The following is a 268431-nucleotide window of genomic DNA, read 5'->3' on the forward strand; positions in this document are numbered from 1 at the left end:
CATTTATAGCAAGCGCATAATGTGCTCTGACAGCTAATGTGTGAATAAATACATCTTTCCATCTCTTTTTCGTTACAGCCCCAGTGACAGCCATAAAATCTGTTTTTGAAAACATGATTGTGTGTACCAATTAAATGCTGGCAGCAGGTCCATGAACTCTGTCCTGCGACTTAACAAACCCAAATAAAAACAGCCTAACCCTGTGTTGCCAAATGTAAAAGGCCACGACAAACCGTTCCCATGCATGTCTGCATGACAGCCTCCAATATCCTCACAGAAACCACAGGAAGATGAATGAACACCCACCAGAGTGCACGCACACACGTACACACGTACACACACACAAAACGGAGTGCCAACATCAAGCTGGTGGGTAATGTCAAGTTCAAAGGTCAACACTGGACTGGCTTGTGGTTCAGTTTGGCATTTGGGCACTAATTCACAACATGTTTAGTTGTTACAGTTGAAAGGCTTCACTGGTCTCTTAAGAAGTGCATAAGTCCATTTTAAGTTCTTCGTTTTTAACAAAATACAGATTGCACATTAAGCTCATCTGTCCCTGATTAGCTAACCATGTTTTGATCATGTTCCAGTAAAATTAAGAGCAGGTGGTTAGGTTGTCTTTTGTCTTCTTATTTCCTGAAATTCAACTTCACCATATTTTTTTTCCCCCCCGAAATAAATCTGCCCTCTCAGAAAGCAAAATATTGCTTTTTTGTTTGCCAAGAGCATAACATTTGCTTATTTGCTAATCATATGTCCAAAACAAAATACAGAGTGCATGTTGAGCTCACAGGCTCGACCGCAGGCATGACAAATACATGAATTCACCCAACATCATAAAATTCGCCTCACAAGAAGCCAAGGCAAACGCAAACACAAATAAAATGGCGTGCAAGTCTTTTTTCCCCCCTTGTTTGGAGGGAAGCGCAACCCAATGCTCTATCAATGAACCCACTATAAAAACATCTTCATAGAGTCTGCCAATTGAAACATTAAAGAGAAAAATTGCAAGGACACCTCTCGCATCTGTCTGGCCCAGCTCAGACTAAGATTTCAACACATTTAGCTCTATTCTAATAAGCTGGACTGAATTACTCTGTTGGCATCAGCTCCCTTTGCAGCTGAATGTCTCTTAATTGATTACCACATATCCATGGAACAAAATGTTTTCACACACACACACACACACACACACACACACACACACACACACACACACACACAATACTACTTCCAATCCTACAGTACGTATCTCATTAAACATGCCACTGTGTACACTTAACTGTCCAAAACCTTTTAGATCCGCCTATTTGTCACAGTGTCCTAATGTTCTGGTCACAGTGCTAAGTTATTAATCAAAGCAGGTAGACACAGGTCAAAGAGAAATGTGTGGTCCGACGCTTTCATGTCTGAGACCTTGAAGTGAGCTCTTTTTCCCAAAGAACCTGTGCAAGACCATATTATCAATTCTCCAATTATAAACAACCTCTATCGGTTAGAATGATGAATTTGGATACGCCAGAAAAAGTGCCTGCAACAGTGATTACAAAAAACAGCAATTTATTTTACTGAACAGTAAAATTCAGAAACTGTGAAAGAAAAAAAGAAAAAGAAAAATTGTAAGAAATGTAAAAGCAAGTTCTTGTTTTAATTATTAGTTATTTGAAAGACGACACAGACCGTTTCATTCTCATCTCCCTGATGGTAAACATTTGATCAGTATAAGATGCTTAAATAGGGACATCATCACAAGCTAAAAAAGAGTGACTGAGGGACTGGTGCACTTTCTTCAGGTCACGAAAGGATAAAAGACTGTGTCATTCTGGCAAAATACTTCAGATTGCACAGATTCTGTTCCAATAAATCAAACTCACCAGAGCAGAACCCCAAAAGAGAACCAGATTTTTTACTAAAACCTGTGGATACATGTGCATAGATGAGCATTCACACACATATCCACCATCTGAGGGTGTAAGAAGAGTGTGTTTGTCCCTGTGAATGACACTCAGTGGATGTGATGAGAGAGAAATATGGCGCGACTGCAGGTGGGCCTCTTTCTCATCCAGTGAGAGTGGACACGCCTGACTGCCATCCATTCCAGCAACACTCCTGCTAGCGACATACACTGGAGCTCTCATCAGTCATTTCCACAATCTGTTGATGGATCTATATTGTAACAGTACAGCTTCCTCTTATAGCTGTAGAGTTTGTTAGTGCTGTAGGTTGGTAGACAGTTGGGTGACTTACTCTACCAGAAAAATACAGTTAAATGTGTTTTTTACCTTTAATAGCAAATTATAATACTATTGTCTCTCTTTGCTCACCTGTTAAACATTGTACTTACGTAACTTTTTAAATCTAAACTGAATTAATATAATTTTGCAGTCAAACATCACAGCTATTAAATGAAGCTCAGCTTAAGTTCAATCAGGAAGATGCTCTTTCATTCACAACTCTATCTCCCTCTCTCTCTCCCTACTTCAGCTGACTATGGGCGTTTACTCTTTCAAACCAACTTGACTTTGCGCCAATCATGTCATTGTTGTCAAACTTCACTCAAAATCTGTGCGCTCTGCTGCTGTCCACTGTCATTTCAGTTGTGACCCTCCAACCCCCCATTTACCTGCAGTTCATATCCAGGGCCCACTCTACATCATATCCAGGTCTTCAGCCATCCCCACCAGTGTTTAAACTGCAGCAGGAGGGTTTCCTACACTAGTTACGGCTTCACCACAGCCTTTAAATGTTACAATGCCACAACTGGGTCTCATCGCCAAAGACCTTTCACATTTCCCATCTTTATTGTGCACGTCAATAAAATATATTTGTTCAATCAGAATGAAGTCTCTTCTGAATTTCCTTTTAGATTTCTTACAATTGTTGTTTCTTCCTATTTTATTTTATTATTTTATTCTTTTTACAATTTCTTAAGTGTATTACTGGTTAATAAAAACAAATGCCAGCAGTACTCCTCATTCATCATTCTAACGGATAGAGGTTGTTTATAATTCTAACAGTCTAATTGTACGTTGGCTCTTTAAGCCACTCACAATCTGGGCAAGAAAAAAAGAAAAAATGAGAAAACACAACTTGCAGGTGCGGTGGAAGTGAAGTGCACTTCTGTTTGCAGAAATCCTACAGAACTGGTAACATACATATCAAACAGAGAGCATTATGTCATACGTTTATAAAAATAGTGGTAATTTATACATTTATTGTATTTGACAATTATATTTATTCACACTTTCATTCTATCAAACTTGTCATTCGAAGTGACTGCAGGCTCATTACAGTGGGTTTCTAATCCTTTTTCAGTGGTAACGGGTGGTCTAATATTTGCATAAGCCAACCGGCCTCAGAGGGAATTACGAACTGGAGCCAGCAGCCCTTTATTGCCGGATTCATGTCAATACCTCCATCTTGTCAGCTTAGCTTAAGACATGCAGACCATTTAAGTGGAACAGTGAGACAGCATTAAGGAAGGATTAAAGAATCTCAGAGGTTAAACATTGCCTGACCCTGTCCTCTTTCTGCCAGGAGGTGGACCGATAGGATGTTTCCTTTATGTGGTGAATAGCTTGAATTCCAGAAACTTTAAAAAATAAGTCTTAGTCTTGATGAAGAAATGCTTAACAGTGAAGTCTTTTCATTGAATAAACCTAATTATACAGTAAATTATTTGGCTCACCAGGATAATTATCAGTGACACAATTCAACCTTTTGGTAATTTTGTAATAAAATATTTAAAAATATTGTTAGAGAAGATTATGCTCTATCAAAGTATTCATAGTGCACATTCAGTTAGTAAAACTTAATGAAAATACGGATAATAAATCTCCTGGAACATTTAAAACGCATTTGAAAAGAACTTTGCTTCCCTGCTTCCTATCCAAAGCCCCCATTGCCCTTCAAATCTCAATAACGACTGCACTTTATCTCACCCTTAATTCCACCTTTTCTCTTAAACCACACGCCCCCTTCATCCCTCTCAGTGTCAGTCCGTCAGTCAGGCAGTCAGGCAGGCAGTCAGGCCTGTGCACTGTCTCCCAGCATGCACGGAGCCAAGGACTAGGCCAAGCAGGGGTGAGTCATGCTGCAGGAGCATGCTACTGGATGTAAAACAGAACAGTTGTTTCCTGCTGAGTCAAACCCGCAGCTCTCATTAAGTCATTATGCAGTAATTAGCCTGCGTGTTAGCGGATAGGTACTGTAGCAAGAGAGCAGTAGTATTAGTCTCCTACTGGAGATGTAAACTTGGGTCACTCAACAAGGATCTATTGGCTGGTGATTGTTATTTGATCAGTTTATTGATCTAATTTTCGCTGACTTTGACATGCTGCATACACACTGGCTAATGATTGTGTTTTCTTAGTTTGGCAGGTTAGGTTACAGTTACGGCAGGCCATTTTGTGCTCGCATTAGAGTTTGGCTCAGAGTCCAGACCAGGTTCTGGCAGTGCATCTCGTCCACTCAGAGTGATGAAGAACCACTGTGCGTGTGCGTGTGCGTGTCCTAGCAACAGACAAGCCCATAAATCAGCACCAAGGGAAGGGAAGCACAGGCGAAAGACAGACAGAGAAGGGCTTTTGAAAGTACAAGCGTTTCTCAAACAAAACACTCCGCTCTCTTCTCTTGCATCCATCCTTCCTCTTCCGTAGTGTGAACATTGCAGCCATTCTGTTACCACGAAGAACAATAAGTAATCAAACAGGGGGCCATGAAATACGTTGAGAAGTAGATTACAAACAACCTGGGAATATGGGTAAAAGTAATGCAGTATAAGGAAAAGATAGCTACTTGGTGAAAGTGTGAAGTGTATTTGGAGCAGATGTCACAAAGTGCTTATAAATAAAAGCAAACAATCAACAGAAATGTAGACAGACATCATAAATGTAAAAAAAACAACTTACAGGAACAGGCCAGCTGAAACCTGTTGATCTTGAGTTGCTTTTTAAAGGTGTCCACAATGTCAGACCCAAGGTTCATTTAAAATTCTAATTACTAAACAAGCTTTGGATAAATTTAAATATTCATACTTTGCTTGCTCTTTTAGATAAAGCAAAATGGAGAAAACTAGGGTGTGGTAAACAAATTGTTATGATACCAAACCATCGGAGAAGTTATGTGTGCAAACATTTTGTTTTCTGTTTGCTGATTCTGTAAAATGCAACTGCAAATAGTAACATTAGCTTGTTGCTTCACTGACACAGCAGGGACACAGAAAATGTATGGATTCTACAAGGTAATTTCAGACTAGGATCCATGGGTAGCATTCCAATTCATTTCAACAGATTTGTCTGAATTTGTTTGAACTTGAATTTAGGAGCCACATTCTCGAAGGCACAGTGTTTAGTTTGAAGCCTTGAGAAAAGTAAACTGTGCTGATGAGATGATATCACAACATCACAAATCACAAAGATATGTGCACATACAGGACATATTTGGCTGGCTATACTATTAATATGTTCATTTTGTGCTGGAGCACAAGACAATAGGGGATGCTATAGATTGAAGTATGTGTGCAGCATCTTCTGACATTATATATTCGGGACAAGGGTTGCTTGAGTTTGCAATTTTACAGGTGTCAGACTCAAAATGTATATCTGTTCCTGTATCCTTTCCTTGTAATTTCAGCATTGGTTTGACCTAATGACCTTACCTCTCTGCCTGGGAAATCCCTAATTGCACCACCAACAGATGCATCCAACACTCATCCTCCAGTTGCGGTTAAAAAGGCTGGCGTGCATCAAAGACCTTGCTGGAACGAGATGTTCTGAGCTGCCGTGAGCTGTCATGAGCTGCTGTGAGGTGTTATGATGTGTTGTTATGATGAGCCATGACCTCAGGGGTCATTTGTCACCAACCTTAATGTGGTAGCTCTGAGTGAGTGCTGATGGTAAAGGGCTTCAGGGCCTGGAACTGAACCAGCGATGGGCCAGCCAAGGCAGCAGCTGCACGCAGCACATGAGGAGCTGATGGCAGGTAGAGCAGGTGCTCTCCTCCAAACGAGGGCTTTTATCAAGCCTTAATGACACAAAGATTATGATTGGCTGGTAAATATAACTTTATACTCATTAATGATTTCAGAGAAACTTTCATCCTGATGTGGAAACGGGTGCCAAGAGGAAAGGCGACGAAAGCAGGAGAAAGAAAGAGCCAAGAAAAACTGATGATTAATTAAATGTATGCCAGTAATCTTGTGAGATCAAAGGTGAGATTTTAAAAAGGGGCTTTTATTGTCCCCAGGCTACTTATGAACAGCTTGATTTTATTTTTATATAAGTTTGTAATCACTAGTCTGTGTAGTTCAACAGTTGATGCCCCATTTCCCTTCCATTAGATGATAGATGAATGCATGTTATGTCTGCCGTGATCTGCTCCCATCTTTGAAACCAAACCAAACCAAACAACATTAACAGGTCTTCAAAAGCCTCAAAATATATGGTTATACTTTATCAGCACATCATTTTATTTTGCAGTGAGTAGCTGTCTGTTTTCATATAGTGTCTCAAGTCATATCATACAGTACATCTAAACTATTTTTATCTTAAAGGTGAGGTGTGAAGTGCACATCATACGTATGAGACTGGCCACAAACTACCTTTATAGAAGAGTATAAAAATATGTGCAACAATGACATCTTGGCCTCCACACAATCACAGTAATACTCACACACATCACAGAACAACCACAGATTATAGGCCACTTCTTCAGTAATTACTACTGGCCAGGCCTAAGGCATAATCTTGCAATTTCCTCTATGACGCGCAAAGCATGCAACTCCATATAGGCACCCAACTCCACATGGATCCCCACGTTCTTTTTAAACTTGAAACACATACTTCTGATTTTTCAGATAAGAGATTGGCCATTACCCAAAGTGTGCATTTGTTTCAAAAACAAACACTGTTTATGTGGGTTAATTTCCTCATGGCCATGAGTACTGAGAATTCACCTTCCTCCTCAGCAGAAATCATACATCTTGCTGCACCACATGAGAGAGGTGATAAATAGATATAACTACCACCAGGTCTCTTTATCTCTCACACAAACATGTAACATATGAGGCTTACAAGGTATTTGGTTTCATTGAATAGCGTGGTCAGTGTCTAAGTATGGGAAAGTCCCAAAAGTGCTGGATGCTCCAAGATAACCCCTGCTGACATCAACAGACTCCTCCAGAGCCATTATACAACTGTTTTCACAGGCTGAGTAGTAGTCCTTGGTGCAGTGCCTGTTTAACTTAAGGGTTCTGCCTGTTTAATAGAACTACAGATGTAACATGTCAGGCAGTCTTCATGCCTATGAACTGCAGTTCTCTGTCAATACTGCTTTGCTAGTTTAAAGACAAAACACTACCCTAACTGTGTTCATCATAATGATGAAATGTGTCCTCCGGTGCACCAAACACACACCTTTTACTCCAACTGAGTGTGTGCCAGCACAGGTAGTACTTGGGAAATTTAGACATACTTGATTATATTATATACTACACTGTTATACTACACTTGATTATATTATACTTGAGCTAGGCGGTAGGGCCGGACATCATCTAGCTTTGCCAACAGTATGTTGGTGGCTCACAATTCAGCATTGGTGTCACTTCATTTAGGTTAACATATGAACACAGACTGAAACCAAACCAATATACTATATACACAGTCTGAACAAGAGTTCCTTGCTATTCTGCAGCACACTTTGCATTTCCCTTTCCTTCCTCCTCCTCCTCTCCATATCATATTAGATAACATTTGACATTTGCCAATCAATCAATAGTACAAATGACAAGCTGTAATCATGACAACTGCAAATGCATTAGTGGGACAGTGTGGAACACTCAAGTTATTCTTGAAAGTGTACTACTTTTTCCTTTGGTGGAGAGAGAAGCCAAAGTCTTTTCAACTCCACCAAGCACCTGTGTTTCCAGTGGTGCAGGGAGAGAGGCCTTGTCAGTTGACTGCCATCCTGGATGCCAACAATGGTATGCTCAGGGCACTAAAGCACCACAAAGGGTTCACTGAAGCACAGGGGCACCTCCAAGGGGGCTCCTGGTGCACCAGTGCAACCTCCCGTCATATGCATAATATTATTCTGAGTGATGAGTACTGTATACATAATTTTGCATCTCACCGATAATTTACATACATTTAAATCAATTTAATTAAATAATGTATATTTATATTATATATTTTTGACTGTGGCCCCCATCCGGCCACCCCTATGAAAAATGTCTCGGGGCGCCACTATTAAAGCATCCAAGGTGGAGCAGTAGGGGAAAAGTTAGGTACATTCTCTGGATGATAAACAAAACTGGAAAGTTGATGAAAGGGGTAGCCTCTGTTTAGCTGAAGTACACACATGCACTTCTTTGCAAATATGGGTGGCTAAGCCTATGGAGTTATATGAACACACCCACAACAAACCTCCACCACCAACAACAAAACACCAGCTCAGCACCTCTTTCATATACAAATGAAAGTGCTATATTTAATTGGTGAGAGGTGGCTTCAATGACTTGAGGCTGGTTTGGTTTGTAAAACCGGGAACATCCTCTTCCTTGTTCCAGGGACAATACCTTGTCATCCAGAACAAACTAATCTGCATAATCATCATAAGCTGAGCTACCGGTAGTTGCTGAGCCTAAAATAACTGTGCAGTGGTTCCAAACTAAAGATTACACAATGTTATGAGGACAGCGAAGAGAAGACAGAGGATTTAATGAAATTGGGTGAAGGTAGAAAAGGTCAGACAAGAAAGGAAGTAAAGTTGTTCGGACATGGAAGGTCAGAAATATTCTTCCCTTGTTGGTGCAGGATTCTCTTGTTCCATGGGTGCCCATTATGTTGCTGGCTCATCTTCTTCTGCTTTCTGCCCTGCAGTGAAGACTGAATGGAGTGTGTTCTCCTCAATCTTTATCAGCACACCAAGATCTTTATTGAGAAGGCTGGGGGGAAGTTGGGGTGTTAAGTTTGCCTATTCAATGAAACAGTGTGTTACACGAGCCATTTAAAAATAGCACGGTCAACAGGTCATGCTTTTCCCTGCTTAATGATTTACTTCTTTTAACAGTACAATACCAAATAGGCCATGATATGTGGTTCTATTTTATGGACTCTGAAAGGAATGCAAAACCAGTTGTATTAATCTATAAATGAGTTTTAATAGAGGAATTTTGTTTTAAAGATGTGTTTGGCTTTTTTTACAGGGTGTTTCATAAAACTTGAGACAGAGAAGAGTACAGGCTTAATTGATGGATTAATCAGCAAACACCAAACTTCAAACACTTTATTACCAAACACATATATAGCCCTTTATTGCATTTTCTTTGTTGTGTGAGGGAATTTCAATATGGTGGAATGGATAGTCATAACACTGCCATGTCATTGGCATATTGTTACCCTAATAAGAACTGCAAAAGTGAAATCTGAAGCTGAGCATCTATAACTATTATCCTGTCTCTGTCATTTAATGAGTCATTCAGTGAGAGGATTTCAAAGTCAGTATTAAAGTGAGGATGGAAAGTCTGCTGCGGGCACCATGAGAGCTAGACACGACACTGACACCTAGTGTTAGAGAAAGCAACTTTGAGATCACTTCACAGGCAGCTCACATCGAGTTTATTAATGGTGTATCAACACTACAAGACAGTGCCTGTCAGGCAAACTTCAGAATACAAGGAGATTCATGTAGGTATGAAAAACACAAACAGTGAGGTAGTAGTTCACTGTATGTTTGTGTTTCCCACGCTGAATTGTCAAAACAAACAGAAGTTGTAGAGGCGTGAACCAAAATATGAATTAGGGAGGAGGTGAGTGATGCTGATACAATTGAATGTGACATTGTCCCTGAAACAACACAAATACACATCATATGGCTCACACACATACAGTGAGCCTCCTAAAGCTTGGGTAGATAATATATTTCAGAAGCATTTTTATTTTTATTTTTTTAAGTTTCTGTACACCCTGACAGAAATCAATAAATCAAATGTTCTGGAAAATAAATAAATAAATAAATAAATTTACTTACCCACCTCATTGCGTATCTTCCACAATCCGACCAGGCAGATATTGCCAAAGCTATCGAGCTAGTTGCACAAGAATGGCAGAGAAAGACCATCCAAAACATATAGTTCCACCTGTACCTACAACAATTTGCACTGCTAAACAAAGCAAGAAATGAAACACAGAAGTAGAAAACCACAAACAAAAAGTTTTGGATAAAGCAACAGGTTAAACTGACATCAACATCGGTGTGGCTTTTCAACAATGGTGAGAACTGAGGAACAGATAGGTATCTGGTTTGTTTTTTTTGTGTTTAATTTGTTATTTTCCTGAACTATGTAGTATGTAGAACTATGTATGAATAAGACATGAGGTAGGTATGGTCAGCGAAGACAATGATGCACTGTGCTCCTATCCCCAACGCTCTCATGGACTCGTCATCCAGCAATTAGTCAGGCACTGTATGTTCATGTGGGTTGGGGGAGTGTTTTTGGAAGGAGACCTGAAAGGAGGGGTGGGGTGTTTATGGTTGGATACTTTCAAAATCCAACCATCCCTTGCTAGTTTCTCTTCTCTATGGTTTTATAGCCACAGATAAGAGAGTGATAATTATGCGTGTAAATTCCAGGACCCCTCTCAGCAGCTCTGCTAGCTGGTGTTGAGAGTTGCATCCTACTGGCCCTGCTAGTAATGGTAACCCACATACAGCCAGCTGTCACTGCTTCAGGCTCCCCTATCATACACTTCACAGCAACGCTGTGTGTCGGCACAATTCTGTATGCAGAAACATGTGTGCATTTGGATTGGTGCGCTTGAGCTGAAAAAGACAGTACAGATGAACACCTGCAGACTTGGACACACTCATGTAGATGTGAGTTTTCAGTCTTTACTTTTATTCAGTTATACATTTGAGTAACAGCTTAAGGGGGGTTGTAAAAAAATTATGAAAGCGTTAAAAGATATATTACACATTACACACATTACATCAAAGAATAATAAATAATATTAAGACTTAAAGAAGAAAAATAAATTGACTTACTGTCCTAATTGCACCAGTAAATCATTATACTCTTTTGACTCCATTGTATTTTGAGAATATCTGTGTTTTTTCAGTAGATATGCTTACTTGGCTTGGGAATGCCCCCTCAGACACCACTCTTTAATTGTTCCAGATGCTCTCAACCACTTTTTTGAGTGTGACATCTTTCTGGAGCCATCTTTGGGTAGGATCTTTACTGCTTACAGGGAGATAAACAAATGAATAAAATAGAAGTACAAAAGCACCACAATGAATATGAATATAACCAGCTGTTTGATGCGGGCTCATGCTTTTCAAAAGTTTGCCCATAGTTCAAAGACCGATTTGATGTTTTGTACATATCAGGATAGGTTATTTGACCTGATCTGATCTTCTTCTTTTTTTTTGCCATCATGTAAACCCTTTTGTAAAACTTGTCAGTCAAACTGATTACATTTAGAAGTAAGATATTGTCCTGTGCAATTGTACCCACTGTCTCGCTTACTGTCAGGGACCAACTTCCCCTCTCATGCGTGACCATTTCAAAAGTTATGGAGTTAAACCCCTCATGAAAAATTTAAAAAGATGAGGTATATAATCGGTGGTAAGCAGGCAAAGAACATCAGTCCGTGCATTCATTTATATCAATATACACACACAATAATGAGGTGCCATAAAATGACCAAGCTGACCTCTTCCTTTAGTGATCATCCCATGAAGTCCTCCATGAGGTCAGCACGACCACCACAACCACAGACAGAAAGAGGTTTTTCCTCCTTCATTTTCTCCCATGGGAATTACAGCAGCATGTTTTCCCTCTCTGCTGAATGTTTATTCTGGTAGGCATGGTGGTGGTGTGATATCTGAGGCGCAATGAGCCAAGACTGCTGTGAACACATTCCTCCCTCTACCTGACTGATGAATGTTAAGCATGTACTGTAGGTAATGTGAGTTGTGCTGAACCACACCAAGGCCACATCGCCGGGCTTCTGTACATCTCACTTAGCTGTTCCATAAATACATACAGAAAACGGTACGTGACAAACATCAGGCTGAATTCACATCTGCATATTAAAGCAGGGTGTCTGGGATGGCGAAAAGAAGAACGCAATTTATTGAACACAGCTCATGTCTGGCTGGGCAGATGGCAATCACATAATGCAACTATTTTAGCATCACAGTGGCAGGCAGGAATCAGCTGGTTAAGTCTGGGAGGTGACTAAAAGGCACGGAGAAGAGGGAATAGAGAGCTCTGTGGCGACTGGCCTGGTCTAACCTGGCCTATACCAAGCTGTCAGCAAAGACGCAGATGACAAATACAGCAGAGTGGAGGAGAGGAGGGTGGTGGTGGTGGTGGTGGTGGTGTGGGGAAGGGGTCTGATTCCTGTTACATCATCTGTGGCTGAGAGACAGTGTGGCAGACTTATCTGTCTGTGGTCTCGGGTGGCATTTGTCTGGACTAGCAGTGAGTCACACTTTCTGTTTACCTCAACATGAACCCATCCCTGAAGCTCCTCATTCGCCATCCAAGAGCCTCCATTGACCAGCCGCATGAGGGCCGGTAGCAGGGTGGCTTCCACCCGCGGGTTGGCATGCAAAGCCAGGAATGTACTGTGCCCACACCTTGCTAAACCATGACACCTTTCCTGTGGTGTAGGAGCTGGTTCCTTTCAAAAACCTCTCAGCTGGAACCAGGAGAGTAAATATAGCATTTCTACTGTAGCTGCTCTTCCTCTGAAGCAGACTTAAGTCAAACAGTGTTGAAAATACTGTTCTACTGTTTGTTTTTACCTACTGAGGTGCCAGAATTGTAGGATTTGCCACATAAGACAATAAATGAATTCAAGGCTGTTTAGACAAGCACAGGAAAGTGCTTGGAAGGAAGTTTATTACACTTTTCACTGACAACTTAACAGACTATCTGAACTGACCTGATGTGGCAAACCTCAGCCACCTGGTTCTCAATGGCTGTTCAAATAAACACAAGTAGTTTCTAATATCAAGTCTGCTCTGTAGAGGAGATTTACACAAAGTGTTCTTATTTTGGCACTGAGAACTGTCATAGGAGAGGGTAGCTTCCAAACATTTACTAATTTATTATTACTAGTGCAGGTTGTTGGAGACTTAAGGAATCACCTGAGATTTGTCCTGTAAATGTCCTCCAGTGAGTAGGATGATGTCCTCAAATAGACACAAACCACTTGCCACCATGAAAGTAATTTCTACAGAGAATAAAACATCTATTGCATATTGGACTGTGTTGTTAGTTGCACTTAACTGAAAGAAGAAATGTTTGGAAATACAGTCTTTGTAAATACCACCATTATGTTATATCTTATGGTCTTCATCAGAAAGGACTAGAAGGTGGCCCTTGCTAAGATTATTACATAACTACGATTTTCAAGACCAAGGATGAGTTTACACACGTAAAAGGACGTATAGACAGACAAATACATTACATAACTATTATATTTTGGTGCATTGCTCTTTCGATGTTTCCTACATTGTGATTGTACTCTGGCTGCTGTGAACCTTTCAATTACAGTGCTGTCAATTAAACCACTTGAACTTGAAATAGTTTAGGTCCCTGTTAAGTTAAATAAAGTCAAAATAAATGTATTGTCCTATGTCCAATTTGTCTAATTATAGCCTGCGTTAGTCTATGCTGATAGCATTAAATGTGGTGTCTTACAGCATAATTTCGTATTAAAGTTAGTAGTGTGCATATATTGGATCTGATATGGCATTATATGTTTTTATTGTCTAATTAGGGAAACTGTGTTTGTTACTGTCTAATATAAAACATATTATTTCTAGTTTTGGTCTAAATTGATTTAAAACTATGGTTTATTATGTCTTATTAGTGTACCCTAGAAGTACGACCAGCAGTCTTGGTAGGCAGACTTTGTTATCTTTAGACAAAGTCAGGTTAACTTTGTGCTAAGCTAGGCTAACCATCTGCTGATGAGTTATCATAGATGCTGAGTTATTATAGTTTTTTTAATTAGTATTTGTCGTTAGTTTTTACTTTTATTTCATTTTTTATTTTTGTTTTCAGTTCTGTTTTGTTTCAGTTATTTTCCAGAGTGGTTTGCTTGATGTATGCACCTGATGGAATAGGAAGGAATGAGGTGAATGGATGAAGGTAGGGAGGGTGGGCCAAGAGAATTGAGGCAAACAGGGCAGGAAGGGATTGACCAGGTATAAGTAGCTTGTCAGGTGATTATAGGTGTTTTTTTATTGACAGAGCAACAGTGGAGAAAAAAAGATCAGATAAAAATTGTTTATGTACAACATAAATGAGAGACAATGGAAAATGGCAGTGCCCAGGCCACACACCTCTGCCCATCTCATCACTAGCACATTACCAGTCTCCCCTCTCCCCTCCTCCTTTATCCTGCCTGCAGCGGCTGCTTGGCAGCAGCTTATGTGACCCCCCATGAGCAAGTTCAACATTAACCAATGATGACAACATCCTCAACTGGTCAGGAAGCCCCATCAGTGGGACACAAACTCAGATTAGTGGCTCATCCCCACTGAAAAGAGCCCCTGGCACATTGCCCCGGCTTCCAAATCTAAACCAGCAGCGCTCTCGTGAGAATGACAGGGCCTGGGCCGCTGCTGCGTTCACCCCCCCTCTACCTCGGCCAGGCAACTGCCTCACTCACATCCTCTTTTGCATCTCTTTCTCTTTCAGTAAATCTGCTTTTTTCAATGACATAAAAGATGTCATTAAAATAATGTTGGAGAACAGTATCAAATATGATTTATCAGAACTGGTGTTTGGAAAATTTCCAGAGATACCCAGGCACATATTTTGTAACTAAAATATGTGCAATTGTATCCCCTCACCTACAGCTATCTGTTGCGCCATCTATCTATCACGGCCTGGAGAGGCGGAATAGCAGCCTCTGAATCTCTGTTTCCAAGTCTAAACTGAGGAAACCACAGAGCAGCTAACGAGACAATGATAGAGCCAATCAAGAAAGCCAGGCTTTGCATTTATTATAAGAAGCCCAACAAAAGCCCTGGACTCATGCCGTGGGGATGAGGCCACACTTCCAGTAGAGCAAGACTAATCATGAATGCAAATAAGCACAATGAAAGCAACGAGAGCGAGAGAGGTGCTGCGATGTCCTTTGGTAAACCTCTGGGAAACAGCACTTGGCATGTCTCAGGGGTTCTACTTATCACTCAAAGAGAGACTGAAACACACTAGCTGCTGAGACAATGATGTATTCCCACCAAGCAGACAGAGAGGGAGAGGGTAAATGAAACCGAGAGAACAAGAGATTAGCAGATAAAGTTTGCAAAGACGCAGTGTAATCATCTCTGCTAATTTGTTCGCTGCAGTTCAGGGCAACCAGATACACTCATTAGCGAAGGAATAACCTTACAAGCAGAGCGTGCTGTAAAGTCGTATACATCATAAGGAGAGATGTCACTGATCTTTGACAAAATGTTTTGGAGAGATGAGCAGGCTGTGAGGAAGAAATCTTTATGTGCTATGTGACAGCTTTATTGGGATTGATCATGTTTGAGTTGTGTGGTGAAACCTCCAGAGGGGTATCGCTAACTCGAGTCTGGCACTGCAACTGATATTGCTTCATCTCATGCAAAGCTCTGAGCTCTGAGCCTGGCATTCCTCATTATTACTGGAGATTGTTGTATATGCAATCATATGCAATAGGATATATTGATAATAAAAGCCTGTAAATTGCACAAGTCTCCCACAGACACAACAAACACCATACAGACACAATAAGTAATGTACAGTAAGCAAACCATTCAAATACACAATTTTCACAATTATACACAAAACAGAGCTTGTACACACATATTGACCAAAAATGTATAATTTACAAAATAATTTCTGTACCAAGTTTAGTATTTTATTATGCTGGATTATGTGATTTAGAAATTTGTTTATGTTTGAAGAGATCAGATACAGATTTAAGTGATTGTACCGTAAATCAATAGCTGGAGATTTAGAGAAGTACACAATGGCTCCTGGCACAGAGCTGAACCATTCAGAGCAGAGGCCAGTTCACACTGAAACATAAGCAAATACTCAATGAATGAGCCAGCTTCCAGGAAAAGCCAGAGCCCAGTGGAGATAGCTGCTAATCTGAGCATGAAGCAGAAACCCAAACAGAGGGCAACCGCAGGGCAGGCCACCCGAGCACGACGGCCAAATGCATCAGACACCTTTGGGTGATACCAAACCACAGGACTCGCAAGAAGCCTGGGAGCCACGGCAAAAGCAGAGCAGCTGTAACCCACCGTTGAAATAACTGACCACACTGAGTACGTCAGTGAAGAACAACCATCCCACCACTGACTGTAAGGAGCAAGGAACTCTATACGTTATACTTTAAACATGCAATACAGGAGGTACAGAGGATTTGCTGACTCCCACTGCTGAGAATTTTACAACTGGTCGATATTCAGGCCGTTTTCCCGTATAAAAAGATTTTTCAATGGTATTAAAATAGTCAGGGAAAAACAGACATTATTAAAGGTTTTTTTGCCAAATGAGACAGAGCGTTCAGAAAGGAAACCACATCGTATTGTGTAAGAATCTGTGGTACTACAGTTCATCATTAACATTTTGTCACTGGGTAAAACATGTACTGTTGGGGTTAGCTGTTTAATGCCAATTTGAGGCTGAAAATATTACTGAAAATGTGTGGAATTATCCCTTGAGATGGTCAAGTCCACCTCCTTGTGAGCCTTGAATTGCCATCTTGTTGACCAGGGAGAAACAACCATTACTACGCAGACTACAGTCACTTTGTGGCAAGCAGCACTTGATTTTTGTCTGTATCAGTAATGTTGGTGACATGGGTCATACAAAAGAAGAATCCCAGACACAACAATGGTCTTCTCTCCCAATATTTTTCCACACCTGGTGAACACATACTTCTGGTATACCACTGCATCACTTTTATTTTTCTTTCTTGGCAAATAACTAGAGGTCTTCCAGGAAAATATTTCCCTCGTTCGCTTAAAGTTACGCTTTTTTAAAACTTTTCTCATGTCCCTTGTCCATGGTGAACTTCTCCTTACAATGCACCATGTGGGTCTTCAGAGTTCTGTCTGTCTCAACAAAAAGTAAAAAGCTAAACTTGAGAGCTAATTTTTATTTTCTTGACCGGAATAATGGAAATATTCAAGATTAACAATGTGGCACACAGAAGAATTTCTGTAACATCATAATATTCATGCCAGAAGAAATGTAATTGACATGTTACAGAAAATACAGACAAATTACAAGGCTGTGCGGTATATTTAATCAAAATGCTATTGTATCTCATGTCAAACTGATACTTACAACTATTTGCACCATAAAGTGCCTTGTATTATAGTGTTGTAATTTTGCATACAAAATTGTATAAAGACTGCACAAAGAAATGGCTAAAATTGCAAAAACATGTTCTTTGGAAACCAAAATGATTATGGACATTCATAAGTCATTCAATGAAAAACTCCCTCAGCAAAGTCTGACAATGTCCGGGGATTCCTTTCACAGAGAAATTGACAATTATAGAGAAGGCCAAAAAGTCCTCTCACACTACTGTAATTCATATTGACAGGAAAACAATAACAGTGTGGTTGTTTCAAAAACAAGTGGAAAACACGAATGCGGGCTTTCCCCATATTTTTGTTTGTGGAAAAGCCTGTTTGTCCTCAATATGTCACATTCTTCACCATCAGTGGCACAACGCACCACATGGCCCTGACCTAATGTTGTGGGTTTCCTCATAGGAGTAGCCAAGCATATTTCACAAACACACATTTCACACTAACTTGAGCTGCACTGATAAGTTTCTGTGAGCAGTTTTTCCAGATTGTTAACAGAGTTGCTAGTGCGTATTAGGATTAATTCCTAAAGATGACACTTTAAAGCAAGCACACACACTCACACACAGCCACACAAAAATGCATCCAAAGATACAACCGCCCACCCATAGGGAAGTAAGCACCACACAAGAAAATAATATAGTAAACAGGAAACATGGGCGTAAGAATGCCAAATGCATTCTGCAGTTTCAGCTCCAGTTTGCCCTCAGCACAGCAGCATCTATTTCTGGGAAAGACTGTAAAAAAAAAAAAACAGCAGGCCATCGCTGCTGAAAAAAAAAAAAAAAAATCTAGCTACTCCTTGTCTTGGAGTAAAATAATATTGTAATAGTCAAATAAATGACAAGTCAAATGAGAAGCAGTAGATATGTAAATGTGATGTTTGTGAGCTCAGTAAAGACCATAAAGGAGGCCAGTTTTCCACTTTATTGTCTGCAGCTGTCTGGTTGAGTCATTGGCACTGTAGATTGGCGAGTGGGCAACGTTTCTAGCAGACCTGGCGCTCTGCCAGCTTTTGGTTCCTGTCATTATCTGTGCTTTGTGTCTCAGTGATGGCCACATGCACGTAATGAATAGGCAACTTTTTCCATTAAAATAATACCCTCATCAAGTGAGCTCCTGTCAGCAAAGTTGCATCTGGGCCTGACTGAGCTTCGTGCTTCAAGACAGCTCACAGAGTGAGGGCCAAAGTCTGGAATTTTAATTGTTTCACGGTAATCAGCTAGTTAGACATTCAAACGGGCTGGTGAAGGACAGCTTTTCATGAAAGATGATGAGCAGATAGAGAGAAGGGATTTAGGAAATGTTGCAGTAAATTAATCCTGGACAAACCACAGCTTTGGAAAGTTTTGCCTTGTTGAAATGGACTACAAAGGGTGGACTACAAAGAGGAGTGGACTTGAAAGAAAAGGTTAGAAGGAGAATGAGGAGGGGGTTAGTGGCTGCTTGTGAAGTTTGCCAAAGGAAAGATGCATCCTTTTGAGTCTCAGGGAGATTAGACATTTCTTCAAGTGACAAAACACCTTATTAACCTCTGCCTAACCTCTGAGGATTGACCTTTCACTTGTGACCCTGACACCGCTACGCCTTACTCCTGTTAGGAGTCATCAGCATGAGCCTTTTCATTAAAACTAACGGTTCTGCCAAAATGCTAAAGATAAAGAGAATGTGAGGATTGTCTGGGTGCATCAGAGACAGAAGATGGAGGGATAGAAGTAAGGGGGGATGCAACTGAGAGAAGAGTTTAATTAGAGACACAGCACCTCTGGCCCTCTCACCCTATTCACAAAAAGAACAAGGGTGGGAGGGATGGGCAGGGAGAGATGAGAAGTTTTTAACAAGAGGTCAGAGAAACTTTGGCTTAGAACATGGGCCTTTATCAATTCCACTGGCAAATCCGCAGATTAGTCCATTCCATTGTTTTCAGGAAGTCTGCTCCCACCGACCCAGAATGCAGGAGGCGGATTTAGGAACTTTGCAAGAGCTCCAAGCCACTGAGCTGGATGGCAGAGTGTGAGTGTGTGTGTGGGTTTGTGTGTTCACGTGTAGCTGTGTGTGCAAGTGTGTGTGTACACGTGTGCATGTGTCTGTGTCAGTGTGTGCATGGGGGGATGACACAGTGAGGAAGGGGTTGTCAGGAAGACTTGGGCTCAAATGCGAAGCTCTGACCAAAAAATTCCAATGATCGCTCATGACTTTCTGGCCACCAAAAGCAATGCAGACGGATGGCGGGCCGCTTTCCCACTGTGACCTCTCCATAGATAATATGTACTTTGGAAACTGTCATCCCTAATGGTTTCATTAAACCTTTTTTGATATTTACATGGCCTGTTGAGCTGTTCTCTATACAGAGTCAATTTGGTCAAAATGTGAAATTCTCCCCCTTGAATAAACACTATGCTTTCTTCCCTGCAGAGTCACTTTACCACAACCAAAGTCACTGGCATTTGATATAGAGCTATGGTCAAAACACTTGTGGACAGCAACAAAAGTCAGCACAGGACTATGAATCAAATATTCAATTACTACATTTTTATAAAAGCCTATTCTGTTTCCTGATTCTTACTCTGCTTTACCTGTTACTTGTCACAATGTGTCTGCGGCACTATACTTCCTGTGCTATTCAGCCTGGGGAAATGGAGCATTGGAGTGATGACAAGGAGTAAGAATCACTTGCAAGCACTGAATCTGTCTTAGCACACTCCTATTTAAAGTAGGACTCTTTCAACTCTGAAACCATGATGGAAGAGAGAAAACACATTACCAAAATAGGCAGAAAGCTGAGACACAAAAGGCAAATGATTTATTATAGCTTTCAGCAGAAATACCTGCAGAGGAGTGCAGGCCCTCAGGTGCTTTTCTGGCAGAGTATAGAGGAGGATAAGCGTGTCAGTGCTGAGAGATGCACTGGAATGAGGAGCCAGGGAGTCTTTGGCAGTATAGGTAGGCAGAGAGGATGTTGGTACCTTTACTCAGAAGTGGAGATTTCAGGTAGAGCTGAGGAAACGGTGCTCCAGCCAGGGTACTGAAAAGCATTTTTACCAAAGGGATATTAGTTGTTTTCTTAAACATCATGTATTCATGAATCACAGGCCTGGTGGCTTTTGCTCTTGTCTGCTTTAATTGTTCGCTACTTTGAAAATACTAAAACAACCACCTAGGGTGAAGTGCATGATAAATTTGAGGGCGATAGGATGATTTCCATCGAAAATGTAATTATGAACATGAAAATATATTTTTTTAAATGTGATGTTTTTGATCTACTCTTACTCATAACACATATCATAAATGAATTCTAGGTAAGAGTTTACAATAAGGTACACAGTAATTTGAAGAATTTGGGAACTAACTTTAAACTAAAGTGAATCAACCACAATATAATAAATAATAAGATACTGAAGAACTGACAGCTACTCTGTCGTTAGTCCTGTGAAACTGCATAATTCACGGTTGTGAGCAGAGGCCATTGCCAGTGTTGAACAGTTTGAATAATTTGAATCTGTTATTGATGGACCCATGGCTCACCACAGCAGAGTGTCCTTTGATGGTATTTTAGATAATAATACAGAAGAATGTAAATATTTAATGTAAATATGTCATTAATGTACTGGTGGAAAACTCACTAATGCTAAAGTATTTGTGGTAGGTTGGTAGGAAGATGCATGTTCTCTACAGTAGGGGACATTAAAAGGGTAAGGTGAATGAGACGTAATGATTACTTCACTTTAATGACACAAAAGTGATATATGCGATAAAAATGAATTAGTTGGTTTCCCTATATAACATTTAGATCAGTTAGAAAATGCAGTATGTTCTCAATTATCAGGATTTGTCTCACCATTCTGCATTACGTGGGCTTTTCTGTGGTCATGTGGTCCAAAACAATCTGTGGATCAAATACTAACACCTCATTTTCTTTTTAAAAGACAATTCTATACAGCTTAATTGAACATATGAACCAGTGGGACAGACACATTCCTTACAATGTCAAGCCAAGACTGTTGTTCAGCTTGAAATGGGAAACAAACTGTGGAAACAAACTGTGTTGTCCAACAACTCTTAAATCATTATAAAGTTAAAAACAAACATTTCAACCTCTTTTGCGACATTCCAAAACCACATTTTTATTAGTTCCTAAATAATGCGAACAACTCAGAGGCGATGTTAAAAAAGTATTTTTCTGGGACTTCTAGGATAGCTAAAGGTTTCCTTATAGAGTGTATTCACAAAGTTAGAGAGAGCACCTCTCAAAGCTAACTGAACTAAATCTTGGCTCTACTTGCCCACTGATTGCTTGGTGCATTTCTAGGTTACAGACTCAAATAATCACATGGATATTGTTTTGCTTTCCACACTAAAAGCAGCTTATGATGATACCATGAGTCCTGTTAGCTAAGGAATTTTTTTTTTTTTTTCACATTTTAACTTCTGAAAAAAGATAGCTGGCTGAGAGGACAAATTAGAAGTCTTTGTATCTTTGTCACGTGATATACAGCTATTAAAGGCAACTCAGAGGTCCAGTGTGTAAAATTTAGGATTGGCAGAAATAGTATATCATATTCATAGGCATGTTTTTATTAGTTTAACCTGAAAACAAGAACCACTGTGTTTTCATTACCTTAAAATGAGTTGCTTTTTATCTACAGAGTAAACAATTTTTTCCAGTTTCTCCTGCGTACTTGGAACGAGAGGGTGAGGTGAGGGCGCTGTATTCAGCAATTGCACTGCTAGATGCCACTAAAACCACATAAACTGATCCTTTAGTTAACACTTTATCCAGTGTGTAACATTTAGGAGAATCTATTGGCAGAAATGGAATATCATTTTCATACGTATGTTTTCATTACTGTATAATCACCTGAAAAATCCTCCTCCTATCCTCTTCCACGGAGGCCACCATGTTGAACCGCCATGTTTCTACAGTAGCCCAGAACAGACACACCAAACACAGGCTGTAGATAGGGCCTTTTGTGTTTTTCGTGGCCACCATAGTTTCTCCTATACAGTTGGACTGTGAGCATATTTAATTTTTGCAGCACGCAAGTTAACTTCATATCAAAACACAGTGTTATGCATAAACGTGCTAAAAGAGCACCGTTCATTCAACATGCTCATGTTTTTGAATCAACGTGAACTGAACATATCTGTTGCAACTAATGAGGATGTAAGCATCATTAACTCATGTGAGAGATAATGACACTCACGCACAGTTGACTTAAAAATCTATTAAAACACGGGAAAGGAGTACAAGGAAAGGAAATGATGCCAGGAGGAACTGTTAGCCCATTAAAGCTGAGTCAAACATTAGCTCGCTAATATATCTAGGGGCAAGCTCCAGTATGATAATCAAGACCTATCATTATTCCACAACTGTCACTCACACAATGCAACACAGTTTGTTTGTGTCAAGTCAAGGGACACGAGCGCCATTATTCTGTTCAACTGACAATTACATCACACGCTGCTCTGTTGGAGAGGTCTGGGATTCTGAGTAACCTGGGTAACAACATCAAACAGTTTTTTGAACCTCTGCCATTCAGACATGCGTCACGGCTGTAAGCCAACTAGGCAGTCCAGTGATGGCCGTGAAGACAGCTTTACTTTTTTGGAGCCAGACAAAATCTAGATGGAACATTTTAAACCGTATTACACATTGTTCAGTGTAGCCTATAAATCTACCCACTGAGTAAGATTTTCCCAGTTCTTCAATGCTTGAATTTTCCTCCTGGCGATGAAATTGTATGTGTTATCGGATTGCTTCTGTTAGTGGAAATGGGTGCAGACTACCTTTACTCTGATGAGGATACTTAAAAAAATCAGCTCAATAAATCTTTGTAAATGTTGACCCAGATTCAAAAGAAATTACCATAATTAGCCACATTTGACCAAACCAAAACAAACTTAACTCACGGTCCACTTACTGGCTATTTTGGAGCTTTCAAGCGTCTTGGTCTTCCTCAGAAGATGGAGTTGGAGCTCAGTCATCAAAATGTTTTCTTTTTCCATGGTCAAGATGACTTGCAAGCCTAACTTTCAGGATGAAGCATTACTGACTTGCTGACTCCGCTTGATTACCCCTAATTTTTTGCATAGTAGCTCTTAAAACAAAACTAGGACTAGGTTCAAATTGCATGTATGTGTGGCTGGATCACATTTGGGCAAAGAACTAAATTGTGGCCAAATGTTCAGGCCAGTCAGTAGTAATGCACGTAATGTGAATTTTACTATGATTTATTTGCAATAAACAGATCAAAATGATACTTTTTTGATTCTAACTATTATGTTCATAAGACCCCTAAATCACATTACTTGGTTCACACTGCCGACCTAAGCAGCTATACTGAGTTTGCCTTCATGACTATGAACAATGGCTTGCTTAAAAAATAGAACCTTTGGGAAGGGTCGCTGCAGCCGCAGCTGAGACACATGACTCAAGCAGGCACACACTAAATTATGTTTATTAGTCGGTATATAAGACATGTTACACATGGTTGTTGCATGTTGCATTAAAGGTTATACAAGATTTAGAACATGCACTGCAAGCCCTGTAATTTATACAGGACAGTAACAGTCATCACATACTGCAGCATTGTTTCTATTAGACTGTATGCCTATTCAATAATCAACACATGGTTGTAGTTTTAAGAGATGTCTAAATACTGAGTACTCACAAGTCATGCTACTGACTGACAAATAAACAAAAATTGTGCGATGGGTACACAGACTGTTATGTTATTTTCTCTGCAATGTGAGCTAACTTTGCTTCTAAAGTCCGCACCATGGTGTCTTATGTGAATGCAAACAAGGTTTAAATGCCAACATAAGGCAGTGTCACTGCCAACCTTCAGACCTCAAAAATAGAGAGGATTTCGAAAGCAAAGCGTGAGTCTGGGGGAATTTTTTGTTTCAGAGACTTTCTTACCTGCACTTCACTGGCTTTAAAAGAATAAAAATAATGATTAAATATTTAATTATTTTTGAATTTATTTTTAACTCCTCTGGCATAATATTCATCAGTTTTAATCAATTTAATTTAATTTAATTCATTCATTCATTTTTTGCTCCTGCCCTTTACAGAGTCCAACTGCTCTCTCAGGAGGACGAGGTGCCAGGGCAGGATTGTAGTGCAAAAAAGTACATTAGTGTAAAAATACAAAGAAAATATAAAGACTATAATGAAAATATATACACTATATGCAGTATGCAGTAAGAAATATATTGTGCAAACAGTGTATAACTAACTGTGCATGTGCAATTACTAGAAGGTAAAGATAAGGTTTGTGAAGGAGTTGTGCATAGCACAGTTGTGACTAAACTGTGATTAATTAAGCTTTTGTCACTAACCAGCTCGAACTGTTACTAGTGCCACATTATGTAAAGTAACCGTACAGAGAAATAAATTGTTTTCTGTTCCTTTGGCCATATTTTATGACCATATTTCACAATTTGTATTGACTTCTTTCTACCCAAAAGGTCAAAGGTCAACTTTACTGTGACATCCCAATGTCATTTTTAGGCATTATTCTATACCTTCACTGAAGGGGAGATTATATATTTTGGTTGAATTGGTGGCACTTTAGACTCAAAGGTCATTGTGACCTCAAAATAGTCATTATCCATACTTGAAAAATGAACTGGCCGATTCCAGATTTCACACACGTTGACTGGGACGACACAATGAGTAAACAATAACTAGCACAGTACATGACTGCAAACAACATATTGTAGCGCGGCTAGTTAATCATGATCCTGTGAATCATACAGAGAGTTTCAGCTACAGCTTATAGAAAGGCTTAACATCTAAAAAAGTCACAAGAAAACAAAAGCACTACACTTTGCATAGCTATGTTGATATAAGAACCCATTTTATATAGGCCTAGTAATAAAGTTGACGTGTACATGTTTATCCAATTACATCTATGATAATCCTTCATTAATCAGTGCAATGTATAATATTTTATTTGGTAAAAAACATTCACTTTAATATAATTTCTTCAAAGTCTCCACCACATATATATATATATATATATATATATGAGTCTGGACAGACGGGATGTAAACTGCAACTTGACTGTTTGTGGAGGCATACAACAGTGGGGTGGTAATTCTAGTTTCTCTGCAAATTGCTGCATATGTTTATTGATGCATACTTCTGTTTTGGTTCAGTTACATGCAAGAATTCCTGCTCTGGCTGGTTTTGAGGGGTTGCCTTGTGACACAACTTTAATCATAGGCTACATGTTGCTGTTGTTCACTGTATCTACCAAGAAATCCATTACGTTTATTTTTTTTAACTGTTAAGTCTAAAACATCGGTATATTTGTTGGAAATAAGTTATGTGTGGTTTGTGTAGTATGTGTAGGTTTCATTCATCTACGAAACAGTTCCCATTTTTACATTTAAAGTGAAGAAAGAAATCAAGTAAGGCCAGTGAAACAGGTAAACAAAAGCCAAAATGCATTATAGAATCCCCATGACTGATTTCCTAGAAGGGTAGCTTTGGGAGTATGGAGGACAGAAGCTGCATTATAATGAATTAATGACGTAATTAATAAATAAAATAATAAAGAAATAAATGTATAAATAAAAGCCTCAATAATCAAATAAATGTGAAGCTTAATTTAAAGACAAATAAATATGCACGGAAATAGAAAAACAAATAAATAAATGTATTCATTTGACAAATTACTTTTTTTTGTATTCATTTATTTTTATATGAATATTAATTAATATGAAAATATTATCCTATTTCTTATTTCTGTTTGCATATATTCCAGTTTATATTCCAGCAATTTATTTCCCTATTTATTTATTTATTTGCTTACCTACTTATTATAATGGCAGCTTTAGTCCTCCATATAAGAGCGCTGTCTTTACAAGGATGGAAGACTGCAGTGCATTGCTGTGAAACCTTGCTAAACAGAGTTGCCCACAATACAAAGTATTGGTCAGGTTGACTAAACAACCCTGGGTTTTTGTTTGGGTTTTGCCATACTGTCACAGATGCCAAGTTACTCATTTGTGATGTCTGCAGTTGTGTCTGTGTATTTTCCCAATGTAAATCCTAGATGGGGCAAGGTTCAAACACTCCTGTGATGAAAATAAACATGACTTTAAGTGCTTGCAATTTGTTGTTCTTTCGTGTAGTAAATAAGCCTCGGGATCTCCCTTCGTTTTGCGTAATGCTTCTGCCCATTCATATGATCCCACATTAACATCCATTCAGTATTCCTTTTCACACGTCTCACCATTGTCAAGTCCTCCTTTAATTCTAAAAAAGTTATTGGCAGCTTGAAGGAAAAGCAAATATTTAACTAAAACTTAAAAATAATTTTCCACCTCACTAAGAGGACCACACACACACACACACACACACACGCAGACACACACTCACACCGACACATATGCATGCGTGTTGAGTGCAAAGCTCTCTTCAATCCCTCACACTCTCTCTCTTTCACACACACACACACACACACACACACACACACACAGTTCTGCTTTCTTTCAAAGCCACATCCTGAATCTCCCTCCTCAGGGGAGAAGATTTACACTGTGGTTGTCCTTCAGGTACACCATAAGAGCTCTGCATTACACTACACTTACAAACCCCGGATTTTTGACTTGGTTTAAAGCAAAATGGACACAGTGGAAAGAAAGGAAATGTGGAAGTATGAAATCATATTACTTTAGTAGCTTCACAGAAATTTCAAACTTGCATCTACAGTGCAGTGACTCATTCCTTTCAGACACAAAATAACAAACAGTTACAAACAAATTCGAAAAGGAAAGCAACAATAATGACTCACATCAGCTGGCTAGTCTATGTAATGTTCTTACATAGTGTATATTCTTTGGCTGGACTCCAGTGATGTCTTAGGTGGAGGTTAATGGGGGCTTAAAGAGGGCAGCCAAGGCCAGGCCACTGGAGGAAGCAGTGGAAGAGGAAATCCAAACGCTGCACATGATCCAGGTTAACTATACTCACTTGGCCTCTTTCATTGTGGCTTGAGTCAGCTGTGTAAGCAAAATTTATGAAGTGAAAAATTATGGTCCATAGCCTTGGTTGGTACCAGTGTTCAAAGAATTTCTGGTAATTTGAGGATTTTACTGACAACGTCTAAACCCTATCAACCTCCTGCCATACTGCCATACTCAATTTGATTGTGGCTTTTTTTTTTTTTTTTACTTTTAAAAAACATTTGCAAGAGTCTGGACAGTAACTTTACTGCATCCAGAGTGGACCAAAGGAGATGTTTTCAGCTGAAACACACAGCAAACTGAATGTCACAGCATTCAACTGTCATCCAATTTCCCCTGAATTTCAAAATCAGTAAGCGGTTTATTTCACTACAAGTCGAGATTCACTAGCCACATAGATGCAGTGCAGAACATAAGTAAATAGGGCACTATTTGGCAAGCAACGTAACTCAAAGCAGCTGAGCTTCGCAAGGCATGGCAAAAGATCATAAATGGCAGTTGATGCTTTGATGAATCTGCAAATGTCTGCAAGCATGGTCAAGCTTGTGACTACACCAAACAATAGTACCAAAGCTTCATATTTTGAATAAAGTGCTAAATGTTAAAAAATGTTATGTTCAATGCATCATACTTTTAAAATTAGTAGGATTTTTAAAGAAATCTGAACCTGGCCATCCTTGGTGTTAGTTATGAGCAGCTATAAATGTTTCTCTAAAGTAGGTGCATGTTACATTAGCAGCTGTGTTACAACAATGTTGTGTAAGGAATAGTGCTGTCAAACGATCAAAATATTTAATCGCGATTAATCGCATTAATGTCATAGTTAACTCGCAATTAATGTCCCTTGATTTCTTTTTGTCACATTATTTTTTCTCATTTTAATGCTCTTATCAACATGGAAAAGTGGATCGGCTTGCTTTGTGCAAATGTTGTTTTTATTTAAAACAACATTGGCATATACTGTAGTGTTCAATTTCACACTAACATTCTCACTTGGAGCAAATAATCTCTCACACACTGTCCATCAATAAAAGGGTGAAAAAAATACTTTGTCACACAAACAGCCCCTTCAACAGCCCTTTCTAAGGGATCAAAACAGGGCGATACAAAATAAAATGACAAAGTGCACATGTAAGGTAAACTAGGACTCAGCCTATAGTGCAGTTAAACCATGGCTTAATACTTTTCTCCAGTTTGCTTTAAACATAACAGTCAGGCTACTGCTCTTTATTCACCAGAGGCTCAACCCAGCCTCTTATTTCAGAAAGAATGAACAGTAACGGTTACCAATAAAAGGTTAGCCTACTACTTCTTTGCTTTGAGCCAGTTACTCAAACAGACAAGCCTGTTGACATTTTCAGACAACAAGGAATCCATCCATTACGGCGTCTCGCGCTCGCCATCCACTCAAAACATAACGTCTACTACTCTTAAACAAGTGTGTGTTTTGTTTCCGGTCTAGCTAGATCCGGTGTGGTGTTGTAGTTTTTCTAACGTTACTAGTTGTTGCAACAGCATGTGAAAAAAACTACAAAGTGTGTTAGGCGTTAATCTTGTGATAAAAAAATTGACGCCGTTAAAATGGGTTTGCGTTAACGCCGTTAATAACGCGTTAAACTGACAGCACTAGTAAGGAAGGACACTGGAGGTCTTGATGCTATCAGTGGGGGACATCCATGCTGAGACACTGGTTCCACCGATCAACAGCAGGTAAGCTTGGTAAAATGACCACATTCATTGAAAAGTTGCTGCTTAGCTGACAACACAAGATACTTTTCCAAACTTAAATGTGCTCGACCATCAAGTTGTGAGACAACAACAACAATGTAACGTGCTAATGCTAATGTCATCATGTTGGAGCTAACATAGCTAGCCTTGCTGCCGGAAACTGTTGTTTGAAAGTGTTGGTGTTTACACACCAAGTGTTTGAATACAGACTATGAGCATTTCTCTGTCAATTGAACAATGATACGTTCATAGTATTTATATAGCATCTAGACCTACTCTATAATAGTATTAAAAAAAAAAAAACCTAACAAAGAAATCTCACTTTTAACAGAAAATAAAATGCTGGATTCGGGGGGCAGCTATTTGAACCAGGTACTCTGCATATTTGCAATTCCAAACTGGTCATTATATTCAATTCATTCTGACACTGATACCGTTTTACCAATCATTCTGTGACAGCCTATGCAGACGATTGGCTGGCAGTAAACACCACCCACCTATCACAGGGGCCACCAATCTACAATAAATGATCCTTTAGCTTCCTGTAGCCAGCATAGTGTCAGCTAACACATCATCAGCATTCTTGAAGTCTTGCCCAGTGCAAAGGTCTATTTACACTACCATAATAACACAATTGTTCAAATGGGCTGTACGAAATATGAAATGAAACGGGAGAGCAATGGAATCCAGTCAGATATGCTTGGTTTCAGAGAGGAAGGAATCGCCTGTCTTGCCTTGTTTATCATATGCAGGCGAAATAAATCATAATGCAGACAAATGCACATTTCTTCCCATGATCTACAAGCATATAATGAGTTTGTGTGGTTTCTTGTCACAGGGCACTCTGTCAGATGCAATTATGTATACAGCAAACCTTCTTAGAAATAAACAATTCACAATAGAGGTAGCAATGCACTCAGGATTAAATTGTTGCCCTTTGGGCTGCATTTAAGGTTGTTTACTTTGCAGTGTAGTGAGTGTGTGTACAGTATGTTACTATAATATGTCTGAGATTTGGCAATTTCACTGACCTTGGATATAACACATGGCCTGACCATCCAGATGCCAGCATTTCTGTGCATGCTCAATATTTGAGGCCATGAGTAGATTGCATAAAGCAAGAGCACAGAAAATTCCTTTGCAGTGCATTTCAGTTTTGATTACAGAGCTCCTTGTGGTGGTATCTTGCAGGTCTGTCATGGATTCTTCACTGTAGATTCTTTAATACAGGTCTTAATAAAACATGACAAGATTAGACTCGCCAGTGGTCTCGAAACATAAACAATTACTATGAAAGCAGCACCAAGGCTTCCAGATGTCGTCTTTCTCCAAAGCAGGTTTCCAAGGAACTCGATCCAACAGCACAAGGCAGAGAAAAAAAGTGTTTTAGTCACATTTCTGTCAAGCAGCAGATAAAATCAGTACATTGTCTGATGGAGAGGTATGCATGGCTTTCCTGGAACAGAATAATGGATAGCCCAACAAAACTGTTGCTAAAATAAAACCTGCAGCTTATATACAACTGTCACTCAACAAAGTAAGAATATTTGGTAACCATGAAAACAGGTAGCTAAAATCTATCTGAGGAATTACTTTCTGTTACATGATGTTCTCTTTACATAGAATGACGGGAGAAGTTAAAATGTGCTGGGATTTGACGTTTGATTCCTGTCACGTCATACATGATTTTACACTCACATTATTATAAATGATCAACTTAAACCTCTTCCATCTCTGGCAGGTGATGGCACAATTACAATGCTGCTGTGGTTATGTGTTATACTGTGTGGCAGTCAGAATCAGCAGTGATTTACATCAAGTTCCTTGTATTTTCTTGCAATATTCTTCCATTGTATTACCCTGAAATACTTGTGTAAATGTCACTCTAAATCCTTACACTGCCTGCCATTACTCAACATCTCTCCATGAGGTTGAATGATTATGGATAGTTTTACAATATATAACCCTAAGCCAAGCAATATGGCACGTAATATACAAAACACCAGTGTGCGCCAGGCAAAAACCATGTTATTGTCCATCTGTGGTAAGAGCGTCTGCTTCCCACGAAACAAGGCTCCAGGGGCCAAATGTTGCTGGATTTGTGGCCAGGGCCACACTACAGTTAGGCCATCACATGTGTCATAGATCTGCCTGGTCCCCTGATGGTGGAATAGTGTGTCCAGAGCTGGACTGAAAGGGAAAGCTTCCTGAGGTCAGGGGAGTATAATGCACTAGCTGGCTCTTAAATAAAACTGGTTTGTTTTTCTTAAAAGGAGGTTGAGGTTTTTGGGTTTCAGTCCATCACCCCAGCACCACACCACCTCCACTCCTCTCTGTTTGTTACAATGGAAGCCTTATGGTGTGTACATTTGAACCTTTTTGATTTTAACACAAGGTGGTGATTGGCAGAAAAGTTGTTTCATCGTGTCTGGAGCACTGGTTAGGCCCACCTAAATTTGTGTATAAATGCGGTGAAGAAGGACTGTATACATAGTGCCATTGTTTGAATGGCTTTTGACATTAAGAATATTACACAGAATAAACAACATATTGTTAGACTGTTAAAAAAATAATTTGCAAAGACAGCCAATTTATGGACCGCCATTGGAAAGGTTTTGGCAGGGTAATGGGTGGCCTTTTCATATTTCACAAAAATGGTTCATATAACTTTAGAGACAAAAACAAATCACTCAACATGCACTGAGACAAAATGGGACAGAAAAGTCATTTTCAGTCTTCATAAACAGTATGGTAGAAAAAAAAGAAAGAAAATTGAGTCATTTCATTTTATAAGGTCATACATGAGAAGACATTGTTTTATTTTTCTAAGCTATATTAAAGCCAGTGGTTGGCAAAGAAAGTAATGGGGAAGAAGTTTTAAGTTGCTCTCATGTCACATCGAGCGATTACACTCAAGTGTGAGTGTACTCTGTTAACCTGGAGATAGCACAGATCCAAAATAGTTAGAGCTCATTGGGTGTAATGGTCAGCAATGGTCAGTAATGGCCAGTGGTTTGGCAAGATCTGCTCCTCGTTACATAGCTCTTCCTGTCCACACACATACTGTATAATAAACACTTCCTCAACAGATTGGAAACCACTCCGCTCCCACCAGCACTCTTCAGTTTCTTTCTCTCTCTCTGTCTACCCCCTCTCTCATTCTTACTTTCTTTCATTCTTATTTCAGTCTTTCTCATTCTCTTTCTCTATCTTGCTCTTTCCTTCTACATACTGACCTTCCCAGGCTGGCCTGGGTCTTTATATTTCAGGCTTTGAGGCTACATCTGAAACAAAAGCAAAATTATGGGTCTGGTTTGGCTTGAGGAGAGCGCAGTGACCCCGGCATGTGGTTTTCTTAGGCCAGACCAGAGAGAGGTGAGGTGGGGAGAAGAATTTGTGTGAATCTAGCTGTGTATTTGAAGAAAACCCTAACCACAGCTAATTTGAATGTGTCATTAGCAGGAGGGGGGTGATCTAAACTTGGGCTGGCCAGTGATGGAGTAAAATCCACATACTACCGAAGACACCACTTGTTTTTCCTTTTTTCGTTGAGAGATTTTGGGGGGAACATAGGGGCCATAGCCTGGAGAGTAAGCACACTATTATCAGCTCATAAATCTTCTCACATCCTCATCACTTGTCTATATCATGAATCTGTTGTTTCCTGAAGCTTCAATGACTTTTGGCGCTTCTGGCAAAAGAGTGTGCTGGTATTATTTAAATCCTGATGGGTATTATTGTCACACAGTCACCTTTACAATATCGTGTCCTTATTCAATTAAAGAATAAAGCAAGCACCTTGGTCACATTCCTCCACACTCCAGTGCATGGCATGACGTCCCATTGTTGGTATACATGAAACAGAGGTGTAGCAATAAAAATGATATAAATGGAGAATGGTGTATTTTGAGATCTTTCACAGATGGATCCCCCTAAAGTAAAACAATCAGTGAAAAAAGTTCACAGTTTCTTCCTGTGTCTCTGAGAGTTTCCTACAGTGGGCCTGCATCGTACTGTGTGGTCTTGAACCCAATTTAGACCTAGTGGGTGACCACTGTACAATTAGGTATGCCATGTTTCACAGCAGCAGCAGAAAGTGGAATTCCTGTCAATGGAGCAGACCTTCTCATGTTTACTGCTCACATATTCTTCCTACCATTCATGGCACTGCACCCAACCTGGCTTATGGTTGCTTGTATCATGCAGTATGAATAACACAATTATAAAACCCCATAAGACACTCCGTGTTTATGTAACTGCAGATCCTCCAAGGGAAGGACTTACTACATGCAAGGATGAAAGTTGATGCCCCCAGATGGCAGTTTCATAGCCAGTAGAGATATATGTTTTTTGGCTTGAAGGTGTTTGACACAGCTAATTTAAGGATGACATGCTTTCATGTCAGTGGGAGAAATAAATCAGCATAGTGTACATTTTCCTGATATAATAGCCATGTAGATTGTATACATATAATTTACAGAACCAACATGCAATCTTGTTTTTACAAAATCAATGAAAATGTAAAACTTTGGTCTTATCATTCACGAGACTAATGGCAGAACTCCCGTTGAAATTTAAATAAATAGTGAAAATCTGCACTCACCGTTACATTACTGAACTATAGTAACTTACTCAACTATAAAATACTGGTGTAGTAGTAAAAGTACTAATATAAAGTAAAAGTACAGTCTTAAAAAACTACTCAGTGCATTAGTTACTTTTTAACTGTGGATGTTTAATGCAATATCAAAAGCAGGCAGCCAATCGAAAGGGACGATCCATGTAAAAAAAAATCAACAAAGTTTCTCTGATAAATGATAAATGTATAAATGGATCAAACTAATGCAATTTGTTTTACAGATAACATTTTGTCTGTTAAGCACAAAAACATTTCCAGAAGAGGCCTAATCTGTCTCCATTAGCTTTTTTGTTTCTCTGAATATTCAGTCCCTAAATTACTCTTACCATTCTACCTATGGATTTCATTGGCCTGCGGTGTGTTGTCTTGCCAGAGTCACTCGTGGCGAATACAACAAACAAACAACACTGCAAAACATTCACATCGAGCGATTACACTGCACTATCACTGCAAATCACAAGCCGGTCGTGGAGCTCTGTCTCTTCAGACCAATTGGAACACAGGCAGCAGACAGCCCTTCGGGGTGTTTCGCAGCACTTCCGCCTTGTGTGTCCCCGGCAGTTTGCTACAAGTGCAGATGAAAGGTTTGGATATAATTAGGGCCCGAGCAGCAACTGCTGAATTGCATTTTTGGGGGCCACAACATGCTAGAAAACTCATGAAAGTCGGCACAAAAAACAGTCAGAGAAATTTAAGTATAATATGGGTCCCGCACATAGGCATTGCAAAATGACTTGACCATTCTCTACATCTATTTACCAATATTCAGTCATATTCATAGCGCCAGCTACTGGAAACAGGAAGTAAGACTTGTATGGCAATTTTGATGTGATTTACATTAAATCTTCATGCTGTGGTCTACACATGACTGGCGCATGAGACTGCTGCGGCAGTACCTCACATACGCGGACTGCGAGGGCCCTATCATCACTGCTTGCAGCATTAATTGTACACAGTTGCAAATTATGATTTTAAAAGAAGCAAAGTTGATTATATGGTGTTGCATACTTAAGTAAGAGTAAACTTACAGGCTAGAAAATATATTCATACCCAAAGAAAATTACTTAATTACATTAACACGAGTAGTTGTAATTAGTTATTTCCACTCCCCAAACAGTGATATATTAAACCATACAAGATTTCCTCAGGCCTCTGAGAAGACAGTGTCAGCACCATAACCCAGTCTTGAAGTATTCTGGTTTGCACTTTTGTGGAGGAGTAAATTGCCAAGTATTCAGTGTGTTTATAGATTTCAGATAGTGACTGCTGATAGATGACAGCTAAAGATATCCCCGAAGATTGACGAGACAATCTTGTTATTAAGGAGTGGGTGTGCAATTTGGAAAAAAATGAACAATGGAGAGAAATCACATTATGGTTTAAATCCCTTGAGCCAAATGGTGCCATGCTTCATTCATAATGGTGGAAAGGAGACTTGAAGCATCAAAGAATAGAGGGAGGTCTTACATCCATGACTGTCTTGAGAGAGAACCCAGCAAAAAGCCACAGCTCTGGAATCATATGTTAAAATCATTACAAAGTAAGACCCCTTACCACTGCAACCATGCCCTAACGAGAAATCTATCCATGCGGCTGCTCGATGAGTGGTGTTGGTGGGAGCTTTGGTGACAGACCCTTGCGTGAATTACTATTGCTTCATCATCCTACAGCCCAATTGCACATCCTTGAGATCAAGCTATATAGGCCTCCATGGCCAACCGAACACGATGGCTCCTCAGAATCCACAATGCGTTCAAACTGGGCCTTCTTGTTCTCCACTTAAAATTACCATATACCACACACACAGTCCATTTCAAAACACAGCCGGCATCCATAAATTGTAGAAACCATTGACTGATTGGCAGTAAGCTCTTTTTCAAATAAAGAGCTCTCTTAAATCTACTTTTGCTCAAGTGGTCATTCAAAAGTGGGAGCCTTGACAATCTGATGAGATCACAGTATGATATTACAGCTGATTTCTCTTTTGAAACATGCACACTTAAGTCCTTGACCCAGCATCAGCAAGTAATCTCAATGTCAAAGTTTAAAACTTATTCCCAGCCTTTCTTCATTACAAATAGATGGCTTCCTGGCAGGTCCATCTGTTGGACAGTACTGATCCAAAGGGTGACTGGTGGTCACTGTTGGTACCACCTTCTTCCCACACTTGATGTCTAGGCAAGTGGGCACTGGCTAGAATGTGCTCTGGGTAAAAGGCTGTGTGTGGTCCATGGAGCTCCCACGACAGTCCAGTGTTGTCCAAAAGAAAGCCAATGCCAAATCCACAATGTACGTAAAAAACGTAATAACATTTCCTTGAATTTGGGAAATCATATTTTGAAGAATATACAAAAGGACATCTACTCTCCTAGAATATACTGTAAATATTTTCATTGGTTTGTACATGTGTCAGTGTCCCTGTCAAACTATTGTTTCTCTTGCTCTTTAAAGGACGCTTTTTTGTGCCATCCAAATACAATAACAAACAATTTGGCAAACATTTGTGTCTTCAGTCCTAATAGAATCACATTCCAGTGTAACTCACAGAAAGAAATTACTTGAACATTTTTATGACTATTAACTCACTAACTGTGATGATAAGACAGAACAATAGAACAGACTATTATGATGACATTTTCTGGGCTCAAATACTTGTCCCTATAGTCATGTCTCAGAGGAGATGGCAAAGACTGCTTCTTCATCTTGTGCGTTCCCCAGCACACAGCGGGTCTGCTCTTAATTGTGGCAGGGAGAACATCAGCAGGACTCATTCTATTCTTCACTTCATCCCACAGACACACCAGAAAACAGCTAGTAGTTTCTGCAAGCTACATTTTCCACGGGAGACAGCCGCAAGCTCAAAAAAGCAAAGCGCAATGTCATCACCCAGGAATCCAAGAAATACCAGAAAGTCTGAGTTTTATTACAAAAATCATCTGTTAGCACAAACAAATGTGGAGCACAAACATGGCTTTTAATTGAGAAGGCAGATGGTCCCATCGCAGGCAGGACAGCAGTTAGAAGGGACTGTGGAAAACAAAGCATCAGCAGCGACCACGACCCTCCATTTGTGCCGCTTCAACAGGGAGACAGGGTCTGGGGTTGGAACCCACAAAACTCAAACAGAAATCACCATCATTGCCTCAGCGAGACACACAGACAGACCAATTAACAGGAACAAGTTGTATTGGGTTTCCGGGGGGAATGTTGTTTATCCACTTCATCATCATTGTTGTGTTTGTCTTCTGCTGTTTCTTTGATAGCTTTGGGAATGAAGCCACTTCCACCCTGACCTGAAATCCCGGATGCAAAGAGATATGGTTAAAGCACAACATCTACACAGAAATAAACACAGCAATGACTCTGGAAGAGATCTACAAAGTAATCATCATATAAAGCTAATTTCTTGGTAGTCACTGCAATTTGAGGAATTCTACTGGTTGAAACATTGTTAGTGATTCGAATAACATGTATGAAAATGTTTTCTGTTGACTGGAATTATAGTGAAGAAGTCTGAGGAACTAAATCTCTCCCAGAGATGCCTTCCCTCCCAGACTGGTCATAGTAACTGGATCCTCTGTTTAATAGTTTGCTGTAGCAGAGGACTGAGTGGTTTCCATTCCGCTGGGCTGTAACCGATTGTCCCAGTGACCACAACAAAGGATAAAAAAGGAAGGAGGGTGAGGGGATAGAGAATAACCCGGGGCTCAGTATGGATAGGAGGACCCTGAGATCAATGACTCAATGGCTTCCAGAGTCTCCTCCAGCTTAACTACATTTTAACCCTATCTGTAGCATCTGCTTCATCCTTACCACACAACAAGTCAAGGCTGTGTTATACACAGTTTGTATAACATCATCATACACACAGGATATGGTGTCTAACAACCAGTCTGGTCTCTCTGAACTTTATAACTAACAGGTCGGAATTAAGAAAGCTTGATCTATTTTATCATCCAGACTTGAGAGGAAACAGAAAAAGACATTATCACAGCGGTCTTCCAGCAATGTAAGTCATATGTCTATTAAGTAGGCATTTTGAAGTAAGTATATGTGTGTGTTCATAAGGGAGACTGCTATGTCAACAGATGTATAGTGCACAGACAGAGAGAGTGTTGTTATGATGAAGTTGTATTACCTTGGTAGACCTGCTATAAAGGTGTCCATACTGTCGCGGGTAACCATTAACCAAACCTAATTTGTGTGTATGACCTTTTACTAATGCAAGAAACATTTTGATGGATTTCCTTAACCCTGTGAAGTTACAAAGACAGAAAACACCCCCTATTGAAAAACAAAATGTGACATATTAATTATCATTGGCAATTGTAAGCTACATTTAGTCACACAGAAAAGCTCCATGCCAGTGTGCCAGATTCAAAGGCCTTCCACTCATTAATATCGCAGATGACCTTTGTCTCATTGTGGTTCCTGGAAACCTTAATCATTCGGTAATCATGCAGGGAATAAAATAGAGCATTAAGATACAATGATGTTAATGGGAAAGCAAGCAAAACGCATTGCAACTGTCAGCAAATTAGAAATCTGCCTTCTGACGCCTTAAGTCCTTTTCCCCATGATGATGCCTCTGAACAATTGGATAATTAATTCTCTGAATCTCTTTTCTTAAAATGTGAGCGTATGCAAAGACAGTGGTTTAGGAACAATGACATACAGATGTGCTCTGGAAGATCGAGTTTTGCCATTACAAACCCATAAATAGTATTTCTATCAAAAAACTACTTTTTTTCCCTCATTGAGCTCAGGCAAAAACAATTATAGATTTTATATTGTCTCATAGTGGCAAATTTTCAGACTATGATTGGTTCAAACTAAGTATAATAGCAGGCTCCATTTTGTCTTATTCAAAAACTGCTTGAGACATTTGTGTTATGATTGTGGCAATTCCAAAGCCAGACATTTCTTAGCTTTTGTGTATAAGGTGTTACCCAATGTATCTTTCTGCTAATAGGAACTCAGCAGTTAAATCTTTGTTCATTACACATTCTGTTGAGTGATTTTGTGATGAATTTACTGGGTGTGATTCTGACCACTGTAAGTGATGATTCTAAGTGTCAATCTCAAAGGGCAAGTGCAAAGTAAGTTCTTAATGATTACATACTTGACACCTCACATCAAAACATACAGTACGTAATGGTTTCCCTTGTAACACAAATGCCAAAATCCACTGACAACTCCCTGTGTTTACAGAGCAAATCTCCTTTCTGCTGATCGCTTCCCTGTCTGGTCACTGCTCAGAGACCCAAAGACATCTGAGACAGTGTGAGGTGTCCACTGAGAGGTGACAGTTGGGTGTGTGTGCTCGGCTACAGACAAAACAACACTTTGGCAGACACAGCTAACTCCCAGCTCATTTTCACATACAATGAAAGCTCAAACATTTGAGGTCTGAAGGCCACTTATGTCACCGAAACCTTTCGCAGACAGGCTTTGAACTCATGGTCATTGTCAGAGTATAGCTGTATAGCTGTAGTCCTCAAGGGCCAAGACTCACCACTGGACCAGTTTTTCAAAGTGCAGACAGCTACTTTATGACGTAGGTTTGATATGGGACTAGAGTCCCCTAAAATCCACAATGGCATATGAGCCTTATCATTAAAATACAATGCATTCACTTCTCTAAAATATAAAGGGTTTAACTTAAAAAAACAAACAAACATCTAAGACATTCTCTTGGATTTTTCTTTCCAAAGAAACAGTCCACTTTTTCAAGTGTTATTTCCCCTTATTGCATATTTAAATCTCACAGCTAGTGTGTCATGGAATAGGAGTAGTTTCCTCAATAAACAGTGTGCTTTTTATCTTTATAAAGAACACATTTGTTTTAAAAGTTGCAACAGGCAATAAAAGCTGACAAAATATGTAACAAATAAATGCCACGTTAAAATCCCCCATTTCAGAAAAGATGACTACAGTCTAAGGTCACCGGCTATTTTAGGTGGCCATCACACCGCGGTTATATGTGGTTGGATTTGTTTCCCTTCCTTTCCTATGATATGTATCCACTTAAGCACTATGGACGTCACAGTGTGTTCTGAGCTGCTTGTAACAACAGAGAGACTGCACACTGAATTTTCATGAGCTTCGGTCTATATTCCCAAATGTGATTGATCCACTGTGTACTCTGGCAACAAGTCGAGTCCAGTAGTGGTTGTAAATGGTTACGTTTAAAATCTGTAAGTTATGGAAGGACACACTTGTGTGCTTTGTGTTTTTTGGGGGGGTCAAGGTGGAGCCTCTCTATAATTGGTGCACTGTCTATCACCCTTAACCTCAAAATATTTAATTGATTTAAGGAGAGGCAATAAGAGGAGTCCCATATCACAAAGATTGTATAGAACTTGACATGAAATATAGTATTGTGAGGCCAATCATTTATGTTATGGGGTTGGTCCCAGTAGACTTTTCTGTAACATTCACGGCAGACTCCCACATTGTTATTTATGCAATCCAACACTTTGTTAGACTTAAATTTTAATCTTATAGGAGTTTAATGTTATACTATTTAGGTCCCAGTGGAATACATTTCAAAATGATGGGCATACATTTCAGTAAGTTCAGATTTTATTGCAAAATCTGTCCTACTGGAGGGAAGGCTAGATTCATGAGGGGATTTTTTACTGAAAAGTAAAAAAACATTGGTCTTAGGTTGGCTGTTTCTGCCATTGTAATGTAAGGTGGTGACAGTTGTCCAGGGAAATACATTTTTAAAACTCTCTGGCTGTGCAGTGTTGTGTTGTCTGTGTCTGCCATCTATTGGACTTCTATGAAACACCACTTTGAAAATTCCTTTAAGAGCACAGTACGTGAACACTTTTTGACACAGGTGAAATATATTTTAAAAATGCTTGTCAGCGAAGATGGTTAATGGTAATTTGTTTATGGTTTTTGGACTTATAGTGTGAGATAACACATGAGCCAAGTTTACAATAAATGGGCATCTAGACATCACCTTTTTCACGTTTAAAAGCTATGAATGAATCCATAATCTTGGTGAACATGAAAATTTACTGCAAACATGAGAATCTCAGGGAGACGGGAGCAAAACCACAACAAGTTGGTAGTGCCCATCTAAAAGAAACAGTTTTGTGTTTATGGTAATGAGGAACAGTGGTTTGTAAAATAGAGGAAAAAAATAAATACCCCTAAATTTATTAAAAGAACTCACTTATATCCTATAACATGTGTTGCGGTGGGAGCAGGGTAGGACGCCAGGAAAAAGAGGGAGTGGGTGAGTGCAGGAGTCGGCCGAGCACGTGCCTTCTGAGGTCCTCTGGTCTCTGTCTGGATCAGTCAGCCTCACCAACCCTTGGGCTAGACTCCCATCAGCCCCATACCCTGTCTACTCTGGGCCAGACACCACCATGACCACTTGTATTGAGAGGCCTGACCACCATTGTGCCACAGTAGAATACACAAACAAACAGTGCAGACACACACAGGTCTGCTCCCTGCCATTACGTCGACTCATCAAGCCCACTCGGCTTAGTCATACCATAGGCTTCCAGTGCAAGCAGCTCCCTCTTGGCTTTGGATGGAGAATCTGGCAGAAGATATTTGCTCATTTGTCCCCACACATGTATGTGGTTTGGTAACGCTGCTAGGGACTGCTGCCCCAGCCGTTCTTACTGTCCAGATTCAGAGCCAGCCAGGCCTTTCCTGGGCAATGTCCTCCCACACAGTCTGACTGTATGGTTTTTTTGTTGCTCATATTCAGCTGTTTACATCCTTACAATGTGTTTTCTGTGGATTTTGGTATGCAGTATGGACGGGCCAAATACGAAGGAATTGTTTCATCTTGCTCCTCAGAGCCAATTTAAAGTGTTTCTCCAACTAAAGTATGATCATAATGGCCACTCTCATCTGAGTCACTAATAAAGTAGACTATTTGTGTTAAATGTACAGATTTTTTTCCTCTTTTAACTTACATGAAGAGAGGTGGCCCTTAATTCTGCTAGGTGTATACAGCTCTTCCCAGAAATGGCACCCACAAACTAAACTCTTTTCTTTCTTCTGATTTGCGCAGTTGAAAGATATATGGATGTACCAAATGCCAGACAAGGTTCTGTTTATTTCCTATACTCATTTATTTTTTGGATGAGAACGATTTCCAACCTATCCCCACCTATTCTCTTATATTAGCGTTACATTAGGAAATTGCATTAGTGGCATTAGAAAATATGTACCATGTCAAACGTTGGCTGAAAGTGTGGTTTCAAGGTTCTGGAGTTAACACACACACACATCCACATACACACACACACACAAGCATTTCTTCTCTCTTTTCATGTCGACCACAAGGCTGACCTGCTGGCCTCTATTTCCTCTGAAGAGGATATCCCCCTTCAGTAGAGCCTTAAAATCCATCACGGCAGACGACTTGAGATCCTGATGAATGTGCCTCCTCCTCCATTGTCTTTGAAGCATTGGGAGGCTTTGACCGGGCCCAGCCACAGTGATGATTACAGTCTCACAGTTATAGGCCGTTACTGACATGTGCTCAGCTCACTCTCTGGAGTTCTGGTCCACTGATAAATGTAATTAGGAATGTGGTTGCTGGTACCCATGCCCATGGTCTTTAACTACTGCTGCCACCTAGTTCCCCTCTTCAGTCCCTCTACCAAAAGAAGATTTTCTGAAAATCTTACCTCCCTGAGCTCCCAGAATGACAAAAAGACCACAAGTGAACCCACAGTGAACATGTGCATGCACATACTTATGGACATCCTAACTCAACTGAGGGCATTCTGAGGACAAGCTGTCAATATACGTCTTTACTGCCCCTCAACAGATATCATTGGGTACAAAATAAACAGAATGTTCTAAATGTCACCATGTCAACTGACTTTCCACAGACCGCCGGGAATAAAAGTAAACTGGCTGAGATAGTTCTATTTGCATGTCTCTATTAGCTAATATTGACATGTCTGAATTATCATAATCAAGTTTCCTGTCATTGAGTTATGACTTCATTCAGGGCATTGCACAAGTCATGAGGTTTTCATGACCAGGGTACACCAAGTAAAATTGTACTGAATTACTTATGTGATGATAACACATTTCACAGTTTACATTTGAAAGGGCAATTTTTAGGTTAGCATATTGGCAAAATGAAACAGTTAACTCATTCACTGCATTGTAGTTTTAAGACGGAGTATTAGGGCCAGACTAAGAGAAAACATTTTTTTGGGGGGGGGATTACGAGAATAAAGTCATAATATTACGAGAATAATGTAATAATAATAAAAGAAAAAAAGTTGTTTTAATGAGAAAAAAGCTTAGAGATCAAGATCTGACATGACCAGCTCAACCAAACAGCTGCCTCAGCCTGAGCCCAGCAGCTGCTGTTTGTCTCAGTCGTACCGTACAGTCAACAGGTAAGCTAACGTATTGATAATTTCGTCGTTAAACAGTTTTGCTGGCTGAGCCAACGGGCTGACAGTTCTCATAAAATTACTACTTTATTCTCATAATATTATGACTTTATTCTCGCAATATTATGACTTTATTCTTGTAATATTACGACTTTATTCTCGTAATGTTACGACTTTATTCTTGTAGACCTAATATTATGACTTTATTCTCGTAATTTCCAAAAAAGAAAAAATATTTTTTTTCTCTTAGTCTGGCCCTAATACTCCGTCGTATAGTTTACTGTATAATGAGCAATAAATTGAGACACTGTAAATCATCATAATTTAACGTCATCAGTGAAAGTTCGTAGAGCCACACAATTTTAATTTTTTGTATCATACATGCAAACAGTATACATGCCATGGATACTACATTTCATTATTCTATTGTAAAAAATGTTGAGGCCACTATGTAATGCATAACATTCATGTTCTGAATTCAGACACGCATCTCCCTCTGCCATAATGTAGTGAACTACAAAGCAAATGTAAAATAAATTGCCACGCCCACTTTTAGATGGAAAAGCTCGAACATTAGGCTATGTCACATAAGGGAGAGGGATCAAGAACAATTATAATGATCTGGCTGAATGACAGATTATTGGCTGTTGAACCAACTCAAAAAGATCAATAGTTTTAACAGTTCAGCAGTTTTATGTATAGGAGTGCAGCTAAAAAGTCCCTATCTTCTCCCCATATTTCTGTTCTTATGGCTTGTAAAACATAAACATACAGATCTTTTTTATTACCTTCCTAAAAAGTATAAATTTATTAAGAATTTCAGACACTGCTCTTTAAATCTTACTGCGATAAAGTCCAAAAAACAAATACTGTAACTAAAATAGTGTTTATTCCATAGAAAAAATACCTCATCCAATGCATACAGTAAGAAAGGAAAAGTGAATGTTACAAAAACAAAGACTTATAATGTCATGAAAAGAATATTTGTGAATTATTATATTCTTTAATGACCTTTCTAAATGCATGCACTTTCAATTTTAAAACATTCTGGATGCCTCATTTCTTCAAGATATTTTTATAACATAAAGTTTCTCCATATTTAGCTCCATTATGCCAGATGCACAGGACTGCATTTTAGGCTGAGCTTGTCATCAAAACAAAGTGTAATGCTCTCATCAGAAGCAGCTCGTAGCCTTTTCATCTCAGAAACTGTCAAAAGTAATCAAATATAACATTAAAACCTCGACACCGATCTGTGCATTGATATGACAAAACCAATGTGTACAGTGTTGACAACGGATGTCTTAATACATGTGGTAAAATTTGGCATCCAACTCTCAGAACCAAAACTCAGAGACAAAGACATGAACGTTGACAATGTTCTGGCCAGAGTCGCCCTGATTTGTCAGGTTGCGCATGGACAGTTTCAGTACTGTAGTCAATGGACCAATCAGAGGCTTCACCTGGCGAACCACACCTGAAGGAGACAGAGAACAACAATATCAGTGACAATAAGTACTATAAATAGACTGTGGTAAAATATATGCACTACTAACCAAAATAATTCAGTTATTGCTGTCAGAACAGGAGAAAAAAGTAAAAAGCAGCGGCGAAATGACAAAACCAGTGAAAGGTTGGGATGTAAATCTTCAGCAGTAGCCTAACTACAGTAACAATATTTTCAAAGAACTGACAGAGGACTGAAGTTCTACGATGTTGATGCGCTTCTTGCGCTAGCTGGTGTAGACAAGACATCATCTTGCGGATAATCATACACAATTGTCAGAACTTTTCAAAGAGAATATTTCTTTTGTAGAAAATAGTTACAATGGACAGTAATCGATGGCTTAAGGCAATTATTTTGGCAAATGATTGAAAAGGTTCCCTTCCCAATGGGGGCTGAGGATTCAAAAGTTCTAATACCATGGAAAAGGTAGCCTCCCTAACCAGTCTTTCACTTGCTGATATCACTTACAACAAACATTCCTGTCTTCAGGTGTTCTTTGGTATCAGGTGGTAGATTTGGATCAGTATTCAAATGAAGTGTGGGTTTGACAAGCAAAATAAAGTCCAGTGATGTCAAGACTGTCCCTGAAAATCTGAACTCTATTCCTCCCTCCCACCTTCCACCCATGGACAAGAGACGTCTCTATCCTGATAAAACAGATAGGAGAATAAACATACTGCAACAGAGCATTACTGAATGCCCATGGAATTCATTAGGTGCCCTTTTTAAGTGAACATGCGATTACACTGGGGGAAAAATGCCAGTGTTTATACAGGCTGTCAGCAGGCCTTTTCTCTGCAGACGCTTGTGACATTTCAGCTCTGGCCTGTTTGAACAGCCATCGGCACAGAGTGCAGTCAGGCAGCACAATCCCCACACTGTCCTATCACACCTTCAACCATCCTCTTTCCCTTTGTCATTTACTGCTCTTGTGTTACTCTTATTCATAACTGAGTCAGTAAAGTGTTCAAGCTTTTTTGTAAGATGATTCAAGAGTTTAACACAGCATGGATCTAAAAGACGAAAGATCACTGCCTTCATTGGTCTGAATTATGAGGCTGCTTTCTGTGGTACTGGTAATAAAACAGTAAAACCCATTTGGTCGTTGTTCACCACAGGACAAATGATGATCCATTATGCGCCATTCGTTGAGTCCTTTGGGACACTGGCATTGTATGATGGCAGATCACCCCCACCCACTCATTCTCCTCCTCCTCCTCATCCTCCCCTCTCTTCCCTTCCTGAGGGGGCCTGGTGTTTGTGGCACCATCACTATGGCCCACAAGGGTAAATGAGTCCCATGTGTTTGATGGAGGGGAGCAGTCACAGTCACGCAATACAGCTATGGAGGCATTCCTCCAGGAATCCATCTTTAACTCTGGGAGGGGCAAGAAATAGAAGTTTGAACTGCTGTCTCCCTCTCTCTGTCACTTTCTTTTGCTCTCTCGTCCCTCTCCAAGTAAGATCTGTGGGCACACAACAGATTCCAGCAGATTCAGGCGATAAGCACTTGGAGGAGTGTGGAATGGGGCCCACTTCTACCAGGGTTGCCCCTTTGTTTTGGTGTTTTGGGACTCAGTTGCGTAGTGACACTAGATGGAGGGGAGGGGGACTGAGATTTTATTGTTTCCAAAGCGTCAGCGCCATCAGAGAGCGCTAACCTTTGCTTAAACCTAACAACAGCCGCAACATTAAGAGAATAACTGACATGGAAAAAGAGATTGAATTTTGAGTCTGAAAATTATTTTCAGGCATAAGCCAATCGAGATGGCACGCAACACTGATTTGACCAATGCAAACTTAAAGTGAGTTCACAAGGTTCAGGATTTGTCCGTGTACTTAACTCACACAAAACCAGTTCAAAAGCTTCAGTGCTGGGTTGAGCAAGCACACAATGAAGATGAGTAAGATATCATTATTAACACAATAAGGACCACCGCAAAGAGTTTCAGTCCACATTAAAGCTTTTTTAAATTGGAATAAGTGCTGCCTATATCTAATGCGGATGAAACACTTTATAATGAGGGTCAACTGAGGCGTGTTTTCCATTAAAACAGAAAGAGAGAAAGATTGTTTCTATGAAAAGAAACTAAACTATCTAACCACATGAGTAAATAACATTAAAACACTTTATGTCTAAACTGAGAATGTATTAAAGACATCTAAATAGTGCAATATGTTGAATGTGTCTGAGGGCCATTAGTGTTTTGTAAATTTGTTTGTGGTCTAATTAGCACATACAGAGGGCACAATTGTTCTTGGAACAGAAATGATGTTATAGTGTCCAAATCATCAAAATTCCTCAGCGCTCACTGTTGATGTTTTGAAACACAAAACACAGTTAAATTTTCCTCACCTCAAATTTCAGAATGTGAGATGCTACTGGGCATGATAACAAACCAAGCAGTGTATCTTAACCTGTAAGATGTATCACGGTTACTGTAGTGACCTCGTAAGACGTGTTTTATACAACTTCCAGCCTTTGTTTAACTATTTACACAGCCTTGAAGTGAGTGAGTAGAAAGTAATTATTTAATTAGAAATGCGTGCGCTCATGCGCACAATTCTGCATAAAGGAGTTTGCACAAAAGTCAGTTTACGTGACCATGATGACTCTGTGTTTCTGTAAGCTTCCCATCCAAAGCACAGTGGTATCCTCAATGAGAGGAAAGCATCAGCTAACAGCTGGGCCTCAACATACTTACAGTGAACCTGAGGTGAAACCACAACCGCATACTCATCTTTAACATGTCATCTGGACTGTAAGGCAAGGAGCCAACAGCCACAAAACAGGTTGACTTTGATTGGCTACCACAGCACCTGAGATTCATATAAATAAACATGGGGAAGTTTTCAAAACCCTGCAAGGTCATGTCATCTGAGGCCTGAAGAACCCAAGCAGGAGATCCAGTTGGACTGCTGGAGAGATTTGTGGTGTCTTTCAATCTCACTGAGGTATCTACCACAGGGTGCAAAGGTGACTGTGCTGGCTTGAACAGCCACCATCAAACAAACAGCTGTACAATCTGTCCATTTTCCAAAACATTCCGCCGTACCATAAAGTAGCCCCTTAAGTAGAAAATAGCCTTAAATAAATCCATGCTAGTAGCAGAGACACTGCCACAAAACAAAGTGAAGCAAATGCCAGTAGGCATTTGTCATCCTTCATGGCCACGACGGCTGAAATATTGAAGGGTTACATGTAAACAGTACAATTTCTGGGTTTTCTGGTTTCTGCAACTCTGCGAGGAAGTGTATGACAAAATCCAAAATGAACGGGTTTAACACCAGAGACAAATGAAAAATATGCATTGGCTTCACCACAGTATTGTATAATGACACACTGGTTGTGGCGCTATGCATGCTCACTACAGTGAAACCATTGGAGAGTATCCAGGTGGTATACAAAGTTCCAGTATGCAAAGAGGGTACTGGAGGGCATTCTTCAGCATCATTATGGCTATAACTGTGATATGTTTTGTATCTAAACATACCACTGATGTACAGCTGAGCACTGTTGGTATAAAAATAAAGACAGAAAGAGTAGTTTGTTATTCAGCGATTCTTTTTTTACTGCCTGAAACTTTTTCTCTAAAAAGTCCATAAAAGCGAGGAGACACGCCAAAGAAATTGCTAACTAGATCCCTTGTTACCCCATTAGCAACGTAACCAATTTCAGTTTGATAACCTGTCAGCATAGCTGAAATATAATCCATTCAGACTGCCAACATAACCCAAGTGTACAGGCCCCTCAGGGACTGGATCTTATGTTTACAGCCTGGTCACTGGTCACTGGTACAAGGATGACCAGTCAGGTCAGGCTGTCCAAACACAACTCTGACCACTCCAAAGAGGGGGTGGGAGCCCTGCCCACCCCTGCTCTGAAAGGCCAGCATATGTGGCTTGATATTTTAAGGTCAATTAACAGCGAGTCATAGTTACAGATCTCTCAAATGGCCCATGGGTCATTGTTGGACAGTGTCACCCACTGGGTAGTGACATCATTGAAAAGCAGCCGTAGGGAATTGGTTTGTTCTTTTCTTGGACTTGCTGTTTTAGCAGTTGTGGGCCAGAGCAGCTGAGATGACATAATATGCACCATTATCTTTACCACAACCTTTGCACTATATTACAAGTGACCTTTCAGAGCTAAGACCCATAACTAAGGAGCAGAAAATAGGCTTGACAATGTAGACTAAATGGAAAGAATATAAGATGAAAACCTGCTGTTTGCATTTTAAATCAGGATTTTATATTATATAATCCATCTACATGCATCTTGGTAAGCTGTTTAAGTACTTTGCTATCTATTTTGGCATGTTACTACATGAGCATTAATTTTATGAACTGAGCTATTACCTAAACATACTTACATTTTCTTAAAATCACAGTGCCAGAGAGAGAAGAGTAATGACAAGGATAAATTAAGTAGATCACCAAACCCAGGGAGATAAGTGTAACTGATGAAAAATTAGGACAGTTTTATTGCAAATAATATGTACTGTATGTGTATATAGCGGGGTGTTTTTTACTATGTGCATGGTATGTCTCTGCGAGCGTGACATATCTGCATCATTATCTCTTCATCAGTACATTATGGTGGAGGACCACCCGAGGGGAGCACTGTTTGTTTGACTATGGGATTGTTGGGTGGAGAAGACACTGTTTTGATTAGCTGTACTGTATTAATCTCTTGTGGGGCAGACAAGGATTCCTTATGGGCTTGGCGCACTCTGGTGGGCCCGCCGCTGCCAATGTCGTGAATCATCCAAATGACAGCCACTCAAACTTGTGGAGCTAGTTGTTTGCTTATCTCCACTGCTGTCTTCAACTCCTCACCGGCACAGCCACAAGCTCCACTGGCTCTGAAGTAGTCATGTCTCACACAGTAAGCTTACATTCCACCAGCCACTGTGGACGGCTGCACTGACGACCATGACTACCTGCATAGAGACAAACTGTCCACTTCCTCTTCCATTCATCTGACTGTCTGCCTCACTGGCTGCCAGCCCTGTGCCAGTGGCAATGCAAAAGGGAATTCAGTCCCTGCACAGGATATAGACCGCAAAGGCATATTTCCACCTGCATTTCAAAAATGAATGGAATTTAGCTGCAGCGTCTTAGGCTTGCAGTTTCTCCAGAGGATGGGTATGATTAATGAAGAGAGGATACTGTATTATTTGTTGTTCTCCAGTAAGATAAACAACGTTTACTTTTTTAAATTTGTTTTTGCTAAAATGAATGAAGATGAAGATGAATAATTAGTTGTACAATAACATTCTTCCATGACAAATAATTACTCATGAAGAGGAGTCACTTGGACACATTCAAGGCATTACTAAACAAGTGCTAACTGTTTCCTGATTCCACAGTTGGCTACAGATTGTATTGAATTCTAGTTACACACATTGATACTGGTCAGCCAGCTGGCTGAGCTAAGTATAACCACAAGTCGCATAATTGTATAAATATTGTCTAGAAGTATACTAATTTGCAAGTTGCTTTTGTTAACTTTGTATTTTGCATGGTGAACAGGAGAAAATGGGATCAGTGGGTTGTCACATCTTTTCCTTTGCATAAAAGATTTTTTGTCAACAACTACTGAAGCAAAACTGAAAGAAAGCATGTGTGCACAGCAAATCGACCATGATTCATGAAGATAAAAAACTTACACTAACCTATGATAGCCTAACTAGGAGTGGTCAAAGATAATATTGATCCCCACAATGATATATGCCACTGACAGATTATCAAACAGGGGAACCACCAGCATTTTCTCAGAGGTGAGGGACTCAGCCCTGCTTCCAGCAGAGACCACAGTGTTTTCCAGTGTTTTCAAAGGGAGGACTCATCCATCCACCTGCTGACTGCCAAAATCAATCATCCCATTATCAACCCTATTCAAACAGCCTGTACCTAAACACAAGTGGATGACAGCGTTAGCATGAGTAATGCATTCTTCCACTGTTTGTGTTTCCAAATATGTGTATGATGTGTCACAAATGTTGTCTTTGTTGTGAGGATTATATATATCACTTTGGTGGATCTGCTGTACATACCTGCGGAGATTTTGTGTGGTCGCTGCTGTGCCACTGTGGTCGTCATGGGAATCTTTAAGTGTTTGATTGGTTCTGATCATGTTTTCCAACTGCTGAGGGCCGGTTATGTTTGCACAGATGCATAAGGCTGTCAAGGTTGTCTTCCAGATGTGACAGTGCTGGGAAAGCCAGTGATGGATGACCAGGAACAAGGATTGGTGCAGTTCTTACACTATTTGGTACTGTCAGCCTCTACATGTGTGTGCGTGTATATGCACATATGTCTTTACAAACGCTGCATGCCTGACTGTGCAGACGACGGAGGAAGGAAAAGAGCATCAGCCAATCAAACTTTAAAGAATCATCTTTTAAAGTTAGTAATGGATTCTGAGGATTCCTAATTGCCTCTTTTGTCCTTTAAAATGCAAAAAATACAAATAGTGGCCAAAAATAATGGCCAAAGTTACTTTGAGTTCACGCACTTGTTCATTAGTGGAGCCTCAATGTCTGCTACTCTTCACATCCCACCAAGCTGTAATACCACTGTTGGAGACACTGGAGATACTGGAAACTAAGCTTCCTTAAGTGACACGTCAGCGAGCCTCATACAATGGTTACGCAACAGCAGCATCTGTGGGCCAAAGCACCAGCAGCACAACCCACTAAATAAAACCAAGAGGGCCTTCATCGCACCGTGGACGCCACACTTCACAGCGAACAGGCAGTGACCAAAGGCTCCAGTGCACAGGGCCTCAATTTGGATATGTGATGGGCAACTGGTGCTAACATGCAAGAGCTGCATCCAATAAGCATCCAATGGGTTTGGGAGAGAAGTGGCTCCTCACAAACAGGCCTTTCATGTGGTCGTCAGTTTAAGTGCTCTAATGCTCGGCGAGACACTGAGGCCTAGCGTGGGGAAATGGAACAATACATTTAACCACATGAAGCAAAGCGCCCAGGATTACTTCTGCACATATTTTCTCTCTCTCTCTTTCCTCTTTCCTTGAATCACAGTCTCTCACTTTGTCTTTCTTTCTCTGCAATTTTATTTTCTCTCCCTACCTCCCTCCCTCGCACACACACATACATACTTGCCCCTGCAAATGAGCACCACCATAAACAGGGAATTTCTCCTAAGTCCTCTTTACACACACGCACACAGACACACTCAGTAGACAATATATTACAAAATAAGGCTTATCACTTATGGAGAATTACACTTTAATGCATTCTCACAAAAACATACCATTATAAGACAGTACAATATAATTATAACTGCTTTACCAGTAAATTATGTGAGTTATTGCTGGTTATAAACATTTTTCTCCTATGTCTTTGTGTGAATTTGGGTATGTTTGATAAGCACACATCTGTTTCTGCACAAGTGTACAAGAGAGGAACACTTGCGTGCGCCCACAATCCAGCCTGAACCAGTGACAGACAGTCACACACTCTCTCCTCCTCCCTCTCTCTCTTTCATTCTGTAAAGACAGATGTGCATACTGACAGGCCATCCCTTCATCCATCAGCGAGAGAAGAAGAAGACGCTGTCCTTCCACTACCACACTGCCTGCATCTCAGCACAAAACCAAAACAAAAACACCTAGATGAGCCCAACAATGTGTCATCGTTGGGCTCACAACACCCACATCCACCCAAGGCCAAGGCTCAGTTCAGCTCTCCCACAGGCGTGCAGCAGCCTTGGGTCACCACCAGACTAAAGGATGGGAATGGCTCCTACCCAAACATGTGTTGTTGTTACACACCACTGGAGATGGTATCTGCTACTCCTACTTGAACTAGTGCAGGGCTCTTTTTGCATGCTAGTGTCACTGAACAGGTAGTTATGATGAACTGCTTGTCAACTGCAATCACTCATACATACGTGCATGTGAATACACAAGTGTAGATTCATACACTCTCTTCCTGTACATTCAGGCTGCCATAAGTTATTGTGGAAAATAATGATCTGCTTGGAATAAGCATAGCCTGAGATAAGTGAATTTATTGGTACTTTGTTTAACCACGACTGTGAAAAGGGGTGCCAAATATTTGGTAAGACAGAAACAGACCTTCGTCTGTCTCAAAGAGCCACTCAGAGGACAACAGACACCAAGAGCCCCCGTGAAGATGATGACAGCTACATGATGCCACCACACTGCAAAGACCATAACAGGCCGTGTCAGATGTACTTATGTCAGGGCATTGAGGAGGGGTAAAAGCACAAAAATATCCTATAAGGAATGTCTCCTTATAGGATATTTTTGTGCTTTTGCCCCTCCTCAATGTGCACATGTGAGTTTGATTTGTAAAATTGTCAAAAAGAAAATGTAATTTCCAGTCACAGAGGCTGTCGGGTAGTATGGGCTGCGCGTTAAAGCTACCATTGTCAAATGTTTGCACTGGCTTGGTTCGTCCAGAATTCACACATAACAAAGTAAAATCCCTGTACTCACCCACATACATTCCGTTCTCTACCCGCTTGTTGATGTCGAAGGCGTTCTCCACGTTGCCCTCCAGGATGTCAAACTTGACGTCCAAACTGCCTAAGTGATAGGAGCCGTAAGCCGGCACTGTGGTTCTCAGGAAAACAATCTCTGTTGGAAGATAACAATTAGACACAAAAAAGATTTTGGAGCCTAAACCCTCATAATCACACTGGGATTGTGCCGCCAAGCTTGTGCCAACTCTTGCTTTTCTTTTTTTTTCTTTCCAAGAGGAAGACAATAAAATGGGAGATGGAAAGGTCTGTGTTTATTGCGCACTGAGAGGGTCACAGGAAGGTTGAGGTTTTTCAATACTGTTGTTTAGCTGAAGGGCTTCGAGTCCTTTACACCTCTTCTCAGAGCTTATGAGAAATGACAACAGCTTAACTCCCTGTGACGCTGAGCATGAGTGTGTCTGAAACATGTACTGCATGCCAGCCAATAGATGCTTGTCAGCTGTCACTGTCTGTGTGTGATTACCGTGGTTACTCATATCCATCCAGCATGGCACTTATTCTCTGGTTTGGGCCAGCCAAGCTAGGACTGCACGGAGAACATCGTGGAATAGCTAATTTGGGGGTTAGAGGTAGTCATATGGATTCTGACAACTGCAGGGAAATGTATTTGATGGGAGCTCATAGATTAAGAGAGATAAAGTAGAGCTCAAGTGAAAAATAGGGCAGAGGACCATGTTGACACTAAAAAACCACAAGTTGTCATGCTGTCCTCAAATCCGTTGTTTCCAAAAAATCTTAACATGATGCTTTGTCAGAAAATGATGGCTCCACAATGGGCCTTTGTAGGTTAGTGAACATGTAGAGTAGAGGGATTTACTGGAGACATTTTAGGGGAGATCAGTAATTTTTAAAGCATTATGTTAAACCATTTTGAGAAATGCATTTATTCGCTTTCTTGTCGGTTGTTAGATGAAGATATCACTCTTTTATCTGTACAGTAAATATGAATATGAAACTATAGCCATAAGCTGGTTAGCGTAACTTAACATAAGAGTTGGAAAATGGGGAAGTAGAATATCGTCTCACTGGAACAGTACTTCACACCTTCAAAGTGTTGTTTTTACAATAACTTTTTTTGTATTGGATTGGATTACGTTTATAAGTGACCTTAAGAGGTGTTGGCAGGTGGGTTTTGTTACTATTGTGTAGGGCCATTGTATAGTATCCCTCTGGTTCGAGTCCTAAAACTAAGCTAAGCTAACCAGCTGCTGGCTAAAGCTTCATAATTACCCTATACTAAAGTAATATTGATTTTCTCATCTAACTTTCAGCAAAAGGAATAAGCCTATATATGATGGACTCTTATTCCAAGAAAGTTTATTTCTATGAAACATAGTACACAGTATTTTGTCCTTTGTGTCAATGTATACTTTGCATGTCTGCCAGTCTGGATTACTCCAGATTTTCAGTATCCATATTCACAGAAAACATTGACCTACCCTCTGGCCTTGTGAACTCTCTAAAGGTGGGCAAGGAGATGAAGGTGTGGGACACAGAGTGCGTGGGGTCCAGAACGCAGGCGATGTCATTGGGCTGACAGGTCTTTGTACAGCGAATGGTGTCAGAGCGTGCAAGCCTCGCCACTCTAAAGGAGAGAACAAACATACACACCCACAAAAACAAACAAACAAACAAACAAAAACACAAATGGCCTCTGACCTTTAGGTTATATAAGACTTACAGAGCCTTTGGTTTCTAAAGCTAACAATAAGAGGGCATCATTGGGAGCAGCCCACTGCGTAATCAAGAACTCAGTGGGACAACTCCAATGGCCGTTATACAAACAATATCTGAACAAGACAGCAGGGATACTGGATATAGCAGTCAACATCAAAAACAATCAAATTCTATGTGGTTTGGAAGAATAATAAACCAACATTGGCCAAACCTCATGCCGGAGCCAAACTTTGTTGCTTGTGGAGACTAGCGCTGCCATTGATGCTTTTCTGATGCACTGTTTCAAGCTGTGTGGGAAATGAATTACTACACTCACAGAGAATGATCCACAACCTGCTCAGGAAAATATTTGGATTTGCTGAGCATCCCCGGCTTCACATCAGATAATCTCTTGAGGAGGATTTATGGGGCAAGGGAGTGTTCTGAAAGACTCCTAAATTGTGAGCAACATGACTAGACAACTCCCCAGCCTCTCCCCAGGGCAGCTCTCATCCTATTATTTAGGGCTTTGTTTATTCCACAGACTAATCAGTGACAGGTCGGAGGGAATGGAGGGCCTCTGCTGGCTCCTAAAGCTAACGCCACCTGAAGTATCGCTATTCACTACCTGTCTGCTACATAACACTTTGAGAGAGGTTTTTGAGGCATTAACAACCTCATAAATCAAGAGTTTGTCTTTGAAACGATGAAGAACTTGTGATCATGAGAGAGCTATTGAAACAAAATAAAAGACTTGACTTTGACATTCAAGATGTTAAATTCAAACTTGGTATTCACAAAGGAGGCAAGTCAGTACACGGCTATATCGGGTTAAGAAAACAGCCAAGATGCCATGTGTAAGTCCAGTTAATGTGCATGGCAGCCATATAGCCACATTGTGAGTCATGGGCCGTGGATCTCTGGCGCTCCTCAGGGGACCTATAGGCTGCAGCTCAAAGCCTAGGCATGGGTTGGGTTGCAGGGCTCCTTCCATGGAGAGTGAGGAGAGAAGCCCCTGACAAAAAGTCAAGCCACCACTGGGTAGGGGCTTGTAATTAGCAATTAGCGGGTGGGTCCAAGTTTTGCTTTGGCCCAGGCCAAACCCACAAAATGTTCTCCTAGTTTATAATACCACGGCCTGAGCTGCAGAAAGACCCGAGCGGGACTCTAGAGGACGAGGTGAAAGCTCTGTTGTGGTAGAAAGCAAATTTACGAGAAGATAATGACCCAGGGTGAACTGCCCCCTTACACACAGATGGGCACTTCAAAGCAGGGGCAGCAAGTGGAGCTAATTACAGCTCCTTGTTAATGCATGTGTATGTCTGCACCAAATGTGTGTATATATGTTTGTTTGTGCATTCGTGCCTTTGTGCATGCAAACGTGCTCATATATATACATATCTGTGTGTCTGTGTGTGTGTGTGTGTGTGTGTGTGTGTGTGTGTGTGTGTGTGTGTGTGTGCGCGTGCATGCACAAACGCACGTCTTCTTCATCTCCCCATGCCTCACGTGGCCCAGCCCAGGATAAAAACCCCAATACTTTGAGACCAGAAAGGAAAACAGACTTTTTGGATGAAAGTCCTCTGGTCAAGCATAGGGCCTTTTATTTTTTTGGTAATTATTATTTATAGTCGGCACATTGATAACGCCCCAACACAAACACTGCAGGGCATCATTCATTCTGTGCGCGGTGATGTTACTGTACCACAAATTGTTCAGACCACCGGCCAGAGCCCAGAGCCCCATAACTCAATGTCAAAGGGGAGGAAAAAACCTTCTGCGCGCCACTATGTTCTTATTTTAAGGATATCCCCACTAGGGACCAAGTGCATCCTTACTGGCCTGACAGCTCAGGACAGGAGGAACCTAGGACATCTGAATTTACAGTTATTATAAGCCACAACCCTCGGGCAGCAGCCTCACAGCATGTCAAACTATTTATACTCTCTCCTGCTGGTGCACATTTCCCTCTTCTTTGCCACTGCATCCCATCTCATGTCACTTACTCAGCCTTCATTTGGATTATCTGTCTGCTTTGGGGTTTACACCCGCAGTATGCAGTGGAAATCTGTGTATTTTACATTAAGCTCAAAATGTAATGGGAGCTAAAGAGATGTGCAAGAAAATAACTGCCACAGAAAGATGTATTTGCGGTGCAAGGTAACTGATGTTTGGGGAGTGGGAGTAGGAGTGCATTAAAAGGCCCAATCAGGCTCATTTTCACTGGATTTGGAAGTGTGGAATTATTTTATGGCCTTAAATTGTAAATAGTGAAATTTGAGTTATATGCACATATATAACTGAAAGGTTTGACTTGGGAATGGGAAATTTGACCGATTTAAAATACACCTGGTTTGCTTTTGTGTTTATAAACATAACTGATTCAGCAAAACTTTAAAATCATCAGGAAACAATAGTAACTAATAACATTATTAATAAAAGCTGCTGTTTTCTAGTGTTAGTATGTGTACTAAAAGACCTTGTGTATAGATTTGTGTGGTCAGTTTTTTCAATACGATCACGTCCCTTTAACTTTAAATATACTGTATGCGTTACTTAAGATTTTACTTGCATGTATCATTGGACTTCCTCCTCACTGAAAGCTGTTGGAATAATAGTAATATGAAACTATGTGAGGAAGTCTTCATGCCTCCATCTGTGATTTGGCCTCACATTCCAGCTGCTCCCTATGCTGTATTTGATTAAACCCCACAATGCACCATTATCAAGAACTGGAGTTGACTTGAACATGTGTTATTTCTATTTCAATTTTAATAGAAAACTGTTCATCCAACACATAAACCATAAAATACTGCAAAACGTCAGACTTTATCATGCAACCATCATCAAATTACACTCAATTGTAGGCAGACTTGAGTGTTACCATTTTATTATTTACCCTGACCTAGAACGCCACCTAGCGGCTATCACAATACCTTACCTCCAAAATACATTCAATTGGACCTAATTCATACTGCTGAATAATGATTTGTAATTCTAGGGTTTAACAGTTGATTATGTAAACTGCTAGAGAACTAAAAATTATGCTTACTTCTTCTAATTTTTTGAGTGTTATTGTTTTTTATATCCACTCTTTAAAAATGATGTGTCATCTTTAGCACGCGTTTAGTGTCAAATAATCATACTTGATGTTGGTGTTGATTTATTACAAAAAAGTAAGTAGAGACAAGGCTGGATAATTGATCGGACAAAAGGGGCAGCTACCAGGGACCCTGAAAGCCCCAGAGTCACTGTTTTGATGATGTGTCTAAAGGAACAGTTTGGCATTTTAGGAAGTACACTTGAAAATACACACACACACGGCTTTCTTGCTGAGAGTTATATGAGAGAATCAAATCGATATTGCTCTCATAGAATCTCCTGTAGTCTTTTTGTCACCATGGACCCAGAAAATTACTATACCCAGCCAAGAAATAGTCTGGCACATAACCCTTGTAAAAGTAAAACTAAAAAAAACCTGTTGTCTTTACACTTTTGTTATTCCACTTTCTTGCAAATGGTTGGATGAGAAGTTTGATATCACGCTTATATCTGTACCATAAATATGAAACTACAACCAGCAGCTAGTTATCTAAAATTAATGTAATTACAGGAAACGTGGGAAAAACAACAAAATCCGCCTACAAGCACCTTAAAAGTAATTCACACATTCAAACTAGCTGTTTCCCCTTCTTTCCAGTCTTTATGCTAAGCTAAGTTAGCTAGCTGCAACTCAATCTTCTCTCATTTCCCAAAATATCAAACTATTCCTTTAAGAATCGGCATCACTCAATCACAATATCAACATAAATTTGCTTTCTTTGTCCATACTGTTAATGTGTGTATTTAAAAAAAAAAAGACAGGATAATGCACAGATAGGAAGAGGATAAGGGGTCATTAGGGGCCCAAGTCCTCCAAACTGGTTAGATTACCCGAATATTTAGGCAAGACCAGATTTTAAAACATAAATCCAGGAATGAAAGAAACATAAATGACCTTTGGTTATACTAGTTTTCGCTAATTGTAAATCATAATTTATATGTATATTTACCTGCATATCTATCTATCTTGGCAGTATGTGCTGTATACATAATGTATTGTCATCTTGCATGCATTTTGTTTTGAGGATTCACTTTTTCTGTTTTCTCTGCAAGACAATGGGACACACATTAAAATGACACATCCTTTTTAAGGGTAGAGTAACTTGTGTAACCCTACATAACTCTTGTATTTATTCTAGCAGGGGATTATAAGGTACTTTGGGCTCGTCCTGGGTAACAAACACCAGCACTTTAGCCAAGTATGTGCTGACTGTGCCGTAGCGACGCAGCCTTAGCTCCAGAGACAGCTCAAAGTCCTGTGGCTTGTTGATGAGCTTTGACACCGACATCACGCCGCCAGTGGGCATCCGTTCCGTCTTGAAGAAACCACCCTCATTGCCAGCAGTGATAGCAATCTGGATGTCATCACCAGGCACGGTGTGGGAAGGACCCATCCGGAAGATGTTGGTGAAGACGGGGATGTTGGTTGGGAAGGTGAGGTAGTAGTAGGTTATTCTCAGGGGCATGGTCAGGCACTCTGCAGACTCATTGCAAAGCAAGCGTTCACATCGACTGCAAAGAGAGAAGAGTGGGGGGGCAGGGCAGGATGGGACAAGACAGAACAAAACAGGCAAAGAGAGAGAAAGAAAAAAGAGAGACCAGGTGTAAATTTAATTTGCCGTGCATGGCATGCAGTGGAAGGAACATCAGTCTGCAGCATTTTTACACTTTACAGGCCAGTCATGGTGCCATATGTGGGATCATGCAAGAAGGTCTGTCACTGGTGCCTCCATAACAAGGTGGTCATACACAGCATCTACTGTAATTGAGCCAACAAGAAAATCTCCATGTGCATTTCATCATTCTAAAACAACAGAACATGCTACAGCCAGTAGCAACTCATTCCAGCATTGAGCACACTGGACATGCAGAGCCCTGATCCTTAAAGTACACATGAATAAGGGTCAGTATAAAAAGGTCCTACTGTTACTGTTGTACATAGAGCTCTTGGTACAGTAGGATGACCATTCAGACTTGAATGTGAGGAACAGTTACCCCACTCTGTGACTGTTTATATCTGAAAGGTTTTCTGTCGATGGTTGTAGTATATCTGTACATTAATTCTCGTATTGCTATGACCACAAACAACACATTTAAAATTGTGTCTGTTAATGAAAGTGTATCCTGTTGAGCAACAATGTGTGCACAATCCAGAAACTCACGTCTCTCCAATGCGCCGGTAGTTGTTTGGACAGTCGAAAGACAGGCATCTAAATCCTCCCTGTATATTAAAGCAGCTCTGATTCTCTGTGCATGTGTGTGTTCCCGTCACGCATTCATCAATATCTGGGAACAAAAGACAGAAAGTGGGATAAGGTAACAATCACTAAAATAACTTGACATAAGCTTGTGTAACGCTACAATAAAGACTGCTTACCCTGGCAGCTGCGCCCATTTGGTGCCAAGGTGTAGCCACTGACGGGACAGGAACAGTGGAAGCTACCAGGGGTGTTGTGACATCGATAGGCGCAAATATGACCTCCAGTGGGCAGGGCACACTCATCGATATCTAACAATGTGAGATAAAAACAAGTCAAACCAGAGAGTACATTTCAGAAATAAATATATTAACTGCTTATGACTGATTGATAACAAAATGTGCTTCTGTTTCATATATAATACAGTATACAGTACACTTGAAAGTACATATTAACACATACTAGATTCTAGCTACACCCGGAACTTAATGAATGAAAGACAAATTGCCTTAATTTTTGGAATACACAGAAGTAAGATTAAATATTTTTCAAAATATTCACTTTACCTTCGCAAGTCATGCCATCTATGTCACTGAGCTGGTAGCCACGACGACAGTAACACTGATAGGAGCCGTAGACGTTAGCACATTCTTGACTGCATGGGTTGTTCTCACACTCATTCAAATCTACACAGAAAAGATTATTACCGACCATCATGAACTCAACCCTACGGGTTTACTAACAAGTACACCTCAGTAATCAGAAGAATAAAAACCCTGCACCTGCAGAGAGGTGGATCTGAAATCTCACAGACTTTCAAAAAAGCATTATTTTAAGGGTGGGTATTTTTCAAAGGAGTTAATCAATTGTCAGTTTTTACCAGAATGAATGACTGGTAAAATGCTATCTGGCCTGATAAAGCACATAAAATTTTCTTACGAGACTTTAAATGTCGATCTTTATCTTGATAAATGTTGGTGGACTGTGACAACACCAGGGACAATGACAGAAATACATTTTGAGACTGTATAATCCTAATCCCGGGCAAAGTCTGATATGTTGTATTTTATGAATATATTTGAATGTCATCAATTAACCAACCAAACCAAAGCAGGTTGATGCCATAACAGGTAGTTAAACAGATGTAATGTGAGCTGTAATCAAAGTCAAAAGGTCATCCAACAACAAACTGAACATGGTTTTCTATTGCTTCAGTCACTGGGACTATATGCATAGTATAGCCTACGATATACACAACACGTACTGTATAGTGTATAAAAAAGTTGCATTTCTCTTAATTTGGATATTTATCTTACCATCACAATTCCTGCCATCACTAGCTAGCTTAAAGCCATTGGTGCAGCTACACTTGTAGGATCCCAGAGTGTTCTCACACTTATGAGCACACAGGCGGCCAGGATAGTGCCTGCATTCATTAACATCTAAAACACAAAGTCGAAATGTGTCACAGTAATAATCGGAAATTCTGACAAAACTCTCTTTGCCTTGTATTAGTAGATGTATTTGTGTACTTTTCTTTACATTCAGAGGAGGATACAAACGCTTACCCTCACAAACCCGAGTGAGGCTGTTGAAGTTGTAGCCACTCTCACACTCACAGCGGTAGGAGCCCAGCAGGTTGACACAACCATGACCTTCACAGACCCTATCAGGGCCCTTACACTCATCAATATCTGCAGAGAGGGGATGCAATCAGCAGAGAACATCATGTTATGCACCACAGGTAGGTTATTAACATCCTTTAATATCTAGGAATAGTATGTTTTTCAGCCGTACCAAGACAGCGCGTGCCCTCTTCATTGAGGTGGTATCCTCGACCACAGTTAACAGAGTTCCTCTGGCAGATGTAGGAGCCAACTGTGTTCATGCAGACCTGCCCTCTGTTGCATGGGCCTGTCTGGCTAACACATTCATTGATATCTGGAAACATAGACACAGAATACATTATTACATTTTGAAATGATTGCCCTGGTTCATCTTATACAATATAGCTGAATAAACATGTTTTTTTTAAATCTAAGCTTTGGCCTAAAAGGTCATGGAATTACAATTTAAGGATTTTTTTTACCAGCGTCAGCAGCATTTTAAATTTCATGTTAAACTATCAAGAAGATTAGGAGAACTTTTGTGAGCAAAGATGATATTGATATTAAGTGTGCGACATCTAAAATAGAATAGAAAATGGAAAGGGTGAATAATTTTAGAGAGCATTATTGTTCTCAGTAAATACCTTTCAGGGCAATGTGCCAACTAGATGTATAATTCCTTGTGTATGAGTGAAAATATGGGCCAAATGGTGGTCCTAGAGGAAAGATCTGGGTATCCCCCAAAACATTAAGAGTTCATATATTGATGAGCTCATCATCTTGATTTGAATTTCCATTCAAACAAAAGGTCAGGGGGTTACCAAAATTATGAGGAGCCATTCTCTCATGACCACAAATAGCCATTAATGTTTGGCCGCTAGTCTACATAGCATGCTCTGCACCAATGTGTGTACCCCCATGCAAAAAATCTGGTGTTGGTCTTGCTGGTGTTGTTAAGGGCTGTTGTAGTATGATGCTTACCAATGCAGCTGCCGAGGGCATCCTGAATATAGCCGACACCACACTTGACCTTAGGGAGACAACGGAAGGACCCCTTGGTGTTTTGGCATTCAAACTCTGGGCCACAGTTATGGATACCAGTCTCACACTCATCAATATCTGGGTAAAGAAACCACAACAGGAAAATTGATAATAAACATACTGTCAACACCTTAAAAAAAAGTACTCGGGTGCACAATAAGGAAAACTTAGGGAAGTTTGACTAACCTTTGCAAATGTTGTTGTCAGTGAGTTCATAGCCAGTCCCACAGCTGACCTCTCTCTGGCAACGGAATGATCCCTCTGTGTTGATACAACGCTCTCCTCCCCGACAGTTGCTGGCTCCCAGCAAACACTCATTGATATCTGAGAGTGGTTGAAAGCAGAGATTCTCTTATTGTGCTGATCTTTCCGATAGTGACAGTATTACAGTTTTTGTTTCAAAAACCTCTCCCGAGCATAACTTTTCCCTATGCTCTAATTTATTTTTTTACACAAATTGAAGACTTGACAAATAAAACATAATTCAAAGCTGAAGATGAGGAAGAGTAGTACTTACCCTCACAGCTATGTCCATCTGGTTTGAGTTTATAACCTTTGAAACATCCACAGGTGTCATTGCCCACGCAGTGATGGGCACATTTCACTAAAAAAGAAACACATGTTGATATGACCATTGCTTTTGAAAGATAAAATCAGTGAGGTGTAGAAAATCTTGTTTATTGGTGTGTTTTACTATACCATTGCACTGGTTATTCAATACTGAATTAGCTCCATTTTCACTGGTTTCATCCTTGTTCGGTACTGTGTGAGAGAAAAAAAAGCACAATTATATGTTTATATGCATACAGTATGTCTCACATCTTAACCCCTTATGCCTCCATCGTAAGGTACAGCCCTATGAACAAAGATGTTGCTATTTTTTAATGGCTGCAACTACAGTAACTGTTACTTTCATTATCAATGACAATATTTATTTTCTCAATTAACTTAATAATTATTTGGTCTATTAAATTTCAGAAAATATATTTAAATGTCTGTTACAATTTCCTACAGGCTACGGTATGGTCAAATGTCTAGTTTTGTCCATCCATCAGTCCAAACCCTAAAGATATTCAATTCGCTGTTCAATAAGACCAATAAATCCTCCCAACTGAGGATCTTTAGTATTTTTGCTGGAGTACCCATGAATTACACACTTAATCCCTGAAAGCTCCAAAGTTAGTATCCTTTAGCAGAACCTGACCTGATTGTGTTTAGGAGCGAACGAGAGGATGCATTTCTCATTTGAAATCTAAAAGCAAAAACCAAATGGCAATAACTGCATATGTCCAGCAGGGGGAAGTATAGGGTTATGTTTGACAACACCAGTGGGGCTTTGACCTCTACACTTAAAGTAGCAGTGTGTAGGGTTTAGCAGCATCTAGGGGTGTAGTTGCAGGTTGCAACTCCCTCGCTTCACCCTCCCCTTCCAAGTCATCCAGTGTTTGGTTTGTCTGTTCTGGGCTACTATAGAAGGAAGGCGAGGTCTGTAGATAAAAATGGCTCATTCTAAGGAAACAAAAACTACACTACACTAATGAAAACATAGGTATTCATATTATCCTCCTAAATGTTACACACTGGACTTTTGAATATTCTTCCTTGTTATGGTCCAATATTTTGAGAAATGTAAAGTGTCACAGGTTTAACTGTACTGCCTTTCTGTTTTTCTACCCTCGCTGTGAAGCTATTTCTCTGCTTTGATCCCCAAAAAAACAAAAAAAAAACACTAGAGATAAAAATGAAAATATGTAGCCTACTTCATTCTTGTTTTTGTTTTTTGTTTTTTACCCACATTCAGTTTGTCCTATGGGTGTAGTCTGGTTGTCTAAGGCTGCATCCACGCAGCAGGCCCGGGACACCAGGCTACACTGGTAGCCCACAGACAGGTTGTTGTCACAGGGTAGGCCCTTTTCCTGAGCCGACTTCCCCAGAAGACAACAGTCACAGCACATCTACAGAACACAGAATATGATACAACAGAATAAGCATTCGTGCATACACACGTAGACAAGAAGGAAAACCACAATGTCACAGAGAATTATCACCCGGCTCAGCTCTCTTATGCACCAGGGGAAGTGAAACCAAAACTCCAGACAAGAAAGGAAGATTGTGGGCTGATGTTGGTTGGTAAAGTACTGTAGATAATACAGGCTTTTACACTGACAAATGGGGTCAGGTGGGGTGGGGTGGGGTGGGTTGGGGGGGTGTAATTCAGACAGAAAGCCAAGCTGTCAATCAACCAGACAAGCTGAAAAGGAGGCTGATGAAGACAAGCCAACTGACAGGCTTCAGACAGACAGACAGACAGACAGAAGAAAAGCAGCTAGTCCGTAAGCAAGACAGATAGACAAACTGATGAGATGACATCATCCCCTCAGGCTGTATCATGCTCAATCAATCATTCTGGCAGCCTGGTAATGTCAGGCAGGGAAGGGGATGAAAGGTGTAGAGTGTGTGGGTTGTGTGTTTTTGGGCCATGAGGGTATAGACCTGAAACGTAACCTTGGGAGGTGTACGTGTGTAGTGACGTGGCTGAACACGCGCCACAAGTCTTCCAAACACTACAGCTCTAATAGTTGTGTACAAGTTGTTAACTGATACTTTGTCTGTCTGTGTTTGTTTATGCGTGGGTGCATGCCTGTGTGGCCCTCACACTGCCCTAGAAAACTTTTAGCTTTTCAGAAAACTTCAAGAAAGCAAAAATTTTTCAGCACAGTCTAAACAGGAAACAGTAGAAGCTGGTAATGGTTCGAAGCTTTTGGGAAATACGCTTACTTGTATTCACTTTTTACGTTTTTTTTACAACTTTCTTTTCCACACAATCAAGTTTAAAAATGTTTGATCTGTGACAAAAGGCGTTTGTTGTTGTAGTACTAATTCTGACCACTAGAGGCTGGAGTGTACCACTGCCTCATTTTCTAAAAAGGACTACAAGCATTCATGTTTTCTTCAAGGTGAGTTTCAATTTCTCTGAGCACTGATTCTAGCCGAAAGAAAGAAATGACAGTTACATAACTTGCTAACAGACAATATGTATGAGTTCATGGAGAAATAATTAGAAAAAGCCTATTTCACCTGTTTTCCAAAATTAAAAACTTTAAAAAATCGCTTATCTTTCAGGGTTTTTACATGTTACATATGTTGTTTCTTTATAGGTTGTGGTTTTTAGTGAGGTTATGTGCCAGACTGTGTTTCTTGCGCTGTAACTTCCTGATGTCTCCACTCACAGAAATATTCCTGCACATAAACCCCTACCACAAATTGACATTTTTACAATTTGGTGTTTGCGCTGTTAGGCAGATTTGTTTATCTTTAGACAGAACCAGACATGCTGTTTCCTCCATTTCCAGTCTTTAAGCGAAGCTAACAATCTCCTGGCTGTACATCCAGGTATCGCACGGACGAGAAAGTGGTTTAGTAGTAGTGAGTTTTATTTTTATTTTTATAAGGAATATTCTTTTTCACTCATGTTAAACAACAATTAAAGTTTTCTGTAAATGTATCCAGCTGCCATTGAGGGTTTAAGGTGGGGACTGATTTTTCATAATGTAATGGAACCCTTTGATGCTGTAAATGTAGTGAAGAAAAGCACAAATAAACCTGATTTGACCATGTTTTAATCCAGTTAGAGTAGGTGAAACTAACTCCTCCTCATCCATATCTCTTGTCTTATTCACTTTACGTGGGCACATTTAAGTATGAGCCACCATCTGCACTTTACGGTGGATCAACTAAAGACAAGCTGTCCCACTGACAATTATCTCATCCTTTCAAGAAAGTGCACCAACTTGCACCTTCTACATTTTGCCAAGCATTTATCTTTGTGATGTCTTGATGTGTAGTATGTTGTGGAAATAAAGGGGCACATTGAGGTTTGGGATGAGGGGGGAAAAAAACACAGAACAGCTGAAAAATGCTTGGAAGTGAGCCTGTGGAAGATCTTAAGAGTCAGAGCTGAATTTATAATCTATCTGACAGCAACAAGCTCCATTCCTCCCTGGAGTGACATGCCTCATCCTGCTCACAGTGCACACGCTAACAAACACACAGACAAATGCACACCATCACTCTCATCAATCATTTGCCTCAAAACTGGCTGTCCGGCAGAGTGGTGTACTGTACACTGATTAAGTAGAGACATTTTTTTTTTGGTGCAGACAGTCATTTCATTCCCTCTTTGTGTCTCTATTGACAGTATTTTCAGTTATGTATGTGCACACACACACCTTTGTAGTCTTGGTCTCGCAGGTGTTGGAGAATAAAGAATCGCAGGCTCCTTGGTCTTTGGCCATGTTGATACCAGTGGTGCACATGTTATCCTCAAGCACTGTTACGCAGCATTGCTCCTGTACTATCCTGTCAGCAAGAAAAACCACACAAAAACACAGGTGGTGCATTTATTCCCAGCCCTATCAATAATCTCCCCGGTGCAATACAACTCTGCCTTAAAGTGTAGCCCATTAAAATCAGCCCAAGGCAAGCCTGATGGGGATCTCAAAGTTGTCACACTAAAAATGCGTGGATGAGTGGGTTGAGTAAGTCCCGTGTGAATTCAGAGGAGAGCAGGGAAGGTTATTGTGTTTTGCAACACTGACATCACTGGACTTGAGTAGCACTCCCTAAGGCTTTGGCTCTGTTGTTTTAGACCTGAGCTGTTTCAGTCTCAAGATGAACATTTGTCCACCTCCACATCTCCTTATTCATGGTTCCAACAATATCACTAAAACAAACCGCTCCCTTAAGATAAGCAGCACAAATTGCGACAGATGCCAGTATATACAGTTTGCTTTGAATCAATTACATCACTAGAGCAAAATAATCCCAGTTTTTCTTTCGAAATCGGTGATGACATGTTACAGATGTGATTTTAAAGTACTGCTGCAAGCATAAAGTGAGTAACACGTTGGTACAGGAAGTATTAAAGACAAATTTGACCTCTGAGCTCCCTGCACATGAAGATCATGAAATGTATATCTCTACAGGGATCGGTAAAATACTGCATATTACTGTGATGGCTGTTTAAATGCCAAAAGCAATATTTGGATCATCATCATTGTACTGTCTAGCATTCGCTGTTTGTACGTGCAGTCCAATCAGATAAGAGTGGGTGACTGTTTCTGTCTGGTTTTGACCTCTGTCTGCAATTTTACAAGACAAAAAGCATAAAACGCCACCCCCTCACCTCTCCTCTCTCATTTCCAACAAGCCTCTCTATCCACTCTTACCAGAAATCCCTTTCCACATAAACTGAAGATCTCAAATTCACGTCAAGGAGCACACCTCCTCTGCAGAACCTTTTAAGGGCACAGCCGCGCTCCTGTTTTTCTTTTCTCTTCTTTTTTCTCCACTCTTTTTCTCTTTTTTTTTCCCCCTTTGGTGTCTGAAGTAATCGTTCAGATTTCCTGTTCTGCCTCTCTCCATCGTCCCTCTATGTCGCGTTTCACCTCTAAGGTATTTCCTGGATTTTGAGCCCCCTCTTCTGACCCCCTCCACCACCGCCCCCACCCTTTTCCACCCTGCTCCCCCCACAAACCTCTGCCCTTTTCCTCTCTCCCCCTCACACCATAATTTAGACAAATTTGGGATCACTTAGGGTGGCTACAGTAAATGTGTTTGCCATCAGTGTTCACAGCAGCAGATCCCCCCAGCTTATGTGCCCTGAACCTGTGGCAGCACACCTTCTAGGGTTACCAACAGACCTGTAATTATCCCATCACTATTAGTGTTTCCTGCTCTCACGTGAAGTGAATAATGTGCCTGGAGATTTATGGGTGTAAGGTAAAGCAATCTCATATTAAGGGCCTACAGACATTTCCCTCATACATGGTGCAGGCTAAGTCCCTCTGGGCCAATACTGCAGGAGCTTCTGTGGTGCAGATTGAAAATGTAAGATTGTGACAAAAGGTGCAGCAGTTAATGACTTGTAAATCTAAATAAGCCCCAGGAAAGTCTTCTAACCAACCCTCTTAAGCTTAATGGTGTATAGATTTTCGGTCAGGGAGACCATAGCAGCTGATAGTGGCCTCTTACCTGCATGTGGTCGACTCTGAAACGAGAGGGAGGGACGCACAGTCTTTGTTATCATTGCCATGCTTCTGTCCATCTTTACAGCAGCCCTCAATCGACATCTGTTCTGCTCCTATGGACATTGAAAAAGACACAAGGTATGTATTTGTAAGTAGGTGAAAAGGTGGACACATCCCATTTACTGTGTCATAAGGACTGCTGCAGTGAGGGGACCCCACCCCCACCCCCTATCTACATAATCACATTGCTGTGAAGAGCCCAGATCTGCACTTAACACACTTGCCTGCATACACACTAGGTGGTTAACACATTTGCCTTGAGACTAGTTTTATAGAATTTAAGCTGTTTATGATGAACAAAATATATGAAATGGGATAGTCAGGAGCATCGGCTTATGATCTTTCTTTGACAAATACATTTTCTTTTGGCAAAAATTAAACATGCTTGCTGACACATTGTTTTCGCTGATTAAGTGAGTTATGATGAGCAGAATTGGATATCTAAACCAAAACAACAAGGATATTGCCATTGTTCTTTAAGGCAAGTTGCCTAGCGCTCTCTGAAAGATGGAAAAACAAAATTCTAAATCTGTCTGGCAATTTAAACTGGCTGTAGACATTTTTTTGCCAAAGACAACGAATGATGGATATGTTGTTGCAAACACAAGAGAGGCTTTTTGACTGGAGCAGAACCAACTCTGTGGTGATCTGGCTGTTTATTGATGTGGATTAGAGAGCGTGGAATGCCTCGACTCTGTAAACAATCAGCCGTCGCAATCACATCAAGTACATTCATTCGCCTGTGGTTTGTGTGATCTGCCAAACGTGAAATAGCTTTGGCAGATTGGTTCCTTGGACTTTTTTTGCCTTCGGCTCAAATCAGGAACAGTACCGCAAATTGTTATTAACAATAAGTCCCCCGAGAGAAAAAAAGGGAAAACAAACTCACTGTGAAATAAATTTTGTTGATCCATTGTAATAGAATACGAGTTGTTACTGGTTAGTGACTGAAAGCTCTGAATCATAGGGAATAGTGATTGTGAAATGCCCTGAACAAATCCATCTGTTTGAGACACAGCGTCTGCTGTGAGAAGTCTGGCAAGAATCAGCAATTTCAGATAATAAGTTAGATTAGGTAGGGAGGACAAGTGTCTGGAATAGTAGTCCTCAGTTTTATAGATTTGCTGCTTTCTCCCAGAGGGGCTGGAGGAATTTTATTATAGCCATTAAATCAAAGATGAAGCACAAGAAGGAATAGTCATCATCACAAACAGGTTTCTGCACTGATAAACTTTGTAACAACACAAGTAAGCATTGTAATAAAACTCTCAATTTCTCAGAAGAGTTTGTGGGTGTACTGTATAAAGCCAGTTCTGCAGCTCACAACTTTGTATGGGCAAGACATAACAATGACTAAGAGTTTACTCAGAAGTTTGTGTGTTTTTTCTGAAGAAAGCGAGTCATTTCTCGAGTATAGGCAACAGAATTGAAACACTGTGACCATTACTACTACACGGAGGATGATTAACCTGGCAGAAAGGAGTGAGTATGGGTAGAGGATTTATTACTAGACAGCCACATTAGCTGACTCACTACGGACTTCTGGAAGTCTGGCACATCCCAGAATCCTCTGGCCAATAAACCTTGTAGCAGCTGGATGAAATGAGATGGCATTTTAAAAGCTTTTCACATGAGCCTACCAAGTAGGCTCTCTCTCTCTCTCTCTGTCTCTGAATGTTAAAGACCTCTGTGTCTGCTTGCAAAGTAAAGTTGGGATGTTCCAGTGAGACAATAACTAAATATTTTGCTTACAAAAATATGATAATATGCATATAAAAGATTCAATGACCAAAAGTCAAATACATTCAGAGCGGTGCTGCCAACTTTGTGTAAGTTGTAAGTTTTCTTGTTATTGAACCATTACCAGTCATTGACATACTCTTGCCAAAACACCCAATTTGTATTGAAACTGGATCCAAAGAGCACCTCTCCTGATTCCACACAAACTAAATAATAACACACTCATAATCTTTCCCTCTGGGGGTGCAGTATGTATATTTGAGATGACAGGAATAGTTGGGTCTGTTACAGATTCCTCAGATTTCTCCCTACAGTAGCTCCCTGCTGATAACTAACTCTAACCCATTAGGCATCACAGAGTCATTCCAATGCCACCGCTGTCTGCTGCTCTGCAAACCTAAATTGAAAGAGCAGAAGTGCTTTAAAACTGTGCGGTGCTGTTTTATCAAAAGAGTCAAACCAGGCACAGCCTATATGCAGTCTGCTACGGTCCTCTGTCTCTCTGTGATGCATTGTTGGAGAGGGCTGATTTCCATCTTGGATGGCGGTGCTGCTGGTGAGGTCCATGCTGTCTTGGCAGAGCAGCACATGGCTTGCAATGTCTAGACGCCTCATGTAAACAAGGCTTAATGAGCCCACTGGTGGAGCTCCACCCAGAAAGAGTAGTTGGCCTTCACAACAGCAGCATGCATCTCTTTCACAGGCTGCACTGGAGGCTTTTATTTGGAGGTTTCTGTCAAGCTTAGTCACATAAAACCGTTATGCTGTTACTCAAGACGTAGATAATTTCTATCTATCTTCTTTCTATTTCCAGACTCTATCTATCTATCTATCTTTACATGACATACATGGGTACTTATGGGAGTTTTGGTTACGTAACTGGTCGAGCTGTTGACCTGTGACACAACTCCCTACAAAGAAGGCAACTTAGAGGAAAGTGGCCCTGCTGACTGTGAAAATTTCCCCATATGTGACCAGGGGACCATGAGCATTTGGATATGGCTCATCCCACCCCTAGGTGACCCTGCTGTGGGCGGTCAAGTATAAATCACACCCTTCTGTCTAGATCATTCTGTCCATCACAGCATACCAAGGCACTTGGCCTTTGACTTGCTGGGCAGAAAGTAATACACCAGGGCAGTGAGAGCTTAAACTTATGTGAAACTGCACTATAACATTTTTTTTTATCACTTTATAAATCAAGTAGGATCTAGACTATGGCATGAACACAATTTAATGAATGAAAGAAAGATGTGACATACAAGTTTTGTAAATATGTAGTTTCTGGATTTCTTTTCTTACACAATGTAATTTGCAATGGCTTTATATCTGCTTTAAATCACTTTATACAACATTTAACATCATTAGGTTGTAAGGGGAAACAAGGGAAACAGAGAAAACAATAAACAAATAAAATGATCATTCTCCAAAAAACAGTTATTGTGATGTTTTGTTACAAGTATACAATGAAAGAATGGGACAGTTTAACCATACTTCATTTCAGGACAGACATGCAACACTTTGAAGCACCCAGCCCTGTAAACTGTGCTTTCATCACATGCCCCAACTAGTCCTATGACAAATTAATCACCTCCCCGGTTCTCACTCTTTGCCTAATACCAGTTTGATGCATACTGTAAATATCCTGACGAATGCATGTAAAAAGTAAATCTTGCAATATAATATTCATCCGCTTCACTATCACATACCAATGTCCGTCCGTAGCTTGATTTGGCTTACCCTAATAAAAAGTTGTCACGCAGTGCTGATGTATAAAGTTCCTTACAAAAAGGTAACTTACCTTGGCCAAGGAGAACTCCGAACAGAGAGCAGAGCAGCACTACACGCGGACCCATTGAATGAAAATGATCCAACATAGAAAAAAAAAAACCTGGAAAAATAAAGCGTCCGAGAGCTTTGAGCCTGGATCGATGCTGGTTATTGTTCAGGATGTGAGAATAAACCGCAGTGGTCCTTTAAAAAAGGAAGAGTGAGTCCGAGGATGTGATGGAGTTGAGTGAGTCGCAGTTGCAGCGTGACTGCAGGAATGAACGTCTAATTATGGCACTGTGAGGGGCGGGCTGGGGCCACGGACACCCACTTATTGCTAATCAAATCCCTTTTTTTCCCTTTCAGGATAAATTGGAAAGCCATTAACAGTGAGCTCATTAAAAGTATATTGAATTCAAAATATAATATGGCTATTGGGACAGTAATTTATTTCTAGATTCTGACAGGAATGTTTATACAAACCATAATTCATGTGATTGATATATTTATGCGTGTTGGAAAGTGTAAGATCTGAAATACAACCCACTGAGATGTGGGCTGCCATATTTTTTATTGCCTTCAGGAGGAATTGCAAGTGTCTTCAGGCTACTGTGCTGTAAGGTATGCATGCACACATGGAAATTGTCTTCCCATCAGTGGCAAAGTAGACTTTTTCTGTCTGTGACTAATGACTGTACTGATTACTCAACATCTGGAGCCGGTTTTGGGGTATTTTAAAAATCTGTTGTGGCTATGTCCAGACTGTAAGCCTCAAAACCTTTGGGATATATCAGTCTGAGGAAGGGGGGATCAGAAAATTAGTATTTTCACTGCCAGTCTCTGCAAATATTTGCATTTATTGCATTCTCTTTAGTCACTAACGTTCACAGCTGCACCCAAAAATGAGGAATTTTCCCTCAAAGTTAATGAATTAAAGCTTTTGTAACTGTGCCACAGATGTGGGCTCACCGTCAGCCAAAGTGATCATGAACTGTGAGAGGGAGCTGGGTATAAACAAGCCACACACACACACAATCACACACACACACACACACACACACACACACACACACACACACACACACACACACTTACCAGAACTGGCAAGAAGCAGAGAAATAATTGCTAGACTGCATTATAAACATTTTGTACCAACTAAAGCCCTCTGCAAATTCAATCAGTCTACTGACTCTGGGCATGGTGACAGAGAGAGGTTAAATTATCTTCTAATCAGACCCATATGTCTCCACCACCAGTCTAGCCAGTCTAGAAACATCACCAAGGACTTGATATCAGGACACCACAGGCATACAGGAAAGCCCACAAGTATATGGCAGTTATAAATGGGTAACTGCACTGTTTAAGTGTAGTGTGTGACAAGTCTTGTCTCAATCTCTCTGTTCTTCAGGACACCACAGTCTATGTTTTCTGTTGGTAATTATACTCTATTAACAGTCTTTCTACAAGACCACATTTTTATAGCTACTTGCCCATTCACTATATAGTGCCACTATTGCAGAACTGGCTTGAGGTAGTTTGAGATTTAAGTATGAATTGTGTGTTATTTATCTTCCTTAGGCTTTTTTCAATATTGGTATCCAGGATTCCATTTGTTCTAATAAAACCTCCCACTGTGGTGTAAAAATGAGCTTGTAGAGAAGTTGCTTAAGTGGATAATCCATCACAGTGGCCAATGTGTCTTTTGCAGTTGCACGGTAAAGCACAAACAACTTTTTTTTTTTTTTTTTTATAAATTTGCACTGCTGACCTTGACAACAAATATAAGCAGGTGTGGTATTTTTTGTAATGGATTACATAACTTCAGCATGTTTTCTGCAAGTTGAAAAGTTAATACCGTAGAAAAATAAAAACAACAGTATACACTGAAAAGCAATGTTAAGTACAGCAGTAAATGAAGTAAAACATTTTATGGCCCTGGAAACACATTTAAACGGCGCAGAAGCACCACTAGGTTAAGGGCAGACTGTATTGCAACATATGGTTCCTACAGACATCTATCAGTCAAGGATGTGGCAACCCCCTTTGTTATCACAACAACAAAGAGCACCCTTTTACTGCTGACCTGTACTTAATCTTATCTTTGCTTTAGTGTAATGTAGGAAATAGATAAAAGGCCATATAAGGAATGAAGAATGCCCAAAATGAGAGCCAGACCAGTGCCAGGCCCCAAGCTTGGCTGCCTCAAGCACTGTGAACATCTGAGGGCAACTTCTCATGCCTGGTAGCCTTCCAGGAACTACCAGCCCTCCTCTCTCCACCTCCAATCTAGATTTGGGCTTTAACAAGAAACAGCAGCGTGAGTTGACCTCCCAGCTCATAGGTGGAGGAAATTGGAGTGTCTGAGGTCGCATTCAAACAGTGTTAATCTTGTTGTGGGGGGTGCAGTACAGTTCCTTTGAAGCTCAACAAAGCGTGTCTTGCCACATCTGTGTCAATCAGCACAGGGCCACTAACACAGTCAGGCAGTCAGATGGCTGCCCTGTTGGGCCCAAATGACTTGTTCACTGTTAGTCAACACAACTGAATAGACTTGTTAAAGAGTAGCTTTGCTTACCTTTGAAGTGTAAATTATAGTGAGGGTAATAATACTGAAGTATTATTTTTAAGTAGGGCATTAATAGTCCATTAACATGCAGATCTAGGGTGTATAACTTTAATCATTACCCAGATTTAAGCTATCATATTATACTGTGCCCTGTAAACACCCACAAATTGACTTGCATGCAAGCAGGTTTATGGCTAAATGTGCTGGCTCTTGGATATTATAAGAAAACAGTTCAGAAAGGTGGCTGTGCATAAGATGTTTATTTTTTTTTAAATAAACATAAATAAATAGATAGATAAATACAACTACACTTAACATGTACCTTTACAACATGTTAAACAAGCCTGGCAAAATGTACCAAGCTGAAATATTGTGTAATGATGTGTGCTAATTAAACATCTTAAGCAGTCTGTGGTTTTATCAAACAGCTTCGATTCCTTTGATGCTTTCATTTTACTGACCTCGAGGGGCCTCGTAACACATCTTACTCCACATAAGACGGACCACAAATTTCAAAGCTCGTGATTATCATCTTTCCTCTGATCACTGCTATATTTACACATGGAGTGCTAAACAGGAAAGACACACAGATGTGACCCAATCTTCTATTACCTCGGTGTTGATGGACCGATGTATCTACTGTGAGCAGACATATCACTTGGTAAGAGCAAACTGAGAACTAGAATTGATAACTGACCGCTTGCTGTCAGTTTTACCCTGTAAACACCTAATTGTGCTGCAAGTCTGTACTATTTGCATGAATCCCAGTCATAATCTTCAAGCTTTAGTCAGAGAGAGAAGCTATTTCTTCACATTCAGAGTAAATGTAACAGCTGTAATGCAGATTAGTCCAGAAAATCAAACAAATTCGGTGCTCTGTATCATAGTTGTTTGCTTGCAATACATTTTATATCAAACATATTTGATTGTTTTGGTGACCTGAAAGTAATTGTGTGTTGTAAATGTTTGTAACAAAGTGTAACACACCACATATTAGCTGGTGCTGGCAGTGTTGTCAAATATCTGAACGACTAAAAAGATTTGTGCTTTCATACTGCTCCCTCCTCTCCACTGGGACAGCTTGGTGTATCCTGGGGCTCTGAATCTGCACGCTGGCACTTTGCAGGCTGGAATATATTGTCAAAAGATTCGGGAGGAGATTTTGGAGGGGCAGTAGGTATCACCTCCAGTTTGATTTCTGGGAAAGTCTGGCCAGGGAAGATGATCCTCAGGTGCTCTTCAAACAGCTCCTTAAGCTTCCTGTCTGCCACGGTAACCTCTGTGTCAGCCTGCCGTGCGAGTAAAAGCAAGGATGAGTGCAAAATATTTTATAAGCAGGTGCCAGGAATTGAATAATACTGACAAAAAATTCTACAGTACCTCACTGAGGGCTGTACAGTTCCCTAAGACGAGCTTGATGTCTGATACAAACTCTGTAGGGCTTTGATAGCACGGACTCTGCTTAGCCTCCAGTCGTTTTTTCACAGCTGAAAGCTTCATTGGTCCCTTTACAGTCAGCCTGTTATTAGCACATGCCTACAGTATTTAGAAAGGGAGAGATAATTGAAGAATAAAACTTCAAGGGGAGATGTTGAAGCAAAATCACGATTAATATGTTTATATAGTTTTACATGTCTGCTTTGTGCACAAGAAGTTATGGATTTTCAGTTTTCATTTTGTTACGTGAAAGTTTATATAAACAAGAGGTATTTTATTCAAAAATGGCCACAGCGGTAAGTGCTGCACACAAATATAGTGTTGTAAGTACTGTAATGTACAGTTTTTTGTCTCTCATTTTTAATGTTCATCCACTTCTGTGCTACAAGCTCTGTGTCAGTGAGGAAAATACTTATATTTACAGTACCTGATTAAAGTTGCTCTGCCTCTCATTCATATTTTTTCTTCCTTTACTGATAAACACTGCACATTACACATCATTAAAATTCCAGTTACAGTAACTCTATGTGACATTAATCCTGTGACCCTTTAGTAACCCATGTTTCCAGACTCACCAAGGGGGATACAGGCTCTTGAAGATCTGAACCCAGGTCGCTGCAAAACAAGTGCAGCAACAGCCTCTCACATTTCTGCAGCGGTAGAAAAACACATCAGACTTAAAACATGTCTATATATAATAATAAAGAAACCACATACAGTTCTCCAATCTATAGTCTGTTGCTGCTTAGTTAACTCTTTGAATCTGATACAAGCAGCACACTGGTGAAGTTTGCAGTAAATCAGATATTTCCTTCAATACTACTATCATTAAATGGTACCGAAGTTTCTAGAAACAACAATAATGAAAACAATATGGTTGCTAGGCTAACAATCATAAGGTTGTGATACTCCACCCAGAATCTACTTATGAGTATCACATCCTCACCCCTTTAGACTTGAAATGTGGCTGTTATATGTTTGTAGTGTTTTCCTTGTTGTAGTGTTGGAGCACGCCAGCAACAGTGGTTTCCAGCACTAACTTTGATGCAGGGGCGCCACCAAAGGGGGGCTTATTTCCATTGCTGGCCCTCGCACTGCCCCCTCCTGTTTTCTGGCAACCCACAAGTAAAACACAGCCTGCTACAACCTCTGAGAGACAGTGGAGTAGAAGCTGTAGGAATAATGAGGTGCCACTTGGGGTGGACAATCAGATTTCAGGGGTGGCCAGTGCCACCCCAGGCCCCCTCTCTGGAAATGCCTACCCTACAACTACACCATATGCATAATTAGCTTCTGAATACTTTATTCATAATATGCTGCTATCTGATATTTAACATGAAGTACTATTCATTTAAATCAATGTGCATTTATTTTAGTTATAAGTTAAATAATTGTATATTAAAGGGCCAATGTGAAGAATTTAGTGGCACCAGTAAAGTTGCAGATCTGTGCTTGTATTTGATGAGCTAGTAATGAGAATGAGTGTGAAGTGTGTAGGCAAAACTACGGCAGCAAAACCTGAGAAAATAGGGAAAGGCCCTATCTACAGCCAGTGTTTGGTTTGTCCGTTCTGGGCTACTGCAGAAACATGGCAGTTCAACATGACAGACTCCATGGAAGGCAACCTGTAATGTCTATAAATAAAAATGGTTCATTCTAAGGTAATGAAAACACAACGATTCCTATATGCAGGTGATTATACACTAATGAAAACATACTGAATATAATATTAAATTTCTGCCAGTAGATCCTCCTAAATGTTACACACTGGTCCTTTAAATCAATGTATATTGATGTTATTTTCTATTTGACAAATATAGCCAGTTACGGAGTTGATATGAAATTCAATTCAGTTGAATACAATTAAATGACAGGCATTGTTCAGCCATTTATTATTATAATTACTATAATGATATAATCTTTTTTCTAACCAAATGATTGTTATCATTTAAGAAAAGAGTACTGACTCGTTTGTCCTCAGGGGAAAATCCTCTTTCAGAATCTGGCTCCTTTTTCACTCTTTTGGCTTCAGGTTTGTTTTCATACTCCATCTCAGGCACAAACAGGTCACGGCAGAAAGAGCAAAACCATTCCCCGCTGAAGAGAGACAGTCCAGAGACTCAACACAAAAGCCAGTAAGCAGGAACATACATTAAAAAAGTGCATAATGCTGCTGTCAGATGAAAATCTCACACCTCCAAACTGTGAAAACAGCTTGTCAAAAACAACCTCGTCCTTAAAAGTTGTTTTTTTTATTCCACAGCAGACCATAATTCTTTGATTCTACTATTAAAAAAAAATGAGTTATGAGCTTTCCATCTGAGACCAGCACTAAATAAATTTCCCCTGACAGAGCTTGCCTGGGAGATTTGAGGAGAGTTGGAACGTGGCACGAAAGGTGAAAAACCTTGGGACACTTATCGCAGCGCAGCAGCTCTCCCTCAGTCTGACACACAGCACACAAGACTTCATTAGAGTCTTCCAACGGAGCTCGGCGCTGCTCTACCTGCTGTTCTCCTCCCAGTGAACGGATGTCATTTGCAGCATTAGTGTTGCTCTGGTCCCGTGGGCTGCTTGGAGGCTGTGAGGGGCTATGGGGTTTGTCGTTTGTGCTTTGAAGAGGAGTTGGGACTTTGTTCCCCTCGTCCTGGGCACTGATTTGGGGTTGATCACCTGTGCTGTCAGGGAGGCTGGCTCTTTGGTTGGCTTGTACCTAAAATACACAGAGAGAAAAAACAGCTCTTAATACATTGTAACTATTATGTGATAAATTGACCTGCACAGATTATTGTTTATAATAACCAATAGAAATTATAATAAAATATTATTATATTAATAAGTTGTAATAAACCAAAAAGTCCTTTAAATCCATGCTCTGTCTTAGTACAGTATCAACAGTATGGAAACGTCATTGGATCGTAATAATAATTTATTGTCTCCTTACATAACTACTGTCATCTTCTGGTTCATCTTTGATGAGTATGATGGGGCCTGGTGACGACCTTCGTCTTTTCTTGACAGCTGAGCCCACTGCTCCACTAGCCTGGTGTGTTTCTGGAGGTTTCCAAGGAACAGTCCTAGGGAGCAACAGTAGAACCAATTAGAACAAAGTAAAATTCACTGGAGAGACCAATGGCACAAAGGGACTAGGGGTGATATCAAGGCGGTACTGTTCAGAGCTACACAATAATCAGAGAAAGACACAAGATTCAACTGTCTCCTCACCCTGGTTTCTCCTCCTGGGACACAGCAGCGTACCCTGGTGAATTCTGCTGTCCTTGCACTTGAGAGAAATAGAAATCTGTGTTTTTCTTTATTAAGAATACAGCAATACATACAGTCTGCAAAGTGCAAATGACACTGGTGGCACAGACATACCGTTTCTGTGTGGCAAAAAAGATGGCAGGCTCTGGGGATAGTTTGGTTTCAGCATATATATTGGACCACCTGAATCGCTCCTCCTATTCAGATATGTGGGCTCAATCTAAAACACAGCATTGCATGTCGTTTACAACATTGTAAATATAATGCAACTTTTTTACCTTTACTGGATTAGGGTGATTTTCTCTCTATGAATGCACCTGACAAGTGCCTAAAGAAGTTGGATACTGTATACCATTGTTCCTTATGTTTTATTACAGATTGTGGAAATCGTGTACACCTCTGCACTCTGTATGCTGCTGCTAAATGGCTGTCTCTGTATGTCTGCTCTGTATGGCCTTCACTCTCACAATATTCTACAGAGCTGATTACTATTAAGTCCATTTTAAAGTATATTAATTTGTTGACATTAATGGGTGGAGTCACTTGCCGTATGCCGTGATTGAGGCGAACTGACACCACCATTGATGGCCAGTGGTGTTATATGGGTGTACAGGGATGAAGAAGAAAATACGTCCATAGGTTTGGGTTGGTAGCTGGAGCTGCTTCCCATCCCCCTCAGAGGCTACAAGTGACAGAAGGAAAAACAGTAAGATGGATAGAAATGCTGCAATCCTTTTCATGCTACATTCCTGTCAGCTTCTATAAGCATGTGATGGTGGAGGTGGAGATGAAAGAGTGCACTTTCAATACCGCGTCGCTGGCTGTGTGGGTCGACACCCCTTGGCAACAACAGAACAGGGAATACTAAACCATAAACAACAACCCTCAGAAGTTCCTTTCTCTTATTTTTGATCTATTGTAGCTTTTGCTAAATCTTTCTCCTTCTACAAAATGTATAAAACATATAGCATTTCTATAAAATACTTAGATGCACATTTAGTTTAGTTCAGTTAAAGGACCACACCAACATTCCTGTTTTAACACAGAACTACATGACAATAACACACCACTTAAAATAACATCTACTTATTTAAAAGGCCCTGAAAACCTATTTTCTCAATCAGCTTGAGCAGTGGGGTCCTATATTAACACAATATTACATGTTAAAATCTTATCAATCTAGACCCACACACTGAGCTTTGAGTGACAAGCTTTGCTTATTAAGTAATGGATACTAAATGTTATCAAGAAAACTATTTATAAATATAATAAATAATATAATAACCACTTTTTATAGAATGGGCAGTAACTGTTTTTACAAACTTTCCAGAAAGCTGTTAGTTTTCATTTATTTCACAACAGTATGAAAATTGAAAAAATGGAAACTCGCCTCATCGTGTCAGCCCTTCAAATTCATCAAAATTATGTGAACACTATTAGGTCATTTTCCAAGTGAATCTGCACTTAGAGCTGCACTACGACAACAATAAAACAACTCTTGACATAAATAAAAGCAGACATGCTATACACATAAAATAAGTAAATAAATTATAGACTTGTCAATAAACGTTAAATCTCTTTTTGTTGATTGTACCATAGTGACGTATAAAGAAAAAGAAAACAGCTACAGTACCCACAGCACAATCTATAAACCTACGGCATGCTTTGAAAAGTACTCAGTATCATTAAGTATGCATGACTTGCAGCAAAACATGCAAAAACATGGAGAACATTTGAGAGTTCATTATGCAGCTATAACAGCTTGTTCACATCAGTATGATACAACTTTTGTGTGCACTTCACACGCCAGCATTGTCCTGTGGATGAGCCTATACTTTAGAGCTGGAACCAAAACACCCTGTGAACTAGACTAAACAACTCGGATGACGAGATGTTATCAACCCTTTCTTATGGAATCTTGGGTCCGTCCTCTGTCACATGTTGGCTGCTCTCGCACTGCAGATTTAGCTGTTTTATTTTATGATTTTGAGTCATAAGCTTGTCCAAGATTAAAATCCATCTTGACACGGAAAGACGTAAATTGCCCAGGATATGAAGGCTGTCAGCTCTATTTAGGACAATGCCATCCGCTGTCTGTGCTTGTTAAGAGGGCTTGTCAGTCAGACGGACACGAGCACACATGCACACACAAACGCACACTAACCTGGGGCGTAAACCCAGGGCTTGGTAAGCTGCTAGTTGGGCTGGCATGGTTGGGAGGAGGCACCATAAATCTGCGGCCTAGTTGGGAGGGCATACTGTGGGAGGGAGAGCCTCCATGCAGGGGCCCTGGGACGGTACGCTGCAGTCTGACACTCTGGTACCATGTCCAGGGTGGAGGAGGTGGTTGCGGTTGCCAGAGGGCCTGAGGGTTTAGCTTGTCCACCTGCATCTGGAGCTGAGCCAGAGTATTATGGGGTGCTCCCTGGACAAATCTGTGGGGTGAGCCCGAGGGGCCCTGTCCAGGGTGGGAGAGCTGATGAGGGATACCCTGAAAACCACCCAGCTGGTGGCCTGGTACTCCACCACTCTCAACCACTAAAGAGCCTGAGGGAGCATACACACAGAGACAGGATGAGCATAACAAGTAGCAATGCATAATACACAATGCAGACAAAACTGTGGGAAAAGAGAAGGTTTGGGAAGTCATGGAGTAGAAAGTCTAGGGAACTCTGGGAGGTATTAAAGGGGAATGTCAAGTAGGGATGTAACTAATTATAATTTTATTGTCATTGTTTATACTAACAATTTCTTAGTAGAAACATCTGTTGAAAATGTTTTACATTAAAAATATGTCAATAATATTGAAAAACGTCCCTCATGCCCAGCATTTTGGGTTTCTGTTAAGCACCAGACCTGCTGAATTTTGGGAAAACAGTAAAATACAAAAGCGACTGTTGTGTGGTGGAAGCCTCTTCTAATGCAGTATCTGTGCAGATAGCATGTGTAATGTTCACAATTCCATTCTGATGTTATAATTATTGCATTATTTCATTTTTAAAGTCGAACAGGATATGCTGAAGGTCCAAGGGATATCAGTTATTGTTTATACTAAAAATGTGTCAGTAGAAACATCTGTTAAAAATGTTTTACATTAAAAATATATCAATAATATTGAAAAATGTCCCTCACAAGTTCCCAGAGCCCAATGTGTCATCTTCAAATGGCTTGTTTTTGACATTCCCAAAGATATTTAACTTACAATGACATAAAACAAACAAAAGCAAACAGTCGCAATGAAGAGGAACCAGAATACTGGGATTTCAGCTTGATGAAACCAAAATCTGCTTTACTTAAAGACTTAATTGATAGTCAAAAGCTGACTCTCCAAAAAATCGATTCATCTCATATTTCGGCACAACTGTCAGGCTTGAATGAGTTGCGACTGCTGTAATTGCCCAGCATTTTGGGTTTCTGTTAAGCTCCGGACCCGCTGAATTTTGGGAAATACAAGAGTGACTGTTGTGTCGTGGAAGCCTCTTCTAATGCAGTATCTATGCAGATAGCATGTGTAATGTTCACTATTCCATTCTGATGTTATAATTATTGCATTTTTGAGTTTTTAAAGTCGAACAGGAGATGCTGAAGGACCAAGGGACAAATAGTCAGGGGGCATGTGATTGATGGATTTTTTGCAGTTTCTGCAAGGTGCCATGTTAACATAGTCTGCCACTATGTTTGCTTTTTCCACTTGTGGAAATGCGCGGTGTGGCCTTTATCTTATTGTAGGAGATTGTGTGGCATTTGACCAGGTGATCAATATTCTTAAATCGTATATCGAAATATACACTACAGTAAAATTTTGGTGAGATTTAAAGGTTTCAAAATCTACTAAAACAGAATAATCACTAACAGTGTCCAGACTAAGAAATCCATCGTCAGGGTTATAGAGAAGCTGCTATACCTGATACGTTTGATTATGTCTTACCCAGATCAACATTTGAAGCCCAATAAGAGGATCGACACTGGAAGCGTACAGTGGTCTGTGGTACAAATGAAGTACTACATTTTGCCCGAAGGAGGTTTCCAATCTGAAACAGAATCTGCAACAGAAGGGATGTTATTAATAATTTTAGAGGAGGATACTTGTGTGTTACAAAAGCCATATGTTCCCACTACACAACGTCCAAGATAGACCAGGCACCAGAGCTGAGCAGAGTTTTATGTTGGAAACAAGATTGCGAAGAGATACTGTTGAGTGAATAAATGATCAGAAAAGCCTTACCAAACGTTTACAGTACAAGAGGGCTGTGCCCCCATTCCTGGCTGTGGCCCATTTGGTGAAGTTGATGACATGATCCAGGTGTCTGGATAGATAGCCAATGTCTTCCTGTTGTTTTCGCAAAACACTCTCATGATCCTTTGTTACAGCCTGGAAAACATGAATAAGTGAACATCTGCAGTATTCAAACAGCTTGAGGGTATGCGCTCTGGGCCTCGGGGTAAAACAGTCAACTGTGCTTTTCAACCAAGTAATGTTCTACTGGAATCAACACCATAGCAAGCTACAGCCTACATAAAACTGCTAAACAGCACTTTTTTGTTATATTTGTAATATATTGAAAATATTTTGCCATACCTCAAGTTGATTAATGAGCATCTTGCCCTTCTTGTTGATCTCCAGAATCAAACTGCAGATCGATTTCTTTATTTCATTATGAACAGATGAACGGTTCTGATCAACCTGAAGAAGTCTGAAAAACATACATTACGACTATCAACAAGTCTTTAAATCTGACAGATTATATGTAAAATCAAACAGCACATTTTTCATGACACATTTTAGAGACATTATTACTGGAAGTAATATGCCGGGTTTTATCCATAACCAGTTACCCAGTTGTTCTTGTCCATGAGATTCAGAAGTCATATGGAAGTTGTCTAAACATTTTTATAAACTACAAGAGCCTTCAACTTTGGTTTACATTTTGCATTCTTGTGGTATGTGTAAATACATACCCGTTTTTTATGAAGTCTGATACCTCTTCAATCAGTTTCTTTTTCTCCTGCAGCTGATGGGTCATGTTCTCCATGTGCTGTTTGTGGTTTTTATAAGCATCTTCAAGGAACTGGTAACTAATCCAAAAAGAACATTAAGGCAGTGGATACAATACAGAAAGTAAACACTGATTACAGTGTATTAGGGCTCTACCAATGCACCTAATTGAATCTCCTTTCTTGGTGATGTGGATGATGGGCTATAGCCTACAGCAGCATACCTTAGACTGACAGGGGTTCAGTGAGACGATAACAATATGGCTGAAATAAACATCATGATAACGTAAGGATATTTTTGTATCAAAATGTAATTTGATATAGGGCTTTTTATGCTAAATCAAATTCATGAAATGTATGTTAATCACATTTAACTGCAGTGTAATGTCAAACAAAACTGAAATGTATACACAGGTCTATGAACCTTTATGTGACAAAATTATACTATGTTATATTGTCAACTGTGACTATACTTGTGGTCCTTGTGTTTGACTAGTTGGCAGTCACGGCAGGTTAGCAGGTCACAGGTCTCACAGAACAGCTTCAGAGGCTCTTGTTTGTGGATGTCGCAGAACATCGGCCTCTGAGTCGACACACCGTGGACCTCTGGAAGACAACAAAAGGTTCATCATTTGGCCCCTCATTCTGGGTTCATGACATTGGTTGTTCTGTCTTGGCACAATGTTATAGACCGTAGAGCTCAAGCTGACACCTCAAGGTTGGAGGTAACTGTTTGTGATTTCACTGGATGTAAAGGAGAAGACTCAAATATAAACAATGCAGAAATGCAGCGTAAAGTATATTTTCCCAGCTATAGGCTTAACTGTTGTTAGGGAGGCAGTTTTTATAGACATAGTTATAGCAGTATTAGTCAATGTTTGAAATAAATTAATTTAGGAAAATATTTCTCTAGCAGGTTCCTGCCAACTGGTGACTAACTTCTCGTCTATCATTTGCACGCTCTTGATAATAAGCGTTTGGCCTCCTGTCTTATTTTCAAACTACATCATACATCTAAATGTTTTAATTTAATTTGAATTCGGCTGAACTTAATGAGCAGTTCCGAATGTGTTCCATTATTTAACTGAGCCAGAAGGTTTACATTTACACACAGTATAAGTAAATTGCTTCAAATGTTTATGTAAATATCTACATTTATCATTTGGGCCATTAAAAATACCCTAGAGTGGCAGTGTTTGGGTTTTACCATCCTTGGAATGAGCTGAAAGTGTATTTCAAACAACAGTCAAGAGTGTAAGAATTTAAAATAAATATAAGGCCATTCAATTTTGATGCATTTTGATTTAAAAAATGTCCATTACAACCAGAGCAAAAAGTGACATTACTGACCCCATTATATCTTATTCCTATGTTGTGGAAGCACCACATGTATTTATTATTATTACTTATTGTATTTATTCACAGAAGAATAAAAAAAAAAAAAGAGAGATTACAATACCTTGTGATACTTCTGCCTTCTGTCTGATGGTGTGGTCTCTGGTGAATCTGACTCTCTGGTGGGCCTCCACACAGGTGGCACAGAGGTACTCCACACAGTTTACACAAAACCCGGCAGCTTCAGTGTTGTCATCGCAGGTCATACAGAGCTACAGGTATGAGACAAGCGTCAGAGTTCTGATACACCTCAGGCAGCCAGGTAACAAGAGCTGGAGGTGTTGGAGAGATGCTGGGTCTGGTTTGATCAGTGCAACTTAAATCAGACATGCAAAAATGATGTGAGGAATATTACAACAATCATCCTAAAAACTAGTAACAAGGCTGCCCCCATATGGTAATGCATCACTAACCTGGACTGTCCTCTCCACTGTGCTGCTGGGAGCCTCAATTGAGTCCTTCACGAAGACATTTTCCATCACATCTACCTCCATACACTCCTGCCTGCACACCGGACAGCGGATCACATTCACTGGAATGAAACAGAAGCATTTATGTTGGTCTAAATCAGTAACACCGAATGTGTGACACATGACACCAGATATTTATAGTGAAAGGCAGCCCATGTGTGAACAATCAATACAGCTAAACACACAAGCCTTGAAGCCTTGTGGAGCCACAATGAACTCTCCGATTTCTTCCACACAGGGAAAGATATATCCTTTAATCGATCCACGGTTGTTGTTTGTAAACAAAGTGACTCACGTGGTTTGGTCGCCCCGTCAACCTGGGAGTTTGGCGGCTCCGTCATGGCCAGATTCCTCGAGGGTGAAGGGAAACATTTCTTGCAAAAAGAGTGCAGGCACGGCAGAAGTTTGGGCTCTCGGCTGTGAAAGTTTAGAAAGCAAACGGGACATGTGTCCAGGTAATGTTGGCCGCTTGTCCCGGACTTTTCCTCTTGCACGGGCATGCTCTCAGCTTCGTTCTCCACGACGAGGACAGCAGCATTCCCCGTCTCCCGCTTTTCCGTGCGTCCATCCATTTGGTGCACTTTCATCCTCCGGCACTGGGTTGCTCTGTGTAGCAGGTGTGTAGCAGACCAAGCTCAAAAGGCATTCCCCGAAAAGAGCATCTTCACCTGCCTTCTCCTCTTCGCGCTCAGCCAGTTCATCCTTTTGTTTTTAATTCGCAGCGCTGTTGGTATATTAATAATTCTGCTCACCTGGTAGCTTATTTTGTAAAACGGCAATACATCGACAGGAGCACAAACATGTTAGCACAAAAGATACAAAATAATAGCTCCGCGTGAGGTGTGTCGCGAGCTCGCGTACGGCAGATGTTGCTCAAATTGCACCGCACGCGCTCGTTGCGGCACGAGAGGGGGTGGGGTCAAAGTCAAACTGCGTGTTCTGATAAGAGACAGTGGGATTGAAGTACACCGGTCAAAAGGCTGATGTTTGTTATCAACTAACTGTTTGAGCTGGTAACGTCCATTCAGTTGCATTCATTAAAAACTGCAGTTACTAGTCATTGGGACATATATGGCATCACCATTACCAAAACCTGTATAGTATGTGTCCAGAAAATAATTAATTTGAAGTTTTCCATTATTTAAAGGACAATTATTTCCCTAAAATTGAATGATTTAGGTTTTATCATCCTGTATGCCTGAAGAAGGGTAAACTCTGTTACTGCAAAAATCAACTTAAAGTCAATTTATTACACAGTTAATGGCATTCTAATAGAATAGCACAATTTCCCGCAATACTATCACTGAGTTTGTTAAACTCATTGATTCATCTTTTGTTTATCAAACATGTATGAGATTAAATTATTTTGATTAAATTTTCCATTGTGTTTATTTGAACTGCTATAATAACAGCAATAATAATACCAGCATGCCCATTTAGTCGCTATGCTTAAGGTAGTTGGTGGAATCAACCCTTTGATTTCACCGATTTCTCTCATGTGAGGAAAACTAAACCATGTAACAGTAATGTTACACTTAGTCCATTATTATTGTCCACCTGTTCAGATTTGATTGTGTCTGCAAATACTCTCAGTAAGCAGCCACTAACGTAAGTGCATGTGGGTTAAAGCATCAGGGTTCAAAGTTCACTGTCATTCAATAAATCACCTATTAGGCAGGCTAGAGAACAGAGCAGCATTTTCAGCATTTTCGCACACATGAATCTGACTGCACAGAGCCACAGTATCCCTCTCAGTGATGGGAACCGTATTCCACTGCTGGGATTGGGCACTTATGGGGACCCTCGAACGGTGAGAATAATATAATGTGTCTGTTTCTAGATTTGTGTGCCAGGCTTTATCAGGAGGACTCTCAGTAATGTAGGAGTGCCAGTGTTTCTGCTTATCAGCAATTGGAAAAACATTGACGGTGTTTTAAATGTCACTGTATGACATGTGAATATGTACCGTAATTCAAACTGGAATGTATATTTGCACAAACTGCCGCACTACTCGATCAAAACCAGGTCAAATAATATGCACATTTTCTCTTGTTTTCCAATAGACACCCAAAGACACGGCACTTGAGTGTGTCAAGCTGGCCATAGATGTGGGTTACAGGCACTTTGATGGGGCATTGGTGTATTTCAATGAGCACGAAGTGGGTCAAGCCATTAGAGAGAAAATTGCTGATGGAACCGTGAAACGGGAGGACATCTTTTACTGTGGAAAGGTAATAGGTTTTGTTATATGTCAAGCTATGTCATGTAGTTTAAGAACTCATTATGTTTTTCAGAAGGCCTATGCAATGGATATTTGAACACTATAAATATTCAATACTATTTTACATTCATTTAAATGTCTTAAAGTACTTCTGTTGTCTTCCTCAGCTCTGGAATACCTTCCATCCACCGGAGTTGGTGAGACCAGCCTTGGAGAGGACACTGAAAGCCTTGAAACTAGACTATGTGGATCTCTACATTGTTGAGCTTCCTATGGCCTTCAAGGTTTTTACACATACAGATTTACTTATCAGCCAGCCATGTAGTGTCTGAACATTGCCCTTCCATACAGAGAAACGGTAATGGTAATGTTTAGTTTAAATGATGCTCTTATCAGTTTTCCTGTCAAACAGGATGGTTTGAGGTAAGATACTTAGACGCATGGCAAAACAAACACATCTTCATGCCCGTTCACAATCTAACACACAGTTAGGTTTCATATGCACTAGACAAAATACCTAGCCTAGTGTCGCCAGATTAATTCGCACAAGCAAATCTGCCAGAACAATAGAATCATGAGCTCAGCAGATTCATCTGGTTCTCTGGCTACAAGATACCACAACAACAATAACAATTTTATGAAGCAGTCATATTTATGCTGGAAGCTACATAACAAATTTGTGTAGTTTTAGTTTTAGGTTTCAGAAAAGATTAGACAGTTGGGTATGTTTGGTTGAATGGGCAACTTGAACCATTTGGCTACTGTTGGAATAAGTGTTTTGGTCACTGGCATCACCACGTCCAGCTTATGCAACCAAAGGAAGCGTATATTTAACATAACAATTGTTGACACAAATGATTGAATTGTGCTTAAATTCCAGCCTGGAAATGAGTTCTATCCAAAAGACCAGCATGGAAAATACATCTACCACCATACAGACCTCTGTGCAACATGGGAGGTGAGTTCTGATGAATTCACAATGAATGGTCCTGCAATTTGATGACTGTGCATGACTTATCTCTCCTCCTCCTTCTTGTGTATTATGTATGGCATTGTCTTCTCACTTATTATTTTTTTCTTTTACTTTTGCTTCACACGTTTACATAAGTATAACTTAGAAACAGGAAACACACCAAAAGCAGTAAATGCATTTATGTTAGTATAGAAGGACAAAAAAGCATTCATAATTGTAATATTAATTGGATGTTTTTTGCTGCAGTGTAATTTCATTCTATTCAAGTGTGCTACAACTGGTTGGTCCTTCTCCGACTGAAGGTTTTGCTATATTTTCGATGTATTCTGTGCTTGTAAAGTACTACATGTCGTGAATGATAATATGAAAGTAATAGCAGTAATGATATCAATGAGTCAAGATAAACCACTTTTAAAATGGCATGTGATATTCCTTCACACTTGAAAGTTGGTTTCCAGAACTGTCTCTGCTGCGGCATCAGAAAACTGTCAAGAGCAGTCAGACAGTGTCAAAGTGTTAAAATATCAGTTTTTTTCCTCTTCACTGTGCTTTTATTTTTCTTCACTATCTCAGTAGGTCTGTAAATATAATCACTCTTAGTCTTTGTGAGGATGTAATCTTTTCTTCTCAACAGGCTTTAGAGCATTGCAAAGACGCAGGGCTGGTTAAATCTCTGGGAGTCTCCAACTTCAACCGTAGGCAGCTGGAACTGCTGCTGAATAAACCTGGCCTCAAACACAAACCTGTGTCCAACCAGGTGACCCCAACTTGTCTCTTTACACCCCCACTGACCAGATAAAGCATGGTGTATGTAGTACAGTAGTATATTACAGTATACAGTGCTATTATGCTATTACCAAGAAAGCATTGCTTAACTTTTTATACTTCAATACTAAATAAACAGACACCTCAACATTAAATCAGTGAGCAAATCAGAAGTATCTTGATGAAAGGATTTACCATTACTTGGTGAAAAGATGGGAAGGAGTTTGATCCATGTATGTATACTACTCATGTAGTTTTACACTACATGAGTGCAGCCTACACACTGGACCTTTAATTTAACTCAAAAGACTTACTGTAGACGAAACTTCTTGTCATATGAATGTAATATCAGACTACTCTGGGCCAATTGTGTATTTTCCTCTTCCTTACCCGTAGGTTGAGTGCCATCCATATTTCACACAACCCAAACTTCTGGAGTACTGTCGTCAGCATGACATTGTGATTGTTGGCTACTGCCCAATTGGCTCCTCCAGAGATGCATCCTGGTATGTAGGTTTTAAGATATATGCACTTTTCAAGGCCGGTGGGATTTTTTTGAATGGACCTGCTGACAGCTGGTATTTTGTAATGTTTTGTTCCCCCTGGTCATGGAGGGCTGATAAAATTGGGAGAAAGTGATCTCTGTGATGCTCTTACACAGGGGAAACGCTGGGGATTCATTAGTCTTTAAATGAAGAATTAATGTCCAATCAGCTAAGTGAATGCAAATGCTGCAACGAAATTAACTTTTGTCATGGAAAGAACCTAACCTGGATCATTAACATAAGGCAATTTTCAAAATGTCAGCCTATGTGGAACTGCAAGACATGGAAGATGCTTAACATGAAAACTTCTGTATGAAGGTATCTTTTGTATATTCATCTGTCTCTGGTTTAGGGTGAACGTCAAATGTCCTCCTCTGCTGGAGGACGAGCTGCTTGTATCCATTGGGAAAAAGTACAACAAGAGTAGTGCCCAGGTGGCTCTGCGCTTCAATGTCCAGAGAGGAGTTGTAGTGATCCCTAAGAGCTTCAGCCCCGAGAGGATCACACACAACTTCCAGGTGGGTTTACCAGAATGCTGTTTTATCATAGGTTTGACTCGTACATACTGTATACAGTAAATGTATTCGTTAATAAGACAAGTTATGGTGGCAAAATCCTCACTTCATACAGTATTTATCAATTTATTTAAATCATTTCAGTATAAACAAATATTCTTTTCCCAGATATTTGATTTTTCACTCACTGAGGAAGAAATGAAAGCCATTGAATCACTGAACAAAAATATTCGTTTTGTGGAGCTGCTGATGTAAGTATATGCTTTGACAGGAAAAAATAGAATCAAAAGTGAGTTGAAGCTAAAACTGTATCTAAATGTGAAGGTTACTGTTTATATTATAATGATTTGTGTTGTGATGTTTTTTCTAAGAGACTAAGTCCTCATCATCGTGTTTTTTTGTTTCACCATAGGTGGAGTGATCATCCAGAGTACCCATTTCATGATGAATATTAATTGTTTTCATTCCCTGTCATGTGCATATTTTCCTGAATTAAGTTCTTCGCACAAATGAAGAACAAAACGTGGAGCGACTCCTTTCAGCATCCTTCACCGATAAACTTTGCACCGGTGCATTTTCATGTTGAACACTAGAGGGCACTAGTTCACAGTAAATGAAAAGGAAATTAAAGCTTTTAAGGTTAAGATGTATGAAGGTGAAGTTGTTTGTGTATAGCATGTATTGTAGGCCGTTGAATATATAATGATAATTAATTGTTATTGAGTTCCCTGATTTGAAATGTAAGTTTAGTTTGCAATTATTAAGACCCTTGAATTAAATCAAGAAATACATCATATTTAGAGAAATTCACGTGGATATTTGTTTGTTGAAATAGCCCACAAGGTTTGTCTTTATTATATGTTTCAGATACATTAGGTGATCACTATATTACTGTAACATGTTAATAATAATAAATTTTATTTCTAAGCGCTTTTCTAAATACTCAAAGATACTATAGTAACAAGCAGTGTCCACATCCTTATTAAGCAGTGCTGCTTGTGTGTTAATAGAGTTAAAAGGAAGTATGGAAAGCCTTTATTTTTCCATTGAGTGAATCACTCTTGGTAAAGCCACTGCATGTATAAAGCACATTTAAAAACAACAAAAGTTGACCAAAGTCCTGTACCATGTTCAAGGCAAGGCTAAAAAACAACACAGCCTGGAATGTAAGAGGTAGGGAGGTATGCAAGTCCAAAAGCCAAAAATATAAAAATGGGGGATGTAAAGGTTTCATTTGTGGGTGATCTTAAAAATAAAGAGTAGCTCTAGTGGTTACAAATTCAAATGAATGTACACACATGCTGTTTGGAGGTGAGGTAAAGCATCTTGGACAGCAGCTGTAACTGAAAAGGGGCACGTGAGAAAAGCTAATAATTAATTTGGAATATGCTGGATGGATTTAGCATTTGTTTTGAAGTAACATATCCAATCAACTAAAACAATTCTTTAATAAGACATTCAATCAAATACAGGGATCATGTCCAATATATTTGTGAATGCACATAAAGTATAGTGCCCCCGAAGGAAGAAATGTAGTGAATATGTTTGATTGCCAAACTGTGATGTTATTAATGGTATTGCAGATATTTACTTGTTGAAGTGGTCTGAGTTGAAAACATCTGTTGTCCTACTGTTCACATTATAGCCCCTAAGGAGTTTGGGTAAAAGATGTGTGTGTACCAGAGGGGGTGTTTCTTTTATCATTATATAAGATCAATAAAAAATATAAAAGAACTATATAAAATCTGACAATGACAAACAGACATTTTTCTTAGACAAACTGTAGTAAAAGATGGCAGATACTTCCGTATGAAAAAGTCTAAGAAAAAAAAAGAACAACCATTAATAAATAAACTTGGCTGTTTGAAAAGGTAATTTACGCGTTTTATGGCTTCATTGCAGTTGATAATTGTTCCTTATCTTGACTCCAGCAGTAACATTATCTTGAAAATAGTTTTTGCATTGGAGTTGTAAACCTTAATGAAGACAGCCATTTCAATGTAAACCTGTTACATGATGCATGTTATAGTCTGTGAGTAACATTCTTGGGTTATGCACATTTCAGGCAAATAAAGCAAAATACAATTGCAACAAACCCTCTTTGTGTATAGTTAGTTAATTTATAGCTGTTCCTGTTTAAATTGAAACTTTAACATGACATATCTTCCTAATCTCTATTGGTATTTAGCTTTAAGAGTATGGACGACAACAACTGAAGACTGTCCATCAGACTTTGATATGAATCGCCTAGTTAACTCAAAGCTCTCTGCTTTGTTTGTTCAGAGAGGGTATACGGGTTTGATCAGAGCAAATCTATTATCACACTGTTGACACACTGTCTAATCTTTGTGTACACACCTATTACCTACTTTAACCAACATGTCCAATTTTCTCTTTGCTGTCTGTCAAAGGCAGAAATTTTCCACCAAAGGAAGGAGCATTCAGCAGCATTTAACAAACATGGGTTTATTATTAGTGGCTTAGTGTCTTTTAAAATCTATTTAAAGCATCTTTTATTTCTCCTATGAGCAGTCATATAAGAAACTTTATTAGCAATCCCCATTACTTGACAAGGTCCCTCTTGAAAAAGGTTTGAGTGAATGTTTGTATATGCCACAATCATTTCATTTTGCAGAAACCTAAACGTGGGGGGAAGAGTGAAGGTGTATTGATGTGGTCACCAATTAATCCATTCAAGTTTTATTTCCCAAACATGCAGTCTAGTTAAAGGACCAGTGTGTAGGATTTAGCGGCATCTAGCGGTTAAGTTGGAGATTGCAAATGACCACCACTCACGTCTGTATTTGACAGCCTGGGAATGAGAACAGGCTTTGAAGTGTGTAGAAGAAACTACCGCCATCGCTAAAAATGAAAAAAGCGTTATCTTGAGACTGTTTTTAATTTGTCTATTTTGGGCTTCTGAATGCTTCTAAATGTTTCACACTGGACCTTTAAAATATCTGATGCAAGTTTCTTCCACTGACCTCAAGTTAGCCAATGTTTTTTAATGTATGCAAATGTTTGGATCAAACTGGTCTCATATTATCCTTTAAAAGCCCTGTGAGTGCGCCCCCAGAATGTCTAAACAGCTGTGGATTAGATTTTAACTTCTCATGCCAGGAGACCTTAAATGAGCTGCTTTCACGCATTTAATTTAACCAGCACATTTGAGTTTGATGTGAAGAGACAAGATGGAGCCTTCTGATTTAACAGACTACAATCTGAGCAGTGACCTGTGGCTGTACAATCACAGAACAGCAGGAAGTGAGAGATGTAGAAATACAGTTCACTAAGAAACCCCCTTCTGTTGTTTTGTCTTCTTTTTGTCTTTTTTTATGCCCTATGACAATGACTCTGGACGAGCTACTAGCATAACATTTGAAAGAAAGAAATATTTGCACAATTAGACTTTTGTTGCAAATGACAGGACCACTGAATACGAACAGCTGAAAGGATTTGTTTTTAGCTGCACCAGAATAGCTGTATTTTTTAATCAGAGCATAACCAACATCCATCATCATCTTAGGGCACTTCCAATGTCCCATACTTAATTTAAAGGGCCAGTGTGTAACATTTAGGAGTATCTATTGGCAGAAATGCAATTTAATATCCAAAACTATGTTCTCATTAGTGTATAATCACCTGAAAATAAGAATCATTGTGTTTTCGTTTCCTTGGAATGAGTTGTTTTTGTCTACAGGCGGAGCGGGTCGTAAAAGGAATAGTTTTGAGGCCAGAGCCAGCAACCACCCAGCTGAAAAATTGTCAACTGGGGATGCGGATGCTGCGATCTCTTTGTCGTAATATACTGTGTGTCATTCGTTTTGAATAGCAACCACGAGGTCATGACATCAAATGGAAATAGACCTGCTGGTGATGTGTTGCAGCATCGTGTATGTGGCCAGGAGCTGTACTGAAAATTGCAGCAAGATTTAAAATTGAACAAGTTACTGTCAGTGAGCACATGTGACTTAAATATGTTTTTTTTTAACTGATTCGGAAAAGATTAGACAGATTCTTTGTTCATACATTAAAAGTCAAAACTGCCACCAAACTGAAGTCAGGCAGACGGCTTCATTTTTATAGAAAGCTAATGTGTCCGTGTCTTGAATTATAATTTGATTTGAGGTGGGGGTTGGGGAGTTTACAAAAGAAGACCTAACCCTGAAAGATTTGAGACAGGAAAAACAGAAGCACATTACTCCCCCCCCCCATCCCCACCTCCATAAAGACCCTCTGCATTGTGACCTTCTAACAATGCCTTGAACTGGGCCACTCTGGACCCCTGTGGTGGGAAAATGTTCTGAATGGGCCACTGGGTCTGTGAGGAAGGAATATAGCTGAGGGAATAAAGACTCTTTTTTTTGGGGGGGGGGGGGCTGAATTAAGAATGTGCTTGGAGCAGGGGCTTCATGAAGCAGGAGTGATGTTTTAATTACAATCAGTCAGAAAAGACCACTGGAATATCGGGGGCACTTATTGTGAATCTGTGAATAAATCTGTTATTTAAAATGCATATGGTTTAAGGATGGTACATATTTGCATTTTTAATTTTTTTTCAAACCAACCTCAGTGGTATTGGAGATCATTGCACATATGCATACACATGTGCACATTTCTGACCAGCCTCTACCCCATATTCTTTGCACAGAAAGGCCCTGGGAGAATGTGTGTGTCAAAAGGTTACGCAATCAGCCCACCACGCTGAGACAGCACAGACCTCTAGTGTGCTGTGGGGAGTGAGTGTGTGTGTGTGTGTGTTTGTGTGTGGGGGTGTCTGAATGGAATTGGATAAAGGGGAGGGGGGTCTTCAGAGAGGGGCAACTCAGAGGGAAAATCTCACTGCGGGCTGCACCAAAGTTCTCAGTTTCTCAGATCTCCGCCCCTCCTTGAATGTTATATAGTGAAACCTGAAACAGGAGAAGGCCTCTCTTCTTGAAACTGTCATTGTACTACATTATGAAAGGTGAGTGTTTTTCATTATGGATCATGTGATTAGATTTTTTTCCAGCCAGAGATGGATAATAAGTGAAATTATTGCTGTTTATGTGATATAATGAACATATTCATAGACATCTTAAATTTGTATGGGATTATTTATTTATTGGCAGTCATGCTCAGCTGTTGTTTTAAAGGCTCTATGGCAATGCAAATAAACCATACATGGTTTTATCCAGCTTATGAAAGGCCTGCAGTCTTAAAACATTACTAACATATTCAGGTGCAAAGATTGTGCACCCGAATCTTGGCTTTTATAACTTTGTTATGTTCAGCACAGTTAATTCCATGCTGATAATCATGTCGTTCTTAGCTGTAATCAGAAAGTAGATCAAATAGGACTAAATGTGCTGCTGATCTAAGTCAAAAGTTGCTTTTATAGAACGCAATTCATCCTCAGCCAGTACATACATTACGAAGCATTTGTAGCTCATTTCAGATTATGTTTCTCACAACTAGAGATAAATTATCAATCTGTAAAAATAGCTTTCACAGGGCATTATCATGTAAAACATGGATATTGTCTTGCAATCTAACAAATCTGGTTACACATCAAATGCTCACTATTTTTGTGACACAAAATTATTGATAGGAATTTAAAGCAGGTTGTTGAACTTCTTCGATGGTTTATATTAATTAAAGATGCCATTTTTATTCACAGCTTTAATTTGTATTTCTTTTTACACCAACCACGTTTATCTTTTCTAACTTCCATCTAGACGTACATCACTTAGTATTCAACATCCAGCAAATATAAATCTTTACGAGGCACAGGTAAACATGTGACACTGATGTCCCAACCTTATGTAACTAACCCAGTTACATATTAGCCTGCAATTTTCCAACTGTGGGAGCTTCAGTGTACTGGACATTATTATGAATATATAACTCTGAGCTGCACGTGTATAAAAGAGAAGCCAGATTACTGCCTTTGTGGGACATCACCCACAAGACCCACAGGCTCAGGTATCCAGGTAGCATTTGTTTCTATGTATATTGATATTATGAAAAAGACAAAGTAGCTTACTAAAGTATTCAGCCTTTTTTTATACCCAAGCGGGGGGGCGGCCCTCATTTACAATGACATCAAGTCAATTTACAGAAACGAAGAAATGAACTGTAATAACAGAGGAAGACAATAGCACAGCTAGTGAACAGAAAGCCTATAAAAATTCCTGATTAGGGTAGATAATTTAGATAAATTAAAACAATTAAGATGTAAAATAAAATACAGGTATGTAAACCGATTATAAGTAGAGTCTGGGAGGTTTAAAACTAAGTTTCTAGTGTATTGTTTTTGAGGAGCTTCTATATTTTGTTCCATGAGTCAGTTGCACTACATTTAAAAGCCGTCTTTCCTAGTTCAGACCTGACTTGTAGAATATCAGCCAATGAGTAGAGTGACACTGATAGGTAATTTGGTCATTTCTGACTGATCTGTCACTGTACTCTTTGGCTTTTCACTTTCACCTTACTATACTATACTTATGTTAGTTTAGGTCACTCACAAACAATAAAAACTACCCTAAAAGGAAAAAGGAACATTTTATGTGAACAATCTTGTACTTGTATGTGAAAGATGTTGCTTGTTCTAACAACCCCACAGAGAAGTATCACAGTGTTTGAGCATCTTTTGGCTCATTATGTTTTTTTCAACACTCTCATCAACCTTGTTTCCAGCCACAGCAGACATCTGTTTCCAGCAAAAAAATCTCTGCACTTAAAGTACTCTACCTGCTCAGACCAAAGTTAGTTCCATGCTGGTGAACATAGTGGTGCATTTATTAGCTAAAGACCCAGACATTTCACTCTGGACCTGGTGGGGAACAAATGGGTGCATTTAAGGATGAGTTAATATTGGACTAGTGACCAGAAGGACTACTCCAAATTAATGTTAACGTTGCCCTGTATCTGCTGGATGTGTAAATAAGCAACAAGTTTGCAAACCAGCTGGCCATATCAACTTATAGGCGATAGATTATATATCAGTTGTATTTGGTTGCCAAACAATGAGTTACTGCAGATAGTAAAGTATTTAACCATCTTACTTGATTAGATATGATAACCAGCAATCATATACCAAAAAGGCTTGCAATTAAACCTTGAGTGGAGATATGGAATTTAGAGAGCAATTTAATAGCAGCTGAAAACCTCTTTGCTACAATAAAATTGTACTTCAGGGTGTGTGACATCACTGTTGGGCGTGGTGTTAATCTCAGATTACTCCACACAAGGAGGACTACTCAGCCTATGAAAACAGTTTGAAAAATAACCCTGCTCATGTCATTAGGGTTACCACCCCAGGTGCCCCAATACTTAATATTCCTAACAGGAAGCTTTTGAAAGAAGTTAGCATTTAGGATGCAGCAAGGGGGTCCTGAATTGTATTATGGGAAATGTAGACCCATACTAGGGACTAATAGTCGGGATATCTCAGTCTCTGCTGCTGTGCCCTTAATAATCTTTTGTCTTTTTTCAGTCTCCAAACTTAATGGAAACTGCTTTTCAGTTAGCATTCAGAACAATGTCCCACATGTTCTGTATTTAACCAAAAGGATTGTGTGTGTGTGTGCAGTACCTTGGTTTTGATGTCATGGTGTTATTTAAAGAGGAAATCCGATTTCACACATCATTTTACAGGTCTTGGGGATTACTACTGGATTTATGAAAACAAAATTGTGTTAGGTCTAGTGGCTCTGGAGGGAGCAGGGAATATATGGGGCTGAAGACTAAAATCATAAAAATGAAATAAGTTAGTTAGTGGAGTTAGAGAGAAGCTAGTCTTTAGCCTGCTCCTCATCTCTGCTTTAGTCTTGCAGCTCAAGGCTGCTACTGGGATAACAAATCTAAATCTCCAGCAGCCAAGTTGCATTGTGGGTAACAGAAGAAGAATGCTTGGAATAAAAAAGAAATTTGATCATTTTTGTTCAACTGTCCATTATGTGTCTATCAATGTTGTAGAGGAGCAATGATAAATCAGTGCAGCACTATTTTAAAGACCGTGGGTGTATAAGGACAAAAGAGAGCACATGATGTCCAAGAAGTCAGCCACACATTCATTCAATCATTCAATAGGTCAGTCTGTCAGTCACTCACTCAGCCACTTGCTCAGTCAGTCCACAGCTTTTCAGAGAGAGGTGAAGTTGGCACTGTGTCCTGGGATAAAGCTCCACTGTGCCTCAGTGAGGTCATTCTGAATCTTGGCATGTTTTCTCACAGAGGGCCTGTCCTCTAACGTTCTATGTATGAAAACTATTTCAGCCCATGCTACTATAAATAATGATATTATTTAGCCTCACCTATTTAAAGACTGTTTGAAATGAGGTATTTGGCCCGTGTGTTGAGCGCCTCAGCATCCACAAAGAAACTGTGAAAAAGTGAGGCAAACTGTGATCTGGCTGCAAGGCCAGTGTGGATTCTCATTTGCCAGCACAGAGCAGCAGTCCTCCTCTGCCTTTGTTGCACCAAGATTTCATTCCCACCAAGTATACCTTCTGAAAACAAGGGGCTCTATTTTTACCTCAGGCCACAATTTGGCTCCAGTATGGAGAGTTTGGCACCTAAAACCCATCCAACCTCCAAACCGATGCACACAGCACACACAGTCACACTTGTGCTCCACCTCTGCCCTTTGCCAGTGGGAGCACATTCCTAAAGGTGGCTTCACACAAGGTTTCTGGCTAAATGGGATTTCCATCCCGTGTTGTTTTCAGAACTGAACTCAAAAAACCGACAGCCTCATTGGTCCCGTGGGACCAGGTCACCCAACATGTAATGTGTTTGTTTGTGTGGATGTGTTTAAGATAAAGGAAGGGAAGGAAGTTTGACATGGATTCTTGCAACTGAATCAGTGTGAGCATGTCTCCTGCAGACTGATGACCAATTTGTTTGAATTTGGACTGCAGCAGCAACCACAATGTGCCTCAGAGAGAGGAAAGGGGTAACAGAATGGCTGGTGAGAGGCCTATTAATGCAACCTGACAGGAGTGAGCACAGTCTGTGAGTTGTCTGTTTCCTCCACAGAGAGAAATTCTTTCAGCAGCACAGACCCCCAAACGGTCTGGCCGAGAGCTTGACTAACTTCAAATGTGGTCACGTAACATCAAGCCATTACTGACCTCATCCAGCACAGAAAAAGTGACATACATTACATTATAGCCCATATAAACATAAACAGACATATTTGGCACGTCACGTGCACAGTGCGAATTCTCCTTGAGAACTAGCCAGGGTCCTGAAATTCCTTCTCCCTCCAGGTCTTAAGTGCATTTAATCTTAAAATAGATCCCCCTTTACTAGGCAAGGCAATATATTTATATTTCATTACAAGGAAACGTACACAGCTAAAAGTCGTGAGTTGAATTAACTCCCACAGAGTTGATTTTTCAGGCTTTAATTTAGCTGAGTTCCTTCTTTTACTCGCAAAAGATTAGGTTATATTAACACAGACTGACACTCTGAGTTACATTTTTAACTATTGGGTGGAGTTAATTTTACTCCCTTAAGTGTAAAATCTACACTGAACATTTTTTAATATTAATTATAACAATTAATTACAATAATCTAAATCATTTTCAAAAATAACATTTATTTTTGCATTTTCATGTGTGAAACAATGCACAATCCTATCGTCATATAAATCACACAAATTAAAGGCAAAATGTGCTTTGAAATGTTCATCAAGTGGCTTCAGGGAGCGGTTTGCCTGGCATCAAAAGAGATGCTTATCCATGGTGATGTAGAAGCTGTCGATCCAGTTCTTCTGACGCCCCCAAACGGCGAGGAGGTACGGTCGCCGAGATGATCCTCCAAACTGTAGCATGGCTGAGATTGAGAGAAGGAAACAGATAGAGAAAACTGCATTATTGAAGTGATTACTGAAACATCACCCTGGCTAGTGTGAGAAAGGAAAGCCCATGAAGACAATTTCATCCATTTTAACAATCCTGATTTACACACGTGGCTAAGAAAGTGATGTGACAAAGTATTATAATCACCTTAATAGTTTTTGGAGACTTCGGTCCCCCAGGTGGTGGTGGTGAAAGAAGATGTATCAGCAACAACAGGGAGGCAGTTTCTTGTAGGCTGAGGACAAAGAGTCACAAGAATAAAATCATAACTCTTCAAATGTAATACTTTGATAATAATAATTTGAATGAGAACAAAGAGGCATTATGAGTCCATCTATTGCTCATATTCATTACAAAAATCAGATCAATTTTGAGGGACAAACAGAATAAACCGAATTCATAAAATAATGAATGAAGCAACTGTAACCGCAGTTATAGAAAATGATTTTAAAACAAGAAAAACAAATACAACTCACTTGTTTCCCCATCAGAGAGCCTTGGCTTCGGGAACAAATATAGTCTTTGAGAAAGAAGATATTGATTAATTATTCATTATAAACTACTACAAGAAATACTTACAAATTTCAAGTTATTCTAAACATTACATTTCATTCTTACCAATCCTTTTGTATCCAGGAACCTTGGGAAGGTGGAGAGGACATCAACATTTCTACCTGGTTCATTAACACAGACATCAGATACAGCACGCTGCGACACCTTTTTGGACCCCTGTGGCCTCTGTATGTTAAACTGTGGTGAAGGCAAAAAAAAGGGCAAGCAACTAGCTCTAACCTCAAACAAGATTTTATACAGTAAAAACCAAACATTTTATTTATCATTGCTTTGAGCTTGCATGTGAATTGTTGTCAAACAGTTTGAGTTGGTGACTAACGGTTAGCTAGCTGCCACAGACGGCTAACTAAATGTTAGCTGTTCAGTCCTGACAACAAACGAGGCTTTGTAAGTAAAACTTATTCTCTGTAGGTGTTTTATTGTACATACTAAAGTTCACAGCATCCATCGTTTCACTGGGGTTGACTTAACTGCACTTACCGTGTAGAGCTGCACGAGTGGAGGGAAACGGTGATAGCTCGTCCTTCACCGAAAAAGTTAAATGCGTTTCTTCTGTGGGCGGAGTTTAACTACACCTACACGGAGTTGGTTTGGCTATGACTGATGTACAACTCCCAACACTGAACAACGTTTAAATCAGAAAGGGTTCAAATTACACTGTGGGAGTGAAAAACTACTCGGAAATGTTTAACCCTGAAATTTCATCATTCCAATTTTTGCTGTGTAATTGGCTTTACATTAAAAAAAAAAAAAAAAAAAGCATGTGCAGAAGAATATCATGAACACAAGACAATGTACTAGTAACAGAAGGAGGACACACACAGTGACCCATCTTAAGCTTTTAAAAACATTTAGTTTGCTGTTGAATGTGGACACAGCTGTGACACATCTCAGGTTTTCAGGCAAAGAAAAGTAACCAAAAGCACCCTCATAGGATCCGTAGGTACAATTAAAAAACAGTGCTACATGTATTTATATTTAATCCTACCTGATAGATTCAATTGGGTCCAAGGACTACTGAGTGAAATTTGAAGTTGCTTCGGTTTTGTACTGCATAAACACGGGCGGTTGCATTTAGAATTCGCAAATTGTGCAAATGCATATAATTTTGGATGGTAAAGTCTCATGGAAATGTGTTAGACTGAAGGAGTGTGAAAAGATCAGGGTGATAATTCAATAGGATCATTAACTGGCTACGTTGAATCATATTTGAATGATATGGTATGGTCATGTTATATTATCCTTAAACAATCATGATTTGGAGAAAATTTTGTTACAAACTAAACTGAAGTTCTTCACATGTAAAGAGTTCCGACTGACGTAAAGCCTAAAAAGAAAACAGCGTTCATTTGATTCCTGTTGGTGACATTTTGTGTACATTTGCCATGTTGTGATATAGTATATCTGGATATCTTAAAAATGTGAATGTGGTGATGCTGATTCTAGTCAGTCCCAGCCCTTTGCTATTCAGACACAGAAGATGTTGTTGAAATTTACAAATAAAAACTGCTGTAGCACATTACTATGGGGTTGTCTCTTTAATTCTTCATCAAAGGGATTGCCTCAGAAAAAAAAAGAAAAGAGGAATCAGATATGCTTCTCCAGCTGCATGCTGCCCTGCAATGACCTTTGGACTTTTGCCATCCCGCAGGCTTTATCTATGTCTTTTGCCCCATTCCCTCTTTGTAATTTTTGCTTTTCTCCTCCACTCTTTCTCTTTGTAACCCTCAGGGCACACAGATGACATGGAGAACATGTCTAAGGTGGAGCCCTCCAATGGGCACAGCAGGCCGCTGGACATCGTGCCCAGTACAGAGGAGAAGATGACAGACAGGGGTCAGTGGGGCAACAAGCTTGAGTTTGTTCTGTCAGTGGCCGGAGAAATTATTGGCCTGGGGAATGTCTGGCGTTTCCCCTACCTTTGTTATAAGAACGGAGGCGGTGAGTGCTGGAATTACTTATCTCTGGTTTGTTGTCTCGCTGCTTGTTCAACACAAAAGCTTGAGTTTCTGCATTTAGTCATTTATTTACGACACTGGTGCACACATTTTGTCGTTGGTGTTTGATCTCAAAATGTCCCACCAAAAAACACAAGGAAATCCCGTCTTTACATTTGCTTGCAACCCAACTCTGTTGCAGCTAAGCTTCTAAGAAAAGATTATTTTGAATTAGCTTAAGAGGTGGTAATGCACAGGTTAATATGTGATCTATTCCAAAGATATGCATTGCTCAATGAAGGACATGGTTCACTGAAAACAGGAAAAAAGCCAGACTAATTTTGGCACACAGTTACCTAATGTCTGATAGGGGCTCACTGACAAAGAATAACACCTGCACTCAGTAAAATCTTTTTTTAATGTCCCATAGGATATAAAATTGTTTGATTATTTCTTCTGCTTAAATAATATTTTGTATGACATTTTGCAATTTTTTACCTAGAAACCTTTATTAAACATTTAAAAACTTTAACATTTATTTGCAATGTGTTTGATTCATTTTATAACAGTTTGCACCTGTCTCTGCATCACTCGAGACCATATTAAAGATGGCTGAGTTAGCTGTTCCTTTAATCTGCGTGTGCTTCTACAGGTGCCTTCTTCATCCCATACCTCATCTTCCTGTTTGCTTGTGGGATCCCAGTCTTCTTTCTGGAGACATCTCTGGGTCAGTACACCAGTGAGGGCGGTGTAACCTGCTGGAGGAAAATCTGCCCTTTGTTTGAAGGTAATCTACCTATTTCCTTAAGAAAGATAGATTAATGGATGTTCAGTGATGTTAGAAAACGTTGGTGCCATGCATTCCCAATTTCTGTTTATTTTACAATGTTATGACATAATTAGGTGTTTCCTGTGCTTTGTAAAAGTGTATGTGTGGGGTAGCATCAAGCATGATGTTTTTAATGTAAATATGTAATGACCTAATGATCATTGTAATCTTATTATTTTGAAACAATGAGTTGCTTGAGTACCACACAGCACCCATACAAAGACTGCATGTGAACAGAGCATTGAAAGTGCACAACAACGTGGGATGACAGTGGAATTTCAGGCATGTGCTTGCAATATGTTTATGTGCATATATTCCATTTCAGTGTACGCCATGTGCAATTGTGTACATACAGTATATGTACTCAGTGTGACTTAGTGTGTGTCTGTGTGGATACATGCGTGTTCAGGGGTGGATCTAGAGGTGGTAGCATAGGGTGGCAGCGGCCATCCCTTAAGAAACAGTTTGGTGTTAAATTCTGTCAAATTTTACACATACATTTAGATTAATAAGTGCTGAAAAATAACACATAGCATTTAATAATCTGTTATGGACACATTTTAAACTATGTAATAGGCTCAAGTTAAATGAAAAAAATAATGTATTTGGAAAAATGTATGAAGATTTGGAAATGATAAAAATTATATTATTATAAATTTGAAATGTATAGATGTCTAATGCCATCTTTAATGTCTATGAATTTCTATTCAGTGCTTTACGAATGTGCCACAATAATGTAATATTTTTGAGTTAAAATATCTTCATTGAGGAATTTTCCACGTAAAAGTAAAAGTCAACAATTCAAGGTTATTTTATTGACATTTACAATGCAAGGTTGTAGAATGAAATTGTTACAGATAGAGTTACAGAATTCAGATACAGTTCCTTTTATGCTACTTTAAAAAAAAATAATAATAATTGAGGAGTCTGAAAAAAAAAAAAACTGATGCAAACAGGGGAGTGTGTCTTTGCCTCTTTTTTCCTAAAATCAATAATCAGATCCTTTATTTTGCTGACGTTGAGCAGTAGGTTGTTTTTCTCCCAATATTAAGTCTTATCATTGTTTGAAATCTGGCCAATTAAAATATATTTGTGATTTAAATATATTTCTGCCAACCCTTAAAGTCTCTATGCCACCCTCTTGCCACCCCATGAATATTTCTCTAGATCTGCCTCTGTGCGTGTCAAACAACCAGAATGCATGTGACACAAAGACAGATGTTTGATGGGGAAGCATTGTTGCTGCTGCCAAGCAACCAACACTGGCTAATGTTCGGTTTTCTGCCTTCAAATAAATCTGTAATCAGCCATAATTACAACCCAGAGAGGATGACAGCTGGCGGAGAGTCGAGTCAATTGTGCAGTCTTGTGTTGGAACAAGCACTTAACCTAGAAATTGTGTTATAAATTTACCCTGTATTTAATCTACTCTACTGTGATGCAGTCATTTTAACGGAGGTTTAATCAAATACTGCAAAGATGTACATTTTCCAAGGTTAAACTATGCCTCTGTCTATACTGAATGGCACTGTCAGGGAGCTCTTGATTCAAAATCATTTCTGTGAGGCACTTGAGATAAACTGAAGCTACAAATATATTTCAAATGAAATTGAATTTGTAGTGTTCTCAGGCTGCTTACGAATAACATCCTGCAACCAAACAACAGTACGCTCACTGCGAGCCAAAGTCTGCTTGTTTCATGGCTTCTCAGTGTGCAAGACAAGTTCTTCAATACAAGATGTATCACAATATTAAAGCATACCTCTGTGGAAATAAATCAAAAATAGTCATGTCACATAGCTATATAGTGTACACTTAGTTATGTCGCAGTGTTTTTGAGTTCCTGGTGATGGTAGGGAGAAGTGAAAGAGATTTTGTGAAAATGTCAATAAATTAAGATGAGCTCGCTGCACGTCTCACGCCGATCGAAGCCATTATGCAGTTTCTCATTGGTCACAGCTCCCACCCCTCCCCCTCTTTTTTTTTTAAACAAGCTGCATGGTTGCATTTTGTTTTTGGTGGAGGAGTGGTGGCTTTGAATTAATAAAAACTGCTGCACTGACTTGTAAACTTGATGTTTTTTCTTCTAGGAGTGGGTTACGCCACCCAGGTGATTGTTGCTCTGCTTAACATCTACTACATCGTTGTGTTAGCCTGGGGCATCTTCTACCTGTCCAACTCCTTCACCTGGGATCTGCCCTGGGCCTCTTGCAACAACTCCTGGAACACAAGTGAGATACAGGACACTAGCACACTGGGCCAGACTAAAATTTCTTTGCCATGAATATTTAAACAGACATTCATTATTTCCCCCTGAGGATGAATTATAATAACTAAACTTTAATCGCCAGACTTTCCATCTTGTAGTATTAACAGATAAAACATTAGTTAATTTGTCTAATAAAACTACAATAATGACTTTCCCATTAGCTCTGCTTGACTTTCTAATTATCAAATGTTATCGTGCTAACACTCCAGACTAAGATTGGTGAACATGGCAAACATTATACCTGGTAAACACATTTTAGCATTGAATTGTTTACATGGCTATAGATTTATATATATATATATATATATATATATATATATATATATAAGTTAATGTTGTACATACTGCTGTTTTATTTCTGGAGTTCCTCTTCATCATTTAGTTTAATTTTATCTTAAAGGAGCGAATGTTCCTGCACCATTTCACTCCTCCTTCTCAGTGGTGGCATTGTTTCGCTTGCCTGTGTGTAACTTGGAAACCTCAGAGAAAGCTTGGATTTCTTCACAGGATTGAATGTCTTTTTGTCTTTCCTTCATTCAAGATTCCTGTATGGCATTTCAGAGGGGAAATAGCTCCATCAATCACCATGAGAACACCACCTCTCCTGTCATTGAGTTCTGGGAGTAAGTGTCTTTTTGTTTGGCCATGTCCTCACATGGCCTTAGGTGCCAACAAGTTTACCAAATATTCAACTTAACGAGTGATTTAATCTTGTGTTTCATCTTAAAATCATACAAGATGTCGCCTGTTTTAAAAATGTATGATTGCTAGACTACATTCAACTTTTACATTCTGTTACATGGTCTTTTGAATTGCTTATAAACCCTCGGTTTCTTAGCTCTTGAGAGCATATAAAAAAATGCTATACTGGAAAAGTTGTCTGTATAAACAAATTGAATGTGGCATATAATGAATTCAAGATAAAAACATTTCTAATGCTTACCCTATTTGTGTGTGCCCCAGGCGAAGAGTGCTGAGAATTTCCTCAGGTATTGATCACATTGGCTCTCTGAATGGGGACCTGGTTCTCTGCCTGGCCATTGCGTGGGTAATTTGCTACTTCTGCATCTGGAAAGGAGTCAAGTCTACTGGCAAGGTGAAACCTCTCCTCAATTCAGATATTCACTATACAGTAATCATATCATATTATCAATAGTATTCTTTAGCAACACTGTTCATGCCTTTTGGTTTTATAATGATTATTGCTGTGTGGTTAGGCCTTTCCTCATACATGCTGGAAGTGAAGCATTTCATTATAGTAGGAGACCTTCTCCTACTTTGGGCAGCTACCTAGTTTTAACCACTTTCAAAACATTGTCATATATTTAATACAATATAACAGTACATTTTTAGCCTAAACACATTATTAAAGGATTAAGAATTTCTGAGAGGCCTTGTCATGAGTCTTGTATACACGTATGTGATTAAGAGGCTCTGCTGTTTTCTTTCAGGTGGTTTACTTCACAGCCACCTTCCCCTATGCAATGCTACTGGTCCTGCTGATAAGAGGGGTCACCCTGCCAGGCGCCTCCAGGGGAATCCACTTCTACCTGTACCCTGACCTGGGACGGCTGTCTGACCCACAGGTAGGCTGGAAATTAACTTGGTTTTATATGTATGTATGGCTGGTACAATGATGTCATGTCTATCAGTCTTTTAATACTACTGAAAATGCTTTGATGTCTTAACATTAAAATTGGTACAAACTGGGCACAGTACTGCCTCCGGATACCAAGCCCAACAGATTATCGGGTATTTTCAGCATATTCTTTAAAACTTGGAGTTATTTCCAGGTAATGTCCAACAAACTTGACCTTCCAGGCTCCTTAAAGCTGCCACCTCTGCTGTTTTAGTTCACAAAGATAATCATAACAGATAATGTGCCAGTCTGGCAAAACAGTTGTTGAACGTAACTCTGGGAGCAGGGATACAGAGGGTAACCAGCGACCCAAAATTTGTCAGTTAAACCAGGACCATGTGGAGGAAGTTGCTATAAATTGAGATGATTGTTAATCGTTGTGTGTAAGGTAGGCAGTTTAGGTATTAGAAACTTTTTATTGACTTTCCCGTAGGAACAAATACAAGACATTTTATTTGATAAGATAGCTATTTACTTGAACGTTTTCTTACACCCTTTGTCTGAACGTGCTCAGGAAAGCCAGGCTGTCAGTAGGTCCTTGTAATTGCCTTCCTATAAGATCTGATCTGCTGTTGCTTTGGTTGAGGTGCAGTTAAGTTTAGGCAACTAAAAGTACTTGGATATGGTTAGGGAAAGATTGTTGTTTTTGTTTTCCAGCCTGTAACTTTACTGTAGAGCAATACCGTTAATACTCTCACTACTCTCATAGTGTAATTTTGGCCACAGCAGACAAAGTTAACTACTATGCTGTCCATAGTGGAGCAATTAGCAGCTAATGAACCAGATCATTTTATGAGATATTTTAATTTAATTTAATATTCTAAATTTGTGCCGTATTTGCTATCAGTTTTGCCATATCAACTTAAAAGGTGTGGATAATTATTTCTGTGTTGCAATCACAGCTTGTTTCTGCTGCCTCCAAGTGGCCTGGAAAATTAGATAATGCCAGTTTAGGAGGACAGGATTTGCATCCATCCATCCACTCCTGTGACATTTTGTGGCTGTTTAGCATCACAATACTTCCTGCTTTTGCACTGAACATAAACATTAGTTGCCTTAAGCACACAAGCAGTGCTGCCATCAATTATTCTCTGGGGAACAGTGTGATTTAATAATGTGTCCAGCAAAATGGCAAGACTTATCCACTAGCAGTGGAGAGAGAAAGAGAGTGGACTGGGAATAGCGGTGGTAAAGGGGACTTATCATTTCTTCTTTCCTTGCTGCTAGATTGCAACCAGTGAGAAAATCTAAAAGAGGGGGCCTCCTCAGTCCCACTCATGTCTCTGGGGAATGAATACAAGCCCTGTCTGTGCAGGCCAAGACTATCTAGGCTGGTGGAGTTGGTGCCTAGGGAATACCTGGCTTTGTCTAATGTTGTGTCCAGAGCTTGTGTTGTTGGTTGGACCCCTAGTCAATCAGATCTTCAATGCTGGCTGCCAGCTATCTAAAACATGCCCCAGTGCCCTGGAAGCACTTTACCAGAATTGCAAGCATTAAGAGAGGCCTTATTTGAATTTTGAAGTGTGAGTGAATGTTCAAAGAGAGGGTTGAAAAGTGCTGCACTTTATGCCTCAGAGAGACTGGCTGGATAAAAGGCTTTGCTGGGTGGGTGATGTCAGTATCGTGGGGTTGAGAGGGATAGAGTTTTAGGATTTGATAGATTAATTGGGAGTTTGATTGTCTTTTCAAAAAGAGATTAGGCTGTGGGTCTGTTCCTCTTTCATTAAGAAGTGCACATACATGGTAGACTGTGTGAAAATCAAGCTCACAATGAACAACACTAAATTGAAAAGGCTTCACAATAAACTTTTCTGTGACTCAGGTGCTACTATGATGGAGAGCAGTTCCCAACACTTGATGCAGAAAGAATTTAGTGTTACCTTTATATTGTTAATGAAATAGTCCTTGTCATTACAACTCCATACTGTATTTATTCTGTATGTGAGAGCTAATGTAGCTCAGAAGGCCCTATTAGTTCAGCTATATAATAAACTGGTTTGGTAACAGATAAGCTGTGGGTTTTGTGGCTGTGTGGATTGAATCCAGTCTGAATGAATAAATGTACAGTGTTTCTCAAAAATGCGCATTTTCAAAATTGACTTTTATACGTATTTATATAAATGTTTGGTACACTGCAATACATGCCGCATATACAATACTTATTTAGCAGATAGAATGGAAGGTCCAGTTTGTAACATTTAGGATGATGTATTGAACAAAATGGAACATAATATTCATAGGTATGTTTTCATGAATGTAAAATCATCTGAAAATAAGAATCATTGCATTTTTGTTACCTTAAAATGAAACGTTTTTATCTACAGTTGCAACTAACTGGCTGTAGCTAGGGCATTCTCCTACACAAATCACCGGCTGTTCTCATTTCCAGGTTGTCAAATACAGATCCAAGCGGTGTTCAGTTGGTTGCAAACTTTACTGCTAGATGCCATTAAATCCTACACACTGGTCCTCACATAGCATAATAAAAACCTGAAACAAAGGGAAAAAAATGTTTTAAAAAAATGTGTTTAAATTATTGTTATTTTTCCCTTTTAAATCTATTTCTTTGATTTGATTATATGGTTTCCATTCTGTCCTAAGGTATGGATGGATGCTGGAACTCAGATCTTCTTCTCCTATGCTATCTGCCTGGGTTGCCTCACCGCCCTTGGAAGCTACAACAAATATAACAACAACTGCTACAAGTAAGGACTGAAATGACCGTGTATTTGGCATTATTATGAACGACATAACACCACCTCTCTATTCTGTCTTAAATGTCAGTAAAAATCAAACCTGTTGTCTAACCACAATAGTTGAGACAATGCTGGGTACCATTCTCAACCCATTAAAACAAGCATTTCCTACTCATCATATGCCCCCTTCTGTGTTATTTCCAGGGATTGCCTGTCCCTCTGTTTCCTGAACAGTGGTACCAGTTTTATTGCAGGTTTTGCCATCTTCTCTATCCTGGGCTTTATGTCTTACGAGCAGAACGTACCCATTTCAGAAGTGGCTGAATCTGGTTGGTTTTTCTTTTACTGTTCAGAAAAAAACTCAACCTGTTATAATATCCTCAGGGAGACAATCTGTGATATGTTCTTTAGCGAAGAGCTTGTATTTCTACTGGTTTAACCTCTGTGGTTTTAATAATAATGATGATATGGTACTAGCAAGAATGACCAATAATGGTATCCTTAATGAGAAAATGAATTTAAAATCTGTCCATCTTAGGTCCAGGTTTGGCCTTCATCGCCTATCCTCGTGCTGTGTCCATGATGCCTTTCTCCCCTCTATGGGCCTGCTGCTTCTTTATTATGATTGTCTTTCTGGGACTGGACAGTCAAGTGAGACTAACACATGCACCACACAAACAGAGAATTCCAATAATACAGTTTCAAACATAATTCTTTCAAAGCACCATGGGTTATTTATCAAGCGATTGTGCACGATTTGCTTAAATTTTGCTTGCTTGGTACCATTTTAGGTCAGCAGCACATATACTCTCACATGCACAAACAAACAAACATACATACATACACACAAACTCATACTTTTTTCTTTTCTGATCAGTTTGTGTGTGTGGAGAGCCTGGTGACAGCCATGGTGGACATGTATCCCTCCACCTTCCGGCGTAAAAACCGCAGGGAGCTCTTCATCCTGGCAGTGGCTATTGTGTCCTTCCTCCTGGGGCTCATCATGCTGACAGAGGTTGGTGTCACTGACCTCAACAGTTTTTTTACAGAATAAGGATGTAATCTTTCCCATAGCAGGGCAACTTTACTGTACACCTCAGATTTCAGAATTACCATTCAGAAACTATTATTATGACACTTCTACCTACAACAGCATCTTGTTAGCAATAAACAGGAGATTCCCCTAAAGTCACTTTACATCCACCATCTCTGTTTCCACAGGGAGGCATGTATGTCTTCCAGCTCTTTGACTACTATGCAGCCAGTGGGATGTGCCTGCTCTTCGTGGCTATTTTTGAGACTGTTTGTATTGCTTGGATTTATGGTGAGTGTGTTAGCCAGGCTATTTGGGAATGCATGAATGGGGGTATTTAAAAGACAAAAGCTTTATTCTCACTAGGCACTATTCATCCCTGTCCGCACTGCCCTCAACATTCAGCCTATCAATAAAAAGGAAATGTTCTTTTTTTGCCTCACCCACAGAATGAGAGGTATAAGGCTGAGTGAGCAGGGTGTTTTTTTATTGGTATATTTAATTAATAAAAAAGAATATAATAAATAATATTATTAATTCAATTCATTTATTAATATAAAATAATTAAATGAGCAAAAATCTCAATAAAGTACCCCACTGTATTAAAGCGGATCTTATGGTTGCTAAGCAGTCATTTCTGTGAGAGGCGTGTGATGTGTGTCTTTTTACATTTCTACTGTTCAAAGAGAGCAAATCTTGACACAGATGATTGTTAGATATTGATGAATTCTCCAATGTGTTTCCCTCATTTCTCTCTGATTATAGGTGCCGACCGTTTCTATGACAACATAGAGGACATGATTGGCTATCGGCCCAGCCCTGTCATCAAATACTGCTGGCTTTTCTTCACCCCTGCAACATGCTTTGTGGGTTTCACATTATGCTTCAATATGCAAGCTTTTACACTTCTCTCCTAAAAGAAGAGCAGCCTCTGCTGGTCAACACTGAAAATACATTTCAATATGCAAAATAACAAATAGCCAAATAATCTGGCATTCTTGGTCTTGGTAGCTTAAAAAATAAGATATGGATTAAGGTTAAGTTTAATGATTATTGTCAGCTATTCACTGAACATGTTTACCAGTATTTCAAATATTCAGATATCAGTGTTGCAAAAGCAGTGCATGAAATATATCTCAATGTTTCTGTTATCAGGGAACCTTTGCTTTCGCCTTGATCAAGTACTCACCTCTTAAGTACAACAATGAATATGTATACCCATGGTGGGGCAATGGCATAGGCTGGATCCTGGCCCTTTCCTCCATGCTGTGCATCCCTCTCTGGGTAGCAGTGAAACTGTACTACACCCCTGGAACACTGAGAGAGGTAAATTTTACCTAAAAAATGCAAATGAATAACTGTCTCTGCCTTTGTGATTTCAGACTAATGAGAAAATGGGTTGCTCATAGTGATGAACCCACAGCCAATTATCACCCCTCTCTACAGTCCCCTTTGCTTCTACTACAGAGTGTTTAAGCCCATTGTGTTGGTTTTACGGCACACTTGCACTGACCTGTTTCCAGCAGGCAGTTATGTTCAAAGTTCTGATAAACCGACTGTACACTGCCTGCCCAGTACCAAATGGCAGACAAGCAAGGTTAGCAACTAGCTGAACATAGCAGAGTATTTAACATCCAAAGAGCCAGATATTTTTTCTTCAGAAGTTGTTGGAAACCAAAACAGAGCTAAAATATAATGCTGTTTTATTTTTATTTTATTCTAAAGTAACAAAAACATAACAATTCTTGTTTTCAGGTGATAATACACTAATGAAAACATGGCTATGAATATCCTCCTAAATGTTCCACTCTGGACCTTTAATGTTACTTATTACAGTCTTAATAAGATAGACACTAATGTGGTTTCCTATATATGAATCATTTTGTGTTAAAATGAATAGTCATCTTTTTTCTCAACATGGAAATCACAACACGTGTTCCACTGTTTAATGATTTTTTCTTTCACAGCGCCTTGTTATCTTGACCACTCCTTCCACTGAGTTACCGAAGACAAAGCAGGAACAGGAGAAGCTGCTGGCCATCTTTGCAGCAGACGGCGACAGCCTCCATCAGAAATCACCTCCCACTAAGGACGGCTACTTCCCTGTTGATGAAAAGGAGTCTCATTGCTAGAGACTTGAGGGTTGGAATCAGTGCCTTGCAGGGGTCAAAGGTCACTCCTCAGCTTTGACACTCTTTCTGGCCCCATCCAACTCTCTCTGCAATACCTCACCAGAGAAAGTGGAGAAACAGGCACAGTGCAGACTTTAAGAGTCACCTGACCTGTAACTGCTGATCTGCTGCTGGAGCTTTCTCCTTTGTACATTGCCTTCAACATACAGTATGATGGCATCAGCAATCTTACTTAAAGAGTTACATCCTTTTTTTGGAGAGTTGGTTACCATCTCATTTGCCAGTGGCAGAGTCACATGTACATTTAAAAAAATGTGGCCATTGTTGTTAAACAGTGGCTGAGAATTTACATTTGATCGTGTCTGCTTTCTAAGGAAGCATTTTTTTCTGTTATGGACATCTCTAATGTTCAGTTAGTCTGACATGACATTCCAGTTACTTTATTGATTCTAACATCTGCTGCGAATGGAGCACAAGAGGTGTCACATGAGTGCACACATCATAACATTTCACTTGAATAAAAGCTACAGTTTGTGTATTTAAAAGCACTTCTGTAATGCATACAGTATTGTGTATTTTATCCATCAGTCCAATCATGGTGACAGATCTGTTTTTACTGTATGGTGTGGATGTAGAGAGTTATCATCTCAGGATGTGAGGTTTATTAATAAAAAAAAGCATCCTACAAAAGCATACTAATAACCAATGCTTGAGAATGCAAGAATTGGATTTCAGATTTAGCTGAACTGACCACAATTCAACTCAATTAAGCTTTGTTGTTGTCTAACAATTGTTATTATGTTCATTTGTTCAATTCGTTTTTATTTCTCTTGCTTTACTGAACATTGCAGAGTTGCATGAATATGCTTTTTCTCTCTCAATCTTCTGAGTATTGACATGATTTTTATTTAGTCAGTTTCGCCTTATCTCTAATGCATTGAATGGTATGAAATTAAAATGAAGGAGACAGTTATGCCACTTAGATATTATGAACAGGCTGATTGAAGTGTTTCATTTCAAAATGAATATCTCTCTCGTCATCTCTTTTTCTGCTGTATAATAATGAATTTCAGCCTGTGTTTCTTTAGATGTTGGAATGAACATATGATCATTGATTACTGATAAGGAACACTTTTCCATATATAACTTTTATATGCTAAAATTATTTTTTATGACTGAATAAAAATAGCTTCATTTGTAACAAACATTCCTGTTGAAACATATGTTTAGATTTTGTGGGACATACAATTCATTATTCAGTACATGAATCGTCTTTATCTTTTACATTTATATGTTCTTTGTGATGATCAAGAGAGGTATTCTAAATTTTAGCAACACAGTCCTCATTTATAATAAAATCTCATTCTTAGATAATATTGCCTCACTTGCTAACAGCTAATCTTTTAAAGTTCCTAAAGTATTTAGGAATCTGGAGATGTATTGGTGCATCTAAGACATTGCACAATGTGTATGTACATGTGCAACAAAGTAAAATACAATATATTTTATCTTGTAGGCAGGTGGAGAGTAATTGATTAGCACTTTACAGTCTACTGTGTTTTGAAGCCTAAATGTTAAGCATTGCCAAGTTAGTGCAATGTATGTTCCATTAATCAATTTTAATATAGTTATTATATACAATACGAAACATATTAAACACAATACAATGTAGTATACACAATTATATATATTTCTAGACCCGATGTATGAAGATTTGCTGCTACAGCCCACCTAACCTAACCAATAACACATTATATAATTCATTGTTTTTTAATGTATATTATCATTAGATTTTGATCTAAACTTGCAAGAGTTGCAACATACCTTATATTCGTCTATCTCTGTTCTCAAAGTGCTATCTGTTATGCAGCTTTAATAGATTTGTCATGCAGTTTCACAGAACTCAACATAATTTAGATGGAGTCCATCAGTTCTAACCACTTAAATAGATGCATTTGTCACTACAATTTCAGTTTCTGTTTTATATTATTTCCTGTCTGTGGAATACTTTTCTAAGGATAATTTACTTCCCTACCCCACACCTTCAAATCAGCAGGGTTTTTTTGTGTTTGCCGAGACACAAGAGGTCTGAATGGCTTGTATAAGACGTTATTTATAGTCACTGGCGTTGGGGAAATGGTGTGACTAACACAAATCAGCTTTACACTGTTGTTTTTCACATCTCAAAGTACTGAATATCTCCAGAAATATTAGGAAATTACTTATTAGAGTGGAGCTATGAGCTACTGAGCATCAATGATTTGGTGTAACACCAGGTGAAACTGTTGCAACAGTTTTCTATTAGATATTCCAGTCAAAAAATAGTTAGAATAAGTTAATGAGTAATTTAAGTTATTAAACTTAAACTCAAAATATAATGCTGTGTATCCCAGCATTACATTTTGAGTGAAAACGTTTAATAACTTAAATTATTCAAACCTTAACACAACTATCCACAATCTAATCAGAAATGGTGCAGCAGTATTACTTGATTCAAGACAGACAACTAATCTGAAAGTAACTCCACTTTACTTATACGGTATAAAAAAATCTTTGCTGCTCTCTTGTTGCTACTCTGCTGCTTATTGTTTTTCCTTTCGTCCAAATTCAAAGGGATTTAAGGAGGTGTGGAAGTTTGGATTCCAACTCCCTGAGGACAAAAGCTGTTTCTTCAGGAAGACAAAACAGAATCTCCAGCAGCCTAAAAAACTAAAAGCAACGGGCTCCTTGTGAGAGGAGCAGCTCCTACAAGTTGAATACTGCTAAAAGACTGAATTGTTTCTTGGTTGAATTTAGATAATAACATTTTCTTTGTAGTGAAAAAGGCACTGAAAACCAACCCAGGACAAGAGAATGTGGAGCCTGGTGCAGTCTGTTTACTGTTAAGGCACAATGGAAACATGCCTGACTTCAAAGGTAGTATGTGGACTCCTTCTGGTTGTCACTGTGCGCTCTCAGGAAAAGGCTGCTCCTGTTTACCTTGTCTGCCCATATCATTTTTTAGTCTCACAAACAATACCAATGTACCTCATCCTTTCAGTGTAGTATGCTGTCTTACTTAATGATTAATGGTAAAATAAATACCTATATGTGTACTTCATAAACGGGCAACTGGGTGCTTGTTTATATTAATTTAAATATTTCATAAATAATTGAAGAAGCCACAGTCTGAATTATATATATGTTTTCACACTACACTAATCTCTAGATCCTAGTATGTCAAACTAATGTCTGAATTTTAATGATCAGTTATATAATTTCAGTGGTGGATTCAGATCATCTCCCTAAGAGTAAAGGAGCAATTCCACAGTGTCAAAACACACATCCTACATTCAAAATATTATTTTGTTAAATTGCAGAAGTAGGCCTACTAGGCCTACTATAAATGACAACTTAAACTATAAAAACTAAAAATATCCTTCTCATTATGCCGAAAAGTGTTATATTGTTACATATTTTATTACTGGACTAATGTAATGATGAGTAATTATTTGTTATATTGGTTGGTTGCTTAACCACAACAGGTCATCATATTTTATAAATCAGATGAATGTTTTTTGAAGCAAAATCTTAATCTGCACCAAAACTAGTTGCCATAACTACAGCTGTCAGACACTGTGAATGAAGTGGAGGAAAATGTACAATATGTTACAATATTTCTCTGTACATATAACATACATATATGTAACATATAAACCGTACGTCTATATCACAAATGTGTTGTTGTTTTCTGCAAAGAAATCTCAATTACATTATTATTATTATTTTTAAATCTATGTTTTTTTATTACATTCATGGAGCACCAGCTCTTACACTCCCTGCAGTTATTGTGTTCACTATTTGGCTTCATTGTACAGTTTATCTGTTGTTCTCTGCTGTTATTGATATGCATTGAATCTAATATGAAATATCCATAAATGTGTCACTTATTCAGGGAACGTCAATTTACTCAATGACAGAAAAAGGTTGGGGACCACTGCTTCAGGCGGTGCATGTCAACACGTAACTGCAGCAGTGTCTAGACGTGGCTCGTCGTTACCTGTCTGTAACACGCTTTTACCAGCAGGGGTCGCTGCAGTCATTATTCTGAGTCGGTCACTGTTTACGGAAGTCCAAGTGACGTGTCACTGTCCACCGAAGCATTGTGGGAAGGGAAGTGGAGCTGTCGGCCGTTGATGGCAAACTGCTCAATTTGGCGAATATCTTCCATTAGTGAGCAGCCTCAAGAAACAGAGATCAAGGGAAACGATGCTGCTTCACGAAGCTAATGTCACCGGGCTGTGAAGGAGAGGAACATATGCCGGTGTCATCGCTGCTCTCCTGCGCACGGGCGCTCAAAGCAGAGAAGTGGGATACAGTGTCAATGGACCGCGGCGTTTTTATTTTATTTTCCAAAGGAGCCGAGTAAAGTAGCGACGGATTATATTCCCGTTGTGGATGGGCGCGGGGGGCGACTGCGCTCCGGCATTCCTTATCGTTTGAAGTTTCTTGAGATTTCTGTCGAAGACGCCGTCAAAGATGTCGACCAGCAGTCCCGAAGCGGTGAAGAAATTGCTGGAGAACATGCAGACGGACCTGCGGTCTCTGTCCATGGAGTGCAAGAAGAAATTCCCCCCAGTCAAAGAGGTTAGCCTGATAGTTAGCTTTACTGACTCGTTACCGTGGCGTTCAGCAGGTTGTCTTAATTGTGAATATGCTTTTATATTCGTAATAATATACATTTTTATATATATTTGTTTGTTTTGAGCCCGTTTCCCCCCCCAACACACACACACACACACACACACACACACACACACACACACACACACACACACACACACCAGCCACTGGGCCTGTACTCCGTGGTGTTGGTGGGATGTGAACACTGAGTTGTCCTCACACTGAACGGGTACATTAAAAGTTGTGTCAGCCACTGGGCCTACCTGCCCACTAGGCGTTCATATGAAAAGAGTATACAGGTGTTTTTGAATGGCTTGTTTCCCACACTTTGGTTAATATGGCTTATGAGGAGCATTCATATAATGTTGGTCCGGGAGAACCCACATGAACTCAGCTGACCCTTTATTTTCATTAAAGCTTATAAAACTACATGTTTTGACTGGCAGTAGGTCATTTTCTAGGTATATTCAGTCGATACACCAGCTAGCTAGTTTTAAATTACATTGAAGTACGGTTTTACCCTTAGTAGTAGCTGCACAAACAGTAAAACCTGGGCAAATTCAAATCAGTTTTTCAGGGGTTTTAATTAAAGTACACTAAGATAAAAAGTATTAATTGTATAATTTGGGTAAACCAGCCCTTGATACTTCATTTAAAATGATTTGACAGCCTTTGGATTGAAGTTATAGTTTACCCAATAGTTGTATTCCCCACCTTGCAATCACTTATTGCAAGAGGGAGACGCTGTACACTAAAGTGGTATTATTATTCACCCATGCAGATGTAGAAAATATATCCCCTACATATATGGTCTTTTGTTAAAGTGTCAATTAATCCAGATTGCACACACAAATGCACACATGTATAGTTCCTTCCACTTTAAATAACCACCTAAATAACCATGACATTGTATTTAGACATGTTGCTCACGTTTTTGGGGGTGGCTGCACGAATCAGAGGTGGATATTTTTACAACTAAAACCAAAACTATACATAGATTCTACTTACATAAATGTTCTTTGTAATTTGTGAGATCTAGCCGCTGTTATTTTATTACCAGGACATTAGAGCATTAGTGAGTGGACAATGCTCAGGTGAGCCATTTTGCCCCAAAATGTTTTTGACATTTGTTGGAGAAGACGTGTTTGGCCTACTTAAGTCTGTCTAGGATCTCACATTGCAAGTTGGTTTCACAACGAGCTTGCCAGTATTGACACAGCCACAGGCCATTTCATACTAAGTGTTTTGTTTTTTTCATATTTCTTGGAACGATGTACTGTTTGTGGCAGCTGACTGCTTCTGTTGTGTAGCAGTGTTGGTGACATCATGGATGAGAACAAGTATTATAGTACAGGGAGGTGTGACGTCAGGGCCCTTTACAGTGTATGTGTATTGTTAGATTCTCATGAAGAAGACCCAGCTTATATGACGCCACTTTGCCCCAAATGACACAACCCTCTTTATGTTCTGTGCTTTCAGCCTTCCATAGGGCTTGTGTCAGAGTTCATTTACATCTAAAATGTACTGTATTTTCTTTTGATCCTTAAATTAATGGCTCAAAGATAACTAATAATTATGAGGCTAGTAAAATACAATATTGGATAAATACTGCCACCATTCACTCTGTCATGGTTTGACCTCGCTGCATTTCATAACTGTGTAGATATATAGATTATTTTATATAATTTACTTGTCTCTGAAATGCACACAGAGTGCTGATAGTGTTTGCCAAAGTTATGTAATTCAACTGACACCATCTCACTGAGAGCCTCTTTACCTTAATTCCCTGTAATTCTCAGGTATAGTAAGCTCACTGTTTGCTCGGATATGTAACAGTGGTCACACAGGTCATTAGATGAAATGCTGTACTGTATGTGGGGCTTTTGGTGCCATGGAAATATTCAACCGTAAGCTCAGCGGGGCAACACATATCAGGCTACACTGGCTTAGTTTGTTTTTTCTCAGGTCTCACATCAGTTAAAGTGTAAAGACAACATTACAATGAGAAAGAGAAAAAGTTAAGCAAATGGTTTCAGTTCCTTTGTCTTTCTGCCACTGTAGATTCAACCCCTTGACTTGAGTGCCTGATACTTTAAAATGAGCTCTGAGGCGGTAACATAGGGCCATAAAAAGCATACATCTGGTCTCGCGTCTCATCCTGCTTGCTGGCCTTTGCCAAGGGGCCTCTTCAAGCATCTCCTTCAATATTGATTTATCATCACCCATGTTTCCTTGTCCTTACCATTATCTTTCCCTCAGGGATCACAGCAGTGCAGGGAGCCACTTTGATGTTCCCCGCAACCTGAGCTCACTCATGCTCTGGTTGATAGTGTTGTGATTGAAACAACATTTCCCAATTTGAGCCTTCATGCTTATATTTGCTGGGGTGGTATTGTGCTACAAAAAAGGCTGACTGGTGGCTGTTGAAATTATTTGTGTACCTGTTACAACAAATGTAGCCTTTACTCTATCCATTGTCATTGAAAAGAAGAATGAGGAAGCCCCGTCTTCATTTTCCAGCCAGTATCCATTCCAGTTCCTCCCACATTTCCCAACACATCTCCCACAGTGACATTGCACCACAGCCAGTGGTTTCTCTGGGTTAAGAGGAGCCAAGAAGTGTCCCATTGATATTTCTGTATCATAGCTTCGCATTCAGAACCTCTCTTTCATTGAATAGTAGTCAGTGAAACCACCAGGGCTTTGCTGTTTGTTGTGCTCTGATTGCTTTTGCCTAGGCAAAAAAAACATCAGTCAGCCAGCCCTGCGCTCTCTCTCTCCCTCTCTCTGGATGAGTCGGGTGCTGTCAACTATAGGTAGCTCAGACTGAAATGTCTTGGGAAAACCTGCAGAATAAATGAAAGCATTACGGACAACCTTTATATGGCTCGCTTAGCACAACTCATTTGCTAGACAGGTCATGTAGGCTGTGCGGAGACAAAAGAATAGAAACATGGAGGGATTTAGTGAACTGACGCTATTGCAATGAAGTTCTGACTGAATAAGCGTTTCTCATAATATGCAAAGTAAGTTACCAAAAACTGCTGAGTTTTGAGACGCTCACAGCATGTTTCTAAGGAAGTCAATCTGTGATGAGCTTCACTAATGTTGCTTTTCAAAGAAATGAGCTGGCACTGAGACATCGGTCAGTTCCGCTTTGAGGATCTCCATACAAAAAAGGCCCTGGAGAAGAACTGAAAGTACTGAGCATTTCCTGATGCTGCCCAGTCCTTATATTGTTTGTACTGCAGAGACCTGTATTTCATGTTCCTTTCCACTGGTAGGTTTGAAAATCAACTTTGTCCACGATTGCATGTTTCCCTCAGTCATTTCTGAATATTTTTGGCTTAATTGTTTGCATTTATAGAATTCAAAAATATTAGTATATTTGCAAATACATAAATGATTAATACAGACAGTTACACTGCGACACAAATATGTGAAGATTCCAATCGGTGAGATGAAAACTGAATCGTGATCAGTGTCAGTAGCTGTATCAAAGACTTGGCGGCCGCAGGTGAAGAAAATGGGGATGCACCATCCTATTTAAAATCAGAGGTGTGGCAAAAGGGAATATATTTTGTAGAGTTTTATCTGAGAAATAAATGAATCCTTTTCAGGTATAATTTGTCTACAGTCTATTCAAAAAATCATGACAAAATCATGTCGTGAACCAAGTATTGTGAATTGTATCGACTCGTTACACCCCTAGATACTTATGCTGTTACGGACACATTTTGTTTGGTACTGAAAAAGTGTTATCCAGCCCTAATTAACACACTCCAAGCCACCTCGAAGATGATTAGGATTTTAATGCTAAAAAGTAGTGGTTGAGGTATATGGGTTTTCCGATATTTAGAAAGCAGGGTGGTCGATTATATAATACCAATATAATAATACATTGGGTTATGCTATAGATTTCACAATGTGACTGGTATGTGAGAGAGGTAGGCAAGCGTTTAAAGCAGGATTCATGGGAGTTACAGTACAGGGCTCAAAATAAACTATTTCACCACCTTCCCAAAATTCACAAGGGGTAGAATGAATATCGTTCCACAGCAGCCAGACTGTAAAGGCTGTCTGTAGATGTGTCCGCAGACATTTTTTTGTTTATCAGCCTTATGATTGCAGACAGGCCGATGCTGACTTACTGAAAATGTCCGATAATAGGCCTGATTAATCGTCTAGTCAGTCACTACTAAAAGGCATTTTGTTAGCAATCAACAACTACAGCAACCATGAAGTAGCTGTTGAATGCTAACAAACTAGCTATAGACACTCATCTACCCTATGATCTAGACACAAACTCCATGAAGAGGTTTTAGCTTTTCAGAAAGACAGATGAAAGAAATCCTCCATCTGCTCTCATTGATGTTACAATGACATCATCAGGCCAGCGGTATTTCCCTCCACATGGTGGTGACTTCATAATGCTGACAGTTTTTATAGAGAAGTAGGGTCTACACTTTACAACAGAAAGCTTAAACAGCACTTTCTATGAGGAAGTATGTGGAGAAATGTGTTTACATGCAGAAAGAGAAATTTCACTGTTTTCATCCCAACTGGAATCAAGAAGAATGCCTGTACACAAAAGATTTTCATTGTAGAGATTGGAAAGGTTTTGTTTACAAAATGTTACCTTTTGTCACTTGCAGAGTTTTATTTACTTTACTGTTTTCAGTTTCAAGTAGCCACGGCATGGTTGTACTAAATAAGCTCTCTGTGTTCTCCTCATTGCCTGGAGACCTCTGGCTCTGTTTGAGGAACAAAGGCGAAGAGGGAGACTAACATTTTTTGAAGATTAACTTTTTAAGAAGCTGTACCGAATTGGCAGGTTCACAGTTTGTATTAACAGCCCAACCCTCTTACCAACGGGTGCTGGGTAGCCAACTGTTCAGCAGGTTATGAATTGTTGACTTCTACAGTAGCTTGACCTTGTGGCTGTTTAAATGACACCTTAAAGTTATACAGTCATGTTGTTGGCCAAATATTTCGGTCACTCAGATTATATATATTATTATCAAAATATGGCCCCAATGTATTTCTGTAGCTGCAGAAATTATAGGATGATGCTGGTTTTGAGAATGGAGTTGAGACTCATTTGTAACACATGCATGCTCGGGATGTAGTCAGATCATGCAGTGGCTGTATGAAAAATGCATCAAGGTAATGTAGGCCCATTGGCTGTTTGCACAGTTGAGGATGCTGCTGCTACCACTGATGTGTGGTATTTGATCCAGTGATATGCCAGAAGCCGTTATTAAAGGCAGTAACATGCAAGTTATTTAATGTATAACATTTATTAAATGCTACATTTTCCATTTTCACAAGGAAATCATAACGACACCAGTGATTAGAAAAAGACTGTCGTTGTTCACCATGTGCCTCTTTGTGTGTGGGCTCTGCAGATGGTGGTTACCTCAGCATCAGGTTGCCAAAAGAAAAATGCTCATTGAGATGACTGATGAAGGATATAAATAATGGAGTTATGGTCTCTCAGTCTGCAAACTTGCAGTACAGCTGTTATCATAAGGTACACATTTGCACGTTGTATCTTTTAGGTTATCTGCAGTATGAAAAGTGGTGTCAGTGTTTCCTCTAGGATTTGTTTTAGCAGCGGCGGCAGGCCTGTCCGAACACCCCCCCGTCACGCCGGAAAAAAAGGTGTTATGTACGAAACAGAAGTGACACTTCGCTGCAACACAAACAAATATATTTCCGTTTTAATGATGTTTGATATCAGGACGTTGAGCTGAGAACTGACAAGTTGAACGTTGTCCATTTAAAACAGACCCACCGTTTCTGGTGGAGCAGTTAGTTTATTAGTCGACTTGGAAGAAAGCGAACGTTTTGACAATAAGCTACATCAACACAACAGTATGTGGAGTTAAACTGGACAGCCCCAATAACCTCTGAATAGCTCTACTCGTTGTTAAATTGCAATGTGAGCGGCAGCCAACGGGGGTGCATTATGTCGGCAGGATCATTTAAAAGGTAACCGTGACTACATTGTGCGTCTGCCCCATTTCTGATACCGTGGCGTTAGAAATTTAACAGCGGCGGGCCGCCGTTCCAAAATCAACATAGAGGAAACACTGGGTGTTTTCTTATGGTGAATAAGAGAAGACGATTGGGTAGCAGGTAGTAATGGGGAAGAATGCCGGGGAGAGGAGGAGGAGCAGAGGTCGGAGAGATGGGAAGAATATCTTGACAGGCCTTCGCTGGCTTGCTGTTTTTCGGAAAGATGAGAATAGATGTCAAAAAAAGATGCCTCTGTTTTGACTGGTAAATGCTCAGTATCTCGTTTTCTCTCACACAGACACAGACTGACTCACATTCAGTCTGTCTCCATGTCATCCCCGCCTCCTGCCCTTTCTTTCTCTTGACATTCATCCTTCCCCCTTTCCATATCTTGCCACCCCTGCCAGACACCTCACTGGGGAAATCACTTCCTACTAGCACATCCCTCTGAAGTTGAAGCCCATTCTCAACAGATTTACCAGCCCTCCTTCTGTATCTCTGCAGCCAGGCTGTGCCGTTTTTTAGCCCTGTGGCCATCACAACAAGAGGTTGCCTGCCACCGGTAGCACAGAAGTGCTGCATCATCAGCATCTTTTGATACATGTTACATTGAATGTAAATGTCTACTCTCTGTTTTTATCCCCCCAGGCCGCAGAGTCTGGCATTGTGAAGATTAAGACCATTGCAGCCAGGAATACAGACATACTAGCAGGTGAGTGAGAAAGTGAGAAATGACAACTGAGATGTCTAGCTGCCACTTTATCAGAGTGCGCATTTCACCCTCATTTGAAAATGACACATTTCCATGAATTCCCCCACAAAATATTGTATGTATTTGAATTGAATTTGATTATGTTAATGAGATTATTCATGATAGTATTCCCTCACTTTGCCACATTGTTGTTTTACTATACACTAACATTTGTATAATTCCAACACTATTTTCAAAGTGTAGGCCTAAATGCTGGTTAATGTGCACTATCCCTTGTAAATGGAATGATACAAGTTAACAAGTATTAATGTTTTTATATTCACATGACACTGTTTTTTTTTTCACATACAAGAGACATACAGATATCCACTGTATTATGATTTATTTTTGTTTTTTATTTGTGGAATCAGCCTGTGGCAAGTCATTTACAGTGTACTGTAAGCACATTACACAAATAGATAGTCTTTTTCTGTCATATTAGATGCTAACCCAGTGCACTCCATGGAAAAGGAGACCTGCATATTCATTTATATAAGTGCTCATCCCTCAGCTTTGTTTATAAATGGTGAAGATTTAACCCATTTAGCTGATCAGACACCTGCATGGTCCGATTTCACTACAAAGCACTTTCAAATGTGGCTGGCCTCTAAACACTTGAATAGGAAATGCTGTCTTGATAAACAAAGTCCAGCTTTTAGTAACATTTGCAGAGTTGACACATAGTCGACATTTTCCGAGTTCCACTGTTGACTGTCCGACTCTGACTGCCCCTGTAAACTGTGAACTGTACAGTGTTCATTGCAGAGGAGTTCATCTTTGTTTCCAGAATAGATTTGTAAGTTGTCACAGCAGCGTAATTATGTGGTACAAAAAGACTGAATGGTGAAACCTGTATAACCTGCAGGTTATATAAAACGAAGAAACTAAAACCAGTGCAATAAATGTGGAAATTATACAGGTAGTTGGATGTAAAGCACTGGTTCCCTGTCATGATCAGACAGCACAAATGTATCAAGGCCACACATTAATAATTTATTTTAATGTTGTTGGAAAAAAACATTTAAAATTCCTCAATAAAGACCCAGTACAAATATATATTCAAATGTTGATAGTTAAAAAATATTAGATTAACATTTAAAAAAAACATTTTTCATAACTCAACCTTGGATTAATAATTGAGCACTGTGGAGCTTCCCCAGATGGGTACTTAATGTTACACACAATGTTCTCTTTCTTTTCTTTTATTATGTAATTTTCACCATTGAATTTGTGCCTTGGTATGGTATTTTGAAGTATCTGTAAAGGTATGAAAAAATAAAATAAAGTGACATTTAGTTCTACCTCTGTCCTTTTCCTGCAGCTCTGAAGGAGAACAGCTCAGAGGTTGTGCAGCCTTTTCTGATGGGCTGTGGCACCAAAGAGCCAAAGATCACCCAGCTGTGTCTGGCTGCCATCCAGAGACTCATGTCCCATGAGGTGGTGTCTGAGGTGAGGACCATGAGCTAGTCTGGTATTCAAAATGCTGGCATATAGCTACAGTATACTCACGCTAATGTTCGGAGTTGGAAAATGGCATATTATAAGCCTAAGCAAAGTGCAATATGATGAAAAAAAACATCAAATTGTATTAATTATTCAAATGCGGTAGTGTAATTGGAAATATAATATAATTGATATTAGGCCAGTAAACTATCAGAGAAATCAAAGATGGGTAGATGTCAGTATAGCTCAAGTCAGAATACCTTTATCTTGTCTATCATAGTTTTTTGTCTTGTCTGAACGATGTAGTCATGACTTTAACGACATAAACACCTTACATTAAAAATTAAAAACAACAACTTTATATTAAAGATCTAGTGTGTAGGATTAAGTGGCATCTAGTGGTGTAGTTGCAGATTGCAATCCCTCGCTTCACCCCCTTCTTCCAAGTGCGAAGGAGGAACTACGGTGGCCACGAAATGCATAAAAAACGTGAGGGGCCCTATCTAGAGCCATTGTTTGGTTTGTCCGTTATGGCCTACTGTGGAAACAAGGCGGCCTCCACATAATGTGCATCTGTAGATAAAAATGGCTCATTCTAAGCTTACAAACACAGCGATTATACACTTATGAAAACACCCCTGAATATTATATTCCGTTTCTGCCAACAGTTTCTCCTACATGTTACACACTAGACCTTTTAAGTTTAACCAGCTTTTCCCCAAAATCCCTCAGGCTTAATTTCCTCATTTACATTTCCCCTTTGGTATGCCGGTTTTAACAAGTGAAATCAATAAGAGGTCATTGCTCTCATCTGGATTCATCAACTAGTGTGGACCCTACTTCATAGAAAGACACAAGGTGATTATCATCTCCAAAAGTGCCAATGCACATGTTTTTGTGCATAATGTTTTTGCCATGTATTCATTAAAAAAACACTTTTCTGAAGAACATAGTGTAGAGAATGTTTCTTTATAGTGTCAGATTTGCAGTGTGCTTGAGGTCATGCAATCCCTTGATCACTTAAAGGATCAGTGTGTAGGGTTCAGTGGCCTCTAGCGGTGAAGTTAAAGATTGCCAACCAACTCTATACTACTCGCAAAACTAGCTAAAAACATGCAAGGCCACTGTTTTGTTTGTCCGTTCAACATTGTGGACTCCGAGAAGAGGGCACACTCCCTCTGTAGATAAAAACAGCTCATTTTGGGGTAATAAATGCATATTTACCAAGCCCTCAATGTTCCTTTTTTAAGATTTTGCATATTTCAGCGTAGCCATTCATGCAAATGTAAGTTCACCTACCACCTTAGGCACATCCTTTTAAGAATCCTAAGGGTAATTCATTCAGATCGATACAGGAATCTGTGCAACTCATCGATACCCAATCAGGCAATGTAAATTTTAGAATGGTTAATCTAAATTTATTGCTGTCACTGGAGGCCACATATAAATGACACATTTCCTCTACCACTACTCATTCTGTCCTGCAGTTGTCGATCTTTTAGTCTTTGCACTACCTCTGTATTTGAGGAAACCACTGGCCTAGAAAACGTACTACTAGGCTGCTCCAGTAGTTTCACATGATCTGTGTGTGCAGTGGCAGTTAAACAACCCTGTAGGACTAGGTGGAACTGGGTATTCATCCAAGGAAATGGATGACTGTAATAATTTCTTAAACACAAATGTATTTTAACATAAGCTTATGTGATGGGTGAAGAGGATTTGAACCTTTTAAATAACCCAGCTGGAGTCAGACCTGAGATCAGAGCTGTTTTAAAGCTGACACCCTGGAGCCGCTGCAGAACTGCCTTGTTAATACACCGTAAAAGACTGTTATTAAACTATTATTGAGCCATCCCATGCTTTCTGCATTTTGAAGTCAGGCGTTTATTAAATTAGGTTAGCATATGTGTCAATGCTTCTGCCTTTGGTAGCAGAATTGAAGTACTCTACACTCCCAGAGTATACCCAAGGGTGACATAACTAGTAATAATAATAGCTAGTCCATATTATGCACATTTAGGTTACAGCTTCTTCTCATTGCTAATCTGTTGGTTGTTTTTCTGATTAATAAACCAATTAATAATGGACAACATATCAGACAATGTTTTTTTTAAAAAGGCCCATTTCAATTTCCCAGAGCTCAATGTGACATATTTACATTGCTTGCTTTGTCGGAACAGTCTAACACTAGATAATATATTCCAATGACCATCATTATCAAAATTGTGTATTTAACTGTCAATGAATCATTTCAACACTAATCCATGTCAATTTATACTTTTGCATATCTTCACATCTCAAATATACTGACTGTAATGAACACAACTGTATTGCCTGAGTGGGTAGTGGTTGAGTACTTTGTTCAAGAGCAGCTCAACATAAGTGTCTGAGGCAGATTTTCTCAGCTAGTCTGACGTTTTGGGAGTTTCTCTTGGCATTTAAGATAGCATTTCATCCTTGTTTTTTTTTTTTTACTACCCTTGTCTTTGAGTTCTTGTTATCACATTATTGCTCCCAACAAGCATTTAGGACATCAAAGACAAACACTTCACACACTCGACAACACACACATTTTCTGATCTGTTGAACGGTGTACCTCTCCACTTCATCAGCAACTCTAAACTGCAGGGCTGAAAAGCTAGCTGAGGGCCTCACAAGGTGTCACTGGAGACAACCAAGTCAGATACTTTGTCATGTCGAGAGAATGTGATGATAATTAATGTAATTTAGTTTCCTCTGAGAAGGAGAGGGATCTGTTCAAATGTCTTGAAAGGAAATGTAACAGGACAGAATAGACTGAATTTTCTTTTATTGATGGCACACTTATGTAACCTATCTAACCCTCTGGAGCAAGACTATCAACATTCCCAACCTGGGCATCAACCTAATAATAGGTACTCCTTAACCACATATACATAGTAAAATGTTTGGCTCAACAATCAGCCAGATCTCAAAGCAATTGCAACTCATCTCCTGTAGAAATATGTTGAAGTTGCACTGTAGCATAAATTTTCTGAACAGAGAAAATAGGTTGTGTTCAATCTTGTAGTATCTCAAATGTAGCTGTGGACAAATATTATTTGACATGAATGATGAGACACTAGACCTTTGCTGGTTCCAGCTTCTTGAATGTGAGGATTTTCTGCTTTTCTTGGTTTTATATCATTATATATTTAATGTATTCATTTTTGACTGTTGATCAAAGAAAGCAATTTTGTGGTATACAGACTAAATGATTAATTTATTATTCAAAAAAATAATTGATAGATTAATATCTATCATATTGTATATATTGTAATGGCAACAAATGTTAGTTGCAGTCCAAGAGTGGACAAAAACCAAACAGTAGCAAAAAAGTATTATGTATTGAAAGTTAAGTTTAATACATTTTTAAATTTTTGATTTGTTTTACATTTTTTTTAGTCCTCCTGTAAATCCAGTGAGTAGTACTCAAAAGAGCAGAGCTCAGAGGGGTTGCTTGATGTGTAGTTGTGTTTTGGACAGTTTGACCCAAGAAAGGACAGTCTGTGTCACTTACTGTGAGCATCAAGTAACATAATATTAACCGTCAGTTACATTTGGGGTTCTTGAACTCTATGATGTTGCCCTAAGCAGACAGCACCAGCTGGTCTCACAAGTGTGTATTTTGGTGCATGTCTTTGGTTTGGGGTTGTGTGACCTCAGTCTGATCCTCTCACTTGAGTTTTCTTCTGTCTGACAATCTAGCAACTCTGATACTGCTTCCTGAGTTGAACTACAAGTGTATGTGTATTTGTGCATACTTCTAGATGATAAGTAATACACTAAGATGTGATAAATATCAATGTAAACAATTTAAGTTGTTTGTGTGTACATAACAGGCCGCTGCGGGGAACATCATCAACATGTTGTGGCAGCTGATGGAAAACGGTTTGGAGGAATTGAAACTTTTACAGACGGTCCTGGTCCTGCTGACAACCAACACAGTCGTACACGATGAAGTACTTTCTAAGGTACAGCAACACCTGTGGCGATTGTGTATTAAAAAGGTCTCTCTTGAGAATGAGACCCTGTGTCAAAATAAGTTAAAACTATTTTTATTTTTTTTTTATTTTTAAATGAATAAATGTGTTTGTGGTATCTTTGCTCCAGTTACATGGACTATCACTTATTCTGTTCAAACTATTTTTGTTAAATGTTACAATATATTGAAAAGCCAAACTCCATGTTATCATATCAGTCCTTGTAACCTGCAATGGCTAAGAACAAAGAATATGATTTTCTGATTCCTCCTGAAAATAGACCAGAAACGCAGTAGTAATTCGTTTAGGTTCAGTTTATACAATATATAGATGCATGTGCTACATAATACGTTTATGTTTTGTTCCGGCCCAGGCTATTGTGCTGTGCTTTCGTCTGCACTTCACTAAGGACAACATCACCAACAACACAGCGGCCGCCACCGTCAGACAGGTCGTCACCGTGGTCTTTGAGAGGATGGTGGCTGAGGATGAGCGTTTTAAAGGTGAGAGAATGTTGGTGCAATCTGAGGGAAATGTCCGGAAGTTGAAACACTGATAGGATGCGGAACTTTCACAGAGTGATGTCTGATCTCAAGGAAGATTTACAGTGAGGAATAAAATATAATATTATGTAATGTATAATAATGTAGTATACTGTGATGGATAAACAGTTAATAAAATAAATATGTATGCTGTGATGTGATGTGTAGTTAACAGGTAAAAATAAATAACTTTAAATGCCTAAAATATAAATTGTATTTCCCTCCCCCCAAGGCATCGTGGAGCAGCCTCCTCCTGTTCAGGGAAACACCAACAGACGGTCTGTTAGTACTCTGAGACCCAGTGCAAAAGATGCATACATGCTGTTCCAGGTATGTCCACCAGGGAGCGGCAGCCTTCTACACACTGTTATACACCTCTCCCAGCAGCTTCGGGTGAAGCCTTTGGACCAAGCTGGTTTTGAAACATGGCTCATGAGCTCACCATTTGTGGACTAGAGACAAGAAATCAAAATGGTCCCCACAACTGGAAATTACTGTAATTACCAACCGCATAACCTTGGGTTTTAAAGTTTAAAATAAGTTGGTAACTGCTTTCATCTCAGCAATGAAGTTACATTTGCAAGAAATGATTCAAAAGTCCCTTGTCTCCAAGTCCCCTGTCATTCTTCACCCACGCTGCACTTTTGTGTGATCATGCTTATCCTTCCAGCAGAGCTCAGTGACTTCACTGTTTCAACCACTGTGATGTGTGTAGGACATAACACTCCATTGTTTAAAATGCTGTTGTGCACCTCCCTGTAGGACTTGTGCCAGCTGGTGAATGCTGATGCCCCCTACTGGCTGGTGGGGATGACAGAGATGACCCGGACTTTTGGCCTGGAGCTGCTTGAGTCTGTTCTTAATGATTTTCCTGGAGTATTCCTACAGGTACATGGAGCCTTACATGTTAGGCCCAATATTATGGACACTTACATACAGAACTTACAGGTGGCAGAGATGCAAAAAGAAATGAAAACAGTAGTCTGTTTTGTTATTACTATGCTTGATATGATCTCAACATCCCTCTCTCTCTCTCTCTCGCTCTCTCGCTCGCTCTCTCTCTCTCTCTGTTTTCTACACAGCACCAGGAGTTCAGCTTCCTGCTGAAGGAACGAGTGTGTCCCCTCGTCATCAAGCTCTTCTCTCCTAACATCAAGTTCCGGCAGGGCAGCAGCAGCGCCGCCTCACCAGCACCTGTGGAGAAACCTTACTTTCCCATCTGCATGAGGCTGCTGCGCGTTGTTTCAGTCCTCATTAAGCACTTCTACAGCTTGCTGGTAAGGGACTAGTCTGCATTGATGTTCGACTGGCCAGAACTGTTGCCTGATGGATGCTTATGAATAAGGGATTTTTCTCCAGCACAGAGCTGATACACCTAATTGATCTGGTCTGATTAGCATTGGATTAGTGTAGAAGTAGTTTTGTCTTAGTTCTGCTCCAGGCGCTTTAATAAGCTTAATTGCATCTAAATAATTAAGCATTGCAGCTGTTTTTATTTAGTGATACTCTATCAATCTTTGACTGAGACGGGCAAAAGACAAATTTCCATTTCAAGTAGTGTGGTAAGCTGCAGTACAGCTCCATCAAAGCTCAAAGGGATTCAGGAATTTTGCCAGAGGCCAGCTTCCAGTTACGGGACAGAGCTGGCCAAACGTCTGTCCCAATCTGATAAGTGTGTGTTTGTTTTGCAGGTGACCGAGTGTGAGATCTTCTTGTCTCTGCTGGTGAAATTCCTGGATGGGGAGAAGCCACAGTGGCTGAGAGCGGTGGCTGTGGAATCAGTCCATAGGCTATGTGTGCAGCCACATTTATTACGGTAAGCAATATGAAGTTCTACAAAACCAAGCACACATTTTATTAGATGAATCTCAAATATTTTTTTTATTTCACTTAAATGTCACATTTCTTGCATCTTACATATATATATCGTACATTTCTCAGCTGCAGTGAACAAAGACTGGAGGTGTTTTGTGCGTCACACTGCTTGATTGTTGCTGATTGATTTCTCAGTTAGCAGCCAAACAATGCAGTGTATCTGGTCATGATGGCTGAATGTTTCTTATTTATCTACCTCTTGATACAACAACAGAGGTCGAGCCAAGCAGGAAAAGAAACTTACAAAACATACCCCTGTGGTAAACACACTCCTCTACATCCACATAACATAAGCTATCATTATGTAGCCATTTTGACTTTACAAATACTTATACTGTCTTTGCCATCAACAGGATACAAAATGGTTTAAATCGTATGAAAGAATTAAAGATGGTTTTAGGAATAACAATGTTGGTGGGTGACCATCTGTTGATCATCTGTTTGGTCCAGAGTGAAATGTTTTGGCACTTAGATTGTTATTAAACTAGGGCTGCACAATATGGTAAAAAACATTATATTACGATTATGTTGACCGATATTGCAATGTGATTCACAATTAGTGTGGAAATGATCAAATATAATTTTCACTGAAAAAAAACATAGAAATCATCATGATGAGATTTTTTGGGGTGTCTGTATCAAACAAACGGGTTTCCTTAAATCTGAAGAACAAGTTTATTGACCAGTGCATCTCTGCAGAACTGCAGTACTTCATTACAACGCTGTTTGTATGCTCATTTTACCGTTATCAAGTATTTGCAGCCTCTGCAATTTGCATATTGCTTCTACGATTTGCATATAGCACTTGGCCATTTTGCGATTTCGATAATATTTCGATAAATTGTGCAGCTCTAGTGGAGGCGTTCATGATTCCATAAGTTAAGGATGATATTTGGAGGTTAACATTATTGACAGTATATAGTTAGTGGACAGAGCTTCCAGGTCTGTGAAGTGAAGCCAAAACAGGAGTGTCTTAAACATGCATTCTATGTAATGGCCAGCAGGGGGCAGTTACATTGGCTGCCATAAAAGACAGATAGTATGAAGTCTTGGTCCAACGGCTATTATATACAGCTGAGGCTGACGAAGCTCAGCTGAACCTGATGGATGTTGTGACAGCACAGCTTAGTCTTGTAAAGGTTGAGCCAAGTGTGACAACATAGAGCAGAGTATGAGATGTCCTAAAATGGTGTTTTTCACAGTATAGTTCTGAACTATATCACCACCCAAATGGCCACTTTCTTGCTAGTTCAGTCTTGCTTAAACACATCACAAGCTTCTGTCTTCTTTTCCTTTGTCAGGTCATTCTGCCAATCATACGACATGAAGCAGCACTCCACTAAGGTATTCAGAGACATCGTCAACGCCTTGGGCTCCTTCATTCAGTCCCTCTTCATCGTCCCCAATGCGGGGAACACTGCAGCCGTCAGTGCACCTGCTGGTCAGTTCCGTGATTTTTAAGAGGAATTAAATCCTCATTTCAGAATTCTACAATAATGTGGTACAGTTATCAGTGTATTACTAATATATTTGGTAGTCTCTTCTCTTTTTCAACAAGTAGGATTCCTGCACCCATGAGAAACTCAATGAATTTTCCATAAAGTTCTGTGCAAATGCAGTTGAAATTCATATTTAGACAGCCCCTCCAGAAAAACGCCATTATGCGATCGCATAATTCAATGCATAATCAGCCAAAGTCCGCATATTTATGTGGGGGCCGCATTTTTTCAAATACGCCGCATAAATCCACGCAAAATATGCGCAAAACGTTATGAAGTGACATAATTACGCGACATGAACATCATCGAAAAGCTGCAAACCCCACATTGAAAACCTTACAGTTGTAAGTATATTAGTAGTATGTAAATTTACGTTACATTAAGAGATTGCACTTTGTGCATTGGAAGCACTTATTTTAACAGAAAATGTATGTTTTGTATAGCTACCTCTGTAAAACAGGAAGCACACATTTTATTTTTTTATATTTTATTTATTCATTTTTACAGAAGTTGTAGCATATTCCTTTTGTAAAGCTACAGAACTTGTTTGACTCATCAATGTTTTCTAAGTTTGAGCCATGTGTTTATTAAGGTCTGAAATAAAACAAGAAAAAACTTAATATTCCCAGCACTTTCTGTGATGTAGTATGCTTGCTTATCATAGAAACTAATAAGAAATGACTCTTTACATTAAGATTAGTAGCCTAGTGAGAACAAGGTGTTGGGGGAATAACTTTTTTTCTCTTTTTCATCAAACTGCAGTTTTTGCAAGTTCCCGCAATTTCATCGCATAAAATTACATAAATATCCTGCATATTCCATCGCATTTTTTAAGAAAACGTGCCGCATAATCAAGGATTTTTGCCCGCAACAAACACAAAAACTTTATTTTCTTTTCTTTTTTTTCTGGAAGGACTGTTTAGATGAAAAATTAATTTAGGTCAATATGAAATATAAACTGTTAAAGGAATATCCTGCTTTTAAAAGGAAAAATACTCTCATTAAATCAACAGAATCAAAATGAAATCAACACACTTGATGTGCAGACACAAGTGGTCATGGTGTTTTCTTTTATTTTACATTGGTTTTTCTATTTTTATTTTCTTATCTTGTGCTTTATTTCACTCTGTCTTCCTGACTTCTTTTATCCACTCTACCCCCACCACACTCATTTTCTGTCCAGGTGGCTCGGGTTCAGGGGCCCAGGGCACAGCACAGGGTGGCCCAGGAACAGGAGGGGTCAGCGGCAACCTGACCACGCAGGCTGCATTCGAATACCGTGGTACCTGGATCCCCCTCATGACTGTTAGCGTCCAGGGCAGCGCCAAGGCCACTTAGTAAGTTTTTTCATTAAACAATAATAGGGCAGGGATCAAAGCCTCACCCCGTCGAAATGTTATTGTCATTGGTCTAGGTTTGAAATACAGGGAATTACATTAGCCAGAAGCCTTCCTGTAACAAAGAGACGTGTTGTCTAGATTGCCCTTTCTGGTAGTGCTGGAATGTATTTGCTTTAATTAGAATCCAGTCAGGTCAGTTTTGCAAGCTACATGGAGCTACATACATCCTTAGTATGACGGAGAGTTACACACACGCATTTAAATTTATGGATGGACTTTGTAACATTTAAAAGTTATGGACAGAATTCATTTCACAGAGGCACACACACACACACTTTAACCTCCATCTCATTTTCTCTGTCTCTTTCTTTCATCCTCCAGCCTAGAGATGCTGGACAAGGTGGAGCCCCCGTCCATCCCGGAGGGCTACGCCATGTCTGTGGCCTTCAGTGCCCTACTAGACCTGGTGCGGGGCATCACCTCTATGATTGAAAGAGAATTGGCTATGGAGGAGGAGGCAGCTGCTGAGTTCAGAGAGGCACATCCTGATAAGGAGTGGCAGCTACAACCTGGTGAGAATGGACAAGGGGTTGAGGGGGATAAGGAGGAAGACAAGCAGGTTCTGATGCAGTGAAACGTGGGATCTAAACCAGTCAAATTAAATATAAAAAGAGGAAAGCTTTAGGAGGTACATCAAAGTGAAAAGCAACATCTTAAGGTGGAAGTTCCAGAGCATTTGTGCTGTATAGTAATGTTTAGATTGTATGTATCTTACAGCATGATTACCAAACCCAAGAGGATTGTGGGTGGTTGTATGTCTATGACCCCTGGTGGCCAGTATTGTGCCTGTAATGTCTTTATCTTTTCAAATAAGATATAAAAAATGGAGGCATGTTTTGTTTCTTTTCCCAAGTGATGCTGTCCAACTGAAGTGAAGTAATTCCTAACTAAACTCACAGATGATTTGTGTTTCTATCTCAGGAGCCCACCTGGTGTGGGAGGAGATGGTCAGTGCCTGCTGGTGTGGTCTACTGGCTGCTCTATCTCTGCTACTAGACGCCAGGTAGTCTTTTCATAAACTGCTCTTTTGCTGTCATCGAACAGGAGAGAATTACTTTTCCCATAGGAAATGTCAAAATTCTAACAAATACTGATCCATTAATTTGTCCTATGTGCATGTCAACAACCATTTTTAACTCTTAAATCTATGTCCAGATGTAGTGAATGAAAATGTAAAGAGCTGACAAGAGGGAAACTTGGACATAGATTTCTAGCAATGCTATTCAGAGGATATGGTCTTATAGACCTTTTCATAGTTATTTTATTCAGTGTTGCACAAACACCTTAAATGTAAAGTACTGTTCAGGCCAGGAAAAACTTTGCCCTTACAGATAAAATAAAACCAAGTCCCAAGATGAGCATAGTTGGCAATTTTCTTAACATAACATAACCCCACTCAGATAAAGATTTAGCTTAAGTCTTAATACATCACACACTCTTTAATTCTTTTTTCCAGAATTATAATAATCTTCCTCTAATATCAAATTCAATTATTGGAATCAGCCTTGATTGAAATTGCCACTGTAGTAGAAAAACAGTACATGCTAAAACCTGACACAGCTACAGTTAACTGCCACAGACAAAAGAGACACTGTTGAATGTACCAAATATCAGACTACACTCTTCACTTTCTGTTTTTTTTTCTCCCTCTTGTCCTGTCTCTTCAGCACCGATGAGACAGCCACAGAGAACATCTTAAAAGCAGAGCTGACCATGGCCTCTCTGTGTGGTCGTCTGGGCCTGGTGACGCCCCGTGACGCTTTCATTACAGCCATCTGCAAGGCCTCTCTGCCGCCGCATTATACCCTGACCGCTCTGAGCAGCAACACCGCCAACCTCTCCAGCAAAGGTACAGCTCCTGCTCTACAAAGAAAACGCAGTCTAAGCAGTACATCAGGTTTCCTGTAACTACTTTTTCTTTGTACAAAACATCGCCTTGATACACACACACACACACACAAATACACCTGAAATACCAGAATATTACTGCAAAACATTTGAGGCTGAGTTTTGTATGCATGTTTGTATTCCTGCTTTAATGTAGGCATTACACAATCCAACACATAACAGTACAACACACAGTTAAAAAGTCCCCCTCTCTAACCCTGAGGATACTCTCTGTTCACGTGTATTTATGTTAAACTAATGAGTACGTCTGTTCTCCCCGATGGTTAGATGTGCATGCCGCAAAACTGAGCTTAACATGTAAACTGTTGGCACTCTACCTGTCCCAATTGCCTTAGTCTTTTTGCGTTGATCCATAACTTTTCACTCTGGCTTCTAATTAGGAATACCAAGGAGAACGTGTCTGGAGATTGTCGACGTACACACACACACACACACACACACACACACACACACACACACACACACACAAATGCTCTTAAACCGACCGCTCAAACATTCATTATTTGCATATTAGCTTGTAGAGATAAAGCCGGCAAATTGGGTCTCAACTTGCGATGGATGTTTGCCTTGGAGTTAATTAAGGAAGCTCTTCTTGCATGTCGTAAACTTGTTACAAAACCTGTTTGTGTATACTGACTTTCATCGAAAGACTTGACGTGTGTGTGTGTCTGTGTCTGTGTCTGTGTCTGTGTCTTTGCGCGTGTGTGTCTGTGTATGTTCTCCACAGCCTACTCGATCCAGGGCCAGAGTGTTCAAATTATCAGCCCCTCCAGTGAATCTCATCAGCAGGTGGTTGCTGTTGGGCAGCCACTCACTGCCCAGCCCCAGGGCACTGTAGTGGTAAGGACACAACTATGAAGAGACTATAGTTACACTTGACATTTAATTATTTCAATTGTTGTAATTAAGATATATTAAACAAACGGCTGAAAAAAAACTGTAGTCCTGACCACCAAAGTCCAAGGCAAGACAGAGCACAATTGAGTGTGACTCAAGACTAGTCCAAAATAAAGCGGTGAGTTAAATATAGACGGACCATATGGGCTCCAGAATCTGTCAAGACAAAAAAAGATGATGCTTGGACTATAATTTAACAAGCATTATTAATTTAAGAGTTTTCAGTATCTAAGATATAACCCAAAGAATCAGTCAAACATCCCATGCATAAAAAAATAGTCCTGTCTGATGAAAATGCAAAGCCATTTGTTTACCAGGTTGTCTGTGTTATTAGTATGCATAATGTGCACATCACCCCATTTAAAATAATGCCCACATAAAAACAGACACACTTTCTCTCTCATGGCACCGTTCAGGTAAAGAACAACTATTATGAACATGGGCAGGTCAGTGTTTTTAAATTTACCTTTAGGGCAATAGCATTTCAAAATACATGGGCAGTGGCCTTGACCCTAACCTGAAATCAGTATGTTAATTAGTTATAATTAGAACTCCCCCCATAGAAATTATAATGTTGTTTTTATCTGGTTTTAGCTCTTAGCACTACTGTATTTGTATTTCCACACCTTTTTTTTCTTTGTTACCATAGTTGTATGGCTGTGACCTTTGCGCTTCATGCTATAGCTCATAATTTTAGTAAGACATAAACATTGATCCTTTCCTACCATTTCACACTTAAAGTTCGAGAAGTGTATCAACTAAATGCCTGATGACATGTGCATTCGATTGTACTATAATATAACTGTCTGTCCCTCCGTCAGCTGACTGCCAAGAACATCCAGTGTATGCGTACCCTGTTGAACCTGGCTCACTGCCATGGGGCTGTGCTGGGCACCTCCTGGCAGCTGGTGCTAGCGACACTGCAGGTACTACTCCCATATGGTATCACACGTATGCACACACTCTTATCTAATTAGACATGGCAAAATAGACAGTCCACATTCTCTGTCTCTCACACACGTCCAAGTACATATCCTCTTCTAGTAATGCAAAATTACATTTATACATTCATAAGTGTATACTTGCACTATTTTTGATAAAATAAATGACCTGCTACCAATAAGTTTCACAAACTAATACCTTTGTGCTTTATAAAAACTTCCAGAAAGTTTAAATTCAATAATTCTTAACTAATTTACATTTCTTCTACCTACCTTATCTCACTTTTCCCTACCAGCATTTAGTGTGGATCCTGGGGCTGAAGCCAGGAGTGGGCGGTGCCCTGAAGCCTGGTCGAGCTGTGGAGGGACCCAGCACAGTGAGTTTTTTAGGAACTGTATGTCGAGCTTGTGTTGTACTGTATGTTTTTCACCTTATTGTTGAAGGCAATGAGCTGACTGCCTGTGGTTGTGTCTTTAACCTAAACAGGTGCTGACCACAGCCGTGATGACAGACCTACCCGTCATCTCCAACATTCTGTCCAGACTTTTTGAGAGCTCCCAGTAAGGACCAGTCTTTCATTTGTTAAAATGAGCACTCCCTATAGAAACTCCAGTTATTCATCCGTATGCTTTTAAATAGTCCAGTTGATGTTTTTTAAGAGATGTACTTTTTGGTAAAGGGGCTACATTTTCTGTTCAGTGCTAATAATAACCATATGGGCATAAATAGTAACTTTTTGTTTATACAAATTAAGTAAATCTGAATTCATAACATTTGAAACTATTCAGTCTGTGCAAAATATGCATATATGATATGCGATATGTATTGTTGTGTGATTTAGGTACCTGGATGATGTATCCCTGCATCATCTGATCAACGCTCTCTGTTCCCTCTCCCTGGAAGCCATGGAGATGGCTTATGGAAATAACAAGGTAAAGATTTTCTGTATTTTAGTACAAGGTGAAACTTCCCTGATGTTTTGAATATGTCATTATTTGGCTTTGGATAAAATATCAAATGCAAGCTAAGAGTAACTATTCTTTATACAATTTTACTGGAAGTGGATATTGTCTTGCGTGTCTGTCATTAGTTGTGTTTTCATCAACGTATTTTAATGTGCATTATGCTTTACAAATGTTTGACGTAAAAGTCAAAAGTTTAGAAGAAAAATGCAAAAAAACAAAATTAATCTCATTTAAGGTGGTTTTTGCCTTTTTCGAAAAAGAGTTAATGCTGTCAGCTGTCTCCGCCTGTCTCCTCATTGCTCCCATGGCTCTATAATACATTCATGATTGATCCACACAGATCTGAAGCTACCTTTCTGTCATTTTCATCATATTTTCTGCATAGTTTTTCACCATTTGAGGTTTGACCGCCGCCTTTTCAATTACGTTATCTTGTTGCAACCTCTTCTTATGGTTTTCTCACTGAAAACGTGGCACCACCTACTGCTTATCTCAGTGAACCGTCTCCTAATATTCAAATATTCAAACACGGCTATAGATAACCATACTTATGCATTTGATCAGCAAAATCTGGGAAGAAGGTATCCAGTATTTATGTATAGTTTCTGTTTTCTTGTCTTGGTTTTAGGAACCATCTCTGTTTGCTGTGGCCAAGCTGCTGGAGACTGGCCTTGTCAACATGGATCGTATAGAGATCCTGTGGAGACCCCTAACTGGCCACTTATTGGAGGTAACCGCTATTTAGAGCTACATCACAAAAGGTGCAGATAAAGGGCTCTGTTCTAAAACACTGTCACCATTTGATTCAAACTCAGTGAAAGATGGAAGATAAACATCATTTTGTCAACCAAGGTCATACAGTTATATCCTCGCAATCACTTAAGGAGTGCAGTTTATTGTACTCTCTTTGAGCAGATTTCATTTCACCTAGTACAATAAGTTTATAAGGAATTTGACTTGTTAAACCAGAGCTAGCAGAAATGCTTGTTTAAATATGGTAACAGTAATTGTCACTTTTTCCAATGCTGATGATCTCATTGGAGAAAATTTGGAACCGAACTCTTCAAATAATGAAAGGAAGAACCTAAAAGAATGTCAAAATTGCCCCCCTCTGCTAAACCCTTTTGGTTATTTTACCCAGTACCAAGGCTCTAATAATGCTCTTTTTCCATGGAGTCTGGAGCATACAAGCCCTTAAAGTTAAAATGAAATGGAATTATAGCTGCAAGCAGCATCACAGAGACAGGGCTCTGGTCTAGTGGTTTAGTCATGAAGGAGAAAAAATGTTTAACAGGCTATACAAGGGTTGAAGGTTTCTAATGAGTATTACAGTTTTTGATAAAAGCAGAGAGATGGACTTCTTATATTTTGGTGAAACTTTCAAAGTATGTTTAGCTGATTTTTATTAAAATACATTTTCATAATTGTTTATATTTGGGTGGTTGCTATAGAACTACCATTAGCAGAATTGCCCTCATATTTGAGTATATGGCTCAGCAATTCTAAGAAAGAAAAGAGGAAAATCCCCATCGTAGTTTGTCTGGTGATACAGCATGAGCACAAAATATTTGACCTTTTTTTTAAATTCTTGTTGCATGTGCTGCTTTTTGAAATGAAAGACAGCAGTGTACACATACAGTAGAGCCCTGGCACATATACCAGTTACTAACAGATATGGGTGTCATGGGTTGTGTATACTGTGCTATATACTGTAGATAAAGTTGAGTTGATTTGAGTTTGGTTTATAATACACTCTCTGTAGTTATTGGCACGTACATGTCCTCATATCTGTAAGAGGGTTCTCATTTTCTATGTGTGTAAAGACGTGTGTTCAGAGGTTTTCTTCACATTTTCTTTGTCTATCTCCCCTCTCTTTTGCACTCCTGTCTGTTTTGCAGAAGGTAAGCTCAGATTCCCTCCTCCATAATCACTGGCTTTCCCATCTCTTTCTTTTTTTCGCGATCTGTTTTTTCTCTCCCTCTCAGTCCGACATCAACATGTTGGAGTTGAGAGTCGCTGTGTCAAAATGTGTCCATTTGCTCCGCTACCAGTGTTTGACCTTACATTCTTGTGTGCCATTTGCAATGTGAAGTCTGATTTGTCACAGAAGCAGAATCAGAAGCTGCACCTGCAAAGTATACTTTATGCTTAGATAAAATGCTGCTTATCTTTCTTTGCAGGCTTGTTCAAATTCAAATTTAAATTAATTCTTTTATATTTTAATGGAAATGTGACAATGATTTCTCCTTTATTGCATCTTTATTTACAGATGCACGATATGATAAAGATTAAGATTAAAATATGAGGCCTTAACGATCATGCAGGTCTATCAAGGCCACATTATTAAATAGATACACATGGACAATCTGGGTTCTGAAGGGGTACAGCTACAGTATCTACTAGCAGTCTCTCTCTTTGCCTGTAAGCAATACAAAGTTTTCTCCTCATTGAATTATTAAGATTGACCATAAAAGTAAACATTTTGACAAACCTTTAGACAAAATATCATTAAAAAGACTAGCTTAAAATATTTTATTTTTACTGGTATTCTTCAAGCAGAACACAGGTTTTATACCACAGTGGTGTACTTACCTCTGCTGAGCTCAGCCTCTCCATGTGTATCTATCTACACTAGCTTTCATGATTACACTGTCCTTCATAGCATATCCTGTTATCACAGGGGATACCAGTCTCTATCACAGTCTGTGGTTTATTTCACCCACTTGTTTCACACCCACCCACTGTGACCACTGCTGGGAAACTCAGCCTTTGCATCAGATCTGTTGTCATGTGCACGTGTCTGCATTTGTGTGTCTATGTGATGTGTCCTGCAGGTCTGTCAGCACCCAAACTCCAGGATGAGAGAGTGGGGGGCTGAGGCGTTGACAGCGCTTATCAAAGCTGGCCTGGCCTACAAACACGACCCTCCACTGGCCCAAAATCAGGTAGCTAAGCAGGTGTTTGTGGTCTAAAACACAAAGCAGAAAAAACAAGAATCTGCATGAAACAACGTGGCGCTCAAAAAAACATACTCATTTTATTAGAAATATGTATCAATTGTCTTCTCTGGGTTTCACTTAATATTTGTTGTTTGTAATGCTGACATTTAAGAAATCTCCACTGTTGCAGTGTATGTCATGATAGATAAGAGTGTGTGCCAAATGCTTAAAATGTGGAAAACAGAAATGTCACAGTCACTTTCTCTTGTCACTCACAAACACAGAGTCTGTGACCTTCACCTTAGTGTGACAGATAAAGGGAATGGCACAGAGCTTATCTAAAAGAGGGCAGAAGAAATGTGTGGAGGTTAATAGAACAGCACCGAGCCATACAAATGATGGCTGTCCTGTAGAAATACACAATACAATCATTTCTTCAAGGCCTATGTTGCAGTGTGGGCAAGCTTTTACCATTGCATGTGGTGTTAAAAATAATGGAATGGTAAGTATAGTGACTGCATCCAAAGTTCTTATGATATATAATCTAAAAAACAGAAAAAAAGGAAAGAAATATGACTTACCAAACACATTGACACTGAAAGTATAATAGGAAATATAAGTACGTGTAAGTAAGTGTTTATTTGTTTTTTCCCCCTGATAAAAAGACCAAAATTACCCTAATAGCTACTATACACTTATTGTGTGATAGAATACACATACACATATTTTAACAACCATTCCAGTGACTCGAGCATTTGCATTCATTGTGTTCCCCCACTCAAGTATTCTGGTTTTCCTTTAATTTGTACTTGTCTGTACAGTGTGTCACCCATGCTACCCAGAGAACCAGGGTTATGCAGGTCATCTATGGTTTGATTGTGTTAGAACAAATGAAGAATAAGACCGTTATAACTCATTTGACAACTGTCGGCCAGAGCACAAAAATACTTACTATCTAACTCTACAATCAGTTTGGGTATTGTCCAGCAATTCTTATAAAAAAGAAAGTTGAATTAATTTGGACATTTTTCAGTGAAATGTCTTAAAGTGTATATAATTATACTGTTTAGAGGCATTCACCAGATTTAATGGTTCTAAAATATGAATATATTCATTTTACATGTGTACTATGCAGTGTTGTTATAGCACAATTAACAAAGCAACACTTTAATATTTGTAGATCATTGTCTGTCTGTTACCAAATTAATTACAGTCTCCTTTTTATCCCCAAGCGGCTGCAGCTCCTGTTGCTGAACCCCCTGAAGGAGTTGTCCAACGTGCTACATGCAGATATCCGGCAGAAACAGCTGGAGAGTGTCTTGCAGATCCTACAGAGCCAGGGAGACAGCCTGGGGCCCGGCTGGCCCCTCGTCTTGGGTGTTATAGGAGCCATCCGCAATGATCAAGGGTAATGGAGGAGGAGAAGATGGGCAAAGATGACTGGGCTTTATATATTCTTTTTTAGTTGTTACTGAAATAGCTCTTGTTTTTTTTGAAAATGCAAATATTTTATTTGTGAGAGCCATCCTAAATGTCTGTTGTTAATGTGGTTACACTGCAAGCAATAGAAGAAACTGAACTCAACCAAAGCCTGCCATGTGTCTTGTTTCCCTTCAGTGAGTCATTGATCCGAACAGCCTTCCAGTGCCTGCAGTTGGTGGTGACAGACTTCCTGCCCACCATGCCTTGCACGTGCCTCCAGATCGTAGTGGATGTAGCCGGCAGCTTTGGCCTGCAGAACCAAGAGCTCAACATCAGCCTGACCTCCATTGGCCTGCTGGTGAGATAACAGATGTCTTGTCTTGTGCTCTTTATGCTTAGACACACAGGCAGGACTCCTGGTTAATACTCTGAGCTTTTGAGGGGCCAACAGTAGAATAATGTGATGTAACAATTCCTTAGTTTGAATGTGTGTGGGGTGAGGCAGGGCTATGCTAACAGAGAATATAATAATATAAATGAAAACAACAGAAACTTCCTGGCCTACATACATTCATATTGAAATATGACAGGTTGGGTACTTTTCTTTTCCAATAGCTTTAAAGGTGAAACATGGTATGTTTAATATGATTCGGCTATTATAATATCACATAATTCCTTGTTTTGCAACTTAACTCTTGCAATTTAATTTAACAGCACTTAACCACTCCACTGACTTTTCATAGATACTTTGTACAGGATTCAGGACATGCAAAACCCGATATTGATCTGTGGTTTGCAGGATTATTTCTCTTGGAGTGTGGCAGTTCCTGCGAGATTACTTTATGGTAATAGGATAGCAAAACTGCCAGAAGCATTTTACCGAACCTTCCTCTCCAATTAATGCCCCCACTCTCTGCCCCCACTTCCCTTTTTACCCACAGTGGAACATTTCGGACTACTTCTTCCAAAGGGGCGAGGCCATCACACAAGAGTTGGGGAGGGAGGAGGAAGCTTTGCAGAAGCAGGCCCAGGAGAAAGGAGAGACCCTGAACAGGCCGTTCCATCCCGCCCCTCCTTTTGATTGCTTGTGGCTGTGCCTCTACGCTAAGCTGGGCGAGCTGTGTGTCGACCCACGGCCCGCTGTGCGTAAAAGTGCTGGGCAGACATTGTTCTCCACCATCGCTGCCCACGGGACCCTGCTGCAGCAGCCAACGTGGCATATTGTGATCTGGAAGGTAGCCTGCAAGAATTTGTGATTTTTATTAGTTATTATTAGTTATACCAGGCTGTCAGTCATATTGTTTGTACAGAATATTGTACTATTGATTATAGACTCAAACATAAAAACAACTCTAAATAGGCTGACATTGGGGCTCTATTGTTGGCAGAATATGCTTTTTGTTGAAGAAATTGCTGCTTCTTAAACTATCTTGGTGTCACCACTAGGTACTGTTCCACCTGCTAGACTGTGTGAGGACATCATCCACCACAGCAGACAAGGAGAAAATTGAGTCCGGTGGCGGGAACATCCTCATCCACCACTCACGCGACACAGCTGAAAAACAGTGGGCGGAAACATGGGTGCTGACGCTAGCCGGGGTGGCTCGCATTTTTAACACGAGGCGGTATCTCCTCCAGCAGTTAGGTGAGCCACGCATAGTCTGCTCTGATGCTCTTTTACATAAGGTAGACTTTGACACACTTCCACCGCCGCCACGGAATTGTAAACAAAGAAAATTACATATTGAAATGTATTCATAAATCTGTGCCAAGTGTAGCAAAGGTCCAGAAACGACCCAGCTGTTACTGCTATATTACCACACATTAAGTCATGTTAAGCCCCATGCAGACAGGATTAATATTCCACGGAGATATGATTGATAAAACATGAGCTTCTCATTAACTGCACTCACCCCTCTGAACATCTTAGCCAGTCAATGCCAAATTACAAGAAAGTGGTGACTCGCAATATACACACATTCCCAGCCTACTACACATAAAATCACCTAGAGGAAGGCTGCTCTACCAATATACAACCTAGATAAAAGGAATAACTGTTGCTTGCAATGCAATATCATGGTATGATCCTCCTAGGATGATTTTTACATAATTGGAAATAAGATACCAGGTGAGGGTTGCCCTGGTAGCTCACCTGGTAGAGCATGTGCCCCACTAAGACTCCGTACTGCTCTTTTTTACAAAATGTATGAAAAGGAAACAATGTTTGTGACTAAAACACTATAGTTCTCACTATGTGGCCTCCTTTAACATCTGTTTGTTGTCTCATGTTGGTTTGAAACCTCACATATCAAAGTGCTAATTGTCACACTTTATTTACAGTTAGCACATACTGCTAATTGGCAATCTCACTCTACTCATTTTGCTGTGTATCTGCAGGTGATTTCTTCGAGGCCTGGGAGGTGCTGCTGAACCACATTCAGTCAGCTGCTCTCAGCAAAAACAACGAGGTGTCGCTGGCTGCCCTCAAGAGCTTTCAAGAGATCCTACAGATTGTTACACCTGTTAAAGACTCAGACAAAGCAGGTGATGCATTTGCTGCTATGGGCGTCCCCCCAGTGCTCATTGACCCCCTCTCAGCGTCTGGTCCTGGCAGACCCCTGGTGCGTTCAGATTCGCTCGTCGAGCGGCTCACGCGATACAACGGCGCAGAGCTGCAGGCCCCTCCCCCAGGGGAGGAGTCAGCCTTGGAAGACTCGGCATTGTGGTGGTCAGCGTGGAACACGTGGTATCGAACTGGAACAGACAGCACGAGGCCGCCTAGTGGCCCGACAGAGAAGCTCTCATTCATCCCCAGCCAGCCGTTCCTCACAGCATTGATCCAGATATTCCCTGCACTCTACCAGCACATAAAAGCTAATTTCAGCATGGAGGATCTGAAGAAGCTGGGGGTCATCCTCCATGGGGCAGTATCTGTGCCTATCAGCAGCGATGCCTCGCCCTTCATCCTCCCCTCCTACACTGAGGCGGTGCTCACCAGCCTCCAGGAAGCTGTTCTCACATCTTTGGATGTTTTGCAGAAGGTGGGAAAAGGACATGCATTGTCAAAAAATTAAATATGGGTTCGATTTTAATTAGCATATATTATACATACATATGTACCATGTAAAATAGCACGAAGATAAGACCCATGGGGTGCCATGTTGACCAAGGGCTCCAAGACATGTACTACGCTTGTCCCCGGTTTAATTCCGGCAGGAGACCTTTGCTGTATCTCTCTCTCTCTGTCCCTCTCTCTCTCTCCCTATTTCTGTCTCACCAAAAAACCCAAATCTTAAAGACTAGTAGCCAAGTATTTGAAAGATTGAAAGGGGCTATGGCTTAAAATATGCGTTTTATTTATTTATTATTGTTTTTTTCAAGACTACATTCTTTGGGATGTGAAACACCACCACAAATGCATCACTGTTTTAAAAAATTTATTATCGGTTTATTGCCCAGCTCTACTAGAAAATGTAGTTATGCCATATAAATTGCAGTGTTATGTGGGAGCAGCCTTAATGCTTTAATCCGGTGTTTATGCTGTATATACATATACCAATATTACAAATAACTTTTTAAGGGTTGCAACTGATGATTAATTACATCACTGTATTCTGATGATTTTAATTGTGTAGTCTTTAAAATATAAAAAAATAGTAAGAAGTGCAATTTCTCAGAGAGAAGCTTTGTATCAGAATTATGTAGAATTATGTGCTTGCTTTGTTTAACAGTCCAAAATTGTTTTTCAAAAAATATATAACAGAGAAAATTAGCAACATCAAATTTAAGAAGGTGGAACCAGCAAATGTTTTGTTTTGTAAAATAATAGATTATCAACATTTTTAGCCATCAACTTTCTCTGTTGCCTCAACATGACTCGAATCAGTCGTCAGCAAAGCTTTTTTCCTTTGTTTTCATTGGACTAACATAAATCTTTTTGGGAAAAACATTTCCCTGTACCTTTTTTAATTGACGCCTTGACTTGACAACTCAAATCTTCTCTGACATGTATACTGTTTCTTTGAGAAACGCAGACCCTTACTCCGCCAGCCAAAAGTGATATCTTCCCATTTTGTGTCAACTCAGCCCAGGAAACAATGTCTCAGTCTGCTAAATTATGTAATGTGCAGTCCTGTGGTGGATGTCAGCAGTGTTTGTCCCTCTGTTCCCTCCCCGCTGCAGGCCATCTGTGTGGGCCCGGAGAACCTGCAGGTCATGTACCCGGCCATCTTTGAACAGCTGCTACTCTTCGTGGAGTTCTCCTGCAAGCCTCCTCAGTATGGCAGAATGGAAACCAAACACGTGGCCAATGCCAAATACAACCAGGTAGGGGGAAATGGAATTGGACGTGCAACTGCCTGGTTTTCATTTGCGATTTATTTCTTTTTACAGTTTCATTAAAACTGTGTACATTGTTATTCATCAGCCTTCTCTCTTCAGCCATTCTTAACAAGGTCATCCCTCTTCTTTAATGTTCATGAAACACCTGCCCTCCCTACCCCTTTCAGAGTGGTCCTTAGGAAGTTCCTATAGTGGCCCTACATGAGATTCACAGGTTTCTCTGGACCCCTGTTCGTAGCCCCAAGCTATTTCTCCCTCATATTCCCTCCCTGATGCTTCAGCTTGCTGTTAGCAAGCCCAGGGAAATGTTTAACCCCTTTTTAGTTCAAACACAGTTCAAACTAAACTAATTTACAAAAAACAAACAAACCTTTCCACGAAACTTGGTGATCTTGAGCAAGATTACGTCATTTGTAAAACCGCAAACAAATCATTTTGTCTAAAGATATTAGTGTCTTTCTTACTCCTCGTTGTTCTGGAAAGCTACAAAATCCAGCAAGTGCTGTGCCTTAAGAGGGATGGTGAGAGATGTCTTGCACTAACACTGGCAGGCTTTTACGGTTATGCTCAGAAATGTGAATGCTACACACTTCATGTCTTAAATCCTGACCATCAGTCAGTTAGTCCTGCATGTGGGGCCCAGACTCAGCCCTATCCTGGACTTTTTTGTTGATCTGAATCTGTTTAAATTGAGGATCAAACAAAATTCCCACCCAGCCAAACAGATGTTGTGGGTGGTCTTTATTGCCCTGTTGGTTTTTATCCAGCGTTGTCAGATTGTCTCAAATGTCCTCGGTGCCAGGAGTGAGTGTTTTTTTTCCCTCTTAATCAGTCGTGGTTGTTGAATCTAATTTTGCCAACCACAGCAGTGCAAATTCGATACAACTTAAACACCAGTTTAATTTCGATCTTCTCTCATTCTGTTTCTCACTGGATAACCATTTTAGATCCAGCTGTTTGCACCGGTGAGTTCTGTCATCTCCTACAGCCCCCTCTATATATTTTACTAAGCTGTGCTGAATGGTGACGACCTACCCTCTGCGGTAAATGAGATATCACACCGCATGGTAGGCTCTCACATCTCATCTGCGTCTCTCACTCACTCCATGCTCCCCCCCTTCCCTGCCTGCCACTAACTGGTGGTTATGCCTCTGTGTGCACAGTCCCTGTGCAGATCCATTTTCAGTTGATTTTGTGTTTTTGGTGGTGTTCATATGCACACGTGTGGTTCTGTGGTATTTCTTAAAGACACACTTTGTAGCATCAAGGCATTTGTTTGGCTATAACATTTCAGCTATGGTACTCATGAGCCTAACAAAACTTGAAGCACGCTGTAACTTAAAAGTACATTATGTGTGTTATTTGTATACTTTATACAAAGTGTGCCTTTAAAAACTGCTTTCAATGTGTTTCTGCCATAAAAGTAGGCATAACAGTTTTCAAATTTCTTTGACTAATGTCAACTCCTGTTTTTTCCTCTTGTTAAATCCTCTTGCCCCCGCAGGCAGAGTGGGTTGCCTTAAACTACGTGCCCTTTGCTGAGCGCTCCTTGGAGGTGATGGTGGACCTGTACCATAAAACAGCGTGCCACAAAGCTGTCATCAATGAGAAAGTTCTGCAGAACATCATCAAGGTATTTTTACCAGAATTAGTTATTCATTGTTTCCATGGTTATGAAACCCTTTGTAAAATTTTGGAATTGATAGAAAAGTTGTTTTCCAAAACTCTACTTGTGAAAAAATCTACATCAAAAATGTTTGGATAAATCAATCTTCAAACATAGTATTAATATCAAAGTTTGGTTCACATGTGCATTCTCTCAAGGAGTGATGTCAGTTTTAGGCTAGAGCCAGCACTGAGGCCTAACTGAGTTCTTAAGTTTACTCTCTCAACATGACTTTCTATTAGCCACCCATTGAGGACCAGTTATTGTTGAACCCTGTGAAATCATAAAGTGAGATGTGGTGAGATGTTATGAGAAATATTTGTCATTTAAAGAGTATATGAACAAAGTTACTTAGGGCAAAAAATTGCTGCTGCACTTCTGTCTTGTGACATTAACCTTTTAGGCAACTTAAACTTCTGCTTTAACGTATCAGTGATGCCAAATGATGTAAAAACAATCAACTGACTAAGGCAAAGGACCAGCTTTTGCATCACAGTGTAGATTTTCTCTTAAAGCTTATGGTAACAATGGCTGAAATGACTGCATGTATCTGAAAGGGGACACTCGTAGTAAAAAATCTACAAAGTCATCAAAAGGCTTAACTTCTTCAACCTAACACTGTGTCTTCTATTTTTTCCAGTTCCTGACACCTGTGTTGAACTGTTCTTTTATATGTGTGTTTATAAGAGACCACAAGCTGAAGAGAGTAAATTTGCCAAGGAAGGAAATATAGTTTCATATGGACAAATCTGTCCCCCACCCTTTTTTGTCAAACAAGAAGGAGATACTTGAGAAGCTTGGGGAACCCAGCTGTTTCCCTGATAAGAGGACTTTGTGATGAAGCTGGTCTGTTTTCTGGTTTTGTGGAATGAAACTCGAATAGGAACACTGCCTGGTGAAAAAATGTCTTAAAATACGGATTTAATGTTAACTCTATGAATTCAAGTGACATTTAAGTTGAAAAGGGATGAAGGTGAAAGACTTTTGTGGTACTCAAGTTAGTTTTGTGCATTATATCTTGAAGTCATTCTCTGTGTTTAAGTCTCACAATCTATTGTTATTGCTGTCTCTTCCTTTCTTTTTCCCTTCACCCTCAAGACTTTAAGAATGCCCTTGGGTTTGAAATATGCGTGTCCATCAGAGAGCACCTGGAAGCTCGCAGTTTCATCTCTGCTCAAGGTGCTGTCTATAGGACTGCCAGTGGCACGCCAGCATGCCTCATCTGGAAAGTTCGACACTATGTGGCCAGAGCTGGCCAATGCCTTTGAAGACTTTCTTTTTACCAAAAGGTACAGATTTAGACTATATTAAACTTGAGTATGCATGGTTTGTCAGTTCTAAGTACCAAGCTCATTGTTTGGGTGGGTTTCCTTTTACAGCACACCTCCAGATAACCTTTCCATCCAGGAATTTCAGAAAAATGAAGCCATTGATGTAGAGGTAAATACTTGGACTCCAGTATGTCAACATGATTTTGTCAGGTAGCCCACATCAGCATTGTTTCCTCTTCATTTTAAGGTGGTTCAGCTGATCAGCACAGAGATTTTGCCGTTTGCCAATTTCATCCCCAAAGACTTTGTTGGCCAGATCATGGCTATGCTCAATAGAGGCTCCATTCACTCACAGTCTCCCTCATTCACAGGTAAGATGTCGCTTTGGCAGCTACATTTTTTTAATTCACCTGTATTTGGGACACTTATGGGAGAGCAGGGTGGGCAAATGCTGTAATCACACAGTAACCATTAAGCCATCCCTGTCAGACTCTTCATGTGTTGGGCAAGACAGTAAAGCCCTGTCTGTCCACTCACTGTAAATCACTCTGGAGAGTGGCGTCAGCCAAATAATCTAATAAGTAAATGGTTTTCTGTTTACAGAGGCAGAGATCGATGTGCGGATGAGGGAGGAGTTTTCTAAGGTGTGTTTCGAGACACTGCTGCAGTTTTCTTTCAGCAACAAGGTGTCCACTCCACAGGAGGGCTACATCTCTCGTATGGCGCTCTCCGTGCTCCTCAAGAGATCGCAGGATGTTCTCCGACGCTACGTAGAGGATGAGAGGTTGAGCGGACGCTGCCCCCTGCCCAGGTACACTCCATTATATACCTCTGAATAAATCACATGATGCACCTGTTTTGCCCAAAAATCAAATTTTGCATGTTTCTGGACAGATGTGCCCATCAGAAATATAGCTCCAAACACTGGTGGTTGTTAATGCCATGATTTTACCAAAGAGACATTTTGCAATACAAAATCAATATCCAGCCATGCATCCACCATTTTTCCTTTTCTTTTTTGTAAACAACACAAAACCACTGTACTTATACACACTAGCAAGATGTGGGTTGGGTGTAACGTGTCATTCTGCAATGTTTATTTTTTTTGTAAATGGAAGTTAAATGATGCCCAAACAAATTGAACCATTTATACAGAACATAGCAAAGGGGTGGTGGGGGGAATTCAGAAAAATAGTATAATTAAAATATACACATGAATAGCAAATGCAAGGTTTGCTATTAAATTCAGACAAAGAACATTTTAAAAACTAAAATGTTTTAAATACAGTATGAATGGGAGAAACAAGTAAATCATGGATTGCATTAAAGCGTGTTGAAACAAAATATGAATATAAAAAAACAGTAAGAAATGGTCTCGCAGACATAACATCATACAACTCTGTGATGTACTCCACCAGTTTTACACATCAAAGTGTATTTGAAGGATTTGGACAGTACGACTGCATCTGTGGACAAAAGTTGAATAAAGCCTTTTGTGGCATGAAATCTGATCAAATGGTGGCTGGCACTAACAGCTTGAGGCTACGTTAGCCACTACTAGCATAACACACCCAAATCTCTGACTGTACTGTCGACAGTCTAGTTGTATTGTATTGTTGGTAATGTAGTAATGTGTTTTTGACAAGGAAGAAGAATGTATGGAATTAAAAAGGATAGACATCTCTGGTTCTGCTGCTGCATTCATTTTGAAAAAAATTTTTTATAAGCTGTCAATCCTGTGTCTGACAATATTATACGAGTGCAATGATACATTTATGGAGTACTGGAGTATTGGTGATGGTGTGAGAAAACGACCTAATTTACAATAAATACCTACTGTTAATTGTATATAATAAAAGTTGGTTTGTAAGATACAAACAGGACAGAATAGAGTTCACATAAAACTGACTACACATTGGTTAGATTTTGACATGGGCAGGTGGAGTTTTCTTTTTCATTTAATCAACAACAAATGCTTTATCTCTCTGTACATCTAATCGTAGTGGTTAATACATTTTGAGTCTTGATCTCCTGGTTAATCGTATTTAATCTGTTTAACAACCTTTGGTCTGTTTCTGACTGTTTTTGCTGCTTATCAGAACTAAATGTCTTGTGTGTAATTCTTTAATTCTTTGGTTGATGGTTTCTATATAGTCATGTAAAGTAAACCTGTGCCAGACCATTACTCATCTTTTCCTATGAACTTGGTTGATTTTTTTTTTTTTTTGGTATTGGTTTGCTAAATTAAATTGAATTTATTCGGTCATAGACTTAGAAGTTTATAATTTTTCCTACAAGGGTGCATCCAGCCGCTCTCATTATTAACAATCTGAGATCTAAATTAGGTGTTGATGCTCATCCTCTCTCCTTGTTTTTTCACCCATCCTCTAACTTTGTAGCTAATGGCGCTTTTTGGTCTTTTTTTTTTTTTCATTTTAGGCAACAAGTGACAGAGATTATCTTTGTCTTGAAAGCTATCAGCACTTTGATGGACTCTCTTAAAAAGACTCAGCCCGAAAATGGTGAGTATCAAACTGTGTCAAGAATTAAATAGATCTTAGAAAGAGGTGACAAAATAAAAAAAAACGTAAAAAAATACAATAATGGCGCTATCTATCGTCTATTCATTTCAGATAAATGTGTCAGAGTACAGTTGGGACCATTTTTCAAATGAGTTTTATCCCCAATCTGGGTAGATGTGTTTGTTTCCAGCAAGGTCAATTACAAGAAACGATTTTTTTTTTAACCGCAATAGATTAAAATGAGATATTCTAAAATTACGTTTTTGAAGTGCCCTTCAAGATGTTTGCGTTACAGAACTCATTTCCATACGCCTGTGGGAATTTTATGAAGGAAATGATTTCTTTGATTGCCTTCTATCACAGTTCATATTCTCTTCTTTCTCTCCCTCCCATCCCCACTCCTTCTTTTGTATTTTCTCCCTCCTTTTCTGTGATTCTTTTGTTTACTGCCTGCAGTGGATGGCAACACATGGGCTCAAGTGATTGCCCTGTACCCCACACTGGTAGAGTGCATTACATGCTCCTCGTCTGAGGTGAGCTCGGCCCTGAAGGAGGCCCTGGGGCCCTTTAAAGACTTTATGCAGCCACCCGTCTCCAGAGTTCAGAACGGAGAATCCTGACCAGGCTCGCCCGCAGATCTTTGTTTTTATAAAGAAGAAATCTTGAATGTGTCTTCTCGACCTACGTGCTTTACAAGTGCACGGACATGAACTCCATGTGGGCCCCATCTACGGTGTCATGAAGCAACCCACGGTGAACAGAGAGCCGAGGCCCACCCAGACCACGTTGATGACCCTGACCTTCATACGCATCATCGTATGCTTCTCATGTGAGCTGATAACGCCTCTCTGCTTCCACTCCCCCCCCCCCCCTCCATTCTCATACGGACTGACTGCACTCTTGTGTTAACTACAGAGATTTAAAAAATAATAATTCCAGTGTTGCCTCTGGCTTTAGTTTGTTCATTCTCCTTCCGAGGCCGAATCGATGTACAGTGTGTGGTGATAGTGTTGATGATGTAATTAAGAAAAAAATGCAAAAACTGGGGCTTTATTGATCTTAAAAATAAACACTTAGACTTTTGCAACATTTTCAGCAGTGATGATTTTATGCAAGAAAACAAATCTTACTGTAACATTCCATGTCATCTTTAGCCAGCCATCTGAGAAGGGATGTACTTGTCTGTATAAAATAAATGGGACAATTCTACAATCAGCTCTGTGCTGTGAGTGTGCTCAGTTACAATGCATGTTAAGTGCCTTATTATACCACGAGTAAATCATAAAAAAAAAAATCTGTTTAATATCAATGTGACATCCCTGATGAAAATGACTCAAGTGAACAGGTTCTTTGGGGTTTATATTGATAATTTTTTTATCAGCAAGGATGTCCCTGCAACATTCCCTTTTATTTAAAAACAATATTTGTAGCGTCCCTATATACAAAGTAGCATTAGAATTATCTAAGTGTTATATGGGGCGATGTTACCATCATAAACCTAAACCTATTACAGTTCATAAATGTGGTCCTGGTTCAAATTTGGTGTGATTCACTAACAAATAATTATTGAAAAGCATTTATTTTGCATTGCTTTCATCTTTATGTTTTTCTTATGATTTTTTTGTGTGTATTCAGGGTCCTCTGGCATTTTAATTGAAGGAAGGACCTTACAAGTAGTAGTTTCCTATAGACCCATGTTTCATGCTGGAAATACAAACTCCGGAATTTGAAATGCAAAACCTCAGAAACACAAACCAAAGGGGAAAAGAAATGCTGCTATAACACTCCATACCAGCAGGAGGTGCAAGTATTTAAATTGCAGCAATTAGTTTTTCCTGTAGGTGGTGACATTTAAATGTCTACTTCCCCTGGTCGGCATCTGCTGCCTTCTTGTCCTATAGGTCACTTGGCGAGTGTAAACCTGTAGACATTGATAATATGGACTTTAAGCAGCATTGGTTAAATGGACGGCTGTGGCGTTCCACTAGCATCTGTGATTTAATTTTTGCTCGTATGTAACATTTAGGAGGATCTATTGTCAGAAATGGAATATAATATTCACAGGTCACCTGAAAATAAGAATCATTATGTTTTCGTTACCTTAGAATGAGCCGTTTTTATCTGCAACGAAATTGTGGCTCTAGATAGATCCTTTTGCCCTTTTTTTGCAGGTTTCACAGCCACCGTAGTTCCTCCTACAAACTTCACAGGCCATTGTCATTCGCAGGTCCCAGGTACAGACACCAGCAGCATTCAGTTAGCTGCAATCTGCAACTTCACCACTAGATGTCACTAAATCCTACACACTTAACCTTTACCTGCTCTCAGCCCATTTTAGGAGAAAAACTGTAACAAGAAGTAGCCACTGTCAGAGTTAAATTTTGCATAGTGATTTTCGGTTCAACTACTATGGCAATCCGTTGAAATATATAATAACGTTGCTGCTTAAAGTCCCTAACAACCAAAAACAGCCTCCCCTTGTGGTTAGTTTGCGGCCCTGCTAAACATGAATATAAGTGTGAGTTTGTGGCTGAGAAACGAACCACTTCTATCAAATATGTCAGGCTGAATCACAGAGAAATGTATTTATAATGCTGCAGAACCCCCTTGAATTTTACATTAGTTGTAATGATTCTGAATTTGACCTAATTCCACTATAAAATGATCATATTGTAATGTTATTGTGTTGTGCATCAAGTCCACATTATTAATGAAGAATACCACCACATTATATTAATACCATGTATTGATATTAAGGTGTGACTTAAATCTAGTTTGAAGTTGAGGGACATTTTAAATAGAACATAATGAGGCTTCGGTGTACAAGTTTAGTCTCTCACTCCCTTGTAGTTGCAGTTACAGTACTGGGTGTCACTGTGCAGTAGGTTACAACCCCACAGTTGTACAGGAAGAGAAAACACCCCTATTACACTCGACATTACACCCCTGCATGCTGTAGGGACTCCTCGGCTCCCTCTCCGTGTCCCCTGGAGGTCCCCGAGCCCGAGTTTCAGATCATCCAGTAGGTCATATGAGGGGAAGAGGAGCGCTTTGTGGTTTGCGCTGAAGAAAAAGAGGGAGGAGGAGGAGGAGGAGGAGGAGAGCAACGGAGGGAGCAGGTCTGCTTGGGCGGGGTTTCCCTCTTATTTCAAGGCACAGAAGAGGAGCGAAGCGGGGAGAGTACGGACCCGCTCCAGCTGCTGCATGGGAATGTCGCCGTAGTCGAGGCTGGTTGCGTTTTCGCTAGCTTTACGATATTCTTCCAGTCTCTCTTTTCTTTTCTAACATCCTCGTTTTCCCCGTCCTTCTCTCGCATTGTGACCACGTACTGGCTGAGGTAGTAGTTTGTGCTGTTGGTTGGGTTGTGACACTGCCCGCTATGGAGATGACTGCGCAAGCTACTGCCTTGCCAGTGCTGGTGCCTTCACTTCCAGCCGAGGGAAGGAAAAGAAAAAAAAGCCGCCCCTGCTCTTCAACGCTGTTATACGGTTTTTACAGGTAATGCACACTGCTGGAGTGGCATAGCTACCGTGTTCCGTTTGAAGCTGCGATGTAATGCTTGTAAAAGGAAAAATGGCTTGTGGTTGCATTGTTGCATTTTGAGCTGAAGCCGTTTGAGAACTGTATCATGTTTCATCCAATAAAATAGAGAATAACTGTGGGGGGAAAAGCACTTTGTTGTGTGTAGTTTGAATTTTTTGCACTGCTGATGATTATACATTGACATGCGTTTGATTTTTTTTTTAAATTGGTACCATAATCCCCTTTTTTTTTTTTTTTTTCTATTTGCAGGATGGAGGAGGAAGCTTGTATGTGTTGGATGGAAATCCGATATGCAAGTTTTTAAATAATTTGTATGCACATTTTTAAAATGCACGAGGAAGTCGATATCTGCTATGGATTTGCATAGTTTTCCACCACCTCAGGCGGAGTGGGCTGTGCAGAAAGCATGTAGGTCAACAGTACTGTTGCTATGAGGAGAGAGGAGTGACGTGGCTACTGCTGCCCACAGAGGTATCCTACAATACATCTGCTCTGATACACACAAGCTGGCTTTATGGTCCTCCCCGACGTCTTTTGTTGTTAATCTTGCATACCGTCAGACACTGGGGCAGAAAGGGTGTGCTCCTCCTGCACCCAAACACCCCATCTCTGCAGGGCAGTCATAAAATCTGTGCAGTGCTGCTGGCACTGTTCACCAAATAATCTGATTATTATGCTAAATCTGGATGTGTGTGTGTGTGTGCCTCAGTGCTTGAACTCTGCACAGACAGACAGCACATGACCTAACCCCCACCCTCCACAGGCGTTTCAGCAGTGGTGTCCTCACTGAAGTCTGGGAGCGCAGCCCTGATGTGGGTCGTGCGTTGTGAGTTAACCTTTTGAAATCCTCCCTCTGCTGCTGCCTGACAGCATCTGGTTGCTCTGTATCACATTAGTATGGGCAGTCAGGGGTCTCGTGATGGGGGAGGGGACCGGAATGGGTAATGAGCTTTGATTGGCTGCAAGGGCCAGGCAGCCCGGGTCGATGAAACCCATGCAGGGTTTTCCAGTCTTGTGTTCTCAGACCCCCACTGCCCTGATGATGATAGCACGCCGCTCACTCAATGACTGACTGACTGAAGATTGAATCCTGCGTTTGACCTTCCAAGAAGACTCATGAAATATTTATGAGTTCACACTTGATAGTGTGTTAGGCAGAGTTATGTTCATCTTGGGCCACAGCTCTTCCCACTAGCATCTGTCTTGGTATTAAAACAATAAATTCTACTCCAGCTCGTCATTGTAGATAGACGTAGGTTGAAAAGGGGTGCTTTTCCTTTTGAAAAGAAGAAGCGAACTAGTAAACAACACAGGAGACTTGTTATTGTGAAGCCTGTTGAGTAGCAGCCCTACAGGTCTGCATTAGATATTTTCAAACAACTGTCTGTCTCATGTAAGAAATACAAGTTATCCAGCCTCCGGGGTAAAACCAAACATCATTTATCATATCCTGGCTGTAAAGAGAGCCAGCCTATGGATCAGTGAGCAGTGCAGAGGCAGCCCATGTCCTTCTCATCCATCTTGTGTCAAAGCTCTCATTTGTGCCGGGCCGCAGATAAATTATACTTCAGGCAGCCAAAGCCCTAAAGCAGTAAATTAGAGCCCCCCTGTGGAAAATCGGCTTGCTCAGATGGGTATCACAGCTGCACCGTTGAAGCAGCCGCACCCTTGTCCTGACAGGACAGTCAACCCTTTTGTGTACTCTGTTTTCTCCAGATACCTTCACACGTGCTGCCTCTGTAACGCATCATGTTTGGAATTAGTTCTGAAATAAATTAGTTGATGAATTGGGGAGTTGATCGTGATAAAATTATTTGCCAACATTTTTGACGGTTTGTCAAACAAAATGCCAAAAAAGTGTGATTCTCTTTGGGTTTTGGACTTTTGGTTGGACAAAAGAAGCAACCTGATCATGTCATCCTGGGCTCTGAAGAATTGTGATGGTCAGTTTCACAATTTTTTGATATTGTATGTAATAAATGATTAATCAATTTGAAATCAACAGAATAATCGCCAGCAAGAAGAGCTTAAACAATTGCTCGGTTGCCAGGAAATGATTTGGCAACTATTTTGATAATTGATTCCTCGTTCAAGTCGTTTTTCAAGAAAAAGTGCCAAACATGATGCTTCCAGCCTCTCAAATGTGAAGATTTGCTGCTTTTTTCTAGTCTAGACATTATAGTAAACTGAATATCTTTAGGTTTTGAACTGCTAGTCAGGCAAAAAAACAATTATTTAGAAAATAAAAAACAAAAATCATTGATAAGAAATTAATTAGTTGGTAGTTGGTTTGTTGCAGGTCAAAAATAATATTAAAAAAAAATAGTATCTTTTCACTTAATCCTCTCCTGAAAGGAAGCTTGAAGGCGGTGGCCCCAGCAGCGCGTCACCTTTCCAGTACAAGAGATGAGTATTTCACTGCAAGCCCACTCAGCATCTCCCTCTGATCTGTCCACGGGTGGGGTGGGAGTGCTGCAACCTTGGAAAAACAAGCCACCCACAGGAATGACTGTGTCATCATTGCCGTCATCCAATCTGGACCACACACACACACACACACACACGTGTGGAGAGTAGGAGTGGAGTGCCAGATCAGTTCTGGCCTGACTGGAGGAGGATGCGGCGCTGGCCTGTGGGGACCAGATGGCCCTCCAGCTCCTGCAGAGGACCCAGGAGTGTGAGACTCCCACTATAGCACATTATGATCGTCTTGAGTGTGTGTAAAGGCATTCATAAAGATATGTGTGTGTGTGTGGTGCTCATATTTTAAGGTGTGGGTATGATAAGAGGAATTGAACTAAACCTGAAAGTGAGTTATAAAAGTTACTATTGTTAAAGACGTGTGTGTTGTCCAGAAACCTTTCCTGGCTTTGTGCTCTGTTATCAATCAGAGCATTTATTCCCCATCCTTTGTCTCTTGTTTACTTTCTTTACTTTTAGCTTTATTTCAGACATAAAAAAGTCAAAATTCTGCTTAAAAAAAGAAAATAAATGGAAAATAGGAAATAAAAGAAAAAGATACTTGCTAAAATAAAGAGATAAAAGTAAGGTAGAAATCTTACATCAACCAACAGAGACATGACATTTCAGTCAAAATTATCTGTGCATATTAAGTCATAGCACAGAGTTACAAAATGGTTCGTAAGGAATAAAAGAAATCAAAGGATACCCTGTATAGGCCCTTTTCACGGGAGACATTTTGACATGTCTGAGTAGGAATAGCGCAGGAGTTAATGGTGAAATTCATGATGGCTGAATTCCATTTAGCTACCTCAGTTTCAGATCCCTGCTGTTGTGCAGGCTGAATCACTGTCAAACCATCATGACTTTCTTATTTTAACCTGCTATTGCTACAATCCCATCTACTATGAACTAATTTACTAGCTAACCATTTTTTGCAAATGTATAGAACTTGAAAGTATCTGATAGTGTTGGACACATCACTGTCCCTGGCTGATTGTAATAATAGAATTTTACTCGATGTGTTTCAGGTTTGGCCCTCTGTAAAACTGTTAGTAGCATGAGTTTCACATTTTTAGTGTCACATTGTCTCAAATCATTATGAGGCTATTTTGATCCATTTCTAAATAAAACGCTGGCGATTATCAAAACTAAGCTCAGCGATGCTGGCTTTCTGAAAGGGCATTAGAAGCTGATTCACACCAAAATTGTAAGCGCAAGGATGTGTTTAATGTAAGTTCTCTGATACCAAAAAGCGTCCTTTCACTGCTCCACAATCCATCTCTCACTATGGAATGCATATTATTTCATATGATACCTCTGTCATGTCATGAACTGTGAAAGCTTCAGTCCTGTGGTTTGATTTCTATCTTCGCTCTTTCAAGTATTTGATATCACAGCAGTTTCACCTAAGACTGAGGAGGTTATTCCTCACTGTACCACACCCACTCTCACTGTATTAAAGTGAAAGGAGAATTGAAATGGGGATGAACCACTCATCTTTTTTTTGGTCAAGTTATCAAGTTGTCTTTCTTCACTTCGGGATGTGTGTGTGTGTGCTTTAGAGTCAAATTACGCCCCTCACAGCAGCTTCTACCATGAAATCTTCTGTCAGGCTATTCTGTGAACTGATACCCTTCATCCACATATTGCTTTGGGACTCACTTGACACAGTTTGTTAGAGTGGTGATAGTCTTATTCTATACAGTTACTGGAGTGTGAGGGAGTCTGTCTGGGTGTTTTAACACAGTGCAGGCAGGCAGTGATGAAAAAAGTATTCAGATCTTTTACTTGAGTGAAGGTTGCAATGCTACAGTGTAAAAATACTACTGATTACTTAAGTAAATGTACAAAAGTATTAGCATCCATATACTTAAAGTACAAAAAGTAAAAGTACTCATGAAAAATGGCTAATTTCAAAATCATATATTGTATTAATGGTTTATCATTAGCGATGCTTTGTACATCACTTTAATGTTAAAGCTGGTAAAGGAAAGGCTATTTGAATTCCATTATATACTGCTGGGTAACTTAATAATATACTGTGTGTCACACACACACACACACACACAGATATATACAAGAAATACCTTATATCAAAATTGATTAGTTGATTTAAAATAAAATTTAAAATAGTCAAGTAACATACCTCAAGATACAGTAGGTCATGATGTTGGTTTTAGGATTTAGAAATTTTAGGATTAACAAATATTGTTTCTATGAATGTTAAGTAATCTGTTACTTTCCCCAGTTATCTGTTTCCTCCCACAAACCATGCTACCATTCTCATGTAAGTGCATCTCTGAGTCAGGATCAATCAACATCTCATATATTTTTTTATGTCTACTATGCAGGTGGTACACCAACTTTTCTATCAATGACACAGCAGAGTAATGTGGGAAAAAATATTGAAAAGGTCAGAAATTGTCCATTTTTTAATAGAGCAGAAAAGTGACCATGTAAACCTTTTTTTTTTTTTTTTTTACACTGTTCTAGGTTTCCAAAACAGTACAAATTATGTATTTTCTGTCAGTAAGATGTACATCACTTATCGTAAAAGAAAGAAGTGTCCACTGAAAACGTTATTTACATTTTGCACATTGAAATTAAATTACTCTGTCTGTTCCATGTTTCACCAGTTACAGACACTCGTACAGCAGTTAACATACAATATTTGTGCACAATTAATAGCAGCTGAAAACTACGACCTGAACCTAAATGAAACAAACTGTGGAAGACCACTGAATCAGGGAACAAAGATGATTGTAGAGAGACATAAGGTACATGTTTGTTTAACTGTCTGCAATGATAATCTTCTATATACTGTTGGAGGCACCTGCTATTCATGAGGATGGGTTTATCTTAATAGGGACAATGTATCCAACTGATACTGACAAAAGGTAATAAATTAGGTCATGGCAGTGTTTTGTTTTTTTTAGCATTCTACATATTTTCCAAAACAGTATAACCTTCACACAGTTCCCTGGGAGGCTTTTTTTCTGCTCAGTGCTTTTCTAAAAACCTTTAGAAATCTTGCAGATACACGAGCAAATCATACCAATGTAACTTTAATAATGGCACAGGTAGCAGCTGACAATTCAGCCGACATCGCATGCAAACAGTCAAAGAAGACAAGGACAGCATGTGTTATGTGTAATACAATAAAAGGAAGAAAATTATGAGGTAGATGGCTAATGGTGAATGAGTGCAACAGATATTATTCGGATACTATGTTATTCCTTCTTAATTAATAATAATTATGTAATAATAATTAATGTAAAAACTGGGCTATTTAATATTTAATAGTTTGATGAGATGTAAGCAGGGTTGAAGGTGACTCCTCATAGTAGTGTATTCTTCATTAATGTGTTCAATTTCAACGGAAGCAGCAGTTTTCCTTAATAGTGAGCACAGTATTGCAATGCAAGGGGTACAAATGAACCGAAATAGCAACTGCAGCATTAGGAGAACCAGGTGACGTACAGTCTACAGAAAGCTTTTTTTTTTCAATTTCTCCTTTTGTGAAACAGACTAACAATTGCACGTGGCTAAATTAAAAGCTCTACATGGGACAGAGGAGGTATGATTCATATATGCAGGACATCAGTCTTCAGGTTAGTTTTTTTTTATACACTGTACAGGTGTTCAACCAAACACACTTATCAAATGTCTTACGCCTGGGAGTATTTACATTTTCACATTTATAAATATTGTGCATTAGTTAGTAACAGCAATCCTGAGATGCACGTCACCATCGCATCCATGAGAGCCCATGCTCTCAAACCCTCGGGCATCGCCCCACAAATAGATTCAAAATGGCTTCCTCGAGATTGAATAAAATAAAATAAATCAGTCGTTCAACTCTTCAACAGTTATTTTCATGATCCGGCTATTAACAGTTTCATTTCTATAAAAAAAAAGAAGGGCCAGAAAAAAATGAGATCATCCTGATTAAAGATGATCAAGGGGAAAATGGCCTGGACATAAATCCCAACTCTGACCAGAAACATCTTGGATCCCTCAGCGGAGGAGAAGTCCACACTAAAGCACTTTAAAAAGAGCACAAGGGATGAGGGAAACTGCAGAGGTCAAGTTGGGGGATCAAGGCAGGGCTATGTTTCAGTGGTAGTTGTAGTTTCCTAGCTCGGCTAGTTCTGCTTGTTGCCGTACATGAGGGGAATGATGTAGACAGAGATGTCATCTCCAGAGCCTAATCTGTCATTGGATATCCTCCAACCTCGGTCCTTCAGCACCCCGCGTGCTCTCATTACGAGGTCTTGAGCTGCCATTGTGTACCTGACGTAATAAAAGTGATAAATGGTTAAGGCGTTGTCATATCATGGTGATATACAATAAGATAAATGGTCACATCTGATAATAATAATGATGCACAGTATTTTGACTTGAAGTACATCTGCCCACAACCAGATTGAGGGAATGAAAATACTGTGGTGAACTTTTGAAACCAAGCTAACAAGAGAAGTGTCAGAGCACCCAATTAATAGTCTTACAAGCTTTCCCTTGATATCAGAGACATTACTTATCTAATATTTGGAAATTTGCATAATTACGACAAGATAACAACGTTCATCCTCTACAAATAAGACAGGGGTGAAGGGAAGTTCAGGCACGACTGGCGGCTGCAGCTGTGTGATGAGTGAACGTGCCTGTGCTGGTCGTCGGGGTCGCAGTTCGCCAGGAAACAGGTGACTGCTTCAGCTACTTCCTGGTTAGAGAGGACGTCCCACAGACCATCAGTTCCCAGCACCAGAACATCGTCAGCCTCATGCTCATACTGCGCCAAAGGGTAGGCTTTGACCTGAAGGTGAAGGGGAAAAACAAGGCAAAAGTTGAGAGGTGCATGGTTTCTAGGAATTATTTGAACCTTTTGCAGGAAATCTCTGTGAAGATGTTACATAACAGGCTATTGCTGGGTATACACAATGTCCGAGGAAGAGAAAGAACAGGAAAAACACTTATTATTCCGACATTCACACATTATTCTAAGGTGGTTAGCCCTTGTGTTAATCATCCTAGAGCAGCTTGTTGCCAAATGAAACCAGATACGAAGTGTATAGCTCCTATAAAGATATCCAAATCGATTGTATTGGTGTTAAAGTTGGATTTTATTTTAATGTAATTGCCAGTGGAGGTGCATTTGCAGTACCTGCTAGCAGTTTTTGACACCTGTAGTTCCTTTCGGCAAATAGCATATGTTGTCGATGTTTTTTCCCTGCTCGCCTCCTTATAATTACGTTTTAAACCATATGAGGTGAATGCGGCAGGAGCTCTACCTTAAAAGGTTCACATTACCCAAAGAAAAATCTAATTTGTTTTTACTTACCCCTCATGGTATCTAGCCATACAGATTTTAAGTTTTGGTATCATTTGTCAGGGTTTTTTGATAACCACTCTAAAGATGTCTGCCTCCACATTTCAGTGGAAGTAAACTGAATTGAATTTGTGGTGCTCCAAGAATAAAAAAAATACATTTACGCTAGCAGCTTGGCACAGTAGTGATTGGCGCTAGGGTGTTGCTGTTTCACAACCATCTACATTTAGTTTTTCTTCTTACGTCCAGCTGTGAGCAGCTCTTCCATTTCTTGTGGCCAATGCATTATGTGAGAATGGTGTTCACTAATAAAAGTGACAAAATGGGAAATGTCAGTTTTCCTCACCTGCTGGATTCGAATGTTTAAATAGTTGTTGAGGTATTTCGGTCTGGACTGAAGTGACTCAGACATTACCCTAGAGTCACGCAGCTAACATTGCTGAGGCTTTAACAGCGGCATCCATCCATGTTCCTGTTATTCTCTATTGTTTCTTTCATAGAAAACTGTCCACAGGAAGATATGTGTAGTAGATTATTAGTTAAACAATGGCGTTGTTTCTTGAAGGACATATTACTGTTGAATTTTCTAAATGTAATTTTTAATTGAAATGAGTTCCAACAACAACAACAACAACAACAAAATAAATTTAAAAAATATGTTCAGATACCACTGAAATGAGAAAATATAATTTTGTAATGTGTGTAACATCACCATTTAATTCCCATTTGTTTGGGAACATCCTCCTAATATATTTTTTTTCTGAAAGCAACTGGCAACTGAGATTCTCTCAGATTAATGCCTAGACAAAAGCACACAGTGTAATAGCAACAAAATATGAACTCAAAAAGAAAAAAAAGAAAAATGCTATAGTTTGGTTGCTTCAACTAACTACTTTGCCTATTCACGCCAACTTACTGCAGAGGCTACTGCGAAAAGAGCACAAAATGACCACAGCGACCGTGAAAGCGGTTGTAATGGAATCAGAATGACCTCCGCATTGATCATGAGACTCCATGCTGTGGTAAACCTTGTGATTTAAGTCTAGCCTTGCAAGAGAGAAAAGGACTGAGGCTATCAATACATGAAAGAGAGGGCAGTTCCTAGAATCAATTTCAAAACAGGGATTTCAACAGCAAGAAAACATCTGCGGAAGAGGGGTGATGACCAAATCATTTGATTTCCAACCCAATGCCCATATTTTATCTCATGATGAGTGTGATGACTCCAAGTGTCAAAGTAAGTCTTTTTATTACCTGAGAGAAATCAGTTATTTTAACTTTGCAAGAAGGATTTTTCACAATCGCTGCAGGGTGCTCTCCCACACATATGATTCCTTTATTAGTAATTGTCAATTTTTCCCCTTCATTTCAACATCCTTCTAACGATCAGGTTTGACATGTCGTACATATACTAATAACGTGTTTACACTCTGTCTGAAACAATAGAAACTACAAGCACCTCAAAGGAAAAAAATCTGAAAAGAAATACAACATCAAAAAGTAAGCTGAACTATGACTGAACTCAGAGAGCAATGAATTAAAGATCAAGAGAATTCATGGGCTGTGTGACTACTGCAATCATGTGCAGTAGACACTGGGAAGGAAAGGAGTCATTTGAGAGCGACGACCGTTGGGGAATGTTAATGTGCACTTGACCACATAGTTCACAGTGTGGACTGTTAATGGCCAAAGGCATTTTACATCATTACCTCTGTGCTCTTTTTATCAAGAAGCAGATAAATGCTCTATGTCGATGATGTGATGTTGATTTGCTTTTTGTGAGTTCAAATAGTTGAAATTTAGGAAATCATAAATTGAAGTGACAGTAAGAACAAGCAAATTCCCAAACTTTTATAACAAATATTAAAAGTTCACACACAGTTATGTATAAAGGATAATGTAAATGAGTGATTCTAGGACATAATGAAGGGCACAATTTAAAATGAAGCCTACCTCTGGGCAGCAGGACAGGAAGGGCTTAATGTAGATGTTGGAGTCATGCACTTTGAGATTGTGGTCTCCAAGACCTCTGGTGACCCCGATGGTCGCTAACACACGAGCCTGCAAAAAATCAGTCATATGTAAAGCACAGCCTCCATTGGAGTCCAACAAAACAACAACCAAGTAAATGGAGAGGTTATTTAAAAAAAAATTATATATTTTTACTGAACAAAAAGACAAGAGGGAGACAGTGGATGTCTTAAGGGATATTTTAAGTGTAGTGTTTTATTTTTGTAGCTTTCACCGTCATTTCAATCGGTTATGATGATCATGATCTGTTATATTATAATAATATATCATATATCACCAAAGTAATGCCCACAGCCACAGTGTGGCAAGAACAGTGAGTTGAAACTGACCCACGAAATAGGTCTATAAGGACAGTTTAGGTCATAGTTTTACTGTTCACACATTAATTTCTATTCGTTTGGCTAACTTGTTTAAAACCAGTCAGTTAGTCTCACTGCTTGTGTTGGCCTGTCTGTGAGTCTACTGCATTAATCCCTGATAATTATAAAGAATAACCTGCATCACACCCCTAGCCACATTTCACTGACGGATACAGGCTACTCCCAGTGGGAATCTTTATCTGGATGGATGAGCAGCATTTAGGGCAAATAAACACAAGCTCATCGTCAGCATCTTCCAGTTCTGTAAGTGCCTAACGATCGTTCCCTGAGCCCCAGGCGCCATCAAACTCATTTGTAAGCTGTACAAAACTCTTTTTGACACCTACTGTCTGCACAGATCGCCATCGACGCTTCTAAATATGGCTGCTGGCACAGGACAGGAGAACTGGGCTAATTGAATCTACTGTACAGCGTACGAGATATGGAGGCGCATAAGGATGGGGAGAGCAGTACGAAAGGGTAAGTGAGGCCTGGTAGGAATGAGCCTGGATCAGTATGCAGCACAGAGAGGTGGATAGAAGGGAGAGCGTTTCAAAGTGGCGGCAAAGCTCCTCCGGCAGAGTAGGGGAAACATCCTGGGATTAATTGTTGAGCGTTGGGGCCCAGCAGGCTTCGCGCAGGGCTTTGAAGTGCTCTGACGTTCCTCTCCCTCGCACAAAGCCCCCTTGCTCTATCTAGCCATCCATCTCTGCGCCTCACTTCAAAGGGAGAGGACGCGACGTGGGCACGGCCAACTGTGCAAGGGGTAAACCCGAGTGTGGTTGCAGGCAGAGAGCACAGTGAGATGACATCTGCCCCAGTCATCAGTCTAACATAAATCTACAGTCTGTCTGTGTTAAAGAAAAACTGGAGAAGGCCACAGTGAGAACATATTCACATCTATCATGTTTCTAATCTGACCTTTTCAATGCAACAAGGACAAGGTGCCACACACCACCACATGTGCAGCATCACTGAGGGAATGGGAAATGTCATGAACAGTGTGCAGTGTGCTTTTGACCTTTTCTTGTATCAAAACACTGACAAGATTCTCGCGAAAGTCAGTGTTTTAGTGACGTAGTATTCCGATTAACATGTGACACTTTTCATCTGTCTTTCGTCACATTTTCATCCTCTAATGGGTGCCTCCGATGGGAGTCCCACCTTTGACCCCTAGCTGTGTAAGTGCTACATTTCTACCCGCTGAGGGACATAAAAGTCCATTAGAGCAGAGATATTTTCCGTGCCGTACGTTAGTGCAGGATGTGAATCCTTGTGGAAAAAGCAGCCATGAATGCTTTCCACTATCTGGCTCCTCCGCACAGTGACAGGGGAGGATAGGGGGGCTGGAGGTGCTAGGGGCTGACTAATGGTGCCCTAGCGAGCTTTGATTACAGGCGAGGCGCACAAGGCCGTGGGAGTAACTCCGTCAGCAAGTAGCCGCCAAGCACTTCTTACCTTCTTCCCTTCGCCGTAGATCAGGGGAAACTTTAGGTCATCGTCCTCGATGGTTTTATACGCCCTGCGCAGAGGAGAGAGGACACTTTAATGGGTTTTTGGTTTATGGCAGGCAGCACACATGTGCCCTGGAGATACATTGCCTCCGTGCACCCCCCGTAGGCCCTGCTGCTGAGGTGACTGGCACAGAGAGAAAGAGTATGCTAGGAGGAAAAAGAGAGACGGTGAGGGAAAAAAAATCCTCCCAGACATCACACAGAACGACACAGAGCCTTAGCATATTTCCCTCCTTTTTTACAGATCTTGTAAAAGTCTCCCTAGTGACAAAGAGTGAGACGTCTATCTCTTGGATTACCGTTGGTTTTCTGTGACTGCCTGCTGCAGTTGTGTGTGTGTGTGTGTGTGTGTGTGTGTGTCTGTGTGTGTGTGCATGTATGTATCTGAAAGCCTGGATGTAAAGCAGCTGAATGATGCAAGAATATCTACGTTTACATTCCCCTGCTCTCAGAGCGGTGTTTAAACTTTCTCAAATAATGAATAATTTACCATCTTCAGACTGGCACCAGCCAGAGCTGCAGTATAAGGAAAAATACTGTATGTATTCATGCCAGGTCTTAAGATACACTTTTCACCTCCACAGCTTAGAGACATGCTCGTATTGAGTATAATATTTTTCACCCATGAAATTCAGAGGAACAGCTGTGTCACTATATAGTATCAGAAACATTACAAATCTGAGCCCATTTCCAGCAGAGCTGCCAGGAGAGAGTTTTCCATTCACAACTCACATCAGGTGATATGAATAGAAAAATCTAGCTCTGTTTGAAGGCTTGAAGGAGTTGTTACCCGGATCAAATAACATTTAGTACATTTATTTTAGCCTTTACAATGGAGGAAATGAGGGAATAAATGGTTTGAAATGAATGTAGAATGCTTTTGACAATAAAACAAACATAGATGATAACAGCCATCTGGTCTAAAAAGCTGCTTAAAAAAACCTAAAGTGCAGATATCATGTGACCCAGGCCTGCCCCACACACCTTATCCAATGTATTTCAGCTGCTGTGAAGCAGATTAGCAGGGACTGGGATGGTTTTTACATTACTGCTGGTTCCACTCAGAGAGGCCATATGTTTCCACCTTAGGCGAGCGCTATACTGCTGTACTCAGCACTTTTTTAACAGTGTGCAGAGCGAGGACTATCACAGAGAACGCAGCTCACAAACACAGAAATACAGTTTGCAACCTCTTTTGAGCAGAGAGATGTTGCACAAAATAACGGTGCGTAGAAGAGTTCCTTACTAATGTTTGCAAATATTTATGGTGTTGAGAAAACCTCTAAAACAGCAGATTGATTATGTAAAAGTTAAATTTAGCATTAAAAGAGGCTTTAATTGAACTAGGGCAGGTTAAACTCTTTACCTCTCTATTAAAAAAAAAAAAAAAAAGGGAAATACTATTTCTCATATCACTCCAAACTTCTTTTATTTGAGTATTTCACCTTCAAGAAGTGTAAGGCTCCTAAATAAAAAACTACCACACTGAGACACACACTTCATGTCATGTTTTCAAAGATGTCTTGGATGAAATCCCTAGAGCCCGCTGTCGGGGACACACTCCCTCTCGAGACTTGTGTTTACAGCGAATCCATCCTGTCAGACTTGAGATAACAAGTGTGTGACAGAAAGAGAGAGATGCACATTAATCCTGTTAGAATACCTGCTTCCTGCTCTGGGACATAGCGTCCAAAAAACAACGGCGTGCAGAGTTGCTCAACGGCCGTACTGTTTGACCACGACACTGAGCGCTTTAACATTCAAGGGGACAGTTTGGACGCCCGATATGTTGCAGAGTGAGACTGACTGAGATAGGGTGGGGGGAGGGGAGAGGAAGAGGAAGAGAGGGAGCCAGGGAGGGAAGGAGGGGGGTTGTATCATCCTCTCTGCAGGTGACGGCAGGAGAGGAGGGGAGTGATGTCATCTCTGCTCGGTGCAAAGAGGGGGTGACAGAAACATTAGGAGTGTGTGTCCGCTCAGCATCCCAATCTGCGCACAGAAACAAACACACACACACACACACACACAGACACACACACACACACACACACACACACACACACACACACACACACACACACACACACACACACAGACACACACAGACACACACAGACACACAGACACACAGACACACACACACACACACACACACACACAGGCAAACATTGAGGTGACATTGTGTCAGGGCCTGTGTCAGCACCGGATGAGTCAATTGACAGTTGGGTTCGAATAAACTTTTTTAGCCAACCTTAATGAGCTTTTCATAGATTGTGTGGTGCTTTTAAACGGCGGTGACCCAGCGATTCTACGCTGTATGCCTCGGTCATATCAGTGCAAAGGCATCATGGAAACAGAAAAGGAAGAAGAGAAGGAGGAACAGGAGAGGGAGTGAAAATATATGACAGTGATGAAGTTGTGTGTTAGTCTCCCTCCTCTCTCATTCAATGTCTATAGGATCAGGGGGAGGACAGATACCCTAGTGGGCGCGGGCACTAAATAGAGACAGCTTGAGCGCCAGTCATTGTCATTTATCATTGCCCTCCTATGTGGTCTGCACACCATTTCTTTTTTTTTTTTTTTTTTTACATCTTACCAACCTTTTACTTCGCTTTTTCCTCTCCTCCTTTATACCTATTTCTAGCTTTGAAACGTACCCCGGTCTTCTTTCATTTCTCTCTGTCTTTGAAGCAATTTTCTTTCTCATTTGTCCTCTCTGTCCTCTCCAGCCACCCACTGTCCTCCCCACCTTCTCTCCGCCTGGCTGGCTGTGTTTTTCTGTGGTGTTTGGATCATGTCGAACACGACCGACCGCTCGACATTCATCACTCAGGAACGTATCGCAAAACAAAACCGCCCGCCATCCTGGACAGCGACCACCATTACAGTTTGCAAGGCCAAAGCCAGCTCGCGCTTTAGTCCAACTGGCCGAGGGAGGGGAGGTAAAGAAAGCGAGGGATGAAAACAGAAAGAGGTGGGCTGTGGACCTGTATGCCTTCATTAGAGCGTGGCCTTGATCATGGATGCCTTTGAGGGAATTGGATGACAGCTTACACCCACACATGCACAGCATGTGGGCACACTGGCTGCTCATAGAGAGTGTACATGTACAGACAGAAAGCTGCAGAGACTTAAAAAAAATAGTCATTTGTACCTACAGCGTCTGAGCTGCACCTATACAACATGACACACTTAAGTCACACCCATACACATTAAAGCAATCAGCCACGCCAGCTGATAGGGTAGACCCAGACTTAGTCCGGGTGAAATGTGCAGAACTGGGTTATGGGTAGAACATGATTAAAAATACATTACAGGCCGTCTTCATTGCTGAGACAGTAAACAGGCAGACAGCAGGCTGAGAGTTCTGGGCCCAATAAGGAACACAGCCGCTGACTGACCTACATCTGCTGAACCGGCACCGCAAAACGCAACCGCACGGAGGTGCTGTCAGGAAACATACTGCTCATCTCTCCTCAGTCACCTGCACCTACCACTCATATATCTATAAGTGCATATATATGCATAATACAGTTCCCCACAGGGGAAAGACATAATTTAAACACTTCAACAATGCAATTTTGAAATAACTGGAGTGAAAACCAGTGGTTGTAGTACTGTATTTAAGCACAACTTGATTGTTGCTAATGCTACTTCATATTTCTAATCCACTAGGCAAATATTGTTCTTGTTACATTTATCTGATAACTATTATAATAGTCACTAGGTTTATTAGGGGTTTAGATAAAAACATATGAATAATATATAAAATATACAACAATATATTCAACCTCCCATATAAACTACATAAAATTAGCTCTACCATAACCAGTTAACCAGTATGCATCAGTAATAACAGTCCACTATAATAATAAAGAATATGATTTGATACTTTAAGCACATTTGGAGGAAGAAGTATACCGTTAAAAGAAAAATATTGAATATTGTACTGCAGTAGAGATACAAAAGTATTATCAACAAAATATACGTATAAGTATTAAAGGTAAAGGCACTCATTATGCAGGAAGAAGGTCAATGTCAGTGTTACATTCTAATATAATATTGGATTATTATTACTGATGTATCAATGTGTTAGCAGCATTTTAATGTTGACGCTAGTGGAGGTAGAGCTAATTTTAGGTACTTTACATATGGCTGTTTATTGACTGTGTAACAATGCAGCATATTTTATATATATAATTAAATAGAGTAAAAAGTATATTTTTTATAATATTTCACTGTGCTATATAGTGTAGTAAAAGAAGCATAAATCTAAATAATCCTAAAGTACCTCAGAACTCTACGTAAATAATATTCTTCAGTAAATACACTCACTACTGTAACATAGTGTAAGTAACACTTTAAATACATTATCATTTACATGTGATGGAGTATTTTCTTCTATATCAGGGCAGATCAAAAGGGGTGGCAGCTAAAAAATGCCTGGCCACCCCAATTTGGTGTCAAATGTTGTCAAATTTTACACATTTATTTAGATTAATTTTAGGCTTAATTTTAATAAAAAAATACATGTATTTGGAAAAAATGTCTTAAGATTTGGAAACCATTACTTAAGGACATACTTCATGAATTATTAATACCCTTATATATTTGTATTCAATGCTTTACTAAACGTGCCACAATAATGTAATGTTTTTGAGTTATCATAGCTTTTCCATGTATCTTTTCCAAGCAAACATTAATATATGTGATTGTTTGTAATTAAATCAGCAAAAATGTCTGCCAACCCTTAGAGTCTGCATGCCACCCTCTTGCCACCCCATAAATATTTCTCTAGATCCGCCCCGGTTCTCTACTATATTTTCTCTCGCTCGCATATTTCCCTCTGTTTCTCAGTCTTTATGTATTCTCTCTTTTCTTCCTCAATCTCTTTTTTACCTCTATCTCTCCACAGAAATATAAAGAGCTGGGTCCTTGCTGTTCCCAAGGATTCCTTCTTACCTTCTTCTCACACATACAAGCAAAAATGTCAAGGCTACCTCCTGGCCTCGCTCTGACAGTAAAGCTTTGAATTGCTTTTCTGCACACTGAATAGGATAGTGTTTCCTATTATTGGCTATTTTCATTAGGGGTACATTATAGCAGATCACTTAAACACAGAGAATGTCATAAATGAATGTTTTAGTGAGGCAAAATTACATGAGGCAAGGTAGCAGAAATTATTTTCACACAAATTTCTCTCTGAGGGCTCACAAATGGATTCTACTAGATACACAGGAAGTGTGAGGTAGTGAAAAATTGAACGGTTTTAGCATTAAATAATTGAGCAGGAAGGTAGAGGATAAACCTACTGTCACACACACTGAAGGAAAATGCAAAATGGAAAAAAAAAACAGTTTGCATGCCGTGTCACTTGTGCATTGTACTAGACAAGGTCCAGTGTGTAGGATTTGGTGGTATCTAGCGGTAAAGCTGCACATTGCAACTAACTGAACACTGCTCCTGTTTGTATTTGACAATCTGGGAATGAGAACAGGCTGTGAAGAGTGTAGGAGAAACTACGGAGGCTGCGTTTGTCTCCCCAAAAAGGCCCCATCTACAGTAGGGCTGCACAATTAATTGCCATATTATCTAAATCGCAATATGGCCAAGTGCAATATGCAAATTGCAGGAAGCTGCAATTGTTTGATAAAAGTAAAATGTGTGACAAAACAGCATTATAATGAAGCATCTATTGATAAAAACGGCTCATTCTAAGGTTACAAAAATGCAACAATTCTTATTTTCAGGTGATAATACACTAATGAAAACATACTTATGAATATTATATTCCACTTCTGCCAATAGATCCTCCTAAATGTTACACACTGGACCTTTAACAGATTAATTCAATAAGTAAATTAGTCCAAAAACCATTAAATTACTCAACCCACCATCCCGCCATGGTGAAGTCACGATACAGCATCCTCTTTCCCACCTCCTTTCTTTGGACCCTCCTCGGGAATTCCAGATGGGTAAACTCATTCCCTAATAAGTGGGGCTGCATGTAGGCCTTTGATATGAAACAAAAAGAAAAAAAAAAAACAGAAAAAGAAGAAGATTGACATGCCTGGGGGATAGGAAAAACAATTCCATAGTCTATTAATCTGACAAAGAGAGCAGGCAGTATAAGAGAGACAGAGCTAAGCATAGCCGCTGTCTCAATGGGAGGGGAGGTCAGCTCTGCTAATATATGACAACTCGCTAGAGAGTAGCTGAGGATGGCTCTCTCTTACCAGGAACTGCAGTCGCCGTCTCTCTGACTCTGGTGTGAACTCTGTTGACATGGGGATGACTTCCCCGGCCCGGATAATGATAGCTCTGAGGGAGAGCAGCAGACAAAACAAAACTCTGTTTATTCAAGTTGGGACACTGTTGCTCCCGCTGCCTGCAGAGCACACGATGGTAAGCGACACAGAGGAGACACCTAACTTACATATTGGTGTATATGAGTGTGTGTCTCTCACCTGCTGTCCCCGGCGTTCCCAACGTAAAGCTTCCCCAGTAAATAGACGACCACCAGAGCAGTGCAGCCACCTGAGATGTTGTAGACTGCCTTCTCCTTTTCTATCTGCACATCCTGAATACAAACAAACACACACATACACACAAATTCATCTTCTAACGTGAGCACATACCTGATACAAACCCATCCTCTGCACATAATCATATTTCTAATCATCACAGACTTCAAAAACTTTTTTCCTATCACGCAGCGGCACATAGCATTTAAGCAAGAACCTGATAGTGAATAAAATATTGCCCTGAAACTTAAAAGCCGGCCATGATGCTATTATTAATTATAGCAACATAATGAATTCATTTATCAATAGCACCACGAGTCAAGGAGCAATAAAACGGAATGGAGACCAAAAGGATTGGAAAATTTGAAGGCACCGCTGGTTATTACACCAGTTAATTAGCCCAGATTAATTTGTTGCTAATTAAACAAAAAAAATTATAAAAAAAAAAAAAGCCATGCTATCAGTTCATTAATTAGAAGAATAATTAACCTGTCAGCGAATTAATCAAAATGCTAACATAAATTTTAACAGAGCTGCTCACACTTGGTTTAACCCTTTTATGCTTTCCATGGCTACTGTTGGTCTGCAGTTAAACAGCTCCTGAGGGACCTTTAATAGCAAAACAAAAGCGGGAAGTTATCCCGGGGAAATGGATGACCCCTCTGGCGCCTCCCTCGCATCCCTCTGTCACTATCAAGAGATTGAGTGGGATGAAATATGTTGGCGAACACATTTACAGCGAGGCCATCCCTAACATGTTTTCCCAAGAGGGATGTTACCCCAACTGAATCATATTGCCTTCTGCTACGCTGCTGACGACCTCCATTTGATCACAACTCTATCACGTGTGTGTGTGTGTGTGTGTGTGTGTGTGTGTGTGTGTGTGTGTGTGTGTACAGTGTTTGTTTCTCTGACAGGAGACAGTGGATTGTGTGCATAAATATGTGCGTGTTTGTGTCTGGAAGCAAAGTGTGTATATGAAGGAATCAATGATGAGACTGGATGTGTGTGTATGACTTCATACATGCGTGCGTTTGTGTACATTTTTATGCAGACAGAAACAGTGTGTGTGTTTGGATGCATGCACTCCATCGTCCTTTCCAGTTACCAAAAACATACACACCACTGTTGCTGCTACACACATTTCTCAGGAGTGAGAGAGCATGACAGAATATAGAGGATGGATATGTGTGTGTGTGTGTGTGTGTGTGTGTGTGTGTGTGTGTGTGTGTGTGTGTGTGTCAGGGGGGTGAACAAATGTGTCCTTCACCCCGAATGAAATATGAATCCATAGTGAGCCATACATATTTATCCTTGCTGTATCCAATACCGCTTGCTGCAGGCAAAGTCTTTAATAATGAAAATGTCTGCATAAACATCTACACCTTTCTCCTCTCCTCTTCCGCCAGGAATAATCCAACAACTGATATAACTAGCAGGCAGAGAGGGAGACAAATATACACATGCACACATGCAAAAACAGTTTCTGCACTTGACGAGGTATGACTGACAAAGCAGGAATTGCCATATTAAATCACTCCTACATCAGCCATCATGACAAAAATAAGTGACATAATCATCAAGTAAGTTAAAAAAGATTGAATCTGCCATTCTACCAACAAGTGAGAGGACAACAGACGCAGAATACTTGAAGCAGAAGTAGAAGAAAAGGTCAGAGACAATTTTAACACCATGGACATCCATACATCGTTCACATCCATACATCATCTCACAAAAACTACAAACAAAAACCAAATCTTTATGCAGTGAAAGCTTTCTTTGAACAGAATCTCAAATCTCAAAGCCCCCCCAAACACAGCAACATCTCTCAACACCTCCCATCCAAAGAAACATCGTAGAAAGGACCATTAAAGAATAGGTATTCATACGAAATGAACATAATAAGGTACGCTCGCAGTAGATGTGAGTAAATGTTTCATTGCTTGAGCACAAGTTATTTTATTCAACATACTGTGTCGTGAAGGCCACTATGTTCACAGCAGTTTTCTAACCAGCCTTCTTGCCAAAAACTCCCTTCTCCATGCTGTTTGCAGTGTTATCTGTTAGTGAGCTTGCAGAATCAATGACAGAGCCTGACTCCATCAGACCTAAAAACAGGGGAAAAACTCAGAGAACAGTAATGCGAGAGAAAGAGGTTGAACATCGGGAAAAAGATGGAAAACTCTGATGATGGGCAGTGAGACAGGTAATTAACTGCATTAATCATTTGAACTAATTAGCCAAATCAGTGGCATATCAGCTGTTTTTGAGGGCAAGAATGACCTTTGGGCAAATTCTTTTCGAAAATCTGCTAATGCTCCTTTAATATTGAGCAGTAATAATCCGCTGCCAACACACACACACACACACACACACACACACACACACACACACACACACACACACACACACAGTCAGGCACATGGCCATTGTGACTGTCAGTATTCATGCATTATTGGTTAGATTACTATTAACTTCTGCCCTGACATAGACTGGCAACCTGACCACCTGCTCGTGCCCCACTACTCACTGAATAAACCTGTGATAGAAAATATTAATAAATGTCACTAACTGAAGGAATACTTATAGACATTTTGGGAGATACGCTTATTTGGTGTCTTACCAAGAGTTAGACCAGAAGATCATGGCTGTAGTAAACATGAAGCTACCGTAAGCAGCTGGTTAGCCTAGCTTAGCACGCAGACTTCAAACAGGGGGATGGTTATCTCTCAGTAATTTAAACTATAAAAAGTTATATCTTCTTTCTTTACTCCGTATAAAAACCGTAAAAATTACACGTGTCTACAGGGGTTGTGTACATGTGCACTATTACTCTTACTCTGCTATTTGCCTGTGCAACCTCGTGATGATAATGAGACTATGTTTTTACATGTTTTGTACAGATTATATAAATGAGATATAACGTGGTAAATACTGAGCTTAATGGGCAAGTCTGTTTCCTTTCCTTTAGCTGTTTCCTTCTTTCCAGTCTAGCTGCTCCATTTTTTAAAAAAACCCTGCAGAGGTGCCTCTTGGATGCCCTTATGGTAGATAAAAACACAATAAAGTGCCCTCTAGGTTGCCCTTCTAGTGGAGAAAACAGTGTAAAGTGGCCTTTAGAATGCTAACCCTAACTAAGCTGTTTCAACATAAATGCATCATGACTTTCTGCTGGCTGGTGTCCCACCGCATGTCTTTCTAACTTTTAGTTTTTTGCCCCTGCCCCTCATTCAGCCTGAGTCCGCCACTGATACTACAAATAATGTCTTCTATAAAGCCTACTGAAGATGATAATATGAGGCCAGTGACGCACACACACACACACACACACACACACACACACACACACACTTCCATGGGATGAAGTGAGTTGTGTCAGAGGAGAATTAAAGGTGGATCCCTATGATACAATACAGAGGCTCGGTGAACTCAGAGAGATTTAGAGATAATGTTGGAGATGATAACAACACCTCCCAAGATTCACTGACATTTCCACATTTTCTTAAAGAATGAGCTTCATTTAAAAAAAAAAAAATAACTAAACTAAGTAATAATAGTAAAGCCTTGTACTGACTTCACAGTGTAAAACTGGATCATAATTTTAATGTCCTATGATCTTAATCCTGCTCAAAACTGGATTTCTGCAGATTACTGCCATGCTTTTAACCAATTTTATTGTGACACTAACTATATGTTCTATTATTATCATAAGTAATTGAAACTACAGATCCCCATCACTGATCAACAGATCCTTATACAAGCATTAATTACACCAGCATGCACACCAAGCTATGAGTTCTCCAACAGTTTCTCTTTATATGGCCATACAGTATGGTAAACATAGTTTACTGCACACTGCCATCTAGTGGTTAAGAGCTGGAAACACCAGGATGCACTGAGAAATTGTGAGGTTGGTCTGCACTGCCCTCCATCAAGAGCAAACTTAACTACCCTGAGTGAGCTCACCAGGGATGATGTTAGCATTTTGCAAAGAGTTTGTGCTGTGCAGAACTGTTTTGAGCAATACTGGAAGATAATTCATTGGACAGTGTCTCTTATAATCAGGTTTACAGCTACAGCACAGCATGGATGATATTTGGGCTGCTGTCAATCACCAAAATAGCAATGGAAACAGATATAATTATTTATTTATTTATATTTCTTTTTTCTTTTATCCCTCAAGGGTCTGTATAAATGTTCTCAGCTTCTGTGCTCAAGTTTCGTGGCCTCTGTAGTTTCCCCTACATGCTTGGAAGGGGGGAGGGTAAGGTAAACTGGTTGCAATCTGCAACTTCACCACTAGATTCCACTAAATCCTTCACACTGTACCTTTTAAGTCCTTTGCCTGTAAAATTTGCCAGCAGGCCTTTTACTGTCTAAATGGCAAACTATGAATTACTACCATCAAAACAAGTTTGAGTTCAACAGAGTGAAAGAGTGACTTTAACCTCTCAATGTAACTGTACATGGTACAATTGTTACTCTTTTTCGCAATCCAGCAGAAGACAAACATAACAGAGACTGTTGATCGAAACCCTGATGTTGAAACTGAGGCCAGTGACCTCTTCCCCTTTCCCTTGTCAGGCAGGCCAGCACTGTTTTGATTGGCCCTGGTCTTGAGCTCTAGGCCTTTGCATGAGTTAAGTCTCCAGCATCCACTTACAGCACGGCCAGATGGCTAGTGTGTTTGTGTGGGTCCATCAACTCTGAGGCTGTAAGCTAGATGACTGACTGACTGACTGACACCATATGCCTCCAGTTTAACGGAATGCATGTTATGAATATGGAAAATGTACTTGGTTTTTTAGCATATATTTGTATGTCTTTTGTGTTGTTCTGTGGGATTTCTGTACAATTTACTGATCGCACTGCAACCTTATTCACCTTATCACCATTGCCCAGTTGGTAAGACACCTGCTCATCTCTCTGGGCTGCTGAAACATAATGACACTCTAGACAAGTTCATATCAACTTACAGCAGTACAGTAAATACCTAAAATACCTCAAATCTAATTTTTAATGATCAAATAACAAAACGGCTTGCTAGCTGTATAAACAGTCAGACAATCATCATGTTTTGGTGAAATACTAACTGTTTGAACATACTAATGACTAGCAGAGAAGTGGATCATTGTGGTTTGAGGTGTTTCTATGTGTGTTTTTTCTTTTTCCATCGCACAATTTGAATAAATTGTAGCTGACATAATTCAAGCTGACCACATCCACAGCACTTTATGAAAAAGATCTTGTTTGTAGTGTAATTTTACTGGGTTTAAGAAATGAGTTATGAAATAAAACAAGGGTGTTTATCCTATAAGGTATTCCTTGTATCCACAGGTCAACTTCAACAGGGAAATGATCCATATGTGCATGCTTATCTTTGTAAACTAACTGTGAGGCCTATGTGCATTTAACTTGACTGTCTAATTACAATGAATCAATATCAGTTTACTTAGTAAGTAATCAGAGTTTAATGGATGTTAAGTAACCAAACCGATTCCTCCATGTGTGCACTGATACTGATAAATGTGGCAACCTGCAGTGTAAATGAATAGTAGTTTCCATGAAATTCTGCATACGATTTGTTGTGGCAGTCTCTCATTGTGCAGTTTCACCAACCTCTGTAACGTAAATGGCAAATGCGTGCAAAGAATAAACCTTAGCTCAACAAGTATTTGGTTTGGAGGCTTGCATTTAGCAGTGCTTACAGAAAATACTTACTTATTGCAGCTAAAATAGTTTTGTGTCTTTCTTTTTTCAGCAACTTCCTTCCAAGCAATGCAGCTGGAAAAGCTTTTTTTTGTTTTGAGAAAAGGGCATGACCAGCCTTTTTCTCCAAGTACACATAAAACCAGGGAGGGAAGCAGCAAATCTGGGCGATTTGACAGAGCGATATCCAGTGTTGCTCTGGGAATTATAGGGAATCACTATCTGAAGCATTGAGGGAAGATTTATACAGTACCACAAAAAGGCCAATAGTCTACAAAATAATGTATTAGATCATTAGATTATCTTAATAAAGAGTTGATCCTTATTTTCAAAAAGGTCAGCACATTCTGTCAACGACTTTCAGATTTCTACTTCACATCAAGCACATGCCTCTTACCATGTCTTTGAAAGCATTCTCGATGGCGCCGATCACCAAGCTCTCGTGTGAAACCTTCTTCTCAGTAAAGAAGCGTGTGGGTGGGGTGCTGGGTGAGCCCGGGGCCCCTGCAGCACCACGGAGCGAGGCGGCCCTGGTGAGGGCGCGTTGGGATGTCGGGGTGAGGTGGTGATTGATAGGCTCCTCTCCCAGGCACGTCGGGGGCAACAGGTTTGGAGTGCAGAGGATCTCCGTCACCTCCTGAAGGTGCAGGGCGATGTGGTGATGTAGAAGGCGGGAAGCCGCTACAGCCACCCCAGAGCCAGCGTGACCATCGAACAGCGCCCAGTAGTGCAAGGTTAGGTCTTCAGAGCCATCCTGGATACAGCCAAACATACATCAGACACAGAGACATTCATCAATTGTGTCAATATTTGCCTCAGCAGGTTGTATCATGTAAGCAGAGGAGTTTGTCAGACCTAGCATTCACACTGATCGTCCAACTAAGAACTAGGGAAATCTATTTATGCTAACTCATCCAGTGTGTGACGTTTGTCAGCTGAGAATACTAATATGATTTCTTGTCTTTAACAGTTTCTCTAATCAATCAGAAGTTGATAACAGCCAATCAGTTTTTTCTAATCTCATCTCTCTGGATGATTGGACAACAGCTGCATCCCATATTAGGGTTTATGAGTATTGTCAATTACAAGATACAGTATATATTATTATCAGAATCATTAAAAAGTAACACCTCATTATCAAAAGTTATAAAAGTGTGAATGTGGGGTAATTCAAAGCTTCCTTTCTCCTTGCAGTCATATGTGATATTGCTGTGGTTCCCAACCTGGAGGGACCCACCAATGTCAAGATACTGTAAATCTCAGGAAGAAATAAGGTTATGTTTTCTTGTGACTTTTCTCTAATACTTGCTTTTTGATTGTGAAATACTGGATTGTTTTACTTCTTGAGGCCTCTGAAATCTAAAATGAACTGATGGAACTGCAACCGACAACCGGTGGTGGGGGGTTATGATTAGATGTGTAAAGGGTCAAGGTTGGGAACCACTGATGTACCTCTGTCTCAGTGACCAGAAGAATATGAGTCCCTGTTCAATACCATGTTAGACCAACATTACAGCTGAGTACAGCTCTAACAGAGACTCAAACAGGAAGCTGTACGGTCTAGGTGTTAAAGCCAACTCACGCAGACATCAGTGCTTCTCACGGTCCCCAAAGTGAATGGGTGAAAGGCCCATTCTCCCAACACTGCATTTAAAATCATCTCATTCTGTAGGATGTTCAGTGGAAACACTTTTATCATTAATGTATGCTCTGAGATCAATGCTTCAATCTGCAGGTTTTAATAGACCCAGCATGATGTGTGTTTGCACTCCTTCTGTGTTCATCTACAAAGTGCCACCTCTCACATAAAAGATTAAAAGATTAGACAAAGTGTCTTATGATCCGCTTCATTCATTGCACACCTTTGAGTCTGCCGCCTTCAAAAAGTGCATCAGCTCTATGATGGAACCACGAACCAATGGTCATGCTTATTCAAAGTGTGTTAGATAAAAATGAACTCCATTCTTAGTATTTTAAGTCACATATAGTAAAAGTTCAGACATGGAGTTGCAGTTCCACACATCTCATCATAGCGTGAACCATATTTAAAGTGAAAAAGAGAGGGCAGGGTTTATGCTGCATTTTTCTGGTCACTGAGCGTAGATCATTGATAGCACATATTTTTACACACACACTAAAGCTCTGATTTTCAAATATAGTGCAGGCAGATTCTAAAACATGAGCCTATGAAGCAAGCAAAGAGCACTAGAAAGGCTCTACACTACTCTTATTGGTCTAGTATCACTGCAGTAGTGAGTCATGGGGTACTTGCATGAGTTTGCTGTAGGCTCTGGGTGGGCCTGAGTAAAGGACTGGTGGGCTGAGAGGAAATTTTAGTAGCAGTATTACTTCATATAGACACATATTGCCTTTGGAAATTAAAATCACAAATGGCCTTTTTATGAATGGGTAGAGATGAAAGAACTATGAGGGAATACAGAAATGACAAGTGTGCATGGCAAATCAGACAGACAAAGTGAAACACTGCAGATAGACATCGGCATGGGTTAATAGTTTTTTTTCAGCCTTGCAGAAAAAAGGGGACAGAGTCACCATTGTTAGTAACTGACTTAACTGTGTCAGCATACAGCGTGAATGTATTACACTGCCCCACAACGGCGGTGAGTTTACGTTTCACAACTCCACATGCGGAAGGACACGAGGTTAATTTTAAAGCCTATTCGTGTGTTTCTGTGAGCGAATGCGCTCGTAACCCTGCCCACATTAGTGGCTGTCAGGAGCTGTTTGAGGCCAATGTGGTGTGTAAAGGACGCTGCGCTGTATGCCCCAATAAACCGCTGATGGGACGGGATGAGGGGACAGTGGGTCCCAACAGAAGGCCCCAGGGACTTTCGAGGGCTACATCCACCCTGATCATTACCTGGATTTCATCAGTGAGTAAATGCTAGTAAATGCAGAAGCTTCCAGTCTGTGACGAGTATAACCATTTTATCAAAACGTTAGCAAGAGCATTCGATTTTAAATTCTTGAGCTGAAGTATAAAAGTCAGCTCTTATTTGTTCTTAATTCCATTTTTGCTCTAAAAATGTGAGACATTAAAAAATAACATAACTTGCGGGATTAATCTTTTTAGAAGAATTTTTTTTATTTCAAATACCCAGAAATCAGGATGCCTTTATTCTTTCTGTCAGTATGTGATTATTTCTAAGGATAACAAATGGACAAGGGAGGCAAAAGAAGACACTACGTATGTATTTTGTTCTCAAGTATTAGCTCATCACTTCCAGAATGTCATTGAAGTTGTATACAGTGGAAAAGGTGGATACTTCCTTAAGAAACCAGACTCATTAGTTTGACTGACCAGGCACTCCCGGGGGCCCATACCCTCTCCATTGGGCAGGGAAGATCTTCTGCGTGTCAGGGGGGTTCGGTTGGGCGTGGAGCTTCCTGCAGGTCTTCGTTTGACCACCAGCACCTCACAGCAGGCCTGGTCCTCATTTAACGTGCTCTTTCCTGCATTGATCACCCTTGACAGAGAGGAGATAAAAAAGTGACATTTTTTATCATAATCATAATAATACAATGCTAATTCAATATCCTAACAAAGCCTGATGGATCTGAGGGATGAACTATTTCCAAGGCATCAGTTGTCATCTCCACTCACATCATTTCAAGCCCTCCCTTCTATCAGAAACAGCACAGTTCAGTAACAGCTGCGTCTTGGATTAAAGCTACACAGAAATTCTGCATTTATTACTGCTGAGATCTTACACAATTTAAGTGGTTCAATGACTTCCTAAACATTTCAACTGAAGCTGTGGCCTTTAATCCATCAGACGTTCTTAGGGACTATAATACCCTTCCTAACTAAATTTAAGGAGTGTGAAAGTTTCCCCCTTATGACAGCAGTTTAGTTTTGATAAACAAAGTGAGACAATGGGGGGGAAAAAAGTTAGCATATACACATTCTTTAAATACACATTTCAATTTGAGACCCATGCATGTAGGGCAGAGGACAGAAAAACACATAAATACTGCATTATACAACACCTGGCAGATGGTGCACTGCTGCGAGCTGCTGTAGTCATGGACAAGTACACGCTGCTTTACAATACTCCAGGCATTCTCAATTTAGCCACACCGTAGGAGATGTTAAGTCTGCAGTGGCCCTATTAAAACTGTGCAAATCTCAAAGCTCAAGAGGTTAGATAAGCAAGCGGCACACGAGAACAGAATGCTAAGTATATCTACAAATATATATTTTTGTGGTAATGTGTGACTTTTTACTTTTCTGCTGTCCCTGCTGTCAACAGGTGACTGTTTGATGTCATATTATTATTATGCTTAAAGATGTAGAGACTGGTACGGTTATTCATGTCTCATGTCAAATAAATGAGAAATTATAAGGCCACATGTTGATATGAGGGGCTGTCATGATTTCTTTCCAATGGAGGATCTTATGAAAATAATCCTAATTGGTCATGGGGATGAACATGCAGAGCAGAGATCCCCCATCTCCAGCTAAGAAAACACTGTCGGTTGTAAAACTGACAGGATATTGACTGGGCAGACCTTCACTGAGTAAGATTGATTTTAATTGGAGTCTTACACAATGGGCTGTTCACCACTTCCCTATCCTAAAACCTAAGAATAGCACACTCCCTGTAGTGTGTCAATAAGACAGGGCTAAAGGAAACACTCAATCTGCCTACACAGCTACCCAGCTATTATTGTGAATCCACACCCACCTACGTAAGCATGCTGCATGGCAAGATGCTCAGTTTTGCATCAGACTAGTGCTGAAAGCAATTAATTAATTAGTCAAAACAAAATTATCGCCAACACATATATAATACCCAATTTATAATTTAAGTCATTTTTCAACAAAAAATGTCAAATATTTGCTGGTTCCATTTTATCTTTGCTGTTTTGCAGACTAAATGATTAATTTAAAAAACAATTAACACTAACACATTAATTGAAAATGTAATAAATAATAATACAAAATAATGTTCATTAATTGCAGCCCTTGATCAGCACTTTACAAACCTCATCATTGACAGCGAAGGTAACATAAATTCAATTTACTGAACTTGTGCATGTTGGTCACTTGTTGCTGCACTGATTTTATAGTTTATTGTTGATATTCTAGTCCTATCTGCAGCTGAGGCAGCATTGGCACACATAACCAAGGGGGAATATCTGTAGTGAATCTGAAGTTCAACAGGCCTTTTTTTACAGGAGACATTCTGACCTCCTGTCAAACACAGGTGTTACTAATAACATTATTGACTGCTATACTTGCAAGTAAGGGGCCATTGTTAATGTTAGTAGTTCCACCTGAGCTTTTCCTGAAAGTTAAAATCTCTGCTGTGAAAACAGTCTGAATATGGCTTCAAGATTCAAGTTAGCAAGTTTTTTTTTTTTTTTCTTTTCTCAGAATTCACAGTAAAATGTAAATCACAAGGTGGACAACTTTTTAGGATGAGTTAGATGCAGACTGCATGTGACAATAAAGCTCCATTCTATTCTATTCTGTGTCTGTATTTGTGTGACGCAAGCTGTAGTAGTTTCCCTAATATTGTTATGGTAATAGTATATAACTTTTTCAGCTTCCATGATGTACACATATTAGTTCTTTAAGCCCACTTTTAGCTTTCAAACGTATCCCACAGTCTTCATCAACAGTTGTAGGACCCTCCATGAATTCTCCATGACAACTGTGCAAACTCCACCCACAGAAAAAGACAATGAGATGTGGTTGAGAGGTCCAGAAAAGAGAAACTCCACAAACTACTATTTCTACGGTCAGGAATAAACTTTCATACTCAAGCTGTTAAGTCTTATCAAACCACACACACACAGTCCTTATGAAGCAGTTGAGTTTTTAAACAGTTATCACCAATTCTCAATCATTTATAACAAATTCAGTTTTGTTTACTTTAACAATGATTGTCGCGTTAGTGAGATTTAAAACCAAGTTTTCAAGTTTTTTACTGAAGACTTTTTTTAACATAGCGGATATTTTTAGATTCTGCCTTCCAGGCAGCACTTGGTTTCAGCTCATGCCAGTTCACAAATCTAGAGGCTTATATTTAGAGTTTTCCCACCAGTGTGAAATGATGGTCTGCAAATTGGCCAACAGTAATATCAGTATAGAGTGTATATTATGTGTAGTTAATAGGTTAAAATATGCAAAACCAACAGCCAGTCCCATTAACTGCTTTCCCTAACTTCATATGATGAAAAGAGGCCACAAACTTGATGCACCATCACGTGAGACCAAAGCACTGCAGGGAGTGACGTTCATTTGACCCTGGAACATCACAAGATCAACAACAGTTGAGCTTTCGAGCCTTTCATCTCTGACATGAGAGGAAAAGCCATCCACGCCCCGAGGCACGAGCTGTGTCAGAGAGCAGGGCTGTCATATTCGCTTATCTCATTTCATTTTTTCACATTTGAGACAATGGCATGACCTTAATTACCCCGTCAGAGCTGTAATCCACCGTGTGCCTTCTTTTTGGGAATTGAAGATTCACTCCAAAGGCATTGTCAGACTCTACCAGGTTTATTTTAGGGACATTATGATATTATATATTTGCATAATGGACCATGGGAATACTTTTCCACTCAGCTATATAGAAAATACAACAATGCCATAATAGTTCAACAAATGTATTGATTAGTTGATCAACAATTGTTTAAGTCATATATAAAGCAAATATTTGCAGGTTGTTTTTTTAAAGGATTTGCTGTTTTATTTGCCAGTTTTAAATCTTAGTCAAACAAAACAAAAACTTTTAAGACGTTACATTTAGGGATGTAAGTAGACACTCAACTCACAATTCGATACAACTGACGATACTGGGTTCATGATATCATTTTCATTTCGTGGAAACCAAAAAGCTGCCACACCTCCGATTTTAAAGAGGATGGTGCATCCTCAAGCCTTCACCTGTGGCCCCTGTGTATTTTGGCCTTGATACAGCTGCTGACACGAGTGACATAGGAGATTCAACAAGCAAAGTCAATATAGTCGATAACTCCCTGTTTAAAAAGAATATCACGATTCAGTTCATCTCACCAATTTGAGTTTCCGCATATTTGTAACGTAATTTCACTGTCATGCCATATATCATTACATTTCTAGTCACGTTGGGCTCTGGGAACACCATTTGTAACATTTATAGACTGAACAATTCTTTAGTTTTTTTTCCATAAATACTGAATACTATTGAATTATGTACTGCCTATACTGTAACAGATATCCTACATTCATCCAGCACTTAATTCAATGTATCTTTTGTATTTTATCAAATCCTGTTTAAAGTTCCATAAAAAATAATCACATTTCCAGATGAACACATTTAGGTTTATTATAAACCTATCTACATACTGTATCTTTAATCTTTCTGTATATGCAGCATGAGATTCCTGTTGACAAGAGAATGAGAACAGAACATTATATTCCTTTACTGCAGCTGCTTTTATATATTGTATATTTACATCCATCATTTGATTTTCTTTAATAACTTCTTATTGCATATTTCATCTTTGTTTAGATAATCCTTCTCTGATACACTTCTTTGTTTTCTATTTTTATCTGTATGTCTTATGCTTGTTTTTTATGCTAATGTGCTTCCTGCTGCAACATCTCAGTTCCCACAAACAGATCATTTGAGAGAATGCTGAAGATGATCCTATGATGAGATTAACCACGTCTGTTCAATGGTAACTCATAGTTAAAGTACACGAGAGGAAAGCTGGCACTGAACTGAAACAGTGTTACGTTGTTTCTGCCTCAGAGCGATGTGCCGGCTTGATGTAGCAGAGACAACACAAGAACATGTGCTGTATCATGTGATTGAGCACTGGAAAGCTTATGTAAAAAGTGCTGCTCATGTGCTTCATATCCTCTTGTGACTTACTGTAATTTAGCTCCTTTAAAATGGAAAAATATCAAAACATAGCAGAAAAGACTGAAGAAAAGACTCTATTATGGGTAAACCTACAATAAAAATAGAATGACAACATACAAATATGCATTTAACCCCCACTTCACACGGAGCTGCCACTTTCTCATCTCTGTTCCCATAACTTATATATACCATTGATGAGAATGCCTACAGCAGCTTAGACAGCATCTAAGCCATAACACAGACATGCCCTTTCACACTTGCATTGTCTGGTAACCTGCAGGCAAAACATACAGAGCACACTGGTGGTGCGAGTGTTTAGCTTACAGACACGCATATTGATTAAGTATTGATCGGACTGCGTCTGAAGTTGCAGGGTTATGTGTTATTGGTACTGGGTCAGTAGAGGTGAGAGTGAACTAATGGAGTGGTAAAAGCTTTGTCACAACTGGAGTAGAGGGGGAGCAAAGGTGAAGCCCATTTGGGATCTTGCTACACTATTATCAAAATTGGATCTTTAAGTGGCTCTCACAGATTCTCTCCTTCCAGCTACTTTAGAAAATAATTGTCTTTCCACCACTTCTTTTAGGGAGACACAATGTGGACTTTCCATGCAATAAGTTAACCAATAATTACCTACCTCTCATGGCCGATACCGATAAGATAACCGATAAATTTACATTTTGGTATTTTCAAAAGAAGTTCATGACCTGTAGTTTTTACACACCTGAAGGTAACAAAGTTGAAGATGTAGTAAGCAAAGATGGATGATTTAATATTCCATATCTCTGAGCTAACCAAATCTAACTGTCACAACATCACTATTGCTTACAAAACAACAAAACACAGTTCTGAAACTTCACAAACATGCTTTGCATGCATGTTTTACATTTTCTTTTTTGCAAATTACTGACTGCAACACAAATATTATGTTAGCTGTGATAGTGACATACACAAGGAGTTGTTTTTTTTTTCTACAAAAGGTCACAGCACAGTCAACCCATCCAAAACTGAAAAGACTTCCAAGAGAGAACTGGGAATCTGAAGCTGACATCAGTAGCAGTTTCCCTCTTTTCCTCTCCTTTTGGAAACACCAAGCAACATGCGACATGGTAGCACTGTGAACTGCACCCTGCTGGTGAACGGAGTACAAAAAGGAGAATAATTAGTGGTCAGTGGTGGTGCGGGGGAAAGCAGCAGTAAATGTAGCCTGTCTGCAAATGTGAGGCCTTTAAGTGTGCTGGGGAAAAGAGGGTGACACAAGTTCGAGTGAACAATACTCACTGATCCATTCAAATGATTGTGCTCACTGGACCTGACAGTCAGATCACCCACTCATAGACAGTGAATCAGAAACCTCCTCATAAAACAGAACTGCTCTTCCTGTCTCCACAGGGAGCAACACAATAACCCAAGATAACCCCAGCAAGCTGAGAGAGGCCTACTCATAGACAGGCAGGGGCATGAAGGGGAAAAACACAGCACATAGGGATAATCCTTTACTATGATTTTACATTCCATTGCTAATCATCTAAAAATACTGACATACTGATATTATGGAGTGCTTTCACGTAATTAAAATCAGTAAAAATTGTCAGAATGTTGAAATAAGAAGTGCAACAAAGTCAGTAACTCGAAGAAAAAGAAGCAAATCAACGTATGTCATCTGTTTTGTATTCCTGTCACTCATAAATACTGCGTGTTACATTTAATATGTATGTAGGAAATCAGCTGTGCTTACGTCGAGTTAATGTCAAACGGGATGGAATGGTACAGAAAGTTTCCCATGTTAACAAATTTGCGAGTGTTCACAACATCGAGACGGTCGATCAGAGCGAGAAGATTAAAATACAATGACACTATATCAGCTAAATTTGAGTTGAATTAGATTTAACTTCTCTGGCACTAGAAGGAAAGTCAGAGGATTGTAGAAGTCATTAGGCCTCATCCTCTAGTGGCCGAGGATTTCTATGCAGGCTTAATGGTAACATAACCAACAGTAATCAGATATTTAATTCCCATCCAACATTGCCATCCCTAAAGCCATCTCACTAGCAAGGCTGGAAAGTATAAAAAGTGACTGATCGCAAATAACTCAGATCGGCCACTAATCAGAAGGTTAGCGGTTCGATCCCCGACTCCTCCCTCTGGATGTAGAAGTGTCCTTGGGTAAAATACTGAATCCAAAATTGCTCCCAATCCTGTGCCATTGGTGTGTGTGTGGTTTCTGTGAGCAGCTGGCACTTCCAATGGCAGCTTCTGCCATCAGTGTACAAATATGTGTGAATGTGACATGTAGTTTAAAGCACTAAAGGGAGCTATATGTGCATTATAAGTGCAGTCCATTTAATTTAACTGTTACTGCAATACAAAGACGAACATCCAAGTATCTCACTTGTATTGCTGTTAGCCAGTCATGAATACTGTCTTTTATTATGTATGTAGAAAATATGAAAAAGCTATAACTTTATAATAGCGTCAGCAATTAGAGCCCCTCATAATCCTAACAGGGCAGCTGTAACCACCAAATCTTAACATGCACTAAAAGTATTTATACCAGGTATTTGCTTTATCCATCTGACCCTGTTAACCCTCCCAAGTGGATCTGTATGGACCACATCATCGCATATGGACTCGGGTTTTCGCCACTGATAGTGAGATTTCACTACAATAAAGCCTGCTGGTCAGCCAGCTGTTGACAAATCCCCAGTATGGCTCAGTCTTGGCTGATGCTACGCCAAGCTGGCACACAAACACACATATATAAGTGATCCTGTAGAATTATACATCCTGTTTAAGTATGCTGGTTTTCAATAGGACACAGAAACATCAGTGAATTAACTGTGTTGTTTCAACCATAAACTAGCAATAATTACCATAAATAACGAAAGGCACAATTAGCAAATAAAAATTTAGGATTTTAATTTCAACTAAAATTATGCAACCCACTTTATAACATAATATATGAGTGGGTGATGGTTTCACAGAAGAGATTTATAGTCCTTTTTTTACGTGTTGAGATTAAAAATCCTTCATGGCAGATCAGCATGTGGAAGCGTAGAGGGGGGCATGTATGGGGATACAACTATTTCAAAATACTTTTTCATTCTGTGTGAAGCAGAAACTAAACTGTACAGATATATTTCAGTACAGAAAAAGTAAATCAATCATCTACTCGATCAACAGAAAATGAATCAACAACAGCATGTATGGTTTGAATCCAGCAAAAATTGATTCCATTTTCTCAAGTTACAGCTTTGAAATGTGAGTATTTGCAGCTTTTCTGTGATTTATCTAATAGTAAATTGAATGTATTTTGGTTTTGGACTGTTGGTCAGACAAAGAAAGCAATCTAACGACATCACTTTGAGCTCTGGGAAAGTGTGCTGGTAATTGTTTCACTATTTCTTTTTACATTTTATGTTTCAAAGGATCGATCTGAATAGGAAAATGAGCCAACAAATGCAGCACTAATCTCTCTCTTGACAAGCATTTGCACATCTACATAGGGTTCCCAGCAGAACGGCTAAAGTAGAAACATTAGATGCAAAGAGACGAGAGGAGTTTATGCACACAGTGTTCTACTGAATGCCTAACATCATCGATTAAAAAATTAAGCTCGAGGAAATAAGCACTCTATCCTAACAGCCTAGCAACAGCACTGAGGTAATAGGACTTAATGTGAAGACAAAAATTTTTTTATGAATTTGGGGCACTAAACTGCTGTGTCACACGCTGAGTAGTTAGGATTGCCTGGAGGACTAAACTGTGACCTCTACAGTTATGAGACAGCCTCACTAACCACCAGACTTCCCAGATACTTTATGTGGGACTAAACGAATACATGAGAAAGTGATTGTGACTCTGTGCTGTTAGACAATGATTAGAACAATATTTTGTCCCAATTTCTGAGTTGCTTCCTGTTAAAGGTAAACTATGTGACTGTTAGGGGTGGGTATTGTCAAGGACTTCACGATACAATATGCATCACGATACATGGGTCACGATACGATTATATCACGATACATTGCGATACAATGTATATTGCGATATATTGCGATATTCCACATAGTTAACTGAGAATGTAAAAACAAATATATTATATTGATAATTCAGCTGACAAATTGAGTCAAAACAATGTAATTCAAAATGTCCTTTTTCAATTTATTTATATTTGGCAAATTACCAAACACACAGATCTAGCTGCCATTACATCAAAATGAAAATGATGTGCACTCTTGCACTTTAACTGGACGCACTGATATTGAAAACAAGAAAATGAAGTGCACAGTGAACTCACTGAGGATAGTGTGGGGATAGTAGAGGACTGAGCTGAAATGTACACATAAAAATAAAGTGCATATGCACAAGTACTCCTTATTGTCACTCAACACAAGCGTAGTTTGCCTCGCGTCGACAGGTTTTGGTTGCTGCGGTAACACCATTGTATTTCGAAGGCGCTGCTCTAATACCGTCAGTAGACATGCTGCTTCCATTTCTCACTCTGCCAGAAACTGCGCCCGCCAATTCGAGGCAACCAGAGTCGTACTGCGACATCTACAGGAGCGGAGGTTGTAGTTCACATCACAACCTGTTTAAAACATGATTTCCCCCCCCCTTTAAAATATCGATTTTTGGAGCTGGAAATCGATGTGGTATATCATGTAAATAAATATCACGATATATTGCCTTATCGATTTTTTAGCACAGCCCTAGTGACTGTTATGTGTATTGCAGGTATCATATTACCCTGAAGGTGGTTACTGCATTTTTCCAGCATGCAAATTAAGAAACTCCTTTCTTCCACGTCCTCTTTGTTGCCATTAGCCAAAATATTTCACCAAGTCTGCATTTTCTCATGTTTTGCCATTTGTTTTTGCAGCTGTACTCCCACACCAACAGCACAGTCTGTAGAAGCAAAGTAACAACTTAGCTTTTCATGAGTCAAGCTGCTGCACTAAACGCTGTTTATGATCTGGCCTTTTAAAATACACACACAGCTGATTTATTACAACCTTGGCCAGAGGATGCAGGAAGCCAAATGGATCCTGTACGCCCCAAACATAAGATGTGATATCAATAATACAACAGATGATCTTAGGCCTGATTGCAATACTGGTCTCAATTGTCAAGAAGAAGGAGGATGACTTTTAGTGCAAACACTGAATGAGCAAATACTCCAAACCTGCTAATCTCAAACTTATTGTGTGTTCAACGGAAAAAAACATCTGAAAGGACTCGGTCAGGTTTTACCAGCTTTTACTGACATGAACCAAAAAAAAGCAAAGGAGAAAGGAATCATTCAGACTATGCACACAGCAATGAAACAGGTGGCTATTTGTGAATGCTTTCCTTCTTTGCCTCATATTTAAAGAGCCAATACAATATGTTGTTGCTATCTGAAATATAACCTAGTTTTACGGGTGCAGTTTGATCTCATAATAGAAAAAAGGCACTACAGTATGAGCTCCTATCTTACAGTGAGTCTGCACCAATAAGCTCACACAGTGACCTTATTGTTGCCTACTTTATGGTATTTCCTCCCCCCCCCATCTACTACCATCACAGTCATAAAATGATTCTTATATAACTATAAAGGCTAGATTACAGCGTCCTTATCTGTTTAGCAGAAGTATGTTTATGTCCTATGGTCTTGGCCTCCCCCATTGAAAACTGTGATACTAATGCTATCACTGAAGGAAATGGGGGGAAAGGGCCATCTGATCTACGGCTATATTGAATTTAATATCCACATGAAACCTGCCATAACAATAATAATAATAATAATAATAACAACAACAACAACAACAACAACATAAGCGGCTGGTCATGTTTACGCCTCGGTGAGTGATGGTCCAGGAAGGACGCGCTCACTTTCCCAAAGGATGCTGTGTGCAAGAAAAGATGGACGCATACAGGTTACTCACTCTGCGTAGCCGGTGGACCACGGCAGCCGCTTGGTCTCCTTCAGGATGAGGATCGGTCTCGCAATGTGATCCGCCGAGCACTCTATCTCGTCCGGCGACAGCCCCAGGAACTCCGGTCTGCTGTACGGGTATTTCAGCGGCATATCGGAGCCGCCGGGATGGTCCCCGTTGGAGCCACCAGCCATCATACCTCCCATAAAATTGGCCACCGCCGATTTCACCCGCGTGAGCATGGTGGTCATGCAGCAGCGTGGGTCCAGGCGATGCGATTACGTGAGAGTTTCCCCCCCCGCCCGACAGATCCCTGCACGGAGACGCAGTTTCGCGGCGTGAAAGACAGACACACCGCGGCCGTGAAGACTCATTCAGCTCAGCTCTCCCCCTCGGTGAACGCGGAAATAAAAACCACACACACACACACACACACACACACACACACACACACACACACAGGCAGGCAGGCAGCGCTGCACGCTAGTCATGTGACAAACCGGTTGCTGCTGGTGGATTTGGTCTCACTGGCATCTCAGTGAGCAGATTACGGTTGACAGTGCTGGAGGTCAAAGGTGCGTAATCCCGGTGTGACGAGCACTTCCTGGCCGAGGTGCAGGCTGGGGTGCTGTCATCGGTAAGGTTGACCCATGCCCTGACAAGTGTGCCCCCTTCCACATTAAAGCACACACACATATAACACAGATATGAGCACGTTCTCACCCATTCATTGCAGTTTATAGAAGGTAATTTATCTTTAACTGGACTTTTGTTTCACTTCCTGATTATTTTGAGTCCCACAATCCCCCACTGCTGCAGCCTGTGTGTAAGTAGGTTGGTTTCCTTTGAGTAGCCTATATTCTCTTTGCCACAAGCTGATGGATGTGACACAATGTGGAAATGTCTCATGATTTACATGTTGTATGTGCTGCACATGGACAAATATATATTTCATGTATCCTGCAGAGGGCTGTTGCTTATGTTTGGGGGTCTACCCAGAGAGGGTTAAATCCCTGTCAGCTGTTGTAATACTCCAATGGATAACTTCAAACAGAAAAATAGAATTATTTGGGATTTGGGAGGGATAGCATCAAATATACTGTCAGCATCAATCATGGATATCATACAAATCTCCATTGTATTCAGCCATGTTTTACATCTGTACAAACAGAATGCATCATTTTCTGGAGCAGACTTCAGAACATATTATCAGCAGTTCAGTCATCTGGTTTATAAGCTATTCTCATAAAATTGAGAAGTATTAAGCTACAACAACACTGAGTATGTTTCTTTGTTTTTTGAGCTGGATGGTCCAGTCCATCCGCCAAACAGAAGGATCAAACCAAAACACAAATTATCTCCCTATAACAGCTGGATATAATCCTAATTCTGTCACAACACCTGATCACTCTACCTGTCAGAGAATGAAACAATACCTAAAAGGATAAAACAGGAAAAGAGCTCACACTCAAACAAGCTCTCTCCCTCTATCTTTTCTCAATTCTATATGTGTAACCTGAGTCAGATTAATAATAATGATAATAATAATTAGAATATTTATTCGAAGACAAGTTTAAAAAAACAACAAGTGATGCAGTAGGCTACTTGATAAGAGGCATGATTAAAGCAAATAAGGATAACATCAGATGGACAAATTACAGAGAAAAACTGAAATAATTAAAATGGCAAAGCATCAAAGAGAAAGAATATTCAAGTATGTTTTCAGTCAATCAGACATGATAGTGATTGTTGTGGCCTCACTTCCTCAAACGGAGTTCACCGCATAGTTTCAAACTGACTGACTGGGCTTAAACTACAGGAGCAATTCAGACTCTGTAATTAATTCAGCACACAGAAATCTGCCCTGTAATTCATTTGAAACTAGTGATATTACTGCAAATATGACACACGCCAGTTTCATTGAATATCACATGTCACTGTCTGTTGTTAAACTTCGGTATCCGTGTTGTTTCAAATTCTTTTTTTTCAGTTTGTTCTGGCCTGTGAGTCAGTTTAAATCTGATTGGCTGGGCTTTCAGCCAACCCAGCAGGATGTGTGTCTAGACATCATGAACTTACGGACACACTTAGAGCTGCATTTTGGAGAAGTAAACCCTACAGAATGACCTGTTATACAATACCACAGTCTGTAGACCAGCCAACCCACAGAACAGACGCACAGGCTTCTTTCTATACACGGACCGGCAGTGAGAATGAATGTAAAACAAACAACAAAAACAGATGGAAGAAGACTGTCTCAAATTGGCACTGTTAGACTCAGCTGGGAATTGATTCAAATCAATTTAGTCCAAAGGTTCACTGGAAAATGTTGCCATTTGGACAGAGTCTGCTTCTATCAACAACCCTTGAGTCAAATTTTGCTTGAGTCCACTGAGAGTTGGCAGACGTCTGATCTGCCTCCAAATAGAAGTGGACATGTTTTGCATCATAATCACAAACATAACTCATTTAAGACATTATTTATATCTCTTATGATTGTGTTTGACATGCTCTTACATTCATATTCTCTGCTCTTTAGTGTGCACTTGAGTCACGTGCCTTCCAGTAATTCTCCAGTTATGTGAGAATAACTTCTTTGATTTAAGTCAAGTCAAGCCAGATTAACCTGTTTGGTTGCTCCAGGTCCAAACCCACTGCCTGCTTCATTATACACCCAGACACCAGTATACTCAAATAATACTACATGGTCATTTGGATGAACCAACATTTATGTAGTAAAATGGACTGTATAAGCACTGAAAAACTATAACAATAATGGTGTTAGAATAAAAATTTGACACATGGCCCCAATACAAGTCATTAGATTACTATTATAAAATAACCCAATCAGATTTATTTGTCATATGCAAAATACATTTCACCAATTTAAAACACATTATGAATATTATATTTCATTACTACCAGTATATCCTCCTAAATGTTACACACTGGACCTTTAAGGATTGGGAAATGTTAGGAATCTTTATTAAATATTGAAAAACACTGACATGAACCATCAGATAGGATAGCACTGAGAAATAGTTTTTTCACTTATTTCACTAGTTTTATGTACTACATTCTCAGACACAGCTTGACACCTTGTGACCTTAGACCAATACATTTCTGTCTTCAACATGAACTTTCACCTATCAATTTGGTTACATTTCACATGTGAAATAACATTCTATACATCAAATGTAAACTTTAACATGTGAAACTTTTGAAAAACACATATGCTGATACAGTATATTGAGTTTATAGTATATGAAATGCAATTTTATTTTATTTAATTTTTTTACATTTCACGTGTGAAATATTTAAAAAAAAAACCTAGTGTGCTTCTATTATGTGAATTTATCACAAGTGATGTCCTAAACTTAATTTTCCAACATTTTTCTGAATTTCTATTCACCAACGCACAGTAACATTATTTTCAATCGTTAAAAGTTTACATGCCCATTAAAAACTGTGAGCTCACTCATTATACAGAGACTCTCCAGAGAAAATGAATGAACTCCAGTGAAAGTGTGGAGTTGCCAAATTGGCAGACTACAGTATAAAACAAATCAATAATTCATGAGTATGCCAGGAAAGAGCTCTACTGACCTAATTACACTCAACATGTCTGTCAGCTGGGAGATGATATACTTTAGGCAGGATATACATTCATAGTTAGTAACCAGTAACCATAGCACTGAATGGGACCCTGGTCCAGTAAACTGATACATCTGCAGGGTTAAACTCTTTTTTTCACATATATTCTGGTGAGGTGGCAAACTATGTACATATATTAACAATGAATAAATGTTAACAAATAATCACAGGTGCCTGTATTAGTATTAATATCAAAATACACCTGAAGCAGGAATTCAGTCATTAATCTGAGACATTTTGACCTGTTGGTGCCACAAGGTGGAAAGTCAGGATATCAGCAATTCATACTTATACACTGTTTGGCCAAAAGTATGAGGACAGGAGTGTACTTTTTGAAATGGTTTTTCCAGTTTGATGTGGAAGAACATGAGTGGCATGAGCATGGGACACCTTTTATTGAACCAATCAGTATCAAAGTCTTGTGTAAAACTCTCCCAGAAAATAAAGGCTGTTATAGCAGCCCAATACACATGTTTCTGAGATAAGATGTTCATTGATCACATGTGGGTGTAAAGCTTTGGTGTTGACAAACTTTGTTTGGTGTCTACATAATTTTGTCCATGTACTGTACTTTTGCTGGACGGACAGGCGGAGCAGCCAACTGACGCTGCCATCCACAGAGCCATGCCAGTACGAAGGCTAAAAATGACATCAGATGACCCCCAAAATGAATTGTTTTGTAAGACATCTCTGTAAATGGAAACCAAAGGGTCACATTTCCTTTTAGATATGCATTATGTAATAAATACCTGAAGAAGTCATCTGAAGTTCCCGAAATATGTTACTGCATCACGATCAAATGTCACTGAAAGCCCTCAGACTGCAACAGGCTTTCATTAAAGTTTCCAGCTCACTCTCTGTGCAGCTCATCAGAATTTACATTATGAACCAATAATTTCACAATAAGAGTGCATATTAAAATCTTCTAGGATATGAATTAAATGCAACATTATCACAGGCATTAGTCCTGGAGCGAGGAACAAATAATGTGAGGGAGTGAGTTGGACGCAATGATCTGTTAGGAACAGAAACTGAGAGGAAGTGATTGGAGTGATCTAAAAGCAATGAGAAGCACCTCAGAATCACTTCAGCTTCTGAACAGATGAGGGCATAGAAAAAAATTGTCATAGTTGTTCTGTAACATAAATGGTGGAGACATGGCAATGTACTGTAAGTAGTAGAAGGTCCCTTGAAATTCAAAATTAAAAGGTATCAAAGGCAAACTTTTTTAAATATGCACAAATTACTAATTTAGATTTTTATCAGCAACTTTGGTTCAACTTTAACCTTTGTTGTGGCTTCAGAGTGTGACGAATAGTCCACTAAACTGGATCAGCAGGATACATGCAGCTGTAACGGACACCTTTCTTTTTCTTTTCCTGTGTTGGACTTGCAGTATATCATCATGAGTTGAGGCCTTTCCCCTTGCCAGATTACATCATTTTGCAGTGTTGGTCAAGAATTGAATGTACCTGGCTGCTATGACGACCCAATTTCCCTCTGGGGATTAATAAAGTCTATCTATCTATCTATCTATCTATCTATCTATCTATCTATCTATCTATCTATCTATCTATCTATCTATCTATCTATCTATCTATCTATCTAGAATGCAGACAACTATCTACTGCAATTCTACTGAATGCTACTGTGAGCTGTTTCTATTATTGTGTCCACTCCATGTACATCATCTTCCTCCAGCTCTGTCTCTGTCTTATTCATCAAAGGATTATGACGGTGATGGCTTGAAGATTGTCTTTGTCATACCAGCCAATGTGTGTGTGTGTGTGTGTGTGTGTGTGTGTGTGTGTGTGTGTGTGTGTGTGTGTGTGTGTGTGTGGGTGCGTGCGTGCGTGTTTGTGTGTGTAATCGGCCTGCTAGTCCAACTGATGACTGACTCACTAATTGACACAGGCAGCTGCCCACACACACCCGTACCAGAGGATAATCTGGAGGTAAACCTGAGTTTGAGTATGAATGATCCCAAAGGTTGGTGTGTGTTTATCTGTGTGAGACAGAAAGACAGTTCATTGTTCATCTTCCTGTCAGCACTGCATACATCTGTCTTTTAGCTAAAATACCGAGACACTACAAATACAATGCAGTTTTCACACTTTTGAGTGTTCAGTTAATAGTCAAAAATGTCAGCAGCTCAACTTCTGGACTTCTACCATACTATAGCCACTACCATCTACAACTACTGCTACCACTTCCACTAATACTACTACTGCTTCTGCTGCCACTGCTTTACCAGAAGTAAAGGCAGTAAAAAAAACAGTAAGTATTTAAACATTTAGAGGCACATATAGGCCAACTAGCATGAAGGGCAGCCTTTAAGCATTTTCTACACTTGAAGGGCACCACTGAGGGCGCTTTCTCACATTTTACCTACCATAACAGGATCTGAGAGTGTTCTTTTGCAGCCTAGTTCTTCAAACATGGGGGCACCAGGCCATAAGAGCCGCATCTGATCCATGAGCAGCAGGTTGACCACACATGTGGTGCTACTGCTACTCCCAACTTCAGCTACAATACTAATACTATTATAACTTCTAATACTGCCACTGGTGCTGCAGCAGCACATTGCTGCAGAACTTCTTCAGAAACTTTCTTTTACCATACTTGCTTTAACATTTACAGCTACTGATTTGCTGCTAATCCTGCCAGTAACATATGGGAACAATTCACACTCAGTGTTGTCAAGTTGAATTAGCATAATTCCATTCGTCTCCTTGAAACTAAATATTAAATAAAACTAAAACCAACAACAACAAAAATTAACTACAACTAAATATTTCACATCAAAGCAAACAATTATACCACAGCTGGACAAACTATCTAACTATTCACTTATTCTGTTATAGATCAGATCAAAAGATTATATGGTGGGACAGGTTAGATAGAGGATATATGGTCTGGGTCAGAGACAGAACTTCCTCCGTTCCTATCGCAACGCCATCTTTAGGACAGTTTCCATCCTCCTTGTTAGAGTTTGAGAAACTTAAACACATTTCTGACTGGAGAAGATTGTACGTGTTTAAATGTGTGAAGCAGTTTGTTATATTTTGCCTGAATCAAAAGTGATACAAATACAGTCTGATTGATTGGCATCTGATTCATCTTGTATATAAACATGGTAAACTATGGGATTATCTTGGTTTGAATGGGAAACTTGACTTCGCTCCTTTTCTGTTACTGTCTTTTTAGGCATCTGGGTCTTGTCATGTCATGTCGATCTTGGCTGTATGTACTGAAAAAATTTATATTAATTGGTTTTAATATGTTTTGTAAATTGTTTTCTATTTGTCTGTCCCTGTTTTTCCCTGAGATTGTGGCTGATTTTTGATGTGTGGTTACCTCTGCTGAACATGGTCTGTCATGTGACCTTACCTACTTACACTAATCATGTGACTACCTACTTGTCCATACTAATCATGTGAGTACTTGCCAACAGCTCAAAGGCAATTTTTTCATTATTTTCTCTGATGAAGGCCTGAATGACCGAGACGCACGCTTTTTTAACTGTTGCTATGACAGAGTAGCGATGAGATATTAAAGGAATTTTAAATCAATACCCTCTTAAGTGCCTCAGATTTCTTTAACAATTCTGTTCTCAAACAGACATGTTCATGCAGAGTAAGGGTTATTTCATACCCTTACTCTGCATGAACATGTCGGTTTGTCTGCCGCAATAAACAGTGATTTGCTCAGGTTTGATTAGGTAGCTTGTTGTTTTAATCACTGACCAGCAGATGTCACCAGCGTACTTAAAATCTTTCAGGGGAAACCTTATCTGACCACAAAAAACTAGGCATGCCTTGGTGTGTGTGTTTGTGTGTGTGTGTGTGTGTGCATGTGTTGCCTTAAGTACATATATATATATAATAATGCACATGGATCTGCGTCTCTGTGTTGGATACACATGCAGTCAATGTATCCATGCACACAAACAAACAAACAAATAGTGTGTTTTTGTGTGATGCACTCAGGGAATAACATTGCATAGTAACACACTATACCAACAGGGCTGGTGCTGGCGTTGAACTGTGAATGTGTGTGATTTATGGTTTTCGATGGGCCCAGATTCCATTCCCATCTGGCCCATCACAGGGTTAAGATAGGGGTGGTAAGATGCTCTGACCATTTGTCTCTGTTATATTGCCTTCCTGACTTCGTGGTAGACAACACCTTCCACCTTCCTTCTGCAAAGTTAGTGTTTGCCAATGGGAAAACAGGATATGTTTGTGGAGGTAATGCCCATGTTGTTTTTGGAGAGCACGTTCACAGTCATACTCAGCTCTGATCTTATATCATTTTTTATTACTTGGGAGGGACATTACATAATAAAAACTGTCTGTGATGCATTACAGTTAGCAAAAAAATGTCAAATAACATTCAGTATAAACATATAAATATACTAAATGCTCAGGAGGATGCACTATAAAACTGTGCAATGTTAGCTCCTCATTATTGATCCGGCTGTTGTGACCTCTTTTGCTATGTCTGATTGATAAAAATATGTGCTTTTTGGGATTTTCACTGCTACTTTTGCAATTTAGATAAAATGTAATTTGTTCGAGCATGATCACACCGCTGCCTGAACCATCAAGAGCAATGGCTAAATCAGAGAAAATTATGTGTTTTAGTATTTTTCATTATGCTAGTGACTCAAACACATATAGTGAACCATCATAGGAAGCACCAAGTGAAAGGAAGTTACAAATATATGGACTTTTTTTATGGAAATCACTTGCAGTGAAAGCTCAAAACAATATGTTGGAAACCCTTATTTTAGCCTTAATAGTCTCATAAGGGCAGGGGATAACACACAAAACAATCTGTTAGGACAGCTGTTGGTATTTTATCTTTTAGTATGATGATATCATTCAAAGTTGCATTGTCATTTAATACTCATAAGATACCACTGGGTTCAAAATAATTTTAAGTTCCTTTCCTTAGAATGCTAAAAATGCATTTTGAAAGCTAAATCACTCCCTGACCTTTCATATTTTATCACAAACATTCATTTCTAGTATATACATCCAATGAACTGTTTTCTTGTGTTATCCATTATTTGTAAGAGCACCTGTTTCACTTTGATCATTTCGGTGTCTTCATAAACCTGACTGGCCCAAATCATAGTAATAGGAGTCCATGTGTAATCACAGACAGCCCTTAGGAAGAGAGGAATGAATACTGATCAGGAATAACACTCCATAGCCTTTGTTGTAAAGAGAGAGCTGGGACGTTAATGGAACACACACACACACACACACACACACAGAAAAATCTTAATTTAGTCAGAACCATGTGAATTTTAATGAGCTTCTACAATAAGCCCTGTTCGTACATCTTTGCAAACTTCTTCTTCTTATTATTAATTTCTGGCAGACTAGACCTGCATTTGGTCTTTGCAAATGGAAATGATGTACATGTTTCTTTGCATATAGAGGAAAGTGAGATCCAATCACAAGTGGTCACTCGAGATACATGAAGACATGTGCTAATGCCAGGTGTGAACTCATGCTATCCACTTGTCATCGAATCACCCAAGACACGCTTTAATGGAAGGTGTAAACAGGGCTGACCCCTCTTTAAAAACATTCAGCTATTTCAGACAACAAAATGATGGGCTTTAGAGTGCCCTACTTAAGGCCTGTTGTTTTGAGGATGCAAAATGTGCTACCTGTGGATATGTTTATATTGAGAAGTTGCTGTATGTAACTCTAGCATAATCTAACCCCAAACAATCCACCAAAATGTTACAAACCGAACCTTTAAGGCCGAAAATACAGCAAAATACTGTGGGGTTTTTTTATGATTTTTACAAAACCAGCCAAGTGTGTGTGCTTTTGGATACAAATAGGAGTACAGGAAGAACCTCATTTTCCAGATCAGCAACAATGACCATTAACCATTAGTGCTTTATTTGAATGTGTTTTTAGTGCTCCACCCACTCTGACAATGTCTGACTGAGGATTTCACTTTTTACAATTATATATCAATGGATACACATGCAGACCATCATGCTAGCAAATCAGTCTACACCCAAATACTATTACCTGTCAATGCTGTTTTGTAATATCGCAAGAAAGAATTGACTAAGATTCAGTCAATTGTTTTTTTCAAAATATACATACACTCTTCTGTTCTCCTTGGACACACCACAATGTAGCTTTGGAGCTCATGACCCTTTTCACTGCCTTATACAGCCTACATATGGGAGCCCTGATAAAATCTTAAGAGAACACATTTCTCAGAGGGTAACAGCTCGCCTTTATCTGATGCTGGAACATGCAGCATTAGCTGGGCAGGAAGGCATTAAGAGCAACACCTCATCTCTCTCCGCTAGTGACAGTGCTCTGCACAAATAAGGCTTTCATAATTACAGAAGGTCAGTTTTTCCCTGACCTGTGGGCATGAGAGCAGTGACAACTATCACAGTGACGCTTCATTAATCATTGTCCACCGGTCCCATTTAACCTGCTATCAGTCTCTAGGCAACAACTCCGCTGTAAAGGCATCACAAGCTACTCATATTTTAGTGGCTGTGTTGTGTGTTTGTGTGTGTGTGAGTGTCAGTCACTTGTGTCTCAGATAATAAAGCTTAAAATTGTTTAGACATGTGTGTTTAGAATATACACATAGCAATATATATTCTATATAAGAGAATAGAATAAGACTACAAGAACAAAGGTAATTTATTTGTCATTATACAACATAATAACCTTGCAAGGCAGCTGGAGGCAAACCATCTTACCAGGCTTCAAGCTATGTGCTTGTTTCCAAACTACTCTTGTGAGAGGTGACTGTTTGTCTTCATCAGTTATATTGAAGAAGAATTGAAGAGAATTTAAAACAGAACAAAGAACAGCACTGAAGGCATTTCTCCACGATGTTTGCGCTCTTCTCCTGTCTGACTTTGGTAAGAGTTTGATTACATTATATGGCTCATTGATCTGATTGGTTGAAGTTTGCCCGTCATAGATGGTGATACACAGTTAATCCAATCACCTGCCAAGTGCTTTTTGAGAGTGCCTGCCCTTTTTTTTTAATTAAAAACTGTTTCCAACAATGACTTTCCACATGGTTCTGTGTAACAAACGGGTTAATAGCACAAGGTTACACAACAAAATTAAAGTTGTAGTCCCTTCATGCTACACACACATAGAATATAACATATATATATATATATATATATATATATATATATCCATGTACCCATACACTTCTACACCCAGGAAATAGTTTTGTAGTGGATTTTTTGAAGTAAACAGCAGCAACAGCAAAAGATAGTAATGATAATAGGTTTTCATATTCATATAAAACGTTTTACATCATCGATGTAAACACAGAGTCCGCCTCCCATTGTCTCCCCAGAGTTAAACAACACAATCCTCCCACATCAGAAAACAAGGACAGCTAAAGTAACAATGTCTTTGCAAATTTCATTATAAATCTATTACCCTGTTCAATAAAAAAGTGTTAACCTGACTTCTATAGGCCCGCTCATATTCAGGGTCATACTCAGCTCTTACACCAGCTCTCTTTCCTCTCCTCCTCTGGCAATCACTGCACCTGCCACATTGCCTGGTCTGGCTGAAGTCTGCTGCTCTTTAATCCAAACCCGTGCTTCCCTTTCAGATAAACGTATTTCTGTCAGAGGCAATAAAGCCTCTAAAAAAACTGATTTTTAAAAATGTACACAAACATTTTTATCATCAGAACCGAACCTGAGAATTTTTTAGGAAAGGCACAAATATGTTACCTATGTTTTGTTTCACATGTTTTGTGTTGCGTATGTTCTGTGTACCCAGGTATAAGGACAGAGGCTGGATGAAGGAGTAGACAGCATGTCCAGCGTCCTCTCATCTCACCTCCCTTGCTCTGCCCTTGATTCACACCTGGTCTGGGCGTTCACAGAGCGAGTCTATCATCTGTGTGCAGCCTTCATATGACTACATGCTGTGATCCTACGGCACATCAAAGCACATCTTTGATTAGTAAGATCTTGATATGACCTTTCCACTTCTTTGAGGGAAAAGACTAAAAGGTTGTGTATGCTAATAGCTGTGTGAGGCTTTAAGTCAGAGTCAGAAAATACAATTATTTGATGGGTAAAAAAAATACTTTCCTCTAAAATAATTAGAATTTTTTTTCTAATTTGTGTTAGCTTCAAAACCCTTCACACTCTTTCGTCAAATTAACCATTAACCATACTGTAGTAATTTGTAGGAGGACGGGCTGCAGTCTCAGCTTGTGACGTGTTTGTTATTTGTCTTCCAGTTTTCAACTATTTTTCTCAAGGGATGCAAGGGATTGATTTTTGTTGTATAGTATTCAATTGTTTGTATTTTAGTGTATTATTCAGTATTTCTTTGAAATATTAGCAAACAAAACAGTCAATTGTAAGCTCTTACTGTGTCACACACGTTACGGTCATGATCTCAATTAGGATTCAAATTCCTGTGGTCCCCCTTTCCACGAACAGAACTATAAATACCAGGAACAAAACTCTTTGCCCATAGGAAACAATAACTTATAGACATGGAGCTGACCCAAGAAATATGCTGACAGTTGAGACTGGAAGTACACACTAGACAAACAACCATACACAGTTTCTGAAAAGCAAAACAATTTTGATGACAGCGTATGTCACCCACCCCTACATAGTTAAATGTTACAGAAAAGTAGGACAAACTATACAGCAGCAGTTATTGGTTTCCTCAGGGGGTCAGCTTTGTGAATATAGAATAATTTGTCTTTGTTACAAAACAGATTTTGTGGATTATTTTCCAAAGTTCTCTACATTTCTTTCTTTTCTGCCTTCCTCGCACTGTCAGGACGTGATAAGTCGCGGACAATAACGTTTGATCAAGTTCCAGATTTTGTGTACTGGCATGTTTAGACTTTGTTTGTTTGCATGAAATGAATGACCTCTGGGGAGCGATTAGACAACACAATAGTAAATAGAAATGTGTGTTATTTTCAAGGGCGATGGATGCAGAACAATGGAGCAGGAAGAGGAGGCTGCATGTAATGGAAGCAGCGGAGAGCCTCGTCTCATCTGACTCCTTTTGATCAGTGTGCTGATAGAACTTCCTCTATTAAAGACTTGTTCATGCCTAATCCACTAATAACCAACAAATCTGCCTCACTACGTTTCCACTGACCAACAGTATCACATCTCATATTTGTTAATTTATGATGGAATAGCGACTTTGTAAACACTTCTCTGACCTCTTTCAGCATTTTGTTTATTCTTGACCAACAGTGTGTGTATTGGGTTATGGAAAGGCCAGGGGTGTCAGGTGGAGGAAAGCCAGCTGTAGACACAATTGTCCAGATAGACAGAAAACAGGACTTGTTTCCTGTTAGGGAAACATGGAGAAGGTTGTTTACTTGTGAGGAAGTTGGATCTTCTTAGAATTAGTCTCGCACAATGCTCAATCGAAATGTTTTTATCAGAGAGAGGATGGATTAAGAAACCTTTTCTTTGAACAATTATTCCAGCGTCTAAACTGCTTGGAAGGTGATGGGATTTTCCAAGAAACAGAAAACTGATTCTCGCAGTCATATTTAATTTTTGAGAAACGATAGAGTGAAGTATGTGTGAAGTGATTCTTCAGAGGTGTGCTAGGTAACAGTGCCCTTCATATGCATGTGCAGCCTCCATCTATGTTCAGTTCTGCTTCTTTGTTTGACCTCTCATTTCCCTCCATCTGTGTTTTTCGCCTGAGGTATCAATACATAAAACACACAAAGGATAGTAGGGTCTTTGTTGCTGTTGCTCTTCACAGAAACCTGCCAGACCCATGCATCTTCCTTACCCCATTCATCACAGCAGCGCAGTGCATACTGTATGAAAAAGACACTATATAGTGAAATAGATTTTCTGATTGATTTCCTTTTTTTTCCGTGCCTGGTCGTCGCAAAATAAAAAATGATCCAAGACAAATCCAAAAAGAAACCAGTGATGAAACAGATAAATTGCATTTTGTCACAGAGTTGATACATTTTAGACAAAGAAATACATTAAATGAAAGGGATGTGTCTATTTTCATGAGCAGTGTCGAACTGGTACAATGAGACTCTTTTATGGCAATGCTACTTGTTTAATGATCCTTATAATAAGATCTGGCTGTTTTCTGGCTGCCTAACTTGGAGTTGTTTTTTGTTACAAACTCTCATCACTGCCTCCTGAAGTATTTGCTTTGTCTAGGCTGTGACTGATGACCTTAGGCCGGATCATGTTAGCATGGCCATCCAGAGGCTAGTGATTGGCATGTCTAATGAGATGCAGAGCAAGAACTAGACTGGGAATTTCGAATATGTCCATCAGAGCTACAGCGATACTCCTTCCATATCCCCCGATCGTAGCTGCGTGATCCCAGTTGATACCAGCCGGGATTGCCTGATGCTTGTTTTATTCTCCTTTTTATTGCTGACAATGACTACCCCCATCCATTATGGTAGGTCTTTTCTTTCCCCACTGTATTTGAAGGACTCACATAATTTCCTGTAGGACTTCCTCTCCCATACGTCACTGTGATATGACTACCAGTCCCGTTACAAGGTCAGGTGGTCAGAGATAAACTGAAGCATAGAGGATCAGGGGGATTGGGAGGGTTTAGTTACTATAAGGAAAACCTTCGAAAATGGTCGACATCATCAGCTCTTCAGAACAATGCGCATTAGCAGAATCATGTGTCATTTTAATGTTAAAAATGTTGCTCAAAATTAGTTAATGAAAAAAAGATTATAAAAGCTGGATGCTTTATTACATTACACTACTAAGATTTCATAAGAGGTGTAATGCATTTTTTTTACAGCAAGAAACAGAAGAATGTGGTAACTTAATTACACAAATAATACCATTAAATAGTCAAATGAAATTATGTTGAGTACAACAGAAAATTAAAGCATCAGATCAGCCAAATAACAAAACATATTTTATCAATTAGCTCAAGCTGGTGAAGTTCTGCCTGTGGTGCTCCATTTAAAAATTAAGATTAAAAAAATGTAAAAGCAACACCTCTCTGTGTGATGTCAATGTCAATATTAATCTCAATAATTCATCGTAATTACTTTTCTTTGGAACTACTTTATACCAAAGAAACGATCCCTGTGAAAACTGTGTGTTGATTGTGTGCTCCATAGATCATCAGAGACGTTGTCACTGGAAAGTTTGGGAAATACGCTTCACTTCTTTGATTAAAGTTAGATGAGGAGATCGATACCACTCCTATGTATGTAAATGAGAAACTGCTGCCAGCAGCCAGTTAGCGTAGCTTAGCACAAAGACTGGAAAAAGCGAGCCTGGCTTTGTAACAAAATCCATCTACCAGCACCTCTATAGCTCAATAATGAATGTGTTATATCTGGTTCACTTATAAAAATCAAACTGGAGTCTTCACTGGTTGGCAACTTCACAGCGATGAAAACACAGAAATAGACCAACACATAACGACCTTGTAATAACCCAGGCCCGGTTCTACGATGTTGCAAAAGCATGCATTGAACTTCTTTTTTAAATTTTTCTTCAGTGGAGTTGCAGGGTGCAAAAAATGACTTATAACCAACCAGTTAGATGTGAGTAGAGGTCCGTATGATTATACAGGAGCAGCCGGCTGTCGTTTTCACATGATTAAATGAAGGAAAACCCAGTGAACAGCCGTGCGTAACAGCAATGCACTCTGGAAGTGTATCAGTCCAGCTGCCTTCAGATACTGCAAACATTTCATGAACTGAAGGAGAGGCTTTTCCTACAGTGTACAGCAGTTGTGGACAGCAGATATGGCAGTGCAGACTGATTTACTGACTGTCATGCTTTAACCACATTCAATGTTATTTTTTGTGCTGATTTTGGTTGGAGAGTGTTTCATTGAAATAAAATAGTTATATATATATTTATAATGATTATTCTGTTGTTGCAGCACATTTGCAGCAAGCATTTAGTTTAAACACAGGCCACTGATCAACTAGCCTACTGTAACACTCACTAAAACAAACAGATTTCATGATTTAATAATTCATGTTCAAATAGTTTATTTTCTTCTTATTATGTTACCTTTGCAAAGAGACAGGCTTACTGCTTCCCCTTGTTTCCAATCTTTATGCTAAGAGAAGCTAACCAGCTGTCGAAGGTAGCATCATATTGGCCCGTAAGACATGAGAATCCTAGCAATCTTTTCTTCTAACTCTTGGCAAAAAAGTGAATAGGCATATTTCCAAAAATGTCAAAATATTCCTTTAGATGTTTAAAAAGTCATCTGTCAATGCGGCCATCTCTACAAACATCTCATTCATGTTCAGGTGGCTGAAGAAAGCTTAGAGATGTACAACAGACATCTCAAAACCTAAGAAAATAAAAGTGAGTGAGGAGATATTTTAGTCTTGTAATAAAATGAAAGTGACCCTTTAAAGGTCTGGTGTGTAACATTTAAGAGGCAGAAATGGAATATATTATTTACAGGTATGTTTTCATTAGTCTATAATCACCAGAAAATAAGAATCTTTGCGTTTTTGTTGTCTTACAATTAGACGTTTTCAACTACATACGGCATGGGTTGCCTTCCATGGAGTTGAACCGCAATGTTTCTACTGGGTCAAACCAAACAGATAGGGCGTAGATAGGTTTGTGTTTTTTTTCCATTTTTCCATTGTGCTTGGAAAGGGAGGATGAAGCAAGGGAGTTGTGATCTGCAATTATGCCGCTGTGTTGCTAAATCCTACACACTGGTCCTTTAATGCAATGATATTTCTTTATCCAGCAACATTGTACTCACAATTGTATTTTTTATATAGGTAAGCCTTCCATTAATTAAACTTTTCTTTCACATTATTTTCAATTGCATGGCCATTCCGTTGCATAATCTAGAGTTTGGCAGATTGTAAGTGCTGTTTTTCAGAAAATTGCTCAATTTTCAGAAAAATAACATCAGAGATTTCTATGGTTGTGTAGCAACTGCATGAAGCATAAACAGTGAAATCATCTGTACCGTGGTTTTGAAAACAGGAGTCAGTGTCATTTTCAGTGCATCAATATGTATATTTCAACATATATTTATATTTATTACATTTAGATTATTTTCAATGTGCACAAACCAGTACAGACAAATAGAATTCACGTTAAACATATTTACATATATCACTTCTATTTACAGATATTTAAGTGCCTTTTATGTACAGATATACTAAACACTGTTTGATACATTACAACATAAATATTCTTTTGGGGTTCTCATGGTGGTCTGACAACCATTATGGTGCTTCACATTAATGTGCAGAAAATTGTTTTAGTCTGGAGTGCAAATGAAGCCAAAAAACACCCCCTTCCCCCCCAATGGTGCAGGATGTAAGAAAAAATCAGGAAGTGTGTTGACGTAGTGTGTGTGGAATGTCTGAGCTTCTCCTCAACATTTTGTGAAAGCCATGGGAGGGGTCTGTGGGTTGGTAGGTAGACTCCTCCAGCTGTGGCCAATCGCACTTCATCAAAACCCCTGTCACCCCATGCACTGTGTGTGTGTGTGTGTGTGTGAGTGTGGGTGGGTGAATGTCCTGCTATTTTCAAGGGGATCACATCAGCCTCTTCTGAAACAGAAATGAAAGCTCCACACAAAGGATAACCTGCTGCAACATGAAATAATTAGAAAAATGTAGATGCACGAAAGCATGATTAATGTGGCCTAAACCATACACCCATTATTTTTCTTTTTTGTTATAGGTCAAAGGAACATTTTTTATTTTTTATTTTTTTTAAATATAAGCCACTAAAATCCGGTTCTGAGAAAAACAACAAAATGGAAAGCCAAGCACAAAGGATGAGGTGACTGCTTCGGTTACTTAGAGATGTGCGGTCTCGAAGAGTTGATTTCACCACCGCACACCTCCTGGCTGCTACATGTGTTTTATCTTTGTAAACACTCTAGCATTAGAGGGTGTTATGAGGAGACATAACCACCAGTAAAAGCATAAGTAGTCCTGGAAAAGTGGTTGTATCAAAAACATCAAAAAGAATCATGTTTGGACTCCAGAAATTCTGCCTGACTATGTTGGGCTTGAATTTTTAAGTAAATTCAACAACATGATGTAAAAAATATTACTGTCAGTGTCTAGTGCTTTTACAAACAATTGTGGAGATATAAAACATGATACATTTTAAGTAAACCTATGCAATTTTAAACTCCTTTTTGCTGAGGTCATGAGAAAAGAAACATGTTTGCCCACAAATTCCAGCAAGAACACACAGGAAATGTGTCCATATTTTTTGTCCTTACACCACATCTCTTCACTCTGTTTCCTGTTTTCCAGGCAAAAATCTTTTGGAGTTTAGGGGTAATTTCAATCCCTGTCAAACAAAGTTAAGATGAGTTGATACTGTATGTGTACCTTGATGCTTTACTTTTTTTAATTTCTCACCCCAGTATACAAAGTTGCCTGGCTGTGTGTTTACTCCGCCTGAATGGAGGACTTGGGAGAAATGTCCAGCTCTCTCCAGTTCCCAGAACTGCCCGTGGGGCTCCGGTTGGTCATCTTAGTCAGCAACGTTGTTCTGCGGAGACTGCTGTCTGAGTCCTCCTTCTTGAAGTCAGTGTTCATTTTGAGGCAGCAGGAGAAGCAGTGCACAAAATCCTGGAGGAGGTGGCCGCTGAAGATCATGTATATCCACGGGTTACAGCAGCTGTTGAGACTGGCAAGGAGTGCAGACAGAGTCACTGCTGTGTTCTCAGAATCTAGAGAGCGGAGAAAGGAAAGAGGAAAAGGATGATTAATCCGCAAAACATCTGGTGCAGGCTTGGCTGCAGAAATGCCTGTCAAAATCAATTCATCTGGTGTTGAAATGTAAAGCCTAATTTTCCTTTATAAAAGAGAAAATCTGTCAAATGCACGAGTTCAAAAAGTGAGAGCTTCTGTTGCAAATCAAATTTATTGCAACACTTGTGTGAGTGTGATTTCCTCGGTATCAGTGAAGTAATCCGTCGCACTTTGTTATTTCGTGTGAATAAAGTGGTTTGTTAACAATAGATTAGTTAATTAATTTTTCTTTTTGTTGTTTTTCATTTGTTTTAACACTTTTATCGGACATTTTTGGTTCTGTTTGCCAAATAAATCCACCTGTATACTAAATCTATTGTGCGCACTTGGACTTCTGTTTGCGCACGGTGAGTTTTTTATTTAGTTGCAGGTGACCAAGAGCTGTCACTCTCTGGCTATAAATCACACCATTCCTAGACCTGTAAGAGTTTCAAATTCTGTAATAATGAATACATTTATAGATTCATTTCTTCAGCACTCACCTGCCCACTGGAAGTTCTCATCCCACACAGACCACATCTGTACTATGAAAAACGGCGCCCAGCAAACAATGTACGCCAGAACTATCACAAAAGTCATTTTAACAGTCCTCAGTTTGGCTCTTGATATAGTTGTAACGCTGCTGACGGAATGCTTCCCAATTAGCCCGTTCTTGCTGGCAGCACCAGGCATTGTTTTCCTTTTCTTGTATTTGATATTTTTCCATATGCTGTGGCAGATGAACCCGTAGCACATCATGAGAATGACCACGGGCACGAGGAAGATGCCCACGGTTATCCAGGTGATGTACGCCTTGGCGCCCCACGGCTCGATGAAGTGTGCCCAGCAGTCGTAAACGTCCGAGCCGTTCTTGATTTCGCTCAGGGAGAAGATGAATAACTGCGGGGTGCTGAGCACCAGGCTGCAAATCCACGTGGAGATGATCATGATGTAGGAGCGCTTGGTGGGCTGCTGGAGGGTTTTCAGAGGGTGGCAGATGGCAATGTAACGGTCCAGGGTCATCATCACCATCATGTAGGTGGACGCAAACATCCCCATCACCTGGAGGTGTTTGACTATCCTGCAGAGAAAGTCTGGACCGTAGAAGCGGAAGGTGACCTCCCAGCAGAGCTGTGGCAGCACCTGGAAGAAGGCGACCACCAGGTCAGCCAGGCTGAGGTGTTTGATGAAAAGGTGCATCCTCGACATCTTCTTCTTTGTGTTGTACATTGCCAGCAGGACGCTCACATTACCAATCACAGCGACCACGAAAGTGATGCTCAGGACCATTATCTCGATTTGGGCTACCTCCTCGTTTCGCGCAAACGGATCAGATCCGTTCGGGTGCACGGTGTTGTTTCCAGGTGTTTCCATCGTTACATTAGTGGGACTAAAAACCAGAGACTGGTTCCCTCCGCTCAGGAGGAGCGCATAGTCAGGAGTGTGCATGGCACTGCCCCTCTGTGCGCCCTAGCAGATACAGTGCCAGAGGGGCTGTGAAGTGCCTCTCCAATCCGTATATGGAGCTACCTGATGTTCACAGAGGGGGACACGTTGCTCTCTGACTTGTGGCTGCTGTCGGGGCTTTTTAAACTCGAATCAAATTTCAGACGACGTGTGCGTAAAGCGGATACACTGCAAAAAATATTTGGTGTAGTGACAAGCCCTAAAAAATTTATCTTCAAACAAGATATGACTTACATAGCCTAACTAAGGAGCATTTTTAATTACATTATATAATTAGATTTTCCATTGCAAATTAATTTCTTTGAAGATGCACTTACTTGACATTGCAATGACTTTAAATCTTTATTGAATCAAACTATGTTAAAACAAGAAAATGAATTGGCAGTGCTGGTTTTCTTCTTTTTTTTGCTCTGGGAAATTCATTGTGATTGATGAGGTTTTTTTTTTCTTTGCAGGTTGCAGCCAGTCACTTCTCTATGGTGTGTTCAAAATCCACATCACTACAGTTCTTCCCACTCTGGTGTGGGCCACATGTTTAAAGAGCAGTTTTGTATGCATTAAGAGTCACGCAAAACACAACTACAAAATTCTAAGGGAGTAAGTTGGGTAAAAAAAAAACAAGCAGCTTGTAAATATTTGAAGTGTCATGTGAAGAGTCAGACTTTACAGTGTTTCCAGTGTAGAGTGAATTATTCAAAATACAAAAAACAAATAGTTCAGTTAGTTTTAGTTGAAGCATCTGTTGTTGTAAAGTTAGTAAAATCTTAACTGAAGATATTTAACATCTCTAGAGGCCCCTTAACTGATGATGCTGCATTAACTGCAATGCATTGACCAACACACTGGAATGTTGTTTGTGTTTACCTCTGCAGAGGCCTTTTGCAATGATGAACTGCTCAGCATTGTTTATCTGAACTGATTTACTCAAATAATCACCAGGCTTGACTTACTCAGGGTTAGTGTTTCCTTTTGAAAGGCACATTTCAAACAGTAAGAAAGTGGTTTTTCATTTTTAATAATCTTTAAACGAGGTGTTTAGTGTGTTTGTGTATGCAAGAATGTGCATTTCTACATTCATTTTGTGTGTATACAGGTACTTTTTCTCACTTATTTATAGTATCTAGATAGTTTTGCTTGTATTTGTGCAGGTTTTGAAGTCTCTGCTATCATCCTAAAAAAATGCATGTAATCAGAATTTGTTTGAGGTTCTCACAGCATTGAAAAATGACAAAATATGCTGCAGTCCATTTGGCTTTCTTTCCAAAAACAATGTCTTGGTTGCACCGGATAATCTGCAGACCTCACTGCCAACAGTTTTCACTGGAACTAATTGAAGTAAGAGTCCCTCTGAAATCAGTGGGTTTAGAGCAATATGCACTGTCACTGGGACACTGTAAAAAGTGGCTGCTGTTGATTTCCTTAAATGTCATTTTCAGTGCTTTTACAGCACAAACAAAATTCCATTCACCCTCAATGTATTTGTCTGGAAGCAGAAAGCTTGGAGCTGAATATCGCCAAATAAAATACTACCAGAATTAATCTCAATGGCTAAATCCCATTTGAAGAAAATTTGAAAATAATAATTTTTTTGCAATTTGGATTTACTGACCACACATATTTTAAAACATAACTTACATTTAATACTTTGCTGTCAATAATAATTATGTATAATAATAATATGTGCACTAAAGGTCTTAGGTTTTCACATACACTACACTAAGTTGAATAAGAATTTATTATATTATACTATTGACTTCCAAACTAGTTGTGCTGTCAAACATCCAAGTGAATTGACAATAAGGAGAAATGGTGGCGGAGGACTTGTGTTTTAACTTCCCCTTACCAGCTAGCCTTTTGAAATGCCTGTTTCATCTCTTCTCTCTCCTCTCTTTTCCCTTGTCAGAGCATCTTTCCAGTCTCCGCCGTTACACACTCGTCTGGCACTTCTTTGCTTCAGCATCTTCAGCGACACTGCCTCCGTTTCCAAGTGAGCCATAACACTGTAAATCGCTTATTACAGTTTCCACTGCGAAAGCACATGATTGCCCCAACTGGCTGAGGGTATCCGGTAGCTATTCAGCTGATCCATGTGCTGATAGTGAGGATAGTTATCTTTATTGCGTTCACATTGTGTTCACTGTCCAGATCTACTCTTTTTCATTTCCGATGGCCCTTTTAGTAAGTGGTGCAAACTGGAGCTCCAGCCCTAAAATTTCCTGCTGGCCGGTTGAACTGGCTTAGTGGTATAATGAAGTTTTCTCAATTATGGCTGTGTTAGTCTCTGCTAATCTTCCCATCAGCCAGGGAAATTTCTGATGCCGTGGGCTTTGGTTAAGGAGCTAACCAGCCTCCACCCATGGGGGCCCTGTTATGTGTCTGTTATGTGCACCCCCGCCCCCCTGCCCCCACCACTCTTCTACACTCTTGTCTTGTCCTGGGGGGTTCAAGGACAGCAGAACGGATGTCTCCCTTCACGCTGGACTGAACCAAGTTTTTCCTCATCTCCTGTTTTCAAAGACGTTCACCTGAGACGTCCTGTACAGTTATTACAGCTTCAGGCTTGGTTTGTCTCATCAGCTTCAGAACATGAAGACTCTGTTCACCATCCACAACTGCGGATTGTGTGTCTGGGCTAGGGAATCATGGGAATGCATGTTGTGTCTCCAGTAGCCAGAGCAGTCAGTCTGAATCATGTCATTAATGTTTCCCTTTTATTCACGGACTTAAAGTTCAGTAAGAGCTCCTCAGACTCTCTGGGAGTTTTTCTTATCCTTGGGGATAAAGAATCTTGTTAAGGAGTTTCCTCTTTTATAAAACGAAATGTCTCTCTTGCACGACTTAAACTTGTTATCACAAAGCTTTGTGAATATCAAAACATTAATTACACATTTTAATTGAAATACGTAGCTTGATTAAAATGAGATGCAATTGAATTTTATATTTTATAACTATCCCTCGATCTTTAGCTGATGGAATGTGTCACAAAACCTAAGTTTATATAAGCTGAACAATAAGCTACGTCTGAGGACTTAATACATTGTTTGTGTTACTATCCTATGTAATCTCACGCACGAGAAGAATGCCTGTCTGCTCTTAACAAACTGCACAGTAGGCAGTCTTGGTTTGTCTAGCTTATATCATGAATACCTCATGCGTTATAATACACTGTCAGTTCATCATGCTCCCTATATAACATACACTGTGCTTTTGACATAGACTCACATAAAGAAGAAACAACTTAAGAGTTGTTTGGTGAAAAGAAGTCTTTAAAAAAATATGAATACTGTAAATCTTTCCATAAAGCACAAATATGTTTGTCTCCAGGACAACTGCAGTCCTTTGAAGATCAAACAAAACATTTAATTATCTGCTCACTTTATGGATGAAGTTATGACAATAAACAGGACCTATTATTATTATGTAAGTTTATATGTAGGTTTGCGTCTTCTGCTTTGGCCTTGGGGCTGATGATATATCAGTGCGTCAGTAAACATGACATTCAGGTTTATAATCGTAAAAATCCGTACCAAGTACACATTGCTTATGCAACCTGGACCTAGATGTAATAATGAAAACTTCAGTGCAGCTGCCTTTGTTTGAATCAACTTTCCATGCCACAGAGGCCCACGAATAGATTTACAAACCAAACATTATTACTTTTGGAGTATTGGGGTTTGTTTTATATAAATAAATGTATTTTATATAAATGAAAGTAACATCTTTCTTTGTAGACATACAGGGGATGAATAAAATAATTCTCTACACTACAAACACTACAAAGGACAGTAAAGTATTTTAAAAAGGTGAACAATACAAAGAGGAACGCCAACTAGCGATACCTGATATATAAAAGGCATTATAGGAGGCAATTCAATTACATTTTATTTGTATAGCGCCAATTCATAACAGAAGATATCTCAGGACACTTTTCAAATAGAGCAGGTCTAGACCGAACTCCTTATAACATTATTTACAGACACCCAACAATTTAATGAGTTTGAAATAGAAAAACTCTGTGCCCAAAATGCATTACATTGTAAAAGGCATAAGGACACCTGTATTCATACTTTCGCATACTTCAGTTATGGTGAATCTTAATGCTAGCGTACAGTTTAAAGTGTGCCTTGAACTTTATGGCAACACTCTCCAGCTGGAGAGGAGCCTCACACATTTATGTTTTTATTTACTAATGTGTTTTGCACTATGATTATGATTTTTGTTTTTAATTTGCTTTTCCTTCAATTTCTGTCCTTGCAGTACAGATTCACTTGGTTAAAGTTTGAGAAAGATTGTCGTCCAGAAACAATAAGTTTACTTTATTAACATTTAGCTGAAACCAAGATTCTTTTCAGTGTCAAAGACTGGCACTTTGTACACCAACCTCAACCAACCCATGTTTGGATACAACTAATTTGCCACAGAAACTCGTGTGTTGTTTGTTGTATGTGTGTCACCATCCACCCCAACCACCTCCATGTGAGCAGACATAACACCTCATTTATTTTAAAAAAGGACACCTCTGAACATAATCTAGGCAGCTATTATGTTGTCACCACAATGTAATTACAAAGACACGTTAACAATATACAAACGTACATTGTGGGAGACAAATCCCCAAATCTTGTTAAAACTTTATAGTTGGATGCTGTTGAAGAAGCAAATGAATTCCCCTGGTTTTTGAATGAGATGTTCAACAATCACGTGCCCTAAGTTTCACAGTCATCACAAGCTTTTACCAAAATTGTGCTTCAGGTGTTGAAAAGCGAAATCATTTTATTCTGTTGTCATAACAAGATAAGGATAGCTCTCATTTTGATTGCGCAGCGTTCTCGACATCAAACATACTTAGATGTGATTCTAACTGGGGCAAAATGATCACTGTGTAATGGAAGCATTTCAACAGGTCTTATCACATTATTGCGAATGGTAATATTGTTACTTTGATATGAAATCACTCCTTTATCCACAGCGGAAAAAAAGCACGAGAGTGCTGTAGATAATTTGTTCAAACAGTCACGTTAAAACTAATGGTTCCTATGAATGAGTCATTGAGATGTTCGGGACCATTTCCTCAACTGGACATGGTCAGATCCACTTGTCCTGCGTTATGACAGCAGTTCTGCTCTGACACGGAAATGGGAGTCGGATCCCGTTTTATGATCAAGATCCCTGGGCCATTAGAATCACCTGAACAGATTTCTCTTCACATTTCATTGCATTTTTGGTTTCTTGTACAATCCATCGCTTTATTAGCTGACATAAAGTCAGAGAAGTCATTATGACAGCAAATGCCGCAATATCATTTACTGGGTTACATAATACAGTTTAATTAAAGCTCTATTAAAAGCAGCATGGCTCTAGGGGTGGCTGTGTGGATCTGTGAGACTGTCTCTCTGGCGGTTCAACCATTATCTAAACAACTACTGGACAGATTGACATTGGATTTTTAATGGACCTTTATGGCCCCCCAGAGGATGAATCTTTTGGTGATCCCCTGACTTTTTGTAATAGCCACCAGCTGGTCACAATATTCAGTAAAATATCTTAACATCTAAAACATGAAATTTTGTCAGCTATTCATCTTTCAAGTCAATCTACATTAAGGATTTTGGTGGCATTTAATCTAGCAACATCGAGGCAAAACTGCAATTTGTCCAAAACTTTGACTTATGGAACATGGTAAACGTTACCTGTTAAACATTAGCATGTTAACATGTCAACAAAAGCAAGACGTTCACCTTGTGTGAATTATTGCGTCGAATACAAGAACTAGAACTATTAGAGTTACAGTTTCACTATCAAAATAATAATGCTTTAACAAAATCAAATATACAAAATAAAAACAGATGACAAAACCTAAATGACTGAGTGGAGAAACATAACAGTGCTTCCATACAGTGTTCAACTTCCAACGGTCTTCACCACCGCCATAAAAACACTAAGCAAACGAACCTTTAGTAGATCCCTCCAGTAAAGTTAAGGCTTTGAGAATGTATATGCCAAGGAGCACTGAAGCTGTTTGGGAGGTTCTTGTTGATCCAACACATTACTAAACACTTTCTGTTAGGTCATCCTTTAATCTGCCATGCATGTGTAATCATAAGTGTGTTATAATCACTGCTTCCTTTCATTTTCTTTATGGATCAGTATGTTCAAAGGAACACTGGACACACTACCTGCTGCTTAACCCGTGACATTTGCTGTGTTCTTAACCTGTGTTAATCGACTGAAAAGGTGATCTGGCAATGATTTTGCTCATCGATTTCCGATACGTCTTTTAGGAAATCTGAGATTTGTTCTTGACAGTTCTGCTGATGGTGGCACTATTTGCTGGTTATACTACTGAAGGTTGTTCTGTCCCAGCTTAAATTAAAAAAAAAACACCATTAAAGGGTAACTCGACCCGGACCCTATTTTCCTGTGTTTTTGTGTCAGAGTGACTAATGGGACAACAAGTTTTGGTCCAGGATTAAGTGAGGCTATATACTGTAATCCTCATGGGCAATTGTGCACCATCAAAATACGTCCTTTAAATTGTCAGATTGTTATTATATGTGTGTCTGACTATTATGGTAAAGACAATACAGCAAAATCAAATATTTTTTAATTCTTGCTTGATCAGTGTGTGTCTATGACCAAGTCTTGCCAAGGTGAGGTCTCGTTCGGAAATTTCGGGAGAGCTGAGGTGACTTGAAGTTAACAGTGGATACGTGAGTGTAATATTGCCAGCTGGGAAGAGCTTGTTGAGTTGAAGTGCAGAAAGCGTAGCATAGTGTCATGTTAACAATTTTCTTTGTCATGGCTGATTATTTGGATGAGGCAGTTAAATTCAATATTTATTTTGAAGGCTTCTTTAAGGCTGCAAACCTCAGGAGACTGCTGTTGTTCATATGGGTGCTGTGGATCAAACAAAAGGGTAGCAGAAATGTTCCATTTCTCTGTCGGGTTCTGTCTATAATGTTGTCAGACACTGAGCCTGTCAATATTTAAAACAAGCACTTTGGACGTATTTTGATGGTACACAATTGCCCAGAAGGATTACGTTGTAGCCTGCTTACAGGCTGCAGCACTCTCACTTAATACTGGAACATATTCAAAACTATTGTTGTTCCCATTAGTCACTTTGACACATAAACATGGGAAAACAAGTTAAAAGATACTGAAGATACCCTTTAATACTAATAAAGTACTCAACAAAGTACTATGTGACTGACATGAAAATTCACTAGGAGAGATCTGGAATACAAACTAAAAAGACATAAATCAAAACTTAATCTTAGTCTTAAAGAACAAAAAAAACCTCAGCTGTGACTGTCAAGTGTACATTTTCTATTCAAGTACTACTTGGAAAATATTACTCAGAGCACTTTAGAGACAGGGTCTAAATGTAGAATGAAATATTACGTGTAACGACACTGTAGCGTGTGTTGACATTATACATAGGCTACAGTATATCAGATATATATAATACTGCCATCTCTCTTTCAGGTTTATCATAATTATGTAAAATGTAGGTCACAAGGGCACGGATCCACGGGGCATTTTAAGTACTTAATCTTATTTACTGCTACACTTAAGACATATCAGTAATCTAGACTGACTGATTCATTGTGTGATATATATTGTACTTTACCTACTGCCACAACAAATACAGTAGACGGTATAACAATATTCTCTTCTGTGTAGCTGTGAGGTCAAGTCATTGGCACTTTTATCTTCACGAACATCTGTTTTGAGGTATGATCACGTTGCGCTCTGCCTGAATAAAACTACCACTATATTTCCCTGGAAAATGCTTTGAAACTACTGACTGCAGCAGCATCAAGAAAAAAGCTGAAGCTGTTTGAAGATTGGAAGGTTTTCGTTGAACAAAGAGACTCTTACATCATCCAAAGAGGAAGGAACAGAACCTTGATCTTTAGAGCTAAATGTAAGAACAAAATTATTTTGGCAACATCAGACCCCGATCGTGTAATTTTGTACTCATGGTTTTGTTCCATGTTAGAAAATCCTGCTTCAAACAGTCGATGTGGGACATTTGAAAAGGATATGCATGCAGTGCTGATGAGAAAGTTGCTTCAAATATAAACAGTAAAATGAAGCTGAGTTATTTATATGAAGATAAATTATCAGAGGGGAAATTTTAAAGGCGTGTGTGGGTGAGTTTTCTGTGCAGACATGTGGTGCATGTGTGTCCTGCAATCAGAGTTTATGGGAAACTCGCAGGCTTCGACACAACTTATCATCTATCAGGAGAGTAGACAGCAATGTTCTCACTGGTGTTTCTTCGAATCCACACACTGTGACCCAACAACATCAGTCTTCTGGGGGGGAATCCAGGCCTTACTCTGATCCCGTCCGTTAATTTGGCCAGAAGGCAACTGGACTGTTGAGTCGATGTCTTAAAAAAACAATGTCAACTATTCTGTTTGATAATTTAAAGATTTAAAGACTCTCTTATTGGTTTGCTTTTCTGAGATCTGAGATTTTGAACAACCTTAAAAGAAAGGAAGGTATTGATTAATGAATAAAAGCGACATAAAAATCAACTACATTTTAAGACTATGTTTTATACTCATAAATAGATTTTGTATGGAGCATCACTAAACATTCCTGTCTTTGTTTACATTCTCATAATCACTATCTTTAGGAACAGATAGATCCATGCATCCCACACAATTATGGTAGAAACAAATACCCCCCCCACGACACACACACACAGGCGAGTGCGTGTGTGTGTATGCTGCCACCACCAATGCAGTCATCAGTGATGGTTTCAATTCATGTTAAATTCAACTGCGGTAGGAAATAAATTAGAATTAGAAAATTGAAATCAAATAAGAATACCAGTTCCTCTGTTATCTTATCTTTCATTTGGCCTGCCTCCAAAGAACAGATGTTGCCAGTAAGTGGATTTCAGCTTCAATCTAAATGTTCAGTTGGGGGCAAGACGGGGAGTATTGAGTCCCATGTGTCTCCGGAGGCATACAATACGGTAGCTTCCTGTGTTAAGTCTACAGCAGCTCAGATGAGAACCATAAAAATAAGGCCACAGGGCGACGACAAAACAGAATAGTGGCCCCAAAAAGCAGGGTCAACAGATTGATGTTTATTTTCCTTTAGACCATTTTTGAGGTTACTCAGTAACTGGGGCTTTGACCAGGAGCTGATATAAATCTCCATGTACTTAAATGAGCATGTAACACTATATATATATAACATATCAAAACAGTGGAGCAACATTTGACTATTCACCAGCAAAACAGATATTTTAGTATTTGTGTACATTTGTGTGGGCCTCAGTTATGTGTTTCTTGCATCATAGCCTCCAGGATGCTTGGAATTCCTCACTGAATCAGTTCAAATTAAATGTAACAAATAAATGAACCTCCGTACTAACAATTACTGTTTAGTTTTATTTGCATGTTATACAGGATCAAAAGGTGTTGGTCACTTTTCCCTCCCTGTGATGCCCTAATGAGAGAGTTGAAGGGCAAACAGAAATAGACGTGTCTGAGTTTGGAGCCACCTTGCTGATAATGGCACACAGACCACTCCAGCTTGGCCTTTTACCCGATTACAATCCTCCTTCTCTTCCCTTGGTGCTCTACTCTGCATGCCATCCATGGTAGTTGAGGTAAATCTGGTACTGGTTAAAAGAATGAGTGTTTATTCTTACTGTACATACATGTAGAGTGTTTATATATACATGAGGTTTAGCTCATATGGAACAAATCCAGGCATGGGCACAGTGAAGGATCTTGTTAGAAGCTGGAGTCTTACATGGAGTTGTAGACTTTCAGAAATGTTTACTGGTCTTTTGTTATCTGGAATTTCTAAATTGTGGCCCAGTGGTCAGAGAGGTCATGACATATAGACATCTAATTCAATTCAATTTCAATTCAATTCAATTTCAATTCAATTTTATTTGTATAGCGCCAATTCATAACAGAAGTTATCTCAGGACACTTTTCAAATAGAGCAGGTCTAGACCGAACTCTTTAAAACATTAATTACAGAGACCCAACAGTACCACCATGAGCAAGCACTTGGTGACAAGGGCAAGGAAAAACTGCCTGTTAAAAGGCAGAAACCTAGGACAGACCCTTCGGCTCTAGGTGGGTGGTCGTCTGTCTCGACCAGTTCATCATCTGATGTTACTGCCAAACAAGAATGTCAACATTGGAGTCTGAAAAGCCTCGGATTATGTTCAATGACAATGTTTTTTATACATCCAATGTTTTTTAAATTCTCCCTTCTTACAGTATCTGCACATGGGAAATATAGTATGATTAAGCCCTGGGAAAGATTAGGGTTGAAGCAAATAAATTATGGTTATGGTTATAGCTTGTGTTAGGCAAAGTAAATCACAATCTTTCCCCAGATTGTGTTTACAATTCATATAAAAGGTGAGCATTGACTGAGGGTCTGTGACGGGATGTGGCCCCCTGCCTGAAAGTCAGATGGACCCAACCTCCACATTTTTACTATCTGTCTTGCTACATTAAGGACACACTTCCTTCCAGCTTGGCACTGAATGTTGGCAGTGGATGTAAATTCAATTGTGAGGTGCATATTCAGGATGTAATTCCTTGGATACCAGGCTGAAAAGTTCACACACTGTAGATATGCTCAGTCCCTCTTGTCAGTTTTAAGGTCTTCACTGACAACTATCAGTCTTGCTTCAGTATTTTAATGCCAAAAACATCCAAGTTAAATCGAAGTACAATGAGTGCAGTCAAACTCAAAAGAAAAAAGAGCTGTGTGAACCTTACCAGCTTCCAACGCAGTTTGAAGTAATTGAAAGATACATTCATCCACTACGTTAAACCCCACGTTAAAGTTCCCTATGATGCAAGAACACAGGAAACCCCCTAATTTCATTCTTGAAGAGGAAGAAATGACAGAAACAGCTAATTGCCAGCTGGCTGTAGCCTTGCATAGTTTGCTTAGTGGACAGGTGTGGCATATAATTATCTGTCCACTGCGTCCATCCATGTGTCTATGCCCAAACTTGGACTTTTTGAACCAACTAACCGTACAAAGTCTGTAGCAAAAAGTTTCAAAATCTCACTTTTACAACTGTGTTTATGTTTTTTCTGCAGTCTTTCGCCATTCCCTTCAAGGAAATAGAAAAAAAAATCACTGAGGAATTAGCCCCATTTGCTCTTTGTACATCTGTTCAACATGTGAGACAGTCATATTTCAGCAGCACATAAGTCTAAAAGCACCCAGTGGACCTTTGGTGACTGTTAGAGCTTGTGATGAGTTGTTTTAATTCACTGGCACAGCTGCTAACCCCATTTTAAATTTAGAATGTTTTTAATGTCACAGGGCTGTCCCTTACTGGCCTTTTCGCATCCCTTAGTGATTGGATTGTGTCCTGGACAGTCTTCAGCCTATAATGACCGACCATAGCAGCACAGCATCACCCTTCTTCTACTTGTAAACACAAAACTAATATGCTTTATGTATTAAACTATTTATTTATTCACAGACATGCTCCCCTAGACAGAAAACAAAGCAGACTAATAATTTGCGTGAAATTTTAAACATGTTGGCACAAGGCTGAGTGGACCCAGGCTGGTCACTGTGAATGGAAAAGCAGCCGCTGTACCCCTGGTGACTCTGCTTTTCGTCAAGGATGACCCAGAGATCCGGTTCACAGAGGAAACTGCTCAGTATTCACACCCCACATTGTCTTCAGAGGAGAAGGGCACCTCCCACTCTCCCACATACACAACTCTATAAAGAAATGTCATCAAGACTAAGAGTCGAAAGCCACACTAACAGTACTGTGAGATTGTACTTTTGCACAGCAGTGAGCAAAATGCTAAAGTCAGCATGCTAACACACAGATATTTAGGTTTACCGTGTTCACCAGAGTGTTAGCATGCAAGTGTTTGCTAATTAGTGTTGAAGACAAACAACAGCAGTGGCTGATGGGAATGTCATTAGTTTTGCAGGTACGTTATTTGGTCATAACTCAAAGCATTGGACAATTAAATTTTTTGATCTGATGAGCTGAAAAGTTCTGGATAACCAAAGTTCTTTACAATTCACTCTAATGGGGGAGTGAATGTCGGCATAACCCATGTACTAGTAAATAACTCTCTGTAAATAATTTTATAAAGAGTACGGTCTAGACCTGCTCTATTTTGTAAAGTGTCCCAAGATAACTTCTGTTATGAATTGCCGCCATACAAATAAAATTGAATTGAATTGAACTAGTAACAATAACACGCAACAATAACACAGGTGTACATGGTCACCTGATTTTCTTTGGTTTTATAATTTAAAGTAAATACAATTCAAGACATACGGTGATGAAACTTTTGGGTGAGTATAAATATCAAACTACATGTATTTTTAAACTTTCACATCCTCCTTGTCTGCCAGATGGAGACTGACTTGTCAGAGTCAGCTGACAAGCAGTAAGCAACATGTTTTCTGTTTTGCAATCTTGAATAGATTAGGAGTAGATACGATTTTGGCAGCAAAAATACAAGATAGATTTTCACTCTCTGAGTCAAGATTATTTTCCAGGTAGCTACACAAAAGTCCTTTGAGCTATCTTGAGCAGGCACAACATTACAGCCCAGCAGCTTTACCATTATTGCAGTGGCTCACGCTACAGGGCTTGGCTATCAAAAAGAAGGATGTGTGGGATCACTGATCAAGTTGTTCCTTTGTAGTGTCTGCCATTTAGATCTGTAGCAGCATGGCTTACTGATGGATCAGTAGGCATTTCAGTGAGTGCCAGGGGAGTTCGAAAATTTCTCTTTCACTTACTGTCTCACCACAGTTGCTGGACTCTAATCCTTGCCAATTTTTTTCCTGCAGAAAGCTTGTGAGCCATGGCAGCCATTTGGCCCCTTGACTTTGTGTGGCTGTAGATTCCCAAAAAATGATAATGAATAGCTGATGAGATGCACGCCATGCCAAGTGGCACGCTGTTCTGTGGGACTATGTAGGGACTTGATGTTGTGGGAGAGCTCACGAGGCAAAATCACAGCAACAGAAAAACAGCCTCTAATGAATTTTTGATTATATGTGTACAGAGTACTTTTAAAATAATAGATCATTATGGCAAGACATATATTTTTCTAAGACCTTATCTGTCCATGTCACATTTGTTCTTCCTGCTTTTGTTTTTCGGTGCCAGACATTTGCCATATCTGTGAATCTTTCTCTTAAGGGAACATTAAACAGACCCATAACCTCTGAAATAACAACTTTACCTGAAACCTGAGATTCTGTGAGATTTACTTGGCTTGTTTTGAGCTACTACATTTCCAGTAGTTGCTGATAAATCTATGTGACAGGTACAAACTGAATACTTTTTTTTTTGTCTTCATATTGTGACTGATATACTGTCTGTATCTGTGTGGACTTTACATAACATGTCTGTGAGAGGTTTAGGAGCGGCAGAATGGTGGGCCCTTTTCATGTCAGCATCTAATTAAATCTAAAGAGTGCATTAAGGCAAGACAATGCGATAAATCCATGGAGACCTTTCAGTTTCACATGCTGTTTTTTTCCTTACGTTGAATAATTGTAAATTACATAGATTTGAAGAACATGAAGCCAGAGAAGTGAAGTTATCATCTCATCCTGCATATTATTTTAGTTTCTTCATACAATCTCGTATAAGATTGATGCAGAGTCCTACCATCCTCCAAACATTTAACAAATGTACAACCCATTCAGTTATGTCTTTTATGTGTTATATATCTAGATATATGCACATTAAACATGAAGTATCAGGTTGTTGGGGGGTTTTTCATGTCAGAAGCTGGCCAGAATTCATGTTTTTATTCTGCCTTGTGTGTCTGGCACGTGCAATGTGGATAGTTGGCAAGTGCTGAAAGGTGCCCATTCTTTCAGATTAAAGTCACCACTAACTGAGCATTACAGAGGGAGCTGCTGCATTAGGTCACTGCCAGCATGGAATACATCTGTTACTGCACAGACCAGCTCCCCAGTGTTGACTGAAGGGTCTGGTCAGGACTCCTCGTCCTTTTCTTTTTCTTTCCAGTGCGGTTCTCTTTCAGGGTCTTGCAGGCTGATGTCACAAGGTTGTCTGCTGATAAGAGATTTATTTTTTAAACGGGGGTTGGGTTTGGTTTGCCCGCTCAACTTGTATCTGGTCAAACCTCTGCTCCATATCAGTGGTTTGATATACTGTGTTGGTTTAACCTCACATTATTGACACAAGTGTCACAGTGCACATTATATATGATAATGAAGATTTATGTATTGCAGATAGGCATGCTATAGATACATTTAAGCAAAGCCTACAAAGCAAACAACCTGAACTGAGAAACCCTTTAAACATGGATGCACACACACTGTCAATACACTACCCTCAGTGGCCTCTTTACACCCAGGCAATATCAGGGTCATGGATTCGGCATTGGAAATTTAGCTTACAACTTAAAAATCAAGGCTAATTTATTCAATGAATGCATTATTATGATTATTATTTTTCATCCAGTGGTTCAATATGAGCATCCCAAATTAAAATTCATGCAATTCAAAAATAATCACTGTTGGCACTAATCTCCCCCTTTGTCTATCATGCCGACACAGGCAGCTCGGCACAGCAGAGCTCAAATAAAGTGGCTCCTATTCTTGTCTCAGCTGACAGGACGTGTTTCCTCAGGAGGCCACTTATCATGTTTGTCTTGACATTCCAGACCCAAACAACATGATGAGGAGGCAGAAATAAGCACGCAGTAAAGTGTGTCACCTGTATTTCCATAAATATATATATTTGTAAAATATACAACATTTATTCAAAGGTCCAGTGTGTAACATTTAGAGAATGAGCCATTCTAACCTTCAGAGGGAGCAGGTCCTCTTCTACAGAGTCCACGATGTTGAACAACCATCTTCCCACAGAAGCCCAGAATGGACAAACCAAACACTGGCTCTATAGGGTCTTTCACATTTCACAGTTTCTCCTACACACTTGGAGGTCTGAGCTATATTCAAATGCTTGCAATCTGCAACTTCACCACTAGATGCCTCTGAATCGTATACAATGGTCTTTTAAGTACTTTCACTTTTACAGAACTGTTCTTATGGGGTATTAATAGTGAGAGGTTTTTAAATCATGTCAGGAATATTTCCAGACCAACCTTTAGAGGAAACTGACGACTTTAAGCTGCTAACTTACAACTACAGGAGGGGAATATGATATTTTCTTATGTAATTAGGTGGTTACTTTAAGAATTCAAACTGACCACAGTCACTGCGCTTTAAGGAGGAAGAAGCTGCAAACTTTTACTAGCCACCTTTCTGGTCCACATTGAGTGCATATTTGATCCTAAAAATGAAATTAAATAAACAAAATAATAAACCAAGCAATTTGCTTGTGTCAATCATTTCATTACTTCAGCAAGTCATTCTCCATCTGCTGTTTTTCTTTCATCTCTCCATACTGAGCCCTGTGGCAGAGGAATGTTTTAATTAACTCCATTGAAATTCAAAACATGCCATAGTGTAACAGTAGCTAGTATGAGGCAGTTTTGAAAGCTAATTTAGAAAACTATACTATAATTTGCAGCACCCTGGCCTCATTGCACATGAGAACAGAGAAATTTATGCTGCTGTGATTTGAACACAGTAATAGCTGGTGTGGATCGGGGAAAAATGTCATCTTAACGTGCACACGGGCACATATGCACACTGTAACGTAAAGACCAAATAAAGCTTTAATAGATGTTACGAGAGTGGAGGTGATTAAGCTATATCAGTGTGAAAGTCACTGTTGAAGATTAGACATCGTTCTCGTTACGACTGCCGCTACTGTGAGCAATTATCCCGCCACTTACATCATGCATGCACACAACATGATTATATGGCAGCAAGGCTTTTTTTTCTTTTACCCCAACACATGTACGCTTAATCCATCCTAATTCAGTTTTAATTGAACTGCACCAGTGAGAGGATATTTCCACCTCTCATCAGGCACAGTGAGAATTTAATGTGTGCAGTGTGACCCAGGTATCACCTCTGTGACATGCAATCTTGGTCTGGTTGATATTCTCAGCAGTGTCTTTTTACTGTTTGTTAGGATTTGTTGCTACAAACCCCTCAGGCAACAGGGTCATGTCTCCGTTTCATATCCTGAATCCCGTCACTGAATGTCGTAAAAGGACAGCAAATATTGATCCTTCTTCTATGGTACATGGCGGTGCTCACATCTCAAACAGGTCTTTGTTTCTGATAAGGTGGCAACAGTGGGGAAAGGTCAACAAAATCTTGTCAAAAGAGCAACAGATAAGATAATCTTATACTGTCTTAAGCCACAGACCTGACATAAATTAAAACATTATATAACTAGTTGGATATATGATACCTCCCCTACAGTTTGAAGAAAACTGACTTAATTAGAACTGAGTACTGAACACTTCATCATTCTTGCTTGCTGAAAGTCAACCCAAAGGCAACTATGTGAATCATTAAATATTAAAATATAATTTGGCTTTAAAAACAATCTTATAAATCTTTATAATCAGGATACAAAACATATACTTGCTTAATCCATGACTCATTGTGATTTAATCATAAGTCATTATACTTTATTGTATTTGTTTAACATTACGTAATCATTTGCAGATGCCTTTCACAACATGACACAACAAGAAATGGTTATCTCATGTGATAAGGAATTATTAAGTAATGACTGATACTTCATGGGTTATATTAGAACTTAAACATGTCTGTCCATTCTCCACTAATTTATCTATTGATACTTGACCTGTAACTAGGATACAGCTTATTTGGTGACATGTCAATTAATATATTAAGTAATTATCAATCTGTTCTAATTCTTTTTTAATCTATAAGTGTTAACTAATCACAAAGTCACAGTGACTTGAATATTTCTTAATGATGAGGAAAAGGAATTAATGATACATCCTGCATTTATGAGTCATGCAATAGTTAAGCATTACTTAAGTAAAATTTTTGTACCCTTATTTTGAAGGAGTTATATTCATTATGTGTTAGACAGGATAAATGTGTATATTCTCAAGAGATTGCCCATTGACATTCACCACGATTTATTCTGGGATTCACTTTTTTCCCTCATCAGTTAAATGAAACAAACACTGTGCTTGTGATGTCACATGTTTTATTGGTTTTGTGATTAAAAAATGCTGATTATTATTTATTAACAATTGAAATGCATGAAAATGATCAAACACAAAAATATTACAAGTAACATTCAAAATATGGCAGTAATGCAGGATGTCATTTGGTTTTAAGTGGAAAAAGCCAAATTAGATCAAATGGAATCTATAAATAAAACAAAATACACCCATGTACACAGATGCTGTAAATGGTCCATTCAGATACAAAGCACAGAATAGAAAACAGAACAGAATAGAAAAATGACGTAAGTTTAATGATATGTAAGTTTACAAAGATACCAGAGTTTCTTTTAATATTTACCAATTTTTCTGCAGCTTTTATATTGTATTGTGTATGTTCACCCTGGTGGAAAAACTGGTCCTGGTTTTGGTTGTTCTTCAGGTGTGTTCACTATTTATACACCGGACATTAACCATGACAGTATATAGAGGACAGAGCTTCTGTGAAGTGAAGTCAATGTGGAAGTGTCTTAAACCCAGTGGCGTGCACAGACTTTTTGAAGGGCAGGGGCGGAAAGAAAAAAAAGGGCACATATAGCATTTAATTACCCTATTTGTTAGCTCAGTAAACATTTTCCTAATGAGTTTATGGTCTTAATTGCTAGTTTCAAGTCTTCTTCCATACAGCATGATGTTCATTTTGTAAATTATGGTCACATTTAGACTAAAGCAGGGTATGCTTTTAAGACATGGCTATCTTGTGATTGACAAGTCGTTCTTAGTGAGTCTGTCCAGTGCACCGCATGAAACTCTGATCAAACTGTCAAACTAGGCAGTGCTGATCAAACAAACAAGATTTTGACGTCACCAGTTCACATTTTCACATTTGACATGAACATTACTCAATGATAACTGAGGATTGTATACTGTAGTAACTACAGCTGAATATTGACTGAATAATGCCCCTTTGGTCTCACTGTTAAAAGATAATTATAAAATTACCATGACGGTAATTTTCTTTCTCTATGACATGCCTTATTTTCTTCTGAAACTTATCATCAAGTAACCCACCTTTTTAAAACTACTACTTTCTTTGGAATTGTTCGTATGTAATTAGGTCAGGCAGAGAATTCAATAAGTCACTCAGTCTCTATGAATACAACTGACATGTTAACAGCAAGTAAAATCGAGAGATGAAAAACAAAATAAATATCCTTTCCTGCAAATTAAAAATCTTTTTGATTCTTTTTTATTCAAGACAATAGCAAATTATATTTTAAAATTAATTGTTTGGGAATCCTGATAAAATGTTTGGGTCATTTTGAAGATATTACTGTTTCTCTTGAATCACTATTTGTACTGACTTACTCATGAATTCCAAGTCCATACTAATACTGCTATTCCCACTGCCCCTTACACAGCTGCTGAGAGACGTACTGACAGAAACACACCCCTCCCTCCAGGTGACCAGTGGAGCTGGGCGTGGGAAAGGGAAAGTGTCTTTTAGCAAGGCAGCAAGCGTAACCCGATGAGAAGAAGATCAAAGCCCTTTGAAACATATCCATAGCAACAACCTGCTCAGAAAATGTTTCTGCAAACTCATGTTTGCAACCATCCAGAGAAACATAGACCAGATGGATTGCTGAATTGGAGCAACAGCCCATTAACACCTTCTCCTCAGAGAGGATTGTGTTTGCTTGACCTACAGCTTTCTGCATCTCCCTCACTATGTACTTCACTTCATCCTTTTTCCAGAGACCAAGCCGAATGAACCACCCTAATAAAACACAGCAGATACAAGACAAAGTCACCGCCCAAAGAGTTTTGTTCTTGCCATTAAGGTATGCTTCTGTTAACTGATATATAGCATATATGAATAGAGCATACATTAGTAATATACATATCGTAGCAGTAGTAAACATCAGTGCTCTAACCCAGAGTCTCATTTTATTTTGAGAGACACTATTGATCATCCTCACAGCCTTTCTGTACTTCTCGTGGTCCTCAATGATCAGTCGCAGTTGGTCTGGTACCTCCATGTCACTGAACTGACCAGAATCCCATTTATATAGTCCCTCAGCATTGACAGCAGTCAAAGGCTGCAGGGCCTTTCCGTTGTAGATGGAGGGAGGCTGGAAGGGTACCACAGTGGACCCTTGAAGCTGCAGGTTGGGGGTGCAGAGCACCTTGAGTAGTTTATCCTTAAAGTCAGGGTTGTTAGCCTCCAGGTAGGTGAGGTGGCAGAGGTGGAGAGGAACAGACAGTCCTGGATCCAGCAATACTGGGACGATGGGTTTCCTCTCCAGACAGTCTCTGAACAAAGACATGTTGGCCTCCAGGAGACACCAGCGGCTCCTCACAAACTCTGGGCTGAGAACCAGGAGGACCTTCTGGCTTTCCAGGATGCAGTCGGACATATTTTCCAACACGGTGCGGCCAGGAGTGAAGTCACGCTCATGGTAGCAGACCTGCAGGCCGCAGGACTCCAGTTGGTTAATGAGGGAGTGGGTCCACTGGTAGTCAGTGCTGCTGTAGCTAATGAAGACATGGTAACACTCACCAGCTCTCAGTGTGGGAGGAACATGTATAGAGGGAGACAGCGGGACAGCAGGCTGTGACTGAACGTCTGCAGTCTCAAGCGAATTCATTAGATCCATTATCTAAACAAAAGACAGTAGTGAGAATATTAGTAGAAATGCCCTACTACTCTCTTACTATTCATCATCATGGTGCAGTTAAAGTGAATTTAAAACAAAAGCTAAGCTGAATATGAAACAGTTTTACCATATTGTCACAACACCTGCTTAAGTGGTTTTTATTTTGCTCAGTCTGCCCCTCCGTCCCTTTCTCCAGAAACTTCTACCTTCTCCCAGGTCCATGCATTTCAAAGGAACAATTGAAACACAATGTATACAAGCCTGGTTTTGATTTATGCCCCCTTTTGTTTTGTTTTGTTTTGTTTTTATTCCTGCTCCTCATGGGTTTATTTAGTTTCTTAGTTATGGCTGAAGATTGTTTTACTAGGCTGTTTTTCTATGTTTCCATATGTTATTATTCTTATAAATCCCCCTATTTTGTTTTGTTTTGTATTTGAAGTATGTATTATCCACAATTTCCTGTATGTTTGTTATTGTGTGTTTAATAAAAAAACAAACAAACAAACAATAAAAAGTATACCAGCCCATCTGCCCCTATGCCAGATTGTTACAGTTGCAATGTTGCTTCATGCCTTGGCTTCCCTGCCTCTTCTCTTTGACCCTAACCAGAATGTGTAACTGTGCCATTAAAATCCTTGAACTGTCTGTCTGTCTGGTTGTGTGTCTGGTTGTCGATCATATCCCCTGCTGCCTCATACACACACACACCATACACATATATTAATGAGGCTAGACTAAATATAGCAAAAACAATTCAGTAACACACAATACAATGTAACAGGATCACAACCTACAGCCTCCAGAACGACCATATATTTAAACCCATATCTCTCTAAAATAGATTAAACAAAAACTGAATATCAAAATTCGGATGCTGTTTACATCATATTTTTTTCTACTGTGAAAACATTATTGGTTTCACTAAAGACAGCTAGAAGAAAATAAACATATTCTCATACCTGAAGCAGTGCAGCAATGAGTAGCAGCAGTAAAAGGAAGTTGGCAAAAGATAAAAAACAATCATTGCTCTGTTCAGAGTTTAATTAAAGGCGTATGTGTGTGCCTTTTGGCTTTCAATGGCTTTATAGCAAGTTGGTGCAGTGACTGTACCTTTAACTATCAAGTTATATCCCTTTTACCCTGCAAGCTTCAGCCTGTCTGTCTGGATGATATGTTTCACTTTCATTTCACTATGTAGCTCTGAAATATATTGTGTGTCATCACTTATTATGTATCACCTACATAACTCAAGCTGAGACAATAGAAATATTAATAAATTGTATTTATTTAATAAGCTCGATCTATTATCATGTACTTCAAAATTTGTTTGATGTAGGAATGACCGTTAAAGAACATAGAGATAACGTCTGGGCCATTATAGTACTTCATAAATTCTATTGATGTGTATTTTGATTCATGAGACACTTTTTCTGTACTGGATGAGGTGAATTGGGCTCGTTATTGGGCTGTATTGACCAAGAACAACTGCAGACTTAGGTTTTAGAGTACAGTCCAAAACATATTTAATATAAAGAAATCTTTATGATTCACACTCTCCAATCCCTGTTGTGACTCTGGGGTCCTCAAAAAAAATATCCCAATAAAGATCAGTAAGCAAGGCCTGTCTGTGTCGGTGACCTAGGGCCCTTTTAATATCTGTGAGATACTGAAAACTGGGGGGAATTTCATTCATCAGAACCACCTTCCTATCCCAGCTGACATTAAAGAACAATTTAGAGGATAGGAAAACAAACTGTGCCATCTCTCCTCTAGCTTCTGCTCAGAAATTAGGTTCTCCAAATCATCAACCTAGACAAAGAGAGAAAATATGAAGGTTCACTACTTCAAGGGTGGAAAAACATGTCCCCCCCCCCGTTCAGCCTCGGTGTTTTCATACAGACTGGTGACCACTTCTAATCTTTTGATGACAGAACTGAACAAGTGCCCCAGGGTAAAGAGGGAAGCAGCTCTAACAATGTAATGTAGCTGTAATCTAGACCAACATCTGCAGCTCTCTTGATGCATCCAAGCTGGAAGAGCACTGAGCGGACAGGGTGCTGAACGGTTTAGCACCCTTCACTCAACCCAACCCCAGTAGGGAAATGAAAGTTATAAAAGGTTACATAATGAAAGTCACTTCATTTACAGTGTACAGAAAGCACACCGGCATTTATCCTGGCTGTAGTGTACACAAATTCTGACAGCTATTTCACTTCAATATACTTCAATATTAATAGATTCCTGGACTTTTCAACGAGGGAGTAGGAGTAGAAGTAGCCTACTTTTAAGAAGTTTTAATTAAGTAATTTAACTTTTTGTATGGATCACCTTTGTATTATTCAAAGGAGAGTCTGGAGGGGATCTTACTTAATCAGGTACTAATGCTTCACAGGACCAGTGGGTAGGATTGAGTGGCATCTAGCTGTGAAGGTACAGATTGCACACATACAGTACATGACAGCTTTAAAATGGAGTCATTACTCTCTACAAATCACCACTGATTCAGTTCACCAGAAAAAAAGACACTTCATTTATTCTATCTACAGAAAGCTGATCATGTATGAAGGTTCTATAATGAATGCCATCTCAGTTTACATTTTAAGTAAACTGAACCTACAACCTGCAGCAAACACTTTTTTTCACATAATATTCTACACTCAAGCAATATTTTCCACTTGCATAAGCACATAAATCCTAGGTCTCACTGTGCATAAACCATTATTCATGCAGTTTTTTTTTTTTTTTTTTACTTGCTGCGACAAAGGCTTTAAAACTATTTATTAGTTGTGACAGTTTTAGGACAGGTAAATGGCTAATGAGAAGACGGAGGAGGCAGTGGAACATTATGCATGTGTGCGTCTGTGTTTGTATCTGCGTCTCCAGGTTAGTGTTAGGCATTACATATTACACAGTCTGAGTTGGGAGGATGAGAAATGTAGTTTAACCCAATTTCTTTTGTCATCACATCTACCTGCTGAACAATAAATTTGCAGTCATGGCTGCTGTGGTCTTCTTTGTCTGTGTTTATGTGCCAACTGAGACAGAATTAATCATCTTGTCATGCCTTGGCAGACAATGGTGACCTGTTCTGCCTGTCGTCATGATTGATAGAGTACTATTATGATGGCTTGTATATGTTTGTACAGGCATGGTCCATGTGTTCTTGTACTATATGCATTTGCGCATGCAAGCGTGACTGACCACTGAAATGTCTGTTTACAAATGAAATAATGATTTGTTCAGCATTGCCTATGTCTTTATTTTTAGCCATTCTACCTGCATGGCTCTAGGGATGCAATGTTAGTCTGTTCGTCTGTGCATCCACCACCACTTTAGTCCAAATTGAAATATCTCAATGACAGTTGGATAGATTGCCATGAACCGTTGTGCAAACATTTGTGGTTACCAAAGAAAAAATCCTACTGACCCTGACTGTTGTACTGGGGTTTACATTTGTGGTTTTGAGTGAAATATCTCAACAACTATTGGATGGATTACCATAAAATTTGTTATACTCATTTTCTTTCTTTCAGGATAGTTATTTGGGTGCCCTGACTTTTCATATAGCGCCATCATCAGGTCAACATTTCTGTTTGTCCACTACTTTGTTTTATGACCAAATCACCTATTAAAACAAAGTACATTCCCAGCTGTGCATTTACAGTTAATTAGCAAATTATATTATGCTATCAAGCTAACCTTGGTACCTGCTTTATTTTAGAATTGTGATTGTGAGCATGTTAGCATGGCTGTAGACTCTTAGGGCACAAATATGATCCACGCAATTTATCTGAACGCAAATGACAATGACTAAGAAGTAAATTCAAACAGAAGGCGTCAGCTCTCTCTTTTTCTCTTTCGTGCTATGGTGCCACTAGCTGCAATGCTCAGACTGCAGCTTGCACTTTCGTTGCATTCAGATTTTCAGATAACACACCGCAGAAACACAGCGACGCGTTAAATGGATCTTGCGTGGCTCAAAGCGTCTGCATTCACCTACTTGCATGGATTATGTTTGTGCCTTTTGTCCTGTTTAAGACAAAAATAGTATTCCAGGGGGGAAAACAATGACAGTTGTATACGTACATAGATAATATGACATAAATGCTTGACAAATTATTTACAGCATATTTTATTCCCTTTCTATATGGTTTTGTTTGAGGCCTGCAAGCATAAGGGGGTGGATCTAGAGAAATATTCATGGGGTGGCCAGAGGGTGGTATGAAGACTTTAAACTTTTATAAAGAGTACGGTCTAGACCTGCTCTTTCTCAAAAAGTGTGCTGAGATAACTTTTGTAACTTTTGTTAGGATTTAGCGCTATACAGATAAAATTGAATAGAATTTAAAATATTCACATATCTCAATATTTATTTGGAAATATTTGAACTAAAAAAGTTAAAAAAGTAACGGGACTCTAGAGCCACCCCTGAAGAATACTTTGATGTCAACAGAAAGTAAACTGAGCATTTATCTTTACTATTACAATTTAAAATTAGACCGATTGATTATTTTTAGCGCTTGTATTATAGGTATTCAAGTCAAAAAGAATTGTTCAAATGATGAATGAAGTCAGGTGTGCTTGTGTAAGACAGAATCAAAATGTATGCAGGTCATTTCATTAATTAGACAGCATGTTCCACTAATATTTCTAGTGATAAAAGTAATTGAAGTGATAGTACTTTATTTCAGTATGCAGGTAAACAGATTATAAAGGTTTTACCCAACTGGGTCATCAGAAATTAGCTTTGTGTACATATATTATAAGATTGCATTATCATATCAGATCCCTTGACAAACACAGTATATAATCACAGCTAATATTTAGCTAGTGCATAATCAGCCACTTGACCCATATCAGGGAGTTTATTTAATGATTATTATTGTTAATTATAATAATATTATTAATAATTGTTATTAATTAAATAGATATTAGAGTGGACAGGTTTAAAAAGGCAGGTAGGTGGAGGAGGACTGTGTTCTATAGATGTAGAGGAAAGAAGGAATCTCATAGATTAGGATCTTCTGAAGAAGCAGCGGCCGGTCTTAAGAGTTGAGAAAGGATTTTTGCTAGACAGCCGGATATTTATCTTTTACAGCATGTCTGGATCTCTGTGCACACACACAGTGAGACGTATGCTTTTAGCAGCCCTGAAATCTCCAGGAAGGCAAAAACAAAAGAAACATAGAAGAAATATATAAAATCAAAGGAATCTTCTGACACAGAATTTTCATAAATTTCAATTACAAAGTTTGTTCAATTCAAAGTACATTTCTACCTTAGAAAGGCTAAGAGCAAATCATAAGTCAATCAGACTTGAAGAAAAGGGCACATCTGCTTTCTCTTTTTAGTAAGACCAACTCCAACCAGTTTAAACTAACACTGTCTGTAATAAGTGCTAAGTTGTCAAACATAATCACTACCTTTATTATGTTCAAAAGTAACATGGAGGTGGATGGCATGTGTATAATGTGCAAGACTTTGACAGGATGCAATAGATGACCCATTTTTATGGCCATCAATGAATATATGAATAAACCAAAAACTATGGATTCCTTACCCAGCTTTTTGTTCCTTCAAATACTTTTGTTGTTGTTGTTGTTGTTATCAGGTTAAAAAAAACTAAAATGCATTTAAAAATAATCAACAATGAATAATGATATACTACCATGCACACTCCTTCCGAGTCTCACAACACCACTCTGGTCTTGAGTAAAACCACAGCAGATAATTTATACTTCAAAGTGGAACACTATTGAACTTGATTTTTTTCCCCCAAAAAAACACATGGTGCACACTCCCCAAAAGGTTAGCCAGGACACAGATAGTTTCAAATCCATTAAAAATAAACCTTCAAAAATAGTTTCCAGTGCAATCGGCCCCTAAATCTACCAGTCAAATACAGATACAGTGCACTGACATTCATTCTCTAAAGTCAGTTAACTTCTAGCACTCTAATTAATTAGTGTTACATTGGTAAGTAAGCCTGTGATGTAATAGTGGTAGCCAGACACAATGAAAGCTAATGAACACGTCTGCTTTGGGTTTGTGTACCCATTTTGTTCATTGCCGTATATCCTGTGCAAATACATTATGGCAACTTGTGTTGACACTGGGAATACACATGTAGGGGAGGGCATTATTTACGCAGCTTTAAAATAGGTCAGGTGAAGGTGCCACAGACAAGGACAACAGCACAGCCACATCTCCAACAATAGCATAAAGATAGTATGTGCCCTGTGCACGTAAATTATTACTTAACATCACAAAAGAAATTTAAAGAGGGACAATGATGCATGGTGTGGCCTGACACTGACATACCATAAAGAAAAGGAGTTTGAGTGGTGTGGAGACTTTTGCCTTCAGCTCTGATTAAACTGTAATGATATGACTCAAGTAAAAGTCCTGCACTGTAAATATTATTAATGTATAACCAATTATTATGTAATATTATTCTACTCACAATACACAAAAATTATTACTGATGTGATCATGTGATATTAATATTTTACTGTTGTAGTTGGTCAAGGTGGAACTGATTTGAACTATTCAGTATACAGGTAGTTAAATATCATTCACACATACGAAGAACAAGTACCTTATATTTGTACTTAAATATATTACTTGACTACTTAGTTACATGCCACCTCTGGTAGCAGCTAATATAGCCCTGTAGTGCTGAGGAGTGGGCTACAGAGGTCTGGCAACCTCACAGTTTTGTTCCGTGTTCGAAGTCTTCGGACCCAACCGACACTGACTCAAGTGAAAATCTAATCTATCAGATTTCATGCAGCTCCATCCCGAGCCACGAAAGGCTTTTCACATCTGTGGAGTTCCATTTAAGTTAAGTATTATTGGCTGCCCTGCCTTTGTTTTGCATCTTGCTGTTGCTTCTTTAAAAAAAAAAAAAAAGAAAGTTGGAAGTAATAGTAAAGTAATAGTCTGGAATTCAACACGGCAAATCTAATCTCAAACCAGTAAAGACCTCTGTGTCGACCTACTGACCTGCCTCTCCAGAGGTTTCCTCTATTTACTACATCCAAGTCTTTCCTTTTCTTCTGGGCTGGGTTAGGAAGCCGTACTGTTGTGGGCCTACAAAGCCCTTTGTGACGTTATAAATGAAATTGAGATATACAGACTTGACATGACTTGACTACTGCCTGACCTCATTCCCCAAAACTGTACAACAGCCAAACAAAAAAACAGCCAAAAAGCATTTTAAAACCAACTCTAAGGATTGAGTCAGGCTGGAGAACGAGTTGTTGTTCCACCTGCATGAATGATATATACTGAAATATTAACCTGAATTGTTTTGTATTTTGTATCAATATTCACTAACAAATGTGGAGTTGAGATGCAGTTTATTCATAGCATGAGGACATACATTAACCTGTGGCCACTTCACATTTGCACATATTCCTTTACAGTCGTCTTAGAGACTTATGTAGTAAGTGTAGACAGTATTAGTATATTTAAGTGAATCTGTCAACATTAATAAATTACACAATTCATTAATCTGGTTGAAACCTCTCAAACTTTATTATGAAATATCCTCCAGACATGCATCACTCCAGGCTATAAAGCAGGAATTTGCACAGTTTTGTTTCTATTCTCTGCTGCTGCAATCATCGAGCTTCACAATTCTTCAATTTTAAAGTTTAATCAAATCTAATTTAATCAAAATATACCTCAATCTTTAGAAATATCCATCCATCAGCAAAATTTGATTGCTACATGTTCCTTATTTCTTTTTAGTCGTGCAATTCTACATCCGAGGGGTACATGATATAAGGGAATTTGTTTAATTCTATATATTTGTTTCTCCCAAAAATGCAATTTCCTTCTCTACTGGAACAATACATCAAGTCCAACTGATAAAAATAGACATCCAATCTTTATCATCCAGTGTTAGTGACTGACATCCTTTGGCATACATGCTAAAGAGAGTGTGCTGGCTTCTAAGCGCACCACTGTAATGCAAATGAAAGGGGAAAAAATGCTCAAAACATGCTCTGAATACCTATCACTGTAATAATAACAAATCATCTGTCTTGATTTACAGTTTAAAAATACTGTCATTGACCACATCCATCTGCTCTTTGGTTTAAACCCTGCGAAATGTATCGGCATCTCACAAGAGGTGCTTAATTGTAATGTTTGTGTAAAGTGTTAATCCACGAGTACCTGTGATTACACTGTGCTTCTCATGTGGCGAGACCCACCAGCCTCTAAAATGTCAGATATATAAACTTAACCGGGGTGAACTCAGTGTTACAGGCTTCAGCGTCAGTGTTTTGAAATATTTTTATGAGTTGAGCGGTAACATGACGTGTGAGCATGTGAGCTATATGAAGTTGGATGTTGCGCAGATCTTAAGGGACCTTCAAAGCCTGATGCTGGAATGTTGAATCTTCTAAGGATTGGATGAGAAAACAATCAGGACAATCAGTCCATATTTTCTCCTTTTAAATCTCAAAATCTGACTGTGGGAGTTGAATTAATGAGGAAAAGTGACCCCACGCCATCCACTCAATCACAAAATATCATGACTGTCCCACACACATTCTTCCCTCAGGGAGCTCAGCTCTTGTGGTCAAAGGCAATACAAAAGGCACCATTAAATAATTTACTTGGAAAAATGTTTGTAACCAAGACTGGAGGAACAATAGCCAAGCTTGAAATACAATACTTTGAAGAGATGGGTATAAAAAAAAAACATACAGACACTGTTTTTCTGTGTCCATATGAGACATTTTTTGCTTAAATTCCTAGAAATCATTATAATCACAAGAATAATGCACACATGCTCATGTTTTCCAGTCTGGTCTGTTTGATATCACTTTACATTAAAGGTTACAGTGAAGCCATTTCTGTCAGACAGCTCACATGGAATAGATTTGCTGTGTGAATATACAATATGTACAGCATCAGTGATAGGGCTCTGGCTTCATCACTCCCCACAAGGAAACAGCACAGTGCACCAGAGAGCGGTGAGTGATGATAAACTGCGGGGAAGGTAGACCCAAAGCCTGCAGGTGGATGCTATAGGCTCTGCCAGGGGTCAAGTAAAGGTTGGCCTAATCCTAAACTGTAAAACCAGATAAGTTTGTTTAACTTTAAAAAATTGTTGAAACTGATTACGCCGAAAGTTTTTAAGTAAAACTAACTCAATTTTGTAAGTTAAAAAAACATTCTTGATCAAGTAGTTTTAGTAATTGTAAGTGACACTGACTTAATTTTGTACTGTGAAAACAAAATACCTAGTTAAAAGTACTTAACAAACAAGGAAAGAGAGTCAAACTGAAGACCATTTATTAACTGCTCTTACCTGACTTGGGTTATCTAACTACTATACTATACAGTATCATTTGAAAAAAATAAACCTTCAAAAGCAAAGTACTTTCCAGATAGAGAACTGACAATCAAGAAAATATATGAATTTGTAATTAATTTAGTGTTTAGGTGTTGATATTGCTATATTTAACAATATACTGTATATAGCAATATGTTCAAGGAACATGGGCTGTTTGTCATCTCAGGGAAACTTGAACTTTTGTTTTTTCCAAGGTTTCCTTGATGTCAAGCCAAAGAAATATCATGCATCACTGAAATGCATACAACATGTCTCAGTGAAAGAACATGCAGCTGTAGAAATTTACAGCTATATACACTTCCTTCAATAAATTCCTTAGTGTGTTTTTTACACTAAGAGGATTACAGAGGCTCACGTATATTCTTACTTTAAAAGGTATAGGGAGTCTTTTGGGTGACCTGTCTTGACTGTCTCAAAGAAGATAAGAAAAAAAGCTGCATGTGACCTTTTCAAGAAAATTGTTTTTGTTAAACAGTTTTTTTCTAATATTCAGCATGCATGTTAATCATCAAAGCATAACAATACAAGTGAGATGCTCTGAAGCCCCGTGAGAATGGACAACCTTTTTCAAAATCAAATAAGCTTGTAAAGTATTTATAGCTTTTTTTTTTTTTCATTTTGTCTTCGTTTCTGGATACATGTGCAGGCTAATGACGAGGGTTATACACACAGTCAGGTTTTTGATAGCATCTCATTTGTTGTCATTAAAGCGGTATTATTACAGCACATATATTCATTCGTCCTCTGCAACATTTCTTTCTTTATTAAAAATGTATGCCTTGTGATAAAAGCAATGAACAACAACCCGCAGGAGACAGGACACGGACAGTCCCTCATCTCCTCATGAGTCAGTGCTGATGCTGTAATTGATTCAATCAGTTTTCATTACACTTCCAATATGAGGGCTGTGGAGGACAAAGCCAAGTCATGCTTTAAAAGTTGTGGCTGAGCGTTGTTGTTGTCCTGTTGTCCTTTATACATTCATTTTATGTAAGATAGCAGCGTAGTCAAACCACATACTCAAAAAGGGCAAATTCTTCTGATTCTTCGCATAAAAATATAAATGACTTAAGCCAGCAAGGCTTTTTTTATATTATATATTTTATTTGTTGGAGATGTATTTTATAATCCAAAGGCAGTAGGGTTACTTAGCCGGTGGTTCTCAATCTTAAAAACACAGTCTACTTAGAAGCCCCCATCAATATGCAACCTGGCATATTTCTATGAGCTGTGAATAGTTCAACAGGAGAGTGATTTCTCTTCCTAGATTGTTTCATTTAGGTAGATATTTATTAAGACCATTCAGTTTCCCTGAAACCGCCCCCCTTGTAGGTACACCTGTCAAGCTTTCCCTTCTATCATGGCACATGAAGCTCAAGTTCAAGTACAAACACGAAGACTTTCTCATTGTTATTCATTCATTGACAATTCTCTCACTCTCAGCTGTCAATGGGCTTTTACTCTTTCAGTTAAAAAGTCAGACTTAGCCACACTCTCCACCAACCAGTCATGTTGCTGCTATCAAACTTTTATTCTGTTCTCCTCTCTGCTGCTTTCAACTGTAATTTCAGTGCAAGATCATTGTGACCCTCCTCAAACCCCAGGTTGAGCTCATCAGAAGTCCACTCCTCATCACATCCAGATCTTCAGCCTTCTCTTTATTCCTTCATCACCACCACAACCACCACCAGTGTCTAGACTCCATAAGGGGGTTTCCTGTAGTAATCACGGCTTCATTAACCCTTTAAATACTATGACGTCACGATGGGGTCTAATCTCTCATCTTTTTTATCTTCCTTGTGCACATAAATATATTTGTTCATTCAAAAGTCTTTTTCAGTTCTTCAAAAGTACTTCCATGTGATCCAAAATAAAATACTTTGAAAAGGCATTAACTAATCCATAACTTTTTCGACCTAAGCATTGCAACAGAAATCAACAAGTGTTTGCAACAACCGGTTTTTGATCTAAATACTTTAATCCCATTGTCACAATCCTGATGAGTACGTGTTGATGAAATACTGCACAGCAGAGACCCATCAGGAAATCAGTAATATCTGGTAAAGACCTAAGATTTCACAACACAAAATACTTTTAAATAGCAATAAATTTTGTTTGCTTTTTTGGCTTGAGAACAAATGCATTAGCATGCTTCTTCCAAACAAAAAATATGAGCTGCAAAGTGAGTTCAGAAAAGTCTCACCATCTGGCAAAACAGTCATTGCGTCACTGTTACTTATCAATGACAAACAACCCTATCAAACCTTCACCAGTGCATTAAAGTCTACTCTTATGGGAAAAGTATCATTCATTGTAGTTTCCAATTTACATGGCCAGAAATGCTACAGAAAGATAGTTATTATCAAACCCATGTTGAAACAAAAAACATCAGAAGATGATCCCAGATAGTATTGGAAAACCTCTGTAAAAAATAATAATAATTCAGGCTCTGTTTGACAAATTTACTATATTCTCATGGAACATTCGGCAGGCAAAATTGGAGTATATCAGCTACCAAACTGCAGATAGATGAGAGGTTTCATTAAAACCACATTTTTTATTCATGGCCAAATTTCAGTTTTGTCATCAATCTTCACCTAAATTCTCTCATGAATCAGGAACAAAAGCACAAAGACAGATATGGATAAGTTAAAAATGTTTGTTTTCTAGGATTGTCTAAACGTATTACCAAACTTAATGTCTAATCCTTTAACAACTTCAGGCTATAAGATTACTTTTAAAACTTTATTTAAGGGAATTTTCCCATGTATGCAATCATAGGCTTAGCTGCCATAACTATACAGGGCAAACCTGTCATGTTTTAGTTTTCGCCACATGTTGAAGTGGTGTGCATCGGGCTGTAAGACTGATAGTCTCTGATAATTAAAGAGTTTTTCAGGTTGTGTGTTTTTTCGGGGCCAATTCAAAACCAAAGCACAAGAACAAAAGTGTGAGGTGTGAAAACAGTGCATTTATTTGCCAAATAACACTCCAAAGTTAGGTTAAAAATTGGCAATGGAAAAACTGGCACAGCCCTTTTCAAAGGGGTTCCTTGACCTCTGACCTTAAGATATCTGAATGAAAATGGGTTCTATGTCGCATTTGGTATAAATGTGTTATTTTTGCCCACTGTATTTGAATATTTCTGCATACTGAGGTCCCTAAACATACTCTAGCAACCCCAGCCAATAGCTTTAAGTTTGAACTACATGGTAGCCCTCCTCCTACAAACCTTTAATGTTACTCTTGTAAATTTAAAATGAAAACATACGTTAACAGTTATGTAAGCTAAGATGCTTACTGTTTTTGTTTTTTTGTGTCTTCTACACAGCTATTTGAATGGTCACAAAATTGTTGTTTCCTGAATTGGTTGGTGAGCTTGAATGTCATTATATTTCTCATTTCGCTCCAATAAACTCAGACAGTAAAATTGAAACGTTATATCTGGATCAATTATTTGATTTTGTTTGGTTGTGCAAAGTTTTCCCAAATATCATTTTTAGATGACAAGTAAAGAAATTTAAAAAGGTACTTGCCAGGGCATCTTGAATCCCTGTAGTGGTCTGATGCCCCCTCCTTATGTATTTACTATATGGTTTTTGAAAATCATTTTTAAAAGTTAAATGTCGATAGTTTTACAATAATGGTATGCAGGTCTGTCAACACGTGATGTTGCATGTTCACACATCTCTCTGTGCACATTGTATGTGGATTGACAGATGATCTGAAATCCAGTTTTTTTACTGTCAGATAAAAGGCCAAAGTAAGTGGAAACATGCCTCAGATGATGAAATGGACACCAACCTGGCATGACATCCTCTTATACCCATAATCCTTCTTAATCCCTGCCTGCTCAGGTCAAGCATCATTCCAGATGAGCTGTCTAGAGGAGACAGCAGCTGTCTTCAGTGTAACAGGACTGCAACAAGCAAGCAAGTACAGAAAAAAACTTTGTTTTTCATCCTCCTGTATCTACTGCACAGTTTCAATTTACCCTCATATATATGATAATTGAACACTGGTTGTGCCAAGTGCAGTACAGGAAAGAACAACAGAGACATTTAATATGGTTATAGTGTGATTTTAACTGGGCTTTTCTTAGGCTTTTTTCCCCTCCTCTGAATGGCTGAGCCCCACAGGCAATGTAAATTTATGATACTGCGAGTTTGTTGAGTGAATTCTGGACCCTGTCTTGGTATTGCTCAACTCAGTTTGAAACATGAATCACACAGAGGCCATGCAGAGAGGCCAAAGAAAAAAGGTCGACAAAGGGTTGGCATTGATCATAAATTGGTTCAGCAGGAGGTAATGACACATGACATGAGTTACCTGACCTGCTCCTTTGAATATAGGGACCGGCCTTTACTCACCCTGTGCACAGTTGCTAAGAAGAAAGAAAATGCATCATATTGGCTACTTTCGAATCCTATTTCTGGGCAGATGTTCACGTTTTCATTCTTTTTTTCTCTCTGTAAGTGGTGAACCGATACCAGGAAAGGGGAGGCTTTCTCATTCACAGCTGCAATAAACAACAACCTTGCCAAGTTTCTGGTATCATTCCCTAATCTACAGTATTTAGCAATGTTTTGCAAGAACTAGAATGATCATATATTGTTTTTGTGTTCCTTCCAAGTTTTGACCTCTTTAGCGCCACGATCTGCTGGGAGAAACAATGGAATTATCTCCATTTAAAAAATTCCTCCTCACCAGTCAACTCATTCAGGAATTATACAAAATACTGTTCAAACCACACCTCTGTTCAAATAACTAGTTAATGGCAGAAATGGAAAGTAACAATTTTATGGTACTTTAATGTTAAATTGTGTACTTTTTATTTGCAAGTTACATCCTAAATAATATTTTTTACATGCAGAACATAGTCCAACAGTATATGAAGTATTATAATTACGGGTAGCTCTACGCAAATCAGCTATAATATGAAATAGCTCCTTTCACATTAATGAATGAATAATTTAATAAAACCCCTTCTTCTAATGAGCCCTTCTAATGTATGCAATAAAACGATGCCTATGAGGTTTAATTATAGGGTGGTTTCATGCATGTTAGGTGAAAAGTGTAGTGTAAGAGTCACAAGCATTTATACACAGCCCCACAGTTTTTTTAGACAAAACAACAAAAAAATAATCCTAAATGATTTTGACTAGAAAAGCCAGTTCCTTGACCTGCATCAAAGTGATCATGTGTTGTTGAGGATCAGACTAAGGGCAAAACTCCCTCCAAATAAGCAAGAGAAGGACTACAGGACAGGCCTGGTGAAGCACCAGCTTCTTATTTCCTATAGTTCTGCTTATGACACATTGACTATATGATTGAGTCTCACTGTTTTCACCAGCCTGCCCACATAAAACTCTAGGTTTAAAGGTTGAACAGATGTATGGAAGATTAGATTAATATAAAAATTAGACAATTTAATTAGATTGCTGTATCCAAGACAAATTTTGCTTCATGTGTCCACCACAGAGATGGGGCAGGCTCATTTTAAAGACCGAAGCCAGTCAGGCGTACCTGAAACTAACCGGGTTTGTCATTGGTGAATCCTAACCTAGTAGGACTATACTTGTAGTAGTTTAGTTAGGTATTCTGAGGCTGGTTACTGACTTTCCTTACCTGGCAAATCACCATCATGGTCCAGAACCTGTTGTTTGGGATGTTGCTTAGAACAAAGGGTGTTGTGATATTTGTTTGGTGCCACATTACAGTGGAGCTGTGGCTCGATGGATGGTAATGTCAGTCTGATAGACTGTGCACACATACATGTCTCTGTCATCATCAGTTCATAAAGAATACATAGAATTTGTCCAATTCTTTGGCTCATGACCTGCAAAGGAATGACATTCCCATCAGCTTCAACTGTACTTTGTGTTTAGTGCTAATTAATAAATGTTAATAAAAGCATACTAACAGCTAAACTAAGATGTGGAGACGTTATACCTTCAACACTTTAGAGATTATTATAAACTGTAAAAGTGGTCATGTTAGCTAAAATCATAGCTGACCATCTTCTAACTATGGGTCTACTGGACTACACATCTAATCAGTGAAGCTTCACACCATCCATCACAATAAGAAAATAAAGTCTAATAGGGCAGAAAATTGCAAATGTAGAGCAATCAATAATATTTTAAAAAGACAACAATTAATAGCTTAGATTTAACTACAGAATATGTATAGTATCAAACTGAAGTATACCATTTCAACATGTGCTCTAAAGTGACCATAGAGTCATCTCAATGTTTTCTCTAAATAGCTGGCATAAATGGATTACATCACCATTTTGAACATTTACAGTTTGCCAGCTGTTAGAGCAGCTGAAGGGGTGAGAGGAATGTCGGTGGTAAGAAGAAGCCTCATTGGGGTCTGAAAACACCAAGCCAATGTGATCCACTGACATCCTGCTGTTTGAGTGCTCAGGGTGAAAGGATTATTGAGCACTGTATTGAATCCATTTGTCCACAGTCACTGAAGCCTCAACTTTTTATCGGCATGCTTAAGTTTTGCTTTCACATGAACTACAAACACAAGACTTGTGGGGAGGTCAGTCAGGACGACATTGTGAAAGAGTCACTTTGGGTAATTGTAATGACATTTACAAATCAATTGATTAATGGAGAAAGTAATCAGCAGATAAATCCATTATAAAAGATAATCATTAGTTGCAATCCTATACAAAATATTTCAAAATGAGCTCCAACTCAACAAATTACCAGAGTAACATCCTGCTTCTACATTAATGCATGAATAATTATAATCTAATTATATAATAATATAGCAGTGTATTTTTCTGCATTGAACACTTCTACTTTTAATACTTTTAGTACATTTTCCAAAATGCATAATCAAACACTTTCAGTGTACAAATTTGCTTGTAATATTTTTACAGTGTGGTATATACTTTAGTGAAGTAGAAGTAAATTATCTGAATACTTCCTCCACTGCTGACAGCAACATAGTCACAGATGATTGCATTCTTGACACGTGTTGGCTCTGACAAAATGAGGATTACACACTTGTTTCATTGAAGAATTCATTGTACTTTTTCCAGTCAAATGATTGTGCCAACAACACTTTCCCAAAACTAAAATACCGACAGCCTGACTCTCATCTGTCAGTTCACAGCGGTGTTCTGCTGGGAGCTGTTCCTCTGTGAATACCAGACTGATGTGCCTTTATAAATGATATGTTGCCATTCCATGAGCCACCATATGCTATAATCTGCTCAAGAACTAAATGGATGCTGACTCATATGTGGAACTTTTGTAAATCATTACCCTCTGATTAGCTTTATATCTGTGTATTACAATGGTAGGATTCATTATATGCTTTTGTCGCGGTTTTCAGTAAAAGTAGCAAATATTTCACAGTGCTAGATCATTTTGTTGGCATTGACACTTCCATATGATTATTAGTAATTACAAACAGGCAAAAACACGGTTACTGAATACTGAACGTAATATCAGTTGACACAGAATTTCAGGGTCTGCAACCACTCAGAACATCTGAAGCCTTTTTAGAAATTCCAGACTAGTTTTCAAAATAAAAGCTAACTACTGAAATGTATAAACATATATACACTCACAGCCTAAAGTATGTGCACAGCTCTCTCCACAGACTTGCATACTTTTGGTTTGTGGTTGCTTTTCATGTTTTTTTTTTTTACCCGATAGTATTTTAAACAATAGTATAATTCCAACTCTGAAACAAAGGTTTGGGAAAAGTGTCTTCCTGTTTCAACGTGACAATACCCCCATGCACAAATTAAGGTCCATAAAGAAATAGTGACCGGTTTGCACAGTCAAGTTCTAGTACAATGTTTTATTGAAGTCATTTGAAAGCAGCCCACGTAGACTGTCCTAAAATAGGTTTTGGCTGCAGTTGTGACTCCGGATTATCTTCCCAGTTACTTTCTGTGAGGAACTCTCAAGGCGTAGCTGTTGACTGCTGGTCACAAATTAACCCCGGTCCCAGTCCAAATTAATTGAACTCTGTCAGGTGAAATTGTGACACTCTCAAAGTCCAACCAGTTTGAGAGATGGGATGGGAATGAGTGATTGATTGATTCTTTCAGAAAATATTGATTGTTTGTATCCTTTTGTATAACTGCAAGAAAAACCGAGTCATTTTAGTTTTGATACTTAAAGTACATTAAGCTGATGATTGGCTTTTGAATGCAGGACTTTTATTTTTAGTGGAGAATGTTTACATTGATGTATTGGTACTTTTACTTTAGCAAAAGATCGTAATACCATTTTCACCACTGAGGCAGTGGTGCAGTGGTTAGTACTGTCTGTGAATGTCAGAGTACAGTAAATTACTGTCTGTCTATATGTGTTAGCCCTGTGACAGTGTCCAGGGTGTATCCCATCGTGGAGGAACGCTGATGACAGGCCAGGCCTTATCATTTAACATGAGTACTCAACCTCACTAATGCTCTTGTGGCTAATGGGTATTTTCAACACCTAAAACACGTAAAACAAGCAAAGGTACCATTAACTACTCCTATTATCAACCTCCACTTGTGGTAAAAAAAATTCTCCTTGATGCTCAACTCTTTTGACAGTTCCTCATTCAGTTTTCTGTGGTTTAGTCCTAATCACATGTGTCTGTTCAAGGCTCTGGAAAAAAATACAGATACAGATGCCCATCAGTCTCTTGCTGTGATTCCCAGCTGCTGGTGCAGTGTTGACTAAGCTGTAAGTGTTATTAGTGGTAAAAAGGCCTCAACTGAAGTACAAGGGTCAGCCTTATGTGTATGTACCTCAGGAAATGTCTTTCTAAAAACAAGCTCTTAAATATATAAACCCACTGTTTTGATTTCCTTCAGGTATGTGCATAAGAAACCAGACAAGTGAGCAAATAGTATGGAGTCTTATGCAATTTAGGTCCAGACATTATCCAATTATGTCTATTACATCCTGAAAACTAGAATATATTTTAAAAGGAAATTGGTGTCAGGCGTCATGCCAATTTTATTAGTCTTCTGTGGGACATAAGTGAACGATGCTTATAATTTGGCTGAGCTGGTAAGCTACTCCAAGCCAAACATGCTATTACCTCAGAATGCCTGAGAGTGTTGCATTAAGTACAAAGCAAGATTCCAAACTGTCTTTGTGTATAGATATTCTCTTTAGAAAATCTGAAAATCAAGTTGAGATTGCCTTTAAATTTTTATTGAAGTCACTGCTCTTTTGGATACCAAATATTGATTGGCAAGTATTAAGAATATTTATAAGACTTGTAACAAAAAGAAATAAGCTTGGATTCTCTGCAGTGTAATAATGTTAAACTCATCCAGAAAGTATTTACTCTAGCAACAAAAATAGAATTGGAGGGCCAGTGTGATTTAGTGGCATCTAGTGATGAAGTTGCAGATTACAACAAACTGAATACTGCTAACCTTTTAAGGTCAGTATGGTTCTTCAGCAGTTCTTTGGGGTGGTTCAGATGTTCTCAGTCTAAATTAACCTTCTGGTAACCTACTTACAAGAAACCAGATGACTGAAATAATTTCTTTGATCCATCCTGTCACCTCAGATCTTCACCCTCCACTGACATAAAACACATCTCTCAGTCCCATTGTTCTACCACAGTGGCTTTGGCTGCAACAGCTGCCTTACATGCGGTACAATTCTCTAATTTTTATTTTTCTAGAGGCATTAAATTCTAGAGATTAAATTCTTGTTGATTATAATGTCATGGAAGAATCGACATCTCGACTGAAGAGAAAAAAATGTGGTAATATTGCAGCTCTGCAAGGTCACAAAGTAACTCTTAAAACTCTTAAAATGTCTCTGAGAAAACTTCTGATGATAATGTAGTTTGGCAAGGAGGCTTAAATTCTATTACAGCCTCAGAAGCAAATAAACTTAATTAATGGAAACACCTGAGTGTTTTATGCATGGCTACACTCCCTTGTTGTTGACAATTCACAAAGCGATACTAGATCAAAATCTAATTAATTTCATAAATGCATAATATTAAAACAGGTTTCACACCAGAGTGCTAACAATCTAACTTGTCTGAGAATAGAGGAGTGATTTTGTTGCTAAGAAGTGTAGGCTTGGCCTCTCAGTGAGTGTCTGGCCTATTGATTTGTTTGGATGAGTCACTTTCCTCAAATATAGAGCAGTGACATTCTCACATAACGAAAGAAAAAGAGGAAAATAAAAGTTCTGTTTTCCAAGTTTGTGGATCCAGTATTAAATGCTGATGATTTACTCCTGGCACTGTGTCAACCACAGAAGGAGCCTTCGTACATTTGTGAGGTAATTTAAATAGTGAAATTAAATTGTGGTAAAAGATGCAGAAGGTGAAGCAGACCACCAGTAATCATACATGTGGCTCAGACTTTCCTAATTGCTAAACAATTTTACAGTTATTTTTCAAATAGGGTAGATGAGACGTATAGGCCTTTTGCTGCAATCAATTATACATATAATATTACATAAAAAAGTACATAAAAGTAGCAGCCTTACCTTGAAAACCACACTGAACATTTACCAATTCTGTCTCATAAGACTTACTGTATATTCATATGCAGTTCATTTGTCGATAGCAATTTATGTTCACTGGAAACATTTAGCTCAGCAGGAAGTAGTGAGGCTCATACAGTGCGAGGAAAGTAAGAGTGAGGTGGTCAACACTCAAAAGTTTGGCTTTGTATCCTATTTCATACTTTCTATTAGTCAGAGTTAACTGTTTCCAAATATTTAACCAAGACCACAATCATTTTTTGAACTTTAAAGGAATACTCCACCAAATAATCTACCTTTAGGTTTGAAAAGTAGCACTGAAAGGTTTGATTTCAGATTTGTGAAGGACAACAGCTGTAATCAGTTGGACTGACTGCAGTTACAAGGGATTCAATAGCAACTCAGAGTCACAACAACAAAAACAAATGTTCGGCACTCCCCCACAAAGGTATATGTATGGCTATCCATATTAATATTGACTAGAGGTTTTAACATCATATCACACATCACTGAGTTGAGCCAAATCCACTCAGGACTTTATTTGGGATCTCCTTCTCTCGCTGTCTCTCTCTGTATCTTAGAAAGACATTATAGGTTTTGTCTCCCTGCTAGCAAGACGATTGATACTGATTAATTGGAAGTCCAACTCCTCCCTCTCTTTCTCATTGGATGACAGATATTCTTTATTTCCTTTAACTTTCTTCACTTTATCAGAACGGTTCATCATTTTCCATAACTTAAATTAGAAGATGCATATATAGGCATTTGGATCACACTGAACATACGCATCATTTAACCCAAACTAATTACCCTGAAACAGGGATTACTACTTACTGCTGAAATTCCTGATTACCACTCTGCCGTACAAAAACTAGGGACAAAGTCGAAGGAGCTTGAGATTCTGTTTGTTGTTTTTAAAGCCAACCCCCAAAGATTGGCACTGGGTTGCATCACATTCTTTAGCATTTTACAAACATCTAGCGCTGCTCTTGTTGGGCCTTGTCTTGCTAGAGGTCTGTTATATGGAAATAAAATCTATAATGAGATTTTGAGCATACAGTTCAGCTTTAACATGAAGCAGTGTAGGACCAATCTAAGGGAAGTCAGTTTGTACTCATTGTTAAAGTGTGAAAACATCAGTGGTGGAATGTAACAAAGTACTTTTACCTAAGTACAGTACTTCAGCACCGATTTAAGGTACTTGTACTTTACTTGAGTGTTTTATGAAACTTAATACATCTACTCCACTACATCTCAGAGGCAAACATTGTACTTTTCACTCCACTACATTCGTCAGACAGCTTTATTTACTAGTTTGATTTCAGATTTAATTTGTCATATCCTCCCTGTCTAATGAAAATCATGTACAAATGTTTTTTAATTTGAATGTTTGTGATGAACTGATGGTTTGGGTTCCTTTAACGGTTGAGAAAATGTATTCTTCTTATTAAGATAAATAAACATTTAAATAAACTATTTAAAACCCTCTTAGACTTTTTAGAAATATGCGCTGCTTCACACATATGATGATCTCATGGAAAATGATTGCTGTAGATTCAAATACTCAACAGTATATAAAGTAGTTACATTTAGCACAACCTTAAACGACATATATAATTATAAAAGGGACAATTTTTCTGCAGAATTAGTACTTTACTTTTAAAACTTTAAATACATTTTGCTTATAATGATTAAGTAAGGTTTTGAGGGCAGGACTTTTACTCGTAGTAAAGTATTTTCACAGCGTGGTATTATTACTTACACTTAAAGGATCTGAATACTTCTTCCACCACTGAAAAACATTATGCAACGTGGTCTCAGATCTTATTTCTAAAGTTCTGTATCACTTACCTAGAAGGTCAGAACATTCAATCAACACCGCCCCCATTTGGATAGCCTACTGCTAGAAGGAGTTAACCCAAGACCTGAGCTGAAAAAAAAAAGATTTATTAACATTTAAATGTAGATAATCACCCCTGTTTTAAAGTAATATAAGGTAACACTTTTTAATATGGAAGTTTTTAAAAAGTGTTCAAAGTGCTAATGTTAAAAGTGCACTCTCGATCCAAGCGTGATAGTGTGTTTATCATTTCTCTCCACTGTATCCAGGGGAAACTCATGCATCATAAAATTCCATGGGTCTTGACTTGGTTCCCATTTGTTAACAGAGTTGTTGTCTTCTCCCATATGTTCTGATTTTAGACACACGCAAACTGGCAAACAGGCAAACTGGTTTCCAATGATTCAGTGTGAGGACGAACGGCTCCTTTACTGAGCCAGGATTCCTACTATGAATGATCCCCTGAACACTCTGCAGCAGGTGGAAACTGTTGGACTGCATCAAATGTGTTTATGTTATGTGGATATTTAGTATGTTTTGGTTGCCAGGGATTTACTGTTTCTATGTTTGTTTCTATGAATCAGTCAGTGAGTCATGTGAGGGTTTGTTTTGAAAATAGAACTAGAACATGTATACAAAATTGCATTCTTCCATAAAACAGTAATTTGCATGTCATACATACAGCTGTTCTCTTTTTAGTCCATTTGGAAGTTTTGTGGTTTTAAATAAAATTCAAATAACTAGAAAATTAGAAAACTGGTAAATTACTGGCATACACTCTAGTTTGTTTAATATGAATGCATCTATGAATAAATGCATATTGTTGTGTACTGTTTACCCGGAAAATTGATCGATCTTCCTGCATTCTTGATTCAACACTGTTTTGCATTATTGATTGTGGAAATAACAGTTTGGCAAAGAAAATCTTAGCACACTGTCAACAACTGGAAAATTTCTGGTGCGTTCAGCCGAATCGCGTGGCTTAATCCATTAAGTTTGCTCAGTTGTCATGGAGATGGATTACCTGTTCAATTGTGCAAACAGGAAGATTGTAAAAAAGCACAACGTACACATTTCATGTTCTTCTTTGAGTTATATATAAAGGTAGGTACGTTATACAACAGCATAACTTACCTACCTTTTGAGGGGTCAGAGGTCATTGCTACCGAATACCCCTTATGATGCTGGTTCTGTCCAAATGCAATTAAGTTTATATGGTCTGGGTCAAAATGTTGTCTGAGACCTGGTTTGTCCTGTTTGACGATGGTCTTTCTAACTACTGGGAGACCCTGGTGCTCCATTGTCCTTTAAGTGTTTTCCTGTGGTTGTGGTTGACTCATTAAACATTAATCGTTCCATTGAGTAACTGCGTACCCATACACTCCCTCCCACCTCTTTGATTCTCAGCTGATGTGACTGCTTTCCTGACTGCGAGCCAGGGTTCCCAGCCGAGCAGACGATGAGAAACAGACAAATCCTTTCCAGATGTTCCAACCAATGGCCCTCATTTATCGACTGAGGAGTCCAAAACAACAAGGGTGATTTCCTTTCCTTCTACAGCGGCAGGACTCGTCCCTCGTGCCCCAGATAGGTGATGAAAACATGTGCCCATGTTTGTGGCCTCACTCACTGACCCTGTGGATGCCTCATAAATTGAAATAACACTACCCTGTCAATGCACGGTGCTTAAATTTATGTTACTAGGAGACAATGTTTACACATTAAAGAAGGGAACAAAAAAGCACATCTGACAATCAGATCGGACTGAACGTTTTTACTATATAAAGGAATATTGTTTTAGACTTAACCAAGAAGCCTACTTTATGTTAGAAAAATAAACCTTAGATTGTGTGGCTCGTGCTCATGTGGGTTTCATACCTCACTCATGCTGACCACCATGCTTCTGTCAGGCAAGTGTGCATAATGTTTTCTTATAATAAAAACGATCATGTTGCTGCTTTTAACGTGGTTAGAACTCACAAGAGAGGAATAAAAAAAAATTCCATTTAAAAAATCACGTTTCCCAAAAAAGAGCATTTTATTGTCATGCAAAGATGATTGAAATACTAATTACGAGGCACAGTGGTCTGCTGGAATGTAAAATCAACAGGCTTTAAAATAGCTGCTCACAGTTCACAGTGTGAACATGTTTACTGGATTCCCCCACATTTCCCAACGGCTGCCAAAGTCCCAGGTTCATTGCATGTCAAGGGGTTTGGTATATTCATTTCTAACAAATTTATTACAGAGTTTAGTGGCATAGTGATAGTTTTGCATCACTGAACTACAGTATCAACTAAGACTGGTCCTGTACAACTTATGATGTGGACAGCCCTGTGTCAAGATCTAATTTTAAGACTTTTAAGTTTTTAAGTGCACACCACAAGGTCCATTTAGTAGTTGTTCTGGGGCTTTTGATCATATCACATCATCTTCATCACCAGATGAAGTCAAGAATTTACTTTGAACTACAACTCCATGACAACAACCTCCATCTGCTGATGAAGATCATGTGACATGAACAGAAGCTCCAGAAGAGCTCTTTAACAGACCTTGAGGTGAAAATGTGTTCACAATTCATGTTTCCAAGGACCACAATGAACGTTGATCTTTAGTTTCAAAACTTGTTCTCACTTGGTTTGTATTCCAAAATAAGGTTGTGTTCTATCAAATTACCCCAAACTAACTGACAGGTTGTATTATTCCACTGTAGGAGTACTGGTTGGCCTTTGGCTCTCTGGAAATAATGAAGCTGGTATTTATAGTCTTCTGTGTGGACTGTACTGTACTTAATTTAAACTGGGAGGCAACAGCACACACACATTGCACAGTGGATAATAGATTGGCGTTACATGTACGGGGCCAGTTGGGGCCTGATAGCAAATGTTGGCCCTGGTGCCTCCTGGCTGGTTAACCTGGCTTTGTCTGCAATACAGTTCAAACAAAATAACACATTTTCTCATTGAATGACTGATTGCACAAATGTTGTAAGCAATATAAAGTTTGTGTGCAAGAAAACAGACTCCTTTTAGAATAAAAGCAGAGTTTAGGTCAGGATGTTCCAAAAAGGAATTGGCTGGAAGAGGTTCAAAGTGTCTGAATGCATCTCTTAATTCTTCAGGCGATACCTCATACCACCCAACTTAGCTGCTACTGGTTCCTATCATCACTCTTTGGACAGCCTGCAGTGAGATAGCTCAGCAACACATGTTGTAAACACCATCGGCCATTTCTGCATGACACCATTTCAGCTTACCCAGCACAACCTTTATTCAACCTCCAACCTTTCACTGCATCAGTGTTACTCAATCACATCTTAATCATGTGTGCTTTCACTAATTAGTAAACTATTAGTCACAGCGTCTCATCTCATCACATGTAACTAAAAAATCAAAACAAAATTGCCGTCCTTGAATTCAGTCATGTGAATTCCACTTTTTGTGCCTGGTGTTAGACAGAAAAGAAAAGACATCTGATATTAATATGAATATCCATGATTAAAGGAAGCTGTTTTTGTCAGAAGTGGCTGCAGCTGGTTCTCCAGTCAAGTCTGCCAAACAAAGCATGTTAATCATCTTGTACTGACTATCATATTAAGTATTTATTTACATGTTTACATGTTATGGACCGTGACATAGCAAAGATATAAATACAGAATGTTTCTTTTTAAAATCAGGTTAACTCTTCTTGCCGTTGGAGAAGCTCGAACTTACTTAAATCTTTACTTTCAAACTACAGTGAGCATACAAGATTTGACATTAAAGGGCTTGTCTTAATGATGTGTGGGTGAATAAACTGGGAGGATTCCCTGGAGAATCAGATTATTCTTCCAGATGTATATGGGTTATTGCTGCTATAAAATTAGGCTCTTTAGGGTGTTAAAGCTCAGGAAACAATCTCCTACTCTGCTTTACACCTCAAACACCACAGATTTAAGTTCTGTTTACTACTTTTTGTTTTAGCTTTGGAAGATAGCTTTTGTTGTTTTGAAATATTGAATTGATTGTATCAAATAACAGTAAGAACATATGGCAATTCTTAAATTCTTCAGTAATCTCCTTAAAGTAAACCTTCACATTCATATTTCACACCTGCAAATTGTAAATAATATCCTAGAAGGTTCTTTTGGTCACATTTCTCAAGGAAACTTCATCCAATTATTTCGATTAAGTGCAATTTTGCATACAAATTGTCACATTAGTTTGTTTTTGTTGACAGGAATATATTTACATTAATAACAATACTGACTGTTTGCAGTGATAATTGATTTGTTCAGAAAATAAACAGTACAGTGTTGGGATTTATCTTGGGAGTGCAGTTAGCTGGTTTGAATGTCTTTTCTGTTCCCCTTGAGTACTCTGGCAGGGAAGAAATACAGCCCCGGATGAAGAGATAACTCTGCTGACACCTGCTTCAGTAATCCATGCATGTATGGCAGAATGTATGAAAGCTTTGAAAAACAAGCTACAATAATTTATTATCAAATATGTGCAGCAGAATGCTTAGAGGGACTGTAAGGGAAATTCAGCAAGCATTAAGGTGTTTATTATCCCAGACGTGATTGAGTTAGTTATTCAGCAAGTAAGAATTTCCCACACTACCTGTTATATGCACCCATAATTTGATGTCCTAATAGCACTGAGCAGTGTATTTCTTTTAAATCCTGTCCCTCAATTGTTCTACAGACCAGGACAAACCTGACTGGACTTGTGAGTTGCCCATCAAACATGGAACAAGATAGCCTCGACAGAGTGCAGTGAAGGCTAATAACCTCACCCAGTTAGCTGTTAGCATTGTAATGGGTAACTGAGTCAACACAGGGTAACCATAGCCAAAACTTGTGCTGATGCTGGGGCCACGGGTTATAAAAATCCCATCGTTTTTCTGATGTTGGGTTCATGAATGCACACAGCAGATTGTGTGTGTTCATCACTCTAGGCTCCATGCTTGAAAGGTGGCCTGGTGATGACATTATAGAAAAGGTAATTGGATCTGAAAAGTCAATATCTTTCTTAAAAACAAATTCATTTAAATATTGAAGTTTTGGCTAATATCAGTGCAAGAATAAAGCTCATAATATGGTCACCAAAATCTTCTGGCTTTTTCATGTTGGGATCTTCAGTATGCCCAACAATTTCCATGCCAATGCGATAATTAATTTTAAAACTTTGTTGGTCAAAGTCAGACAAACAAGTAATTAAGTGATTTAGATTACAAGCACAAACTTAAGAAATTATTAATTAAAAATCAGTTGAAGTATCAGTAGTTGAAATATCAGTTGAAGTGAAGCGATAAAACAAATTAGAAGTGTTCAAACAGTCAGTTCAACAGGTGTAGACTGAAGTGACCCTTCTAGTAAAAGGGCTGAAATGTTATAGCCGGTGAAATCACAGGCAATAGGACTCAAATGCATGACAGGGACCAAGATCTGGACACAAAAACTACTCTTCACTTGCCAGAGAACGGGTTCGGTACCAAGAAGGTCAGCCCACACAAACAAATCCAGTGGAAAAGGCAGAGTGCAGGAAGTGAACCGATCAGAAACAAGAGGGAGAGGTAAATACAAAATAAAACAGGAAGTAACACATTAAAAATTGACTACACAATAAAACAACACTAGTGTTTCTGACAGACCATGAAATTAGATGTCAGACTGGCTTTCTATATTTTTATTACAAACCTGGTTTGGCTATGATTAGACGATGATTAAACAAAGTGTTATTATTAAATAAAATAAATGTGGTGACTCCACCAAAAACTTGTTCTCCACTTATGATACAAACAAACCTAACACCTGTGCTGGGCTGTGTGTGCACTGATCCAACAGTTTTCTCCTGGTGCCAAAGAAGAGCGTTTTAGCATTTCTTGACGTAGCTTTTTCCATTGCAGCATTGCTCTAATTTTGTAACCACAGGGTGCCCTGCAGATTAATCTTTGCCCTGTATTTCACCACATGTCGTATACATGAGTATTCATAGTATATCCTTCCATGCATTCTTGGGGTCAGAGGGAGAGCAATAAGAGACAATTTGTGGAAGGGGATATTTCTACATGCACTTCCTTAAAGCTTACCCCATCCTGAGCTAAAAATGAAGCCAAACTAAAGCCACTGGAGTTGTTTTAATTAACGTTTCCACAAAATGGCTTTCTAACATGAAAGACATCAGCTTTCTGATGACAAACAGCAGATGGTCAAGATAAGGGACATCATTGACTTCCTGCTTTATTTGCCTCAGACCAAAAGGCAACTCCATGGGAATACTGTGCCCCTGTTCAATTCCCAACTTCTAGTTTGAATGTCACTTACTCACACTCATGTACCACCAAGGAAATGTTAGGGATATAACTGGTAGCTATTAAATTGCAAGAAACATAAAGGTCATGTCACACGGTATGAAAACATTTTCCGGTTTGAAGGGAAACTTTAGACTCACTGTCCCTATGAAGAATAGAAATTCATCTGCATATCAAGCAAGATTATATAAGATTAATGAATATGATACATTTATAGATAATCTGTCACTAATGCAGGCAAAAACAACCCCTTAGCCTCCATTTTCTGTTTTGCCTCACTGTTCACTCCAGGAGTGAAGACTGTGAATCACTGAAAAGGTTACTGATCCTGAATCTATGTGAATGTTGTTCTTCCTCATCCACCTTTAACACCTTTCACAACCCCTGTGGTGGGACCATTTGTTGACTGTCAGTCAATTTGGTGTTGATTAGCTTCGTGTGAGAAAAAGCAGTCTTGTGAGGCAGTGCTCGGGTCCATCAGTAAAATAGTGTTTTGACAGGAAAACATATATATATACATATATTTGATATATGATCAAAGTTCTTATCAGGAGGAGGAGATCGATATGTTTATGTTTATGTTTATGTTTATTGGTTCAGGTAAATCACTCTGGTGCAGTTTTTAAGGATGAGCTGACTCTGTGTGATCACATAAATCATACAGAAGCTAAAACCATGTTTATGCTACATGAAGAACCTTGAATAACCTAGGGAATAAATAAAGCATCCTGATGGTGGATGCAGGAGAGGTGAGCTTCAAAGAGGATGGTGGATGGTTAATATGAATGGCATGAATCTGAGGTTCTTTTGTGTTTTTTATATTTCTTATGTGATACCTTTTATCCAATCTTTTTAATAGCGGATAATGATGGTATCACTTTGTGTGGTAAGATTTAATTAAATAAATCCTCAACCTTTGAAGCTCAAAAAGGTAATGGTTAGATAGATCAGATTGTAACTCTAGGCCTTCAAATCACACACATTTAGTAAAGGTAGCCTAGACACAAAAGGACATCAGAAGGTGATGGCTTTGAAACAAGTCCTCTTCAATTTGACAATAAAGCTAGTGTTTGAAGAGATGGCTGCAGGACTGAAAATATAGTTTGTGCACCTGCAGTGAAAGATTCAATTACAGGAGGGGAGACAAGAGACCAAGAGATGTGACAACGTGTGTGTGTGTGTGTGTGTGTGTGTGTGTGTGTGTGTGTATGTGTGTGTGTCCCATCAAGAATGATAACAGAGAGAAAAAGACAGAAGAAGTACATAGTTTTTCATTCTTATCACAGTAGCACCTGCCACACTGTGAGTCATGTAATTGGTCCAAGTGGAGAAAGTGACAACTTGGACCCCATCCCCTTTTTTGTAACAAAGATTGGGATCTTAGAAAGTATTACATCAAAATGTCTAACTTGCAGAAGCATAGAGGGATCAAAACAGGATAATTGCATGTCATCCATAATTCAGACTTGCAAACAATTGGTGAGTGTAGAGCAGCTGGCATGAGCCTTACAGCATCTTTTTAACCTCTCCCTGAGGTTGAATAAGGTGCCGAAGACCTGGAAGACATCCCGCATAGTCCCTGATCCCAAAAAGGGACGTTCCAGGGATCTCAACAACTTCAGGCCTGTGGCTTTAACGTATAGAAGACCAGCTCGTGGTGTAGATGGACTTTGACAGTGGGGAGACAGTGACTGAGAAGAGGATGAGAGCTGAAAGCCATCATGGACTACCTCTCTTGTCCGCTCTACGCTGAGCTTAGGCAGCTCAGGAGCACTTTCAGCCACAGACTGATCCAGCCCTGTGCCTCAAAGGGCTTCGGAGGCTCATTTGTTCCATCAGCCATCCGACTCCACAACGCCACAGCACCCAGTATATCCCACTTCTGCTGATTGAACTGTTAACCATTAACCTGCATTAACAGTTTTTTCCTTTTGTAATACACAATAACAATAATAGGGTATACAACAATAATACCCTGTAACATTGCACATAGTTATCCATTCCAGTTATCCACCTGGACCCTATTCAACTTTATTGTAAAGTGTATATATTTTTTATATTCAAGATTTCTATTATATTTTTATTCTAATTTCATTATATTTGCTGTTTGCACTACATTGTGCTGCTGTGCCAAACTTGAATTTCTCCTATGGGGGATCAATAAATCAATCTCATCTTATCTTATCTTAAGACATGCAAAACTATAATGTCAGCTCTTCTTCATCAAATAAAGACAGTGCAGATTAAAGAATAATGTTATGTTACTTAAAATCTCCCTTCAGTAAAAGTAATTACATTTAAATGCCATGCTTAAAAAACCTAAATGAATAGATGATTGACGGACTAAGGTGTGCAATAGGGTACATCTAAGAATACAAGCTTTAGACAACCCTAAGGGTGGTTGTCTCTTTCATAGCCTTTGAGTCAATAAATCAATGCTGCTCTCCCACCAAAATACTCACAGATGGATTTTGGTGGATTTACTGTAGCATGGAGCCTTTGTCTATGACGTCACAAATAACTTGTCATGATATATAATGTCAAAACTAATACCGTAAAAGGTCTCAATGAATTCCATTATTCGCCTGTACCGAGGACTGTACTGAGAAATAATGGGACTGAAAGAGTTGCAACAAGTCTACCTGGATTTGAAATCTACAGTTTTTCCATCTAAATATAAAAAACCCCTCTTTTATAGAACTTGACAATATGTTCAGTAAATACTTTAAGTAAATATGTTTTAAAACATGATCTTGTATGCCTAATGACACAACACAATGACATAAATTAATTATATGGGTATTAGTTGTTTCTTGTCATTTAATTAGGTCTCATGTATGATATGCCTGGCATCGTGGCGTCACAAAGATTGGTTAATGATTATAACAGGCACCTGGCATTTAAAGTGAGTTATGACTCTGACTCATTGATTCCTGGCTCAGAAATATCCCAGATTCCAGCAAATGACGACATCTGACGCATGAATGTTATTTAGTGTAACTCCAGATATTGCCTCTCATAACAGAGTGGTGGGGCCTGCAGTGTCCCTCCACAGTTGGCATGGTCTATGATATAAGGTACAAGTACAACAACCTATATTATATATCTATGTAATAGAAATGTTATGCAATAGAGAAAATAAAATTCAGTTTCTATTAAATTTATTTGTACATTTTAATATTATTGTATTTTCTATTACAATGTATTTTAATACATAGAAATGCTATACTGTAGTGTTTGAGTGTGAAATTGAATTCTTGACTTAGAAATAGTAGTTGGACAGACACTGACTAGCTTTTTCCAGGGCAAATTAATCTCACAGTCTAAAAGTGAAACATTTAGTGAGGAGAAGTGTAGCAAAGCAGATATCAATCAAAATGTGATCCGCCTACACAGTGTTCAGAAATGGTCTAAACAGCTGATTGAGTGTCAAAGGAGTTCACAGGGAGCTGAATTATCCACAGGGGTCTCCTCCTCTGGCTCACCTGATTGAGTATGCACCCCATTTACAAAAGTTAAGTCCTTACCGTAGTTGCCCAGCTTTGATTTCCAACCTGTGGCCCATTACTACAGGTCATTCCCCATCTCTCTCTCTCTCCTCACTTTCCTATCACTCTTCAGCTGTTCTATAAAAAATAAAAGCAATGAAAAGCCCCCCAAAATGATCTTAAAAACTAAACAAAGTTAGAGTGGGCTGCAATTCTCAACCTTTAAACCATTTCTGATGGTAGAAATTTACAGCAGTCACATTGCTTGCTGTGCATTTATCCTGTCAGGGCTGTAAATGTGTTTCCTGATGGTTTAAATATCTTTAGATTCCACTCCATTCTGTAAACAACATGACAGCAAGTAATTAAAATAATAAGAATTTAATGAATATGAACTGAAATGAACATTTACTTGGAAATAAAAAACAGCTCTTAGAGGAATGTTTTGA

At 39.3% G+C, this 268431-nt stretch overlaps 8 protein-coding genes and 3 long non-coding RNA genes across 18 annotated transcripts; 5 read left to right on the forward strand and 6 right to left on the reverse strand.

Moving 5' to 3' along the window:
• Window positions 1-43998: 43998 nt before the first annotated feature.
• On the reverse strand, window positions 43999-72677 carry fbln1 (fibulin 1). 2 transcript variants are annotated; one of them, XM_051381819.1, is made up of 17 exons: window positions 72414-72677; window positions 68817-68925; window positions 67013-67142; window positions 64579-64738; window positions 63483-63545; window positions 63301-63387; window positions 62970-63107; window positions 62724-62861; window positions 61933-62076; window positions 61704-61829; window positions 61452-61577; window positions 60702-60821; window positions 60315-60446; window positions 60100-60223; window positions 54619-54764; window positions 53133-53273; window positions 43999-44608 (listed from the first exon to the last, which is right to left on the reverse strand). In XM_051381819.1, exons 1-17 carry the CDS (start codon window positions 72487-72489, stop codon window positions 44469-44471), a joined length of 2100 nt encoding a protein of 699 aa, XP_051237779.1. In that variant the 5' UTR covers window positions 72490-72677; the 3' UTR covers window positions 43999-44468. The 2 variants fall into 2 exon arrangements, with proteins under 2 accessions (XP_051237779.1, XP_051237780.1); XM_051381820.1 differs by lacking the exons at window positions 43999-44608; window positions 53133-53273; window positions 54619-54764 and adding an exon at window positions 57588-59449 and having other exon boundaries at window positions 72414-72675.
• Window positions 72678-75193: 2516 nt separating this feature from the next.
• LOC127352927 (transcription intermediary factor 1-alpha-like) lies at window positions 75194-87413 on the reverse strand. Of its 2 annotated transcripts, none has more exons than XM_051381818.1 (18): window positions 86805-87413; window positions 86453-86571; window positions 86104-86251; window positions 85118-85250; window positions 84609-84725; window positions 84229-84343; window positions 83875-84021; window positions 83578-83692; window positions 81814-82196; window positions 80197-80331; window positions 79764-79869; window positions 79611-79668; window positions 79330-79462; window positions 78746-79098; window positions 78353-78482; window positions 76961-77035; window positions 76329-76484; window positions 75194-76237 (listed from the first exon to the last, which is right to left on the reverse strand). In XM_051381818.1, the coding sequence occupies exons 1-18, from the start codon at window positions 87094-87096 to the stop codon at window positions 75998-76000; spliced, it is 2955 nt and encodes a 984-aa protein (XP_051237778.1). In that variant the 5' UTR covers window positions 87097-87413; the 3' UTR covers window positions 75194-75997. The 2 variants fall into 2 exon arrangements, with proteins under 2 accessions (XP_051237778.1, XP_051237777.1); XM_051381817.1 differs by having other exon boundaries at window positions 79611-79686.
• A 762-nt stretch (window positions 87414-88175) lies between these two features.
• Window positions 88176-93623, forward strand: LOC127353522 (aldo-keto reductase family 1 member D1-like). The gene is made up of 9 exons (XM_051382790.1): window positions 88176-88319; window positions 88573-88740; window positions 88898-89014; window positions 89611-89688; window positions 90338-90460; window positions 90865-90974; window positions 91366-91531; window positions 91697-91779; window positions 91941-93623. The coding sequence occupies exons 1-9, from the start codon at window positions 88227-88229 to the stop codon at window positions 91981-91983; spliced, it is 981 nt and encodes a 326-aa protein (XP_051238750.1). The 5' UTR covers window positions 88176-88226; the 3' UTR covers window positions 91984-93623.
• Window positions 93624-96328: 2705 nt separating this feature from the next.
• Window positions 96329-115689, forward strand: slc6a13 (solute carrier family 6 member 13). The gene is made up of 15 exons (XM_051382444.1): window positions 96329-96494; window positions 103681-103890; window positions 104539-104673; window positions 106806-106946; window positions 107526-107607; window positions 107948-108080; window positions 108436-108570; window positions 111225-111328; window positions 111524-111648; window positions 111858-111970; window positions 112197-112334; window positions 112541-112643; window positions 113118-113218; window positions 113508-113678; window positions 114320-115689. Exons 1-15 carry the CDS (start codon window positions 96488-96490, stop codon window positions 114482-114484), a joined length of 1863 nt encoding a protein of 620 aa, XP_051238404.1. The 5' UTR covers window positions 96329-96487; the 3' UTR covers window positions 114485-115689.
• LOC127353311 (uncharacterized) lies at window positions 101095-102592 on the reverse strand. 2 transcript variants are annotated; one of them, XR_007881270.1, is made up of 5 exons: window positions 102430-102592; window positions 101995-102126; window positions 101853-101896; window positions 101524-101611; window positions 101095-101350 (listed from the first exon to the last, which is right to left on the reverse strand). It is a non-coding gene; the product is annotated as an uncharacterized LOC127353311 (long non-coding RNA). The 2 variants fall into 2 exon arrangements; XR_007881269.1 differs by having other exon boundaries at window positions 101995-102050; window positions 102430-102578.
• LOC127353312 (uncharacterized) lies at window positions 101214-102491 on the forward strand. Its single transcript, XR_007881271.1, has 2 exons — window positions 101214-101312; window positions 102013-102491. It is a non-coding gene; the product is annotated as an uncharacterized LOC127353312 (long non-coding RNA).
• Window positions 115690-118611: 2922 nt separating the features above from the next.
• mon2 (MON2 homolog, regulator of endosome-to-Golgi trafficking) lies at window positions 118612-156766 on the forward strand. 4 transcript variants are annotated; one of them, XM_051381452.1, is made up of 36 exons: window positions 118612-119110; window positions 125816-125879; window positions 127240-127367; window positions 131222-131353; window positions 131736-131865; window positions 132137-132234; window positions 132667-132792; window positions 132987-133181; window positions 133596-133720; window positions 135081-135220; window positions 136462-136615; window positions 137000-137190; window positions 137600-137681; window positions 138346-138527; window positions 139314-139426; window positions 139900-139929; window positions 140305-140409; window positions 140721-140801; window positions 140912-140985; window positions 141267-141357; window positions 142019-142120; window positions 144225-144335; window positions 145562-145737; window positions 145947-146109; window positions 146693-146986; window positions 147198-147396; window positions 148149-148792; window positions 149934-150077; window positions 151040-151057; window positions 151597-151725; window positions 152857-153047; window positions 153138-153198; window positions 153277-153400; window positions 153633-153840; window positions 155469-155551; window positions 156008-156766. In XM_051381452.1, exons 1-36 carry the CDS (start codon window positions 119003-119005, stop codon window positions 156169-156171), a joined length of 5160 nt encoding a protein of 1719 aa, XP_051237412.1. In that variant the 5' UTR covers window positions 118612-119002; the 3' UTR covers window positions 156172-156766. The 4 variants fall into 4 exon arrangements, with proteins under 4 accessions (XP_051237412.1, XP_051237413.1, XP_051237414.1 ...); XM_051381453.1 differs by lacking the exon at window positions 151040-151057; XM_051381454.1 differs by lacking the exon at window positions 139900-139929.
• A 1494-nt stretch (window positions 156767-158260) lies between these two features.
• On the forward strand, window positions 158261-163036 carry LOC127352799 (uncharacterized). The gene is made up of 2 exons (XR_007881187.1): window positions 158261-159049; window positions 159344-163036. It is a non-coding gene; the product is annotated as an uncharacterized LOC127352799 (long non-coding RNA).
• Window positions 163037-163976: 940 nt separating this feature from the next.
• ppm1h (protein phosphatase, Mg2+/Mn2+ dependent, 1H) lies at window positions 163977-197451 on the reverse strand. 2 transcript variants are annotated; one of them, XM_051381463.1, is made up of 11 exons: window positions 196831-197451; window positions 186346-186511; window positions 185296-185343; window positions 183421-183777; window positions 177258-177370; window positions 177027-177111; window positions 176685-176803; window positions 170735-170798; window positions 168840-168947; window positions 166222-166373; window positions 163977-165850 (listed from the first exon to the last, which is right to left on the reverse strand). In XM_051381463.1, exons 1-11 carry the CDS (start codon window positions 197070-197072, stop codon window positions 165703-165705), a joined length of 1602 nt encoding a protein of 533 aa, XP_051237423.1. In that variant the 5' UTR covers window positions 197073-197451; the 3' UTR covers window positions 163977-165702. The 2 variants fall into 2 exon arrangements, with proteins under 2 accessions (XP_051237423.1, XP_051237424.1); XM_051381464.1 differs by lacking the exon at window positions 185296-185343 and having other exon boundaries at window positions 196831-197434.
• A 16051-nt stretch (window positions 197452-213502) lies between these two features.
• Window positions 213503-216849, reverse strand: avpr1aa (arginine vasopressin receptor 1Aa). The gene is made up of 2 exons (XM_051381471.1): window positions 215775-216849; window positions 213503-215210 (listed from the first exon to the last, which is right to left on the reverse strand). The coding sequence occupies exons 1-2, from the start codon at window positions 216718-216720 to the stop codon at window positions 214927-214929; spliced, it is 1230 nt and encodes a 409-aa protein (XP_051237431.1). The 5' UTR covers window positions 216721-216849; the 3' UTR covers window positions 213503-214926.
• Window positions 216850-233864: 17015 nt separating this feature from the next.
• Window positions 233865-237583, reverse strand: LOC127352785 (uncharacterized). Its single transcript, XM_051381470.1, has 2 exons — window positions 237457-237583; window positions 233865-236500 (listed from the first exon to the last, which is right to left on the reverse strand). Exon 2 carries the CDS (start codon window positions 236495-236497, stop codon window positions 235238-235240), a length of 1260 nt encoding a protein of 419 aa, XP_051237430.1. The 5' UTR covers window positions 236498-236500; window positions 237457-237583; the 3' UTR covers window positions 233865-235237.
• Window positions 237584-268431: the final 30848 nt, after the last annotated feature.

The sequence above is a fragment of the Dicentrarchus labrax genome, unplaced genomic scaffold (genome assembly GCF_905237075.1).
Source record: "Dicentrarchus labrax unplaced genomic scaffold, dlabrax2021, whole genome shotgun sequence".
In the NCBI taxonomy this organism is placed as follows: Eukaryota; Metazoa; Chordata; class Actinopteri; family Moronidae; genus Dicentrarchus; species Dicentrarchus labrax.

Bases quoted from the DNA above. Each gene is read 5' to 3' on its own strand.
- fbln1 (XM_051381819.1), bottom strand. From the start codon at position 72,489: ATGTTGGATCATTTTCATTCAATGGGTCCGCGTGTAGTGCTGCTCTGC. The intron at 63,108-63,300 runs GTAAGTACTACT...AACCACTCTCAG, and splicing joins AGATGGACATAGCTGTGAGG to ATATCAATGAGTGTTTGCTG. The intron at 61,578-61,703 runs GTAAGCGTTTGT...TTTGTGTTTTAG, and splicing joins CCTCACTCGGGTTTGTGAGG to ATGTTAATGAATGCAGGCAC.
- LOC127352927 (XM_051381817.1), bottom strand. From the start codon at position 87,096: ATGAAAGTGCACCAAATGGATGGACGCACGGAAAAGCGGGAGACGGGG. The intron at 84,344-84,608 runs GTATGTATTTAC...TATGTTTTTCAG, and splicing joins TCAGACTTCATAAAAAACGG to ACTTCTTCAGGTTGATCAGA. The intron at 84,022-84,228 runs GTATGGCAAAAT...CATGTTTTCCAG, and splicing joins TGCTCATTAATCAACTTGAG to GCTGTAACAAAGGATCATGA.
- LOC127353522 (XM_051382790.1), top strand. From the start codon at position 88,227: ATGAATCTGACTGCACAGAGCCACAGTATCCCTCTCAGTGATGGGAAC. The intron at 89,015-89,610 runs GTTTTTACACAT...CTTAAATTCCAG, and splicing joins AGCTTCCTATGGCCTTCAAG to CCTGGAAATGAGTTCTATCC. The intron at 90,461-90,864 runs GTGACCCCAACT...CCTTACCCGTAG, and splicing joins ACAAACCTGTGTCCAACCAG to GTTGAGTGCCATCCATATTT.
- slc6a13 (XM_051382444.1), top strand. The intron at 103,891-104,538 runs GTGAGTGCTGGA...GTGCTTCTACAG, and splicing joins TTGTTATAAGAACGGAGGCG to GTGCCTTCTTCATCCCATAC. The intron at 113,679-114,319 runs GTAAATTTTACC...TTTCTTTCACAG, and splicing joins CCCCTGGAACACTGAGAGAG to CGCCTTGTTATCTTGACCAC.
- mon2 (XM_051381452.1), top strand. From the start codon at position 119,003: ATGTCGACCAGCAGTCCCGAAGCGGTGAAGAAATTGCTGGAGAACATG. The intron at 119,111-125,815 runs GTTAGCCTGATA...TTATCCCCCCAG, and splicing joins AATTCCCCCCAGTCAAAGAG to GCCGCAGAGTCTGGCATTGT. The intron at 139,427-139,899 runs GTAAGGACACAA...GGCACCGTTCAG, and splicing joins AGCCCCAGGGCACTGTAGTG to GTAAAGAACAACTATTATGA.
- ppm1h (XM_051381463.1), bottom strand. From the start codon at position 197,072: ATGACCACCATGCTCACGCGGGTGAAATCGGCGGTGGCCAATTTTATG. The intron at 185,344-186,345 runs GTCAGTCAAACT...ATTTCCTCTCAG, and splicing joins TGGGCCCCCGGGAGTGCCTG to CCCACCAGTCCTTTACTCAG. The intron at 168,948-170,734 runs GTAAGAAGTGCT...GATTTTTTGCAG, and splicing joins TCTACGGCGAAGGGAAGAAG to GCTCGTGTGTTAGCGACCAT.
- avpr1aa (XM_051381471.1), bottom strand. From the start codon at position 216,720: ATGCACACTCCTGACTATGCGCTCCTCCTGAGCGGAGGGAACCAGTCT. The intron at 215,211-215,774 runs GTGAGTGCTGAA...TCCGCTCTCTAG, and splicing joins TGAGAACTTCCAGTGGGCAG to ATTCTGAGAACACAGCAGTG.
- LOC127352785 (XM_051381470.1), bottom strand. From the start codon at position 236,497: ATGGATCTAATGAATTCGCTTGAGACTGCAGACGTTCAGTCACAGCCT.